At 48.8% G+C, this 284,990-nt stretch overlaps 4 protein-coding genes and 2 non-coding genes across 8 annotated transcripts; 5 read left to right on the top strand and 1 right to left on the bottom strand.

Annotated features, from left to right (window-relative positions):
* Positions 1 to 53,358: 53,358 nt before the first annotated feature.
* On the bottom strand, positions 53,359 to 53,459 carry LOC130475906 (U6atac minor spliceosomal RNA). Its single transcript, XR_008933276.1, has one exon. It is a non-coding gene; the product is annotated as a U6atac minor spliceosomal RNA (small nuclear RNA).
* Positions 53,460 to 67,483: 14,024 nt separating this feature from the next.
* On the top strand, positions 67,484 to 115,293 carry AHCYL2 (adenosylhomocysteinase like 2). The gene is made up of 17 exons (XM_056845883.1): positions 67,484 to 67,630; positions 74,072 to 74,180; positions 88,809 to 88,952; positions 90,832 to 90,932; positions 91,885 to 91,987; positions 94,041 to 94,135; positions 94,624 to 94,730; positions 96,409 to 96,525; positions 99,832 to 99,895; positions 101,115 to 101,203; positions 101,689 to 101,759; positions 101,991 to 102,085; positions 109,548 to 109,646; positions 110,307 to 110,375; positions 111,931 to 112,009; positions 113,257 to 113,377; positions 115,116 to 115,293. Exons 1-17 carry the CDS (start codon positions 67,577 to 67,579, stop codon positions 115,120 to 115,122), a joined length of 1,524 nt encoding a protein of 507 aa, XP_056701861.1. The 5' UTR covers positions 67,484 to 67,576; the 3' UTR covers positions 115,123 to 115,293.
* A 1,119-nt stretch (positions 115,294 to 116,412) lies between these two features.
* Positions 116,413 to 116,484, top strand: TRNAA-UGC (transfer RNA alanine (anticodon UGC)). The gene has a single exon. It is a non-coding gene; the product is annotated as a tRNA-Ala (tRNA).
* A 29,056-nt stretch (positions 116,485 to 145,540) lies between these two features.
* STRIP2 (striatin interacting protein 2) lies at positions 145,541 to 169,456 on the top strand. Its single transcript, XM_056845884.1, has 18 exons — positions 145,541 to 145,634; positions 146,795 to 146,915; positions 148,057 to 148,125; positions 149,147 to 149,253; positions 149,985 to 150,112; positions 150,964 to 151,149; positions 152,803 to 153,026; positions 153,717 to 153,782; positions 155,423 to 155,486; positions 157,766 to 157,837; positions 159,639 to 159,713; positions 161,043 to 161,140; positions 163,292 to 163,418; positions 163,950 to 164,050; positions 164,599 to 164,665; positions 167,032 to 167,136; positions 168,258 to 168,462; positions 169,206 to 169,456. Exons 1-18 carry the CDS (start codon positions 145,553 to 145,555, stop codon positions 169,454 to 169,456), a joined length of 2,148 nt encoding a protein of 715 aa, XP_056701862.1. The 5' UTR covers positions 145,541 to 145,552.
* A 4,637-nt stretch (positions 169,457 to 174,093) lies between these two features.
* SMKR1 (small lysine rich protein 1) lies at positions 174,094 to 181,883 on the top strand. Its single transcript, XM_056846631.1, has 3 exons — positions 174,094 to 174,227; positions 174,722 to 174,788; positions 181,658 to 181,883. The coding sequence occupies exons 1-3, from the start codon at positions 174,094 to 174,096 to the stop codon at positions 181,865 to 181,867; spliced, it is 411 nt and encodes a 136-aa protein (XP_056702609.1). The 3' UTR covers positions 181,868 to 181,883.
* Positions 181,884 to 190,503: 8,620 nt separating this feature from the next.
* NRF1 (nuclear respiratory factor 1) lies at positions 190,504 to 269,589 on the top strand. 3 transcript variants are annotated; one of them, XM_056845879.1, is made up of 11 exons: positions 190,504 to 190,536; positions 209,569 to 209,800; positions 213,617 to 213,731; positions 225,649 to 225,775; positions 229,911 to 230,051; positions 238,387 to 238,545; positions 239,813 to 240,043; positions 243,486 to 243,587; positions 249,302 to 249,459; positions 252,233 to 252,357; positions 269,324 to 269,589. In XM_056845879.1, the coding sequence occupies exons 2-11, from the start codon at positions 209,578 to 209,580 to the stop codon at positions 269,485 to 269,487; spliced, it is 1,545 nt and encodes a 514-aa protein (XP_056701857.1). In that variant the 5' UTR covers positions 190,504 to 190,536; positions 209,569 to 209,577; the 3' UTR covers positions 269,488 to 269,589. The 3 variants fall into 3 exon arrangements, with proteins under 3 accessions (XP_056701857.1, XP_056701859.1, XP_056701858.1); XM_056845881.1 differs by having other exon boundaries at positions 239,813 to 240,007; positions 269,324 to 269,588; XM_056845880.1 differs by having other exon boundaries at positions 190,514 to 190,542; positions 209,572 to 209,800.
* The last annotated feature ends 15,401 nt before the right edge of the window (positions 269,590 to 284,990 follow it).

Below are 284,990 nucleotides of genomic sequence, written 5' to 3'. Positions count from 1 at the left end.
TGTTCAATCATTCTATTTATTAAAATATTTATAAGCCTGCTTTTCCTGCAAATACAAGGAACCAAGGTGGGTAATGGCAGATTAAGCCATCCACAACACATACTCTACATATACAATGCACATACTATAGGAATTTTAACTGTATCCCATAAGAGCATTGGGAAATTCACAAGCCCCCTGAAAAAGCTCAGTCTTGCAGCCCTGTTGGGAGGCAAAGAGGTCTTCACCGTTTTTGGCAAGGCCATTCCTAAGGAAGTTCCTAAGCAATGATGGGGAGAGCAGCTTGGTGCCTTTGCTAGGCTGCATCTGTTTACGTGAACTTCTGGGACACTAAATTGAAACCACTCATGGTGGGAAATGGAAAAAATGTTATCTACTCTTGAGTGCAGCTGAGTCACTTGAGATCGGTTTCCTCAAGGAACGAGCAAGCTATAAGTATTTATTGGGTTTGATTTTGTTCAGAAAACCTTCCATGAAGATGGTTTCGGGTGGGTAGCCATGTTGATCCGCAGTAGAAGGGCAAGACTGGAGTCTACTAGCGCTTTTAAGACCAACAAGATTTCCAGGGTATAAGCATTGCCTGTCTCTGTGTAGCAACCCTGGACCCTGGTGGTCTCCCATCCAAATACTAACCATTGCTGACTTTGCTTAACTTCTGAGTTTGGGCTAGCCTGAGACATCCAGTTGCAGGCGCCTTGGTTAGTAGTCATTGATAATTTTGTCTTCCGTGAATATATGAATGTGTAATCTTGTAATCCTGGTGTAGTAATGTAGCCATCTATAGACTTGCAGGAAAGACAATGGGCTTTCCCATGTCCCCTGCAAGCTTTTTCTGACAGTTGAACATAAGAAAAGCCACGCTGGATCAGACCAAGGCCCATCAAGCCCAGCTGTCTGTTCACACAGTGGCCAGCCAAGTGCCTCTAGGAAGCCTACAAACAAGACGACTGCAGCAGCATTGTCCTGCCTCTGTTCCACAGCACCTAATATAACAGACATGCTCCTCTGATACTATAGAGTCTGTAGACAGTAGGTATGCATCATGGCTAGTATTCATTTTGACTAGTAGCCATGGATAGCCCTCTCCTCCACGAACATGTCCACTTCCCCCTTAAAGCCTTCCAAGTTGGTAGCCATCACCACATCCTGGGGCAGGGAGTTCCACCATTTAACTATGCGTTATGTGAAAAAATACTTCCTTTTATCTGTTTTGAATCTCTCACCCTCCATCTTCAGCAGATGACCCCATGTTCTAGTATTATGAGGGAGAGAAAAGCTTCTCCCTGTCCACTCTCTATACCATGCATAATGTTATAGACCTCTATGATATCAAAGGAAAGCTTTGGCACAAGAAAATAAACCTGGGTCAAAACAAATGTAGGGAAGAATTAAGCAGAGTCCATAGAGTATGTACAGAAATAAATACAAGCCTTGTGGCATCATAAATACTAATTTTGTCATGGGATAAGTTTTTGTGGCCTTAGAGTCCACTTTGCTTGTGTTTGTAACTGGAGAACTGAATTCCTTCTGGACGGTTGAGATCATGAAGGACAGCCCTTCTTAGTTTATCAGAGCATATGAGGAAGCGCTCTCATTGGGCACATGCCCTTTAAAGAGTGAGGGAAGACACAAATAGACAACGCAAGCTTTACAAAATGACCTTAGCCGTACAACAGCGCAAGTCATGAAATACAAAGAATGCGCCAGTTACACCGAAGATCACGGAAGAAAGCGCCCCCACGGAGGAAGGTGGAAAGAATGACAGGAGGAAGAAGAAAATACTCTTTGGATGTGAAGGAGGGGGCAGGAGAAGAAAGACATAAGCTGAGAGGTTACTCTTGCTCAGAAGCTCGGCTTTTGACCCAGAGGCCTTTAAAAGAAACTTGAAGGGTGTTGGGAGTTGAGCCAGAAGATGCGAGAGAGGGCTAGTTGCAGGAGAGGCTGCAGTTATGTGCTGGAAATGGTGGGTAGAATAGGTGAATGTGGGGGGAAGACGCAAGCAAGTACATTGAGAATAGGGGGTGGGGTTGGGCTTCGCTTACTGGACAAGTGTCCCCGGGGGGGGGGGCAGTGGGCCAGTCACAAACAAGCCTGCTTGCAAGCCGGTGGTAGAGACCTGTCCGTCCTGACTGTCACACCTGCCTGGGGAAGAAGCGTTCAGAAGTTGAAATGTTTGGCATCAGAGTGTTTTTCAAAGGGCAAATCTGAAACCGGTCAGTGATTGAGAACAGTCCGTGATTGAGGCGGCAGGTTCTCAGGGAGGGGTTGTTTTGCAGTGTTCATAAAGTAGCTTTTTGTTATGTTGTGGATTGATTAAGACCCCCCCCCCATTCAGCTAACCAGTGAAATGCAGCTCAAATACCATCTTGGGCAATGACTGGTAGGTACGAGAAAGTTATCTTTTAAACTCAGTCTCAAGGCTATTTTTTCCAGAACTGCCATGGCCAGAGCATCAGGGCTACTTAGATATGCCAAAATTCAGCTGAGAAAAATGCATTCTTCCATCCCTGCTTAGGCCAGAAGATTGCTTCCTCTTTTGACCTGGCCAATGTATCCAGGCCGTGGTAACCTTGATGTGAGACTGCTGTAAAACGTTCAACATGGGCTTGTCCTTGAAGACAGAAACTACTGTTGGGAGCAAGGTGGCATGTGCCTATCACATGTCTATTCTACAGTCGCTCTATAGGTTACTGAAGCCTTCTCCGTTGTGGTCCCCATCGGGTGGAATGGTTTGCCTGGCTGTTCATTTTTATTTAAAACATTTATGTTATTCTAAAACATTTATCAGAAAGGTTCCAGTGCTTCTTTCACAGAATATGTAAAACAGCTGTTTAGGATGGTATTTTCCATAAAGCCAAGTGTTGGAATTTTAATTGCCTGTGAAAATTTAGGCACCTTCGTAGTGTACATTATGGATACAGGCTTTATGTAATTTTTCTCTTAATTGTGAAGTCCAGTTCAGTACTTAGTGAAATCCTGGCTGTTGTATGCATTGTACTGGTTTTACTGAATTGTGTAACTTAGTTTTGTTTCACTATTGTGGTTCTTTTTTTTGCATGTAATTTTGTTTTAAGAATCATTGCTGTTAGCTGTCAGGGTTTTATATAAGGGATAAATTTTATCTACCTGAATTGTTTTACTGTTTTAACAATAATTTGCTTGCTCTTGTTGTTTTTCCAGTTCTTCAGTCCCTGCTCCATGGCATTCTTTTGTTTTATTAAGCATCTTTGCTGTTAGCCTGAATTGTTTTATTATATTTTGTACTCCACTTGCTGGCTATCGTATTTTGGTCACGTCATGAGACGACAAGAGACACTGGAAAAGACAGTCATGCTAGGAAAAGTTGAGGGCAGCAGGAAAAGAGAAAGACCCAACAAGAGATGGATTGACTCAATAAAGGAAGCCACAGCCTTCAATTTGCAAGATCTGAGCAAGGCTGTCAAAGTTAGGACATTTTGGAGGACTTTCAATCATAGGGTCGCCATGAGTCGGAAGCGACTTGACGGCACTTAACACACACACACAACACGCTCCACTTGCTGATTAAGTGAGTAGTCTTTCATGCCTGTAATCCACCTGCCCCACTGCATTATTCTGTTTTAGCAAGGATCTTCGCTGTTTCTAATGTTTTTTGTTGTGCGTTGTAATTTGCTTGCTGATTGACTAAACGATTTTATATTCGTAATCCACCTTGACTCCCAGTGGGGAAGATGGACTCCAAATGACTCTAATACGTATAGATACCTCAAAAATAAGTATGAGCCCTGCAGGAGAGCTGCTTTAAAGGCTGGAACTGTCTTCTTTGGACTCAGCCAAGCCTCCCCTTTATAATGACGCCGCCCAGGCAACCTTTTCTGTGTGTGTAAAATATGGGTGCAATCCTGATTTCTTCGGGCAGCTCTTGTAATTTATTATTGAGAAGAAGCAGTGCCAATACCATAAAAGCCAGCCAAATAAAGACTTCCTTTGGTTCTTGTAGGTTATCCGGGCTGTGTAACCGTGGTCTTGGAATTTTCTTTCCTGACGTTTTGCCAGCAACTGTGGCAGGCATCTTCAGAGGATTAACACTGAAGGACAGTGTCTCGCTTCAGTGTTAATCCTCTGAAGATGCCTGCCACAGTTGCTGGCGAAACGTCAGGAAAGAAAATTCCAAGACCATGGTTACACAGCCCGGATAACCTACAAGAACCAATGAACTCTGACCGTGAAAGCCTTCGACAAAGACTTCCTTTGCTTTACTGCTTGACCAAAATGGGATTAGCAAGCAGAGTCTCTCAAACCTCTGTTTTTTATCCTTCTTTTCCATACAAACATTTAAAGTGAGAAATAATAAAACACTAAAACTGCAGAAATGGGAGCAGTAATCAAAGGAACCAACGGCAACAACAAAAACCCCAGTGTTGTTCTGTAGAAGGCCTGAGGAATGATAGCGGCAGGGGGCCCTCTGGGCAGAAATTGCCTGAACAGGGTGCCGCAATGCAAAATCCCTTGTTACTAGTTGCCTTCTTTACTGAGCCACGAAGACAAATCCAGGTGGGCGAGCAGAACTCGTGTTGGTTCAACCTGCTTTGTTAACGCCGGCGGCACCAGTTACAACTAGGTAGATCCAGATTGGTGAGGTGACCGTTTCCCCATAGTTAGGCAAGACTGCAAAAGTTAGACGAGTCACTGGAAAAGACGAATCATGCCAGGAAAAGTTGAGGGAAGCAGGAAAAGAGGAAGACCCAACTAGAGATGGATTGACTCAATCAAGGAAGCCACGGCCCTCGATTTGGAAAACCTGAGCAAGGCTGTTAAGGATAAGAAGTTTTGGAGGACATTGATTCATAGGGTTGCCATGAGTCGGAAGTGACTTGACAGCACTTAACACACACACAGGCAGCCGCACATCATAAAGTTCTAGACTAGAAGGGGACTTACGGATTGCGCTCAATAGCAGTAGAAAAGAGCAAGAGTCCAGTACCACCTTAAAGACTAACAACATTTCTGGCAGCTTACTTCTTCAGGGAGGGGCCGTGGCTCAGTGATAGAGCATCTGCTTGGCATGCAGAAGGTCTCAGGTACAATCCCTGGCATCTCCAGTTAAGGGGACTAGGCAAGTAGGTGACGTGAAAGACCTTAGCCTGAGACCCTGGAGAGCTGCTGCTGGTCTGAGCAGACAATACTGACTTCGATGGACCAAGGGTCTGATTCGGTATAAGACAGCTTCATGTGTGTTTCATGAGAATAGGAAATCCAAAACTAGAATATTCCTGACACTTGGTTGCTTGAAGTCTTCCACTGAGGAACAACTTCTAAATGTCTAACTGTATTGGGGGGGGGGGTGCTTATGGTGAAGCATTGTTCTGCCTCCCCTTTGAACTGCCAAGGGAGGAAAGCCAAGGTGGCCGGGACCATAGCATCGGGTCTCTATGCATGCTGTGTTGAGGCGGCTCCCATATCTGGACCTGTTTTGTCCCGTCATGCTACCAAGGGACTTCTGGAAGGAAAAGCTGACTAGGCAGAATCCAGAAGCATTGCCTTACAGAGCCTGGCCGTAGAAGCTGTGATGGGGTCACTTGTGGAAGTGTGGAAAGGGTTACGAAAAAGACATCCTGGATGCTGGGGAGGGAGAGGTGCTGTGGTCCAGCGGTAGAGCATCTCCTTCCTGTGCAAAAGATCCCATGTATAATCCTTGGCTTCTCCAGTTAAAAGGAGGAGTGGGTATCTGGCCACGTGATAAACCTGTATTTGAGATCCTGGACAGTGCTGGCCTTGCTATGCTAAAGGCCTGACTGTGTTAGACAGCTGATTAGGTTTATGTGCGCGCTCAAAGGCTGCCTTGACCATCCCCTGGAAAAGTCTGTTGGAGAAAGCTCTTAAAACATGTAAGGCAGGTGTGGATAACACCCATGAAGCTGCCTTATACTGCGTCAGACCCTTGGTCCATCTGGCAGCGGCTCTCCAGGGTGTCAGGTGGAGGTCTTTCACATCATCAACTGCCAGGTCCTTTTCACTGGAGATGTCGAGGATTGAACCTGGGACTTTTTGTATGCCAAGCAGATGCTCTACTACTAAGCCACAGCCCCTGCCCTGTTTAAATAATCCCAGTGGCGACACTCCTATATTAATGGTAGAAGCATATTTGGTCAGCCAACCAAATTCGTTCTTCCTACTCTCCAACTCCCATCCAGTTTCTTCCTGTGCTGCATAGAATATATGTGTTTTTTTCTTTGCGTCATCATCAGATGTCCCTGACTTCCTTTTCCAGTCACTCTTCCTTTTTTTCTCCTTCACATAATATTCTTTTCTGTTGCCATTTTCCTCTGCATTCCACATTACTCTCTTTGAACTTTAAGTTGCTAGGAGTAGTTGCATTCTTATTTCTGTTATTCTTTCTCTCCGTTTCCCCATCCATGTTTCTGGCTTCCTTGTTTCTCTCTTCATCCCATAGGATGCTTTCTGCTATTTCTTTAGTTTAAAAAAAGGATTCCTCCCCAACTTCAGGGCTTCTCTGCACCCCCATCTGTTACCCACGTCCCCCCCGTCACCTTTTTTGGTCTGTTTCTCTCTTCCCCCCCCCCACCTTATCTCTGTTCCTCTTAGCTGGACTCCATGGTAACAGCGTACACTTTCACATGCCGGGCCATCTGCACACAAATGGTGTTTCGAGTGCAGGTTGCCCATGCAATATGGCTAGCTGAAGTCTGGAAAAACCAGTGCCAGCTTCACTGTGTGCTTCTGAGTAGTGGGCAAAGAACAGAAATAGTGACAAGGGCATTCTCCCTGCCATACTTTTGATGGGCTGTAGATATTTCATGCCCCTGACCTGGATGGCCCAGGCTAGGCTCATCTTGTCAGACCTCGGAAGCTAAGCAGGGTCTACCCTGGTTAGTATTTGGATGGGAGACCACCAAGGAAGTCCAGGGTCGCGATGCAGAGGCAGGCCATGGCAAACCACCTCTGTTTGTCTCTGCCCTGATCGGATGGTCCAGGCTAGCCTGATCTAGTCAGATCTTGGAAGCAAAGCAAAATCGTCCCTGGTTAGTATCTGGTTGGGAGACCACCAAGGAAGTCCAGGGTCGCTACCCAGAGGCAAACAATGGCAAACCACCTCTGTTCATCTCTGCCCTGACTTGGACGGCTCAGGCGAGGCTGGTCTTGTCAGATCTCAGAAGCTAAGCATGGTCTACCCTGGTTAGTACTTGGATGGGAGACTACTGAGGAAGTCCAGGGTTGCTATGCAGAGGCAGGCAATGGCAAACCACTTCTGTTAGCCTCTTGCCTTAAAACTCCATGAGGGGTTGCCATAAGTAGGCTGTGACTAATGTCGCATCCAAATACTAACCAGGGTCAACCTTGCTTAGCTTTTATATAAAAACGGGCTGGGGAAAGGCCAGAGTTGGGGGTATATAGAATTCCCCCTGGGGTCTGAAAACCTGTTTTAATTCTGCTTTTGAACCATTGTTGGCTCGAATGAAGAAACGTATCTGACTCATGCTACTGTTATTAGCACCTGCAGAACAATTGCTTCAGCCAGTGCTGTTAGGGACAGTTTTTGCTGTCTACTCCAGTTCTTTAGTTCAGGGGAGGCATTCTCCTATCCCTTTAATGTCATACTTGGGGATCTGTTATTTGTAGTCAAGTTCCTAAGTGTAGGAACTGCATTCTGCCTCTTTCTAATGTGGATATATAAAGACATAAGAACATAAGGAAAGCCATTCTGAATCAGGCCAAGGCCCATCAAGTCTAGCAGTCTGTCCACATGGTGGCCAACCAGGTGCCTCTAGGGAGCCCACAAACAAGACTTTATTGTCAGTTTTTGTAGGTTATCCGGGCTAGGTGACCGTGGTCTTGGTATTTTCTTTCGTGACGTTTCGCCAGCAGCTGTGGCAGGCATCTTCAGAGGAGTAACACTGAAGGACAGTGTTACTCCTCTGAAGATGCCTGCCACAGCTGCTGGCGAAACATCACGAAAGAAAATACCAAGACCACGGTCACACAGCCCGGATAACCTACAAAAACTGATGAACTCTGACCGTGAAAGCCTTCGACAATAAGTCTTTATTGATCTGGAACTTTGGAGCAGAGGCAGGAGTGGAGTGAGCCTGTGGCATGGTTCTCTTTCTCTCATGGGTCTGCAAGCCAATGGATATTCTGTCCTTCTACCAGCATGGTGTAGTGGTTAAGAGCAGTGGACTCTAATCTGGAGAACCGGGTTTGATTCCCTACTCCTCCACATGAGCGATGGGTGCTAATCTGGTGAACTGGATTGTTTTCCCCACTGCTACAAACAAAGCCAGCTGAGTGACCTTGGGCTAGTCACTGTTCTCCAAACTGTCTCAGCCCCACCTACCTCACAGGGTGTCTGTTGGGGGAGGGGAAGGGAAGGTGATTGTAAACCGGCTTGATTCTTCCTTAGGTGGTAGAGAAAGTTGGCATATTAAAACCAGCTCTTCTTCTTCAGAAGATGTCTAGTAATGCTAGACATGGGGTGGTTGTGGTTAGTAAGCATTTCTGCTTGGTGCTGAGCAAAACTGGAAGTGGATTAACAAGTTCTGAAATTATGTTCTTGACCTTCCAGCACAGAGTTCAAATCCTAAAGTTCCAACAGCTGTTTGTTTTTGGCTCATGGCTTGCATACTCAACACCAGACAGTTGACTAAGAATATGTCAGATGACCAGTTAAACATGTATTGTGAATACTGCATCTTCTTGAACTAACGAGGCATAGGACGGAGCAGCGTGCGTAGGGGCCGGGAGAGGGTTCGATCAGTTCTCCCTTGCAGTAGCTGCCTGAAACATATAGCTAATCTGCTGAAAAGTCATTTACTTAACCAAGCCGGCAAGCTATTTTCCTGGCCTGGTTTTTTCCCCAGTGTGGCTGTTTGCACTGTTGTGGGTGCCTTGCTGAAAAGGTGTGGGGCGAGAAGTTTGCAGGATTCTGATATTGGTCTGTTCCTGATGGCCCTGGAGCCCCTGCTGTGATTTTCAAGTGTAGCAGTAGTAAGCCGCTTGGTATGTTGATGAGATTTAAACGATCCGGGAATCAAGGAAAGGAGCCAATAAAGCAGCTCAGCTGTGAGGCCTCGGGAGCTTCTGGCTGCCGTTTCCTCCTCTGGAGATTTCCACATTAGTCCATCCTCGTGCACTTGGTTTCCTCTCCTCCTAGGAGTCAGTTTCCTGCTCTTTGGCAGCTGATTCAGCTCCGCCTGAGTGTGTGTGAGCTGATGGTCATGCCCTTTTTTTTAGCGTATACAAGGTGGAGGTGGCGTTAAACGTGACTGCAGAAAGGACTGAGGCTGTCGGCAAGGAAATAATACTCTGATAAAGCGTTAAGCGCTAAATGCAAAGTGCCATTAAAGATTGGGGATGGAGGCTGAAAGGCAGTGGCTGGCCTTGTTTTAAAAAAATTATTTACTTCATTTATAATTTGTTTTTCTCCCTGAGACTTGAGGCAGATTGTGCAATTAAAAAGAGTGCAGTAAATATTACAGTGCATTCAAGAGGGCATTTTGCACAGGAAATAGGGCTGCACTGTAACAGTATGGTTTACAAAGAAGCTTAGGGTAAAGGGATTGTAGACTTTATCTTGTTTGTACTATCTGTTGCCATAAGTAGGTTCCTATTATGTAATTTTTGCTTTTGTTTAACTTATGCCGTGCTTCTCCTCTGGTTAGTTTCCAGATTTCTCCAAGACAGATCCTGTCTTATTAGATGTCCCGCTCTGTTGATTGTATTGATTTATTCTGTGTAATCCACCTTGAGTCCCAGTGAGAAAGGCAGACTACAAATAATATTGATAAATACAGCTGCCAGTCCTGTCAGCCGGATTACACAATTAGACAACGATTCACTGAAAGCAGTATAATAAATACAACAGAATTGGGTTATATTCTCTCCAGGATCAGAGGAGCACGCCTATTATATTGGGTGCTGTGGAAAACAGGCAGGATAATGCTGCTGCAGTTGCCTTGTTTGAGTAATTAAAATATTTTGTTAAAAAACCTGATAATTTTGGACCGGTTCAGACTTGTAGAAAAGAAGCTCTCTAGCTTCACGAAAAGCAAAGCTAGGAGAGACAATGCGTGGCCACTATGTGAGCAGACTGCTGGACATGATGGGCCTCGGCTTGACCCAGCAGGGCTTTTCTTATGTTCTTATGATGCACAACTATTCTCTCCAGTCTCAGAGGAGCACGTCTATTATGTTAGGTGCTGTGGAACGCAGGCAGGATAATGCTGCTGCCGTCGTCTTGTTTGTGGGCTTCCTGGAGGCACCTGGTCATCCACTGTGTGAACAGACTGCTGGACTTGATGGGCCTTGGTCTGATCCAGCATGGCTTTTCTTATGTTCTTAAAATTAGAGCAGCAATATAATATATGCAACAGACACAGCAATGAACTGTGATTTGAGTTGCAGGTCTCATAGCTCATGGTCTTAACCACTGTGCTGCATGGGCCACCTGATGGCAGTCCTCTTTTGTGTACCAAAGATGCTTATTTGAATGACTACTGGACCCATGTGAATTAGGTGCATTGATGAAAGCTGATGTTTCTTAACGGGTGGCTAGTGGTATAAGAACTCTTGTTTTTGGTACAATTCGAGTTTATTTGTGGGGGAAAGTGCTGCTCTGTTGGCCATCTTCATCTACAAATATTCCATATGTTTCAGAGGGTAGCCGTTTTGGTCTGCAGTAAAACGGTTAGTCCAGTAGCACCTTACAGATCAACAAGAGTTCCAGGGTATAAGCTTTCGAGAGTCTGGTTTCGCATCTGACGAAGGGAGCTTTGACTCTTGAAAGCTTATACCTTGAAAATCTTGCTGGTCTCTAAGGTGTTACTGGGCTCGAATCTTATCTTCTATATGTGTAAGTCATACCAGTCAATGGCAGATATAACGCCAGTAAATTAAACCCAACCCGGTTCACCAGATTAGCATCAGCCGCTCATGTAGAGGAGTGGGGTATCAAACCCGGTTCTCCATATCAGAGTCCACCACTCCAAACCACAGCTCTTAACCACTACACCACGCTGGCAGGCATTTCTGTGTTCATTTGCAGTACCCTCTGTGAACAGGACCAACCGGGCTAGAATAAGCTGCTGCTTGGCCTAGTAGGAACAGGTAGTCTGGGAGACTATGTGGGGAAGTAGGAAATTCCCAACTGACCAGCGCTGGTATCTGTCTTGGTCAAAACATTATTTCAGCCAGTCTTATTTTAAATCGATCTGATGGTAAACTATGCAAAGCTCTCAAGCTGTGCCCTGTGGGGTTAAAGCATTCAAATGCATGCAGTAGAACAGGTTGATGCTGGGTGGTAATCCGTCTGGTATGCAGACCTCTTGGGAACTGGACTCCAGGGCTTTTCCTTATCAGGTGCTAATCTCTGATTTCATTGCTGACTGCAACGTAAAATTAGAGGTTTACAATGCCATTTCCCCCCTCATGTTCGGATGTAGCTGTTCTTCCCTCGAGGCTGATATTTCCTTATCCCTCCTCCTGCAAGCTATACTTTCTGTGGCCCTGGGCAATGCCTGGAACAGGAGCCGCACACAGAAAATTTCTGCTCTCTGGTTTCCTGTTAGAGCAGATTGAGACCCTTGCTTAATAGCCGCTCTGCCTGTGTCGGAGGACTCATCGGTTGCCAGTTGGTATTTAGACCCTCCTGTGATATGTTTTGACAGCATCTGCTGACTGTAGGCAGCCAGTGAGAAGAAAGGGAAGGGGATGGAACACATGCTGGGGGGTTGGGGGGAGAGCATGAAGGGCTAATGGTTATAGCTGGGCGCAGGCTGTATCTGGTTCCCTGTGCTAAATAGCCTCGGGAGGTGGAGCGCTTAGAGAGAATTGGTACTGGGTGGCCACATGATATGTGCTGCTTTTAATGAGCCTGTTAAGGCTCATTAAGTTTTAGAAGGGGAACGGGGTTGAGTCAAGGGGGATGAGATTCCCCCCCCTCCGCGAGACTGAATGTTCTCAGGTTAAGTGGGTGGTAACAACATGGGGGTTTTGTTGCTTGTGTTCCTCCTGGGAGTGCTGCTGATAATGCAAACTGCGGCTTTCTCTGCAGTGTCCCTTTCAGTGAGCACATAAGTCAAAGCCGGCAAACAATGATTTGGATTTTCCGGGCTAGAGGAAGGAGATGTGGTCCAAATGCCCTGGAATCCCACTGACACACTCATCAATTAACCATTTACTATGACGACCTGGATTATGTAAAGGAGAAGCACTGGTAGCTCTTTCCATGCAAAGCACATTTGGATTACTCTGAATTTACATGTGGTGGGGGGGATCCAGAACGGAAGGGTGGCCAGCGCTTTGCCCCCAAAGGGAGGGGGCTTGTCCTTCAAATCCCCCAGACTTGGCAGCCTTTTAGGGAAATGTCTTACAGTGCTGGTGATGAGGAAGTTAGCCACTTTAGTCATGCAATCCCCCCTCCCCCGCTCCTTACTTTAGCCTGCAAATTCAAATGGTTGATAGGCAGAGCGAGGGCTTCTTCCTGTGGTCACTCATTTTCTGCCAGGATTCATGGCTCTATGAGCTCGACATGTGTCTGCAGTCCCCCTTCTGGCTATTTCTCCACAGCTGGGTACCCAAAGGTTGGGTGGAAAAGAACTCAATTATCAGTAGAAAAGAGCAAGAGTTCAGTAGCACCTTAAAGACTAACAAAATTTATGGCAGGGTATGAGCTTTCATGAGCTGTGGCTCATGAAAGCTCATACCCTGCCAGAAATTTTGTTAGTCTTTAAGGTGCTACTGGACTCTTGCTCTTTTCTGCTGCTAGTGACAGACAAACATGGCTACCCATTGTGATCAATTATCAGTGGTCTAATAAAAGCATCTTATGCACGCACACACATTATAGTCTGTTTGGTTGATACTGTTATGCACACCTTGTACGTAAGGTCAGCCCAGTCCAGGAAGAAATGTTCAGGCTGCATCCCACATTTGTGTGCCTTTACAATTTAAAACATATTTTAATAACAAGCTGACATCATAGGCGCAGAGTTCATTTGGAATGCATTCTTAAATACATACCTGGGCTGTTATACAATATCGTTTTAACTGTTGATTAATGTGTATGTGTGCATAAGATGTTTTATTAGACCTCTGATGAAGGTCTGTGGGCCAAAACGCGTTTCATATGTGGTTTCAGACTGTCAACCTTGTATTTATTGCCATATAGGCTTGTCTGCATGTGAAAAAAAAGTAAAGGTCCCCTGTGCAAGTACCGGGTCATTCCTGACCCATGGGGTGACGTCACATCCCGACGTTCACTAGGCAGACTTTGTTGACGGGGTGGTTTGCCATTACCTTCCCCAGTTATCTTCCCTTTACCCCCAGCAAGCCAGGTACTCATTTCACCTACCTCGGAAGGGAACCAGCTACCTGAAACCAACGTCCGTTGGGATCTAACTCAGGTTGTGAGTGGAGCTTGGACTGCAGCACTGCAGCTTACCACTCTGCGCCACGGGGCTCCTAATATCTGCATGAGCGCTTTATAATAAATATATTTCATAGTATAATTGAGTTCTTTTCCCCCCAACCTTTGGGTACCCTGCTTTGTCTTTCGGTTGGGTTCCCCCCCCCCCCATTTCTGTTTTGTCCGGTTATTTCTCCACCACTCCATTTTGCAGTGAAGGGTACAGTAGTATTTCTCTGCAAACCTGGGGTTGCTTCTGGATATGTAGAAATTGCTCTCTTCTTTGTGGGTGGTCCATTGTGTTCCTGTAGCTGCAGGCAGGAGCCATCAGTTCCTCTGCGAAGTTTAGGTGTGTGTGAACAGCTCAGAAATCTTTCCCTCCAGGATTCTGTAAGCTCTTGGGAGCCTTTTATTGCTCCCTCCTAACCTTCCAAGTGTTCTGGAGTGTGTTCCATTCTTATTAGACTGCTTTTGTGTGTGTCTGTGTCTGTTTTCCTTTGGTTAATTTTCAAAGTCATATTTTTCTGCAAACCTGGGGCGTACCGGAGTGTATATGGTAGAACCTGTATCATGCTTGTGGGTGGCCTGGTTTTGGCCTGTATTATACCAAATCTGTGATCCTGATTATTTCAGTAGCAAACGCCTGCCTACCAAAACTAATAGCCGCGTTAATCTGTTGCTGCCAAAACAAAGAGGATCTTTTGGCACCTTCTAGGGTGGGGGGTTAGCTGCTGCTGTGGGACGTCCGTGGGGCATTATATTCTGAACGTGGTCCAGACATTGCAGCTGGCGCAGAACACAATGGCTTACCTGTAGGCTGGCACGGGGGTAGAGTATCGTGTTTCTGTTTGCCAGGCACCTTCAAGGTTCAGTTCACACAGCTGATGTAGATCTTGAAAAGCATTTCACTGCTTAGACCTGCTTATCTCGGGGGTGCCTGCCGCCCTTATGAGGTTTCTTGTTAAGATAGTTAGGTGAGAACTGCTGTGGGAAGGAGCAGGGCCTTTTTGGTGGTGTGCCCCATGTGTTTGTAACCGCTGGGGTCGGCTAGTGTTGTGCACCGTCCTGGAAGCTTTGGAATAGCTCTGGTGTTGTCCTCGGCCTTACAAGCCTGTAAGAAAGCCAGCCTACTGTTCACATCTTTGGCTGGGAGGAGAGGCGTATGAACCTGCTGTTCTGTTTCTGATGTTCTTGTGGCTTCTGGTGCTCTTTCTTTAGTGAGGTGGGAGGTCTCAAAAGGTCGGGGCTTTTAACTATACTATGAAGAACTGTTCCTTTTTGTTACAGCAGCTCCGAGCGCGAAATGGATTACAAATAATTAATCCCAGAGGTTCCCCCCCCCGTTTCCTCCCCCTTCCTCCAGAGATTAGGGGCGGGGGGGGGGGGAGTCTGTGGAAACTATGCCTGGGGCTTGAGGTCTTTCTGATTGTGATCTTTTTTTTAGACAGAAGACTTTCTTGTCCAAATTACAGAGTCGTTTTGGGGGCAGGAACTTGTTTCTAACCTTTTGTGCAGTCACACATGAAGCTGCCTTATACTGAACCAGACCATCAGTCCATCATGGTCAATATTGTCTGCTCAGACTGGCGGCAGCTCTCCAGGGTCTCAGGCAGAGGCCTTCCACATCACCTACTGCCTGGTCCTTTTCAACAGGTGATGCTGGGGATTGAACCTGGGAACCTGGGAGGTAGTTGTGAATTTCCTGCATTGTGCAGGGGGTTGGACTAGATGACCTTGGTGGTCACTTCCAACTCTATGATTCTGTAATCTTCTGCATGCGAAGCAGAGACTTCCTCTGAGCCACAGTCCCTTCCTTCGAAGCTGCCTTATACTGAATCGGACCATTGGTCCATCGTGCTCAATATTGTCTACTCAGACTGGCAGCTGCCTCCAAGGCAGAGGTCCCAAGCATGTCTGCGCTCACCTCTAAACACATTTTGAAGCTGTAAAAACAAACCTGGCCTGCAGACTGCCCAAGACGCTTTCATTGGGCGGGCATTGCGGAGCACAGACGTTAACTGTAGCAGAATTGCATTTGCACGGGGAGATTACCGTGGGAATCTTGGAAGCCATCACAAGCCATTCTGGATGGAGCCATAGCTGGCTGTTCCCAGTTGAAGATGGGGAGTAAATCGCTGCCTAGGCAAAGGCAGAAGGCCAGGCATCTCATATTTATACGAGGCCTGGCCCATGGCAAGAGCTGATGTTTCACCTCTCTCTTCTCTGCTGTTGGAGCCAGAAGTTGAAACCTAAAAGCTGCAATTTACACTGTCTTCTTTAATGTAAGCTGGCACAGACTTTTAAATCGTACAGAACTCTTCCACTACGGTCTCCTTGCGCTTGAGGAAGAGATTGAAAAACATGACTGCTGCTTTCAACAGAAAGTGAACATGTAAGATCTGTGCACTTCATCCTTCTGAAGCCTGTCAGGTTTGCTGACTCTGAAGTAGTTGGTTTCTCCTGAAAAAGTTTGCCCTCCAATCTGTACCCGAGTCAGGGGTTGGATTTACAACAGGTAGAGCTGGGGGAGTTTCAACCTCCTCCGATAACACTGTTTTCCTTTTGTTCCTATTAAAGGTAACTGTAAAGCCAAACCCCATTGCCTTTTGTGCCTTCATAGGTATGCACAGGACCAATAAACAGCCTTGGGTGTTGGGTTACGCTTGCTTGTAAGGAGCCTATCTTTATGCACAGCCATAATTGCTGTCAGAGACATACATTTTTTATTAAACTAGAATGAGTAAAAGGAATAATTTATTTGGCACTGCGCTGCGTTCAGTCCCTAGAACACCAGGGGGGTGGGGGACTGAGCTGCTGTTCCCTGTGCCTGGCCTGCTCCTCACATCCCTTCTCAGTTTACTCTGAACTTGCTTTGGTCACATCCCAGTGATCCTGAGCGAGGGTGCTGGCCAGGGGTGTGGTGTGTGTGGTCTTGCTGTGTTCAGAACTGGTCAGTCAAAAAAAATAATCAATTTTATTCATGTTATTTATTCTAAGAATGATGTGCGTGTCCCGAACTGTTGTTCTGTAAAGCAGTTGGAAAATTAGCACAACATCTGGAATAGGGCAGAGCACGCTGGGTAAACGGATTAAACTGAGGCTATCATATTTTGGTCACATTATGAGAAGACAAGAGTCACTGGAAAAGACAGTCATGCTAGGAAAAGTTGAAGGCAGCAGGAAAAGAGGAAGACCCAACAAGAGATGGATGGACTCCGTAAAGGAAGCCACAGCCTTCAATTTGCAAGATCTGAGCAAGGCTGTCAAAGAGAGGACATTTTGGAGGACTTTGATTCATAGGGTTTCCATGAATCGGAGGTGACTTGACGGCACTTAACACACTCACGTATTTACAAAGGAAAGTGGTATGGAGAAAAGAGGGTTATTTTTACAAAATTAGAAGTTGGGAAGGAAGTACACACACAGGGTAGCAAACATGCAGTTTATAGATCTGAAATCAGTGAAGTTTGCCTCCCAGGTGTAAGATGCGAAGAGGAGTAATTCTGCACGTAAAATATGGGCTTCTGCCAGCTTGTGTGTGTGTGTGTGTGTGTGTGTTTGGGGGTGGAGAGATTCCATTGGGATGGATTTCACTGGCACGGAGTATGTTGTGAGCGTCATAAGGATGTATTTGTGGAAAGAGCCTGAGAGGGAGGGAACAGGTTCAGCGAGACTCCTGAGGTTTGCGGCAGATGGTATTTGTCCTTTTTGCAAGCATATCTCTAACAATGAAGACGAACTCATTGCTGGCGGAACACTCAGGATGGTGGTGAAGGAGGATTTTTCTCCGCCTCAGCCGAATCTCATCCAACTCAATGGCTTGGAGTGGTTCATGATTTTGAAACATCTCAGCCCAGTCCTGGTAATGGTTTTGAATTTGGCCCCTTAGCTGTGGTGTTTTGGAGAAGGAGGAGGAGAAGAAGAATTGGTTTTTATATGCCAACTTTCTCTAACACTTAAGGGAGAATCAAACTGGCTTACAATCACCTTCCCCCTCCCCACAACAGACACCCTGTGAGGTAGGTGGGGCCTAGAGAACTGTGTCTAGCCCATGCTGGAGGAGTGGGGAAACAAACCCAGTTCACCAGATTAGCCTCCGTCGCTCATGTGGAGGAGTGGGGAATCAGACCCGGTTCTCCAGATCAGAGTCCTCCGCTCCAAACCACCTTTCTTAACCACTACACCATGCTGGAGAATCATCTCTGTTTGTCTCTTGGCTGGAAAGCCCCACGGATGAGGTTGCCATGTTGTTGGATGCAACTTAATGGCACGTTCTTACATTTTGTAGTCGCCCCAAAGAGTTCTAGGCACAACAAATGAATAAACTAAATTGTGGCACGAGCCGCAATATCTTACGATGTTGCGTCTTTCTCTTCCCCAGTACTGCTCCTTGCTGGTTGTGTGTCTGTGTTAAATCTCCACACACACACCAACACACTGTCCATCTTTAGTCCATGATAACACTTGATGAGGAAAAGTCTTGCTTACAAAAGTTCATGATGCAGTATAATTGTTCAACTGTGAAGCGCTATAGGCCTCTGTCACAGGCAAATGCACCAGCCTCATTAGGTTACTCTTTTGGAATTTGTGCTAACTTGCAGATTTGTGCATGCCTAGTAAAACAGCTCTGTTTGCGTCATTGTTAAACTGTGGTAACTAAAATTAATGCTTTGTGGTAGAAAGAAGCTTTTTTTGGGGGGGGGGGAGGTTCGTTTTTTCATCGCAGGAGGTCTGCTCCAGTTAGGCCAAGCGTCCTCGCTGACTGCTCAGGGAAGAATTCTCTCCCTTTGGTACGTAGTTGCTGTGAGGGGCAGGCTTCCACCTGCTTTGCCTACAGATAGGGGTGCTTTTCTCTCTTACTAAACAGCTGTCTGGCAACACAGACTGAGGATCAGATGGGAATAAAAGGAACTCCCACCTTCATGTGTGGTCTCCCCACATATCCAAGGATGCATTTTGAAAAGTCACAGTCACTTAACAGCGGCGCCTGCATCTTTTCCCTTGCCTGTGGTTGTCAGCACTTCCAGCGTGATGTCCCACCCCACAAATGCAGGGCTTAATTTATAAGCATTATCTCCATATGAATCATCCTCCACATGAAGCCAGCTGAGTGACCTTGGGCTAGTCACAGCTCTCTTAGGGCTCTCTCAGCCCCACCTACCTTGCTGGGTGTCTGCTGTGGGGAGGGGAAGGGAAGGGGATTGTAAGCCGCTTTGATTCTTCCTTAAGTGGTAGAGAAAGTCAGCATATAAAAACCAACTCCGCCTTCTCCTTCCCCCCCCCCCCTCCTCAGTCCCAACGTGTGTTGATAAGGGCTGCTTGGGGGATGATCCAGCAACCCTTGATCTGGCCCATTGAATACCCCGGGATGCACAATTGAGATAAATTAAAATCTTTAAAAAAAAAAACCTGACAATTTTGGAGCGGTTCAGACTTGTAGAAAAGAAGCTATCTAGCTTAAAAAAAAGAAAAGCTAGGAGAGAAGGTTTTTTTGTTTTTTTTTAAAGAACTCTGGCCTTGGAGACAATGTTTGGCCACTATGTGAACAGACTGCTGGACATGATGGGCCTTGGCTTGACCCAGCAGGGCTTTTCTTATGTTCTTATGATGCACAACTATTCTCTCCAGTCTCAGAGGAGCATGTCTATTATTATGTTAGGTGCTTCTGGAACGTAGGCAGGATGCTGCTGCTGCAGCTGTCTTGTTTGTGGCTTCCTAGAGGCCCCTGGTTGGCCACTGTGTGAACATACTGCTGGACTGGATGGGCCTTGGTCTGACCCAGCAGGGCTTTTCTTATGTTCTTATGACATGGTTGTTGTAAGATTCCTAGGCTGCATGTAAGGAGGAAAAAAAATCCTTGTGGTTAATAGAGAACCAGAAAGTCAACCTCACTGTGCCAGAACATTTTATTATACTTCTAAAACATGCCTAAAGGCCACTCCATTGCTTACAGGTACAGCCATTGTAAAACCACAACTAAAAACACTACAATGTAAACTCAGAATCCAACCATCCAATGAAATCCAAGTGCTTCGTAATGTGAGGCCATGACTGAACAAATGTAGCACCCTAGTCTTTCAGCCACCCTAGTCTTAAGTCCTCATTCAGGTCCATGTGTGTTAAGTGCAGAAAACCTATTTCCTCCTCAGTCTCTTATGTATTTATTTGATTTATACCCCACATCCTCTTCCCACAGGGGACGCTTGGATTTTCTTGGTAACCTGGAATTGTAGCTGCAGTTCCTATTGAGTTTGTTACATGCAAAGAGGGCAGAATTCCTTCCCTTATGGTGGTAGAAGAAGAAGAGTTGGTTTTTATATGCCGACTTTCTCTACCACTTAAGGGAGAATCATACAGGCTTACAATCACCTTCCCTTCCCCTCCCCACAACAGACACCCTGTGAGGTAGGTGAGGCTGAGAGAACTGTGACTAGCCCAAGGTCACCCAGCTGGGTTCATGTGGAGGAGTGGGGAATGTTACCCAGTTCTCCAGATCAGAGTCACCGCTCCAAAGCACCGCTCGTAACCACTATACCACGCTGGCTTTCTGGCTGGTAGAATGATCTGCCAAGTTGCAGCGGACTCAACGGCGACCCTGTAGGATTTGCAAGGCAAGAGATGTTTGGAGGTGGTTTGCCATTGCCTGCCTCTGCATAGAGACCCTGGACGTCTTGGTGGTCTCCCATCCAGGGCCCACCCTGCTTAGCTTCCGAGATCTGACGAGATTGGGCTAGCCTGGGCACATCCAGGCCTTATAGGATTGCCTTTTAATTAAGGTCTAGAAGCTCTTGTTGCATCAGCGATTTATTGCTATGGGTGGGCATATTGGCTGGCTGGAATGCAATCACTTCCAGAAGACTAGCTGTGAGACTTCTTTTTGGAAAATCAGCATGCTGATGGCCGCACATGCATTTGGAAACATGCGTGGGATGCTAAGTGTGGCATCATGTTGCTTAGCAACCCAGTTCTTGCTTTAGCATTTTGGGATACATAATCTTCAGAGCAGCCTGTACTGGTCATGTTCCTGCTGCCTAAACATTGCGGCATAGTCAGCATGCCTGCCTGTGTGATGTGGTGAAAACAATATCTTCCATGCTTCACCACACATTTCATTATTCATTCCTTTATGAGCGAGGTATACATGAACACATGAAGCTGCCTTCTACTGAATCAGACCGTTGGTCCATCAAGGTCAGTTTTGTCTACTCAGACCAGCAGTGGCTCTCCAAGGTCTCAGGCAGGCGTCTTTCACATCACCTACTTGCCTAGTCCCTTTAAGTGGCGATGCCGGGGATTGAACCTGAGACCTTCTGCATGCCAAGCAGATGCTCTGCCACTTAGCCACAGTCCCTCCCCTGGGTTTCAGAGAGCCAGCATGGTGTAGTAGATTAGGTGTTGAACTAGGATCTGCAAAACCCAGGTTCAAATCCCCACTCTGCCATGGAAACTTACTGGGTGTCTTTGGGCCAGTCTTATCCTCTACCCTGGCAAGTGTTTGGATGGGAGACCCCCAAGGAATACCAGGGGTGTGACGTGGAGGCAGGCAGTGGCAAACCACCTCTGAATGTCTCTTGCCTTGAAAACCGCACCGGGTCGCCATAAGTCAGCTATCCCTTGACAAGGGGGGTTTCAGAACTTTTAATTCAGAAAGCATGAAAGAAGGTAATCCACAGCAGCCATGAGTCACACACAGCAAGAATGGCTAGTTTTTGTGATTTGAATCCAGTAGCACCTTAGAGAAGAACAAGATTTTGAGGGTGTGAGCTTTCAAGAGTCAAAGCGCCCTTCGTCAGATACCCTAAAATTCTTGTTAGTCTCTAAGACGCTACTGGGCTTGAATCTAGCTGCTTCTGCTGCAAACCAGCACAGCTACTCTCTGAAACTAGTTTTTGCAATGTCATTTTTAGGGAGCAAAATTATAGAATGGAGGAGCAAGCCATGGTGGTGAGTAATAGCTCCCGTCTCTCAAGGTCGTAGGAGAGTGGGGATTGTCTCACACACTTGAAAGCTAAGGAAAACATCGAACAGATGACAGCGTTGCTGAGCGACTAATCTGCCTTCCAAGCTGAAGCATGTTTAGCTCTGTTCCTCCCCCCCCCCCCGTTTATTCAGCAGTTGCAAATATCTGCATATTCGTATTCGAGTTTGACTTTCAGTTCTTCATGAGGGAAATCATGGTCAAGGCCTTAATGATAGAATCGAGTTGGTACCACAAGGGTCATCTAGTCCAACCCCTTGCACAATGCAGGAAATTCACAACTACCTCCCGCCTGGAAGATGGCAAAAGTGCTTTTGCCACTGCCCAAAATGCAGCGGGCCAGCAGTCTGACCAGGCAGAGCAGGCCCACCCTAATCAAGGACAATCTGCTTCTGCAATCAGTGTCCTCAATTAGGCACACTCTGCAGTCCAGCAGCTCTCTTTCCCACTCCTACCCAGAGCCCAGCTAACTGTGGCCTTCCTCTGGTAAGTTGGAGCCTGACTCAAAAAGAAGAAGGAGAAGAAGAGTTGGTTTTTATATGCCAACTTTTTCTACCACAAAAAAGAATCAACCCGGCTTACAATCCCCTTCTCCTCCCCACAACAGACACCCTGTGAGGTAGGTGAGGCTGAGAGAGTGTGACTAGCCTGAGGTCACCCAGCTGGCTTCAAGTGGAGCAGTGGGGAAACCACCCCGGTTCACCAGATTAGAGTCCACCACTCGTGGAAGAAAGGGGGATCAAACCTGGTTCTCCAAATTAGAGTCCACCGTCCCTCACCACTACCCCATGCTGACCCTACCTCCGTCAGGATAGAGCTAAACAGGTAGCCCATTTGGAATAATCTAATAAGTTACCGGCCGTCACATTCTGTTCCCATCATGAACGCATTCAGCATTTATTTCTCCTTGAAGTCTGCTATTAAGAATGTTGAGAATGTGGAGCTGCTGAAAGGAGAAAGAAAAAGCAGGTTGTTTGGCCTTAGGTCACTGATATGTCCTCAAAAGGCTTCAGTCCCTTCACACTGGTTTGCTCTACAGGCTGGAGGGGAGAAACCTGGAGAAATATCAGCCTGGAAGAGCTGCCTCTAAAGGGACAAAAATCATAAAATGGCCAAGCGGGTTTTCATTCATAGAGCAGGTGGGGAGCGGGGGATCGCCTTTTCCCCTAAAACAAAATGGGGTCCTCCAATTAATGGGAATAACTTGAATATTAATGGGACTGTTCCTAGTGAGCCAGGATACTTTCATCCTATACAATCAAGTCAGACTCTGGTAGCCACCCTTCCTAGAAAGAAAAGGGGAGGATAGAACACTAGAACACAAGGCCTGTTGTACTTGGGCCTGGCACCAGTTCTGCACTGCCTCATCTTGCTGCTATTTCCTGGTTATTCCGTTCATCTACGCATTTGCAGGCTCCCAACAACAGCATTATTCCCTGATGCTTTTTTTTTTCCTACCAAGAAATGGATCGAGCAATAAAGTCAAAGTTTCAACATGTTGCAAATGGCACCTAAGAATTTTGCAATTATTGCTTGGCAAGACGAAGCCTTTCATTTTGTAGAGATGACAGATCTAGATGAATGGTCTTGCTTCTCTAGAACATAAACTGCTTTTTGAGCCACCCTTTTGGTCATTCCAATGCAAGGTGCTCTGCGTCCAGGGCTAAACTCTGCTGAAGATTCATATCCCTGCAACTACACAATTGTTGTTTGGGAGGGGGCCACTCAGTGGTAGAGCCTCTGCTTGGCATGCAGAGAGTCCCAGGTTCAATCCCAGGCATTTCCATTTAAAAGGACTAGGCAGTAAGTGATATGAAAGACATCTGCCTGAAACCCTGGAGAGCCAATGCCAGTCTGAGTAGACAATTTATTTATTTATTTATATTTTGATTTATACCCCACCCTCACACCCCAGCCGAGGACGGGCTCAGGGCGGCTGGCATCAATGGCAACATACAACCTGATAAAAAGAGAGAACAACTTCTGCAGGGGTGTTATGTGCTTATCCACAGTTTCCTTTTCTGTTTGCAGGTCTCAAACAGGGATTATTTCTTAAAATAAGAAATAATCCCAGTTTGAAATGATGACTTACATCGTGACAGTCAGAACAGCTGACGTTCCTGCTGCCCCACTAAGTTAACATCCTAGGTCAGTGGTCGGCAAACTCATTAGTCAACAGAGCCAAATATCAACAGTACAACGATTGAGATTTCTTTTGAGAGCCAAAACGTCTTTTAACAACCATTCATGCACGGGAGGTTTTGCCTTGGATTTGCCGCTCTCTAGATGCACATTTTCCCCATCTGCATTCTCAAAACTCTGCAGGGGGGCTTATTGTTGAGTTTTGAGAATCTGGATGGGGAAAATGTGCATCTGAGTGGCAAATCCAAGGCAAAACCTCCCATTCATAAATGGCCAATAACCCCCCATGCAGAGTTTTGAGAATCTGGATGGGGAAAATGTGCATCTGAGTGGCAAACCCAAGGCAAAACCTCCCGTGCATCAACGGCCATGCACAAACGAGAAGGAGAAAAGCTATCGTCACCTGCACACGAACCCACCCCCCACACACACTCGGTGCCACACGAAGCTGCCTAATACTGAATCAGACCCTCGGTCCATCGAAGTCAGTATTGCCTGCTCAGGCTGGCAGCGGCTATCCAGAACGATGTTCTAAAGCCGCTGGGAGTCCCAACTTGGGGGGGGGGAGCCAAGCAGGATGTAAATTTTAAAAAGGGAGGGAGACCTTCATTTGCAAAAAGCCCCCCCTCAATGTGTAAAGCTGTCAATAAAACCCAGGGCGTCCAACCTCTGGGATCTGTCATTTCTCCCACACTTTCGCTCAGGGCAAAGGTCTTCCCCGTGTCTCCCGCGCCCTTAATGTATTCAAACAAAACTTTCCCAAACCCCCGAAACTTGGCAGCCAACTGCGCCCGACGCCAAACTCCCGCCGGGAGACCCCCCCCCCAGGCCAGGGGTTGGGGGTCTGGCTGCCCTCCCTCCTCTCCCCCCCTTGATCCTGAACCCAGACTGGGAGGGGAGGAGAGGGGAGGGTCCGGCGGCAACCTCCTGCAGCCCCCCCCCACTCACCGCGCCTCCTTCCAGCCAGGTCCAGCCATTGTGTGCCGCCCCCACCAGATCGTGCCCCCCTGCGAAGACAGGAGCCCCCCAACCCCCGGAGAAAGTTGGAGGGGGGCGCGGGGCGGTCTCTCCCGCCGGATGATCTGGGGGGGCGCTGCCGGGGCGGGGCAGCATCTGAGACACTGTAGCGCCGGCCAGCTGCCTCCGCCCGGCTCCCGCATCCTCACCGTGCAAGTGTGAATGCGCCGCCATGCCCCGCAGCCACGCCCGGCCAAAAGTTCTCTGACTCCACGAGGGAGACTCCGAAGCGAAGGGCGGGGCAGAGGGCAGCGCCCCCGGCCCGCTCTTCCCCGCGTCCCCGCCCTGCCCCTCCCCTACCTCGGCCGCAGCCAACTCCCCACGGCTCCTTGCCCTCCGGCTCCAGGGGGCGTGCTTCCCCAGCGACCCCGCGCCTTGGCCGTGAGCCAGGGGGAGCAGAGACGAGGCGACAGCCAGCTGCTCGCTCACTCGCCGGCCGCTCACCACCTGCAGGGAGGAGCCGCAGTGCGCCGCCGCCTCCTCCTCCTCGAGAGCCGCATGCAAGGGGCCAAAGAGCCTCATGCGGCTCGCGAGCCGCGGTTTGCCGACCACTGTCTTAGACTGACAAAGTAAAGGAAGAGGAGGAGGAGGAAGAAGAGGAAGAAGAAAAGGAAGAAGAAGAGTTGGTTTTTATATGCTCATTTTCTCTACCACTTAAGGGAGAATAAAACCGGCTTACAATCACCTTCCCTTCCCCTCCCCACAACAGACACCCTGTGAGGTAGGTGAGGCTGAGAGAGCTCCCTTAAGCCAAGTACGTCATCCTTTTTACTCTGAGTGATGCCCTTGGACAACGCAATGTTCAACACCTGGTGGCCATATGTGGTTCATAGGAGTCTTAGGGCTTTAGCCTTTTGGTTGTCATCTCTCCTTAGCACAAATCAATTCACTGGCTGTGTACGGTATATTGTCTTTTATTGAGTGCAAGGTTTATTCCAGCAGTGCGACTAGCTCAGTCTTGTCAGAACTTGGTAGCTAGTCAGGGTCGTCTCTGGCTAGTACTTGGCTGTGAGACCACCAAGGAAATCCAGGGTTGCTGTGCAGAGGCAGGCAGCCACAAACCATCTCTGATCATCTCTTGCCTTGAAACCCTACAGGGTCACCATGAATTGACTGTGACTTGGTAGTACAGAGTTATTATAATTAAGGTTATCCTCCCAGTTCAGTTGCCTCCCAGTTCTTTGTCTGTATAAAGCTCTGGGCTGCCCTAGAAATTTATACCAAGATTTCCATATTGGGTCTAGAACAACAGGATATTAGTTTTGGGTGTAGCACTCTTCAGTGCATCGGTCAGAAAATGTTTGCATACCTTGTGTATTGCTGTAACAGCTGTAAAAACAGCAAGGAAGTAGCTTTGTACATAAGCTACAGCGGGCTGACTCTCCCTGATATTGCATAATGCGGACCCTTTGTGCATGGTTCTGTAAAGCCCCCCAAAACAATAACTCCAGTCTCATACTGTAACTGAAGAGGTTCTTTTTTATTTATTTTTAATTGCAAGGAGATAAATGAAATATAGATTCTTACCGTTTTCAGTTTTCTCCAGTCTGTAGTGTGGAACTGAATTACAATTTTGTTTTACTAGTTAGAAATACTTGGTTCACTTCACAACATCAAAATGACAGCAAGATCTCTTGAGCAGGTCTCTTAGCTCTAATACTGAGACTACTCCAGAATTGCATTGATGAATATTGCCCAAGGCAGAAGAATCCAAGACTGCATTCTGCCCAATTGGCCGTCCGAAGTCTGTGGAGTCTCCTTTGGAGGTACAGACATTCTTATGGCTGCCTAACCTCGTTTGTACATATTGCATTTTGATGCTTTTATTATTATCCCATTCTTCTTAGTTGGGACTCAAAGCAGCTTAGAACACTGTTCTCCTTTCCTTTATATTATCACAACAACAACCCAGTGAGGTAGGCCAGGCCGAGAGTTTGTGATGGGCTCATGGGCAGCCAGCAAACCTCTATGGTAGAAATGGGGATTCGAGCCTGGGTCTTCCAGGGTCCTAGGTCCGCCACGTTACCCACAACACCACTCTGGCTCTTCTCATGTTAAATTTCTCATATACTCTGGTTTCTCTTCGGATCTTATAAATCTTTTGCCTTCCTTGTTAAAGTTCTCATGTTGGCATTGTAGGTTGAACATACAGCGGTCAAACTGGAATGGATCTTTTCTTAAGACAACTCTACAGCGACGTAAGATTGCAGTACATTCTACCCATATTGTCATCCTTTCCTGGGAGATCGGAAGAAGCTAAAGTTTCCCTTCTCTTAGCAGACTCCTCTTGGGAGATAACCATTCAAGTAGCCAAATTTTGCCTCCTGTTTAGCGGGATTCATAAACGGCTGATTGAAAACCTTTCCCCATATCTTTCCTCCTCCTCTTCAAATCACCCCAGAATCATCAACTTTTATTATTTTATTTTATTATTTTAACCTAACTTTGATTTTTATTCAGAGCTGATATTGTATCAAAATAAAACTTGATTGATTGATAACTTTTTATAAAGGTACATCGCATCAGCCACTGCCATTTTTGACTTGTATGTCTTTGGCAGTAACGACGTAGGTCTCATTCTCATTGCTGCTTAATTAATTATATTTCTCCCTTAGTTTTGTGTAGTTAAACGTAGCTGAATTTTCAGTAAATAGAATTTGCTAGTTTGGAAAACTATGGCCAGGGTGGTGGTGGTGGTGGGGAAGAGATAAGCGGTTGCCAAAATGCTGGGTAGGAAAGGATAGACTCGCAACCTAGTTCAGAAACAGCAGTGTGTGTGTGTGTGTGGGGGAAACAGAATTGTCAGATTGTGAACTAATGAGTCAATCTGGGAGGCCAGCGTTTATCACTGAACGTGCTTTTGAAGCTAAGCATTTGCGAGCTTGAAAATCATTCTCCGTCAGCTGTTGCCATTATGTGTCACTAGTTGCCAAGGACATTTCTTCTAATAAATGATGCCTCATCCCAAACAAGGTAGGACCGCATAGCGTCTCCACATATGCCTGGACTCCCACTTGCATTCTGTGCAGCTTTTCAGCATCACTAGCAACTCCCCCTGACTTTTTTTGAGGAAGCCAGCTCATTCCAACTATTACGGCGATGGGTTCCCCTGCTAATAACTACAGTAGCTAAATGGAGATTTGGTGGCCACAGACTAGCGAGGGGCTGTTGGGCTCGGATCTCAGGCTTGGAAAACTCTGAGCTTGTATCCTGGATATTGTGGTCCATGGCGGGTCATGATTTCTGATCCATCGTTATGAGCCAGCGGGGTGTACTGGATAAGAGCGGTGGTTTGGAGCGGCGGACTCTAATCTGGAGAATCAAGTTTGATTCCCCACTCCTCCACACAAGCGGCAGATGCTAATCTGGAGAACCGGGTTAGTTTTCCCACTCCTCCACATGAAGCCAGCTGGGTGACCTTGGGCTAGTCACAGCTCTCTTAGAGCTCTCAGCCTCACCTATCTCACAGGGTGTCTGTTGGGAGGGGAAGGGAAGGTGATTATAAGCTAGTTTGATTCTCCCTTAAGTGGTAGAGAAAGTCAGCATATAAAAACTAACTCTTCTTCTTCTGCTTCTTTTGCACCCTGGCTGTCGTTGTTCCTTGATGCCAATACCCTTACCTGTAAATCTGAGGGAGGAGAAACTGATAAACTGTAAAAAAGAAATGCTCAGACTCCTATTGAGGTTGGCTTAAAAATGTGTCCTGGGTCACTGGACGCATTTCTTCAATCCCCACACCCTACAACACAACATCTTAATTGGACCAACAGTTTGCTTTAAAGAGGAATCAATGGCAGTGTTTGTCGTTGACTGGCTCTTGTGGCCCTTTCCTGCATGCCCAGGGTAATGCTGATCGCCACTTTGGGGTCAGGAAGCAATTTTCCTCTAGGCCAGATTGGCCAGGGATCCTGGAGGGTTCCCCCCAATCTTCTGGGCATGTAGGGTCACTGAGGGTGTGGGAGGGAGCTAGTTGTGAATTTCTTGCATTGTGCAGGGGGTTGGACTAGATGACCCTGGTGGTACCTCCCAACTATGATTCTATGACAGGCAAAAAAACTAATTAGGTTTTCTTGTTTTAAGTGGAGGGCAACCTGTGTGTGTTATGTCCTTATGACAGCCCTATGAATTAATGTCATCCAGAACATCCTGTCCTTAACAGTCTTTCTCAGGACTTGCCAACTGAGGGCCGTGGCTTCCTTGATGGAGTCAATCCATCTCATGTTGGGTCTTTCTCTTTTTCGCTGCCTTCCATTTTTCCTTGCGTTGTTGTCTTTTCTAGTGAGTCTTGTCTTCTCATGGTCTGGTGGTTGTACTGGTGAAGGGTCCCTTCTGGAAGAAAGTTCTGCTTCACCAGGGCCTACCTTACAGGGAGTGTCTGCCAGTGTGGGTCTCAGGGACAGGTCTTCTGATGATGATTCATCCCCCCCATGCTGGTCCAGGGCTGCTCATGATGGGGACCTAGGTCATGAAGGGCATTGCAGGCGATGGCCCAGTACCTTAAACTGGTTCTGGGAATTGATCAGTAACAAATAGAACAACTGCAAGAGAGTTCCTAATAATAATGTGTACATGCAGCTCATCCCAAACAAGGTATCTTTTGATTTTAGAATTATAGGAGTTTCTCCTTGGTCCCATCTTTGTTGCCCTCCTCTGGACACGTTCCAACTTGTCTACATCTTTCTTAAATTGTGGTGCCCAAAACTGAACACAATACTCTAGGTGAGGTCTAACCAGAGCAGAGTAAAGCGATACCAGCACTTCACGTGATGAGGACACTATACTTCTGTTGATGTAGCCCAAGATCGCATTTGCCTTTTTAGCTACCGCATCTGCTGAGTCATGTTCAGTGTTTGGTCCTACTAAGACCCCAAGATCCTTTTCACACACAGTGAGTTTGGTATGTAACTGAGTTTGGTATGTAGTTGGACAAAATGCCGAGAACTGAGTAACCTTTGCAAACGTAGGCAAGTAGAAAAGGCATAGAACAGGAATATGAGGTCATCCAGATAGTGCAGGTAGTGCCTCTTAAAGCCAGGCGCTAGATCCTCAGACCTATTAGTTGCTGTGGAATACAGGCAGGATAGTGCTGCTGCAGACACCTTGTTTGTGGACTTCCTAGAGGCACCTGATTGGCCACTGGGTGAACAGACTGCTGGACTTGATGGGCCAGGGTCTGATCCAGCATGGCCTTTCTTATGTTCTTATGTTCCATGCTCAAAATGCCGTTCACCTATGCAATTCCTTCCCTGAGTGTGGGAGTAAATATTCACCAACCTTATGTGTGATTTAATAAAGCATTTGCCTCTTCAGCTGTCAGAATGTTCCCATGCACTGACACCGAAAATGTTCGCAATTTTCCATTTTCTTTGAGCTCACGCTGTTACTTAAGAGTTCTCCTCAAGTCCTGTAGTATGCTGATTGCCAGATTGACTTGTATTGTATTTTATTTGTATATCTACTAATCTCCTCTATGTACCCTTTTCACTTTCCCCCCTCCTTTTCTTCACCCATGTCACCAAGAAACTGCATTTCTGCCAGGGCCCATTTTCCATGAGAATATTCAGGCAGCTCAGTATTGCAAATGTCTTTATGTAAGACCCTTAATATCACGAATTCACGCTAAAGGAGCTGTCGTGTCGAGTCTGTGTCGGCCTAGAAGGTTAGCTAGGAAAAATAGAAAACGTTAGCTAGGAAAAATAGAAAACGTTGACGAACATTTAAACCGAGTGCTCGCCAGTGGGTGTGTATCCGTACCGTTCTCGTTCAAACAAACTGGCTCTTTGTATTTTTTAAAAAATGTTATTTTAGAAACCTCTCAGTCACACAAGCATCCATTGTGCGCAGTATCAATGTATACCTTTGTCTTCGCAACCACTGACTCAAGATGTGTTGCAGGGGAGAAAAACATCCTATCAGATTAAGTGAAAATACACATTTCTCATGCCCGTGTGCCTCTGCCAGGGGTTGTAGTTGAATAAGTCTGAGGGTGCCAGTAAGCAAACAAAGCTTTTGTTTTTGTGATGATGAACCCTAACCATCCGATGAACCCTAACCCTCCTTCCAGTGTATCACTGGAGGAGGGGCCATGGTTCAGTGGTAGAGCATCTGCTTGGCATGCAGAAGGTCCCAGGTTCAATCCCCGGCATCTCCAGTTAAAAGGACAGGGCAAGTAGGTGATGTGAAAGACCTCTGCCTGAGACCCTGGAGAGCTGCTGCTGGTCTGAGTAGACAATACTGACTTTGATAAACAGAGGGTCTGATTCAGTATAAGGCAGCTTCATGTGGTCATGTGTTTACTGGAGCTAGTTTACCATTCTGGACTGTTTTTGGAGAAATAGAAGCCCAAAAGTGTCTCGGACATGCAGAAGATGTCTCCCTGTCTTGTCTTTTAAAAGTGTGCTCATTCATCGCATCCTAGCTCTTGGTTTCAGAGGTTCCTACCCTCTCATTTGTACTGTCTTTGCTGGTCAGTAGAGGCCCCCTTGACCTGTTGACGGCTTATTAAAAACCAATGGCCATTTCAGTAACATGGTGGATCAGACAGCATGAGCTGAATTATAACTGACTAGGGAAAGACTCTCTGCAGCAGATCATTTGGTTATCTGGCCGGCATCCTGTTTGCTTCTGGGCCTCAATTCAAGGTTCTTGTATAAAGCCCTTGACTACCCAGGACCTTCCTGTCTCAAAGCATGCCTATCTTGCCAAGTGTCATCTTACCGTGGGTTTTTTTTTGTTTTTTTTTGCTGTTCTCTTTTGTCTATTTAACATTATTGTGATTGAGTTATAAATTGAGCTTTCTTGAAAGGACTGAGGAAGATACTTGTGTGTTTTTTTGCCATCAAGTCACAGCTGATTTATGGCAACCCCGTAAGGTTTTCAAGGCATGTTCGCAGATGTTTTGCCATTGCCTGCCTCTGTGTCCTGCCCCTGGAATTCCTTGGAGGTCTCCCAACCAAATACTAACCAGGATCAGGGCTGAGAGTGTGTGTGATTGGTCCAAGGTCACCCAGCAAGTTTCCATGGCATGGGGACTCGAACCTGGGTTTCCCAGATCCTTGTCCGACACCTTAACCACTACACTGCACTGGCTCTCATGAGGAAGAAACATACCTGCACACACAAAATGCTAATAATATATTGATTACTGATTAAAGTAATGTGTGTTTGCATTAATATTACTAGGCAGACTGTGTTTATGGGGTGGTTTGTCGTTGCCTTCCCTAGTGGTCTACACTTTACCCTTAGCAAACTGAGTACTCATTTTACCGACTTCAGAAAGATGGAAGTCTGAGTCAACCTTGAGCCAGCTACCTGAAGCTGACTTCCATCGGGATCAAACTCAGGTCATGTGCAGAGCTTTTGACTGCTGTACTGGAGCTTGCCACTGTGGGCCATGGGGCTCTGACATAGAGCACAAGTTTTGCCTGAGAACTGGGGGTCAGTCCCTGGCATCTCCACTTACGGTAAATGAGTTTGAGTACAGTTGTTGTTGTTGGGGGGGAGGCAGCATGTTGTAACCCGATCTTATCAGATCTCGGAAGCTAAGCAGAGTCAGCATTTGGAAGGGAGACCACCAATGGAGGCTGTGTAGATGAAGGCAATGGCAAACCACCTCTGCTGTTCACTTGCCTTGAAATCCCCTTGCTGGGTTGCCATAAGTTGGCTGTGACTTGATGACACTTTTTGCACGCACATGCATACGCACAAGCAGGTGTTGGCAAAACCCTTACTTCACCTGAAATCCTGGGGGAAAATCTGGGTGTGGTTTTTTCTTTTTCCTTGCGTATATGCAAAAGCTCTCAGCAGTGGCGAAGATGTTTGTCATCCTAGTGAGTGCTTTCTAAGGCGAAGGAATTAGCTGCGCTGCACCTTTGTACGAACTTCACAGCATGACACTCGCAGCTGACTTTTACCTTCATTTTCAGCTGAGGTTTTCCTCAAGAGCGGTTCTCGCTGGCTCCCCTTTCCACCTTGACCTCCACAGTCTTTAAGAGAAAGAAGATGGTAAAAGAGAATGAGAGAGAATACTACTATCAAAAGAACCACATTTTGCCCCTTCTTTTGACTGTTTAGCAAGTTAGAATGGAGAACTCTTTTTAAAAAACTGAAATCAAATTTTGGTACTGATTTCTTCTGAGAAAGCATTTTGAAACCCAGTTGTAGTTTCAGTGTTCAGTCTGTTCACATGCATGTTTACCTATAGTTAAGTTCCACTGGGTTAGAACATAAGAACATAAGAAAGAAAAGTAGGAATTGAGCAGTTCTGCTCTCTCTTCAGATCCTGTTACAATTTCACTTTCCTGTCCGGCGAAGGAGATTAGTGCATGCAAGTAGGCTTCCACACATTTATTGCTATGTGAACATTAAGTGGGCTTTGAAAGGCACACCATAATAACATAAGAAAGGCCCTGCTGGATCAGACCAAGGTCCATCAAGTCCAGCAGTCCGTTCACACAGTGGCCAACCAGGTGCCTCTAGGAAGCCCACAAACAAGGCGACTGCAGCAGCATTATCCTGCCTGTGTTCCACAGTACCTAATATAATAGGCCTGCTCCTCTGATCCTGGAGACAATGGGTATGCATCCTGACTAGTATCCATTTTGACTAGTCGCCATGAATAACCATGAATAGGTTTAAGGCTTACTCCTAGGCAAGTGTACATGTGTAGTAGATATTTGAAAAAGGCATATCTGACAAAGTGAGTTTTGACTCTTGAAAAAATCTTGTTGGTCTCTAAGGTGCTACTGGTCTCAAATCTAGCTGTTTTATCATTTTAAGTAATCTTGTGGTGGTAGGATTGGATGTTACAGCTGGCTAGTAGAAAATGCCAGGTGGCTAACAAGCTGTAATAATTAGGGGCTTACTCCTGAGCCCCATATCCTGCAATACAAGGGCAATTCTGGTACCTTAAGGAGTTGTTGTAAGGATTACAGAGAACACATGTATTTGAACATAACAGAAAATTGCTAGATAAATGCTAAGTTTGAGAATATTTCCATTTCTAAAGAGAAAGCTGCGTTGCTCATAGAGAACAAGGTACAGATTTTGTCCAAGGTGGGCTTTTAACAATTTATGTTCATGTATGATTATTGATCTATGAACTCCATTTGTGGAGCATGAAAGAGAAAGGGGAGCGCAGACTATAAATATACTTGGGCAATCAATGTATGGAGCAGCATTCATACTGTGGATGGCAAGAACTACCGATGAGGCCTGGGTTCAAACAGCGGCCAAGCCACTCAACTGGGAAGCTTCAGGCAAGCAGTTTTCTCTTTTGTCATCTCCCCGTCTGTAAAATGGGAACACCGAACCTTTCACCTGACCTTTCAAATGAGTAAGCAAAGGGTTTAAGCACCTGAATATTAGCTGCACTTCAGGAATTATTAGTGCAAAAAGCAACGACAAGGATATGTTACGACAGAATGGAAGGTTTTGGACTTCACGCCCGCCCTAGCCTGAGAGCTGCAAGTGGATTACAGCCGGCCACAATATAAACACTTCTGTTAAGCTGCGCCTACTGAACCCGGTTGCACCCCAAGAGTTCTTTCCCACAGTGCATCTGTCCATCAGTCCAAACCTTTCTCCTTCCGGTCAGCATAGAGACGTTACCCGTTCACCTCTGCTCCCAAATTCTCGCCCGTTGTGGTTCTCAGCTCCAAGCCCTAGTCCATCTTCCTGAAATTGCTGCTACCCCTTCGTCCCTCCAGGTGACTTGAAATAGTTGGGTTTAGGAACGGAGAACCAGACTCAGGGCCAGTCCACGAACTGTGTGGCAGAACAGCTGGGTTTGCCGCCAGCAGTACACTCCTCTGAGGATATAGTTGCATTCTTGGTGTGGGGGTGACTCACGTTTCTGTGTGCACCCCTAAAACCAATGTGAAGCAGCCCCGGGTGCTGAAAGAGTTGCTAAGAGTTCACACCTGAAGACAAGTGGATTCCCGCTGCTGAACTGTGATACACAGAATCCCACCGGAGAGAGGAACTGTGACTGTCCCAAGCAAGATCTTGGTTAGAAAAGGTGTGTTCTGCCCTCGGCCAGAATTCTCATGCTCTCTCCTCCCCAGCCCTCTGGAAGGAGACACATGGAAAGTAGGCATGTTGAAGTGTGCTCTGAACAGCCAGGCTTGTGTCCCCCCATCCTGTTCCCATGTGGATCACTAGAATGTCACACACTGTTGGTTGTCATAGCAAAAAGACAACATGCACACATCTTGCTTCGCTTGATAACGTATTCCAAGGAACCACAGAAAATGTTGACAGGAGGTATCAGGTACTGAACGAGTAATGTCCTCCATTTAGTATCTTCGTGAGGATTTTCCTTTAGGGGAGGGGCTGTGGCTTAGAGGTAGAACATTGCTTGGCATGCAGAAGGTCCCAAACTCAATCCCTAGCATCTCCTGTTTAAAAGGACCAGGCAGGAGATGTGAAAGACCTCTGCCTGAGACCCTGGAGAGCTGCTGCCAGTCTGAGCAGACAATACTGACCTTATTGTCAAAGGCTTTCACGGTCAGAGTTCATTGGTTCTTGAAGGTTATCTGGGCTGTGTGACCGTGGTCTTGGTATTTTCTTTCCTGACATTTCGCCAGCAGCTGTGGCAGGCATCTTCAGAGGAGTGTTACTCCTCTGAAGATGCCTGCCACAGCTGCTGGCAAAGTGTTACTCCTCTGAAGATGCCTGCCACAGCTGCTGGCAAAATGTCAGGAAAGAAAATACCAAGACCACAGTCACACAGCCCAGATAACCTACAAAAACCAATACTTACCTTGATGGACCAAGGGCCTGATTAATATAAGGCAGCATCTTGTGTGTTCGTGTGTGTTCCTGCCCTCTGAAGTTTACATCCTGTACCAGGATGCAAGTGGTGTACAACATAGAGCCAGAAATCCGTGCTGCTCTCTTTCCCACTGCTTGAGTGACAGGGGCTATCAGAGGGCTTGGGGGAATGAAGTTAATGAGTCAGAGAAACGGCCTTCGAAGAAGGTGAGGTTAATGACAGGCAGCCTCCCTGGCCATCCTCTTTTCCCATGGGAATGTAGTTCAAAAAAAGTTCAGAGTTCCAGATTCCAGAACAGGTTGCTGTTCAGCGTTCTTACCATAAGCCTAATCAATGTATTGCGGTGTGTGCTTTTGTGAGCCAGAGTCCACTGCTCCAGATGTTTCCCAGAGTTTAAAAGCTGCATTAATTTTCCACCTATTTTAAAAATTAGGAATTTTCCACAGTTTTACAGACCATTACGTTATAGAAAAGTGTGGCCAAGCAGAAGATGAATCAGTCTGTCTTGTAAAATCATCAGTATGTAAAATTCACCTTACAGATCTTCCCCCAAAAGGTAAAGGTAGTCCCCTGTGCAGCACTGGGTCATTACTGACCCATGGGGTAACATCACATCAGGATGTTTACTAGGCAGATTGTGTTTACAGGGTGGTTTACCATTGCCTTTCCCGGTGGTGTGCACTTTACCCCCAGCAAGCTGGGTACCCATTTTACTGACCTCAGAAGGATGGAAGGCTGAGTCGACCTTGAGCTGGCTACCTGAAACTTCTGTCGGGATTGAACTCAGGTTGTGAGCAGAGCTAGAGTTTTTTTAGGACCAAGGTGGTTTTCTGCCCTTGCACTCAGGGTGGCTGGTTGGTTGCGCATATGCTGTCTTGTGGTGTCTTGCACCTCTCTCCCCCGTCTCTCTCTTCCCTCTTCTATTATACTAGAACCCGGGGTCATCCTCTGAAGCTGAATGGTGGAAGATTCAGGACAGACCAGAGGAAGTACTTCTTCACACAGCACATAGTTAAATTGCAGAACAAATTCATGGAGGACGGGGATATCAAGGGCTACTAGCCTTCCAAGTGGCAGCCCTCACCACATCCTGGGGCAGGGAGTTCCACAGTTCAATAGTTAGACCACCCCAGTTACATTGTCAAGTTGGCTGAGCGGGGTGAACGTTCCCATCTTAACTCAGGATCAGGATGGTAAACTCTCCCTTAGGCGGGTGGTGGTCTGATTTATTTGCATGATATGAACTTGAGAGCAATCAAACTAGTTTTCAGGCTTTCCAGTCACAAGTAAGCAGGCAGCTCCGTTCATCATGCAAATCTTCTCTGCTTCCCTGTCATTGAGGTTGCGTGTTTCTGAATGACCCCCCTCTTCCCCACCCTGGTTGAGTCAGCCTTTGACAGCGCGGAGGCTGGTTTCACATGCCTGGGCTTGGTGTTCTTTGAGAAAGAAGAGCTTTATGACATCTTACTACTGTGTATAAACAGAAATAAATAAAAAATAGATACATAACAGCATTGGTGGCAATAAAATGTTTCCAGATATCTAAAAGAACGTCCATGCACAGTTATCGTCTCTATGTGATACTTCCAAATGTTGATAAAGTTGTTACATCCTCCGTCTATTGGATTACTGGAGGTGGGCCGTTTAGCTCTCCAGCGTTGTAATAGAATAATAGAGTTGGAAGGGACCACCGGGGTCATCTAGTCCAACCCCCTGTGCAATGCAGGAAATTCACAACTACCTCCCCCCCAGAGACCCCTACTCCACACCCAGAAGATGGCCAGGATGCCCTCCCTCTCATGATCTGGCTAAGGTCATAGAATCAGCATTGCTGGCAGATGGCCATCTAGCCTCTGCTTAAAAACCTACAGGGAAGGAGAGCCCACCACCTCCCGAGGAAGCCTGCTCCACTGAGGAACCGCTCTAATATAAATCCTTTTGCAACAGAAAGGGCACGGAGGGTCCATTTTCATTGACCACCAGTTGGTCTTCAGGAGGCAGGCAAGTAGTTTAAAAGTACATAAGCCTCCCGAAAGATTGATGAATATTCTAATACAAAATCGATGTAAGTAATTGTATGTGTATGTTAAGTGCCGTCAAGTCACTTCCAACTTATGGTGACCCCAAAAAATCCCAGCTTCAAGTATAGGCAAATAGGGATCTGAATTTGATGGACTTGCGGAGATTGGCTATCAATAACATCCTGCCCCCCCTCCCTGCACTAACACACTTCCAAAAGATAGATTTGCCCTTAGTTTAAGCCTCAGCCTGCGTAACTGTGTTCCTTCACCCGTGGAATCTTGGTGCTCATGAAAGCACATTTGCCTGTCTGAATCTGTGACTGAAAGACATGTTCTTGCAAAGTCTTATCTCCCCTTCCCCCATACCAGTTCAATAGTGTGCGATTCTAGCACACGAGTAGTACAGGCTGCCCCTGGGGCAGTTGGCGCTGGCATGCCAGATCCATGTCGCTTTGTGAGGAGTGGATCTATGCAAATAGATTTTTCTTCATGGGAGAGGTGGGGGGGCCCAGTTTGGGAAATCACGGCATTGTGGTGCACATGAAAACGACACTTATTGTAGGAGGAGGACCCAAACCTCAGTGATAGAGTATCTGCTTTGCATGTGCACAATCTGGGGTTCAGTCCCCAGATTCTTGTCTTAAAGACACATGGCTGAGTGAGACCTCATTTACAGGAGATCACACGAACACATGAAGCTGCCTTATACTGACTCAGCCCCTTGGTCCATCAAGGTCAGTACTGTCTACTCAGGCGGGCAGCGGCTCTCCAGGGTCTCAGGCAGAGGTCTTTCCCATCACCTACTTGCCTAGTCCCTTTAACGGGAGATGCCGGGGATTGAACCTGGGACCTTCTGCATGCCAAGCAGATGCTCTACCACTGAGCCCACAGCCCACTAGGCAGGGGTCAGTGCTCTGACTCGCTATGGCAGTTTCATATGCTCACAAGCCTGTGGGGCCGTGGCTCAGTGATAGAGCATCTGCTTGGCATGCCTAGGGTCCCCAGTTCAGTTCATTTCCAGCTGAAAGGACTAGGTGAAAGACCTCTATATGCGACCCTGTTACAAGGGCTGGATATGACATAAATGTCACTTGGTCAGGCCGGGCCATGCCTTGCCAGCTCAGATTGAGGGGTGGTGGTTGCTGCCTCAGCTGGCTCGCAGGCTGGATAAGAGCTATCAAGGGACCGGATCTGGCCTGTGGGTCTTATGTTTGACACCCCCGTTCTAGCTAGAAAATAATAACCAAAATAATCTTACAGAAACCACTGGAAGAGCATGACATTGTGAAGGGATTAATGGAATTCATTGACCAAAAACATTTGAACATTGCATGAATATACAGCCTCATGCTACATAATTAAAAACTAATCCTTACGTCATGATGAATAAGCTTTGGACTATAAAGTATTTTAAACAGAAAACTATCTTTAGATAGCTTTTTCCTCAAAAAGCATTTTATTTTTAAAAAATTGATTTAAATTAAAAAATCTGATTTTAATTTTTAAAATCAGTGGGCTGGTTGGCCACTGTGTGAACAGACTGCTGGACTTGATGGACCTTGGTCTGATCCAGCAGGGCTTTTCTTATGTTCTTAAAATCCAATTTAAATAAAAAAAATTTTTTTTTTGATTTAAAAAAACATTGATTTTTATCTACCCATCTCAGTATTAAATCAGCTTCGTGTGTTCAGTATGCAGAGGATAGGACTTGCAATACTGGGTTTAAATTGTTGGCGGAAAGGTACCAGCTAGGAATTAGGGGGAAATTTTTTACAGTAAGAGTTTTTCGACAGTGGAATCAGCTACCTAGGGAGGTGGTGAGCTCCCCCTCACTGGCAGTCTTTAAGCTGAGGCTGGACAAACACTTGTCAGGGATGCTCTAGGCTGATCCTGCATTGGGCGGGGGGGGGGGTTTGGACTGGATAGCCTCTATGGCCCTTCCAATTCTATGGTTCTATGATTCTAGGATCCCAAGTTCAGTTTCTGGTATCTCCATTTAAAAGATGTAGGGAATTAGTGATGCACAGGATCTCTGCCTGTAACCTTGAAGAGCTTCTGCCAATCAGAGGAGACAGTCCTGGCCTTGATACACACCTTCTTGTGTTCCAGATGTAAGGTTTTCCCCGGATTGCAGCTTCCTCCTTCCTGGTGTAGTGTTTGGTGTCAGGGGAAGGCCCCTCTTTGGCTAAGAGCTTGTTTCTTTCACTTGTCTTGCGATATGTGTAAAGTGCCGTCAAATCGCACCCGACTTATGGCAACCCGGTAGCGTTTTCGAGGCAAGAGACTAACAGAGGTGGTTTGCCATTGCCTACCTCTGCATAGCGACCCTGGACTTCCTTGGCCTTCTCCCACCCAGGTACTGAACAGGGCCGATCCCACTTAGCTTCTGAGATCTGATGAGACCAGGCTAGCCTGGGCCATCCAGGTCAGGGCAAGAGATGTTCAGAGGTGGTTTGACATTGCCTGCCTCTGTGTGGCAGTGCTGGACTTCCTTGGTGGTCTCCTGTTCAAGTACTAACCAGGGCCGACCCCGCTTAGCTTCTGAGATCTGATGAGATCAGGCTAGGCTGGGCCATCAAGGTCTTGTGACAGCTCTGTGAATACTTCGAGGAGTGAAAAGCAACATTGGTTGGGCCCAACAGATACTCCTCCGAAGTCCTTCAAAAAGTGCTTTTCAGGTGCCTCCTATGTTCCTGGCAATGTAAGAACAGGGCAGTTTTAAACTGTCTTAACTGGAATAATGCTAATCTTGCTGACGGTCTTGGGTCTCTCAAGGTGGAACCGATCGGGACTATAACCCCGTCAGCTGCACCCACTAAAAAGCAGTATCTTTTACACATATCACTAAAGTGAGGTACTGTTGGTCTGCTGATAGTAGCAAAGTCCCTACTAATGAAGGGTTTCTGGCTCTGTTCCTTTGCATTTTGGTTATATGCCGACAGCTTGAGTCGAGCAGCTGGCCTTTTTGAGTGACTCAAGTGCTTTCCCACGTGGCTTCAAGAATTGATCATCGTGGAGCGTTCTGCCTTTGTCACTTGCAAGGTGGGGACAGAAATGTTACAGGTCCCCTATAGTTTCTGTTGCAATGTGTTTCTAATTGAACCGCTTTATCATTTTATCTGTTTCTGTTGCAAGCTTATCTCCTGCCATACTTGCATCGTTTGGCAAATGTGAGCACCAGTGTCATAAAGCCAGAACATCTTTATCAAAGATAAGAGCTGGGAAATTGTCTTGATGAACTGTACCCTGTCGAGTCATCCATTTTCATGCCTGGCAACTCCAGCTGTTGACCTGGCCTTCTCCAGTTTCTCATTGGCAAGGTCTTTCAGAACGAGATGTCGCTAAAGATGACCACCAGTTCTGCAAACTGTTTTTTCTTTGTGCAGGACCTATAAGGATACGTATTCTTATTAGGGATGTGTGCCAAACCGTTCACCTTGCTGATAAGGGAAACTGCACATTTGGGGTGCTTATCAGCAAAGGCAGGTAATGTCATTTTACAGGACTGGAATTCTCTAAATCAGTGGTTGGCCTGTCTTGGTGGATCCTTGCTAGTGAGCAGTTGGGTGACCAGCTTGGTATTGTAAAATCTTTATCAGTGGTGTCCTTAAGTGAAGCCAGTTCTCTGTTTCTCAAGTACATCTTCATGTACTTGAAGGGCTGTCATATAGAGGATGGTGCCGAGTTGTTTTCTGTTGCCCCAGAAGGTCGGACCAGAACCAGTGGGTTGAAATTAAATCCAAAGAGTTTAGGTCTAGACATTAGGAAGAATTTTCTAACAGTTAGAGCGTTCCTCGGTGGAACAGGCTTTCTCGGGAGGTGGTGAGCTCTCCTTCCCTGGAGGTTTTGAAGCAGAGGCTAGATGGCCATCTGTCAGCAATGCTGATTCTGTTACCTTAGGCAGATCAAGAGAGGGAGGGCATCTTGGCCATCTTCTGGGCATGGAGTAGGGGTCACTGGTGTGAGGGGGGAGGTAGTTGTGAATTTCCTGCATTGCACAGGGGGTTGGACTAGATGACCCTGATGGTCCCTTCCAACTCTATGATTTTATGATTCAGCTGATCATGTCATATGGGGGGGGAGTAATGAGCTGTGGAAGGCATTGAAAGCTGCCCCACATCGCAGGCTTCAGAGACGTCACCAGGCAACACCTGTATCTTTTAAAGCCTGTTAAAACGAATTCTGGGGTTCTTTGGTTGCTGAGTTCTGTAGCTGCCGGTGCCGGAATTGTTGGCTTTTCTGTGCTTACACAGAATTGTAGGGGCCTGGGACCAGCATACCTTAATTATCACCTTCTTCCATATGAACCTACTCATTCACTCCGGTCATCTTTAGAGGCCCCGCTTTGTTTGCCCCTGCCATCTGAAGCTAGGTGGGCGGCAACCCAAGAAAGGGCCTTCTCGGTCGTGGCACCAAAACTTTGGAGCTCCCTCCCCAGAGAGATTCACCTGTCTCCCTCTATTAGTGTTTTTTACCAGCACATGAAGACTTTTTTGTTTCATGTGGCATTTTGTTTCATGTGGCATATCCCCCGGTTACTGGCCCTCCTCCTAGTGTCGATGTGTATCTAATTGAACCGCTTTATCATTTTATCTGCATTTTTAATTGCTCAAACATTTTAACTTTTTTATGTTGGTGCTTTGTGGACCCCAATTGGGTGGAAAGGAGGCATGAAAGTGTTTTGAGTAAAAATAAAATCAGTGTGGCAGACGCAGGATCGAGCCAAGGCCTCCCGTTAAAACAAGGATTTGGGTGTTGTGCGACGGAAGTTTGGCACCGGCTGCCTTTGCCATCCCAGAAGAGGTTGCAGGCACGATCAGGCGTATGGCACGGAGGCGGCCGGGTGGGCTCGCGGATAAGAAGCGGCATGAGTCACAGCATTAATGAGTCAGGCCCGGAGAGAAGGCTTTGCTTCTGCCAATTAGACACCCGAACAACGTGCGTTTCCGTTCTGCTCATCCTTTGAACCCAGCTTGACAATTGGAGGGGGTTGCCTGTGATATTCCATGGCTTGCTTGCTTCCCTCCCTCCCTCCTTTCCTTCCTTCCTTCCTTCCTTCCTTCCTTCCTTCCTTCCTTCCTTCCTTCCTTCCTTCCTTCCTTCCTTCCTTCCTTCCTTCCTTCCTTCCTTCCTTCCTTCCTTCCTTCCTTCCTTCCTTCCTTCCTTCCTTCCTTCCTTCCTTCCTTCCTTCCTTCCTTCCAGAAAGGATATTGTGGCAGTTGTAGCTGTTTTGTACATCATTAGCAAAAGGCCCCCGTGCAAAATCCCAGTTTGCATTTCTCAGCTTTGCGACTCGTGGATTTCTGTAAGGAAACAGCGGGGAACAGAAAGTGGGAATTCTGTGTGGAATTAGTGTTGCCTGCTGTCTTGCCCGACTAACAGAATTGCAAATTAACTGGAAGGTGAAAAACTTTGAATGCCCTTTAGCTCACTGAATGACTTTGAGCCATTCACATGAACACATGAAACTTTCTTATACTCACAGATCATGATGGGTAGCCGTGTTTGTCTGTAGCAGTAGAAAGAGCAAGAGTCCAGTAGCACCTTAAAGACTAACAAAATTTCTGGCAGGGTATGAGCTTTTGTGCATGGAGTTGTTACTCATGAAAGCTCCTACCCTGGCAGAAATTTTGTTAGTCTTTAAGGTGCTACTGGACTCTTGCTCTTTCCTTACACTGAATCAGACTTTCGGTCCATCAAAGTCAGTATTGCCTACTCAGATTGGCAGCAGCTGTCCAGGGTCTCAGGCTGAGATCTTTCACATCACGTACTACCTGATCTTTAACGAGATGCCAGGGATTGTACCTGGGACCTTCTCCATGCCAAGCAGAGGCTCTACCACTGAGCCACAGCCCGCGACAGACTCCCTGTGAGTCTGAGAGAGTTCAGAGAGAACTGTGACTAGCCTAAGGTCTCCCAGCTGGCTTCATGGGGAGGAGTGGGGAAACCAACCCATTAGAGTCTGCCGCTCATGTGGAGGAGTGGGGAATCAAACCCGGTTCTCCAGATTAGAGTCCACCACTCCAAACCACCACTCTTAACCACTACTGAGGTAAAATAAGTAAAGGTCCTCCACACAAGTGGCAGATGCCAATCTGGAGAACCAGGTTGGTTTCCCCACTCCTCCACAGCTGGGTGACCCTGGGCTAGTCACAGCTCTCTTAGAGCTCTCTCAGCCCCACCTACCTCACAGGGTATCTGTTGTGGGGAGGGAAGGGGATTGTAAGCCAGTTTGATTCTCCCTTAAGTGGTAGAGAAAGTCGGCATATAAAAACCAACTCTTCTTCTTCTTAACTACTATACCACGCTGAGAGCAAAGCACAACGAGAACAACTACCGTGGCAAGGAAAACCATTTGGCGAAGGGATATCTGTGACCAGGAACCCGCCAGAGTCTGGTATCCTAGCCATGGCTGCTTCTCAACCCAGTGTCCTTCCTTCAGCTGGGGCTCATGTCATTGGGCTGACTTCAGACTGTGCCAGTGGAGAATTAAAATCCACAGCTTTGGCATGAACTGAGAAAAGTCAGTAACTGATTAGGAGTTTAGTTGAGTCAGCTGTCTGGGTCTGACGTAGCGGAACCGTCCATCCCACCCGAGGACTTTTCCGGCTTAGAAAGAAGGCAGTCATGAACAAACCTGGTCTTGATGAGATGAGCACGCATGAGATCAGCAGTCACGTTGTAAAAGGGATTTCAAATGCTGGGAGGCCTCAATGCAAAGGCCAGGACAAGGGCGGAGCAGCCGGTGCGGTCCAGAGACAGGCTGGTGCCAGAGAGCTCTTGACTGAGCACTGTTTAGGAATGTTACAGAAGCTGCCTTGAGTTCCATCTTCAAGTGCTTGAAGGGCTGTCATTATGGAGGATAGTGCAGTGTTGTTTTCTGTTGCCCCAGGAGGTCGGACCTGAACCAATGGGTTGAAATTAAATCAAAAGAGTTTCCAGCTAAACTTCAGGAAAAACTTCCTGACAGAGCGGTTCCTTAGTGGAACAGGCTTCCTCTGGAGGTGGTAAGCTCTCCTTCCCTGGAGGTTTTTAAGCAGAGGCTAGATGGCCATCTGGCAGCAATGCTGATTCTGTGAATTTAGGCAGATCATGAGAGGGAGGGCAAGAAGGGTTAAGTTAGTGATTGGCTCTCGTAGTCCTTTCTTACATGCCCAGGGTAGTGCTGATCGCCACTTTGGGGTCAGGAAGCAATTTTCCTCCAGGCCAGATTGGCCAGGGATCCTGGAGGTGTTTCTTTGGCCATCTTCTGGGCATGGAGTGGGGGTTGCTAGGGGTGTGTGTGGGGGAAGATAGTTGTGAATTTCCTGCATTGTGCAGGGGGTTGGACTAGATGACCCTGGTGGTCTTTTCCAACTATGATTCTATGATTCCTTGAAGGTGGGGAAAATCTGCCCGGAATAAATAAATGTGCCAGTTTCTATGGATGAATTACTCTCTCTAGTGGGCTATTGTGGATTCACACACCCCTCTAGTGTCCATGTTCTGCATTTGCAGTACGATGTCTTAATCAGCAGATCTATGCCTGTTTTGTATGTGATTCTTGACCGGCGCAGACTCCTTGTAATCTAATTAGCAGCATCTGTATTAACAAAACCTCTGACTACTTTGGCTCAAGGCGAGAACATGCACGATTAGGTATAGAGCACAACACCGGGACCTCATCCCGGGCTGAAACGTTAGCCCCGAGGAAAGGGTTCTGCATGACTCAATTTGCATCAAGGGTTTTCTCGCACTGCTTGATCTGAATAAAGGTAACATCTCACTCTGCGTCTGCAGCGTACCCAGCTGTGGTGCCTAGCTAATTGGCGCAAGCCCCTGTACATGGTGAGATACAGGAGCAAGCCTGTGACTCACTTGAGATTTCTGGCAGGTGCTCACTGTGTGGTAATGTGTGTATTTGTCTGTCTGCCCTACATAACCTGACCACACGTCTTGGGTCAGGCAGATTGTGTGCATGAGGCATAACTACACAGCTTGGATTATGCAACTTCTACAAGGGAGCAGGATGTGCGAGTGCATGCGTACATGTGAGCGCCAGAAGTGCCCTGGCAACAAACACTGTGGGTGCAGTAACACCTTACCATCACTACTTAAATACATGAAGGAGAAGAGTTGGTTTTTATATGCAACTTTCTCTACCACTTAAGGAAGAATCAAAATGGCTTACAATCACCTTTCCTTCCTCTCCCCACAACAGACACCCTGTGAGGGAGCTGGGGCTGAGAGAGTGTGACTATCCCAAGGTCACCCAGCTGGCTTCGTGTGTAGGAGTGGGGAAACAAACCCAGTTCACCAGATTAGCCTCCACCGCTCATGTGGAGGAGTGGGGAATCAAACCCGGTTCTCCAGATCAGACTCCACCGCTTTTAACCACTACACCACGCTGGCTCTCCTTCAACATTGAGAGTCCTTCAGCATTGGACCCGAGGTCCCTTGGTTACAGTATTCCGTTTCAGATGGTGGCTAACTAGTTTGTCTCCCCTGGGAAGCCAACAAGCTGCTCAGTAGCCCTTTGGGACAGACAAAATGATGGACAAAAGGAAATTCAAGGGATTAAAATGAAGAATTTGCTGACAGAGGATATAGTGATGGTCACAGGCATAGACGGCTTTAAAACAGGATTAGACAGAATCGTGGAGGAGAGGTCTATCAGGGGCCACTAACCATGGTGACGAAAGGGAACTTCCACATTCAGAGGCAGCCAACCTCTGAACACCAGTGCCAGGAGGCAACATCAGAGGAAGGCCTCTATGCCCTGTTATTGGCCCTCCACTGGTTGTCTGCTGCGTGAGACAGGATGCTGGACTAGAGGGACCCCTGGTCCGATCCAGCAGGGCTTTTCTTATGTTCTCAGTTGCTGCCATGAATTAGTATTTGGCGGTGCCCCGCTGCCTCTCGGTGGAAGGGCCATAATGGTAGACCTCTTCCTCCATGAACTGATCTAAGCCAGGATCATAGAATCATAAGTTGGCAGGGACCACCAGGGCCATCTAGTCTAAACCCCTGCACAGTGCAGGAAATTCACAACGACTCCCCCCCACACACCCCCAGTGACCCCTACTCCACACCCAGAAGATGGCCAAAATGCCCTCCCTCTCATCATCTGCTTAAGGTCTTAGAATCAGCATTGTTGACAGATGGCCATCCAGCCTCTGCTTAAAAACCTGCAGGGAAGGAGAGCTCACCACTTCCTGAGGAAGCCTGTTCCACTGAGGAATCACTGTGTTAGAAAATTCTTCCTAATGTCTAGACGGAAACTCTTTTGATTTAATTTCAACCCGTTGGTTCTGGTCTGACCTTCTGGGGCAACAGAAAACAACTCGGCACCCTCCTCTCTATGACAGCCCTTCAAGTACTTGAAGGATCGATGGCCGCTTCTTGCAGCAGTAGCCTCCACTAATTGTGTGGTGTGAGAGGACACGTTTTTGTCTTTCCTGAACTACTGCAGACTCCTTTAGTTGTCTCCCCTTCCCGGACTTCTTATCCATGCGGATTCTTCAAACCCTTTATCATTTTGGCTGCCTGTTTCTGTACCCCATTCAACTCGATGGTCCAATTTGCCAAATTCAGCCATACCGTAGATTTATATAAAGTCACTGCTTATTCTGGAGGAAGGTTTCTCCAAGGTTGCACATTTCTTTTTTCCTCCTCAGCAGGAACTTTGATAAGGCCAGTTAATTTCACTTTGATGTGAAAACCAGGGGGGGGGGCTGGGGTTGTCAGCTGATACCATATAGGCTTAGAATCTGCTGCCTGCTTTCTCAGGAGTCTTGCATTAAAGTATTGGCAGAAGGAAGCAATAAAACTCAGTGGCATAAGGAAATCAAGGCACGATTGTTATTTTTAGTTCGATGGAGTGTGGGCCCTTTATTCCAGAGGCCAAATAAGGAGGAACTTTTTTTCTGTCAGAATCGAGCACAGAAGATACTTTTTTTTACAGAAAGAAACCGGGAGAAAGAAACCGGGAGAACTTTGTAGACAGCGCTTGCTGTCATCTTAAGAAAAAAAAGGTAAACAAACTGCTTTCACCCACAGGTGATTTCATTGCTTTGAAGCAGTGCCCACTTTCTTAAAATCTGTTATCTAGGGTTACCATGATTTTGCCCGGAAGCGGAAGGTGCCGTTGAGTCGCAGTCAACTTAGAACAACCCTGTAGGGTTTTCAAGGCAAGGGACTAGCAGAGGTGGTTTGCCATTGCTTGCCTCCATGTCATGCCCCTGTTATTGAACACACATGAAGCTGCCTTCTACTGAATCAGACCCTCGGTCCATCAAAGCCAGTATTGTCTACTCAGACAGGTAGCAGCTCTCCAGGGTCTCAGGCAGGGGTCTTTCTCATCACCTACCTGCCTAGTCCCTTTAACTGGAGATGCCAGGGATTGAACCTGGGACAATCTGCATGCCAAGCAGATGCTCTACCACTGAGCCATGGCCCCTCCCATTCCTTGTTGGCCTCTGCATATGACTCTGGACTTCCTTGGTGGTCTCCCATCCAAGTACTAACTAGAGCCCACATTGCTTAGCTTCCAAGCTCTGTGAAGCTCAGTCTAGTGTGGGCCGTTCAGGCTGCTAATAATTAAGCACTGTCAAGTCACAATTGATTTACAGTGGCCACAGAGGGTTTTCAAGGCAAGAGGCGTTCAGAGGTAGTTTGCCATTGTCTGCCTCTGCATAGCGACCCTGGGCTTCTTTGGTGGTCTTCCATCCAAGTATTAACCGTGGCCAACCCTGCTTAGTTTATCTGATGAAATCGGGCTAGCCTGGGCTATCTGGGTCCATGCCAGGCCATCCTGTGTGTGTGTGTGTGTGCGCATGCGCTCCATCAAGTTACAGCTGACTTATGGCGACCACATAGGGTTTTCAAGTCAAGAGGCGTTCGGAGGTGGTTTGCCATTTTCTGCTTCCACTCGGGCTGAGAGAGTTCTGAGAGAACTGTGTCCTGCCCAAGGTTACCCAGCAGGCTTCATGTGGAGGAGCGGGGAATCAAACCCGGTTCTCCAGATTAGAGTCCGCTGCTCTGAACCACTATACCACTCTGGCTCCTAAGGCCATCCTAGACTGGCACAAAAGAGGTCTCCAAATGGTGACTCCCTCAAAGGCATTTTGGTCCATGGCTGACATGTTGCCATAATGAATCTTGGGGTCTTTTAGGGAATCCTTCCATGATACCTCTTTTCTGCTCCGTTTTTAATTTTTGTTTTTATGTATGTGTATTTTGTTGCATTGTATGTAAATTTTACCCTGACTTGGGTGGCCCAGGCTAACCTGATCTTGTCAGAAGCTAAGCAGGGTCGGCCCATGTTACTACTTGCATGGAAGACCACCAAGGAAGTCCCAAATTGCTACGTAAAGGCAGGCAATGGCAAACTGCCTCAATGTCTCTTGCCTCGACCTGGATGGCCCAGGCTAACCTGATCTTGTCAGATCTCAGAAGCTAAGCAGAGTCAGCCCTGGTTAGTACTTGGATGGGAGGCCACCAAGGAAGCCCAGGGTTGGTACACAGAGGCAGGCAAATGGCAAACCACCTCTGAATGTCTCCTGCCTTGAGAACTCCTTGAGGGGTTGTCATGAGTTGGCTGCAACTTGATAGCACTTTCTACCACCACCACCACCACATTTGAATTTTAACTTGGTTTCAGTTGTTTGAGTGATGGGTTTTGATTTTAATGTTTTTAAAGATGTGTTCTTTTTATGCATGTATTAAATCTGTTAGCCACCTTGGTGGCCCTGGTGAAAGCAGAATTGTCCAGGATCAGATGAGCATGCATATAGTATTAGGTGCTGTGGAACACAGGCAGGACAATGCTGCTGCAGTCGTCTTGTTTGTGGGCTTCCTAGAGGCCCCTGGTTGGCCACTGTGTGAACAGACTGCTGGACTTGAAGGGCCTTGGTCTGATTCAACAGGGCCTTTCTTATGTTCTTATGTGACCCCACACACACACCATTTAAAAAAAATAAGTAATACGATATTTGTGTGTGAACTACAGCACCTGTGTAGAATTTGCTCACATGCTAACCTGACCATTGTCCAGCAGGGGGAGCAACAGGAAAGTCAATCTCACCCCCCCCCCCCCAAGTAATCTCTGGGAACGATCGTCTTGCAGTTCTTCCAAAAGTCAAGGCTTTCCAAAGTTAATTTCAAAGGCTGCCTTGTTGGTCTCAGGCCAGGAATGCCTGTTTAGGTGGTGGGAAATCTGCTGGACCTTTTCTTCAGCTGCATGAACTTTTAATGCTATCAAGCACCAAAGCTCCGTGAGAGAAGCATCTTTTGCAATACGTGTGTGTGGGAGAGAGAGAGACCTTGACCTTGGGACTTATTGATTCCCAGTATTGGCTCTTCTGGTGACATCATCTGTGGGTTGTGCGTCCAGGCCCGTGGTAAATTAGCCACGAGCCCGACGCCACAAGGCCGGCTGTCATACAGGCTTCAGTCAATCTCGGCAGCTCCTTCCAAGAGTCGCCTGGAAGGTTGAAGCTACTTGCAAGGAACGCTGAGCTTGAAGCCCGTGCCTGGCCCACCTTTCTGAGCCCCATCCCATTTGGGAGCAAAGTGTCTTGTTGACGGCTTGAGGATTCCTTCACCTGGAAGGAGGGGCGCGGCCCCTGTGAAGTTAACTGTAGCCGGGACTCTCCAGCGTCTGTCTCTCAGCGTTACCGGGTCTGCTTTGCAGACCCTCCAATGGCTGCAGCGTGGCCAAACTTTCCTAGAGTTTCTGAGATGGAAAAGTGGGACAGCGGGGCGGGGGCTGCGGCTTTCCACATGCCGGATTGGATGGTGAGTGCATTGCCACTTGGTTCTATTTAGCAAGCAGTTGGTGGGGTTGTGCTTTGGGTTTGGATGCAGGGAGGAAAGTCCAAGACGCTCACGATCTTGGCTTCTGCGCCTGGTCTTGCCTGCATGCTTATCATCACCCCAGCTGGCTGGTAAATGTGCCGGCTTTGGCTCTCCCACTCTCTGTATTTTGGCTCCTTCTTTCCAATAGTCCCCTTCCCCATTGACCTGGACACGAAGCAGAATTGCAGATAGGGGCACAAGATTTGTGAGTGTGTTATATGCTACCAATCGCTTCCAACTTATGGCGACCCTATAAATTAATGACCTCCAAAACATCCTGTCGCTAACAGCCTTGCTCAGGTCCTGCAAACTGAGGGCTGGGGCTTCCTTGAATGAATCAATCCATCTCGTGTTCACTCTTCCTCTTTTCCTGCTGCCTTAAACTTTTCTTGGCATTATTGTCTTTTCCAGTGACTCTTTTCAGAATGTGACCCAAGTAAAATAGCCTCAGCTGAGTAATTTGAGCTTCTAGGTAGAGATCAGGCTTGATTTGATCTAGAATCCACTTATTATTTGTCTTTTTGGCGGTCCATGGTATCTGTAAAACCCTCTTCTAGCGCTGCAGTTATGTTTGTTAAAAAGCAGGGAGGTATCCAATAGAAGCAACGGGGTTGTGAGTACTGTTGAGGGCGGTGGGAGGTGGATAGATTGGATCCACAAGCTGTCCTCTGCTGAAACGTTTCCCTAGGCAAGCCCCTTTCAGATGGACAAGCACTTCTTCGCAAGAGCACTGCTACGCTGTAAAGTAGCTCCCTTAAATTCTTATGGGATTTGCACAGGAGAGCATCCTGATGGGCTGTGTCCTGTAGTAATGCTGTCTGGAGAGGGCTTGGTAGCTGGATTTTTTTTATCACACACTGAAACACCTGCTGTAGCTGCCATTGCTGACCCCTGCTTCCTCATCAATCTTTAAGCCATCGGACACTCGGAATAGTGGTTTGTGACTACCTTACGTGCCCAAAAGGATTGGAGATATGCCCTGCCGGTCAAGCAGAAGAAGAAGAAGAAGAAGAGCTGGTTTTTATATGCCGACTTTCTCTACCACTTAAGGGAGAATCAAACTGGCTTACAATTGCCTTCCTTTCCCCTCCCCACAGCAGACACCCTGTGAGGTAGGTGGGGCTGAGAGAACTGTGACTAGCCCAAGGTCACCCAGCTGGCTTCATGTGGAGGAGCGGGGAAACCAACCTGGTTCACCAGATTAGCCTCCACCGCTCATGTAGAGGAGTGGGGAATCAAACCCGGTTCTCCAGGTCAGAGTCCACTGCTCCAAACTACCACTCTTAACCACTACACCACGCTGGCTCAGCAGATAATGGCGAGAGGCTTGCTGAAAGAATGTTCTCTGACAGCCAGGCTGCATTCACAAAGGTTCACAACAATCCACTTCTGTTCCCGCAGAGATGATGCAGCTTCTCTTTCAGTTTTTCTTTTGTCTTCGTTCTCCCTAGTTCACTTTGAAGCCGGAATGCCTGTCTTTGTGCAACAAAGAAGAATGAATAGGCCAAGTTGCACTTGAGACAGGCGCACCACGGAACGGTTTTCACCCAAGCAGCTCTTCTCCTGGGGCTCTGTTCCTTTTAGCAGCGGCTCTCTGAAACGCTGCAAACCTCAGCCGCATCTTTCTGTTGTAACCAACGGCTGTTGGGGGAAAATATGTGCACCATTGTCAGAGCCGGTTGATTCATGCTTTTAGCAGAAGATCAAGGGTATGTGTGTGTGAGAGACCTCCTCAGCCTTGGTGCTTTCCTAGGACCTCTGAAGTCCCTCTGTCTTTCCCACCTGCCTTCTGCCTTTGTTGTCTCTGGTGCTGCATATTTCAAAGCTCTCCTTTGCCATTCAGAGCAATCTGGCACAAGAGGGCGGGAGAAGAGATGATCAAGTACACTTAGAGCTGAAGAAGCCTTTCCTGGATTCCTTTCCTTCGCTCTTTCTTTTATTGTAGTGCATAGTTAAATTGGGGAGCTCCCTGCCCCAGGATGTGGTGATGGCTGCCAACTTGGAAGGCTTTCAGAGGGGAGTGGACATGTTCACGGAGGAGAGGACTATCCATGGCTACCAGTCAAAATGGATACTAGTCATGATGCATACCTATTCTCTCCAGGATCAGAGGAGTAGGCCTATCATATTAGGTGATTTGGAACAGAGGCAGGATAATGCTGCTGGAGTCGCCTTGCTTGTGGGCTTCCTAGAGGCACCTTGCTAGCCACGGTGTGAATGGACTGCTGGACTTGATGGGCCTTGGCCTGATCCAGCAGAGCTTTTCTTATGTTCTTATGTTCGTACTTATTCTCTGAAGAATCACAGGAGCATGCCTGTTATATCAGGTGCTGTGGAATCACAGGCAGGATGCTACTGCACTTGTCTTGCTTGTGGGCTTCCTAGAGGCACCTGGTTGGCCACGGTGTGAACAGACTGCTGGACTTGATGGGCCCTTAGTCTGATCCGGCATGGCCTTTCTTAGGTTCTTACCCCGTTCATAGCCTGGTCCAGTTGAAGCGCTCACGACAGGTGGAAGCACGCTCCGAAAACCTCCCTTTGGTGCCTGTGCATTCCTGCCCACAAAAAAAAAAAAAAAAAAAAAAAAAAAAAAAAAAACTGAAGTGAAAATGAAGTTTTAGCAGTCGTTGGGACTCTTTTCTGGACAGCTTTTGGCACTTTTGTTAGCTCGTGCTTCTGAGGATGCTTCAGAGTGGGAAAGCTTTCCTTGGGAGCCCAGATGCCTAACAATGTGGCATCAGATTTTCCCCAGAAAGATACCAATTGTGGTTATCTTGTGGCTTGTTGTTTGAAACCAATTTGTTTATCCAGAGAGTAGTTCTTGCCTGGCTTAAAAAAACCCCCACAGAGAAGCATAACTAGAATGTATTAACCTGGCCTTTCTCGGGTTTGCTGCTCCTGTCTGAAGTGAACCCAGTGGAAAATGAGAGAGGGCTTTTTTGTGCCCCCCCGATTACATTTACTTTCTATTTATATTTACTTTATTTATGCCCCACGTTTCCCCCCAATGGGGACCCAAAGCAACTCACAGCATCCTCCACTTCCCCATTTTATCTTCGCAAGAACCCTGTGAGGTGGGTCAGGCTGTGAGTGTTTGTGACTGGCCCAGGGTATTCCCCACGGCAGAGGGGGGATTTGAACCAGGGTCTCCTTTTGACTCTCTAACCACTGCATCGCACTACCTCCCACAAAAAAAGGGCAATGCTTTAACCATATGTGTGTTGTACAGGCACTACGACCTCTTCCATCCTGATCAAGTGGAGTGCTAACTTTCCTTTCATACAACATGTCGTTCACAGGGAAACTGGCCTGAACCTATCTTCCAGGCAGCAAGCAAAAAATCATTTTATTCTCCCCAGCTTTTTGTTAAGTAGCCATGGTTTTGTTTGCCTTGTCTGCCATCTTGAAAGTTTGCTTTGAAATGAAAAGGTGGGGTACAGATATTTTAAACCAGCAGTCCAATAAAAGAATTTGCTAGCTTCCACTACTTTGGCATAATGACTTTGCTTTCCCTCCCCCCCCCCTTCATCCCCAAGCACTGGGATGCTTTATGGCTTTATTGCCCCCTTGGTGAATGAAGCCTGTGAGATAAAACTGCTGTGGCAGGTTCTAGGGAAGAGGTGGCATTACTGGCATCTGGAGCTACTGGCATCCTCTGCCACCCAGTGTACGGCTGCTGTGAAAAAGGCAAATGCCATGCTGGCCGTAATTGGAACAGGAATAGAGAATAAAACTGCCGCTATCATACTGCCCTTATACAGATCTACGGTGAGACCACTCTTGGAATGTTGTATACAGTTCTGGCCACTGTATCTGAAAAAAGGGTATTGGAGAGCTTGAAAAAGGTGTGAGGAAAAAGCAACCAAAGTGATCAGGGGGCTAGAGCAGCTGTCCTATGAGGATTCACTAAAATGCTTAGGGGCTTTCTGGCTTATAAAAAAGGCGAGTAAGGGGAGACATGAAGGTGGTGAAAAGTGCCATCAAGTCATCAAGGGAAGGGCTGTGGCTCAGTGGTAGAGCATCTGCTTGGCATGCAGAAGGTCCCAGATTCAATCCCCGGCATCTCCAGTTACAGGGACTAGGCAAGTAGGTGATGTGAAAGACCCTTTTCTGCCTGAGACCCTGGAGAGCCGCTGCTGGTCTGAGTAGACAACACTGAGTAGACAACACTGACTTTGATGGAGGGTCTGATTCAGTATAAGGCAGCCTCTTGTCATGTGTTCACAGCCGACTTACAGCAACCCCGTAGGGTTTTCAAGGCAAGAGACATTCGGAGGTGGTTTGTGAGAGGTCTGTAAAATTTTGCATGTTGTTCTTGGTGGTGGAAAATGCTGTCAAGGCACAGCCGGTTTATGACAACCCAGTAGGGTTTTCAAGGCACAAGTCTTTCAGATTTGGTTTGCCGTTGCCTACCTTTGCATAGCGACCCTGGACTTGATTGGTGATATCGCATCCAAGTACTAACCAGGGCCAACCCTGGTTAGCCTCCAGGATCTGACAAGATCAAGCTTGCCTGGGCTAATGTTCTCATCCCTCCCAGTTACCGGAATAACATAATACATTGTGGAAAACAGTGCACATGTATGTGGCCTGCACATTTGAGATCTGCTTTCCCTGGTTTGGAATTTGTGGTCTTGTGTGCAGCACCCTACATGTAACTCCTGCCTAGCAGTCTACCCCATGTTACGGTTGCCACTATCAGTGTTGGACTTGTGTGCATTTGTGTGGGCTCTACCGGGTGCTCATCTGTTCCCTCCAAAATGTGATTTAGATACACCCTTACTCACAAGGCCAGTGAACAAGAAGCGACTTGGGGAGGGGCTGTGGCTCAATGGCAGAGCATCTGCTTGGCATGAAGAGGGTCCCAGGTTCAATCCCCGGCATCTCCAGTTAAAGGGACTAGGCAAGTAGGTGATGTGAAAGACCTCTGCCTGAGACCCTGGAGATCCATGGAGAGGGGCCGTGTCTCAATGGTAGAGGATCTGCCTGGCATTAAGAAGGTCCCAGGTTCAATCCCCAGCATCTCCAGTTAAAGGGACTAGGCAAGTAGGTGATGTGAAAGACCCCTGCCTGAGTCCCTGGAGAGCCGCTGCTGGTCTGAGTAGACATTACTGACTTTGATGGACCAAGGGCCTGATTCAGTATAAGGCAGCTTCATGTGTTCATGTGTGTGACTTTGGGCAATGTAGGCAATCTTCCCTGTCCCGTTCACTCACAAGTTTTGACCTTGCCATGCAGCGATTAAGAATTACCAATACCCCTCCCCCCCAGAAGATTAGCTCTTATCATGCTGTGCCTAATGTGACATTCTTGGCTATAGTTTAACCCAGCTTATCTCTTTGGACCAGGCTCTAAAGGTTGTTGTCATTAGTGTTATACATACTGGCACTTCTTAAGAAGGGGCGTTCCCTTTTCACTTAACTTGGTCACCTTCAACCAGCAGTTTCCTGTAGTAGGTCAGCATTGATAAATGTCAGTTTGCAGGGGTAGGTCTTGGTCCCCCCCATATTGCAATTCCTGGGTCCGCAGCCAATCACTCTATGATTAAGCTTTCAACAAGGTGCATTAACTCTAGGATGAGAGCCACTAATCCTGCTTCTAATCCTCGAGCATGCCAACTTCGAAGAAGAAGAAAAAGAATAAAAAGAAGAGGAGGAGAGTTGGTTTTTATATGCCAACTTTACCACTTAAGGAAGAATCAAACCTTACAATCCCCTTCCTCTCCCCACAACAGACACCTTGTGAGGCAGGTGGGGCTGAGAGAGTTCAGAGAGAACTGAGGCTAGCCCTCGGTCACCCAGCTGGCTTCATGTGGAGGAGTGAGGAAACCAATCCGGTTCACCAGATTAGTGTCTGCCAGTCATGTGGAATAGTAGGGAATCAAACCAAGTTCTCCAAATTAGCATCCACCGCTCTTAACCACTGCTCTTAATCACTACACCAATCTGATTCTCTTTGAGGGCCCAAGATCAGCACAGCCGCCATGCTCCATCATGGTTTAAAAGTGTAAACTTTAACTCCAAGCCAAGGTCACCTGTAAGACCCGTTGGTTAAAAGACAGATGCTGTGGTGGAGCATGGAGAGGGAGAAGGTTGGCCTCTAAAATTATATCTCTGGATATGGGGTGCCTTGTGATAGCCACAGCTTTTAAAAAATGCAGACGCACACTCTGTTGCTTGTGCATTGGCAGCCGGGCAGCATTGTAAAACTCTCCCATGACCAGATCGGAGAGCTCTTCTAGCTTCTGCAGCAGCCAATGGTTAATGAACCGTGACCTCGGATTTTGGTCATTGGTACCACCTGGGCACTGAATGCTCATTAGAAATTTGGGCACAGTCTGGATTCCCAGGCTGTGAGGAGGGGATTAGGTTGCATAACACTTTGCCTTTGCTGTGTTAACTCCTAATTTTCAGCCACACATCTCTTATTTTCCAGTAGTTAAAATCCTACATTGGTGCCCTACGATCTTTCTCCAATGGCAACGGTGTGAAGAAACCTCACAGATTGCATTTGGGGCATATTCTTACTCCTCCATGCCAAATTTCAGTGTATCACAGGGTAGGAAAAAGTCTGGCAATAGCAAACCACCTCTTTTTCTCTCTTGCCATGACCTGGATGGGCCAGGCTAGCCCGATCTCATCAGATCTCAAAAGCTAAGCAGGGTTGGACCTGGTTAGTACTTGGATAAGAGACCACCAAGAAAGTCCAGGGTTGCCAGCATGGTGTAGTGGTTAAGAGCAGTGGACTCTAATCTGGAGAACTGGGTTTGATTCCTCACTCTACCACATGAGCAGTGGACTCTAATCTGGTGAACCAGGTTGGTTTTCCCACTCCTCCACATGAAGCCAGCTAGTCACAGTTCTCTCCAACCTCACTTAGCCCCACCTACCTCACAAGGTGTCTGTTGTGGGGAGAGGATGGGAAGGTGACTGTAAGCCCGTTTGAGACTCCTTACAGGTAGAGAAAATCGGGGTATAAAAACCAACTTCTCTTCTTCGAATCATAGAATCAAAGAATCATAGAATCGGAAGGGACCATCAGGGTCATCTAGTCCAACCTCCTGCACAATGCAGGAAATTCACAACTACCTCTCACCCATACCCCCAGTGATCTTTGCATGATCTGGACACTATACGTCTGTGGATACAGCACAAGATTGCATTTGCCTTTTTAGCTACCGCATCACACTGCTGACTCATGTTCAGTGTTTGGTGTACTAAGACCCCAAGATCCTTTTCACACACACTACTGCTCAGACAAGTCTCCCCCATCCTATAATTATGCATCTGATTTTTCCTACTTAAATGCAGAACTTTACATTTATCTCTGTTGAAATGCATTCTATTAGTTTAAGCCCAATTCTCCATCCTGTCAAGATCATCCTGTATCTTGCCTCTGTCTTCTACCATGTTTGCTACCCTTCTCAATGTAGTATCATCTGCAAATTCAGTAAGCATCCCTTTTATTCCTTCATCAAAATCATTTATAAAGATGTTGAACAACACAGGGCCTAGGACAGATCCCTGAGGTACTCCGCTAGTCACTCCTCTCCAAGTGGATGAGGAACCATTAGAGAGCACTCTTTGGGTGCAACCTGTCAACCAATTACAGATCTACCTAACAGTAATAGGATTTTCTTCTTCTTCCTCCTCCTCCTCTTCTTCCTCCTCTTCCTTCTCTTCCTTTTCCTCTTCTTCCTCCTCCTCCTCTTCTTCCTCCTCCGCCTCTTCTTTTTCTTCGTTGTCCTCGTCCTCCTCCTTCGCAGAGGCAGGCAATGGCAAACCACCTCTGTTAGTCTCTTGCCTTATGCATTGCCATAAGCCGCCTGCTACTTGATGGCACTTCACATACACACACTCCTCTCTCCAGAGGACTTATCAGTGCTTCTCTGAAGAAGTTGTTCTAGGGGGGAGAAAATAATGGGATATGTATTTTTAATCCCCATATCTCTATTTATGTTGTCTGGAGAGAAAGGAAAAACTACCCCAGTTGCAAAATCAGTTGGCTTTCCTGGGGCTGTATTGTATGCCAGGTGCTTTATGTTTACACAAAGGAAAGTGGAAGTACAGGTGTATTTCTATCACCTGTACATTAGTAAACAACTTTCCCAGTGTGCTGAAAGGAAAAAGCGATAGAGCTTCTCATTATGCGTTCTGATGGGGGTGGGGGGAAGCATGACCTGGGAGGAATTTCACCCCAGAGGGTTGGCAAACAGCTTTAAATCTGGGTGTCCAGAAGCAAAGGGGGTAAAGACCTGCCCATGCTGGTGTAAGCAGTGGGCACCCGGCGACCTTCTGGCTTGAGCTGGAGATGTTAACGTTGCAAAGGCTGGTTAATGTGCTGTCTTTGCCTTTGAGCCTTGCTGACACAAAGTAAAAGGAGTGTAGAACAGAAAACCAATCTTTGCTACCCTCTTTCTGATTCACTGCATCCCCCGGTAGCCAAGTACTCACTATTCCATATGCAGATTTGTGCAGGTGGGGGGTGAACATAAGAACATAAGAAAGGCCATGCTGCATCAGACCAAGGCCCGTCAAGTCCATCAGTCTGTTCACACAGCGGCCAACCAGGTGCCTCGAGGAAGCCCACAAGCAAGATGACTGCAGCAGCAGCATCCTGCCTGTGTTCCACAGCACCTAATATCACAGGCATGCTCCTCTGATCCTGGAGATAATAGGGATGCATCATGACTAGTATCCATTTTGACTAGTAGCCATGGATAGCCTTCTCCTCCATGAACATGTCCACTCCCCTCTTAAAGCCTTCCAAGTTGGCAGCCACCACCACATCCTGGGGCAGGGAGTTCCACAATTTAATTGTGTTGTGTGAAGAAATACTTCCTTTTCTCTGTTTTGAATCTCTCACCCTCCAGCTTCAGCAGATGACCCCGCGTTCTGCTATTATGAGAGGGAGAAAAGCTTCACTCTCTCCATACCACGCATAATTTTATAGACCTCTGCCATGTCTCCCCTTCACTGCCTTCTTTCCAAGGTAAACAGCCCTAAGCATTTTAACCGCTCCTCTTAGGGCAGTAGCTCTAGCCCCCTGATCATTTTGGTTGCTCTTTCCTGCACCTTCATGGTCAGCATGGCCAAGGGAAGAGAGACGTCACACTGCACTGTGGCAGGTTGAAAGGTGCACATTAACGCACCCCCCCCACACGCAGAACAAGTGTAATTCTAGCTGTGGGGTGGCACGTTGCCCACTCAAAAGGATTAGCGCTGGGTTTGACAACTCTGTAGTCTAAAGCGTGAGAGTCTTTGGTGCAAGTAGACAGCTCTTCACAGAGAGATGTGATCTTTAAGCCTTGAGTTAAGCATTGAAGGAGGTCGGGCTTCAAACAGCCTTGAGGGCAAGTGAGGAGAGGGAGGTTCCTGTCACCAGCATTGTCTCTTCCAGTCCCCTCTGCATCATGGCTCCCCCATGGACACCCCAGAGGCACAGTTTCCGTTTTGCGCGAGAAAGGAGGACAGCCGATAAGCATCTTGCCTTGTAGCTAAGGCATCTCTTGGGAAGAAGCTTTTCTCCCTCTCTCATAATACAAGAACGCAGGGTCATCTGCTGAAGCTGGAGGGTGAGAGATTCCAAACAGAGAAAAGGAAGTATTTCTTCACACAACGCATTGTTAAATTGTGGAACTCCCTGCCCCAGGATGTGGTGATGGCTGCCAACTTGGAAGGTTTTAAGAGGGGAATAGACATGTTCATGGAGGAGAGAGGTATTCATGGCTACTAGTTATAATGGATGCTAGTCATGATGCATATCTATTCTCTCCAAGATCAGAAGAGCATGCCTATTATCTTAGGTGCTGTGGAACACAGGCAGAATAATGCTGCTGCAGTTGCCTTGTTTGTGGGCTTCCTCGAGGCACTGGTTGGCCACTGTGTGAACAGATTGCTGGACTTGATGGGCCTTGGTCTGATCCAGCGTGGCCTTTCTTATGTTCTTATGTCATATGGCTTTCTTTTCTGGCCAGCAGAAAGCTCCATAGCAGTTTCCTCAGCCCGCTTGCTAATGCACGGCCCAGTTGCGAGTACCTGGAGTTCGGAGTTCGGGTCCAGACACTGCAGGACTTGCTCTCTGGGTAACGGCACAGCCACAAGTACTGCCGCCGCGGAGGAGTGAGGCTTCCTTAAGGCAGGATATATGAAAGTAGAACAAGCTGTTCAGTCTGGCAATCTGTCTAGTAGCTAAGGTTTCTTTAAAGAGTTTTGTTTCCTTGATTGGCATGACCCAATTTTCTTTCCTTCTTTTTTCTGTAAATAAGGGTTTTTTTCAAACATGCACATGTGAAGCTGCCTTATACTGAACCAGACCCGCAGTCCATCAAAGTCAGTATTATCTACTCAGACCCGCAGCAGCCCTCCAGGGTCTCAGGCAGAGGTTTTCCACATCACCTACTTGCCTGGTCTCTTTAACTGGAGATGCCGGGGGATTGAACCTGGGACCTTCATGCCAAGCAGATGCTCTACCACTGAGCCACAGTCCCTCCCCAGATAGATAAAACAAAACATACAAACATACCCATCTTCACAGGTGACAATCCTTATGGTTTCGAGCACAGCCCTTTTCCCTGGAGGCAGCTGGTGCTGGAGGCACGTATGTGCAAATGAACCCTTGGTGCAGGGGTCCCCAACATGGTGCCTACCAACACCTTTCTTGGCATCCACCAAGTGTTTTTAGGAAGTGGTGGGGGCCAGGTCAAGCTCCTTCCCAGCGGGGCTTCTGATTGGCCATTAAAGATCTCCTTGGCTTTTCAGCTAAAATAACATTGTTTTGGTTACAGCTGCTGCTACAGGGTTGGTTTTCTCTCTCTCACCCTCCTTTTCCAGTGTATTTTTTAAAAATTACTCCTCTTGTCCCCTGCTCTTGGACTTCCTGTGTGTGTGTGTGTGTGGGCTCTGCCTCCCATGGTGGCCATTTTCTGTTTGCACCCATCACCCTGAGTCCGAGTTCCGAAGGTGCCCACAGGCCAGGGATGCCAGCGCCCATGTCTGGAGATCTGGAATTACAACTCATCTCCAGTCTACAGAGAGAAAATTGATGTTCTGGAGGGTGGACTCTGTGGAACTGTACCCCACTGAAGTCCTTGTCCTCCCCAGGCTCCATCCCCAAATCCCCAGAGGTTTCCCTACCCTACCTGAATCTGGATACTTTACCCCCCCCATCCCCTATCGGTGGCCAGGGGAGACTTGGCAACCCCACCACTGGCTCTAAAAGGTTGGGGACTCCTACCTTAGTGTGGCAACAACCGCCTTTTAAAACTCAAACTGATATAACATGTATTTGGACTTCAGCAGGCTCTTGAATACGGAATCCCTTGCATCTCCTGTGTGAATGAACAGAATTTGTAAGAGGGCTTAGAAGGAAGTGTTTAAATCAGAGACGTAAAGTTTGTTGTGTGATGAGGTTTTTTTGTGATGAGAGCTAGCGTGGTGTAGTGGTTAAGAGTGGTGGTTTGGAGCGGTGGAGTCTGATCTGAAGAGCCGGGTTTGATCCCCCTCTCCTCCACATGAGCAGCGGAGGCTAATCTGGTGAACTGGATTGGTTCCCCCATTCCTCCACATGAAGCCAACTGGGTGACCTTGGGCTAGTCACACTCTCTCAGCCCTACCTACCTCACAGGGTGTCTGTTGTGGGGAAGGGAAGGTGTTCGTAAGCCGGTTTGAGTCTCCCTTAAGTGGTAGAGAAAGTCGGCATATAAAAGCCAACTCTTCTTCGTCTTCTTCTTCGTTTACTTTTGTTGTGTGTGTGTTTTGTAGTGGGCATCTGAAGATTGCTGGGTTTGTGAAACCTTGACTAAAATTCCCCCCCTCCTACACAGGCAGAGGGCAAAGAGGGCCTTACTATCTTCAGGTGGCAGTGAACTGCAGCTGAAACACAAGGTCGGTTTTTGGGGTGGGGGTGAGATTTTAATGCTAATTTAGCCGTGTTTGGGACTGCTTTAGCAGGGGCGTGTGGTCTTTGTCTTCACGGATCCTCCGTCTCTTCACTATTCAATAAACTGTAGTAAAAAAAAGAAAAAAAGAACCACATTGGACACTTCTAATATCAGTCAGGGATTGGCCCTGCAGGTCCACATTCATCACATCTTTTGAATAATTCCAGATGCCCTTTTCTTCTGCTAGGGTCCCTGCATACCAAAGGTTGGGCCTCAAGGGAGGTAACTTCTGCATACCTTAAATCAGTGGTGTCAAACTCACTTGTTACGAGGGCTGGATGGAACATAAATGTTACGTGGTCTGGCCAGGCCATGGCTTGCCAGCCCAGATCGAGAGTGGAGTGGATGTCTGCCTCGGCTGGCTCGCGGGCCAGATAATAGCTGTCAAGGGGCCGCATCTGGCCCTCGGGCCATATATTTGACACCCCTGTCTTAAATATTTCATAGGAGGGTTGTTTTTTTCAGTGCACCCTAAAGTTTCCCATATTGTCAATCAAAAAAACATTGGAAAAATCGGGGGGGAGGTGGGGAGGGACATTCTCTGTTGTTTTCTTCCTCCAGACTTTTCGGCTTTGTTTCCAGGTTGTTGCATCTCTAGAGAGATCTTTCTTCAGGAGTTTAGCAGAGATGCAGCCCCGCCCCCCCTCCGTAATTCATTTGATTCATCTATTTATTTAGAACATTTATTTATTTAGAACATTTCTGGGTTGCTTGGTTGAGGCAGGATACAAAACAAAACAGTTCTCAGGTTCCAAAGAAAAACTATAGAAATGGATTTTAGACATCAATCTCTGGGTAAAAAGAAACATAATTTCAGAATACTGGTTTAAATGCTCACCATGTCGAAAACTCCTTCTTTGTGAAAATATAGCATGTCAGCTGTCTTTCGTGGCCTCCTCTGAAATGCTGCTTTCCATGTGCAGAGGTTGTTGTTTTTTAACTATGGAAAAAGCATTCAATCCAGCAGTAACTTGACCGGCACAACCCGGGAAGTGGTACCACTCAGTTTCCTAATACAAAGCATTGTTTTGAGAGGGAGGCTTCAGAACTGAATAGTTTCCATCAGAGTTTGATTATCCGGCGCATTTTTATAATAAACTCCTTCCTGGTCTTTTAAAGTCCTGTGCACCTTGAGGGTCCTTCAAGTGAATGGTTGCCTGTGAAGCCCTCCCTGGTATTGAAGCGGCTGAATTCCCTCTTGATGTCCAGGAGTGGTCTACCTTTTGTCTCTGGGAGGAACCAGAAGATGATGAGCCAGGAGACTGTGATGACACCCATAAAAACCAGGAAGCAGTAAGTATCCAGGTAGCGGACGAGGTGTGGAAAAGCTAACCCAACTAAATACTGCCCTGTCCAGATGAGAACTGTGGAAACGATTAATCCAGCCGGCCTAGACGATTGTGTGAAGAGTTCTATTATGACGGACAACGTTACCCCAGCTGGCCCTGCTCCAAAGGAAACGATGACCAGAAAGATGAGCGCCACATTGCAGTACGGTAACCAGAAGAAGCGATCTTGCAGGGAGAAACTAGCAGTGAGGAGTGCCAAAACTAGCACCATCTGACCATATCCCCACAACAGCAGCTTTCGCCGGCCAAAACGCTCGATGACAAAGAGGCAAAAGAGGTTGGAACCGAGGTCACAAGCTCCAACTCCAAGAATTACATAGGGCACGAGTCCCTCGTTGAACCCAGCAGTACGGAACACGTCAAAAGAGTAGAAATAGATGGCGGTGACGCCACTCAGTGGCACTGTAACCCCTAGTACAACCGTTAAGAATACCTGACATCGTACTGTTCGGTCTCTGAAGAGCTCCAGGACGGTCATAATTTTTACTTCTTCCATGGCTGCCTGCTCCTTCAACAACTCATCCACTTCTGCTCTGTGGTCCCCTCGGCCCCAGAGCCACTCCATAGCTTTCAAGCTTCCTTCTAAATCTCCTTTCTGGATCAGAAGGTAGGGCGGCGTCTCGGGGAGGAAGGGAACGGCAATCAGCGGCACAAGTCCCACAATGCCGGTGCTGGCCAAGAGGAGTGGCCACAGGGTCTCCGTCCCTAGTAGTTCATGCAGGCCCATCACTTGCCCTAGGAATTTCCCCAGATTTGCAAGAACGCTGGCCGTCGCGTTGACCGGTCCACGGAATTTCTTGGGGGAAATTTCTCCCAGGTACTGGCCTTGGATGCAGCCGCCCAGCCCTCCGCTAAAACCATACAAGAACCGCCCGATGAGAATCATCTCAAAAGCATGCGCCAGTTTGCTGGTGCCTGTGATCAGCGCAGCTACCAAGACGAGCAGGTTGCTTAATATGAGACAGTTCCGTTTCCCGTATATTGAAGACAGATACCTTGAAAGACTGGACCCTGTTACTCCTCTAATGCTGAAGGCTGAAACTATGACAGACCACAGGATTGTGAGGCTCTGGTCATCAACGGGAGCATCGTACCTCTCTAGCCAGGTGTCATTGATGAAGTTCTTGATGAATGGAGAAGTAAAGGGGGTCACAGAAACTTGGAAGCCAAACAAGAAGGTTCCACCCAAGCCCACGGTGATGGCAATTTGAAAGACTCTCCTGTGCATAACCAAGTCGGAGCAAAAGTTGGCCATCTCCAGTCTTGTAGCCTCTACAGCTTTGTCATCTAATGAAGGGTGCTTTGACTCGAAAGCTCATACCCCGAAAATCTTGTTGTTCTCTAAAATGCTACCGGAGTCGAATCTAGCAGCTATCTGTTAGCGTCACTCTGGTTTTAAATTTGACTTTGTACTGTGTCAGGTCTTTGCTACCTTTGGAGTAGGAGTTTGGCAATTGCAGGCCAGAGGCGGCTTCCTGTCAAGGCCAGGTTCTGGCTGCTAGTCAAGGTTTTGTTCTCATGCTGCAAATCCTGTGTACTGTTTATCACAGATGTTATGTCTGCGATTCTCTGGGAACCGTCATCTCGTAGTTACTGCACTGTGGTTTCACTTTGTTTTACTTTTTTGCCTAGAATGCTTTTATACTGTAACCTACCTGCATAGACCCCCTTAGTAACCTCTCCTGCGTGAGAGGCAGTCAGCTTCTTTTTATCTCTTTTTGCTCCTAATAAATAAGCATTGCTTAGGATCACCTGCCTGAGCGGGTCTGTTTATGAGATGCTAGGGATGGACACCTGAGTTTGAGTTTAGCCTCAGTTTCTGCCCGGGGTTTGTGGATAAAAGTCCATCCTGGTGAAGGAAAGTGTGGTCTCCGCACAGGCGTTCATTTGACCAGCTCAGTCCAGTCCTGACTACTCTACCTTTTGGTTTGTCTCACTCGAGTGCTCTAATCTAAGACTGTGGAAGCTCTTGTGCTGTCAAGGAGTAGCTTTCTTTAGCGGTAAACTCTGATCTGGAGAACCGGGTTTGATTCCCCACTCCTCCACATGAGCGGCGGAGGCTAATCTGGTGAACTGGATTTGTTTCCCCACTCCTCCACATGAAGCCATTTGGGTGACCTTGGGCAAGTCTCATTCTCTCAGCCTCACCTACCTTACAGGGTATCTGTTGTGGGGAGGGGAAGGGATTGTAAGCTAGTTTGATTCTTCCTTAAGTGGTAGAGAAAGTCGGCATATTAGAAACCAACTCTTCTTCTTCTACTATTTCTACTGCTTCTTCTGGAGTGACTCTGGAGTGATTCTCTGACTAAATGAGCGGGATACAGAAGGGGTGGCCAGCGACTATCTTCTGAGGAGCCATTAAGTGGAGAAGTTTGAAGCACACAGTTAAACGAAAGTCTAAATAGATTTCCTGAAGGCTCTCCTTCCTTTGCTTGAAGCCCCTGGGGTTTAATGGAATGTGCCAGAGACATGTGCGAAACACAGGTGAAGAGAGTCCACACAGGTGAAACTGTGGTGTAAGCACTTTACAACACCTTGATGTGTAATGATGTAGGATGTAGTGGTTAAGAGTGGTGGTTTGGAGCTGTGGACTCCAGTGCGGGGAACCAGCTTTGATTCCCCACTCATCCACATGAGCGGTGGACTCTAATCTGGAAAACCGGGTTCGATTCCCCACGCCTCCACATGAGCTGCGGACGCTAAACTGGTGAACTGGATTTGTTTCCCCACTCGTACACACAAAGCCAGCTGGGCAACCATGGGCTAGTCACAGCTCTTTTAGAGCATTCTCAGCCCCACCTACCTCACAGGGTGTCTGTTGTCGGGAGGGGAAGGGAAGGGGATTGTAAGCCTGTTTGATTCTTCCTTAAGTGGTAGAGAAAGTTGGCATATAAAAACCAACTCTCCTCCTCCTCCTCCTCCTTCATTTTCTTCTTGCATCCAATGGGAGCAAAACTGGTCTTTGTTTAGTGTGTAGATCAGGCCATCTTTAGTTAAAATATGACCCTCACTCGATGTTTGAAGGCTTGCAGCCAGGCTTCAGCATCCTTTTCCCAACAGAAAACAGACCCCTTGAGAAGCAAAAGCATTGTCTGCCCTCCTCATTCCTACAAGGGCCTGCAGACCACGCACAAATATGTGCTGGGGGCGGGCCCCCCGGATGAGGGCATTCGTCTATGGGCTTGGAGAGGACACAGCAGTGCACACACAAACATGTTTTGGCTGGGCGTTTCAGCGGGCTTCTCCTTCCTCGTTCCTTTCTTTTTTCAGGGAGGTGCCAAAACGAGGACAAAAACAGCCAAGCAGGTGTTAAGACTCCGGTTTTGTTCCTTGAATTACTCTTTTCTTTCTTTTCTTTTCTTGCAAGGGCTCTTGACCCTTCCAAATGCGCGGAACTCTCTTGTGGCCCTGTACTGGCAAACAGTGTTTTAAAAGGGGGCGCGCACATGTACACCACCCTAGCCGGTTAAATGCCTTCATTGTTTCAGTTGTTCATTAGTTAACTTTATTCTAACGAGCTGAGCTTGTGTTTAAACCTAATCATCTGACGTTAAGAGGCGGGAGGTTTTGGGGGGGGGGACCCAACATAAAAGGAGTGTAATTAGCAAGTTAATTATAGCGGACCAGGAAATGTACCAGTTACATAAATAAGCGATTGTTATGCGTCCACGAGGCAGGCCATGCTAAGAAACCACAGCTAATGGCTGTGAGGTCAGGGGAGCATTTGCGCAACAACAAAACATTAAGGGAGCAAAATAAATTGAGGGTTGGGGTGTACGTGGTGGGGTCCGTGGGGGGGGGGGAGAAGTCCCTGCCCTCCAGAGCCTTACCAGTCAAGTAGAAATGTCTCATTAAACACTGGCCTTCTCTCTCTGCTGAACGGAATTCGGGAAGAGAGAGCTGGCGGAAACCCGGCAGAGAGTCCTCTTTACCTCCTGCAACCTCTCTCCCTCTCCGTCCCTCCCGCCTCTGCCCCATCTTCCCTCCCGGAGTCAAAAGAGCTGAAACCAGAGCAGACAGGATCTCTGGTTCGGGGCGGTATAAAGGAATGGCCAGCTGCCTCTCTGGAGGACGGGCGGGGGTTGCGAGAAGGGCTGCAGGTAAGCGGCGGCGCCATGCCACACAGGAAGAAGTACCAGGTGAATGGTGACTCAGGGATGAAATCCCAGGTGAGAGGGATTTGAGCTTGTTCACGGTGGGGGTTGGGGTTGGGGTTGGGGATGGGTCCTTCCTCTCCCATAATACTAGAACACGGGGTCATCTGCTGAAGCCAGAGGGTGAGAGATTCAAAACCGATAAAAGGAAGTATTTCTTCACACAATGCATAGTTAAATTATGGAACTCCCTGCCCCAGGATGTGATAGCTGCCAACTTGGAAGGCTTTAAGAGGGGAGTGGACATGTTTAGAGGGCTGTTCATGGCTACTAGTCATGATGCATATGTATTGTCTCCAGGATCAGAGGAGCATGCCTATTACATTAGGTGCTGTGGAACACAGGCAGGATAATGCTGCTGCAGTCGTCTTGCTTGTGGGCTTCCTAGAGGAACCTGGTTGTCCATTGTGTGAACAGACTGTTGGACTTGACAGGCCTGGGTCTGATCCAGCAGGGCCTTTCTTATGTTCTTAATTGCCTGCATTCAGCTATTGAATGCACAACTTGGATCTCAATTGATGTTCGATCTTATTTATTTACTTCATTCGTACCCCACATTTCTCCCCAATGGGAACCTCAAGCAGCTTAGATGATTCTTTCCATTTTATCTTCACAACATCCCTGTCAGGTAGGTCAAGCTAGGGGAGGGGCTGTGGCTCAGTGGCAGAGCATCCTGGAAAAACCCGGTTGGCCACTGTGTGAACAGACTGCTGGACTTGATGGGCCTTGGTCTGATCCAGCAGGCCTTTTCTTATGTCTTGCTTATGGGCTTTATAGAGGCACCTGTTTGGCCACTGCGTGAACAGACTGCTGGACTTGATGGACTTTGGTCTGATTCAGCAGGGCTGTTCTTATGGTCTTAGTCATGATGCATACGTAGTCTCTCCAGGATCAGAGGAGCAGGCCTATTATATTAGGGGCTTTGGAACACAGGCAGGATAATTCTGCTGCAGTCGCCTTGTTTGTGAGCTTCCTAGAGGTACCTGGATGGCCTCTGTGTGAACCAACAGCTGGACTTGATGGACCTTGGTCTGATCCAGCAGGGCTTTCCTTATGTTCTTATGTCTGGCTGTCTTGCCCCTTTCTTTGGGAGGCAACTGGATCCTCTTTCTCTCCAGCCCGGGGAACGCCCGCCTGGTCTTTCCTTGGCTGGCTACGAGGTCAAGTGCAGAAGCCTCAAACAGGAAGATGGTGAGGTGTGCCAGAGATATGCTTTTGTCTTTCCTCAGCCTTTACCTCCAAAATGTGTCGGGGGGGAAGAGGAGCAGACCCAGCGGTGAAAGCGAAACACCCACACCCCTCCGCTGGCTAGGTGTGTTCCTAGTTTCCGCACTTGGACGGAAAGCAGATAGCGCAGGGAGATCCCAGGGAACCATGGCTGCCCTTGTGCGTGGGATGCGGTGGTGTTAAAAATCATCATCCTCTGCCAAATCAAGCTTCTTCTCGCTTCAAATGTCTGCGATGGTAAGGTGTACAGGCAGCATGCACCCAATTGGAGCAAGCGGAAGCAGGGCAGGCTCATGAGTCGCAGTACCGGTGTGTGGGCCGGTGTCCCGGAGTTCATTGCCTGCGAATCATCTTGCCTGAAAAACAGATGGTTATCTTTGGAGGGGCTCTTATTTCTTGGGGCGCGAGGCTCCTTTTGTAACAGGTATCCCTGCTCGGTCTGGTTTTGTATAACAAGAGGCGATCCAGTGACTGTAACAGAGGCCGCTTGCTTGCATGCCACGGGGGAACGTGGTTGGTTTGGGGGACAGCTTTCTTATAGGCCAGCATGAGAGTCAGGTGTTGGATACTCACCCGGCCGATTTTCCAAAGAAAAATGGTAACGGCAATTTTAAAAACGCCCCCATGTTCACACAACTACAAGAACTTATTTGATTTATTTACTGCATTTGTAGTCCAACTTACCGGGGCTCAAGGTAGATTACACAGAATGTCAATACAGTCAACAGACTGGGGCGCATCGAATGGACAAAGCAATAGGATTCAGATTGTAGAAATCTGGAAACCAGCCAGAGGTGAAGCATAGCATAAGTATTAATGTGGCAGGTTAAACATAACCAAAAATTACATAATAGGAACCAACTTAGAAGCCAGCGTAGGGTAGTGGTTAAGAGTGGTGGTTTGGAGCGGTGGACTCTAATCTGGAGAACTGGGTTCGATTCCCCACTCCTCCACATGAGTGCTGGAGGCTAATCTGGTGACGCTAATCAGGTTGGTTTCCCCGCTCCTACACATGAAGCCAGCTGGGTGACCTTGGGCTAGTTGCAGCTCTCTTAGAGCTTTTTCAACTCCACCTTCCTCACAGGGTGTGTGTTGTGGAGAGGGGAAGGGAAGGTGATTGTAAGCCAGTTTGATTCTCCCAAGTGGTAGAGAAAGTCAGCATATAAAAACCAACTCTTCATCATCATCAGAGAAGAGCTAGACTTGAGTCCAGTAGCACCTTAGAGACCCACAAGATTTTCGGGGTGTAAGCCGTCGAGAGTCAAAGGTCCCTTCTTCAGATAACCCGAAAACCTTGTGGGTGTCTGAGGTGCTACTGGAATTGAATCTAGTTCTTCTGCTTCAGACTGATACGGCTACGCTCCGAAGCGGTCTACTTCGGAGAGGGGACCGGGGACCACAAGATCAAGTGAGATGCTGCCTCCTGAAATACATACCCAAAGCCAATCTCCTTTGAGATTCTCTTAGTCCAAAGACTTAGGGAGATATAGCTTTCTAGCCTTTCCTTGCCTGTATTAATACTGTCAAAAGTCACTGTATTCCAACTTAGCCGGATTCCTACTGCTAGATTTTTACTGCTTTCCTGCAGGCTACCATATAAGGATTTCCTCTTCCAGCTGGTCATTTGCTGATCATAGCTATTCCTTTAGACAGACAGTTTTGAGCTTTAATATACCTCTATAATGGTTAATTTTATAAGCATCTTCATCTCCCAAAGAGCATGATCAAAATGAATCTATTTTCAACATTCTATTACAACTCTTTCATATTTAAACTTTAAAACCCAATATAACATTATATAACACTATTTGATAATGTTTTCAGTCATTGTTAGTGACATATTGGGAAAAAAATCCAAAGGCATAGAATTCCAGAAAGTTAGTTTTCTAAAAGCGTAGGATTCCAGAAATTTAGTTTTCCGAAAGCGTAGGATTCCAGAAGAGTTCTCAAAAAGAGTCTCTTAGCCAGGCAAGTTCATTTTAAATGAAAGACAAGCCTCTAATGGTTTTTCATGAAAAATATGGTTTTACATTGAATAATTCTGCATATGTACAACACTAATATGCTCTAATATGTCATAGCCTGTAACAGTATCATCCTGCTTCTAGGTCTCCTGGGACAGGAAAAGAGTGAGATTTCACTTCTTTCTCTCTTTGGAAAGGGGAGGGAGAAGCACAAAGGACTAGGTGTTCTTTCCCTTTGGGTTGTCCTTTTAAGTACCGAGCCTCCAACCAAGTTCTTGTCGCCAGCAGATGGTGGAAATGCACTAGAGACAGGATGGCTGTTGAAAAAGTACTTGGTATGGTAGCCTGAAGTGGGTTACCAGAATGTCTTTGCGTCTGTTGTGAGCGCGGCTGATCAAGCATTCTGCCTCTCACAAAGGGGAAGGTGAATACAGAGCCGCAGAGATCCGTGCTTTGTCATTCCTCAGAAACAAGCTGTTCTCGAGACCACCCAAGCCAAGCCATCGAGTGCCTCTGTCCAAATTGTCAAGATTGGGGGTGGGGGGATGCAGATTCAGTGTTCGAAAGTACTTATGCAGAGTTCATGCAAGTGTCCAATTCTAGTTCTGCATATAGGCATTAAAGGGGAGGGGCCGTGGCTCAGTGGTAGCTCATCTGCTTGGCATGCAGAGGGTCCCAGGTTCAATCCCAGGCATCTCCAGTTAAAGGGTCTAGGCAAGTAGGTGATGTGGAAGACCTCTGCTTGAGAGCCGCTGCCGGTCTGAGTAGACAATACTGACTTCGATGGACCAAGGGTCTGATTCAGTATAAGGCAGCTTCATGTGTTCATGTGTGTTCATGTGTGGGCCCCTGGAGGTTTCTGCACTCATCCAGCCTCTGACATAATTTACCTGGCCTTTTTGTTGTCCTCTCCTATGCCCAACCTTTACAGCCCGACATGGAAACATTGGTTACAATACAGTCTTTCATCTAATGACAGATGTTGTTGGTACCTGCCCAGAACCCTGCTGTAGTGTGTGTGGGGGGGGAGATATAAATCAATAGTATGATATGATATGATATGATATGATATGATATGATATGATATGATATATACACGGTAATTTTCTTTCTAAACCTAAAGGATCCTGCCATCTCTGGCGGGTAGCTGGAACAGTTCGATGCCCTGCCCCCTTGTGGTCATGGAAAGAAATCTGTTGTTTTACAGAGAAATTGCCGGTTTGATTCCGCTGACTTTAGTGTGTGAAAACAGGTGCAGGGGATGGATTCCAGAGGGAAGCATCTGTTTTCCAAAGAAAGTCGGCAAGCTCTTGAACCTCATATGGTTAGGATTCTTTAGCTGTGTGGCAAATCTGCGTTAGAGTCATGCCAACACAAGAAACAGTTTTCGTAAGGAGTTGGAAATCAGCAGGTTTTGCCATCTATGCGCTCCTTTACCCTTCAAGCAGCTACCCTTTTTCCCTGTTGAAATATTGTCTAGTTGTCTAAACCTACCATAAGTACTAGCACATTTTAAACCATAGAGATAACCTTGATTCTGGTGGATGCTTATTCTTGTGCCCTGGAATGATTTTTCCCCCTGAGCTTCTACTGTGGGTAGTACAGAATCTGGAGTCCAGGGTATTAGCTTTTGTGGGGAGTTTTCTGACAAAGCTTTGACTTAGAACACCTTATACCCTGGAATATTCTGTTGGTCTTCACGGTGCAAACTGGAGTCCAGTTTTGTTCTACTCATCTTCTGTAGCACAGACCTGTTTGTCTCTTAGCTCCTTAGCCTCCGCCATAGAGAGAAAGGGACTCACTTACCAAACGAGGCTTCCATTCATAACCATCATGAATGTGGAGTGTGGGGTCCCTGTCTCCCACTGTCATTTCTTTTGATCCCTCCTGCTGCTGTGGTCAAATGCCAAGCCCCCCACCCTAGTTTGCTGCCAGCCATTTCTGGGGCAGCAGGTGCTTTTTGAAGGACTGCATCCTACACACTTCACACAAGTTCTATTGCTTGGTTTGGTCGCTGTGACCCCTTTCCCCAATCTCTCGGGGTTTCTCTCAGGGCTCCATTTCTGTTTTACCCAGAACTGTGCCCGACTTTTAAAAGAAGGAGGGGGCAAGCTCTCCCAGGTTTCTGGAAGGGATTGAAAAATATTTCAAATTCCTCCACTTCAGAACCCAGTTTTATAATCCTTCCAGTTTTTAATGCTCTTCCCCTGTGTGGGAACGGGGAGAAGGCTTGAACGCTTTTGAGTTCCAGTATCCAATTTTTAGTTGTTAAGCTTGAGTGTGTGTCAAGCGCCATCAGGTTGCAGCTGACTTACGGTGACCCCAGCAAGGGGCTTTCAAGGCAGGTCAGAAGCAGAGTTAGTTTGCCATTGCCTTACCCAGTAGAATCTTCCTTGTTGCTCTTCCTCCCAAGTACTGACCCTGCATAGCTTCTGAGATCTGATGGGCTCGGGCAATCCTTTGTGTTTTGCTAAAGCTTTTTTTTTTTTTTAAGATTTAAAGTTGAGCTTCTAGAACTATGTAGGATGCTATAGAATTTTCCCACCTAAACAGTAGGAAGAACTTTCTGACAGTTAGAGCGGTTCCTGAGTGGAACAGGCTTCCTCGGGAGGAGGTTTTTAAGCGGAGGCTAGATGGCCATCTCTCAACAATGCTGATTCTGTGACCTTAGGCAGATCATGAGAGGGAGGGCACTTTGGCCATCTTCTGGGCATGGAGTAGGGGGTCACTGGGCTGTGTGGGGGAGAGGCAGTTGTGAATTTCCTGCATTGTACAGGGAGTTAGACTAGATGACCCTGGTGGTCTCTTCCAACTCTATGATGCTATGATTCAGTGACTTAGAACTGCTCCAAATAGTAAATGATAATGAGTATTGATTATGTATAAGGTGTGTATATTGTATGTTTTGTTTTTTGGTTGTTTTGGAAATTAAAATTTAAAAAAAAGAGAGATCAGGCAATACCATGCCACCTTCCCTCCCAGTAGTTCTGCTTGGCAGCACCCAAATAGCCCATGACTCTATGATGGAACACTTTGATTTTGGTCCGGTGGGGTAGATGTGAGTGGCAGAGAGTTAAAAGTACTTTGCCTGGGGATGGCGAAGTAACCCAGCCAGCAAATCTTTCGTTAAATAGCGTCTGCATGAAGGAAGTTGTGACCTGTTTTCATTCTCAGCTCAGGCAACGTTCCCTTGACACCAGTGAAAAGTCTAGGATGATTGGATGATTGGCCTCTTATTTCCTCTCTTTGGTTTCTCTGTTGCCAGATCCAGTTTGCTGACCAAAAGCAAGAATTCAACAAGCGCCCCACGAAGATTGGCCGCCGTTCACTGTCCCGATCGATCTCCCAATCGTCAACAGACAGCTACAGCTCCGGTACGTAACTTTGCAGTCGGCTCCACCTTGCAGGGTTGGTGAGGATAAAGAGGCAAAAACAAAAACCGGTTTGGGTCTCCGCCGGAGAGAAGGCAGGATATAAATTAAGTAAATAAATAAATGCATCCTTCTGCTCCGTAATACTATGTATTTATCAGTTCTAAAAATGAAAGAATATAAACTTGTTCAGCGTTAACCGATGTGAGATTGTTGCATTTTGTGTTGGGGAGGCAGAAGGAACAGGGAGTTACTTTGCAAACAGGTTCCGGAGAGGAGAGAACCATGTGCAGTTAAGTCCTGCATCAAAAAGCTCGAGAACCCCTGCCCGAAACCCTTGTAAGCAGTACATTGAGAAAGGGAGAGCTGCCATCTTGGTCATGTTTGAGGCATTCACAAGACTGGCTGATCAAACCCAAATCCTCCCACCAAGTCTAAATCCCGAGACACTGGCCTGTTCTACATGATATTGTGTTTTTTGTTGAAGAAGAAGAAGAGGAGGAAGAGGAAGAAGAAGAAGGAGAAGGAGAGGAAGAGTTGGTTTTTATATTCCGACTTTCTCTACCATTTAAGGAAGAATCAAACCGGCTTACTATCACCTTCCCTTCCCTTGCCCACAGCAGACACCCTGTGAGATAGGTGGGGCTGAGAGAGTGTAACTAGCCCAAGGTCACCCAGCTGGCTTCATGTGGAGGAGTGGGGAATCCAACCCTTTTCTCCAGATTAGAGTCCACTGTTCCAAACCACTGCTCTTAACCAATACACCATGTTGGCTCTCAGGTTCAGTCCCCAGCATCTCCAGTTAAAGGGACTTGGCAAGTAGGCAATGTGAAAGACCCCTGCCTGAGACCCTGGAGAGCCGCTGCTGCTCTGAGTAGACAATACTGACTTTGATGGACCAAGGGTCTGATTCAGTATAACGCAGCTTCATGTGTTCAGGTCACAGATGACCTGTGGCAACCCCGTAGGGTCCATTGCTCATGGCCAAATTAAATTTCTTCCCCTCTTGCTTTCTCCAATATCCACTAGATGGTGCTAACATACCACAGCTAGATAAAAGTTCAGCCGCCCCTCTGAAACCAACATATCCCAGTCTCCAATTTTCTAGTTCATATAATCGTGGAGTTGGAAGGGAAGCATTCACACACACACCAACTCTGTTGCAGAGCTTGGATTCAGAACCTGATGAGATGAAAAGAAGACTAGTGCTGAATGTCAGCCAACATGTGGATGACACCACTCTCCGTAACACTGGATTAAAAAAACAACATTATTTATAGTCTGCCTTTCTCACAGGGACTCCATACGGATTACACACCGTGAGTCAGTACCATCAACAAATTGGGACATTTAATAACCAATGCATTAGGATTTTAGAAGTCTGGAACCACCAGAAAGAACTGAAGCATAGCATAAGTATTAGGTAAAGGTCCCCTTTGCATGCACCAGGTCATTCCTGCCCCATGGGGTGATGTCACATCCCGACGTTTACTAGGCAGACTTTGTTTACGGGTTGGTTAGCCAGTGCCTTCCCCAGTCATCTTCCCTTTACCCCCAGCAAGCTGGGTACTCATTTTACCAACCTCGAAAGGATGGAAGGCTGAGTCGACCTTGAGCCGGCTGCCTGAAACCGACTTCCGTCGGAATCGAACTCAGGTTTTGAGCAGAGCTTGGACTGCAGTACTGCAGCTTACTACTCTGCGCCACGGGGCTCCTAGCATAAATATTAGCATGACACATTAAGCGGTTACAGAAATGAAATAATAACAGCCTATGTGTGTGTGTGCTAAGTGCCGTCAGGTCGCTTCCAACTCATGGACCAGGGCTTCTTAAACTTTTTCCACTCGCGTCCCTTTTTTGCCCGAGAATTTTTTATGCAACCCCAGGTATATAGGTATATAAAACAGGTATACAAATCAAACATTTACTGATAATAAATCATAAAGAAATTTGTTTTAAAACAATTGTTATACATATAATTTTACTGTTGCCAGATTTTTCACAACCTCCACACTCAGTTACGTGACCCCATATGGGGTCGCAACCCACAGTTTAAGAAGCTTTGACATAGACCACAGTTCCAATCATTTGTCCAAGTAAGTTTGTGAACCAGTACAGTGTGACCCTATTACCTGTGCAGAAAAGCCCTTTGGGATAATTCAGTTTTGCATAGTTTGCAGAAAACCCGGAGGGCAGGAGCCTTCCTGACCTCGCTCGGCAGCTTCATGTAGCTGTGAAAAACCTGGGGGAGATACAAATTTCTCCTTAGGAATGTATAAGGGTGTTGCCTAGAATGAGCCTTGACAAATTTTCTTTGGTTCTAGAAGCCAGCCCCAAAACGTTAGGACCTAGACTTGAGGGCCAGAGTGGTGTAGTGGTTAAGAGCGGTGGTTTGGAGCGGTGGGCTCTAATCTGGAGAATCGGGCCCACTCCTTGACATGAACAGTGGAGACTAATCTGGTGAACCAAGTTGGTTTCCCCACTCCTCCAAATGAAGCCAGCTGGGTGACCTTGGGCTAGTCACAGCTCTCTCAGAGCTCTCTCAGCCTCACCTACCTCACAGGGTGTCTTTTGTGGGGAGGGGAAGTGTGAGAGATCCCCCTCTCTGAGTTTGCTTCTCCAAATCAGTTGCTCAGACGTTGATACAGAAACAATAGATTTATTGAAGCCTTCAGGAGATGAGACAGGCACAGGTAGAAAGTTGCAAGTGAGGGGCTATACGGGTTTACAGAATATATTGACTCCAGGGCACTGGGGCACTGGGGTTCACACTTATTGTTATGGGAAGTTACAAGCTTGGCATAATACAAAACATCAGACGGATCCCAGGAAGTCTGGTGCGGCTATCACACTTCCAAGGCCGCACCGGCCTGAGGGAGTACTGGCAGGAAGAACAGCGGGGGGGAAGATACATGGGCCATCAGGCCTGGCGCCTGAGACCAGAAGGTGTGAACTGCTTTTACGAGTTCACTGATAACACCGCAGGTGATGGAAAGCAGAGACACAAAGACAGAGACCCTCACATTCTGCCCCCCTTAAGGCCCCCCTCCGGGAGGACGAGGCTTATCGGGATAAGCGAGGTGGAATTCTCGGACCAAGCGAGGAGCTGCCATGTGGGGTGCGGCCACCCATTCGTCATGAGCGGAGCCAAGGTTTTTCCAGCGAACAAAGTAAAACAGTTTCCCTTTCTTCCATTTGGAATCTAAAACCTTGGATATTTCCAAATGGGTATCCCCTCCTACTACGGTAGGAATCTCATGAGCGGGAGGGGGGTGGAACTGGGGAGCTGCTACATAAGGTTTGAGGAGGCTTATATGGAAGACTGGATGAACCCCCTTGAGTGTCTTAGGGAGACTCAGTTCCACGGTAACCTCGTTGATTACTCTGGTAATGGGGAAAGGTCCTACATAACGGTCGCTCAGTTTTTTGCAGGGGCGAAGAGAGCGGAGATTTTTGGTGGACAAATAGACTTGCTCCCCCACCTTGAGTTCCCATCCCGGAGACCGGTGTTTGTCCGCTTGTTCCTTGTACTTGCTTTTTGCCCTTTCCAGATTTTTGAGCAACCATGGCCAGGTGGATTTAACCACCTGAATCCACTCCTGAAGATCAGGGGTAGACTGGAGCTCTGGCGAGACGGGGGCAGAACCGAAAGGGCCAAAATCCGTCCCGTATATAACTTGGAAGGGACTAAAGCCGGTAGAGGAATGAGGCGCATTGTTGTACGCATATTCGGCAAATGGCAGCAGGTCAACCCAGTCATCCTGGTGGAAATTTACATAGCAGCGCAAATAACATTCTACTACCGCATTTACTCGTTCTGTTTGACCATCCGTTTGGGGGTGATAGGCGGAAGAAAGGCCCTGTTCCTCCACTCCCATTAACTTTAGGAAAGCCCGCCAGAATTTGGCAACAAACTGGACCCCCCGGTCGGAGAGGACCTTCCTCGGGATCGAGTGTAGCCTGAGGACGTGCGTGATGAACAGTTTAGCTAAGCCCTGGGCTGAAGGAAGACCTGCACATGGAACGAAATGAACCTGTTTGGAAAAGAGGTCTGTGATAACCCAGAGAACCGTTTTCCCCCGACTAGGAGGTAGGTCGGTGATAAAATCCATGGCGATGACTTCCCAGGGACGGGAGGGGTTCTCAAGCGGTTTGAGAAGCCCCGGGGGTTTTCCCATCCGTTTCTTGGCTGTGGCGCAGGTGGGGCAGCTGCGCACATACAACTCCACATCAGATCTCATACCGGGCCACCAGAATTGCCTTCGAACCAGGTGAAGCGTTTTTACGAAACCAAAATGACCCGCTAGCCTGGCCCCATGTACAAGTCCCAATACTTCTTTGCGAAGGGAAGATGGGACATATAGTTTCCCCCCTTGCACCCACCAAGTGTTGGTTCGTTCCAAGCCAGGGGGGAGGAGATTGTGCTCCTCCTCCTGCAAGGAGGCGTCCCGGAGTCGCTGCTGGAACACTTCCGGGATACCCTTGAGCGTAGGGGGGGTCTCCGGTTGGCGGGCTTGGGATCGGGTGGTGACGGCCAAGCCAGGGACTTCCCCTCGCTGTTCGGGAGTGAACAGGGAGTCGACGGGGCGATCGAAATCGTTGCGATACTGGGGAAGTCGTGACAAAGCATCAGCTAGGGCATTTTCTTTGCCAGGGACATGTTTGAGGGTGAACCGGAATTTTGCAAAAAATTGGGCCCACCGAATTTGTTTGGCATTGAGTTTTCTAGCTCCCTTGAGAGCCTCAAGATTCTTGTGATCGGTGCACACTTCGAACGGCAGTTCGGCCCCCTCCAAGAAGTGTCTCCATATGGTAAGGGCATGTTTGACCGCTGCTGCCTCCTTCTCCCAAATGGCCCAGTTGATTTCGGACTGGGAAAACTTCTTGGAGAAGTAGGCGCATGGCCTCAACCGTCCCCCCTCATCCCTCTGCAATAGGGCCCCGCCCATTGCTACATCCGAGGCATCCACCTGCACCACAAAGGGCTTGGTGCAATCCGGGTGAGCCAAAACGGGTTCGGATGAAAAAAGTAGCTTTAAACGTTCAAAAGCTTGCTGGCACTGGGGAGACCATTGCAGACGGGCTGAGGGGAGTGCGGCGCTAGCCCCCCTGTCCTTGGTACGCAACAGGGCAGTGAGGGGAAGCGCAACTTGGGCAAAGTTGGGAATGAAATTCCGGTAAAAGTTGGCAAACCCCAAAAACTGTTGAAGTTGGCGGCGGGTAGTGGGGGTTTCCCAGTCCCGCACCGCCTGGACCTTGGCGGGGTCCATTTCCAACCCTTGGTGGGAAATCACATACCCCAGAAATGTAATAGAAGGTTGGTGGAATTCACACTTGGACACCTTAGCATACAGTTTGTGCTCCCGCAGCCGCTGGAGCACTTCTCGCACTAGGCGCACATGTTCTTCCATGGTCTCAGAGTAAATAAGAATGTCATCGAGAAATACCACCACCCCCCGAAACAGCAAATCATGCAAAACTTCATTAATTAATTGCATAAAGACACTCGGAGCCCCCGAAAGTCCGAACGGCATGACCAGGTACTCAAACATCCCAAAACAACTGGAAAAGGCCGTTTTGGGTTCGTCTCCTTCTTTGATGCGAATGCGGTGGTAGGCTTCTACCAAGTCCAGTTTGGTGAAGATTCGGCCCTCCTTTAATTGTGCATCGGTGGAGCTCCTTGCACAACGATAGGGGCGGTCTGCTGCGGAGCCCCCTCTACAGCAGACCGACGGCGTTTTTTGCCGGCTGTTCCCACTCTTCCTCCTCGCTGGAAGAGGGGGACGGGGTGGTGGCTTCCGGGGAGCCGTCCGAATCAAAGACGGTATTTGTAATCCGGGACCCCGATGGGACCGTAGAGTCGGATGCCCCATCCTGGGGGCGCGCGTGGAGAGCGGAGGGTGCGCCGGAGCGCCGGCTCAGTGGTCCACTTCTGCGGCGAGGCTGGCTGTCGGCGGCCGGTTTCGTCGGCTCGGCCTGGGTTTGGCGGGGGGGGGGGGTCGGACGGCCTGAGCGAGAGGGGCATTGCGATGCAAAGTGACCCTTTCCCCCGCAGATCAGGCAGACGCCGGCCTCGAACCGCTTGCGGCGTTCCGCGGCCGAGAGACCCCCGCCACCCCCTTGCCGGAGTTCCCGGCCACGGTCACCTCGGGGTCTGGGGTCTCGCCCAAGCCGTTGCTTGGACAAGTTCAGGAGTTGCTTGCGATTCTCGATGTCAGCAGCATGGCGAACCCAACCTTCCACATCCGGGGGGTTCCCTTGCATGAAGGCCCAATGTTGGAGGTCTGGGTTGAGACCCTCCCTGAAACATTGTACCAAGGTAGCCTCACTCCAGTCCAGAATTCGGCTAGCCAGTGACTGGAACTCACTTGCATACTGCGCCACCGACTTAGTCCCTTGGCGCAGTTGCATCAGGGAGGCTTTAGCCCGCTCACCCAGAGTCGGGTCCTCAAAACGGTTTCGGAGTGCTACCATGAACTCGTCCAGGGTTCGCAGCACCGGCGAGCGGAGTTCATACTGCAACACCATCCAGGCAGCCGCCTCCCCTTGCAGTAAGGAAGCCACGTACTGCACCCGGGACTCCTCAGAAACGAAGGTTCGGCCTTGTTCCCGCATAAAAATGTCTACTTGGACCATAAAAAAGGTCAATTGGTCTCCCGACCCGTCATACGTGACTTTCAGGTCCCGACGGGCCGGGGGGGCAGGGGTTGCGGGCGGACCTACCGGCGCCCCGTCTGGGGGAGCACCGGCTGGAGGTTGCAACTTCAGCGCATCTAGGGCCGTGGCCATCTCACCCATTACGCGTTGCATGGTCTCCATCTGCTCCTGCATAGCCCGGCGGTCTTCCTGCCACTGCTTTCGTTCTTCCTCCATGAGGGCCTCTTTGCGGGCCGGGTCCCCTTCGAGTCCCGTGCTGGGGAAGGCCAACCGGCGATCCTTCGCCGCAGTCCGCGAGAGCGACCAGCCCTTGGGAGAGTCCAGCCAATAAGTAAGCCCCCGGGGACGTTCGTCCCGATCTTGGTCGGGGGCGCGACCCTTCGGTTTCTTTGGCTTGGCTCCCTCCTCCTTCGGGTCCGGCTTCTCCGGCTCGTCCGGAGCCTTGGGGGCATCGGGGATAGGAGTGGTGTCCTCGTCGGCTGACATTCTGTCCAAAGCGGTACAGCTGCAGTCCGAGAGGCAAGGACTTGCAACTTAATGTGAGAGATCCCCCTCTCTGAGTTTGCTTCTCCAAATCAGTTGCTCAGACGTTGATACAGAAACAATAGATTTATTGAAGCCTTCAGGAGATGAGACAGGCACAGGTAGAAAGTTGCAAGTGAGGGGCTATACGGGTTTACAGAATATATTGACTCCAGGGCACTGGGGCACTGGGGTTCACACTTATTGTTATGGGAAGTTACAAGCTTGGCATAATACAAAACATCAGACGGATCCCAGGAAGTCTGGTGCGGCTATCACACTTCCAAGGCCGCACCGGCCTGAGGGAGTACTGGCAGGAAGAACAGCGGGGGGGAAGATACATGGGCCATCAGGCCTGGCGCCTGAGACCAGAAGGTGTGAACTGCTTTTACGAGTTCACTGATAACACCGCAGGTGATGGAAAGCAGAGACACAAAGACAGAGACCCTCACAGGAAGGGAAGTTGCTTGTAAGCCAGTTTGATTCTCCCTTAAGAGGCAGAGAAAGTCGGCATATAAAAACCAATTATTATTCTTCTAGACTTGAGAGCCAGCATGGTGTAGTGGTTATGAGTGGTACAGCATCTGCTTGGCATGCAGAAGGTCCCAGGTTCAATCCGCGGCATCTACAGTTAAAGGGACCAGGCAAGTAGGTGATGTGAAAGACCTCTGCCTCAGACCCTGGAGAGCCGCTGCCAGTCCAAGTAGACAATACTGACTTTGATGGACCAAGGGTCTGATTCAGTATAAGGCAGCTTCTTGTGTTCATATGTTCATGACTCTAATCTGGAGAACTGAGTTTGATTCCCCAATCCTCCACATGAGTTGCGGACTCTTATCTGGTGAACCGAGTTGGTTTCCCCACTCCTCCACATGAAGCCAGCTGGGTGACTTTGGTCTAGTCACAACTCTCTTAGAGCTCTCTCAGCCCCACCTATCTAATAGAGTGTCTGTTGTGGGGAGGAGAAGGGAAGGTGATTCTAAGCTTGTTTGATTCTCCCTTAAGAGGTAGAGAAAGTCAGCATATTAAAAAAAAACTCTTCTTTATATTTCAGTCTTCAGCTTTATGTATATTTTCTAATTAAAAACCATTAGGCACCACAATGAAATTTCTAAGCTCCATGGCAACCTGGTGCCTGGGATTTGTCAAGCCCCGGCCGAGTACAATAATCGACATTCCCAAAGAAGAGAGCTTTTGATTCTCTGAACCAAGAGTCCAGTTGGAAGGAGTAAATGGCACCCTTCTTCTCCTCGTGCTTCCAGATATCATGGGGAGTGGGGTGGAAAAGCATATCTCCTTCAGTAAGAGGCATACTTTGCCTGGGAAACGTGGATCCTCATCCTTCCCCTTTAGAAGAGATACAGAAATATGGTGATAGGCTAGCTTCTGTTGGCATTCTGTGGTGTAGTGGTTAAGAATGGTGGTTTGGAGTGGTGGGTCTGGAGAACCGGGTTTGAGTCCCAACTCTTCCACATGAGCGGTGGACGCTAATCTGGTGAACTGGTTTTGTTTCCCCACTCCTACACATGAAGCCAGCTGGGTGACCTTGGGCTAGTCACATTCTCTCAGCCTCACCCCACAGGGTGTCTGTTGTGGGGAGGGGAAGGTGATTGTAAGTCGGTTTGATTCTCCCTTAAGTGGTAGAGATAGCATATAAAAACCAACTCTTTTTCTTCTTCTAAGGCCAGTACCTTGGATTAGTAGCATGTACTCTTTACAGTGTTGATCACATTTTTGCTGGAATGGCCTATGATGACCGTAGTAAAGACTATCGGAAATATGCATTAGTTAATATACAAAGTTGCACAGCCATCGAATTGGGGTTTCTCGTGCAGTAATTAAACTCCAAACAAGTATATTGGAAAAAAGGTAACACATTTATTGGCGTAGATCAAATTCACTTCCACGTTGCAGTCGAAAGGAGAGAAAGAAGCCTAATCTAAAGAATACCGTTCCCTATCACAAGTGGCCATCTAATCTGGTTGCACATGTCTGTAGGTAAGATGGCAGAGCTCTGCAGGAGAGACCTGTAGGTGCGTTCTGCTCCTTGCAGGTCCACCGAGAGAGAGAGAGAACACAAAGGGCCCAGGAAGAGAAGGAGGAGTCAAAGAGAAGCTCCTGGGCTAGACAAAGAGAGGCATCTCATTCATTAAGACAACATCTATAGCCAGTGTGGTTAAGGTGTTGGACTAGGATCCGGGAAACCCAGGTTCGAATCCCCTCTGCCATGGAAACTTTCTGGGTGACCTTGGGCTAGTCACACGCTCTCAGACTCGACCCCAGCTAGTATTTGGATGGGCGACCTCCAAGGAACACCAGGGTTGTGACGCGGAGGCAGGCAATGGCCAACCACCTCAACGTCTCTTGGCTTGAAAACCCCATGGAGTCGCCATAAGTCAGCTGTGACTTGAAAACGTCAGACCCAAATGTTGCAGTTAGAATGAGCGGTGTCAGTTTAAGCAAATGTACGCATTTTAGTACATTTGGCCTTGCGGCAGAATCAAGGGTCAGGCAAGGTGCACAGATGGCAGGGTTCAGGTAAAAAATGTAGCTGGCGGGAGGCAATGTGGAATTATGACCAACGGGGTACCTGCAGGTGCCAAACACCTTCCTAGTGCCCATCTGATTCCCCGTCCTTCAGAGTTGGGTTCTCCTGCTGCTGCGAGATGGCCACCGTACAGGCAAGTCAATAGAAACAGCCCAGCCAATACGACACTCGGTTCCGTCCGGTCTTTGGAACCCCAGGTCACAATTATGGTCTGTGACTTGTCTCTGTCCCCTGAACATGGCTGATTTGCCTAAGAGGTCCAGGAGGGTCTCTGGCTACAGTACACAGGGCCCTTTTCAGATGAGGAAGAAGAGATAATGGACCAAGAGAGAGTGGACCCAGAAGAGGCCGACCTGTGGAATGCTGAAGAGAATTCTGCTCGTTCTCAGGTGGCTCAGATCTCGTCGAGGTTGGACCCCGGCTTGACGTCGGCGTCCTTTACAACTTGGCGTCGGCATTCGAGTAAGCACATGGAGCAGGTTACATTTTGGAACCGGGGGGGAGGGGGCTTTCGAGGGAGGGGAAAGCTCTGTAAAAAGGCTGTTGGCGATGAGGTGAGAAGCAGTGGCCGTCGGAGTTGAGATTGCCTCCTCTTCATCTGTAGTCTTGCAAAAGCGTAGGTGAATACCTGTGAGCATTGTCCCGATGGAGTCTCTGTTTGGAGAGGGGCTGTGGCTCAGAGGTAGAACCCGTGCTTTGTATCCAGATGGGTCCTAAGCTCAGTCCCCAGCATCTTCCATTAAAAGGCAGAGGTAGTAGGTGAAGGAAGGACCTCGAGACCCATGAGAGTTACCTCCAGTCAGAATAGGCCAAGTGAGCACGAGAGACCAAGTGTCTGAGGCAGCTTCACAAGTGCGCTCCTTGGTAACCACGTCAGGACTTTGCAAGCTTGTTTTCCGGTATCTCTCTAGAGCAGTGGCCCAGTAATTCCATGCATCATTTAAAGAAAAGGAGAGGCAATTGCTTGCAAGGAACAATGGTAGGTTGTACAAATCTGGTAGATTGTACTAACCTATGGTGAGACCACACTTGGAATACTGTGTACAGTTCTGGTACACCAGCTTGGTGTAGTGGTTAAGAGTTGTGGTTTAGGGGAGAAAACATCAGAGATAAAAATACAAAAGGGCACTAGGCAGGGCTGTCCCCTCTCCCCACTTTTATTTATCTTAGTTTTTGAAGTTTTGAATAGAAGGATAAGAGAAAATAGTTCATTACTGGGGGTTAGAGTAGGTGTACATGAGTACAAAGTGAGAACATACACAGACGATATGGTATGTATTCTCATAGAACCAAATGACAATATTTGGATGGCATGCATACCTATGGTATGATAAAGATAAGATAAATAAAGATTTCAACCATCACGTTATAATATCAAGTCTGTTACAAGTTGTTACAAGTCTGGAAAAGGTATAAAAGAGGACTTGAACCTAAAACTCCAGGATGGCTCAACCCAATGGAAGCTTTTTCGAGGTCCATCAAGAGATCCTAACTGTAAACCATACCGGGAGTATATACAAAAAATTAACGATCAATGGATATTAAAAAGTAAAGAACAGTTGGATATGTTAGATTGGTTTAAATATTATCAGTTGAATGATATTTTTAAAAAAAGATCAAAAAATGGGATTTGCAGAGAAGAAGTCAAATTTGGAGACCATCTTAATTTCAGAGAATAAAGATCTTATAGCGAAATTATATCAATTGTTATTGAATTATAATTTGGAACAGGAAAGAATTAAGACAGAACAAAATAAAGAAAAGGTGGGAACAATACACTGAAGAATTATACAGAAGAGATGAAAGGATAAAAGATTCTTTCCAAGAAAAATCTTTTGAAGAAGAACCTACAGTTTTAGAAAGTGAAGCTGCATTGAGAGCAATCGGGAGAAACAAATCACCAGGAGCAGATGGGATATCAATAGAGGTATTCCAAGCCACAGAAACGGAGTCCATCAAAATCTTGACAAGAATATGCCAACAGATATGGAAAACAAAACGGCCCACAGACTGGAAACAATCCAATTACATTCAAATTCCCAAGAAAGGAGACATCAAAGATTGCAGCAACTATCGGACCATCACATTAATTTCTCACGCAAGTAAAGGGATGCTCAAAATCTTCCACCAAAGGCTGTTACCATATATGGAACGAGAAATGTCTGATGTTCAAGCTGGTTTCAGAAAAGGAAGAGGCACTAGAGATCATATTGCAAATATACACTGGTTACTGGAGCATACGAGAGAATTTCAGAAGAAAATCAGCTTGTGTTTCATAGATTACAGCAAAGCTTTTGACTGTGTAGATCATGAAAAGCTATGGCTTGTTTTAAAGGAAATGGGTGTGCCACTACATCTGATCATTTTGATGCGCAACCTGTACTCTGGACAAGAGGCCACAGTTAGAACAGTATATGGAGAAACAGAATGGTTTCCAATTGGCAAAGGTGTCAGACAAGGATGTATTTTATCTCCCTGTCTCTTCAATCTATATGCAGAACATATCATTAGGAAAGCTGGATTAGATTTAGATGAAGGTGGAGTGAAAATTGGAGGGAGGAACATTAATAATTTGAGATATGCCGATGACACTACATTATTGGCAGAAAATAGTGAAGAAAATAGTATTATGGATTCCGTGGACTGCCAAAAAAACAAATCAGTGGGTTATAGATCAAATCAAGCCTGAACTGACCCTAGAAGCTAAAATGACTAAATTGAGGCTATCGTATTTTGGTCACGTCATGAGACGACAAGAGTCATTGGAAAAGACAGTCATGCTAGGAAAAGTTGAGGGCAGCAGGAAAAGAGGAAGACGCAACAAGAGATGGATTGACTCAATAAAGGAAGCCACAGCCTTCAATTTGCAAGTTCTGAGCAAGGCTGTCAAAGATAGGACATTTTGGAGGACTTTCATTCATAGGGTCGCCATGAGTCGGAAGCGACTTGACGTCACTTAACACAACAAGGGGAGACATGATAGAGGTCTATAAAATTATGTATGGTATGGAGAGATTGGATAGGGAGAAGCTTTTCTCTTTCATAATACTAGAACTTGGGGTCATCTGCTGAAGCTGGAGGGTGAGATTCAAAACTGGTAAATTGAAGTATTTCTTCACAATAGGCATAGTTAAATTGTGGAACTCCCTACCCCAGGATGTGGTGATGGCTGCCAACTTGGAAGGCTTTAAGAGGGGAGTGGACATCTTCATGGAGGAGAGGGCTATTCATGGCTACTAGTCAAAATGGCTACTAGTCATGATGCATCCCTATTCTCTCCAGGATCAGAGGAGCATGCCTGTTATATTGGGTGCTGTAAAGGAACACAGGCAGGATAATGCTGCTACAGTTGTCTTGCTTGTGGGCTTCCTAGAGGAACCTGGTTGTCCATTGTGTGAACAGACTGTTGGACTTGACAGGCCTGGGTCTGATCCAGCAGGGCCTTTCTTATGTTCTTAATTGCCTGCATTCAGCTATTGAATGCACAACTTGGATCTCAATTGATGTTCGATCTTATTTATTTACTTCATTCGTACCCCACATTTCTCCCCAATGGGAACCTCAAGCAGCTTAGATGATTCTTTCCATTTTATCTTCACAACATCCCTGTCAGGTAGGTCAAGCTAGGGGAGGGGCTGTGGCTCAGTGGCAGAGCATCTGCTTGGCATGCAGAAGGTCCCAGGTTCAATCCCCGGCATCTCCAGTTAAAGGGACTAGACAGGTAGATGATGTGAAAGACCTCAGCCTGAGACCCTGGAGCACCGCTGCCGGCCTGAGTAGACAATACTGACTTTGATGGACTAAGGGTCTGATTCAGTAGAAAGCTTCATGTGTTCATGTGTGTTCATGTGAGTGTGTGACTGGACCAAGGTCACCCAGCAAGCTTGCCTGGCAGAGTGGGGATACCAACCTGGGTCTCCCGGATCCTAGTTCACGCATGGCTAGGATGTCAGCGGTTTGTCCCTCTCATGTCTCACGCTTTTCTGTCCTGAGATCAAAAAGGTGAACACATGAGAGGGACAAACAAAAAGAGTCAGACAGCAGGGAGAAGAAGGCGCTGTCAACCCCACGGTGCGCGCACACACTCACACCCAGCACACCCCAACCTCGGCAGGCAAGGGCGGGCTTACAGCTTCCTCCTCACACTCCTCCTCACCTGGTACTGGAAGCGGGGCCAGGAGGTGTCAGCTAGGAATAGCCACAAGTTCCCGCCCCCCCTCCCCCCACTGGGAGGTGTGGGAGCGGAAAGTGAAATGGGTGGGTAGGGAGGGGAGTCGACCCGCCCGCTGAAATGCATGGAAGCAATCACAATGGCAGTGATTCTTTTTTTTTAATTCGAGACAACACAGGAATTGGAAAACCGGGGAAGTATTGCACCAGAAGTGGGTTGGTCCTGCAGACGGGAGACCACCATGTGTTTACAAAACGGAGATTCGCTACATTCACAGGAGAATCACAAGACAAAACAGTGTTTTTGCCCTGACACTCTAACCACTGTACCACACTGGCTTTCTTGTGGACTTTGTCCCTCCTCTGCACCTTGGTGAGGGATTGTTCAACACTGAAGAGAAGCTCTGCCTTGTTGTTGTGCGGCACAGGCTGGATGATTTGAGTGTGGCTCTTTGCTGCTTGCCTTGAGGACGGGTGACGTCTGCTTGGCATGTAGAAGGTCCCAGGTTCAATCCTCGGCATCTTCAGTTAAAAAGATCAGGCAGTAGGTGATGCAGTTAAAAGGATCAGGCAGTAGGTGGCCCTCCAGAGGAACTGGTTGGCCACTGTGTGAGACGAGATGCTGGACTAGCTGGACCACTGATCATAAGTATCCTAATTCTGCTTTTTAAAAAATGTTTGGTGCCTGCCCGAGTTAATGTGGCGGCGAGTAAACTTCTGCCTTCCTCCTCTAGCTGCCTCCTACACGGACAGTTCCGATGATGAGACCTCCCCCCGGGACAAACAGCAGAAAAACTCCAAGGGCAGCAGCGACTTCTGCGTGAAGAACATCAAGCAGGCCGAGTTTGGGCGCCGTGAAATTGAAATCGCCGAACAGGGTAAGGCAGGGCGGGCCCTTTTAGCTCACTAGGAACTCTTGGCCCTGGCGGGCACCAGTTTCCCACTTTTTCCCCTCACGTGGGGGTGCCAGCTTTGGGTTGGGAAACTCCTGGAGACTTTAGGATGGAGCCTGGGGAGGGCGGGGCTTGGGGAGGGACCTCAGCAGTGATGTGACGCCATGGAGCCCACCCTCCAAAGCTGCCATTTCCTCCAGGGAGACAGTAAGGCTTTTGATAAGGTTCCACATAATATTCTTGTTGACAAATTGGGAAAATGTGGTTTAGATCCTATTTCTGTTAGGTGGATGTGTAACTGGTTGAGAGATCGCACCCAAAGAGTGCTTGTTTATGGTTCCTCATCCACTTGGAGAGAAGTGACTAGTGGAGCGCCTCAGGGATCTGTCCTGGGCCCTGTGTTGTTCAACATCTTTATAAATGATTTGGATGAAGGAATAGAGGCTTATTAAATTTGCAGATGACACTAAATTGGGAGGGGTAGCAAATAAGGTAGAAGACAGAGCCAGGATACGGGATGATCTTGACAGGCTGGAGAATTGGGCTAAAACCAATAAAATGCACTTCAGCAAAGATAAATGCAAAGTTCTGCATTTAGGTAGGAAAAAACAGATGCATAATTACAGGATGGAGGAGACTTGTCTCAGCAGTAGTGTGAGTGTGAAAAGGATCTTGGGGTCTTAGTAGACCAAACACTGAACATGAGTCAGCAGTGTGATGTGGTAGCTAAAAAGACAAATGCTATCTTGGGTTGTATCAACAGAAATATAGTGTCCAGATCGCGCGAAGTGATGCTGTCACTTTACTCTGCTCTGGTTAGACCTCACCTAGAGAATTGTGTTTTGGGCACCTCAATTTCAGAAAGATGGGATATGTCCAGAGGAGGGCAACAAAGATGGTGAGGGGTCTGGAGACCAAGTCCTATGAGGAAAGGTTGAAGGAGCTGGGTATGTTTAGCCTGAAGAGGAGAAGACTGAGAGGGGATATGATAACCATCTTCAAGTACTTGAAGGGCTGTCATATAGAGGATGGTGCCAAGTTCTCAACGTCAGCAAGGAAATAACTTGCACAGCGGCTATTAAAAAACAGGAAGTAACCCGTTTTTGCCTCCGAGAGCACCTTTGAGGATCTCTTGCAAAAGTGCGGTCGATGCAGCATTTCTGCTGAACTAAGAAAAACGGACTCCGGGGAGGGAGGGCATCTTGGCCATCTTCTGGGCATGGAGTAGGGGTCACTGGGTGTGTGTGGGGGGGAGGTAGTTGTGGACTAGATGACCCTGGTGGTCCCTTCCAACTCTATGATTCTATAAATCTCCTCCCCACACACAATCACACACTTTTATGGTTATATGCCTGAACCAGGGGTCTCTTCCTAACATTGCTCCTCTTCAGCTGTCGCAAGGGAAACTGAAAAGGAAATGCAAGGGTGGATAACATGGAGGGGCCGTGACTCAGTGGTAGAGCATCTGCTTGGCATGCAGAAGGTCCCAGGAGCCCTTCATTCTCCAGGAGCCTATTTTCTTGTGAATTTCTCCTTTGTAGTGTAGTGGTTAAGAGTGTGGTGTTGTGGTTAAGAGCGGTGGTTTGGAACAGTGTACTCTGATCTGGGGGACCGGGTTTGATTCCCCACTCAACCACACGAGTGGGGGATGCTAATCTGGTAAACTGGATTTGTTTCCCCACTCCTCCAGATAAAGCCAGCTGGGTGACCTTGGGCTAGTCACAGCTCTCTCAGCTCCACCTACCTCACAGGATGTCTGTTGTGGGGAGGGGAAGGGAAGGTGATTGTAAGCTGGTTTGATTCTTCCTTAAGTGGTAGAGAAAGTCGGCATATAAAAACCAATTCTACTTCTTATTCCTTCTAGAAATGCCTGCACTTATGGCCTTGAGGAAACGGGCTCAGGGAGAGAAGCCGTTGGCCGGAGCCAAGATCGTGGGCTGTACGCATATCACTGCCCAGACTGCGGTAAGCCTTGGCTTCTTCCTTTCCTTTCCTTTCCTTTCCTTTCCTTTCCTTTCCTTTCCTTTCCTTTCCTTTCCTTTCCTTTCCTTTCCTTTCCTTTCCTTTCCTTTCCTTTCCTTTCCTTTCCTTTCCTTTCCTTTGAACATAAGAAAAGCCCTGCTGGATCAGACCGAGGCCCATCAAGTCCAGCAGTCTGTTCACACAGTGGCCAACCAGGTGCCTCTAGGAAGCCCACAAACAAGACAACTGCAGCAGCACCATCCTGCCCGTGTTCCACAGCACCTAATGTAATAGGCATGCTCCTCTGATCCCGGAGAGAAGAGGGTTGCATCATGACTAGTATCCATTTTGACTAGTAGCCATGAATAGCCCTCTCCTCCATGTCCACTCCCCTCTTAAAGCCTTCCAAATTGGCAGCCATCACCACATCTTGGGGCAGGGAGTTCCACAATTTAACTATGCATTGTGTGAAGAAATACTTTCAAGAGGAGGATAACCCCATCCAAGTCGGGAGAGATCTCAAGTCCCTGTTCTGCCTTTCTGCTAACCCAGAGAACCTCCATCATCATGTGCTTAAGATATGCCTGGGGATGTGGTGAACTCCATGCAACACTGTGGCTCAGTGGGAGAGCATCTGCTTGGCATGCAGAAGGTCCCAGGTTCAATCCCCGGCATCTCCAGTTAAAGGAACCAGGCAAGTAGGTGATGTGAAAGACCTCAGCCTGAGACCCTGGAGAGCCGCTGCCGGTCAGAGGAGACAATACTGACTTTGATGGATCGAGGGCCTGATTCAGTATAAGGCAGCTTCATGTGTGAGCAGACTTGCATACCACTGCTGCTGTTGTGAGCTGGGAGCACTATCTCCATGAACGAACCTCCTTCCCTCTGAATCCAAGGGAGCTCGGACCATTCCAGGCCCACCTGCCTGGCTCACTCCTCTTTCTCTCCAGCGCAGGTTCTCATGGAAACCCTCGGTGCCTTGGGTGCTCAGTGCCGGTGGGCTGCCTGCAACATCTACTCCACCCTCAACGAAGTGGCTGCCGCCCTGGCTGAGAGCGGTAAGGATTCGTGGCTTCCTGGTTTAAATTCACGTAAAGCATCAGCGGTGCAGCAGCCAGGGAGTGATTGGACGGAGATTGGGTCGCTTCTGGGTGAAAGGAAAAGAACTTACAGCTCAGGGAGTTGTTTTCTGTTGCTCCAGAAGGTTGGACCAGAACCAGCAAATTGAAATTAAATTGAAAGAGTTTCCGTCTAGACATTAGGAAGAATTCTAACAGTTAGAGCAGTTTCTCAGTGGAACAGGCTTCCTTGGGAGGTGGTGAGCTCTCCTTCCCTGGAGGTTTTTAAGCAGAGGTTAGATGGTCATCTGTCAGCATTGCTGATTCTATGACCTTAAGCAGTTGATGAGAGGAAGGGTATCTTGGCCATCTTCTGAGCATGGAGTAGGGGTCGCTGGGGGTGTGTGGGGGAGATAGTTGTGAATTTCCTGCATTGTGCAGGGGGTTGGACTAGATGACCCTGGTGGTCCCTTCCAACTCTATGATTCTAGGGGCAGAATCTTCCTGGTAATCCCAACTATACCGGGGTCTCAGAAAGGGGACTTCCTCCTGAGGCTTTGCGGTTGCTCATATCATGAAGCAGCTTGTCGTTGCTCTGGACATTTTTTCCAGTGCCCGCCAAATGTTTTTAGGAAGTGGGTGGGGACAGGTAGGGCTTTTGCCCAGCAAGGCTTCTGGTTGACTATTGGAGGCTTGATTGGCCATGCAGATTTTTTAAAAGGCTGCTTTGGCAGCAGCTGCCACCACAGCACAAGGATCTTCACTGCGATACTGAAGTTAAGCTGTGGCAGCCATTTTGTGGCTGGCTGTGCCTCCCGCGGTGGCCGTTTTGTGGCAGCCATTTTGTTGCCACGCCCACTGTGCCGGGTCAGAATTCCTAATGTGCCCACAGGCTCAAAAAGGTTGGGGATCCCAGTGCTGGACTTTGCCAGCGAGAGCGTGGGAAACCCTGGGTCTTGGGGGGCACCAGCCAACCAGCATGGTGTAGTGGTTAAGAGCAGTGGTTTGGAGTGGTGGGCTTTGATCTGGAGATCTGGGTTCAATTCCCCACTCCTCCACATGAGCGACGGAGGCTAATCTGGTGTTTCGAACGTGAAACTCAAGATGGCGCCAGATTACACTCCTGTTGCCCGAGACAGTGGCAGGCTGCCCCCTCAAGTTGGCATACAGCATAACATAGAAAGGGGGAGGGGGAGGGAGGCCAGCAAAGATGATACCCACGGCTGCCTGCAACTATAGGCCTGGCGGAATAGCTCTGTCTTACAGGCCCTGTGGAACTCTTTAAGGCCCCACAGGGCCCTGATGTCACCTGGCAGAGCATTCCACTTGAGCCTGTTGCTCGAGTGGTGAACAACGGTCCACCTTGTGCCGCAGTGGTCATGCTCAAGTCTTCTTAGCGTGGGTCAGGGTTACCAGTCCTATTAGCCAGCCTGTGATGCATCACAAGAGGACACCCAGCCCAGGTGGATCTTAGTACATTTTGCTAGAGAAACCGAGGAGCGGGGCTATGGGGAAGCCACTCCCTTGCCTCACTGGTAGCCTAATAATGGGGGGGGGGGTGAGATCGAGAGAATATCAAAGATGAGAATTTTCCTCATCCTTTTGCTTTAATGACAGAGGCCCTGAAACTAGGAACCGGCAGCTATTTCAGAAGACCACCGAGTTCAGCAGTTGTGGTTTTCCGTGTCTGCTCTATCTGCTGAGAGCCAGCATGGTGTGGTTAAGAGCGGTGGTTTGGAGCTGTGGAGTCTGATCTGGAGAACCGGGTTTGATTCCCCACTTCTCTACATGAGCGGCGGAGACTAATCTGGAGAACCGGGTTGGTTACCCCACTCCTACACACGAAGCCAGCTGGGTGACCTTCGGCTAGTCACAATCTCTCAGCCCCGCCTACCTCACTGTTGTGGGGAGGGGACGGGAAGGTGATTGTCAGCCGGTTTGAGTCTCTCTTAAGTGGTAGAGAAAGTCGGCATATAAAAACCAACTCTTCTGTCAACCAGAGCACACCCTTCATGCATGAGTCTGACTCACTCTCACTCTCTTTTGCACGTAGGATTTTCTGTTTTTGCCTGGAAGGGAGAATCTGAGGATGACTTCTGGTGGTGTATCGATCGCTGCGTCAACGTGGAGGGGTGGCAGCCAAACATGGTGAGTCCCAGAGCAGAGCGACCATGAAAAGCCAGCAGTCATCTGATTAGAAACGTCAGGCTGCTGCTACCTCACAGTGGAGGGATGTGAGCAGTGGGATCCGGTGTTGGGACCGGTGCTTTTCAACCTGTTCATCAGTGACCTGTAGTTGGGGGCGAACAGCCAGGTGGCCAAGTTTGCAGATGACACCAAATTATTTCGGGTGGTTAAAACAAAATCGGACTGCGAAGAACTATGAAAGGATCTCTACAAACTGGAAGAACGGGCATTAAAATGGCAAATGAGATTCAGTGTGAGCTTCTCCTTGAGATTCTCCGTCCCACCCTCCAAAGCTGCAGCTGCCTCTGTAACTGGAGAAAAAGGTACAGGGAAATCAACCCCATAGCCATTGCATTACAAAAGTTGTGTTCACCAAGATGGCATCTCCTCCTCCAGCTCTCTGGCAAAACAATTTGGTGGTAACTAACGTGTCCTTTGCCCTGTTTCAGATCTTGGACGACGGTGGAGATCTCACACACTGGATTTACAAGAAGTACCCCAACATGTTTAAGAAGATCAAGGGGATTGTAGAGGAGAGCGTGACTGGCGTCCACAGGTAAATAACGTGGCTGTCTTTGTTTCGGGGACCATTATTGGGGCAAGAACTTGATCCAGGGGGGGCTCACATGTTGCGGCTCAGGGCTTTCGTCCAAGCGGCTTTATTTGTTTGTTTGTTTGTTTTTTATTGCATTTCTATCCGGCCCTCATTCTCGGCAAGCCGGGCTCAGAGCTGGTCACAACAAGATAAAACATAGGTTAAAACATATATTATTAAAGCATAGTGTAAAATCATTCTTCATTATACATTAAAACAATAGAACAAGATGGCACTCTCTTTCGTTTGCAGCCACTAGACCCTAAACAGGCCTGGAGAACAGTGGACCCCCAAATCTAGTTGGGGGAGGATGGGGAGGCCAGCAAATGATGAAAATGGAGAAAGACTGGCTGCTTTGGGCCCAGGGTCTCAGAACGTCTCTTTATGAAACGTGACATGTGGCAGAAGCAGCACACAGTCAGCAGCTTCAGGGTCCCAGCTTTGGGGTGTGCAGGTGGGCTGCGTTGGGAAGCTTTGAGTAGGCCGCAGGTTCCGAGCTTGGTCTCTGCGGGCTCCCAGCGGGGAACGGAACAGCTGAGCCTTTGTCCTGGCAAGCCACTGCAGTCTCTGCCTCTCATTCCCACTCAAATTGAAGAGCCAGCGTGGTGTAGTCATGTAAGAGTGGTGGTTTGGAGTGGTGGACTCTGATCTGGAGAACCAGGTTTGATTCCCCACTCCTCCGCATGAGCGGCAGACACTAATCTGGTGAACCGGGTTGGTTTCACCACTCCTCCACATGAAGCCAGCTAGGTGACCTTGGGCTAGTCACAGCTCTTTTAGAGCTCTCCCAGCCCCACCTACCTCACAGGGTGTCTGTTTGGCGGTGTTGGGTTCTTTTTTTGCTGCTAATCCGGATTGCTGGTGGTATTTTTAAGAAACATGGCAGGTTGGGTATGCAGGCATATTGTCCTCTGTTCTGCAGATGACTCATGCCGGTTCCTTTCTCTGCCCTTCTTGGATGCATACACGTCCCCAGCTAGGAAGAACAATGTATAATCTGGGACTCAGGGTGACTGTGTGTTAGTCAATAGTGTGTGCAGCCAGCATAGTATTTTCATGGGGGGTATTCTTTGGGTAGTTACACTGCAGGAGTGCAGAGAGCTGCAACTCTTAATTTCACAAAGCAAAAGCCAGCTTCTCTGGTGACAAACCCAAATGGCTTGAGCACATGAAGCTGCCTTATACTGAATCAGACCCTGGGTCCATCAAAGTCAGTACTGTCTACTTTGACTGGCAGCAGCTCTCCAGGGTCTCAGGCAAAGGTATTTCACATCACCTACCTGCCTAGTCCCTTTAACTGGAGATGCTGGGGGGATTGAACCTGGGACCTTCTGCATGCCAAGCAGATGCTCTACCACTGAGCCACAGCCCCTTTAGCTGTGGTATTTCACGGTCTCTCCAGTCCAGGAAAATCTTTGTTTGTTTGTTTGTTGGTTGGTTGGTTTATATCCCGCCTTTTTTCCCAGCCAAGGCTGGGCTCAGGGGGGGTAACAACATGTACAATAAATACAGTAGAATACAATCCAAACATCCACATCCAAACCTACTGTGCTGGTCAGTTGACCGGCTAGAGAACATCTAGAGAAATCGTAGGAAAGCTTCAGACATCTTCCCTTCTTTTTTGTCTCCTTTGCAACAGATTGTACCAGCTCTCCAAGGCGGGGAAGCTGTGTGTCCCGGCGATGAACGTCAACGACTCCGTCACCAAACAGAAGTTCGATAACCTCTACTGCTGCCGAGAATCCATTCTAGATGGGTGCGTGTCTTGCTGTGGAATGAACACCCTGAAGGGCCAGAGTGGTGTTGTGGTTAAAAGTGGTGGACCGGGTTTGATTCCCCACTCCTCCACATGAGCAGCGGACTCTAATCTGGAGAACCTGGTTTGATTCCCCACTCCTCCACATGAGCGGCAGACTCTAATCTGGAGAACCGGGTTGGTTTCACCACTCCTCCACTTGAGCAGTGGACTCTAATCTGGAGAACCGGGTTTGATTCCCCACTCCTCCACATGAGCGGCGGACTCTAATCTGGTGAACCTGGTTGGTTTCCCCACTCCTCCACATGAAGCCAGCTGGGTGACCTTGGGGTAGTCACAGTTCTCTGTGAACTCTCTCAGTTTCACCTACCTCACAAGGTGTTGATTGTGGGGAGAGGAAGGGAAGGCAATTGTAAGCCAGTTTGATTCTCCTTAAAAGATAGAGAAAGTCGGCATATAAAAACCAGCTCTTCTTCTTCTTTGTAATATAATAACGGCCAGAGAGGCACAAGAGATTATGACTCACCACTCCAGGCTGCTGTTCTGTTGCATGGTATTCTAAGGAGGAGGGGAGCCATCTCTTTTATGCAGGGGGAGGGAGAATCTGAGGTGGCTAACAATTTAAAATGTACGCGATAAAATCCTCATTTTAAAATAAAGTCAACCTCCCCCAATGCACATCATTAAAACAAATTAAAAACAGAGCTAAAATATGTACAAAGACGTAAAAACAGCAATTAAAACATAACGGAACGTTTCCACCATACAAAAATGTTCTTGCATGTAGAGAACAAGGGTGTCTGGGGAGGGGCTTGGCCAGGACTTTTCTTCCAGGCATGCTAGCCGTCTGTATGCAGGGAAGTTTTTGAGGATTCCCCTTGTAGTCTGAAGAGGCTGTGGCCTAGGAGCAGTGGCCCCTCTGGTGGGGACCAGGCTACACTACCTGTGCTGGAAATATTTTATTTATTTGTTTATGACATATATCCTGCCCGTCTATATAAAAGGATTCAAGGAGCATTTTTAAAAGCGTTCAGAGAGTTATAGAAGATTCAAATAATCCAGATATTGCCGTCAAGTTGCACTGACTTATGGTGACTCCTCATGTGGTTTTCAAGGGAAGAGACATTCGTTCAGAGGTCTGCCCTCTGCATGGCAACCCCATTGCCTGCCATCTGCATAGCGACCCTGGACTTCCTTGGTGGTCTCCCATCCAAATACAGACCAGGACTGACTTTTGCTTAGCTTCCAAGGTCTGACAAGTTTGATCTAAACTGGGCTATTCAGGTCTGGGCAATAAAACAATAGGATAAGTTAATTAAGATAATTAAACTAAATGAATGAAATCAGCCACGATAACAGCAGTAGTTAAAATCTGTCTCCTGGCTTATCCAAACCTGAACTTAATACCTTAGAACAGGGGTGTCGAACTAAATTCTTAAGGAGGGCCAGATATGACATAAGTGTCACTTGGCCAGGCCAGGCCTCGTCAGCCCAGACTGAGGGGAGGGGGGTGGCTGGCTTGTGGGCCGGATCTGGCCCTTGGGCCTTATGTTTGACACCCCTGTCCTAGAACATTAAAAGGGAAGGGAAGGGAAGGCAATTGTGAGCTGCTTTGAAACTCCTAATGGTAAAGAAAAGTGGAATATAAAAAACCAACTCTTCTCTTTCTAAAAGCAGCCATAATATATATTTTCTCTCCCTGCAGAAAAAAATCACCTTAACTGATCTGAAACGCGATCAATGAAGTGTGGGGGGCGGGCATCCAGGGTTTGGGGACAGCCACCAGGAAGGTTCTGTCCCATGTAGATTCCAGTGTTATGGAAATACATATGCCACATAAACGCTTGCTGCTTTCAATACCCTCCCCATAGTTTACGCCATCAGTAAAAATGTGAACAAATGACCACCTTCTGGCCCTTATGCAATACCACTGGCATACCAATGTTCAGCTTTTTGTACTGTACATTGTGGGTTGTTTTTTTAAATGAAGGAGTTAGCAGAGGCTTGGCTCCAGTCCCTTCAAATGGGTCACCACAGGATAGAAATTGGAGCAGAACTGCAATCCGGTCTCTGGGCACTGCTGTCTACATTCATTGGAAAGGCGAAGGAAGTTGCCCGTTCCCTGCACCGCTAACCTATTTACTTGCCTACTAAATATAGACCGTAATGTAGGGCACAGAAGCTGAGCTGCCAAGTATGTTTGGGGTGTGTGTGTTTACTTGCAGCGATCGGCGTGCCTTCACCTAGAAACCGCTGTGTCTGCCTTCTCTTCCCCAGGGCACAGGAGCAGAGGGCGGGGCATTCTGCAACTACAGGGTCTCAGGGCTAAAGGGCACATTGCACTGGAAATCCATGCTTGGATCTCCCGAGATCAGTTTCCCTAGAAGGCGAACCAGTGCTCTGGAGGGAGCAACTGTAGGTCAGGAAAGAGTTAGAGCACCTATAAAATTGTGCATGGTATGGTGAGAGTGGACAGGGAGAACCTTTTCTTCTTCATAATACCAGAACGCGGGGTCATCTGCTGAAGCTGGTGGGTGAGAGATTCAAAACAGATGAAAGGAAGTATTAATTCACACAATGCATAGTCTGTGCAGCAGGGAGAAGAACCTTCTTAAAAGAAGTAAATCGTTGCTGGAATGGCTGGATGCCCAGAACTGATACCACTTTTGCAGTTTGCATCCAAGCCCTGCATCAGGGACCTTGCAAGCCAAAGACTGGGTGTTTGGTACTTAGCTCGTGCTCAATTGCACATTACCCATTGCTTCATCACTTGCTGATTCTCTTCCATTTCACTGTCCACTACTTCCAGGCACTGTTCTCTCTCTGCCTCTTCCTCCATCCCAGAGGTGTTTAAAACGTAGTGCCTATTCACGTGTTTGAAAATAACCTGTGCAGCTGGCCCTTTGGCATAAGACTGTGCAAGAATCCGACATGAGGATGATAGCGCATGACCTCTGTGCACGCAGCGTTTTCACAGCATGTTCCATAAGAAACCACAACTTTTCAGTGTCTGCAGGGAGTGGGAAATGCAGGTGGTTGATCGTGACCTCCTATATGCGGGGGCTTCCCTCGGACACCCACAAAGAAGACCCTTCTCATGTCAGGTGGTCCACAGATTGTAAAAAAAAAAGACCCACCTAATGCGTCTCATAAAGCAGACGCCGTTTGTACTTGGCATCATGTCAGTGTTCAGTGGTGGGGTTCACACGAGGGATTGTACTCCAAAATCCACAGCGTTGCACCATTTTCTCCCAGAAGTTGCCAACAGGGAGCTTCTCAAACTGTTTCTCTCTCTTCTCCCCTCAGCCTTAAAAGAACAACCGACATGATGTTCGGAGGCAAGCAAGTGGTGGTCTGCGGTTACGGAGAGGTAAGCAGGATTTTGTCCTCCAGCGCAAACGACGTGTGCTCTGCATCCACGTGACCAGCAACAGAGTCCCTCCTCGTCGGGGTTGGTTCTCTGACCAGACCTTCTAATCGCAGTGGGGAGGGCTGAACTTGCTCCTGGCCATCAGCAGCAGGGAAGGGGGGGGGACTTCAGTCCCTTCCTGGGGGGCTTGCCTTGGTTCTGATCACTACAACCAAAAACAAAACTTGAGCTGCTATCCAAATTTAGTATCACAATTCACAGCCACTATGACCAAAAATATGCACATGTTTACCATAACATATATCACAAACTATAGGCTCCAAAACATAAATATTTCCATGTATTAGCACGGCATACACTGTAATATCTATTGACTCTGTATGAGCTGGATTCTTTAATTTGAATTGTGAAACTGACTACATGTGATATTTTTACAGTGTATGCCATGCTAATGCATGGAAATATTTATGTTTTGGAGCCTATAGTTTGTGATATATGTTATGGTAAACGTGTGTATATTTTTGGTTCTGATCACTGGCAAGAATGGGGTTTTTTTTCTTGCTCGGGGCAACAAAATACTTCTAATCGGCTCTGCTTCTCATGCAGCTCTAATAATGGGTTGGCTTCTCCTAGAGGAGGGGTCCCCAGCCTTTTTGAGCCTTGCTTTCTAAATGCTCAAGGGCTGACTGATGATTTGTTTTAAAACTTTTTCCAGGTATAGACATCAAGCTGACGGGTTGGCAGTTACTCGGATCCTCCTTTTTCCCTTTCTTAAAGATAGGGATCACATTTGCCCACATTTATGGTCCTTCTTTGCTATGGGATCTATTATGGGGTTTGAGGATTTTATTGCTGTTTTTGTTGTTTTATTGGATTGTATGTTATGTTTTAGTGATGTTACCCGCCCTGAGCCAGCTTGCTGGGGAAGGCAGGATACAAATTAGAAATTCGAAAAACAAAAAGATTTGCAGTGATTTGCAATGATTGACAGCTATGCAAGTATATACTCTTGTGCTGAACTAAAAATGCTTGCTTCTGCTTTTGGACCAGAGCCTATTATTCAGCTGAATAATTAATTTTGAACCTTCTCCTGCTTGGTGTGCTTATTGGGCTGGGACACCAAGGGACGAATCTGTTGGTTTTAAAACTGTTTTCGGCCAACGGCACCACTCAAAACCCTCCTGCCCCCTTTTCCTTCCCGTCTTCTCTCCCACCACAGGTGGGGAAGGGCTGTTGTGCTGCTCTGAAGGCCATGGGGTCCATCATGTACGTCACGGAAATCGACCCCATCTGTGCCCTACAAGCCTGGTGAGGACCAAAGCAGTTTTGTCCGCGGAAAAGAAGGGCCACCGGCCACCATTGCGCAGAAGAGAGTTGGCCGTGGCTTTTCCTGTCCCGCGTGGGGTCAGTCAGCTCCCAGCCGTGGCTGTTGCCAGCACTTAGTGGAAAAGGGGGAGGAAGCCTGTTCCACTGAGGAACCGCTCTGTTAGGAAGAATTTTCTAATGTCTAGAGGGAAACTCTTTTGATTTAATTTCAACCCGTTGGTTCTGGTCCGACCTTCTGGGGCAACAGGAAACAACTCGGCACCCTCCTCTACATGACAACCCTTCAAGTCCTTGAAGATGGTTATCATATCCCCTCTTAGTCTTCTCCACTTCAGGCTAAACATACCCAGCTCCTTCTACCTTTCCTCATAGGAAAGTATATTGGGTGCCACATTATGTTGTTTATCTTCGATACGTTTGGCACCCATGTTCCCCGTTTTTATATTTGTGATGTCCGTTCCTCACAGCATGGACGGCTTCCGGCTTGTGAAACTCAACGAAGTGATTCGGCAAGTGGACATCGTCATCACCTGCACAGGTGCGTGCAATGTGGGCACGGGGCCTCGGGGGTGGGGGAAGGGTGGCTCCAGGCACGTCGGCCGATGCTGCAGCAGAGCCGGCTGTGGGGCGTGGCGTACTTTGGGGAGTAAACAGAGCCCAGCCGCCACATGTTTCCGAGGGGCTCATGCCACAGAGCCAGCTGGCGGATTGTGGCCCCTGGCGTCACTGGGATGGAGGGTGATGTTTGTCCTTCCTTTTTCTTTGCTAGGCAACAAAAATGTGGTGACCCGGGAACATCTGGACAGGATGAAGAACAGCTGTATCGTTTGTAACATGGGGCATTCCAACACAGAAATCGACGTGGTAAGGACTGGGTATTTCTTCCTCAGGGGGAGGCTTGGGGAACGGTTCTCTGGCCACCACCACCACCACCCCAAAGTGGAGAGCCAGCATGGTGTAGTGGTTAAGAGCTGTGGTTAGGAGCGGTGGACTCTAATCTGAAGAACCGGGTTGGTTTCCCCACTCCTCTTCATGAAGCCAGCTGGGTGACCTTGGGCTAGTCACAGCTTTCTCAACCCTGCCTACCTCACAGGGTGTCTGTTGTGGGGAGGGGAAGGGAAGGTGATTGAAAGCCGATTTGATTCTCCCTTAAGTGGTAGAGAAAGTCGGCATATAAAAAAACCAACTCCTCTTCTCTCCTTCTTCCATCGGGTTGTAATGCAGTGGAATACTGGAAATTTGGGAAAGTCTTGAGCTTAGAGAGCCTCGGAAACTGCTCTGGTGTCTGACAAAGGAAGCTTTGAGTCTTGAAATCTCCTACCCTGAAACTCTTGTGGGTCTCTAAGGTGCTACTGGAGAATCTAGCTTGGGAACATTGCAGGGAGGGGGTTTTTGCTGCAAGGAAGTTCACTTTGGGGTCATCTTCCAGAAGCCCTGTGCTGTTGTGAGGTCAGAATTCGGTGGTGGTGGTGAGACAGGTATTAGAGAGAGGGAAAGTGTTAGGATTTGAACACAATGCAGGTCAGGACAAGGCTGGTGGGAAAATGTTCAGATCATGTGTACAAAGCAAGCACAATGTAGAATCTCCTGCGGGGCGGGCATCCTTGGCCAAAGTGTGTCGATTTTGGTTCAGCCATTCTCTCCGGCAGAGACCAAGCTGAGGGGCCTTTGCCAAATAGCCCAGTGGCAGGCATCATGCCCTTCCTTGTGAGACCAGAAAATGCCAGCCTGACAGGTCTCAGCTGAGCTGGAAAGAGAATGGGTGGGGCTCGCTCACTTGTCAGGATATCTTCCCGGGTGCCAATCTGGAGCCAGTTGCTAAGCAACCCCTGCAGTAAATAGCTGGCAAACAAAACTTTACTCTGAAGAGCCGCCTGCGGATCAGACCTCCCTGTGCAGAACAGCGTCAGCGGGAGAGCTGGAAAGTCTTATTCCTCCAAAGGGCTGCTCCTGTTGGAAAGTGCCTGACTGTGCCATTGTGATGTTCCACGTTGGTGCCCAGCTCTCTCTAACTTAGGGAATCAGATTGCTGCCAGCATGGGGCACTTGGCCACCTCCTGGGCTGTGTCACGTACATAATGAAGGCTGCACCCCAGGGCCTCCGGCAGAGCTGCCTTCTGGGATGACACAATGCAGCTGCCACTACAGGCAATCGCCAAGCTGCACTGGCAGAAAAATCCTCCACTGGCTTGCAAGATTGAGAGGGAAAGATCTCGTCCCCTTGGTGGGCTCTCAGAGGGGAAGGTCTGCCTCTCAGGCCCTTCGAATCTCAGGTTTGCCCTGTGTAAGCTGCTGTACAGCACTGTTGGGTTTGGACAGTTTGATGTACTGACAGCGGATTGGTCAATCGACCGTATTAATAAGTTCTTGGATGGAAGAGGTCAGCGTAGTCCTGGGGGTGGCTCCGGTGAAGACCTGAAGTCTCCCGCTGGCTACACCATGGTACTCCGTGAACTTAAGTTCATTTGGGTTCATTTAAAAATTCAGAACAATGGCCACCCCCCTCCCCCGGGGCTGAATAGGGTCGAAGGATTCTGATCTCACTAGTTCCCCCCGCCCCCACCCCAAGCGTTTCTCCTCTGCTCTAGTCCAGCTGATCGCAGTGGGCATTGGGCCTTTGCATCCCGACTCCTGTCTTTGCAAAAAAAACAAAAACCTTGCATTCTCGCTCTGGGAGAGGAGGCCATCTTAAGAGTGGGTGTTTCCTCTTCCTCTTGTTCCGGGAGGCAGGACCTAGAATTTTAACTGCCTATCTCTGGAGGGAACGCCCCCGCCCTTTCCAGTCTTGTTCCTGCCTCGCTCCGGGAGAGCAGTGTATTCACAGCTCTCTTCCCTCAGCCATACTAGACCTTATTTTCCTTATTCTTATTCTCTTCTCTACCTGATCCTACTCTATCCTATATATATATATATATAAAAATCTTTTCCACTTTACTCTGTCTTTAACCCCTCTTCTGAGGCAGGGCAGGGTAAGAGTTTTTTCCTTCCCGCCAAAACAAAATGGCGACCGATCGCCCCGACAACTATATTTCTGAGGGGGATTTGGACCCGGGTCTACTCCAGGCTATGCCAGACGCTCGGGATCCGCCTTCAAACAATCACCCCGGTGATTTAAAAGGCAAATCTAAGAAAACTACTAGCAAGCGCAAGAGAGGCTCTTCTCGTCAGGGAAGTGCAAAACGCCTCCTAACCGCCGCTCGCGCCTGCTTATCGGCTGCGGATAAACCCGCTAAAGACAAGCTCTTTTTCTCCGGAACCGGGAATGGCCGGGGAAATACAGCGATTTCGGCCGCTATCCCCTCTACGAGCGCGCAAACCATTGATCAGGCCGTAGGCGTCTCGCCTCCACAACTCCCCGGTCCGAGCACATCCAATGCCGGTAATATACCCCCCCTTCCCCTCCAGTCGGCCGCGGGTGACATTGCCCTTCTGAGAGCGGAGCTCGCATCCTTACTCAAGGACGCTTTCACAGAAGGCCTTAGAGCCGCGCAGCTCTCCTCCCCCAGTCCTTCTCTTACCGGCGTGCAAGCGCCCAGTCGAGACCTTCGCGGTCCCAGGGGCCATGATCAAGCGGGCGGCGGGCAGCAGAGTGGCCCACATTCCTCACGGGGGGGGGGGGAGACTTTCAGCCCACTAAACCAGCCTTAAAGGCTACCTCATCATCTCAACCCCAGTTATCGGGGCAAGGGCCATCACCTTTCTCCTCTGATAACGATACTTCTGATAGAGAGGAGGGCGAGTTCTCCTCTGAAGGAGAAGACCCTTTGCCCCAACCAACTAAGCAGACTAGGCTTTTTGAGGCTGAAGATTTACAGCCATTTTTAACAAAAGTTCTGGCTGCACTAGACCTTTCTGATGATTCTTCCCCATCTCAGGAGAAAAAGAAAGGGGCAAAGGAATTTTTTCATTCCTATACGATCTCTGAGAAAGTAGTGCCTGTTCCTGATTATTCTGCTAAAAGGAGAATGGGATAAGCCCATGGGAGGAAAACAATTCCCTCAGAATACCAAAAAACTATACAACATAGCTAGTAACACTGCTGACTTATTAAAGAACCCCTAGTGGAAAGTCCCATCACTGCACTACATACCTCTGACACAGTCACGGGGGGGGGGGGAGGCTTAGTGTCTATAAAGGACCCTGCAGACAGGAAGACGGAACTAGCCTGCAAGAAAGCCCACAAAGCCTCAGCATTGGCCATTAGCTCCTCCATTACTTCCGCCTTAGTGTCCAGAGCAGCCATTGTCTGGACTAGGAAGTTAGCCAAACTAATTCCAGAGGAGGATAGAAGTGCTATGGAAGGAGTATCTAGAATTCTTAAGGCAGTCTCCTTCCTGGCTGATTCCACACTGGATACCATGTGTTTCTCAGCTCGGGCCCTAGCCACTGCAACAGCTGCTAGGCAGGCCCTGTGGATACGACCTTGGCAAACTGAACACAGGTCTAAAGCGGTGTTAATGGGTTATCCTTACGAAGGCAAGAAATTGTTTGGGGAAAAGTTGGAAGAAATATTGGTGGAATCAAAAGATAAAAAGAAATTCTTACCCAGAAGCCTTCGTAAGGAATCTAAAGGGTTCTCTAACCCTACTTCCTTTCGTCCCTACCACCCATACTCACGTTATAGACCTGAACAGAGGAGAGGTCAATGGAATTACGGAAGGGGATCCTTTCGTAGGGGAGGGCGCTTCCCTAAAAATTCCCCCAGATCCCAGAATTCCCAGAGTGACAGAGGAGACAAGTCCTTTCATCAATCAAGACAGTGACGCCAGGCTACAACCAGTGGGGGGCAGACTCAACCTCTTTCACAACCAATGGTCAACTGTCCACACAGACCATTGGGTGTTACAGACTGTCACTCACGGCTATCGAATCCAGTTCTGCAAAAAACCTCGAGATCGTCTAATAATGTCCCCCGTATCTCGTCGACCAGACAAACGACTCAGAACCTTACAAGCCATCCAACATCTGTTGGAGATCAAGGCCATAGAATATGTAGCCCCCTCGGAACAATCGTTGGGTATATATTCCGTATTCTTTACTGTGCCAAAAAGGGACGGAGGATGGCGGGCCATCCTCGATCTAAAATACCTCAACAAACATGTCACTGTCGCTTCAGGATGGAGACTCTACACTCCATAGCAGAGGCTTTAAGACCAGGAGACTTCTTAACCTCCGTGTATTTGACCGAGGCCTATCTGCACATATCTATTCACTCAGATCACCGACGATTCCTCAGATTTCTACACAACGGTCATCATTTTCAATTCAGGGCCCTCCCCTTCGGTGTAGGTTCAGCCCCACGAGTCTTCACCAAGGTCCTGGTGGCCCTGGTAGCCCTAGCATGTCAGAAGGGTGTAAGGATCCACCCGTACCTCGACGACATTCTAATTTGCTCGTCGTCAAGAGCACAAAGCATCCAACACACAAACATTGTGCTCGAGCTCCTAGACAACCACGGCTTTCTAGTTAACCAGAAGAAAAGCCATCTCACTCCCACTCAACATCTCCGCCATCTAGGGGTGTACATCGACACTGTCGCCAACTCCTTGATCCTTCCGCCCGACAAGATCCCCAAGATTTGCAGTCTTGCGAAGACAACCATGAAAGCTCCCACAGTCCGCCTCATGACCCTGGCCAAGTTGCAGGGACTGATGATTTCCTGTATTCCAGCGGTACAGTGGGCATGACTACACTCCAGACCTCTTCAGTGGTTCCTCAAGGTCTACCAGAAGGACATCCTAATAAAGAGAAACAAGTCTCTCCTCCTTTCTGCCACGACAAAACGCAGTCTCAAGTGGTGGACCATTCCAGGGAATCTCCAGAAAGGGGTCCACTACATATGTCAAGCACCGATGCAGCTATTCACGGATGCTTCTCTTACAGGCTGGGGAGCTACCTTCCAGGGTCAACCAGCACAGGGCACGTGGTCAACCCAAGAGAAGCGAATGAACATCAACGCTCTAGAGATCCGTGCAATTTATCATGCCCTCCTGCACTTCAAACATCACCTGACCGGAAAAGATCTACTGATGAGAATGTCTCAGCCAAAGCTCACCTGAACAAGCAGGGGGGCTCCCGGTCATCTATTCTACACAAGGAAGCCTTAAAAATCCTGTCTTGGGCCGAGATCAACCTCTACTCCATCACAGCAGAGCACATCCAGGGAGCCCTCAATGTCGACGCAGATTGGCTCAGCAGACAACACCTCAATGAGGCCGAGTGGAGCCTGAATCGGGACGTGTTCCATCTCCTGACAACTCACTGTGGCATGCCCTTAGTAGATCTCTTCGCGTCAAACAAAAACCACCAGCTGCCAAGGTATTACACCAGATACGTTCAAGTGGGAGCAGAACAGACAGACGCTCTCACGGCGCCCTGGCCACCGGGTCTTCTGTATGCCTTTCCTCCCTCCCCACTCCTTCCCAGAGTCCTCAGACGCATCAATCTCCTTCAAGCCACAGTCATTCTGGTAGCTCCTTACTGGCCACGGCGCCCGTGGTTTCCCACTCTGATAGAGATGTCCATCGCCAAACCGTGGACTCTTCCTCCACCAAGGTCCGATCCTTCATCCAGACCCAGGCTGGTATAGACTGACCGCCTGTATATTGAGAGGAGTCGCCTACTGAAGTTAGGTTATGACTTAGAGATAGCTGAAACTATCCTTGCTGCCCGGAGACCTTCTACAAAGCGGATATACAACACCATGTGGAAAGCCTTCGTGAGATGGTGCCAAAGAAAACAACTTAATCCAATCAAACCCACCATCTGCAACATCCTGGCCTTTTTACAGGACTGTCGGCGACAGAGTTTATCTCCAGCAACTCTACGTCGTCAACTAGCGGCGATCTCCACTATTGTCCCAAAAGTATCAGGCTATCCACTAACTAAACATCCCCATATTAAAGCCTTTCTAAGGGGACTTACATTAATCTCTCCTCTGGTAAAACACAGGTTCCCTACCTGGAACCTGCATACAGTTCTTACTCAACATCCTTTTGAACCCTTAAGAAACATCTCTTTAAGCCTGTTGAGAATGAAGACCTTATTTTTAACAGCGGTGACATCGGCTAGAAGAGTTTCAGAGCTAGGAGTTCTATCTGTTAGACCAGGTTTTTGTACGTTTCACAAGGACAAGGGAGTCCTTGCTCCCGACCCTTCCTTTATACCGAAGGTCAACTCCAGTTTCCATAGGGACCAAGATATTGTACTACCTTCATTCTGTCCAAAACCCCAAGGGAAAAAACCTGGCATACCTTAGATCTTAGAAGGGCCCTTCATACTTACATTGACCGTACAAAACACCTAAGAGTGTCAGACGCTCTCTTTATCAATCTGACAGCCCCAAACAAAGGCAAGCCTATGTCCCGTGCATCCATCAGTCGCACAATTACTAACTGTATTACTCAGGTCTATAAAGCAGCAAAAATTTCTGTTCCCTCAGGTTTGACAGCACACTCTGTTAGGAGTGCGGCCACATCAGCGGCCTTTAATCGTAGAGCTTCTATCGAGGAGATTTGCAAGGCTGCAACCTGGTCTTCAATTTCCACCTTCTTGAGACATTATAAACTTAATATTTATGCCTCAGCTGAAGCCTCCTTCGGAAGGCGTGTTCTTCAGAGCATTCTCCATGATGTCTGATCCCACCCGGGCAGGGACAGCTCTTTTAAGTCCCACTCTTAAGATGGCCTCCTCTCCCAGAGCGAAAAAGAGCCTTGGCTACTCACCGTGAAGGCTTCTTCTGCTCTGGGATACGGAGGCCATCTTGCCCGCCCAGACGTCTAAGTAATTCAGGAGGATGACATACAATTGTTTTCCCACAATAATTTTCACAACACAAGGTTTTAGATTGGAGTTACAAACAGTTCTTTATTTAATGTTGTTACAGTTAAGATTACAAGTTAAAACTTATCTCAGCACTTGTTGTTAGGTCTCTCCCTTTTTTGCTATGCCTTTACTTTCTTTCTCTGTATAATGGTGACACTCCTTGCTCGGAAAGTCTTTGACTGGAAAGGGTGGGGGCGTTCCCTCCAGAGATAGGCAGTTAAAATTCTAGGCCCTGCCTCCCGGAACAAGAGGAAGAGGAAACACCCACTCTTAAGATGGCCTCCGTATCCCAGAGCAGAAGAAGCCTTCACGGTGAGTAGCCAAGGCTCTTTCCGACTGGGACGTCAGGGCCCTCAGGGATCTCTGCTTCGACTTGAATCTGACAAAGAGAACTTGGGCTCTTGTTGGTCTCAAAGGCGCTCCTGGACTCGAATCTGGCTCTCGTGCTGTGAGTTCCTGGAGTCGCTGCGCTGGTTTAAACCTTTCCGACACTGTCTTCCAGGCGAGCTTGCGCACCCCGGAGCTGACTTGGGAACGGGTGAGGTCTCAGGTCGACCACGTCATCTGGCCAGATGGAAAGAGGATAGTGCTGTTGGCAGAGGTGAGAGCGTGGGCCAGGAGGGAGCCAGTGTGGTGTAGTGGTTAAGAGCGGTGGTTTGGAGCGGCAGATGCTAATCTGGAGAACCGGGTTCGATTCCCCACTCCTCCACATGAGTGGCAGAGGCTAATCTGGTGAATCGGGTTGGTTTCCCCACTCCTCCACATGAAGCCAGCTGGGTGACCTTGGGCTAGTCACAGCTCTCTTAGAGCTCTCTCAGCTCCACCTACCTGACAGGGTGTCTGTTCTGGGGAAGGCGATTGTAAGCTGGTTTGATTTTTCCTTAAGTGGTAGAGAAAGTCGGCATATAAAAACCAACTCCTCCTCCTTCTCCTTCGGACTGGGTGCCAGTTCCCCGGATGGGTCTGTCATTCTAATTCAGGTCATCTCCCTTGTTGGCTAGGGAGGGCCCCAGGGCATTATTTTGGGGGTGGGTGGGCTCCGGATGCTGAGGGGGAGATCCCCCTCCTCCCTAGGGCGTGCCTCCTGACAGGCTCTAAGCTTGGGCTGACTAAATCCACTCCCTTGGAGCTTGCCGCAGGGGCTTCCTCTCCTGGTGCGCGCTGGCATTGGAGGGCCGCCGTGGGCACCCCTCGCAGGTCACAAGGGTCTGGGAGTGGAGGAGAGGAGGCTGAGCGCAAAGACCGTGTCTCTGTCTCGCAGGGCCGCCTCTTGAACCTGAGCTGCTCCACTGTCCCCACCTTTGTGCTGTCGATCACCGCCACCACCCAGGTGAGCAGGATGCGGGGAAAGAGGGTTGACGGAGTGAAGACTGGCTTGCCGGATCAGGATAAAGGCCGGGCAGACAGGAGGTTGGACTAGATGACCCTGGTGGTCCCTTCCAACTCTCTGATTCTGTGGTCTCTGTGAAGCGGGGCTGACTCTAGATGGGGCGAGGCTGGGCAGTTCCTGGGTTCCAAAGCCACAACAGCAGTGCCAGGTCCATTTTGCACGGGCACTTACAAAGGCATCACCTGGAGTACTGTGTTCAGCTCTGGGCACCACAATTTAAGAAAGATGTAGACAAGCTGGAACGTGTCCAGAGGAGGGCAACAAAGATGGTGAGGGGTCTGGAGACCAAATCCTATGAGGAAATGTTGAGGGAGCTGGGAATGTTTAGCCTGCAGAGGAGAAGACTGAGAAGGGATAAGATAACCACCTTCAAGTACTTGAAGGGCTGTCATATAGAGGAGGATACCCGTTTTCTGTTGCCCCAGAAGGTCAGACCAAAACCAACAGGTTGAAATTAAATCAAAAGAGTTTCCATCAGGACATTAGGAAGAACTTCCTAACAGTTACAGTGGTTCCTCAGTGGAACAGACTTCCTCGGGAGGTGGTGGGCTCTCCTTCCCTGGAGGTTTTTAAGAAGAGGCTAGATGGCCATCTGTCAGCAATGCTGATTCTGTGACGTTAGGCCGTTCATGAGAGGGAGGGCATCTTCTGGGCATGGAGTAGGGGTCACTGGGGGTGTGGGCGGGATGTAGTTGTGAGTTTCCTGCATTGTGCAGGGGGTTGGACTAGATGACCCTGGTGGTCCCTTCCAACTCTATGATTCTATGAGAATTTTTGACTCCTGCCCTATTGAGGGCACCAGGGCCCCCCAGATTCTCAAGAGTCTCTCACAGTTTGAGACCATCCTGAGCAGGAGCAAAACCATAACCCACTAAAATTTCCTGCTCTGCGGGGGCAGGGGGGTCCAGTGTTTTAGGACGCACTTCCTTTTCAATGTGGCCGTTATTGGAGCTGCTGAGGGACTTTTCCTCCCAGGTCCAGATGGCTACTAATGCTAGCAGACTGATCGGTTGTAGCTCATGATGGGTAGCCATGCTAGTCTGTCACTAGCAGTAGAGAAGAGCCAGAGTCCAATACCACCTTAAAGACGTAACAAAATTTCTGGCAGGGTAGGAGCTTTCGTGAGTCACTTCTTCAGAAAGCTCCTAACCTGCCAGAAATTTTGCTAGTCTTTAAGGTGCTACTGGACTCTTGCTCTTTTCTACTGCTGGGCTGTAGCGTGCAACTTGGCTTGCTTACTCAAGATATCTGGAACGAGATCCTCCAGCGCACGGGTTCATCGTGTGGGAGAGAGGGAAGATAGTGGGGCCGATGAGCATGAAGTTCTGTTTTGGGGAAGAGCTGCACTTCTAGATGTACTCGTTCTGCCTTCTGGTTCTCCTTCTATTAAAAGAAACTCTTGCTAACCCTGGGTGTTGGAGAAGCTAGAGGAGCGCGGGCATCCATGCATGTGGAGTGTTGGCTTAATGGGGCCTGGTTTTTGTTTGGTTTCCAGGCACTCGCCTTGATAGAACTCTACAATGCCCCTGAAGGACGGTACAAGCAGGATGTTTATCTGCTGCCTAAAAAAATGGGTGAGTTTCAGTCCTCATCTCCCTCACACCCTGTACTCCCTTTCTGACTGCCCTGGCCCCGTCTGTTGCAGGAGGACAGGGAACGATACAGCGTCGATTGCCACGCTGCCTCGGTGGCATGCTGCACCGTGCATTTCTCGGACAGCAAAAGCCAGTAGAGAGTTGGCGTCCTGGCATTACTGAACCAGCTGTGTGGGGTGGCAGCTGGTCCCAGCCCCCTCTTCAGCCCTAGGACAGGCTTGGACCAGCGGCAGCACCTGACACGGAGACGCACACCGTGGGGTAGTTCTGCCGCTTGGGGAGGGGCTGTGGCTCTGTGGTAGAGCATCTGCTTTGCATGCAGAAGGCCCCAGGTTCAATCCCCATCATCTCCAGTTAAAAGGACTAGGCAGGTAGGTGATGTGAAAGACCTCTGCCCGAGACCCTGGAGAGCTACTGCTGGTCTGAGTAGACAGTACTGACTTTGATAACTTTGATTTTATGGAGAGGCTGTGGCTCTGTGGTAGACCATCTGCTTGGCATGCAGAAGGTCCCCGGTTCAATCCCCGGCATCTCCAGTTAAAGGGACTAGGCAGGTAGGTGATGTGGAGAGCCTCTGCCAGTCTGAGTAGACAATACTGACTTTGATGGACCAAGGGTCTGATTCAATATAAGGCAGCTCCATGTGGTCATAATGAGGAGGGGCTGTGACTCAGTCGAAGAGCATCTGCTTGGCTTGCAGAAGGTCCCAAGTTCAATCCTCAGCATCTCCAGTTGAAGGATATGGTAGTAGGTGATGTGGAAGACCTCTGCTTGAGACCTTGGAGAGCCACTGCCAGTTTAAATAGACAATACTAACTTTGACGGACCAAGGGTCCAATTCAGTATAAGGCAGCTTCATGTGTTCATAGTGAGGAGGGGCCGTGGCTCAGTGGTAGAGCATCTGCTTGGCATACAGAAGGTCCCGAGTTCACCCCATCCGCAAGCGAGAGGCACACGGTCTTGGGGCGTGGTGGCTGCAGAACTGGTCATGGCAGTGCCCTTTTGGCAGTTGGAGTGGTGGGTATCCGGAGGAGGGAGGGGCTTAGCAAGCAGTGGCCTCTTCCGTCGTGAGGGTTTGGTTAGATCTCTGCAGCTAACCCTCACGGGGCGGCCCCTATGCCAGCGCTGCTGAAAGTCAGGCTTCCTCACCTTCCAGCACCATAGTGCAGGGGCTTACTGGTCCCCGTCCCCCCCGCTAACCCGACGGCATCCTCGTTTCCCTTCAGACGAGTACGTGGCCAGTCTTCACCTCCCCACATTCGACGCGCACCTGACGGAGCTGACGGACGAGCAAGCAAAATACTTGGGACTCAACAAAAATGGGCCTTTCAAACCAAACTACTACAGGTACTGTCGAAGGCTTTCACGGTCAGAGTTCATTGGTTCTCGTAGGTTATCCGGGCTGTGTAACCGTGGTCTTGGTATTTTCTTTCCTGACGTTTCGCCAGCAGCTGTGGCCGGCATCTTCAGAGGAGTAACACTGAAGGACAGTGTCTCTCAGTGTCAAGTGTGTAGGAAGAGTTATAGTCAGAAAGGGGTGGGTTTGAGATGAATCATTGTCCTGCAAAAAGTAACAAAGGTAATGTGCTAACCATTGTCCTGTAAGTATCAAGATAATGTGCTAATGAGGGTGTGGTATGTTAATATGGAACCATTGTATCCTGAAGTGATCTGTTAATGTGTGAAATCCAAAGCTAATCTGCATGGCTATACTACAGGTACCTCTTTTTTTTTCCAAGGAGAGGCAGAGGGGCCGAGCTTCCTTGGGGGGCTTCTTCTGAGCCCGCCATGTCATGGCTGGGACTCAAAGCAGCTGGGGGGATGGTGTCTGTCCACCTGGTCACATGAGCGGGCTAGGTGTGAACTTCACCCCTGTGCTGGCTGCTTGTGATGTCCCCGCATGGGCCGTCGCCTCCAGCCAGACCCTGCTGGCAGCCGATGATAACTGTGATATCTCTGCCTTGGGCGTGAGCCTGTCATTTATTCCCATGTGCAAAGTGCCATCAAGTCTCTGCCGACTTATGACGACCCAGTTGGGTTTTCAAGGCAAGAGACAAACAGGGGGGTTGCCGTTTCCTGCCTCTGCGGAGCAACCTTGGACTTCCTGGGGGCCGTCCCCTCCAAATACCAGCCAGGGCCAACCCTGCTTAACTCCTGAGATCGAAGAGTGTCCAACTAGGATCTGGGAGACCCACGTTCAAATGTGCACTTGGGCCGTGGAAGCTCGCTAGATGCCCTTGGGCCAGCCACATGCATGCATCCTAGCCTACTTCATAGGGTTGTTGTGAGGATAAAAATGGTGGTGAGGAGAGTGCCTCTGCCAATAGATCCGACCCCTTATTAGAAGTGCTGCAGGCGTGTCGAACGGCTAGGTTCAAGTTGGACAGAACCATAGTACAGTCCAGTACAGATTTATTGTGTATAGCCAAAGGCCGTTCCAGTCAAGTAAACAAAGATCAAATCAGGTTCAGTGAGAAAACAGTTAAAATCAAATACAAACAAATTTAAACCAGATACAGATATTATCCTGTTTAACTACAGCACCGGCTCGAATTTTCCTGGCCGCCAGGGCAAAAAGAGACGTATTGTAGGTAACAGCGGAGTCGGTGTCAGACAGGAGAAAAGGCAGCTTCTCCTGGTCACTAAAACAGCGAATATTGGATAAAAAATAAGGCAACAAATTCAGATCTTGGTTCACGGTACAGGGGACAATACAGCATGTTATGGGGAAGGTCCTAAGGTTCTGAGCATCCGCAAATACATAAGTGAGAGGCCATCAGGATTTGGGCATAGCGTCCGGCTAACATGGCTGTGGCACGGTCTGAAATCCAATTGATGTTAAAGCAACTCTAAGCTTAAACATAGACGGAACCGTAGAGACGATCTTGCTGGTGCCTAAGGTGCTACTGAACTTGAACCCGGCTGATCTACGGCAGAGCAATGCGGCGATCCTCGGAAACTGTCTTGCATGCATGTGTTTCCTTTCCCCTTTAAACCACCCTCTTCTGAAGGGAAAAGTACTTTTGGTCTCTCAATCGTACTTTTGGTCTCTCAATCGTGCATTTGATGCTTTTCCCCTCAACAGGTATTAACTTCCTGTGGCCGTAGCTGGAAGGAAGAGGAGGATCCGGAACCCAGGACCTCCCTCCGCTTCTGTACAGGACTACCAGTACCCCACCAAATGTCTGAAGTTAGAAGCCAGCTTGCTCCTGTAGTACACAGTGTGTTAGGTTATTTATTTATTAAAACTAGAATACTGTAAATGCGCCCTCTGCCAATGGTGTTTTTTAAACTGCCAGGGGGACTGTGAGATGTTGGACTCTGGGTGATTTTGGGGAGGGTGAGGGTGTGTGTGCGTGTGTGGAAAGCTGCGGGGGGGTGTTGGGAAACGAGCCGATTGTCCGGCCAAAAGAATCTGACTGCCGATTCAGTCCTCTTCACGCAATGTCTTTGTCACTGTATTTCTACACCCATGTACATCACGGGCAGGTAAAAGGAAGCAGCCGAGACAGGCCGGGAGGGAGGGCATGTATCGGAGCCCTCCCCCCCCCCATTGCTCTCTGTTGCCTCCCTCTCTCGTGTTTCTGTGGCGGTTGGGAGAACGACAACAGGTCGGCAGGGGGTCTTGGAGCTGCCGCTTTTGCATGGTCTTCTGGTTCTCCTGGCGCTGCTAAGCCAGTTACGACCTCGTTGCAGGAAACCCTGTTGTTAATTTTAGCTGCTTGTACAAGAGGAGGAGGGACAGCTTACGGGGAGCCAGCCCAACAAACCACTTCCCCTGCGGAGCAGGCACAGTTTGTAGAAAGCCACTGCCCAGCTTCTGCAGCCATTTGCGTGCGAGTCATGACTAGCCCCATGACCGTCCCCGTCCTCTTCTGAACCTACCAAAGCTGCTTATATTTCATGGGCTGCTCCTCCCAGGCAAAGCTTGTAGGCCAGGGGTTTCCAACACGGTGTCTGTGGGTGCCACAGTGCCCCCCTCAAATGTTTTTATAAAGTGGGCGGGGCCAGATGGGGCCTTTCCCCAGCAAGGCTTCTGATTGGCTGCCTGCAAGCTCAAAAAGGTTGAACTGCAGAACAGTGCAGCAAATCGAAATCCTTCAGTGGACCTTACTTTGCCTAGAGTTTTCCTCCTATGTTGGGGGGGGGGAGGGGGGGATAGTTCCTCAACAAAACCAGTTTTCAGTAGACACGTGTTTTTGATCTTAGGAAACTTCCAAGTCTCCCTTGGCCAGCCCGGCCACTGTCTAGCAGGTGTCTCAGCCACCTGCAGACAGGCTCCAGTAATCCTTTTTGGCCCAAAGCAACTGAAAAGCAAATCTCATTGTTCACAAAACATGGATCCAGTATGTGCTACAAACAGAGTAGGAATAGCTGTGGGAGGGGCTGTGGCTCAGTGGTAGAGCATCTGCTTTGCATGCAGAAGGCCCCAGGTTCAATCCCCGGCATCTCCAGTTAAAGGGAGTAGGCAGGTAGGTGATGCGGAAGACCCTTTTCTGCCTGAGACCCTACTGACTTTGATGGACCAAGAAGTCTGATTCAGTAGAAGGCAGCTTCATGTGTTTATCCTTTGGTCCTTGAAACTCACGAAAGGTGCTGAGCGCCATCCAGGGGACTCGTCTCCTGCACGAACATCTTGCGCGGGAGCTGTGCCCACCACACTTGTAGCATGGCAGAGATGGCCTACTCCAAAACACAGGGGAAGTGCTGTACGGAGTACTATTACTTTTCACAAGACAGCTTTTCACGCTTTTGCAAAATTTAGCTGTGCCCCCATCGCTGCCCTCTTACCTGCACTGTGGTGTTTTGCCTCTGTGCCTGGGGTACTAGTTCATCATCTGAATCTTTTGTTGGAAGTTGTTGAGGAAAAGTAATTCGAAAGGAAACAGGCAGGATTAATGGGACAGTCTCGTACCAAGTCTTAAAGGAGGCAAACGGTTGGCTGAGTGAATCCTCGGCAAAGCCTTTTCTTTGTTCCTGCCAGGGGCAGAAATCTCGGGAAGGTGAGCCCCCAGAATAGGGCCAGCATTTGCATCGCGACCCCTTTTCTTCGTGCTTCCCCTCTGCGAATCTTTGCAAACTTCCTCTGAACATGCTTCTTTCTTCTTCCTTGGAGTTGGGGGCTCAGATTCTCTGTATGCCTTGGTGAAAACCCCTGAGCGAATGCAGCTGTCCCCGAGCCAGCCTTAACAATTAATTTGCCAGTAAAGGGGCCAAATAGGAGGAACCTTGAACAGGATCCTGAAAGGAAAAATTTTGTGGAAACTCCTACTAAAAACAAATGAGCAAATGAAATTCACAAGGAGTCTGGGGCCTGTAGGTGTCTCAGTGCAAATTCAGCACAGGGAAACAGTTGGAAAACTAAAATCAAAAGCTCCTGTCATACCGGGGTGGAGAGTGGGATTGGGATGATGCAGCCCGACAAAAGATATTTTGAGGCCCAAGATTTTGTGGGGGGAGGGGAAGCCACTGACAGCGAAGCATGAGCGGACCAGTCAGGGGTGTTGCTGCGGACTGCCGTTTTCTGCAAATAAATCCCTGGTGGTCTACAGGCACCCTTCATCCAGTCAGTAGAATAGGCCAGTCTAGCTCTCTTGCTGTCCGAGAAGATCACGGCAGCAAGAGACCTGCCCCATTGTCCATCATACAATTGTGAATCCACAACCATCTTTTCTGGGGTTTAATGCCTCTCTTGGCTCATATAGGAAGAGGACAGATTGGTTGCATTGAATGCAAAATTGGTTTAGTGTGTTTACTGTTTCTTTTACACACATTTCGATAATCACTTTACTGTTGTAAGTATAGTTTGCAGCTTCATAGAATCATAGAGTTGGAAGGGACCACCAGGGTCATCTAGTCCAACCCCCTGCACAGTGCAGGAAATTCTCAACTACCTCCCCCCCGACACCCCCAGTGACCCCTACTCCATGCCCAGTACATGGTCAAGATACCCTCCCTCTCATCATCTGCTTAAGTTCATAGAATCAGCATTGCTGACAGATGGCCATCTAACTTCTTCTTAAAAACCTCCAAGGAAGGAGAGCTCACCACCTCCCAAGGAAGCCTGTTCCACTGAGGAACCGTTCTAACTTTCTTTCACACTGGAGTCTGTATCTGCTTGGAAACGAGGAATAACCGCCAGGGATTTACTCTAAGCAAGACTGAGGATTTGTGTATGGGAGAGGGGGTTAATGTGCAGCTAATTGGCAAGAAAGTTATTGAAGAGATTCAGCTCCCCCACACACAAACACACATCCTTGCCTGGAAGCTAAAAGTGTATCCTAGCAGGCAGGAAAGAAGGACAGATCCACTCTGTCTCGTTATGAAAATGTTGGAAATCTTCCAGCGAGATTTGCAGGCAGCCTGGGTTCATCTGCTCACAAAGAAGTAAGAAATATATCTGAAAACCTAATGCTGAGCGATCCGCAAATGTGTTCAGTCTGGACAAGTTTGCTCTTCCTTCTGAGCCAGCCAGATCGAACAACGTTGAGCTCCCTATCAGTGAGACTCCAGTTATTAGACCGGTCAACACATGTGTGGTCAACCTGCAGGGGCCCACATCTCGGCTACCCTGCGGGTGCTGAGCATACTTAGGGGACTGCTGCAGGTGCATCGAGGCAGCGGCTGGCAAAGAGAGCTTTGCTCAGCGTGCAGGGTCTCTCGCCTCTTTGTTCCACCGTTAATTTGCAGTGTTCTCAAAGAGGTTGTCTTTTAGAGAGGGTTTCCCGGGCTGAATTGTTGAACTCCCGCAGTCCACCGGTTCTGAGCATCTCTCCATGGCCTCATTAAAGGCCCCAAGTCGTAGCGGCGATTACGTTTTATGATCATGTTTCACATGCTGGCTTGTCTCCTCTTGCCTTTTGGGAATTTTTGCCTTCTTTTATTTGCCAGCCTCCCAGCTCGGGAGGACCACGGGTCGGTTCTCACATTAAGCCTTTCAAAGAGACCCGTGGGCCCTTGTCCGGACCGCATCCTTTTTTGAGGTTGCTCTGAGACAGCCGGTATTTTCACTTGAAGCTTCTCCCTTGCGCTGTCTTCACCAGCAACGGGGAAAACCCTGTAATGTTTTCCGCGTGTCGGTAGATTGCGTCCACACGTAGAGCTTTAAGCGCTCAGGTTAAGGCTCGGCTCTGCAGCTTTGCAAACTAAACCTGAGCAGGGTTTAGTCCCAGGTGGGCTGCCAGGAGAGGGAAGTGCTGGTGAATCGAGGGGCCAGAGTTGCCCAAAGCAGCGTGGCAGTGGTTTGGAGCGGTGGACTCTGATCTGGGGAACCTGGTTCGATTCCCCACTCCTCCACATGAGCGGCGGAGGCCAATCATAGAATCATAGAGTTGGAAGGGACCACCAGGGCCATCAAGTCCAACCCCCTGCACAATTCAGGAAATTCACAACTACCTCTCCCTCTCCCCTCCACACGCCTAGACACCCTGTGAGGTAGTTAGGGCTGAGAGAGCTCTAAGAGAGCTGTGACTTGCCCAAGGCCACCCAGATTAGCCTCCACCACTCATGCGGAGGAGTGGGGAATCAAACAGAGTTCTCCAGAGTCCACCGCTCCAAACCACCGCTCTTAACCACGACACCACGCTGGAAGTGGGCAGGGCTAGGACAGGGCTTCTGATGCATTGTGCAGATTAAAAGGTGTCCCTTTAAAAAGAGTTTCTGCCTGCATTGCTAGAGAGTCTTAATAGTAATTATACTCAACCTGGCTCCTGTAGCAGCCATGTTGTGGCCGTGCCCACCACCCTGTAATTCCAAAGGTCTCAAAAAAGGTTGGCGACCCCTGTGTTAGGGGAAAAGTAGGGGAGAGCTCACCCACTAGGTAGAACTGGGTAGAACAGAGCAGAATCTTGCCTCTTCCCCCAGGCAAGAAATATGATCATTCCACCCATGTGCCCCCCCAGGGGGTCTTGCAGCCTGAAGTGGTGTGGGGGGGACGCAGGGGTCGAGTGCATGTGTGGAGGGGGAGGGGGCCCCGTGCCTATTCAGCATTTATCCCTTGCTAGAGCGTGTGAAGGCGCCATCCTCATTTGTAAATTTGTTGCTGCTGATCACCTTATCTTTGAGGGGGTGGACAAAAAAGTCCCGCAGGAACTTTTTTTTTTTTAATCTCCCTTGGATTTTTTTAAAATTTCCCATGTTCTGCTTCCTTTTTAAAATATGAGCTATTTCGCTTGCTCCGCTTTTCCTAATCAATCTGGAATCGCCATATTCTGTGATCATCTCTGATTTTAAAGCAGTGTAACGTTTTATTTTCCGATGTACCTTTTTTAAAGAATATTTTAAAAAGATGAGAAGCGATAGGAAACACCAGCAAACAAAGCCTGCCTAAGGGGGAAATAATGAATTGTGTTTTGAATGTCAGTCCAGGGGGGGGAAATGTCATAATTCTCCAATAAGGAAGTTTAAGAAGAAGAAAAAACTTATGAGATTATAATATTTTCAAAAGGATGTTTTAAATATTAATGTCTGAGTGATTGTATTTAGAGCAGCAATAAGGACTCTGTAATCTCGAAAACTCAAATAAAACCTTGTAAAATCCGAACTGGCCTCTGAGAGCATTTTTTTTCAGCTGCTTCTCCATCCAGGTCACCCAAGCGACGGCTGGGCAGGGCGCAGTGGGGAGGGGGCATTGAAATGCTCCCAACTGTCAGTGATAGACAAGGGGACAATGGCATCCCACCCCCACCCCCATGCTCCTACCAACAGGGTCTAAGCTGAAATTTGGACCCGGCCAACAGAGACATTGGATGGCCCAGATTAGCCCAGGCTAGCCCAATTTCATCAGTTCTCAGAAGCTAAGCAGGGTCGGCCTGGTTAGTATTTGGATGAGAGACCACCAGGGAAGCTTTTCTCCCTCTCTCATAACACCAGAACGTGGGGTCATCTGCTGAAGGTGGAGGGTGAGAGATTCAAAAAAGATAAAAGGAAGTATTTCTTCACACAACGCATAGCTCAATTGTGGAACTCACTGCCCCAGGATGTAGTGAGGGCTGACAGCTTGGAAGGCTTTAAGAGGGGAGTGGGCATGTTCATGAAGGAGAGGGGCTATCCATGGCTACTAGTCAAAATGGATACTAGTCATGATGCATACCTGTTCTCTCCTGGATCATAGGAGCAGGCCTATTATATTAGGTGCTGAGGAACACAGGCAGGATGGTGCTGCTGCAGCCGCCTTGATTGTGGGCTTCCTGGAGGAACCTGGTTGGCCACTGTGTGAACAGACTGCTGGACTTGATGGGCCTCAGTCTGATCCAGCAGGGCTTTCCTTATGTTCTTATGTAGGACAGGGCTATTAATGGCTACTAGTCAAAATAGACACTAGTCATGATGCATACCTATTCTCTCCAGGATCAGAGGAGCAGGCCTGTTATATAAGGTGGTGTGGAACACAGGCAGGACAATGCTGCTGCAGTTGTCTTGTTCGTGGGCTTCCTGGAGGCCCCTGGTTGGCCACTGTGTGAACACACTGCTGGACTGGATGGGCCTGGGTCTGATCCAGCAGGGCCTTTCTTAGGTTCTTAAGTCCAGGGTTCTTTATGCAGAGGCAAGCAATGGCAAACCAGCTCAGTTTCTCTCTTGCCTTGAAAACCCTACCAGGTCACCATCAGTGGGCTGTGGCTTGATAGCTGTTTACACACACACACACATGCTTGTGGCTATCACTCCATTGGCAATGAATTCGCACAGAGCCTATTATCTGCCTAGTAATACTGTTATGCCTTGACCTGGATGACCCAGCCCAGCCCAATCTCATCAGATCCCAGAAGCTAAGCAGGGTTGGCCGCCCTGAGCCCTGCTTGTGGAAAAAGCTGTGAGGTAGAAGTTGAATTAATTAATTAAATAAATAATAAAATATTTGGATGGGAGACCACCAAGGCCGTCCGGGCTCGCTGCACAGAGGCAGGCAACGGCAGACCACCTCTGTTTGTCTCTTGCCTTGAAACCCCTAGAATCGTAGAGTTGGAAGGGAACACCAGGGTCATCTAGTCCAGCCCCCTACACAATGCTGGAAATTCACAACTACCTCATAAGAACATAAGAAAGGCCCTGCTGGATCAGACCAAGGCCCATCAAGTCCAGCAGTCTGTTCACGCAGCGGCCAGCCTCCCCACACCCCCAGTGACCCCTACTCCATGCCAGAAGATGGCCAAGACTCCCTCCCTCTCATCATCTGCCTAAGGTCACAGAATCAGCATTGCTGACAGATGGCCATCTAGCCTCTGCTTAAAAACCTCCATGGAAGGAGAGTCCACCACCTCCCGAGGAAGCCTGCTACACTGAAGAACCGCTCCAACTCCTAGAAAATTCTTCCTAATATCTACGGGGTTGCCATAAGTCAGCTGTTAGTTGATAGCCCTTTCCTCCACTGCCGGCACAGCCACAGGCCCAGGCTGGGGTGGACCTTTGCTTGCACAACAGAATACTTTGAACCGGCCCTGCCGCTTCTTTAACACTGTTGATCTCTCACGTGCATCGAAGCAGGAAGAACCTGTGGTGTGGGCTGATCCAGAACCCTGGCTCTGTGACTTGCTGTCACTTACTCTTAAGAACCTAAGAAAGGCCCTGCTGGATCTGACCAAGATCCATCAAGACCAGCTGTCTGTTCGCACAGTGGCCAACCAGGGGCCTCCAGGAAGCCCACAAGCAAGACGACCGCAGCAGCACCATCCTGCCTGTGTTCCACAGCATGTGATATAATAGGCCTGCTCCTCTGATCCTGGAGAGAATAGGGATGCATCATGACTAGCATCCATTTTGACTAGTAGCCCTCTCCTCCATGAACCTGTCCACTCCCCTCTTAAAGCCTTCCAAGTTGGCAGCCATCACCACGTCCTGGGGCAGGGAGTTCCACAGTTTAACTATGTGTTGTGTGAATCGAGGCCTGTTTCTCACTCCGCACGCAGCTGATGTGCCTACCGCACTTTCACTTGCTGTAAGAAACAGTGGTAAACCTGAAGAGGAGATACAGGAAGCCACGGCCGCTGGCGATCCCCCCCCCCCGCCCAGCACCTATCCTCTGGTGGAGGACACCCCCCGCCCAGGGGGCACTTGCATCAGCCTGCCAAGTCTGAATCTCTGGGTTTTTCCGCTATGCTGTCTGCTGGCCTTGGGGGAAAGATGGAATGTTTTGGCTGTAAGATGTTCATTTATCATTTCAGTTCCAAAACTTTGCTGGGCGAATTTGATGTTGAGCCAAGTCACCTTGTCCTGCTCTCATCCCACAACCTCCCTCCGCCGTTTATTTAATAGACTGAGGAATGAAGTCCTTGAGGAATCTTCCTGACCCCCTCCAGAAATATATGCGAACCTCCTATCTAACACTGTCCTTGGTCTTTGAAAAAGATTTTAAGAACATAAGAAAGGCCCTGCTGGATCAGACCAAGAAGGCCCATCCAGTCCAGCAGCCCGTTCACACAGGGGCCAACCAGGGGCCTCCAGGAAGCCCACGAACAAGGTGACTGCAGCAGCATCCTCCTGCCTGTGCTCCACAGCACCTAATAGAATAGGCCTGCTCCTCTGATACTGGAGAGAATCGGGATGCATGGTGACTGGAATCAATTTTGACTAGCAGCCATGAATACCCCTCTCCTTCATGAACATGCCAGCGTGGTGTAGTGGTTAAGAGCGGTGGTTTGGAGTTGTGGACTCTGATCTGGAGAACCGGGTTGGATTCCCGGCGGGTCATCTAGTCCAACCCCCTGCACAATGCAGGAAATTCACAACTATGCCCCCCCCAACTCCCCCAGTGACCCCTGCTCTATGCCTAGAGAAAGGCAAACCACCTCCAGGATTCCTGGCCAATCTGGCCTGGAGGAAAATTCCTTCCTGACCCCAAAGTGGGTATATAAGAAAGGGCCACGAGGGCCAAACACTGACACAACCCTTCCTTGCCCTTCCTCTCATGATCTGCCTAAGTTCACAGCATCATCATTGCTGTCAGATGGCCATTTAGCCTCTGCTTCAAAGCCACCAAAGGAGAGCCACCACCTCCCGAGGAAGCTTCTTCCACTGAGGAACCGCTCTAACCTTAAAGACCAACAAGATTTTGAAGCTTTGGAGAGTCAAAGCTCCCTTCATAAGAACAAAAGGACAGCCCTGCTGGATCAGACTCAGGCCCATCAAGTCCAGCAGTCTGTTCACACAGTGGCCAACTAGGTGCCTCTAGGAAGCCCCCAAGCAAGACGACGGCATCAGCATTATCCTGCCTGTGTTCCACAGCCCCTAATATATTCGGCATGCTCCTCTGATCATGTCAAGAATCAGGACAAGAATCTCAGGGTAGCAGAAATAAGGGGAATCCTCCACCCTTAACTGCCTTTAAACAGGCAGCACCAGCCAGAGACCGGGAAAGGGCTGATTTATTTCACATGCATTGGTAGTCAGCGATGTTTCCGTAAGTAGCGCAATCTGTTTCTCTCCTGTTCCTCCTTCTCTCTTATGTGGGTTAGTAATGGAAGAGGTTTGAATAATTGAACGGAGGAAAGCTGGCTCTGAATTGCTCGGGGTAGCTGGTGATTAGGGTTGCCACCTCTGGGTTGGGAAATAACTGGAGGTTTTATGGGGCAGAGCCTGAGGACAGGTTTGGGGAGGGACTTCAATGCCATAAAGTCCAATTGCCAAAGCGGCCATTTTCTCCAGGCGAACTGATCTCTATCGGCTGGAGATGTATTGACTTATTTATTTGAAAATTATATGTCCCAACTTTCTGCCCTTACAAGCACCACCAATTTTAAAACATAATGATAAAACTATTAAAATCAACTCCCCCCAAATGTGTTGGAAAGCCCTGTCAAGTCACAGCTGACTTATGGCATAGGGTTTTTAAGGCAAGGGACATTCAGAGTTGGTTTGCCATCACCTCCCTCCACGTGGGCTGAGAGAGTTCAGAGAGAACTGTGACTGGCCCAAGGTCACCCAGCAGGCTGCATGTGGAGGAGTGGGGAAACCAACCTGGTTCTCCAGATTAGAGTCCGCTGCTCACGTGGAGAAGCGAGGAATTGAACCCGGTTCTCTAGATTAGAGTCCACCGCTCTTAATCACTGCACCACATTGGCTCTCCAAATACACATCATTAAAACACAAGCAGTTAAAATATGTACAAAGACATAAAAACAGCAATTAAAACCGTGGCCAAGAAGGAAGGAGATATTATTGAGGGGATGGCAAACAGAACAAAAAACTCTTCACCCGCTGGCGGAAGACGGCAACAGAATCTCCCTGGGGAGAGAGTCCCAGAGCTTCGGTGCCATCACCGAGCAGGCCCTCTCCCAGGTTGCTACCTGCCTAACCTCCGAAGGCAGGGGGGCACCCAAAGCAGGGCCTCCGAAGATGACCCTATTGGCCAGGCAGCTCTTCGGACCACTCCCTAGGGTTGCCAACCTCCAGGCAATCAGTACAGGAATGTAGCTGTTAACAATGCCAAATATATTGTAGCTATATTTTTCACAGTATGTGGCAATGATACCACCCTGTTTGGATATTTCACAATACTGTAAAAATATACATCTCTTGATTGTAGTGTATATATGTGTTGAGGGTGGTATCATTGCCACATACTGTGAAAAATATAGCTACAATATATTTGGCATTGTTAACAGCTATATTCCTGTACTGATTTTCTCATCCTCTTGATACGTGTACAGAGGTGTCTGTTTTTTTCCTTAACCTCCAGGCAATAGCAGAAGATCTCCTGCTACTGCAACTGATCTCCAGCCAATAGAGATCCATTCACCTGGAGAAAATGGCCGCTTTGGACTCTATGGCATTGCAGTTCCTCCCTCCCCCAAACCCTGCCCTCCTCAGACTTCACCCCAAAACCTCCTGCCGGTTGCAAAGAGGGACCTGGCAACCCTACCACTCCCCCATGGAAAGAAAACTGGCACTTCGATGGGGATGTAAATAGCCTTGGCTCAAGGACTAGTCATGAGCACCCACCCACTCACCCACACACCCACCCACCCACCCACAGGCAGAGTTTCTGCTTGCCCCCAGCGGAACAGACTGCTGCTGCATTCTGGCCCTTTGCCCGAGAGACCAGGGTCACCTTTGCCCTGGCCTCCACGCCGTCCTTATCAGGGCCGCTGGCTTGCTCAGGGAGGCCCTTATCACTCCTGCTGCCAGGGACAAACCTGGCGGAGGTTTGGGGGCTTGGTGGAGACAGCAAGAAATAATTGGCGGTCCCAACTGGGCCAGTCTGTGCAGAGGAAAGTTGCAGGTGTAGTGGTTAAGAGCGGTGGTTTGGAGCGTTGGGCTCTGATCTGGAGAACCGGGTTTGATTCCCCCACTCCTCCACATGGGCGGCGGAGGCTAATCTGGTGAACCGGGTTGGAGGGAAGGGGCCGTGGCTCAGTGGCAGAGCATCTGCTTGGCAGCAGAAGGTCCCGGGTTCAATCCTCAGCATCTCCAGTTAAAAGGACTAGGCAAGTAGGAGATGTGGAAGTCCTCAGCCTGAGAGCTGCTGCCGGTCTGAGTAGACAATACTGACCTTGGCGGACCAAATTCTTGATGGTCCGATTCTGCGTAAAGCAGCTTCATGCGTTCCACGTGTATCCTTTCTGCTAGCTGTGCAAGTAGGGTTGCCGGGTCCTTCTTCGCCATTGGCGGGAGGTTTTTGGGGCGGAGCCTGAGGAGGGCAGGGTTTGGGGAGGGGAGGGACTTCAATGTCATAGAATCCAATGGCCAAAGCGGCCATTTTCTCCAGGGGAACTGACCTCTGTTGGCTGGAGATCAGTTGTAATAGCAGGGGATCTCCAGCTTGTACCTGGAGGTTGCAAAAACACAAACAGCACAGTGGCCAAAATAAACTATAAGACAATATTCACATATATCCTCTCTCTTGGTAAGAGATCCAAAGGACCCAAAACGTACTTGATGGAAAAAAAGCAATGAAACCAACCACTGCAAGAAAAGCCAGTTCCAAAAGGAGCCAGTTCTTAAAGGCTTAAATACGAAACATCACCAAAACGTGGTGGATGTGAATATTGTCTTACAGTTTATTTTGGCCACTGTGCTGTTTGTGGTTTTGCGTTTGTCTAACTTAGTACCTGGAGGTTGGCAACCCTATGTGCAAGTCCTGATCCCAAAACAGCACGGCGACCCTTAAGACTGGTATTCTTTGCAGTTAACCAAAGGGACTCCCTCCTGTGCTTCTGCCTCCCTTAATTAAAGCGTAGCTACCCTAGCTGGACGGTTCCTTCCCCTTGGAGGAGCAATCCCCCACCTCCTGGGGTGAGTTCAGGTTCCTGAACTCTGCCCAAGCCAGGCGTGGCACGTCTTGGTTCCTGAAGCTGGCAAGGTTAAGGAATGGGCCGTTCCTCCCTCCCACACACCACCGTCACCAAAAACACCTTCACCGAATGCTTAATCCCACGTTGGATCCGGTTGCACTTTGCGTCAGGGCCTGTTACGCTGACCCCGGTCACCATGCCCCAAGTTTATTTCAGGGTCTGAGCGAGAGCCAGACCAGCCGTGCACACAACCAGTTACATTTACAACCCCCTTTTTTTGCCGCCGAGTCACAGCTGACTTATGGCGACCCTGTGGGGTTTTCAAGGCAAGAGACGTTCAGAGGTGGTTTGCCACTGCCTGCCTCCACGTCACGCCCCTGGTATTCCTTGGAGGACTCCCGTCCAAATACTTGCCAGGGTCGAGGCTGAGAGCGTGTGGCTGGCCCAAGGAAACCCAGGAAGTTTCCATGGCAGAGTGGGGATTCGAACCTGGGTTTCCCAGATCCTAAATAACTAAAAAAGGGGTGAAAATGCATGGTTGCTTTATCCTCCTTTAATCCCTGTTTTAGCCAGGATCGAACACACATTAGGCAAAATGCATGCGTTTGATCCTGGCTGAATTCTGATTGAAACTGGGATTAAAGGAGGATAAAGTGACCATGCGTTTTCGCCCAAGGAAAAGGAGAGGTTCATGGCTCAGTGGTAGAACATCTGCCTGGCATGCAGAGGGTCCCAGGTTCAATCCCCGGCATCTCCAGTTAAAGGGACTAGGCAGGTAGATGATGTGAAAGACCTCTGCCTGAGACCCTGGAGAGCCATGGAGAGGGGCTGTGGCTCAATGGTAGAGCATCTGCTTGGCATGCAGATACCACTCAGGGCTGTTGTTGGGATTATTATGGGACTGTCTCTGAAACCTAGAATGGGACTGTCTCTGAAACCATTTTCCTAGAATGGCCAGGGGCTGCCTCTGTCTGTGAACTCGGTACATGCTCAGAGGCTCCCCTGATTCTAGGGTTGCCAGCTCTGGGTTGAGAAATACCTGCAGATTTTTGGGGCGGAGCCTGGAGAGGACGGGGTTTGGGGAGGGGTCTCGGTTGGGTATAGAGTTGACCCTCCAAAGCAGCCACTGTCTCCAGGGGGACTGATCTTGGTGGACTGGAAATCGACTGTCATACGCATGAACACATAATTCACAGTTGGTAGCCGTGTTAGTCTGTTTGCAGTAGTCTAAAAGGGCAAGAGTCCAAAAATATTTTCTGGTAGGGTATGAGCTGTATCTGAAGAAGTGAGCTGTGGCTCACGAAAGCTCCTACCCTACCAGAAAATATTTTTGTTAGTCTTTAAGGTGCTACTGGACTCTGGCCCTTTTTGACTACATGAACACATAAAGCTGCCTTATCCTGAATCAGACCCTTGGTCCACCATTGTTAGTATTGTCTACTCAGACCGGCAGCGGCTCTCCATGGCTCTTAGGCTGAGGTCTTTCCCATCACCTCCTTGCCTAGTCCGTTTAACTGGAGATGCTGGGGATTGAACCTGGGACCTACATGCCAAGCAGAGGCTCTGCCTCTGAGCCACGGCCCCTCCCCGAAATACTTTATCCTGAGTCAACAGAGAATACACATGAACACACATGAAGCTGCCTTCTACTGAATCAGACCATCAAGGTCCATCAAAGTCAGTATTGTCTACTCAGACCAGCAGCAGCTCTCCGGGGTCTCCGGCAGGGGTCTTTCACATCCCCTATTGTGTGTGTGAAGTGCCATCAAGTCGCAGCCGACTTATGGCGACCCCTTTTTGGGGTTTTCATGGCAAGAGACTAGCAGAGGTGGTTTGCCAGGGAATTCCTCTGTACAGCAACCCTGGACTTCCTTGGTGGTCTCCCATCCAAATACTAACCAGGGCTGACCCTGCTTTGCTTCTGAGATCTGACGAGATCAGGCTGGCCTGGGCCATCCAGGTCAAGGCACATCCCCTATTACCTGGTCCTTTTTAATTGGAGATCCCTGGGATTGAACCGGGGACCTTCTGCATGCCAAGCAGATGCTCTACCACTGAGCCATAGCCCCACTCCATGGCTCTCCAGGGTCTCAGGCAGGGGTCTTTCCCATCACCTGCTTGCCTGGTCCCTTTAACTGGAGATCCCTGGGATTGAACCTGGGACCTTCTGCATGCCAGGCAGAGGCTCTACCACTGAGCCACGGCCCCGCCCCTAGTCGCAGTGTGCGTGGAGAGGTCTCCAGGTGCTCCCTGGAGGTTGGCAACGCTCCCCCACTCTGGCCCCTGCCCGCAGAGCCAGCCCCGCCCCCCGGGCCAGGCCCCGCCCCCGAGCTTCCAGCCGCCCCGGTGACAGCTGGCCCACAGGGGTCTCCCTCTCCCCCCCCGCCTCTCCCGGCAGCCAATGGCGAGCGGGGGGTGTGCGCGCCGGGGGCCGCCCCCAGGCGGCGCCGGGCCAATGGGCGCGCGGGGGGCGTGGCGGCGGGGCCCGGGCAGGGAAGTGCCTCTGCGGCCCCCCACGTGTCCGGCGCTGGTCGCGGCGGGGCCGGAGCGGCATGGAGGAGGCGGGCAGGGGCCGGGCGGCGGGCAAGGGCAGGGAGCTCTTCCGCGGCCAGCGCAAGGAGTCCGAGGTGGGGTCCCGCGGGGCTTGGGCGAGGGGAGCCACGGATGCCCCCACCCGTGCATTGGAAGGGCTGGCAGGGGGGCTGGGCGGGGAGGGGGCGTCCGCTACAAGCTGATCCCGGGCCGGACTTCTGATTCTTTTGGAGATTTACCTCGGGGCGGGGGTCGTGTGTTGCAAGGGGGGGTGCTCCGTCCCCCCCACCCCGCAGAGTGTTTTGAGAAGTGCTTTTCTCCATAGGGGACCTGATCTGTCTTTCCCCTCCCTTTGCATTGGGGGGGGTCTCTCTCCTCTAGGATGCAATGCAGTCTCGCTCGTTAGGCTGGTTTTTGCAAGACCCCCCCTCCCCTTTCCCTGCTGGGTCAGCTGGTCCCCCGTGGCTAATGGACAGGAGCAGCTGGAAAGGGGGGGGAGATGGGCGGTGGGGGCTTCTCAGGGTCTCCCCCCCCCGATCCGGGCGAGTCCTCCTGCGGGGGGAAGCGGTCGCTGCTCGTGCGCGAATCCGTCCATCCGTTCGTGCCTTTGCTTGGGGGTGGGGTGGGGTCGGCCGCTTGCCCAGGTCCCCGTCCAGCCTCGGCCAAACCCCCCCCTCCCCAATGCACGCATGCATGCGCTTATTTATTGATGTCCCCCTTTTCTCCCCAGTTGGCACTCAAAGCAGCTTCTCCCTCCTTCGTTCTCTCACATCAACCCTGTGAGGTAGGCCAGGCTGAGAGTTCAGGACGGGCTCGAAGTCACCTGGCGAGCTTCTGTGGCAGAAGTGGGGATTCGAACCCCGGTGGCCCAGAGTCCTAGCCCGCCACTCTGTCCACTAAGCCGTGCTCGGGAGCCCCCGGGGCTGCCTCGATGGCCCCGTTTGTTTATTAGCTGCCCTTTTAAAATCCTGTCCTTCATCCAAAGAGCTCAGCCTGCCTCCCTTTCCCCCTCACGTCGACCCTGCGAGGCAGGTTACGCTGACAGAGTGAGAGTGACTAGCCCAAGGTCATCCAGCCGGCTTTGTAAGACCAATGGGGGCTGAACCTGACTATTCCAGATCTGAACGGCGCCTGGGCATCGGTAACCCAGGCATTTGCAGGTCCCAGCGGGGGGGGGGGCATCCATCAGCAATTTATTCCTCCCCTCTGCTTGTGGGCCAGTCAGGTGTTGATGATGCTACCTGCGTCCGTTCCTACAGTTCAGGGCTGCCCGGTTGAATCCGTTCAAGATGGAAGAAGAAGAGGAGCTGGTTTTTTGTACCCTGCTTTTCTCAAAGGTAGAGAAAAGTGATAGAGATAGGTAGAGGGCTCAGAGCTGCTTGCAATCACTTTCCCCTCCCCACAAAAGGCATCTTGTGAGGTAGGTGGGGCTGAGGAAGTTCTGAGAGAACTGGGACTGGTCCAGGGTCACCCAGCAGGCTGCATGCGGAGGAGTGGGGAGTCGAACCCGGTTCTCCAGGTTAGAATCAGCTGCTCTTAACCACTACACCACGCTGGCTCTAGTTCCTCTGTCCTGGTATGCTGTTTCCATCAGAGGACTGCCAGATGCTTTTGTGAGGCATCAATGCAGGATGTGGAGAGCCAGCGTGGTGTAGTGGTTAAGAGCGGTGGTTTGGAGCAGTGGACTCTAATCTGGAGAACCAAGTTTGATTCCCCACTCCACCGCATGAGTGGCGGAGGCTAATGTGGTGAACTGGATTTGTTTCCCCACTCCTCCACACAAAGCCAGGTGGGTGACCTTGGGCTAGTCACAGCTCTCTTAGAGCTCTCTCAGTCCCACCTACCTCACAGGGTGTCTGATGTGGGGAGGGGAGAGGAAGGTGAATTTAAGCCGGTTTGAGTCTCCCTTAAGTGGTAGAGAAAGTCGGCATATAAAAACCAACTCTTCTTCCCAGTTGGATGCCCCAGTCCCTGTTATTGAATGGTAGACTACTACTGATTGTGGAGGCTCCCTTTGAGTTTCATTGCAAATAGGCATTAGTAAGTTTCATTCCATTAATGGGTTTCGTTGCTAATAGCCATTGAATGTATCTAATTACCTTTTAAAGCCATCAGAGGTAGCCGCTTTCTTCACATCTAGAGGCAGGGAGTCCCTTAACCTTATGTTACATTGTGTGAAATAGTTTTTCCCAGTTCGCTCCACCACGACTCTGTTCACTACAACTGATTTAGATGATCTGTGGATTCTTTAAAATTTGTTTTGTATGTGTGCATTGCCTTGAAAGCTGTGACGGCATCTGTAAATATGGCTAATAAGTATTTCTCTGCTTTTATCCCGCTTTTCCTCCAATGTGCTCTGGGCAGTGTATGCGATTCTCCCCCTTGTCCTCACAGCAGCCCTATGAGGTAGAATAGGCTACGATTGATTGGATCCCCGAAGTCGCCAGCGAGCTTTAAGGACGACTGGGGATTTGAACACAGGTCCTAGTCTAGCACCCAGCTTGCCCAAAGCTGGGAGTTTCCCAGCGGATGGAAGATCTAAAGCTGCCGCGAAGCGCCCTGAAGCAGCCCTCTTGACTCTGCAAACCACCCCGGTGCTGGGATCGGCTGCGGGGGCCTCTGGTGAAGGAACATCAAAGCCCCCAAAGTGTGTTGGGGGGCCCTTGGGGAAGACCACAGGGGTTGCCTCTTGGCTTGCATGCCCTACGGTGTGGCAAGAGGGGAGTCCTTGGCTTGCAAAAGGCTTCAGCCTCAATCTTCACCCTCTCCGGTTATCAGATCAGGTAGCAGGGGAGGGGTCATTGTGGAACTCCCTGCCCCAGGATGTGGTGTTTGCTGCCAACTTGGAAGGCTTTAAGAGGGGTGTGGACATCTTCATGGAGGATAGATAGGACTACTAGTCAAAATGAGTACTAGTCATGATGCATCCCTATTCTCTCCAGGATCAGAGGAGCAGGCCTGTTATATTAAGTGCAGGTAGGATAAATGCTGCTACAGTTGCCTTGCTTGTGGGCTTCCTAGAGGTCCCTGGTTGGCCGCTGTGTGAACAGACCGCTGGACTTGATGGGCCTTGGTCTGATCCAGCAGGGCCTTTCTTATGTTCTTACTTTGCAACCGGTCTTCCTTAAATTCATTTCAGATTTGAAGGCAGATTTTGGCATATGGGATGCGTGGATCAATGTTCGGTTGGTCGTCCCTCAGATCCTCAAATTTGTTTTAGTGTGATTGTGGGGCAATGGTGCTAGTGGGTGATTGACTTCTGTTTCTGCCCCAGACGGAACAAGTCTTTTCGGGGTCAGTAGATGTGCATTTGCCGCTGATAAGAACACAGGCTTCACGTGCTTTGGCCAGCGCATGAAGAACTTAACACAATGTGCCGACTGCGTCCGGGTTATGTGGGCGAAAGGACTTGTGCAGGAAGGGATTCTGGATGAGAACAGCCTTCTTCCGCCTGTGGGAGATTGTCTTTTGTTGAGCTGCCCCCAGCCGTTACCTCCTTCCTTCCTTCCTTCCTTGTAACTTTTTCTGCCTTTAAAACTTTGCTTTTAAATATATCTGATGGGTTGTTATCAACTCCACATCTTTTCACAGACAGCCAAAAAGATTTGGGGCAGTTACTGTGTGACTCAGATCCCCTTTCTTTCATCCACAGATTTAAGGAACAGGGACTGTCTCTCCCAAAACTCTCCGCCTGCTGCCTTCTCTTCATGCATCGATTGGGCATCAAACCCCATGATTTACCGTTCCCTTCCTTTGTTCCTGAGAGTCCTTTCTTCCTATCATAGAATCATAGTTGGAAGAGACCACTAGGGTCATCTAGTTCAACCCCCTGTACCATCCAGGACATTCACAACTACCTCCCCCACCCCACACCCCCAGTGATCCCCACTCCATGCCCAGAAGATGACCAAGATGCCCTCCCTTTCATGATCTTTCACATCTCCTACTTGCCTAGTCCCTTTAACTGGAGATGCCAGGGACTGAACCTGGGGCCTTCTGCATGCCAAGCAGATGCTCTACTACTGTGCTACGGCCCTTCCCCAATGTATCCAGGGTTGCCTTGGAAGCAAGGTGCTTGCGCGCAAGACCTTTCTGCAGGATTGTGTCCGATGCCATGCAGATGCTTGGCATCATTTGGCTTCTGGGCTGGAAAGCAGATGGGAATTTTCCGCTTCAGGGATTCAGAGCGCAAGATCTCCTCGCCAGACCCTTGATCTGAGCAATCGAGTAGCTCGTCGAGGCGAGATTTTGCCCCCCTTCAGCTTAACCCGGTGGGGTCTGCAAAGCCCCTGAGCAGGGGTTGCCTGCTTGGAGAGAAGCACGGTCTGCCGCCAGGATCGGGTTCCTCCAAGCGGGACCCAATGCAGGCCTTTGGCCGTCCCTTTGCCAGGTGGTTTACATTTGGAAGCCGCTATTGTTGAGGAAACCTGAGAAAACAGCCCAGAAACCTGAAGAAGAAGAGTTGGTTTTTATATGCTGACTTTCTCTATCGAAGGAGGAGAAGTAGGAGTTGGTTTTTATATGCCAACTTTCTCTACCTTTTAAGGGAGACACAAACCAGATTATAATCACCTTCCTTTCCCTTCCCCACAACAGACACTCTGTGAGGTAGGTGGGGCTGAGAGAGCTGTGACTAGCCCAAGGTAACCCAGCTGGCTTCATGTGTCTGAGTGGGGAAACAAATCCAGTTCACCAGATTAGCCTCCGCTCCAGATCAGAGTCCACCGCTCCAAACCACCGCTCTTAACCACGCTGGCTCTCACCACGCTGGTTTGATCCTTCTTAAGGAAGAATCAAACCGGCTTACAGTCGTCTTCCCGTCCTCTCCCCACAACAGACACCCTGTGAGGTAGGTGAGGCTGAGAGAAAGCTAGGAGAGCTGTGACTTGCCCAAGGTCACCCAGCTGGCTTCATGTGGAGGAGTGGGGAAACCAACCCAGTTCTCCAGATTGGAGTCCACCACTCCAAACCACCACTTTTAACCACTACACCACGCTGTCTCTGACCTGGCCAGAATTAAGAGATAATCAGTCAAGTAGGAAGGGTGAGAGCCAGCGTGGTGTAGTGGTTAAGAGCGGTGGACTCTAATCTGGAGAACCGGGTTTGATCCCCCACTCCTCCACATGAGCAGCAGAGGCTAATCCGGAGAACCGGGTTGGTTTCCCCGCTCCTCCACATGAAGCCAGCTGGGTGACCCTGGGCCAGTCACAGCTCTCTTACAGCTCTCTCAGCCCCACCTATCTCACAGGGTGCCTGTTGTGGGGAGGGGAAGGGAAGGTGATTGTAAGTCGCTTTGAGATTCCTTAAGTGGTAGAGAAAGTCGGCATATAAAAACCAACTCTTCAGCGTGATGTAGTGGTTAAGAGCGGTGGTTTGGAGCGGTGAAGTCTGATCTGGAGAACCGGGTTTGATTCCCCTACTCCTCCACATGAGCGGAGGAGGCTAATCTGGTGAACTGAATTAGTTTCCCCACTCCTACACACGAAGCCAGCTGAGTGACCTTGGGCTAGTCACACACTCTCAGCCCCACCTACCTCACAGGGTGTCTGTTGTGGGGAGGGGGAAGGTGATTGTAAGCCGGTTTGATTCTCCCTTAAGTGGTAGAGAAAGTCGGCATATAAAAACCAACTCCTCTTCTTCTTCTGCATTTGAGGAAGGGCAATCTTTTGCTCAATATTTGTGTGTGCCTTTTGGTGGGGTGGCACCTGTGCCCACTGCAAGGTCCCTGGCATGAGGGTGGGGGGATGCAGTCTGCAGAAGTTCTGGCCAGCTGATGTTGCCTTTATTAGTTGATGGACTTGTCCGCCAGTCCGTTTCCCCTGTGGCTTCTTCCGCTGGAGAAAAGCGCTTCCACCGGGAGAATGAATCTGTGGCATCCAACTCTTTGCTTGCTGTACAGGCCGCGCGCTGTGTCACTACTCAGGACAGAGGTGGGGGTTTGTGACCTGCAGAATTTAATGGTGATGGTTTTTTTTTTGCTGATTCACTAAGTTCGCGCAAGACTTTGAGTACCCGGAAGTTGGCAGTGTTGGCTTCTCTCTCCCCCCCACACCCCGTGTTGATGCTTTGCTGCAAATTATGCAATCAGGCCTTCCCCAACATATCTGGCTGAAAATCAAAGAGGGGATTGAGTACTTAGCGAGGTTGGGAAACCGGGACGGGTTTTGGGGTGTTTGCATTTCCCCCTTGTCCTAATGAAAACTCTGTGAAGTCTTGAGAAATTGAGAAGAAAAAAGAGGGGAATGGAACCCAACCTAGAAAACGGAAGTTGGGTACCCAAGGTTGGGTGGGATGAATATGTGTGTGTGTGTGTAATGAAAATATATAATTTATTAGAAGCGCTATATAAGAATTAAAATTATTTAAACACCGTTAAAATAGCACAATGGCATTTCTTAAGGTTGATATCTATCACCACAAGTCAAACGCGTTTCAGCCTATATGGCCTTCCTCGGTGGTCTATTTTAAATCATATATAAAACATGCATACCCATTACAAATATATTTACGTATACAGGCAGTATACTACAGACCAGGCATGTAATGGGCTGTATATATTACCAATTACACCAACATCTGGTGGGATTGTCTTAGGTTTTTATGCTGGGCTGTATGTCTCCTACATAAGTATCAGCCTATTCAAGCCTGGTGTCGTAGCCAGCAGGGTATAGTGGTTAAGAGCGGTGGTTGGGAGCAGTGTATTCTGATCTGGAGAACCGGGTTTGATTCCCCACTCCTCTGCTTGAGCAGCGGAGGCGAATCTGGAGAACTGGATTTGTTTCCCCACTCCTACGCCACAAAGCCAGCTGGGTGACCATGGGCTAGTCACAGCTCTCTCAGCCCCACCTACCGCAGAGGGTGTTTGTTGTGGGGAGGGGAACGGAAGGTGATTGTAGGCCGGTATGAGTCTCCCTTAAGTGGTAGAGAAAGTCGGCATATAAAAACCAACTCTGTTTTATGCTCTAGATACTAATTTTAGTAATATTTTGCTCTAGATACTAATTTTAGTACCTTTCTCTGCTCAGTTGTAGTGCAGGACATCTGTGAACCTAAAATCCGGCAGAGCGGGATTGAAAGGCCCTTTTGTACGTGTGCTTTTTCCTTTCAAGCTTTTAGCCGATGGCCACCATAATTATCGTCCCTGAGAGCTGATGGGCTGGGTTCAAGTCCTACCTGTGCTGCGAGCTGTGCGAGTGACCTTGGGCGGATCATCTGCTCCCTGCTTCGGTTCCCTTGCCTGCGAAATGAGGACAGCTGCCTACCTCGCAGGGGTGTTTGGGAAAAGAAAGTTTGAAAGGCACTTCGCTCTTTAAAAACCCCCGCCACAAAACAAGCGTTCAAGCGCCACTTTCCAGGTTTTGTGACATCGCTAACGCCAGTGTGGGAAACCATCTTTTCAGTAGTGGGCCGGCTTCTCCCCCTCCCCTTTAAATTGTTTATGCCCCAGTTATATTCCATAAAGGAAAAGGACCCTTCAGCCAAAGCAAAGCCGCCGGGCCCGGTTTAAAAGGCTGGGCGGAACTAATGGATGTTGGCATGGAAGGCGAGGCTTCCCCAGGGGAGACCCTGACGCATCCCAAAGAGATCCAGGCCTTGCACGGATCCGTGCGGGATGCCTCTAGCAGAGATGAGGAAATCTGATGCAACTTTGCAAATAAGGGAGGTTCCCAGTGGGGAAAATAGTCATCACTGGTTGGAGCAGCCATCCTTCCCTGCCCTGGCTTCTGCCAAAGTGCGGTCTCGCTCCTCTGGTCTCCACGTGCATCGCTGGCCGTGCTTGGGTTGGGGCCTGCCTCCTGGGGCTGAGCCCAGCGACTCTCCACCGGCTCCTGCCAGCTCGGGTATGTGCACTTCGCCGTCTCCCGTGACGGCCTCGATTAACCGGGCTTTTCTTTCGCAGGGCTCTGTGGACTGCCCCAACCTGGAGTTTGAGTATGGAGATGCCGACAGCTATGCTGCTGAGCTATCAGGTAAGAAGGGGGAGGGGAGGGGCCGTGGCTCAGTGGTCGAGCCTCTGCTTGGCATGCAGAAGGTCCCGGGTTCAGTCCCTGGCATCTCCAGTTAAAGGGACCAGGCAAGTAGGTGATGGGAAAGACCTCTGCCTGAGACCCTGGAGAGCCATGGAAAGGGGCCGTGGCTCAGTGGTAGAGCATCCGCTTGGCATGCAGAAGGTTCCAGGTTCAATCCCCGGCATCTCCAGTTAAAGGGACCAGGCAAGTAGGTGATGTGAAAGACCCCTGCCTGAGACCCTGGAGAGCCGCTGCCGGTCTGAGTGGACAATACTGACTTTGATGGACCAATGGTCTGATTCAGTATAAGGCAGCTTCATGTGTTCGTGTGGGGATGGGAGGGGGGAATAAAGTTACCCTTCTGGGGTCTTCGAGATGCTTAAAATACAACAGACGGGAGGGTTAGGAGGAAGGGGTCCCGGGGTCCCAGGGTGCCGGCAGAGCTCTTCCAGAGAGGAGGAAAGTGACGTTTTGCTTCACATTGTATCTGTGCTCACATGCTTATGCGCGCGCATGTGTGTACACATATATTTGTGTCTATGTAATATTTATTTCTTTGGTCTTGCTGCTGCCTCTGGCCAAGCGGTCTTTTCTGGGTTTTGTGAATCACGGCAAAGCCCTGATTTAGGGTTCCCAACCTCCAGGGGGATTAAACAATAATTACTGGGGTGGGGAGTCAGGTAGTAAATGTGTAGTACTAACAATATATTAACTAGTACCCAACCTCTGATATGAAATTGTGTCAAACACAGTAGTGTATTTGTACATGCATTAGTATATACATAAATATACATTCAACGCTATGGTTGCAAATCAATAGCAAATCAATTACTCATTTGTGATACAGTTTTTTTCATCTTCTGATCCATAACAAAGGGAGATTCTGTTGCTTAGCCTGGAGATCCTTCGGAATTGCAACTGATCTCCAGATGATGGAGATCTGTTTGCCTGGAGAAAAAGGCTATTTTGGAGGGTGGACTGTATAGTATTATTGCACAGCCCCTGGGAGGATGAAAGCCAAACCTCCCTCCCTGGGCCTTTGGCTTGGATCCAGTTGGAAGCGGGGCACGCCCAGGAATTGATGCCGGTGGGGTAGCCCTGTTTCTCTGTTGCAGCAAAATAAACCAGAAGTCTAGGGGCGCCAAGAGAGCCGGTGTGGTGGTTAAAAGCGGCAGACTCTTAACCCGTAGAACTGGGTTCGATTCCCCGCTCCTCCACCTGAAGCCTGCTGGGTGACCTTGGACTAGTCACAGTTCTCGCTGAACTCTCAGTCCATGCAGGGGCAGGTGATGGCAAACCTCCTCCGAACGTCTCTTGCCTTGAAAACTCTATGGGGTCGCCATAAGTCGGCTGTGACTTGACGGCACGGTCTATCAGGGGCGCCTTAAAGGCTAACTGCATTTGTCCCAGCGTGAGCTTTCATGAGTCGGAGCTCACTTCTTCAGATGCTGTGAAGAGGAAATCACGTTCCACGTTTTTCTAGGGGAAAGCGCAGAAGGAGTTGATGCCAGTCAACCGCCGGTGGATCGGAGGAAACTGAACTCCCAAGGAGGTCTACATCAGGATGCAGCCAGTTTTCCATTTAATTGCTTTTCATGCCTTTGCATCCTTTCCCCCCACAAAAATAGGACTCGGTGAATCTATCATGCATGCACAAAAATAATACAGAATGTTATATTCCAGTTGTAGTATTGAAGGAAAAATTCACTCCTCAGGAAGCCTTTCATTTGTTATTTCTTTCTTTCTTCATATTTATAGCCTGTCCTCATTCCTCATTCATGTGACACAACAGGAGAAAACCGCTTCCAATAGACGTGGCTGTGCCAGTCGGCCACACAAATTGGAGCTTATTTGATCACAAATGCAGTTCACCCCTTCTAAGAATATAAGAAAGGCCCTGCTGGATCGGATCCAGGCGCATCAAATCCAGCAGTCTGTTCACACAGTGGCCAACTAAATACCTCCAGGAAGCTCACAAACAAGACGGCTGCAGCAGCATTACCCTGCCTGTGCTCCACAGCACCCGATATGATAGGCATGCTCCTTTGATCCTGGAGAGAATAGGTATGCATCATGACTAGTATCCATTTTGACTAGTAGCCAAGGATAGCTCTCTCCTCCATGAACATGTCCACTCCCCTCTTAAAGCCGTCCAAGTTGGCAGCCATCACCATATCCTGGGGCAGGGAGTTCCACCATTTACCTATGCATTGTGCGAAGAAATACTTCCTTAGATCTGTTTGGAATCTCTCACCCTCCAGCTTCAGCAGATGACCTTGCGTTCTGGCATTATGAGAGAGGGAGAAAAGCTTCTCCCTGTCCTCTTCCACAGGATGAATTGATTCCAGAAACAAATGTCCTTCGTCCCCACTTCTTGTCTCAGTGGGGTGGGGTGCGCCCTGCCTTGACTCTTTGCTTATCTCCTGTCATTCCATGCCCTGGCTTGTAGGATAATTTTTTCTCTTCTACATTTGTGTGTTCTTGGGACACTACCTGACTGCGCAAGCTGTGTATCTGGGAGCACCAGAGAGGCAGCTTGAGACCCCAAAAGAGCATCCCGCTGCAATCTCGGGGCGCACCTCTCAGATTGCAGCCAGATCTCTTTAGGCAGCGCTAGGCTCTGCAGAACTTGGAGGGGTTTTGTTTGCTTGTTTGTTCGGAGGGCGAAATCTGCAGGGCTGCAGCTGTTACCTCTCCCTTTCTTTGCTCTCCGCTTCTAAAATAGACCTTTCTGGCCTGCCAGATTGCTCGGAGAACAAGGCCTCTTCAACAAGGGGGGGCGGGAGGTATACTGAGAGCATTAAGTATTTTTAGAGCCCCTTTCATCCGAAAGGATTTTTGGGCTGGCAGAGGTGCCAGGCGTGTGGAAAGCCGAGAGCTCCTGGCAGCGTTAGCACAGTGAAAACCCTGTGGTAGCTGGAAAAGCGGCAAAGGGGTGTGGCGATGCTGGAGCTTGAGAAGGTGCAGAAAAGAGCAACCAAAATGATCGGGGGACTAGAAAAACTGCTCTGTGAGGAGCAGTTAAAACGCTTAGGGCTGTTAAGCATGGAAAGAAGGCAGTTAAGGGGAGACATGATAGAGGTCTATAAAATTATGCACGGTTTGGAGAGAGTGGACGGGGAGAAGCTTTTCTCCCTCTCTCACAGTAATAGGATGCGGGGTCATCTGCTGAAGCTGGAGGGGGAGAGATTCAAAACTGATAAAAGGAAGTCTTTCTTCACACAACACATAGTTAAATTGTGGAACTCCCTGCCCCAGGATGTGCGGATGGCTGCCAACGTGGAAGGCTTTAAGAGGGGAGTGGACATGTTCATGGAGGAGAGGGGTATCCATGGCTACTGGTGAATGATGCACCCCTATTCTCTTCAGGATCGGAGGAGAAGGCCTATTATATCAGTTGTGGGACCCAGGCAGGATGGTGCTGCTGCACTCGTCTTGTTTGGGGGCTTCCTAGAGGCACCTGGTTGGCCACTGAGTGAACGGACTGCTGGACTCGATGGGTCTGATCCAGCAGGGCCTTTCTTATGTTCTCAGCAGGGTCTAATGCTCTAGAGTCCACCCTCCAAAGCTACGATTTCCTCCAGGGGAACTGAACTCTGTAGTCTGGAGATACGTTTCAATTCCAGGAGATCCCCAGTCCCCACCTGGAGGATGGCAACCCTATAGTTGTGTGGTGGAAGGTGCTTTGTGGGGGACCCCCCTCCCGCAACTGATTTGTCGCTCGGCTGTGCGAGTGTTGAGCTGTATAGTTCCTTCAGTTGGTGTCTCCCGACACAACTCTCTTTGCGTGCGACAGTCGCAAGGAATCCATTTGCTGTCACAGCAAATGCAAGAATCATGGGAGGGCAACTTAGAATCATAGAGTTGGAAGGGACCACCAGGGTCATCTAGTCCAACCCCCTGCACAATGCAGGAAATTCACAACTACCTCCCCAACACACACCCAGTGACCCCTACTCCATGCCCAGAAGATGGTCAAGATGCCCTCCCTCTCTTGTATGCCTAAGGTCATACAATCAGCATTGCTGACAGATGGCCAGATGGTCTCTTCTTTAAAACCTCCAGGGAAGGAGAGCCCACCACCTCCCGAGGAAGCCTGTTCCACTGAGGAACCTCTTGTACAGTTAGAAACTTCTTCCTAATGTCTAGACAGAGTGAGAGGCATAGGGGGATATGGGGATGAGGCAGGAATCCCTGCCCATAGAATCATAGAGTTGGAAGGGACCACCAGGGTCATCTAGTCCGCTCTAACTGTCCCTGTTTAAGGTGCTCTAAACAAGCCACCTGCTCATTTTAACGCCTGGGTTAAACTCCGGCATTTGTTTTAAAGCACTTTAGTTAACTTGTGGGCTAGGGTTACCAACCTCCAGGTGAGGCCTGAAGTTCTCCTAAAATTACAGCTGATCTTTAGGTGTTCAATCCGTTCACCTAGGAAATGGCAGCTGCAGAGGGTGGACTCCGTGGCATTATAACTTGGGAGTGCCCGATCTGGCCCGCCCTGTCGGCAACTCAGTGGCAACAGCAGCAGTGTGTGTGGGGAGGGGGTTCTGCAGATGCCCTTCCCTCTGCATGCTTCCCGGTGGCTTGGGGGGCTTCCCCCCTTGCTGGCTGTCTCAAGCCGCCTTCCTCAGGGGCAGGGTCTCTTTGCTCAGCCTGCCAGCGCTTTCCCCCAGTCTGGGGGCTGCAGTGTCATTGTTTGGGTGGGGGTCCTCGCGCCCGTGGCTTGCCGAGCCAACCCTCCGAAGAAGGAACTGCTATTTTTAGCCCCGCGGTCTCTTGTTGCTAGACAGGGCTGGGGGAGCGCCGTTTGTCTGGGTGTGCTCTTCCAGCGGAGAGCGAGGGAAGCCTGCCTTTCCTGATGGGGTTGCCCATCTGCGTTGTTTTCTGGCGGGGATTTTGCGCTTGAAGCACCATGCATGGCAGGCGGCAGTTCAACAGGGGCCCCCCTGGCCTGGCTTGGCTTGGCTTGGCTTGGCTTCTAATGTTGGGATTCATGATTGCCAAGATCATGCTCTGTTTTATTGTTGGAGAATGTGACAGGCTGTCGTAGAGAGGAGGGTGCCGAGGACCCCCACCCAAACAATGACACAGCACCCCCCAGACTGGGGCAACAGAAGTCGGACCAGAACCAGCGGGTTGAAATTAGATCAAAAGAGTTTCTGTCTAAATCAGTGGTTCCCAAAGTGGGCAGTACCACCTCGGGGGGGGGATTACCTTGGGGGGCACTAAGAGGCAAGAGGGCAGCAAGGGGGTGCTAGAGGTGGGCCCCTTCAACTGTGTTGTTCACTAATTTACAATAGATCAAGCTATGGCACCATGCCGGCAAATTTGGTGGAAACTATCAGAATCCCCCCCCCCCGACTTTGAAGAGCTGGTACCACTGGGTCAAGTTCAACAGTTTTGTTGAGTAAATTTCCTAACACTAAAAAGTGTTAATTTGATTTTGAATAGATGTGCAATTAATTGTTAATGTTTTGAAATTTTATTGTTCTTCTTTAGTGTGTCATGCAAACCCCTATTTTGAATAATGCTTTTTAGAGGACAGGGCAGGGGGGCGCTGGGGTTGAGCTTGTGGAACCAAGGGGGCGGCTGCCTGAAAAGTTTGGGAACCACTGGTCTAAACATTAGGAAGACTTTTCTGACAGTTCGAGCGGTTCCTCAGTGGAACAGGCTTCCTCGGGAGGTGGTGGGCTCTCCTTCCCTGGAGGTTTTGAAGCAGAGGCTAGATGGCCATCTGTCAGCAATGCTGATTCTGTGACCTTAGGCAGATGATGAGAGGGAGGGCATCTTGGCCATCTTCTGGGCATGGAGTAGGGGTCACTGGGGTGTGTGTGGGGGGAGGCAGTTGTGAATTTCCTGCATTGTGCAGGGGGTTGGACTAGATGACCTTGGCGGTCCGTTCCAACTCTATGATTCTATGATTTTAAATTAAGTTTTAATTTATGTTTTTATGCTTCAAATGTTGTGTCCCGCTCTGAGCTCAGCTTGCTGGGAATTAGAGCAGGCTATAAATATGAAGAAATACAAAAGAGAGGCCTTGGCTTCCTTGTTATTAAGGCTGGGGGTTGCCCCCACCTTCAAGGGCCTGCCGTGCCCTCCCTCCCTGCCTGTGACCTGGGGAGTCTCGGGTTCAGATCTTGTTAGAAGCACGCTGGGTGGTCTTAGGGAAGCTAATCTCTTCAGCACAGGAATAATCATGCTGGGTTTACTGGGCTTTTACAGGGTCACAAGTGCTTTGGATTTCCTAAAGTAGTGTGTACTCAGCAAGTTGTCAGGGCCCTCTTTGTGTCCATTTTACTTTTGGGTCTCTCTGTGTGCTCTTCAACAGCCTTTTCAGTGCCTTAAAATACATTTTGCAACGAGCAAATCCCGATTCTGCAGTCTGGTTAAACAAGGCCATCCACATGTTTACCACCTTCTGCTTACTTTGGAGGAGAGGGAGGAGGAGAGGCAGCTATGCAGAGCATGCCAGGCCAATCTCTTGGCAGGGTAGGGGGGGGCAGGCAGCCCACCCCTTGACCCAGGCCCATCAAGTCCAGCAGTCTGTTCTCACAGTGGCCAACCAGGTGCCTCCAGGAAGCCACAAACAAGACGACCGCAGCAGCATTATCCTGCCTGGGTTCCACAGCATTTCATATGCTCCTCTGATCCTGGACAGAATAGGCATGCATCATGACTAGTATTTGTTTTGACTAGTAGCCATGGATAGCCCTCTCCTCCATGAACATGTCCACTCCCCTCTTAAAGCCTTCCAAGTTGACAGCCATCACCATATCCTGGGGCGGGGAGTTCCACAATTTAACTATGCGTTGTGGTCTTTAAGGTGCTACTGGACTCGAATCTTGTCCTTTAGGTTGCTTTTGGATACCATTTTGGGAGAGGATTTTTTGGCCGTAGCCTGCTAGGTGCATCAGTATCCTTCCTTCCATGGGGGGGAGGGGTGAACTGTGCTTAAGTCTCATGACAACCCTTTGAGGTAGGTTTGTTTTGAGTGGTAGTGAATTACCCAAAACTGTAAGCCAAGATTCATGGTTAGGCCAGGATTTGAACCTGTATTTTCACATATCATGAATCTGCCTTATAGTGAATCGGACCATTGGTTCATCGAGATCAGTATTGTCTACTCAGACCGGCAGTGGCTCTCAGATCTTCCACATCACCTACTGCCTGGTCCTTTTTCAACTGGCGATGCAGGGAATTGAACCGGGAACCTTCTGCATACGATGCAGATGTTCTACCACTGGGCCATCGCCCCACCTCTATCTGCTCTACTGTAGGAGATCTTTTCCACTGGCGCTCTTCCCGTAAAAGGGATCAGTGGGTTGGTTTACTGTCTTAAACCAGGACAATACACTGGAGTTTGCTGATCTTTTTTCTTCTTCTTCTTCTAACAGAACTGTACAGCTACACGGAGGAGCCAGAGTTTGCCACCAATAGGAAATGCTTCCAGGAGGATTTTGAAACCCAAGGTAATCTTCTTTTCATGGTAGTGTTAGACAGAAGTTTGGAAACAGGACCGGTTGGGCTGTGCCAGAAATCCTGGGCCCGCACCGGAAAATACTCCACTCAGAACACACTGCTCAGCTTTGGCTTGGAGTAACTGAGTGTGCATCATTCTGGGTCTCAGATCTTTAAAAGGTAGAGAAAACCGGCATATATAAACCAGCTCTTCTTCTTCTACTTCTCATGTCCCTTCTGCAGTGAAGGGCGGCCGGTGGTCGGAGCTGGACTTGACTCAGCAGAAGGCCTACGTGATGCGGCTCCTGGATGGGTTGGAGGTGGTCGACAGAGACAAGAGGCTGAAAGTGGCCCGGGCGATTCTGTACCTGGCCCAAGGTAACTGCCATGCCCAAGAGCGTTTCCTGGTGCTTGCGGTCCACGTTGAGCAGGAGCAGAGGTCGTAAAGGGAACTTTCTTTGTTTTTCTTCGAGTAGACCTTTATTGTTCACTCGGCCTGGGTAGCCCAGGCTAACGCGATCTCTTCAGATCTCAGAAGCTAAGCAGGGTCACTTTGATTAGTGCTTGGATGGGAGACCACTGAGGAAGTCCAGGGTCGCTATGCAGAGGCAGGCAACGACAAACTACCTCTTGCCTGTCTCTTGCCTGGGAAACCCTACAGGGTCGCCATAAATCAGGATGGGTAGCTATCTTTATCCATCTGCAGCAGTAAAAAAGAGCAAGTATCCAGTAGCACCTTAAAGACTAATGAAATTTCTGGCAGCGTAGGAGCTATCTGAAGAAGTGAGCTGTGACTCACCAAAGCTCATACCCTGCCATAAATTTTGTTAGTCTTTAAGGTGCTCCTGGACTCTTGCTCTTTTTTACTGCCATAAATCAGCTGTGACTTGACAGCAGATAAATAAATAATAACTTTAACATAAAACTTACTTTTGGAATGATTGATTTTGGCGGGTTCTGTGCTGCCTTTCAGCTCCATCCAGGGCCTACAGATGCTTCACATTTGTACAGATGAGAGCCAGCGTGGTGTAGCGGTTAACAGCGGTGGATTCTGATCTGGAGAACTGGGTTTGATTCCCCGCTCCTCTACATGAGCGGCGGACGCTAATCTGGTGAACTGGATTTGTTTCCCCACACCAAGCCAACTGGGTGACCTTGGGCTAGTCACAGCTCTCTCAGTCCCGCCTACCTCACAGGGTGTCTGTTGTGAGAGGGGAAGGGAAGGTGATTGTAAGCCAGTTTGATTCTTCCTTAAGTGGTAGAGAAAGTCAACATATAAAATCCAACTCTTCCTCTTCTTCTCCTTCCCTTTCCTCTTCTTCCTCTTCTCCTCCTCCCCCTCCTCCTTGACAATCCCACCAACACATAAGAGTTCTTTGAAAAGCTTCCATTGATTTCTCAGATCTGTTTTGCTTGTGGCGATGACTCTTGCCATTTTGCATTTGACAAGGAAGAATATTCTGATTTTCCGCTCTTGAACCTCAATGGCCGAGAAAGCATGACTTGATGCCTCTTTCTTCCCCACCTTGGTTTCCCAGGTGTCTTTGGGGAGTGTGACACAGAGACAGAAGTCCTCTACTGGGCTCGCTACAACAACTTCCTGTTGCACCAGATGGGAACGTTCACAGCCTTCCTGGAGATGCTCAACATGGAGATGGCGTAAGAAGGTCTTTTGGCAGAACGTCTCGAACCTGGTGCTCATTAAGTGCTCCTGGGTTTTGAGTTTGTTCTCGGAAGTACTTTTCAGGGGAGTTAAAAAGAAGAAAAGAAAGTGCCATTTCTGTTGCTTACACATTGATAGGCACGTTAGTCCATGGGACTCATTGCCACATGACGTGTGAAATGGGCTATAGAGATAGCGTAAAGAGATGGGCAACTTCTTCTGCATTTTGGGGATGCTCTAGCTTGGTTTGGTGGTTAAGAGTGGTGGTTTGGAGCAGTGGACTCTGATCTGGAGAACTGGGTTCGTTTCCCCACTCCTCCACATGAAGCCAGTTGAGTGGGCTAGTCACAGCTCTGTCAGCCCCACCTACCTCACAGGGTGTCTGTTGTGGGGATGGGGAGGGAACTATTCTTCTTCTAGTACCCCAGGCGGTGGTTTGGAATGGGAAACGTATTTCACTACAAACGGAGACACGAACACACTCTTTCCATGTGCAAGCGCACAAACCCTCTACAGACAATGTTATTTGTGATGATTTCAGCATGCATAGAGGGGGAGTAGGCATGAGGCCTGCCAACTTGGAAGGCTTTAAGAGGAGAGTGGACATGTTCATGGAGGAGAGGGCTATCCATGGCTACCAGTCAAAATGAAATGCTAGTCATGATGCATGCCTATTCTCTCCAGGATCAGAGAAGCAGGCCTATTATATGAGGTGCTGTGGAGCACAGGCAGGATGCTGCTGCTGCAGTTGTCTTGTCTGTGGGCTTCCTAGAGGCACCTGGTTGGCCACTGTCTGTGTGAACAGACTTCTGGACCTGATGGGCCTGGGTCTGATCCTGCAGATGTTCTTATAATTATCAGCCTCCTCCCTGATTGTGGAGCTGTATGTTTACCTGGGTTATTTTAGAATTTTAAAAAATGGTTTTAAAAGTTTTAAATCTTTTATCTGTTTTCATGCTTGCTGCTTTGGGGACCCTGAGTAGGTGGAAAGGCGGCCTAAAAATGTATTAAACAAATGAATAATGTGAGAGCTTGCTTGCTTGCGGGCGTTTGCCAAGTGGGGCTTTACCAGCTCAGCTCCTGGAGAGAGAGAGTCTGCCTGGTGGCATTTTGACAAGGTTTCCTGCTTTGTTCCAGCAACAGCCAAGCGTGCAGCAGTGCCCTCAGGAAGCCGGCCATCTCCCTGGCCGACAGCACCGCCCTCAGGTGAGCTGGGTGTGGGTGGAGCGAAGGGCTGCTGAACCTCCGTCTGCAGCCGCCGATCAGCTGGCCAGCGGGCAGATTCACCAGCAGCAGGGGAAGGCCGAGGCTGGTGTAGCAGCAACGTCACCAGCAACTTTGCTATTTGGGCAAAAGGTCTTTGGTCAAAAGGCATTTACCATCGAGTAGGGTTGCCAGGTCCCTCTTTGCCACCGGCGGGAGTTTTTTGGGGCGGAGCCTGCGGAGGGTGGGGTTTGGGGAGGGGAGGGACTTCAATGCCATAGAGTCCAATTGCCAAATCAGCCATTTTCTCCAGGGGAATTGATTTCTATCGGCTGGAGGTCAGCTGTAATAGCAGGAGATCTCCAGCTAGTACCTGGAGGTTGGCAACCTTACATAGAGTTGTTGCCCAAATAATAGAGTGTATCCAGGAGGTGACATAATGATGAGACCTCCTGTGCCTGGCAGCCTAAGCTTCCCCCCACTGTTGGTAAGTTCCCCTTGCCCCATTGTAGGGTTGCCAGCTCTGGGTTGGGAAATACCTGGGGATTTGGGGGGTAGAGCCTGAGGAGGGCAGGGTTTGGGGAGGGATTTCAATGGGGTATAATGCCATTGAGTCCACCTTCCACAGCGGCCATTTTCTCCAGGTGAACTGATCTGTCGCCTGGAGACCAGTTGTAATTCCAGGAGATCTCCAGCCACCTCCTGGAGGTTGGCAGCACTGCCCCAGTGGTTGCCAGGAGGGGCTTCCTTTCTCCCTAGTAGCTGGGGAGAAGATCTGTGGCCTCGTCCAGCTCCGTTTTCCTTTGCCTGAGCGAGCAATATGGTACCGAGGTCTGGAGCTAGAAGGCATGACCAACTCCATTCCCCCACGGGCCCCTCCCTCCCCACCCCACCCACGGGGATGTGGGTATGTGGCAAAACCATGCATAGCCAGTTAACGGTGGGTGACTCAAGTGAGCGAGCTGAGACTTTGGTGTCTCTTGTGTGTGTCGGGACATCAGCCGTGTTTCTTATCTCCCTTCAGGGTATTGCTCAGCGTCATGTACCTGATGGTGGAAACCATGCGGGTGGAGAAGGAGACCGACCCGCCAGAGTGGAAAACCTCTCGAGAGACCTTCCAGGCGGAGCTGAGTGAGTCTGCCCCTTGGTTTGGGGTTCAAACTGAGCTGGGAGGGTGGGAAGGAGGGGCCGAGTTGTGTGCAGTTCTGCACATGAAGCTGCCTTCTGCTGAACCAGACCCTGGGTCCATCAAAGTCAGTATTGTCTACCCAGACTGGCAGCGGCTCTCCAGGGTCTCAGGCAGGGGTCTTTCACATCACTAGGACTAGAAACTTGGTTTGATAAAAGTAAGAAACTGCAGTTTCCAGAAATGCAGGTCCTGGGACCAAATGGCAGAAGCAGAACGGCTTTAGTTCATTTTCGATGGGGGAACAGTCAGATCCCCTTTGAACAGAGTGTCCTTCCTAGAACTTGGAATATGAATAGAATCATAGAGTTGGAAGGGTCCATAGAGGCCATCTAGTCCAGCCCCCTCCTCAATGCAAGATCAGCCTAGAGCATCCCTGACAAGTGCTTGTCCAGCCTCTGCTTAGAGACTTCCAGTGAGGGGGAGCTCACCACCTCCCTAGGGAGCCCATTCCACTGCCAAACAACTCTGACTGTAAAAAAAAAAATTCCTATTAGCCAGTTTTGTTCTGGAGAACTAGCAGATAAATATCCCAAGTGAATAAATAACTTTTTGCATCGTGTGTTTTGCTATTTCAGATTGGCGCCAAAAGGCTGGCCTGAACAGACTTGTTGGTCTGGCCCGCTATGCAGGGTTGGGTTTTTTTAATGCATCTCTTCTGCCCGTCTCTTCTGAGGTTTCCCCGTCCACAACGAAGAGCCGTTTGCCCTCCTGCTCTTCACCATGGTGACCAAGTTCTGTAGTGGGCACGCTCCGCACTTCCCCATGAAGAAAGTCCTCCTCCTGCTCTGGAAGGTGCTTGTGGTGAGTGAGACCCCTCCTCAATATACATGTTTGGGGGGAGGGCCCTTTCCCCTGTGTAATGTGTATGTGTGTGTGTGTGGGGGGGGGGAAAGAACACTTGCAGAAGAATAAGGCGACAGGGTAGATTCTGGTTGAGAATGCTCTTTTTTATAGATACCCCCTGCAAGCAGAAAGCTAGCACAACGGGTTGAAATTAAATCAAAGGAGTTTCCGTCTAGACATTAGGAAGAACTTCCTGACAGTCTGAGCGGTTCCTCAGCGGAACAGGCTTACTTGGGAGGTGGTGAGCTCTCCTTCCCTGGAGGTTTTTAAGCAGAGGCTAGGTGGCCATCTGTCAGCAATGTTGATCTATGACCTTAGGCAGATGATGAGAGGTAGGGCATCTTGGCCATCTTCTGGGCATGGAGTAGGGGTCACTGGGGATGTGGGGTTGGGGAGGTAGTTGTGAATTTCCTGCATTGTGCCGGGGGTTGGACTAGATGATTCTGGTGGTTCCTTCCAACCCTGTGATTCTATGACAGAAGGGGAAGAGCTTCTGCCACTTTTCTTTGCTTGCAGTGGTATTTGCAGTGGTACTGCTCTTCCATTTCCGGTGGTGTTTGCAGTGGTACTGCTCTTCCATTTCCAGCGGTGTTTGCAGTGGTACTGTTTTTTGTTTCGCAGCGATATTGTTTTTCTGTTCGCAGCGATTTTTTTTAAGTAGAAGGAATATTTTAAAATGTGATCCCCCCCCGATGCCTCCATTCTGAGGTGGTGCGGTCCCCTTCAGCCACTTTGTACTCTCGCATGTGTGAACCGGGGGCCTCTCGAGTCCCACCGTGCAGGGGTGTCGTGCTTTTCTGTCTCTGCAGTTCACTCTGGGTGGTTTCGAAGCCCTCCAGGCCATGAAGGTGAGGAAGCGGGAGGAGCTGGGCCTCCCGCCCCTGCCGGAGGACAGCATCCAGGTCATGCGCAGCATGCGGGCCGCTTCTCCCCCGGCGTACACCATTGAGCTGGTGGAGCAGCAGCAGCAGAAACGGGGGCACCGAAGCCGGAGGGTAAGAGCCCTGTGGGGGAATCCTTCTCCTGTTGCTGGGTGCCCTGAAGGCTGGGATGGGGTAGGGTTGCCAGCTGCGGGTTGGGAAATACCTGGAGATTTGGGGGGTTGGAGAGGGGAGGAGAGGAGAGGGGAGGGACTTCCATGCCATAGCGTCCAGTGGCCATTTTCTTCAGCCTAACTGATCTCTATTGGCTGGAGATCAGTTGTAATAGTGGGAGATCTCCAGCCACCATCTGGAGCTTGGCAACCCTAGGATGGGGGGAAGGCCTGCCCCCTGCTTTCCAATCCCCTTGCGTGCTGAGCTGATCTTGAGCAGGTTGCTAGCCTGTCCTGGCTCTCTTTTAAACTGTAGTGGCCTACCTTGCAGGACTGTTGAGACAAATGAGCATTAGAAAGACAGCCAGCGTGGTGGTGTGGTTAAGAGTGGCGGCCTCTAATCTGGTGAACTGGGCTGATTTCCCCACTTCTACACATGAAGCCAGCTGGGTGACCTTGAGCAAGTCACAGCTCTGTTAGAGCTCTCTCAGCCCCACCTACCTCACAGGGTGTCTGTTGTGGGGAGGGGAAGGGAAGGAGATTGAGACTCCTTAAAGGTAGAGAAAAAAGAAGGGTATAAAAATCAACTTCTTATAATTCGGCAGTGGAAATTTGATTGGCTGTGCAGACTTTTAAAAAAAGGCTTTGGCAGCAGCTGCCACCACAGCACAGGGATCTTCACTGTGAGATTGAAGGTAAGCTGTGGCAGCATTTTGTGGCTACACCCACCACGCTGTTCCAGAATAGCAACGGTGCCCTCAGGCTCAAAAAGGTAGCATTTGTTCACATAAATACACATAAACACATAAGCTTCCTTATACTGAATCAGACCCTGGGTCCATCCAAGTCAGTGTCGTCTACTCAGACCGGCAGCGGCCCTCCAGGGTCTCAGGCAGAAAAGGGTCTTTCACATCACCTACTTGCCTAGTCCCTGTAACTGGAGATGCCGTGGATTGAACCTGGGGCCTTCTGCATGCCAGGCAGATGCTCTGCCACTGAGCCCCAGCCCCTCTCTATGGCTCTCCAGGGTCTCAGGCAGGGGTCTTTCACATCACCTACTTGCCTAGTCCCTTTAACTGGAGATGCCGGGGATTGAACCTGGGGCCTTCTGCATGCCAAGCAGATGCTGTACCACTGAGCCACGGCCCTCTCCATGGCCGTCCAGGGTCTCAGGCAGGGGTCTTTCACATCACCCACTTGCCTAGTCCCTGCAACTGGAGATGCCGAGGATTGAACCTGGGGCCTTCTGCATGCCAGGCAGATGCTCTACCACTGAGCCACGGCCCTCTCCATGGCCGTCCAGGGTCTCAGGCAGGGGTCTTTCACATCACCCACTTGCCTAGTCCCTGTAACTGGAGATGCCGGGGATTGAACCTGGGGCCTTCTGCACGCCAAGCAGATGTTCTACCACTGAGCCACGGCCCCTCTCCCAAGTTCACAGCTGGACAGCCTTCCCCACAGAGGAAGACGTGGTTCCGAGTGAGTGCTACAGCACCGTCTCCGGCCAGGTGTGGGTGCAGCCGTAGCGGCTGCCGCGGGTGGGGCTGCGTCGCGCCTTCCTCTCCCACACGGATTTCTCTCCCTCGTCCCCTGTGTTCTCCCCCCCCCCCCGCAGCCTCTGATGAAGCAAGACAGCTTGGACATCTACAACGAGCGAGACCCCTTCAAGAACGACGAGGGGGTGGCCGACGAGGAAGAGGCCGACGAGATCGACAACGGGATCGAAGGGGAGCTGGACCTGTTGGAGCGGGACACCGTCGTCCAGCCTGCCTCGGTGCCACGCCCGCCGGTCGAAAGGGTCTCCTTCCCCAAGGGGCTTCCCTGGGCCCCCAAAGTCAGGTATTCCCCTCCATCGCTCCCCCTCGCGTGCCTTACTCAGTGAATGCCCTTGGGGAGGGGTCGCTCATAATAGCACATCGCTAGGGGCTGGCGCTCTACCTCGTCTAAAGAACGGTGCCGGGTTTCTGCGGCTAGTTGAAACCGCTTCTTGACTCCTTTGGCCTTGGGGGTGGGAACCGGGAGTGTGTTGCGTTTTCCTGTCTCACTCGTCGCACCTGCAGCCGCATTTTCTTTCCTGAAATTTGGTGCTTGGCTCCGTCTCTCGCGGCAGCCATTTTGCATGTGGCTCCACCTCCTGCGTCAGCCATTTTGTGGTTGTTCCCACCACTCCGGGTCAGAGTCCCAGAGGGTGCCACAGGCTCCAAAAGATCGGGGACCTCTGCAAATAGATACGAAGGCATGTTTTGCCTCTCTGTGACGGCAGAAGAGCATTGTGAGATGCGTTGACTGCTATACGTGGCCTAAAAATATTGGAAGAGATTTCGGAATAAATCTTTCTCCTCCGTGCGTTTGCGCTTCTGAGTGCGGATTGGCTGGCCACTCCATTCTGCAAAGCTGGAGGCAGCAAAATGTTTTATCTCGCGCTGCTGAGCTGTTGATGGGGTTTGTTCCTGTACTGTGTGTGTGTGTGTGTGGGGGGGTGCCTTCTTCTCCCTCTCCCCCTGCTGCCACGTTCTTCTTTTCTTTCAGGCAGAAAGATATCGAACACTTCCTGGAGACGAGCAGGAACAAATTCATTGGCTTCACGCTTGGGCAGTGAGTGTTATGTATCCGGGATAGGGCTGCCAACTGGGTTTGGAAATTCCTGGAAATTTGGGGGTGGAACCTGGGGAGGGCAGGACTTGGAGTGGGGAGGGACCTCAGTGGTGTAGAATGCCATAGAATTAGGGTTGCCAGCCTCCAGGTAATGCTGGAGCAAAAATTGCACACGTACTAAAATAGTCAAGCTGCGGTAAAGAATAGTACGAAGACTCTTAGTAATTTACAAACGTCAAAAATTTAGTGCTAAAAGTGAAAGGTGCAAACTTACATCAGATAAGCCTTATGATCTATACATATAATGGCACGACACGAAAATGAAACCTAACAAAGTGACTAACAATCTTAGCTGCAAAATATCACATAGGATTATGTTACAATTTTTTTTTTTAAAGCGTTTCTGGTCTCACTGGACTCTCAAGCTATTTTTATAATGATCATATGAATACGTTGATCCCACAGGCGCGGGAAGAACAGACGCGAGGAGGAGAGGAACGCCGTTTGGATGCTTCGCGTTTTCACTACCACATTGGGCAGCTTCTTCAGCTCTCCGTTTATCTGGAGACAAGGCTCCTTTAAGATGGAAACAATCAAAAGTAATGATGGTGTTTTCTTTCCTTGCGCCCCCAAGGCTGTTCTGCTCTGATTGTTTTCTTGGGGGCGCATGGAAAGAAAACACTATCATTACTTGAGATTGTTTCCATTTTAAAGGAGCCCATGTGCTCATTACTGTAGCTCCCCTTTAACACTATGGATGCCTCATTTTGCTCTAGTAGTCAAACTTGCCAAACTATCTTTGAGGGCAGCCCCATGCAGAGCACCTCACAGTCATCCAGCATATAATTGTAGGCTTTCCGACCAGCCGGGCTAATCTTTACTCTGGGCTGTTCACACTAATGTGAACTCACATCTGCTTTCCATTCAATATTCTGCATGTATGTGCTTTTGTCTAATGCTGTTCATGGCAGGTCCAATATAAAGTTTTATGAATAGAGGAATATTTAGAAGATAAGGCACAAAGCAATTTAATTAATGTAGCATGATACTTGTGAAAAAACGCTCCCCATAGTCCTCAGAAATACTTGTTCCTTCTCAATAATTCATCTAGCTAAGGATAAAGAACTATTCCGTTGTGGCTAGTACATTTTCATATTGCCCTTTCCGCCCCTCGAGAATCTCAAATGGGATGCATGGTTCTCCCTTCCTTCTCACAACAGCCCTGTGGAGTAGGTTAGGCTGAGAGTGGTGACTGGCCCATGGTCATCCAGTGAACTTGATGGCAGAGCAAAGATTTGAAGTTGGGTGTTCCAGTTTCTAGTCCGCTGTTCTAACTACTACACTGCAATGGCTCTCATGTTTTATTTAAAAAGAGGCCAATGCAGTCAGAATTCCTTAAGGAGCAGGTTCTGGGCCCTCTGTGCTACCACAGAGAAGGCCCTGCTATCAGGAGGTCATGCATGCATGATCGGTCTTTTGCCATCTCATCTCAAAGACGGAATGGGCTTCTCTTCCCACCCTCGGCCGCTGTTGAGCAGATATGCTCTTGGGCAAGAAATTTAGCCTTGTTCCTAGCCTTGTTAGAATTCACAGTTCACTCCCTCCACAGTTGACCTCCTTTTTCATTTTTGTTTTTGTAGGGACACGGATACTTTAGTAGGCCTTCCCCGCCCCATCCATGAAAGTGTGAAGACTCTAAAACAGGTAGTTCAAAAGTTGTCTAATAGCGGTGGTGGGAAGGGGGGGGCTGCAAACATAATCAACTTTTCTTTTTTATAATTTTATTCCATTTTAGGTTTACACAGTTTTAAACAATAAATATAAATAACGATACATGGCATATGCGTGTGTTAAGTGCTGTCGAGTCGCTCATGGTGACGCTATGAATAAACGTTCTCCAAAACGTCCTGTCCTTAACAGCCTTGCTCAGGTCTTGCAAACTGAGGGCCGTGGCTTCCTTGATTGAGTCAATCCATCTCATGTTGGGTCTTCCTCTTTTCCTGCTGTCTTCCACTTTTCCTAGCACGATGGGTGAGGGGCCGTGGCTCAGTGGTAGAGCATCTGCTTTGCATGCAGAAGGTCCCAGGTTCAATCCCCAGCATCTCCAGTTAAAGGGACCAGGCAAGTAGGTCATGTGAAAGACCTCAGCCTGAGACCCTGGAGAGCCGCTGCCGATCTGTGTAGACAATACTGACTTTGATGGACCCAGGGTCAGATTCAATATAAGGCAGCTTAATGTGTTCATGTGATTGTCTTTTCCAGTGACTCTTGTCTTCTTATAATGTGACCGAAGTACGTCAGTTTAGTCATTTTAGCTTCTAAGGTCAGTTCAGGCTTGATTTGATCAATAACCCACTGATTTGGGGTTTTTTGGCAGTCCACGGCAAAATACAAGGCATACAGTAAAAAAACAACAACCCAGAATGTCTGATATCAGTAAAAATATCTGTACTTTAAGGCGCTGAGAGAAAGAGGACAAGTGGGAAATTCATGATGTTGGTTCCTCCAATTCAAATGCTTACCCATCCTGAATGTGCTTACAGTTCATACCTTTAAGATACCTTATATGACACTCGTAAGCACAACGATACCCCTTTAGTAATTCCTAATACATTCCTTTCACAAAGGTAAGAACTGTATTACTTTGGAACACATCAAGTAAGTTCTGTGTTACGGGGGGAAATGTTTTAACATATATGAAAATAAACGCCCTCAGCTTTTCGAGTGTGAGATTCACAGCTGTCTCTCAGGAGTCAGATTCTGGTTGCTGAGCCCTTGCGCTGCCGTGGCGGAGGGTCAGAGGAGGAAACTACAGCTGCTAAAGAGAGCCCCTGGGCCAAGCCTTCCTAGCCAGAGTTCGATTCCAGTAGCCCCCTAAAGACCAACAATGTTTCAAGGGCATAAGCTTTTGAGAGGGCTCTGGGATCGCCATTCCTACATGTACCTGACGAAGGTCGTGTATGCATGGGTACTTTCACTCACGTTCACTCTCTGTCTCAGTTGTTCCTTGGAGTTATGCGTGAGTTTTCCGTTCATTAGAGATGACCTCACTGCCAGCCCTCACAAATCCTGGGACTTCCCGTCCTTCTGTTAACCCGACTCTTCCCTTTCCCCTGAGCAAAGCCCGGGTGAAATCCCCACGCATAAGGCAAAGTACGGGATTCAGAAGCTGGGTTTCTCTCAAAGCCAGTTACAAAGCAGCATGTAAAGAGGCGGGGATTGAAATGCTTCCTGGGAGCTCTTTCTGAGCAGAAGAAAGGCTTTTTAAAAACGAGGTTTGGATTTCTCCCCCCCCCCCTTTCAAATCACTCTGGTGTTTTTTTTCTTCTTCTTAAAATTCTTTTTTATTTGGAAATTGGGTTTTGGGGGGGATTTTCTCTCACAGTAAGCCCTACAAAGTAAGTCAGTTATAAAGAAACATTTAAAGGGGCGGGGACTTGATTTGAGCTTGGAGACTGCTGGTGCAGAGATTCCCAGCAGGAAAGTGTGGGTCCAGCGAGCAATGAACCTCAGGTAAAACTCCCATGCATAAACCACCAAAGAGAGTGGTTTAAGCTTACGAGACTCTCGTAAGCTTATACCCGGAAATCCTGTTGGTCTTTAAGGTCCTACTGGACTTGATCTTTGCTCTTCTTCAGGAGACTGACGTGGCTGTCCACCTGAAACTATCTTCTTAGCCGGGGACTGCAGTGGTTACGGGGCGGGATTGGCCCTATCTCAACTCCTTGGCTAGAGAAAGCTTTGCCTAGCCGGTTTAGTTTGCTTTCTGGAAGTTCCTGCCATTCTCTCTTCTGACCAGCTGTTTTGGAGGCGCAAGAAGTAAGCAGGCGGAGCCAGATTCCCTTGGGGGTTTGAACCATAGGGTGCTTGACCACGACTGGGGACAGTAGCTAAGGAAGCTCTCTAGAACAGTGGTGGAGCGTCTGTGTGTTCGAAGTGCTCTGATTTTGGATCTCTGCCCTTCCTTTCCATCTTGCTTCCAGCACAAGTACGTCTCCATCTCAGATGTGCAGATCAAGAATGAAGAGGAAATGGAGAAGTGTCCCTTATCTTTGGTAAGCATCTTCCAGGGTATCCCTGAGGGATTGCCTTTCTACCTTCCTCCCTTTTGAAGAACTGCACTGCTGTAACCTCTCAGGCCGTGCCCCCTATAAACCTTGTTTAAACCTTGGGGGAGGGGCTGTGGTTCAGTGGTAGAGCATCTGCTTGGCATGCAGAAGGTCCCAGGTTCAATCCCCGGCATCTCCAGTTAAAGGGACTAGGCAAGCAGGTGATGTGAAAGACCTCTGCCTGAGACCTGGAGAGCCACTGCCAGTTTGTGTAGACAATACTGACTTTGATGGACCGAGGGTCTGATTCAGTAGAAGGCAGCTTTATGTGTTCATGTGTTCTTGTTCATACCCCTTTGAAAATACATAGCAGTAAAACGCCTCCCTGACCTGGATGGCCCAACATCCTCAGATCTCTGAAGCTAAGCAGGGTCAGTTCTCCTTAGTGGTTGGATGGGAGACCTCCAAGGAATACCAGAGTTGCTATGCAGAGACAGGCAGTGGCAAAACCACCTCTGAATGTCTCTGGCCTTGAAAACCCCACGGGGTCGCCATAAGTCAGTTGTGATTTAACGGCACTGTCCAACACCAAAAGCCCTTAAAGGCCTAGAAGGGTGCCCACATTTCCCTGAATTGGCCAGAAAGCTTGTATGAAGACCAACCAAAATGGCACAAAACAATGTGCGTCGCTTTTGAGTTCTCCAGAAATCTTCATTAGGTTGGACGTTAAACAAAGGGGAGGGCTCTTAAAAGAAGAATGCATGGTGTGTTGTGTTACTTTTGTTGATATTGTCTGTGCGTGTGCTATTTGCCATCAAGTCGTTTCTGACTTACGTGGACCTTCTGAAGTAATGTCCTCCAAACTGTCCTATCCTTAACAGCCTTGCTCAGATCTTGCAAATTGAGGGCCATGGCTTCCTTTATGGAGTCCGTCCATCTCCTGTTGGGTCTTCCTCTTTTCCTGCTGCCTTCAACTTTTCCTAGCATGATTCTCTTTTCCAGTGACTCTTGTCTTCTCGTTGATGTGACTGAAGTATGATAGCCTCAGTTTGGTCACTTTAGCTTCTAGGGGACGGTTCAGGCTCTAGAATCTACTGATTTGTCTTTTTGGTGGTCCGCGGTAGCCATAAAACTTTTCCCCAACACCACATTTCAAAATGAATCATTTTTCTTCCTGTCAGCTTTCTTCATTGTCCAGCTTTCACACCCATACATATTAATGGGGAATACTATGGTATGAATTATCTTGCTCTTGCTCGCCAATGTGGTCAATATTGCCTTCTGAAGCACGACAAATGAACACTTTTTGCTGTGTAGTCTCTCTGAATTATGAATCATATAAAATCTCACAAATCAGCTAACACCTCTGAAGACGGAGCAGCCTACATTCTCCGTTCGCCATCTTGGTCATGTATATCTGGTCAATATTGGTGGAAGGTATTTCATGGCTTTGATGTTGGTATTTTGCCAAACCTACCTACTCCTTCTCCTGAAAAAGAAACGTAATGCCCAAAGGATGAAGGCCGTGGTTCCTTTCTCACCTGAAGCAAGAGAAGGGTGTTGGAAGGGGACCTGGTGAAATTTCCTAGACTGTGGGCGGGCTTTCTTTACGCTCAGGAGGTGGCGGCAAGTGCAAATCCAGCCGAAATGTCAGTTTGCAAACCACACGTGTTGGAGTGACTCAGCTTCTCTGTCTGGAGCCTTGAGATGTTTCTGTCCCCCCCTTGTTGGTTTTGTATGCCCCTCCTCAGGAGCATATTTTTGACTACATTACAGCTTTTCTTTCCTGCCCCTCACTTTGTGCCAGGGGGAAGAGGACGTGCAGGAGACCCCTTGCGAAATACTGTACCGGGTGATGTTGTACAACTTGCCACAGTACATGGTACGTATGTGTGTGTGTGTCTATGTGCACCTGAAGAAACTTCAAAATATGCTCATCCACGGGAGGAAAGCGGCAGCTCCGAATTCTTGCGAATACAGGCATAGTCGAAGGAGATGATCCTGGGGTTCAAACTAAAGTGTGTTCTGGGGGGAACTTGCAGTGGGTTCCTCCCGGGTCTGTTCGGCTAGATGTAGAGTCCAGAGTTGATGACTTCCTTGGGGGAGATGTTGCCACTGCTCCAGATCATTCTCCTTTCTGTCCTTGGCGGCTGAGGAGGGGCAGCTACTTCGTTCTGCAGGAGAGTGCATGCATGCAGAAGGTTCCGGATTCAATCCGTGGCGTCTCTGAGGGAGCAGGATTGGAAAGACCTGGTTAGCCTGGGCTTGTGAGAGCTTGGGAGCTAGGCAGGGTCAACCCTGGTTAGTACTTGGATGGGAGAACACCATCGAAGTCCAGGGCTGCTACATAAGAACATAAGAAAGGCCCTTCTCGATCAGACCCAGGCCCATCAAGTCCAGCAGTCTGTTCACACAGTGGCCAACCAGGTGCCTCCAGGAAGCCCACAAACAAGACGACTACAGCAGCAGCATCCTCCTGCCTGTCTTCCAAAGCACCTAATATAATAGACACACTCCTCTGATACTAGAGAAAATAGGTATGCATCATGAATAGTATCCATTTGGGCTAGTAGCCATGGATAGCCCCATTCCCCATAAGAACATAAGAAAAGCCCTTATGAGAGCTTGGAAGTTAGGCAGGGTCAACCCTGGTTAGTACATGGATGGGAGAACACCATCGAAGTCCAGGGCTGCTACATAAGAACATAAGAAAGGCCCTGCTGGATCAGTCAAAAGTTCATCAAGTCCCGCAGTCTGTTCACACAGTGGCCAACCAGGTGCCTCTAGGAAGCCCACAAACAAGGCAACTGCAGCAGCATTGTCCTGTATGTGCTCCACAGCACCTAATATAATGATGGATCTTGGTCTGATCCAGCATGGCCTTTATTATGTTCTTAACACAGGCAGAATAATGCTGCTGCAGTCGTCTTGCTTGTGGGCTTCCTAGAGGCAACTGGTTGGCCACTGTGTGAACTGACTGCTGGACTCGATGAGCCTGGGTCTGATCCAGCAAGGCTATTCTCGTGTTCTTAGCACTGCTATAATGGTGCCCTGAAGCTGCTCGCAGCAGATTTGTTGCCTTCACATCTCCTTCCTTCAAATTTGTGAAGTCCCCTTCTTAGAATGAAATGGAGGGGGGGAGGGCATCTCTCTAGGCAGCATAGAACAGCCTCCTTTGGAAAGTGACAGTTTCCCTTGCCATTTCCTGCAGATAGCGTTGCTGAAGATCCTGCTAGCCGCCGCCCCGACCTCCAAAGCCAAGACGGACTCTATCAACATCCTGGCAGACGTCTTGCCTGAGGAGATGCCGTAAGTCCTTGATTGATTGGCAGCTGTGGAAGGAGAGCTGTGGTGTCTTGCAGCTTGTAGAGGAACGTGATGGCTGAAATTCATAAGTTCAGACGAGCTTTCCTGTTGGCAAGATGTAATGCCCTAGACTCAGCTGAGACACAAGGGCGATACCATAAAATGACTGCAGAAGAAAGAAAATGGCCATTTTGTCCGGAGCAAATAGACTCCCTAGCCCACATGGTTTTAGCAGGGCTTTAGCAAAGGTTTAGCAGGGTTTAGCAAAGTAACATTGCACGAAATAAATATATCACTCCCTGGATAAAACTGCTAAAGACAGTTTCTGAGAAGCGAATACTGTGTTATCTGCTGTCAAATAGATCAGTCAATTGCGTGAGCGATGCGGCAGCTTTTCTCTTTATAGTGTCAAGGAAAAATTAATATTCATTTCCCCTTTTTAAAGTGTGAAGTGGTTGATGGATAGCCGGTGTCTGTTAAATCTAGGGAAAGGAAAGTAGGGTGATAGCTGAAAGGCTATCCAGTTTCTGAGAGAGGAAGGGATGGATTTGGGTCTAAGAAAGAGTAACTTGCACCTTCCCTGAAAGACACGATTACCCCCCCCCCCTTTCTGGAGAGCTGACCCCTTCTATTTGGCAACAGCAACCTTAGCCCACGGGTGTCTTTCTCGATAGCAGTGCATTATTACTCTCACCTCTGGGTATTCTGTGGCAACAGGAAAGCTTCTGAATGCGGAAAACGTGTCTGGAATTAGAACTGGGATCTGGGAGACCCAGGTTCGAATCCCTGCTCTGCCACGAAAGCTTGTTCTGTGACCTTAGGCCGGTTGGCCTGCTCTCAGTCTCACCTACCTCACAGGGTTGTTGTGAGGACAATTGGAGATGAGAAGAATAACATAAGCAACGTTGGGTCCCCAGAGAAAGGTGGGGGTATAAATGAGATAAATAACTGTAATGCTAGTGGTGAAATGGTGACTTTTCATGCAATTAACTTTACATCCCTCACAATCTCCAAATTCTTCCATAGATGGAAGATGGTGGAGTCTGATCTGGGGAACCGGGTTTGATTCCCCACTCCTCCACATGAGTGGCGGAGGCTAATCTGGTGACCTGGATTTGTTTCCCCACTCCTCCACATGAAGCCCTATGCCCTATGAGGAGAGACTTAAGGAGCTGGGTTTGTCTGGAGAAGAGAAGGTTAAGGGGTGACATGATAGCCATGTTTAAATATTTGAAGGGATGCCATGTTAATGAGGGAACTAGCTTGTTCTCTGTTGCTCCAGAGACTAGGACATGGAGTAATGGATTTAAACTAAGAGAAAAGCGATTCCACCTAAACATTAGGAAGAACTTTCTGATGGTGAGGGCGGTTGAATTGTGGAATGCACTGCCTGGGGGTAAGGGGGTGGGTGGAATCCCTGTCTTTGGAGGTCTTTAAGCAGAGGTTGGATGGTCATCTGTCGGGAGCGCTTTGATTGTGGGATCCTGCATGGCAGGGGGTTGGACTTGATGGCCCTTGAAGTCTCTTCCAACCTTGTGTGATTTTGTGAAGCCAGCTGGGTGACCTTGGGCTAGTCAAAGCTCTCTCAGCCCCACCTACCTCACAGGGGAGGGAAGGGGATTGTAAGCCGGCTTGATTCTTCCTTAAGTGGGTAGAGAAAGTTGGCATATAAAAACCAACTCTTCTTCTTGATGGCAAAAAAAAAGACCTGTTAACAGAGGAAAAGTCTTACAATGGCTAAATGCAGCCTCCATGTTCAGAAGCAGTGTACCTATGGATACTGGCTGTTGAGAAAGCCGTTGCTTTCCCGCCCCATTTATAGACTTTCTGGAAGTGTCTTCTGGCCCACAGCGAGTTCAGTCGACCCTCTGTGAGATCCAGCAGGGCTGCTTTTACTACGGTTGTCAGCCCCCCCCCCCCCCGCCACCAGCGGGTAGCGTTGCCAGATCCAGGTTGGGAAACTTCTGGAGTGTTGGGGATGGAGCCTGGGGAGGACGGGGACCTCAGTGGGGTACAATTCCACAGAAACCACCCTCCGAAGCATCCATTTTCTCCAGGGGAACTGAACTGAGCTTTAATTCCAAGGGATCCCCGGGCCCCACCTGGAGGCTGGCATCCTTAGCTCTCACGTTCCCCCTCTTTCCCCTGGATCAGCATCATGGTCCTCCAGAGCATGAAACTGGGCGTCGATGTGAACAGGCACAAGGAGATCATCGTGAAAAGCATCTCTGGTTTGCTGCTCCTGCTCCTGAAGCATTTCAAGCTGAACCACATTTATCAGGTGAGCTTTCGGGGGCTTGAAGAGATCAAGCTAGTTTTGGGCCGGGACATGTGGCTCAGTGGTAGAGCATCTGCTTGGCATGCAGAAGGTCCCAGGTTCAATCCCCAGCATCTCCAATTAAAGGGACTAGGCAAGCAGGTGATGGGAAAGACCTTTCTCTGCCTGAGACCCTGGAGAGCCGCTGCCAGTCTGAGTAGACAATACTGACTTTGATGGACCGACGGTCTGATTCAGTATAAGGAAGCTTCATGTGTTCGTGTTCCCTGAACTTTGGCTTCTCAGCTCAGAGCTGCATTAGTTCTGGGTTTTTAAACAGATTTATCTGTCGTTCTAGAGCCTTTCACTGTGCTTACTGGACTGAGGCCAGATTTCTTGCCCGGCCTGAAGCAGTGTCTTGAAGGCCTGAAACAGGCTCCCATGGGATGACTGCAGTTCTTGCATGGATAACGGGGACGTCTGAACCCAGCCACAGAACTGGAAATAGCTGTTTGTGGCGAGCGCAAAATCCCTTTCCTCTTCTTTTTTCCCCAGTTTGAATATGTCTCGCAACATTTAGTGTTTGCCAACTGCATCCCGCTGATCTTGAAGTTTTTCAACCAGAATATCATGTCCTACATAACTGCCAAAAACAGGTAATATGTATAGGCAAACGAATTCCACCCCCCGCCCCCGCTCTTTCCTCTTGCAAATACCGAGGCTGTTTTAAACAGGTTGTCTTGATTCTAATTTTAACGGCAGTGAACCGATGCCCAACCACTACGGTCATCTTCGGAGGCCCTGCTTTGGGTGCCCCCACCTTCTGAAAGTAGGCAGGTGGCAACCTGGGACAGGGTCTTCTCGGGCGTGGCACCAAATCTCTGGAACTCCCTCCCCAGGGAGATTTGTCTGTTCCCTTCTGTTGCTGTCTTCCACCAGTGGGTGAAGGCTTGTTTTGTTTCATTTGGCATTCTCTCAGTGATCCCTCCTTCCTAACAAATGTGTTTATGGTTTGTATGTATTTTAACTGTTTTTAATTGTTTTCATGATGTATGTTTTTTTGGGGGGGTTAATGGTTTTAAAATGTGGTTTTTATCATGCATTGTCGGCTGCTTCGGTGGCCCTGGTGAAGGCAGAAACAGGGATCTAGATTCTGTAAATGAAATAAATAAATGCCTGGCTGTCCCTTTCTGTCTCCCTGAAGCATCTCAGTCCTGGATTATCCCTCCTGCACAGTCCACGAGTTACCGGAGCTCAATGCTGAGAGCTTGGTAAGTGGAAGAAAAAGGAATCTTCACTTCCCGGATTCTTAGGGGCAAGCTTCTTCGCCTCAACCCCTTGCCTGTATAATTGGTTCAATAACATCCTCCTTGACAAAATTAGCGTGGAGATAAATTCACTTTGATGCACTTAGCGCCAGTAGAAAGCTGCATCAGCAGGGCTGGTGGGATGAACTTTGGATTCAGAGCCGGGTAGAATTCCACCTTGTATTTTCTCTGCTCCCCCAACCCCAACATGCTGAAGCATCAACTCCCGGGAGGAGAAAAATAGTTTGTAACCTGTGCATTCCCGTAGCTGGTTGTATCTGTGGCATAAATAAACTGGGCCCGTCACACATGCTCAGCCTAACCTACCTCAATGGGTTGTTGGGAGGATGAAATGGGGGACAGGAAAATTATGAAAGCCGCTTTGGGTCCCCATTGGGGATAAAGGCAGAGTATGAATGAAGATCGGCGTGGGGGAGTACAAATCTTGAAGTGGTAGAATGGCAACTGTACCACTTCAGCAGTTGGGAGATGGCATTTTCCCAAGATCCCTTGCAAGTAGAAAACTAGCGGACAGGGAGGGAAACTCTTGCCTGTTTCCTTTGAAGTACAACAATAAGAGCACGTAGAGTGCGCTCACCTCTATACTACAATAAGAGCACGTAGAGTGTGCTCACCTCTATACCTAGGTCTAAACTTGCCGCAACCTCTCCTGATGTATTTTGATTTTCTGACAGTCCCGCGATACAGACAATTATTTGTGTTGGCTAGACTAAATGCCATTCCATCCAGGGAGTTAACGGGTCGTCTAAATAGGGTACCATATAGTGAGAGAGTATGCCAATGTGGTTCTGACCAAATAGACACTCTTCAGCATTCCTTGTTTAGTTGCGACCTGCTCAACGACTTGAGAGACAGATGGATAAAGTCTTTTATCTGGGCATCTGCTTGTGAACTGGAAAATTTGAGGGTTCTTTTAGCAGGGGTGGATTTTTATACTACATTGGCAGTCGCCAAATTTCTTTCCCAGTCAATTAAAATAAAATAAAAAATACTAATTTCCTTATGGGCTATGTAGATAGTTTCCCCCCCCTTTCCTTTTTATTTTGATCTCAGTGTGACCTTGTTCAGGGCCGAATTGGCCATATGAACAATATCATTAAAGTAGTAAGTAAGCCCTGGTTCCTTTCCCTACCTTTCTGCCCTCTTAATGGCCGCCAAGGTGGCTAACATATTAAAACGTATGTTATAAAATCATGGGATAATAAAACTTTAGGATTCCACTGGGCGGCAGGCAAGGGTGGAGCATTTTTTTGTTTTCTTTGTTTTGGAGGACCTGGTGAACAAAGGAGAACAGCCCCCAGAAGGCCAGGAATGGGGCTAGGTTGTACACAAGCATCCCACTGCGAAATGGGCCTTACTCGGGGTTGGGGGGGGCACTCCAGGTGTGGGTTTGGGCAGGTGCTTTCCCCTGAAACAACAGTGCCCTCTAGTGGCAGTTTCTGCAAACTAAGGTTGCGTCGTTATTTCCTTGCTAGTCCTAATGGTGAGTCGTCCGGGGGACACCAGTGCAAGCAAATAAAAACAAATTTAGAGATGCAGGTTATTTGTACGTTGGGTCCAGACCACTTAAGGCTGTCACCAGCACTTTGATTTGAGCGCAGAAGGCAATCGAGCCAGATTGGGGAGGGGTCCTGGATTTTTTTAACCTATTCTATTAGGTGCTGTGGAACACAGGCAGGATAATGCTGCTGCGGTCGTCTTGTTTGTGGCTTCCTGGAGGCACCTGGTTGGCCACTGTGTGAACAGACTGCTGGACTTGATGGGCCTGGGTCTGATCCAGCAGGGCTTTTCTTATGTTCTTAATAAGTGAAGGTGATCCTTGACAATATGAGGGTCACTAATTTTAATGAGATGTTCTGTGTGTGTCATAATAGTGATAGGAAAGGAGAATGTGTGTGTTTGTGTACCCGCACACATTGGGTGAGGATGGCAAACGGTGCCCAAATGTTTTACCCGAATGTACATTCGGGTACACGTTGTTGGCCACTGTGTGAACAGAGTGCTGGACTGGATGGGCCTTGGTCTGATCTGGCAGGGCCTTTCTTATGTTCTTACATCATGTTGAAAGCTTCTTCGCACAGACTTGTAACTATTTATTAATTTACTTCATTTATATCCCACCTTTCTCCCCAATGGGAACCAATAGTTCTCCTCCCTTTTATCCTCACAACGACCCTGTAGGCTAGACTTGAGTGTATGTGACTGGCCCAAGATCGCCCCAACAAGCCTCCCTGGCAGAGCCGGGATTTGAACCTGGGTATCCCTACCAGCAATGGAAGTGTCATTTTTGCCTTCCTCTTTGTTTGCAGGAAACGGGAGAAAACAACCAATTCTGCTGGCGGAACCTCTTCTCCTGCATCAACCTGCTAAGGATCCTCAACAAACTGACCAAGTGGAAACATTCCCGGACGATGGTGAGGAGGTTGGCTCCCTGGCCTCTGGGAGGGTCCGGATCTCTGGCCGAGCCACCCAGGGGGCTGGTGTGGGAAGCCCAGGGAGGAATGAGCTGATGCCCCGCAGGGACTCAGTCCCATCCCATGCGGCTGAGGCCAAGCTGACAACATCCCCTTCCTGCCTGTGTTGCTGCTGGATGCGTTTGAATCGAGCCCCTGCAGAAACGCCACACTGGCTTGGCTTCAACCCAGCTGGTGGCAGCGCAAGCCCAGGAGGGGCCGTGGCTCAGTTTGTACAGCCTCTGCTTGGCATGCAGAAGGTCCCAGGTTCAATCCCCAGTATCTCCAGTTAAAGGGACTAGGCAAGCAGGTGATGTGAAAGACCTCAGCCTGAGACCCTGGAGAGTTGCTGCCAGTCTGAGTGGACAATACTGACTTTGATGGACCAAGGGTCTGATTCAGTAGAAGGCAGCTTCATGTGAGAGTTTCTTTTAGGGGAAGTGCTATGGCTGAGTTGTAGAATGTTTGCCTTGCATGCAGGAAGGTCCCAGGTTCAATCCCAACATCTCCATTTAACAGGACCAGGCAGTAGGTGATGTGAAAGACCTCTACCTAAGACCCTGGAGAGCCACTACTGGTCTGAGTAGACAATACTGACTTCAATGGACTGTGGCTCAGTTTGTAGAGCCTCTGCTTGGCATGCAGAAGGTCCCAGGTTCAATCCCCAGCATCTCCAGTTAAAGGGACTAGGCAAGCAGGTGACGTGAAAGACCTCTACCTGAGACCCTGGAGAGCTGCTGCCAGTGTAAGTAGACAACACTGACTTTGGTGGACCGAAGGTCTGATGCAGTATAAGGCAGCTTCATGCGTTCATGTGTTCATGACCTACTGCCAGATCCTTTACCTGCAGGTGCCGGAGATTGAACCTTGGGACCTTATTCATGCCAGTCAGATGTTCAGTCACTGAGACACGGCCTGTCTCCTGCCTCGGAGCAGGTCTTTTTCTTGCGTCGACAGCCTCAGCTACATTTTCTGTCTGGTCTTGCACTGGTTTTCTAAACTATAAGACTTCAAAGAGCTTTTCAAATAAATGCAAGTTTAATGTCTTTCTCCTGTGTTTTCCCTCTCCTGCGCGTTGGTAGATGCTGGTGGTTTTCAAGTCTGCCCCTATCCTGAAACGAGCTCTGAAAGTGAAGCAAGCCATGATGCAGCTCTACGTCCTGAAGCTGCTGAAGATCCAGACCAAGTACCTGGGGCGCCAGTGGCGCAAGAGCAACATGAAGACCATGTCAGCCATCTACCAGAAAGTGCGCCACCGCATGAACGACGACTGGGCTTACGGCAACGGTGAGTGGGGGAAGAGGAGCGCCTCTTGAGCTGAGGAGTCCCAGGTCAATCAATCAATAGCTTTAATACGGTCCATGACCAACAGATAAAAATATATATACATAGTAACAGAGTCCCAGGTCACATTTCCAGTTTCTATGCCTTGTGAAGAGCCCCACTGGTCAGACCAGTGAGGGTCCATCCAGTCCAGCATCCCATCTCACACAGTGGCCAGCCAGTTCCTCTGGAGGTCCAGCAACAGGGTGTAGAGGCCGAGGCCTTCATAAGAACCTCAGAAGAGCCCCACTGGGTCAGACCAGTGAGGGTCCATCTAGTCCAGCATCCCCTCTCACGCAGTAGCCAACCAGTTCCTCTGGAGGTCCAGCAACAGGGCGTAGAGGCCAAGGCCTTCATAAGAACCTCAAAAGAGCCCTGCTGGATCGGACTAGTGAGGATCCATCTAGTCCAGCATCCTGTCCCACACAGTGGCCAACCAGTTCCTCTGCAAGTCCAACTACAGAGCCGGGTACTCGTTTTACCAACCTCGGAAGGGAAGGCGATTGCAAGCCGGCTTGATTCTTCCTTAAGTGGTAGAGAAAGTCGGCATATAAAAACCAACTCTTCTTCTTCTTCTTTTTCTACCCTCTGAAATACTCTGTGTTCTGTTTTACTAGAAAAGCTGACTCTCTCTGACTCTCTTTCTCTCTCTCATTTTTCTCCTTGGTGTTTTTTTTTTTTTGGGGGGGGGAGCTTTTTGTCAACAGATATCGATGCTCGACCCTGGGACTTCCAAGCGGAAGAATGCACTTTACGAGCCAATATCGAAGCGTTCAACAGCCGCCGCTATGATAAACCCCAAGACTCTGAGTTTGCCCCCGTGGACAACTGTTTGCAGAGTGTGTTGGGGCAGCAGCTGGATCTGCCCGAGGATTTCCATTACTCTTACGAAATCTGGCTCGAGAGAGAAGTTTTCTCGCAGCCCATCCGCTGGGAAGAACTGCTTTGCCACCAGTGACGGGGCTGGGAAGCAGAACCAAATGCCACCTCGATTCAGATAACTGGTGCTCGGTCCCTGGGAGAAAAGGGAGATCCTTCTAAGCTTGGGGGTCTCTTAGGCCTGGCGGGGAACACTGCATTGAGTTGCCTTTGTTAGGCACCCTCAGTAGAACGCCCTCGACTTTCCTAGTATCTTCCTTTCCCCCCTGCCCCCAGTCCTAGTGTAAATAGGCTTGCAAGTGGCAACTGAGGTCCTGAAACGGATCTATTTACAAAGATATGATATAATATATATTGGGTGGGCAAGTTTTCAGCCCGAGGGCCCCTTTTGGAGCGGGAAGAGAAGCCGACTAACTCGGAGACCTCAAATTGGGCAGAGATGCAGATGTGTGGCCTCTTTCCCACACACCTGTTCTTTGTGTCCCTCAAGCTGGTTAGTGGTTTTTCAGGAGTGGTTGGTGATGCTCCTGACAAATTATTACGCGGCTGAAGGGCCGGATGAAAAGCTCCTTATAGGCCCATGGGCTGTACTTTGCTCGCCTTTGTTATATATAAGGTCTGATAGTGGGAGTTCCTTCTTTGCCTGCCTTGATTGTTATCTACACCGTATTTCCTACAATCCGGTCAACTCCTGTGTCTGAATCCCTGAACAGATGTGTGTGTTTGAAATGTTAACAAGTGCAGTTCGTTTCACAGAATCTAAGCACTACAAATTCCATGATTTTGGATGAAAGCAAGCGGCATGTCTTGGTGCTCACAAGTGGCAATTCCAGGAGTATCCAAATGAGCAAACTGCCCTATAGATATAACCTGGGCCCGATTATACCCCCAGAGTGAAAAGTCCTTTGCTTTAATACCTCCATTTGGGCATATTATTGGACATGTTTTGCCTATTTACGTGTAAATGTGGTTTTATACTTCACAAAGCCTGCCCACAATGGGTGGGTGGTATATAGAGGCTTCCAGGCGCTATTTCATGATGTGTAAATGCCTCAAATGCCCCCTGTGACAGAGGTGTTGTGCCAAAGATTGGGGCAGAACCAAGGGCCCGCGGGCACCTAACGGCAACCTGTATCTGGCCCAAAAACTTTAGGGTTGGTGGAAAACGTGATATTTTTTTACAGATAAAGAATGATCCCCCATTTACCCCTAAATCTGAAGAAACCTGCAAATATCTTGTATAAATGGGTAATGCATATATTTAGCTCCCAGCCAGAAATGTGGATTTAAAATTCAGAAATTATTCCATGGATCATTGGTATGATTGGGAACCAGATGTGTGTGCTATCCATTCTAGAAAAGCCTCCACACGTTTTAAGGGTACAGGATTTTGGGCTTTTAATTTATTATATGAGAATCCATCTGTCTAAGCTCCTCTTGTAGAGCAAGAGGCAGTTTTACCTTTCATTGGGATAGTTCTTAATTTGCATACCAGATATTCATTTTTTACTGTAGCAGAATGTATAATATTTGCTAGACAGAACTGCACATAACTAGTTTGTTCGGAAAGCGCACAACTTCCAAAGGAATGTGTACTTATGTCTCTGTGGAGTGAGAATGATTGTATCCTAGTGTGAGTTGTGTTAAAGCATTTTCCCAAGGAAATGGCCATATTAAGTCCACTTTTTATAAGCACAGGTTGCAGTTAAAAAAATAAAAGCATCTCTTTAAGTGCATGTGTTTCAAGACTTAATAGAAGATCACTAAAGATGTTTTCCTTTTAAGGGCTAAAGGAGCTATGTTTTATTTTAAATGTTATTTTAAAACCATACAGAATTGCAACTGGGCAATTGGTCATAGGTTACCATATGCATATAACCAGGGAGTCTGCAGCCAAGAAATCAGAAGGAGATTGAGACTGGGAAGGGCTACCATGAAGGAGCTAGAAAAGATTCTGAAGTGTAAGGATGTGTTACTGGCCACCAAGATCAAGTTAATTCATGCCATTGTATTCCCTATTACTATGTATGGGTTTGCAAGCTGGACAGTGAAGACAGCTGATAGGAAGAAAGTAGATTCCTTTGAAATGTGGTGTCGGAAGGAGAGTGTTACGGAACCCCTGGACTGCCAAAAAAACAAATCCGTGGGTTCTAGATCAAATCAAGCCTGAACTGACTCTAGAAGCTAAAATGACTAAACTGAGTCTGTCGTATTTTGGTCCTATTATGAGAAGACAAGAGTCACCGGAAAAGACAGTCATGCTAGGAAAAGCAGAAGGCAGCAGGAAAAAAGGAAGACCCAACAAGAGATGGATTGACTCTGTAAAGGAAGCCACGGCCCTCAGTTTGCAAGACCTGAGCAAGGCTGTTAAGGCTAGGACGTTTTGGAGGACATTGATTCATAGGGTCGCCATGAGTCGGAAGCGACTTGACGGCACTTACACACACACACACAACCATTATTTGATGGTAGCTTTTTATAACTGAAAGGAAATCCTGTTTGCCCTTATACTTTGTCTAAAGTACAACTTTCGAAGCAGCTTACTCGGTAGTTGCATCAGTTTCCTTGTGAGGAAACTGTGGTGGGTGGACAGTTCCCTAAAAGCAGCAGTGTAAGCACAAAACAAGCAACAGGGTGGATGGGACCTCAAATAAATAATGCAATAAGATTTGGATTGCCGAAATCTGGAACGAAGCAGAAATCTGAACAGAGCATAAACGAAGCATAAGCAATAATGTGACACGTTTGCCATTTGCCCGAAGCTCAGCAAAGGGCTTTCGGCAGGCGGCGGCACGGGGTTTTTGCACAGAGTGCCCTAAACAGAGCAGAGATGTGTTACGTTGCTCTCGTGGCTTCTGAATAGGGTTGCCAGGCCCCCCTTGGCCACTGGCGGGGTATGGAGGGTAGGATTGCCAGAAACTCCTGGGGATTGGGGGATGGAGGGTGGGGTGCAATGGGGTGCAATGCCATAGAGTCCACCCTCCAAAGCATCCCTTTTCTTCGATGGTTGTCATGTTTGATTTATTTTAGTTGCATATACACTACTATTTTATCTGGATACAACTATATTTAACGATTGTAACTGTAGTTCCTATGTCTTTAAAGCAGTGGTTCCCAACCTTTTTTTGACCAGGGACCACTAGGACCTTTTTGATCGGTGCAGGGACCCCAAGGTTCAAAATAAAAATTTTGAGAATTTGAAAATAAACTTTAATCATAACAGTTAGGTAAACAAAAATATTTTCTGGTAGGGTATGAGCTTTCGTGAGCCACAGCTCACCACTTCAGATATCTTCAGGTATCTGAAGAAGTGAGCTGTGGCTCCCAAAATATTGTTGTTAGTCTTGAAGGTGCTACTGGACTCTTGCCCTTTTCTACTACTGCAGACAGACTAACACGGCTACCCACTGTGAATTATCTTGTTAGGTAAACATTAAACTTAGAATAATATTTGAATAGATATATTTATAATAGAGAACTTTTAATTGAAAATGTTAATTTATTATGGGTTTATAACTTTGTTTCGCGGACCCCTGGTTTGGTTGATTTGATTGACAAAGGTTGATTGATTAAGCAGATTTCTGGCAGGGGGTGAGCTTTCGTGAGCCACAGCTTCAGGTACCTGGAGCAATGGCCCTGAATCTCTCAGGCTGGGTTTGGCCAACCCTGTCAGAATGGAAGCCGTCAAGTCATTCGGCATTTGGGAATGCACGGTGATTGTCAGGGTAAACCCCTTCTGTGCCCCAGGAAAGGAAACCACGGCATGTAAATCTAGGGTTGTCAATAGGGTTGCCAACCTCCAGGTACTAGCTGGAGATCTGCTATTACAACTGATCTCCAGCCGATAGAGATCAGTTCCCCTGGAGAAAATGGCCACTTTGGCCATTGGACTCTATGGCATTGAAGTCCCTCCCCTCCCCAAACCCCGCCCTCCTCAGGCTCCGCCCCAAAAACCTCCCGCCGGTGGCGAAGAGGGACCTGGCAACCCTATGTAAGTTGTAAGGTTGCCAACCTCCATAGGGCTGCCAGGTCTCTCTTAGGCACCGGCAGGAGCCTGAGGAGGGTGGGGTTTGGGGGAGGGGCTTCGATGCCATAGAGCCCAATGGCCAAAGCGGCCATTTTCTTCAGGGGAACTGATCTCTTATCGGCTGGAGAGCAGTTGTAATAGGAGATCTCCAGCTAGTACCTGGAGGTTAATCAAAAGAAAAATAAGCATCCCTAAACCTCCAGGTATCTCCTGGAATTACAATTTAACTCCAGACTATAGCGATCAGTTTCCCTGGAGAGAGTGGCAGGTTTGGAGGGCGGACTCTATGGTTTACTACAGTCTAGGAGAACCTGAAGTCCTAGAGTGACGTCACATCTCTGCTGAGCATCCCACTTTACCTCATGAGGCGTTCATGAGGTAAACTGGGGTGCTTTGGGGTTCCGTTCTCTTCAAACGGCTTTTAAACGGGCCGCCCAAACCGCCGGTCGTAAATTTCTCCTCCCCCTTCATTAAAATAACGCAAGGCAGAGAATTCCCGCCTTTTCTCCTCCTGCCCCCCTCCCCCCGCAAGGCGTTAACGGACAACTGCGCGCGCACTTGCACCTCCTCCTTTCCCGCCTTCCCTTCTCCCCCTTGCCCACGCTGCCTCGCTGTGCGCAGGCGCACACTGAGGTTTCTGTCGACACCCTCCGTTGCCAGGCTGCGGGGAAACCGCCTCCCCCTTCACCATGGCAACCAACCCGGCCGGGAAGCTAACACTAGGCGGGCGGGCGGGCGGCCCCGCCCACTGGGGGGAAGCCCCGCCCTGGCGTCGGCGGCTCCGGCTCGTTATCAGCCGCTTCGCGATGCGTGTAGCGTGCACGTGAGGATCGGGAGTCGCGTGCCATGGGAGCAGGGTAATGAATTGGGGTGTTGGGTGAGAATAAGGAGTGTTGTGTGTTGGGACGGTGAACTTGTTTGTTCGTGTCCTGCTTTTCTCCCCTGCTGGGGTTGGGAGCCTCCTTTAGAACATCCCTCCTGCCTTATCTCATAACGCCAACCCTGTGAGGTAGTCCAGGCGAAGAGCTTGCGACTAGGGTTGCCAGCCTCCAGGCGGTGGCTGGAGATCTGCTGCTGTTACAACTGATCTCCAGGGGACAAGAGATCGGTTCCCCTGGAGAAAAATGGCCATTGGACTCTATGGCATTGAAGTCCCTCCCCAAGCCCCGCCCTCCTCAGGCTCCGCCCCCAAAATCTCCAGGTACTTCCCAGCCCAGAGCTGGCAACTCTAATAATACCCATCCCCACCCTCCCCCCAAATCTCCAGGAATTTCCCAACTCGGAGCTGGTAAATGTACCCCTGGACCCACCTTGCAGGGTCGTCGTCGGCATAAAACGGAGCAAGGAGAACCAGATGCACTCCCTTGGGCTCTTCGAGAGGCCGGTGGGCTAGAAATGAGTTGCCAGCTGTTTTCTGGCCAGGCTGTTGTGACCTGAAGGCAGAGGTTCACCAGATAAAACTGGCCGCACCTCCATGTGGGGGAAGCTGTTCCTGTTGGGTCTGTGCAACTGCTGAAGATGCAGGAACTCTGGCAGAGAAACAGTGGGCAACCTCCCACGTGCACACATTTTCAAGTTGAGGGGGTTAGGGGCAGTTATCGCCCTCTCCCCCCCAGTCTTTTCAGAGTTCCTTGGGAATCCCCCCCCCCAAAAAAAGGGAATGGAGGCAGAAAATATCTTGTGATCCTTGGAGAAAAGGTCTGGTTATAAGGAGGAATCTTCCTGTTGGGGGAGCAGAGCTCACGAAAAGAAAAGACAAGTTGGTGTTTATACCCCTCTTTTTCGCTACTGTGAGGATTCTCAGAGCGGCTTACAATCGCCTTCCCTTCCCCACCCCCAACAGGCACCTTGTGAGGTCGGTGGGGCTGAGAGAGTTCAGAGAGAACGGTGACTAGCCCAAGGTCACCCAGTTGGCTTCATGTGGAGGAGTGGGGAAACTAGTATCCATTTTGACTAGTAGCCATGGAGAGCCCTCTCCTTCATGAGCATGTCCATTCCCCTCTTAAAGCCTTCCAAGTTGGCAGCCATCACCACATCCTGGGGCAGGGAGTTCCACAATTTAACTATGCGTTTTGTGAAGAAATACTTCCTTTTATCTGTTTGGAATCGCTCACCCTCCAGCTTCAGCAGATGACCCCGCGTTCTGGTATTATGAGAGAGGGAGAAAAGCTTCTCCCTGTCCACTCCCTCCAAACCATGCATAATTTTATGGACCTCTGTCATGCCTCCCCTTAGCCGCCTTCTTTCCAAGCTAAACAGCCCTCAGCATTTTAACCGCTCCCCATAGGGCAGTTGCTCTAGTCCCCTAATCATTTTGGCTGCTCTATTCTGCACCTTCTCAACCTTCTGCAATATCCTTTTTTAGGTGTCGTGACCAGAACTGTACACAGTATTCCAAGTGTGGTCTCACCATAGACTTGTACAAGGGCAGTATGATATCAACAGTTTTATTCTCTATTCCTCGTCTAATTATGGCCAGCATGGAATTTGCCTTTTTTACAGCAGCCACACACTGGGCTGACATCTTCATTGAGCTATCCACGACCACCCCAAGATCCCTTTCTTGGTCTGTTGCTGCCAGCACAGATCCCATCAGTGTATATGTGAACTTGGGATTTTTTGCCCCAATATGCATCACTTTGCAATTGCTCTATGGTTTTTAATGATTTGTAAATCTTTATATTTTATTGTTTTGAATGTTGTAATGAGATGTATATGTAACTGGGATTTTATTATTGTTACCCGCTTCCTTGGCTGGGGAGGGCGGGCTAGAAATTTATAAATAAATAATAAGAGTAGGTTTTAAATGCTGACTTTCTCTGCTGCTTAAGGAAGAATCAAACCAACTCACAATCTCCTTCCCTTCCTCTTCCCACAACAGACACTCTGTGAGGAAGGTGGGGCTGAGAGAGCTCAAAGAGAACTGACTAGCCCAAGGTCACCCAGCAGGTTTCATGTGAAGAAGTGGGGAAACCAACCCGGTTCGCCAGATTAAAGTCCACCGCTCTTAACCACTACACCACGCTGGCCTGCACAATTTCCATCTGACTCTCAACACAGGGATGTCCTGGATGGAACAGTCAGGAGGGTAGGCAGGGACTATACCAGTCCACTAGGTGGGGTGTCAGTGAAGTGAATAATAAATAAAATAATAAATTATTGGTGTTTGTTATGGGAAAGAAGAAGAGTTGGTTTTTATATGCCGACTTTTCCCACTACTTAAGGAAAAATCAAACCGGCTTACAATCACCTTCCCTTCCCCTCCTTACAACAGACACCCTGTGAGGTAGGTGGAGCCGAGAGAGCTGTGACTAGCCCAAGTTCACCCAGCTGGCTTCATGTGGAGGAATGGGGAAACCAACCTGTTTCACCAGATTAGCCTCCACCACTCAAGTGTAGGAGTGGGGAATCAAACCCGGTTTTCCAGATTAGAGTCCGCTGCTCCTAACCACCACTTAACCACTACACCATGCTGTAGGATATTGGGAGTCACAGGACAATTAACTGTGTGTGTGATCCGCATGCTCTTGTCTTTTTACAGTGCAGACTTTGCAGTTGGGGACCTTTAACATTCAAGTCGGCTCTCTTCCTCTGGGGCTCGACGGGATGATCCGCAGTTTCACTCAGTAAAAGGCCAACACTATGGTAAATGCACAGTTGTTCTTAATGTATGGTCCAGGTGGTCTTGAGGAGGCAAAGGGAGTTGTGGGAAGGCAGGGAGGGAGATTCCTTCCCAGACCTTCTCAGGCAAATCTGCTTGTATGTCTGGGGTGATCCAGGATAGTGTTCATTCCTCCCATCCAGTTAGTAATCATAGAATGTAGAGAAGCTGGAACGTGTCCAGAGGATGGCAACAAAGATGGTGAGAGGTCTGGAGACCAAGTCCTATGAAAAGGTTGAAGGAGCTGGGTATGTTTAGTCTGAAGAGGAGAAGGCTGAGAGGAGATATGAGAACCACGTTCAAGTACTTGAAGGGCTGTCATATAGAGAAGGGTGCCGAGTTGTTTTCTGTTGCCCCAGAAGGTCGGACCAGAACCAACGGGTTGAAATTGAATCAAAAGAGCTTCCGTCTAGACATTAGGAAGAATTTTCTAACAGTTAGAGCGGTTCCTCAGTGGAACGGGCTTCCTCAGGAGGTGGTGAGCTCTCCTTCCCTGGAGGTTTTGAAGCAGAGGCTAGATGGCCATCTGTCAGCAATGCTGATTCTATCGCCTTGGGCAGTTCATGGGAGGGAGGGCACCTTGGCCATCTGGGCATGGACTAGGGGTCACTGGGGGTGTGGGGGGTAGTTGTGAATTTCCTGCATTGTGCAGGGGGTTGGACTAGATGACCCTGGTGGTCCCTTCCAACTCTATGGTTCTATGAATCATAGAGTTGGAAGGGGGCCTACAGGCCATCTAGTCCATCCCCCTGCTCAATGCAAGATCAGCCCAGAGCGTCCCTGACAAGTGTTTGTCCTGCCTCTGCTTAAAGATTGCCAGTGAGGGGGATCTCATCACTTCCCTAGGTAGGGGAGTGGCTGCCTCAGCAGGCTTGCGAGCCGGATAAGAGTTCTCAAGGGGCCGGATCTGGCCCCCAGGCTGTATGTTTGACACCCCTGACTTAAGCCGTTGTGCTGGCTGCATTCTGGCCGTCTCGTCTTTGCTGACGGAGGCCAGCACGAAACCTACATTTCCTGCACTCTTTGCTTTCTGGGTATTCAGAGAGCCTTGTGGGCATGCGGCTCCCACAAGCCTTCCGTTTCCCCAGCGATCTGCCTGCCCATCTGCAATAGGATCAGAGCCCTGAAGGACGGCTCTAGTCCTCTGTTGCAAGAAAACCAGAGGTGACCAAACCTTTCCTGTCTTGGGTTGCCAACCTCCAGCGGGAGCCTGGAGATTTCCCAGAACTACAACTGATCTCCAGACTACAGAGAAAATGTCTACTTTGGAGGATGAATTCTGTGGCGTTATACCCTGTGGAGGTCCGCCCCCAAATCTCCAGGGGTTTCCCAAGGGGGAGCTGGCAACCCTAGACTCCCCCAGCCAGTGAGGTAAAAGGGGTTTTTGAGGGAGGAATACGTGTGTGGAATTTCTGGAAGTCTGAAAAATATGCAACGCTCACTGAGTTTATTTTGCTGTTTTATCCATATAAACTATTGAAATCTTACCTGTTCCTTAAGAAAGAACTGCTCCCTGTGGTACCTTTGCACATGGATCTTAGTTTCGCCACAAGACAGCTAGGGAAACAATTTTTAAAAAAGCAAGTATTATGAAAAAGAAAAGAACAGAAGCAGTCTCGTAGCCACAATAGGAACCATCAGCCTATTTATAACTCTGGAAACAGTAAACTTTTCAACAGTTTTATTGTTATACACATTACAGCATGTTAAATGGGGGCAGGATTAGTCACATTTAAACAATGAACATGAACTTGAAAATATAGGTTGCATTATCTAATGCTGCAAAATGTCTTGCGTAAAAGATTTTCATACAGCTGCACGTTGTGAGTGAGAAAACCAGAGGTCCCCAACATGGCGCCTCTGGGCACCAGAGTGCCCGCTGACACCTTTCCTGGCACCCACCAAATGATTGTAGAAAGTGGGTGGGGCTAAGTGGGGCTTTGCCCAGAATGGCTTCTAACTGACCATTGGGGATTTGATTGTGCAGATTTTTTTTTAATTTTAAAGTTGTTTTGGCAGCAGCTGCCACCACAGCACAAGGATCTTCTCTGTGTGACTGAAGGTAAGCTGCAGCTGCCATTTTGTGGCTGTGCCTACTCTGCTGTGTTAGAATTCCAAGGGTGCCCGCGGGTTCAAAAAGGTCAGGAACCCCTGGAGTAACCCTTGCCCTAATAAGAAAATATTAGAGGGTGGGTTTCCCCCCCCCTGTGCTTCCCAAAGCGACCATTTTCGCCAGGGGATCTCTGTCGCCTTGAGATCAGTTGTAACAGCGGGAGATCTCCAGCCACCACCTGGAGGTTGCAGAAATTACAGAATACGTACTGAACTGGGGATTAGTAACAGAATAAACAGCAGTTGACCAAAACAGGCAAATCACAAATCTAAGCGCAATATGGTTGTAATGAATTGCGTATATTATACAGTGTGACACAAAAAAACATAGTGACTAAATATACTGCACCAAAAGGTCTCAAAGTAAGTTCCTGTCTTGCAGCAGGCAATCGGGTCCCGTGCAGGGAGAAAGACGTTGAGGCGCTGTGATGGCGAACAGCTCAAACCAGGCTGTAAGGAAACAAAGCTCCTATTCAAGAACTAACAAACGGATCCCGTGTAGGGAAAGTGATATTGAGACACTGCATATTTTCTTTAAATGCCCTATTTATAATCAGCTCCGACTCGCCATATTATCCCCACTATTGGAAAACCTGACCACAAGACAGGTTGCCAAATTTTGTGTTGCGGAGATTAAAGTACATAGTAAATTAAATAGGGAGGAACATTAACAATTTGAGATATGCCGATGATACTACATTACTGGCAGAAAATAGTGAAGACTTGAAACGACTACTGCTGAAAGTTAAAAGAGAAAGTGCCAATGCTGGACTGCAGCTGAACATCAAGAAGACAAAAGTAATGACTACAGGAGAATTACACAACTTTAAGGTTGACAATGAGAAAATAGAAATTGTTGAAGACTTTCTATTCCTTGGCTCCATCATCAACCCAAAGTGAGATGGCAGCCCAGAAATCAGAAGGAGATTAAGACTGGGAAGGGCAGCCAGGAAGGAGCTAGAAAAGATTCTTCAGTGTCAGGATGTGTCACTGGCCACCAAGACCAAGTTAATTCATTCCATCGTATTCCCCATTACTATGTATGGGTGTGAAAGCTGGACAATGAAGAAAGCTGATAGGAAGAAAGTAGATTCCTTTGAAATGTGATGTTGGAAGGAGAGTGTTACGGATACCGTGGACTGCCAAAGCGGGTTATAGATCAAATCAAACCTGAACTGACCCTAGAAGCTAAAATGACTAAACTGAGGCTATCGGTTTTTGGTCACATCATGAGACGACAAGAGTTGCTAGAAAAGACAGTCATGCTAGGAAAAGTTGAGGGCAGCAGGAAAAGAGGAAGACCCAACAACAAGTCCCTCAATTTGCAAAACCTGAGCAAGGCTGTCAAAGATAGGACATTTTGGAGGACATTGGGGGTTACCGCACTTGTATTCCCAGCGATGTATTAAGTTTGAAAATGTTATAAAAAATACTGTTCACACTTTCTATGTATTCCCAGCGATGTATTAAGAGTTTGAAAACGTTATAAAAAATACTGTTCGCACTTTGTTTGGCCCCTTTAGATGTGAAGATGTCTTCCAACCATTTATAAGCCGTGGTATCCAAAAACCCTTTTAAAGCGTTGTTTTTTATAACGTTTTCAAACTCTTAATACATCGCTGGGAATACAAAGTGCGGTAACCCCCATTGATTCATAGGGTTGCCATGAGTCGGAAGCGACTTGACGGCACTTAACACACACACAAATTAAAAAGCAAAGATGCAGTTAAAGTTTGAGCTTAAACTACTGGGTTACAAAAGTGGAAAAACCTAATGGCTGTTTTGTTTATTGGAAAGAGATAATTGTTAAAGTACTATGTGGCAATCTGATTTTAATCTTGATTTTTATATCCTATTTTATTTGAAATGTTGTATAATTGTTACATATAGTGTGTATTTATTGGTCTTTGACCGCAAATAAAATCATTCATTCATTAACCAACTAATAACGAACAGCTCAGACCGGGAAACGAGGCTCCAATCCAAGTTGAGAAGAGCAAAAGATTCAGTGCAAGCTGAGAAGAAGAATATGACAAGAATCCAGTATTTTTTTGTTGTTTCGACTATTCTTTCTCAGATGTCCATATGTTGTAAATATGTAAATATCTGGACCGCATTATCACTGGTTCCTAGAAAAGTGGGACTCATGACTCGTTTGTTAGTTCTTGAATAGGAGCTTTGTTTCCTTACAGCCTGGTTTGAGCTGTTCGCCATCACAGCGCCTCAACATCTTTTTCCCTACACGGGACCCAATTGCCTGCTGCAAGACAGGAACTTTGAGACCTTTTGGTGCAGTACATTTAGTCACTGTATTTTTTGGGGTTTTGTCACATTGCATAATATATGCAATTCATTACAACCATATTGCACTTAGATTTGTGATTTGCCTGCTTTGGTCAACTGCTGTTTGTTACTACCACCTGGAGGTTGGCGACCCTGGTCTGAACGAGCATGTTTCTCTTTCTGCTTGGCCTTCACAGGGAGGAAAGGGCAAGGGCAAAGGGAAGGGCAAAGGGAAGGGCAAAGGGAAGAAAAGCAAGAAGGCCGCCGTGGAGGTGGACATCTTGAGCCCGGCCGCCATGCTCAATGCCTACTACATTGCCCACAACGCTGCCGCCTGCCTGGAGTTCCGTGGGTTCCCGTGGTCCGGCTCGCCGAAGAAGAAGGGGAAGGGGAAGAAGCGCAAGTAGGAAGCCCCGGGGAGAGGTTTGGAGCCGCCGGACGGGGAAGGAAGACTTTTGGCAAGAAGTGCAAACAAGCCCAGATCCCTGTCGGGTTTCTCGATTTGGCAGCTGTGCCAGTTCCAGCCGGGAGCACGACGTTCCCTTGTCCCTCCCAACCACGGTCTGGAAGTAAAGCCTCGCTTGCCGACGTCTGCTCTGGCCCCTGCGGTGGTTGCCTCGGGATCTGGGCAGGGGCGTAGGGGTCAGTTTGGCCCGGCATCTCTGCTTCCATGGGACCAGACCCTGGTGCTGCTGCAGCTGCCAACCTTTTCAGGTTGCGCAGTTTCCTCACTGCTTCGAGCAAAGTCTGTGCATGGCGAGCCCGGCTCGCATGTGCTAGGTGACGAGGAGGCAGTGCCCTAGGATGGAGGGATCGAATGCGCTGCTTCCAACAGCAGGTGATGGATGCCAGCACTGAACGTTCCTTTGTGCAAAGCCGACAAGTCAGACGGAAAGCTGCCACAGCGGGGAGGGAGGGAGGCTCTAACTGCCATCCCCACCACCCCTCACTTGTTGTGCTGGTTCTCTGTTTGCAAGGAGAGCGTGCCAAAGCTGCGTGCTCCAGGATAGTCCGCCTGCAGTCCAAACCAGTGCAGGGCCATGCCACAACCTCCGGACTTTGCTGTTCCCCCTACCCCCATTCTCTGGCATGCATGAACCAGGGCTATGTAGCCTGCATGCCGGTCAGGGGGCATTTAGAGCATAGAAACAGCCTAGACATCTTGCTTGGCTTGGTATGATTCAAGGAGCAACCAGCATGCAAAGCAGTGTGCCCATTCCACCATTGCTGACTTCCTGGAAGTGTATCCCAGGATCCTTGTGGGGTTATGGGGTACATGGGGATGCCTTTGTCAGATTCTGGATACGGTGACCAACCCCCTCCCTCTGGTGCCATCTGGAGTTGCTTGCAGTCCCCAGTATTTTGCCCTAAGCCAGTTCCTGGTTTGCTGCACTGGCATCCTTCTGGCCTCCCGCCCGTTTCTGAGGATACCGAGCTTGTGCCAATGAGAGGAGTTGCGTTCTGTGTGGGTAGGGCAGGTGGAGGGCACACGCCCAGGATCCATGTCCAAGCAATCCCACATTAGACATCAGAAAGCAAAAGGGAATGGATGGGCTGCAGTGTTAAGAATTTATCTAGGATGGGGCACGAAGTGGTGCGTGGGAATCTCCGGATGGTGCTCTGGTGCCCTTTCCTTTTGTCCATGGGGGGTTTGGTATCGCCACCTGGGTTCCAAAAAGGTTCAGGCTTGAAAGCACCGATCGCAGTATAGGGGAAAATTGCGACCTGTCTGAGCCGCGGGGAGAAAAACTCTGCCATGCAGGCTCAGACGTGGAGGGCGGGGAGAAGGAGCTGTGCCAATCTGGAAAAATAATACCGCCAAGGGGTGCCTCGGCCAGGCCTGGCAAAACATGGGCATAACCTCCCTGCAGAGACGCACGGCTTTGCAGGCCCCACTGATGGACTCCGCCAGCAGGGCCGCCTGTCTCTCTCGACAGCTGTGTCACGCTGATAAATTTAACTCCAGCAAACAGGCCGAGAGAGAGAGAGAGAGAGAGAGAGAGACAGGAGGATATCCTGCCTGGCTTTACCACACCATCTACTTTGTGCAAGAGACTTACGCTGCTGGCTTGGAAGGGCAGCCTGTAGCTTCTTCATGGAGAGTGTGTTGTCATGGACGTGAGGCCCCGGGTATGCTTGTTGTCAAATGGGGCTCTGGCCTTCTTCCCCACTTTGAGGTCTCTTCTCTGGAAAGTACGGCTGGGTAGGAAGAGAGTCCCCTTTTGCCTTCTCTGCACAACACTCTGCAAGCTCTGGGAAAGTTCAGAATACTTTCTGTTGCCAGGGAGAAGTGAACGAACATAAGGGCCAAATATTTTTTATGTTATTTTTAATGGTGCTATTTGGAAACGAGGCATAGGATTTATGGAAGGTTGCGTAGCCAGACACCCGCAGTATGCACTCCCTGTGCAGCTATCAGACAGGTAAAAAGTAATTTGAGAATGGCATTCAGAGTGTATCGCATACAAGGGAGAGGCACCTAATATGCTCTGAAACGTGCTTATGAGCAAACCTAGTCGGGGGGCGGGGTTGGGGGAATTCGCCATAATCCAGGGCACAGGTACTTGCTCCCGTCCCTCTGAAATGCATGTCTAATGCTGCTGGATTGTGGTCATTATGTTTCACACCTATTTCCAAATACCTGTCTCTTCCCCTCATGGCAGAAAAGGTAATGTGCAAAGGCCCTAAGTTAAAAGAGTGGGTTCTACGAAACTGTTTCTTACATAGTGTAAGTTATCCACAAGAAGTTCTGTTTTTTTATCTTTTTTTTTTAAGTAGGTGTTTATAAGTTACCCACAATTACATATAACAGTGGTTTTCACTCTGCCTCCGGTTCCAAAGTGCGTTCGGTGGCAGGCCACAATCTTCTGCTGTCCATCCTAGCTAGAATCCACCAGCCGCTTGAGTGAGGGCAGCTTCTGAAAGCGGTGAGCTGGCGGGTGGTTCGTCCACAGAGGGAAATGTTGACTTGGAAAGGGAAGGTCAGCAAAATGAGTCAAGAGCAGATACTAAAACAGATGTTGGGGGAGTCACAAGAAGAGAGGCAGATGGAGGGAATGGGTGCGGAAAAGCCCATCGATCGAGGAAGGGCAGAGGTGGAGGGAGGGGAGCCCCCCCTCACAACGCAGGCTCTTAGTGATAACACTTTTGGATTTTCTGGCCAGTCGCACCGGCGGATAAGGAAGATGGCTCAGGTCTTTGGAAGGTTTTTTTTCTTTCCCACTTTGGCTTCGGGGCTTCACAAACCGACCCACAAAGCACTTCATGCTGTCTCCCTGCTCACCTTTTCCTTTCCGTCCCATAAAAGGCACCCCTGAGCTGTGTAGAAGACCCTGTTGGCTCTGCCCCTACATGGACTCTCTTGCCACTGACGCTGTGCGCACAGGTAGCTGCAGTCCACCAGCAGCAAGCCCTCCACCCCCCCCCCCGCAAAACAGCCAGTGGTGCGTTTAAATCAGATCCCCGCTTGGGAGGGTTCGCCCCTGAGCTTTGGAGAAGGCCAGTGCGACTCTTGCGCTAATGCATCGGCTTCCTTATTTACAGATAACTTCCCTGCCCCTCCATCATATAAGTTTCCCTGGGTGTCGCACAGACAGGTAAAAAGCAAAAGGCCAATTTACTCTGCAGGTATCCCACTGCAGAGGGGACTATTTGGTTTGAGGTTCCAAGATTGTGTTTTTCTTTTGGAACCTGTTTCCCAGCTGTGAAGTAAGCAAGCTACGATCAAAAATGTGAGCGGGGGGGGGGGGGAATGGCAGTGCACGTTTTTGTCAGCTTGTTTTGATTTCCAAATCTTCAGTGATTAATCAAATGTCTCTTTGTGGATAATAAAATTTTGGTCAGAGTTGTTTTCTCAACACTGGTGGCATTTTCCTCATTTGTTCCTCGGGTGGAACCTCGGAAATTTTCTTTCCGGGGTGTTGGGGGGGAGGAAGATATAATCCGTGGCATTTTGCAGAGTGTGAAATGAGAACTTTTCAAAAAACTCTTTATCTGCCTCCTCTGCTTTTAGCAGCAGCATTGAAACACACAAAGTTTAGCTGGGAAAACATTGCTTTGTCGCCGAGATAACAGGAAAAGTGTTCTCTGCTTAATATCTGTGTGCCCGCATTGCTGATAAAGGCACCGGAGCAAAGAACCAGTGAAAAAGGAAGCTGTCCTAATTATTAAAAGCCCCCTGGGCTGCTTTTTATTTTTCTCCTGGCCCCGCTGCTCTGGTTTTAACTGCAGCATGATATCCCCGTGCCCGGAAAAGCTTTGTTTTATTTCTCCAGACAACTGTTCATGGTGCAGAGCAAGGCCAGATCTTTCTACCTGACATTTAGATCTGGTTGATCCCACCATAAAGCTAATGCGAACTTGGGATGTATCAACAGAGGCATAACATCCAAATCGCAAGATGTCATAGTTCCGCTGTACACAGCTTTGGTCAGGCTGCACCTGGAGTCCTGTGTGGAGTCCTCACTTCAAAAAAGATGTGGACAGAATGGAGCGGGTGCAGAGGAGAGCGACGAGGATGATCCGGGGCCTGGAGACCAAGAAGCCCTGCGAGGAAAGGCTGAGGGAGTTGGGAATGTTTAGCCTGGAGAAGAGGAGGTTGAGGGGGGACACAATTGCTCAATTGAAGTATTTGAAGGGCTGTCAGAGGAAGGCAGGGGGCTGTTCCTATTGGCAGCAGAGGATAGGACTCGCAATAATGGGTTTAAATTGCAGGCGAAGAGGCATCGTCTGGATATTAGGGAATTTTTTTTTACAATAAGAGTTGTTTGACAGTGGAATCAGCTCCCTAGAGTGGTGGTGAGCTCCCCCTCACTGGCAGTCTTCAAGCAGAGGCCGGATGAACACTTGTCAGGGATGCTCTAGGCCCATGTTGGCGAACCTATGGCACGCGTGCCGACTCCGGCACGCGTAGCCCTCCCTTCCCTGCACTCCCTGCCGCCCAGCTGGGTGGCGGGGACTTTGAACCGCGCTGCGCTGCCGCGCGGAGCGGTTCAAAGCTCCCGCCCCCTTTGCTGCACTCCCCACTGGGCGGCTGGGGCTTTGCACCGCGCTGAACCACGCCGCACTGCGGAGCGGTTCAAAACTCCCGCCCCCTTCCCTGCACCCCCTGCCACCCAGCTGGGTGGCAGGGGCTTTGAACTGCGCTGCACTACCGCGCGGAGCGGTTCAAAACTCCTGCCCCCTTCCCTGCACAAAGTGTTGGCACTTTGCAAAAAATAAGTGGGTTTGGGGTTGCAGTTTGGGCACTCGGTCTGTAAAAGGTTCGCCACCACTGCTCTAGGCTGATCCTGCATTGAGCAGGGGGTCGGACTAGATGGCCTGTATGGCTCCTTCCAACTCTACGATTCTAAGGCGTGAGAGAACATGTGCATACGATGTCAACAAAGTCCTTCTGGGCCCCGACTTCTACAAGCTACTAATTTCAGTAACGTTGCTACAAACTCTCACCTGCGGCCTTCAGAGAGGAATATTTTAGGATCCCACTGCATGCAGACATGAACCCCCACACCATGATTGCTACAGGTTTTTCATTACCCCCCAGCCCATTCCATCCAGTCTCCTGCGCAAGCTACCACAGCGTGACCGTGGCATACGGTTGCCGCCTTCAAGCTGTGGTAACAGACCTTTAATTCTCCCATCAAAGCTACAGGCCAGGTCATCATCAACTCCCCTCCCTGGTTGCTTGCTCTGTCCCCACTTGCCTTGCCTCCCAGCTCAAGTTCCTCTTTGCATGGCAAAGATGGGAAGCGGGAGCGGGGATGTGCCGCGGGGCCTGCAGCTGCCTTGTCCACATGAATGTGGAACGTAAAAGATTTATGCTTTGTGCTACCGCATTGCCAGTTGAGTGCTAAAGCGACCCGACAGGAAATACTTGACCGAATTCCGCTGGGTCCCTTCTTCCCTGAGGACGTGTCCTGGCAGGCAGCAGGCCCTCGATGTCAGAGGCTAGTGTTGCTGTTTTGCCTTACAGCTGACAGAGACTAGCCAAGAAAAAGCAGCAGCCAGTCTGGTGTGGCAGTCAGATCAGGGCCCTGGAGACCTGGGTTCAAATCCCCGCTCTGCTGAGATGTTCCTGGGTGACCTAAGTGTGGCTAGACACAAATACACACACAGCCTAACCTCATAAGGTTAGGAGGGTGGTGTTGCCCATGTACACCTGTTAGAATCATAGTTGGAAGGAGGGTCATCTAGTCCAACCCCTTGCACAATGCAGGAAATTCACAACTACCTCCCCCCCTCCACACCCCCAGTGACCCCCTACTCCATGCCCAGAAGATGGCCAAGATGCCCTCCCTCTCATCATCTGCTGAAGGTCATAGAATCAACTTTGCTGACAGATGACCACCTAGCCTCTGCTTAAAAACCTCCAGGGAAGGAGAGCTCACGACCTCCCGAGGAAGCCTGTTCTGCTGAGGAACCGCTCAGACTGTCAGGAAGTTCTTCCTAACATTTAGACAGAAACTCTCTTGATTTAATTTCAACCCGTTGGTTCTGGTCTGACCCTTCTGGGGCAACAGAAAACAACTCCCCACCATCCGTGGTGTATTGTGTTTGTGTGTAAAGTGCCGTCAAGTGGCAGTTAACTTATGGTGACCCCGTAGGGCAGAGGTGTCAAACATAAGGCCCGAGGGCCGGATCCAGCCCCTTGAGAGCTCTTATCCGGCCCGCGAGCCGGCTGAGGAAGCCACCCACTCCAGTCCCGATCTGGGCTGGCGAGGCATGGCCTGGCCCGACCAAGTGACATTTGTCATATCCGGCCCTTGTAACAAATGAGTTCGACACCCCTGCCATAGGGCTTTCAAGGCAAGAGACGTTCAGAAATGGTTTGCTGTCGCCTGCCTCTGCGTAGCAACCCTGGACTTCCTGGGGGTGTCTCCCATCTAAATACGAGCCAGGCCTGACCTTGCTTAGCTTCCAAGATAGGGCTACCTTGGACCATCCAGATCAGGGCAAAAAGCATTCAGAGGTGGTTTGCCATCTAGTCCAACCCCCTGCTCAATGTCCTAACCCCCGAGGGGCCCTGAAGCAACTTTTTGTTTTATGAGTGAATTTTTCAACAAAATCGATGGGAGTTTTTAAGTGTTTGGTAATAAATTAAGGCTACTTTTAGTGACAGAATCATAAGCCAATGGGTTGAAGTACTCAATATTGACCTTAGAATATGCTCTAATACCCATTTCATGTGGCTTCAAAATGTCCCTGTCATTGGCCAAATTTCAAAAATTTCTTGGGGGCTTCTGGCGCCCAAACCCCCAGCTCTCTGGGCTTACTGAGCTCATCAGAATCCATTCATAGCCTACATTTTGTCAGCTGGATCCTCCATTGGTGCACAGCTTAATAGTTCTGTAGCTCAACCCTTAGGCTAGACCCAATCGGAACCATAAAAGACCTCTGAATTCTCCATTCAGGCTGCACTTGTCTCGCTTATGCGTTTTAACACCCAAAATCAGATTTTCACAAAAATGTAGGTCCGCCACTGCGTGGGACTGGCACACGTGATTCCGCAGAGAGCTGATACCTGCAACACACCTGAAACAGACTTTGCAAAAACCTCATTCTCCTCCCATCAAAACCATTGCAGGAAACTTCACCGCTACAGAGAACGTGTTTATTAAAGTGCCTTTTAAAAATCCTACATAAGGAGATCAGGATGGCGTGAGTGATTCTCCCCAACTCCTTTATTCTCACGACAACACTGTGAGGTAGGCCAGGCGGAGAGGAACAGGTGCCAATGTCATCCAAGGAGACGTGGCTGCAGATTTTTTTTGGGGGGGGGGGGACAAAAATGAAAATTTCCTGTTGCAGGGGTTCAGCGCTATTCCCCTGCCGCTCCTCATGTCACAGCCCCCCTCCTCCATGCAGACCCCTCGCTTTGCCACTCCACCCCCCTCCTCCAAGCGGCGTGATTCCCCCTTCCCAACATGTGAGGTTGCCAGGTCCCTCTTTGCCACCAGTGGTTTTTGGGGCGGAGGGCAGGGTTTGGGGGAGAGGAGGGACTTCAATGCCATAGAGTCCAATGGCCAAAGCGGCCATTTTTCTCCAGGGGAACAGATCTCTTATCACCTGGAGATCAGTTGTTATAGCAGGAGATCTCCAGCTAGTACGTGGAGGTTGGCAACCCTAGTTGCTGCCAAGTGATTTTGGAAAATGGGGGGCTCTAAGAGGGGCTTTTACCCAGCAGGTCGCCTGATTTAGGGTTGCCAGGTCCCTCTTCGCCACCGGCGGGAGGTTTGTGGGGGCGGAGCCTGAGGGGGGGCGGGGTTTGGGGAGGGGAGGGACTTCAATGCCATAGAGTCCAATGGCCCAAGCGGCCCTTTTTTCCAGGCGAATTGATTTCTATTGGCCGGAGATCCGTTTTAATAGCAGGTCTCCAGCTAGTGCCTGGAAGTTGGCAACACTATCAACATGGCGGCCCCCCCCCGCGCCCAATCAAGCGACCCCACCATCACCTCCCCAACATGGCCGCCGAAGGGCCTCGGCCAGCCCGCCACTCGTAGCGCGCGAGGCGACCTTCCCAAGATGGCGTCCCCCGACGCCTCTTCCCTCCCTTCCCGCCTAGACGTCGACGCCAGGCCGCTTCCCTAGGAAGAAACGCGCGCGGGCGGCGGCCCGGGCCCTCCGAGCGCGCCGCCGTTCGAGAAAACCACGAAAGCGGCGCGGACAAAACCGCCCCCACCCCCCCCGTCCCGTGCCCTTCCCATCATGGCGGCGCGGCGGCCCCCCTCACGCCGTGCGTCCTCCCCTCCCCCTCTCGGCCTGCCGCCGCCGCCACCACCGCCGGACTCGAGCGCCGCCCGCCCCAGCTAGGCCCGAAGCCCTCCTTTTTTTCCCGCCATCGCCTCCTCAGCCCAGCGCCCCGCCGCCGCCCGTCGGCTCCAGGCAGGCCGGCCCAGGCCCAGGCCCAGGCGCGCCGCCTCCCTTGAAGCGCGGTGGGGGCCGGCCCCCCGCCTGCCTGCCTGCCTGCCTGCCCTCCTCGCGCGGCGCCCGTCCATCCTCCGTCCTTCCTCCCTCCCTCCCCGCCGGCTCGAGCCGGGGCTTCCACGGCGCAGGCCCGCTGCAGCGCAGCCGCTCTGAGGTGAGTGTCCTACCGCGCAATCTCGCAGCCGCTCCTCGCCCAGGACCCGGCGCAGCCGCAGCAACGCGGGGGCCCCGCAGCCTCCCTCACGAGCCCTCCGCCCGCCCTCCGCCGCCGCCTCGCACACGCAGGCCGCGCTAGGCCCCGGACCCGGCCGGCGGGTGGCGGGTGGGGGAAGAGAAGGCCGCGCTCCCTGCAAGGCAGGCCGGTGGCCGGCCCTCCCACGCCGGGGGAGGCCGAGACCCCCCCTTCGCCCCCCAGTAGTCCTCTGGTTGCGCCCCCCCCTCGTCTCCTTCCCCACGAGGCTCCCTGCCCCTTCCTCAAGTGTCAAAACAGGGTCTCTCTCTCCCACCCCCCCCCCGCTTCCCTAAAGAGACTTTTGGGGTTGAATTGGGGGGGGCACGGTTTATTCAATGGGGGAGGGTATAAATCGGACTTGGGGGCGGCGAGGCCTCTGCGGGGGTGAAATGAGGGCTTTAGAAACACATGGGGGGTGGGGGCGGCCAAATTGGGGCTGGAGCGGGAAAAGGGGACCGTCTTAATCTGAGGGGGGGGGGAGAGGAATCTGCTGATGGGAAATTAGGGCTTTAATAATAGATTGGGGGGGGGTTCCAAGTTCTGGTTGGAGCAAGAAAAAGGTGGGGTTTTTATTTGGGGGGGGTCTCTAAACTCCCCCACCTCTGTGTGTCAGAAAAGGGGTAATTTGGATTTTTCTTTCCTGGGTTCAATAAATGGTTTATTAAATTAGAGGAGTATCTTAATCTGAGCTGGGGAGAGGAATCTGCTGGCGGGAAATTAGGGCTTTAATAATAGATGGGGGGAATTGCCAAGTTGTGGTTGGAGCAAGAAAAAGGTGGGGGTTTTTTGGGTGGGGGGTCTCTAAACTCCCCCACCTCTATGTGTCAGAAAAAGGATAATTTGGATTTTTCTTTCCTGGGGAAGGCTGTCTGGATTCAATAGGGGGTCGTGGTTTATTAAATTAGGGGGTATCTTAATCTGAATTGGGAGGAGGAATTTGCTGATGGGAAATTAGGGCTTTAAAATAGATTGAGGGGAGGAATTGCCAAGTTCTGGTTGGAGCAAGAAAAAGGTGGTGGGTTTTTTTTTGGGGGGGGGTCTCAACTCCCCCACCGCTATGTGTCACAAAAGGGGTAATTTGGATTTTTCTTTCATGGGGAAGACTGGGTTCAATAAATGGTTTATTAAATTAGAGGAGTATCTTAATCTGAGTTGGGGAGAGGAATCTGCTGGCGGGAAACTAGGGCTTTAAAAATAGATGGGGGGGGAATTGCCAAGTTGTGGTTGGAGCAAGAAAAAAGTGTGTATGTGTTTTTTTGGGGGGTCTCTAAACTCCCCCACCTCTATGTGTCAGAAAAGGGGTAATTTGGATTTTTCTTTCATGGGGAAAACTGTCTGGGTTCAATAGGGGAATATAATTTATTAAATTAGGGGAGTATTTTAATCAGAGTTTGGGGGAGGAATCTGCTGGTGGGAAATTAGGGCTTTAAAAATAGATGGGGGGGAATTGCCAAATTCTGGTTGGAGCAAGAAAAAGGTGGTGTTTGGGGGGGGCGTCTCTAAACTCCCCCTCCCACTTCTACATGTCAGAAAAGGTGTAATTTGGATTTTTCTTTCACTGGGGAGACTTCTTGAGTTGAATGGGGGGGAGGATTTATTAAATTAGGGGAGTATCTTAATCTGAGTTGGGAAGAATCTGCTGATTTGAAATTGTGGAAACACCAAATTCTGGTTGGAGCAGGAACAGGTGCTGTTGGGGGGGTCCCTAAACTTTCTCCCCCAACCCCTGTGTCAGAGGGAAAAGGCATCTATCGAGAACAGGGGTGTCATTTGGATTTTTCTTTCACGGGGGAGTTTTTTTGGTTGAATGAAGGGACATGATTTCTTAAATTTAGTGGAGTGTCTTAATCAGAGTTGGGGGGAAGGAACCTGCTGTATGTCGGACTAGGATCTGGGAGACCCAGGTTCAAATCTTCGCTATACCATGGAAGCTTGTTGGTAGGCCTTAGAGCAGTCATACATTCTCAGCCTAACCTACCGCACAGGGTTGTTGTGAGCATAAAAATGGAGGAATGAGGTAAGCAGTCTCCTATTTTGGAGAAAGGCCCATCAAGTCCAGCAGTCTATTCACACAGTGGCCAACCAGGTGCCTCTAGGAAGCCCACAAGCAAGACAACTGCAGCAGCATTATCCTGCCTGTGTTCCACAGCACCTAGTATAGGCATGCCCCTATTGAGACTGTCCGTCACCTTTCCAGTCATTATATTTCTTCATTGTCCCCCAAGAATCCAGCGAAGTTCTTGGTGTGATCATAGACCCTTCTGTTTTTTACCTTTGCAGCGTCCACATCTGTAGGAAACCACCAGGACTGGAAGTCACAGTAGCAGTGAGGTAGTTTCATATGGGTAGCCCTGTCACTCTTCAGTAGAGCAGCAAGATTCAACTACAGTAGAGAACCTTAAAGACCAACAAGATTTCTTGGTTATAAGCTCTCAAGCATCAAAGGGAGCTTTGACTCTCAAAAACGTATACACCCTGGATAACTTGTTGGTCTTTAAGGCGCAATTGGACTCCACTGTAGCAGTGAGAGTAATGAACAGAGGATCTGCATGCTAGGGAAAGTGCAGACTCCACTTCCTTTTCATGACAATGAAGTGGGTGTTGTAGAACTGTGTAATCTTTCCAGGCTAGGGTTTGAACTGTGTGGAGCCCCTGGGGAATCCTCGTCTGCTCATGGAGTAGGAGACCTTGTCTGCTCATGGAGTAGGACACCCTGATCCCTTGTCCGACTCCATTCCCACCCATTTGAATAGAGTTTAGTTCCCTTTAATGTGAAGGGCAAATTTGGAAGGCAGCGGTTGCTGTGCAGGTTGTTTGAGGGGGGGGGGGGAAACAGTTGGCCTCTTGGTACCATTTTTTTGTCTGGGGTTATGGTTAAAGAGGCCCTGACCTGGATGGCCCAGGTTAGCCCAATCTTGTCAGATCTCAGAAGCTTGAGGAGGGCTGGTTCTGGTTAGTACTTGGATGGGAGACTACCAAGGAAGTCCAGGGTAGCTATGTAGAAGCAGGCAGTGGCGAACCACCTCTGATCGTCCCTTGCCTTGAAAACCCTACGGGGCTGCCATAAGTTGGTTGTGGCTTGATGGCACTTTGCACCCCCCACCATGGTTAAAGAGAGCTAGCGTGGTGCTGAGGCCTTGGACTAGTCCCACACGGTCTCTCGGCCTAACTTATCTCACCCAGTTGTTGTGAAGGTTAAACGAGAAAAGGAGAGCCCTGCTTTCTGCTCAGAACTCCTTGGAGGGAAGAAGAAGAGTTGGTTTTTATCTACCACTTAAGGGAGAATCGAAACAGCTTACAATCGCCTTTCCCTCCCCCACAACAGACACCCTGTGAGGTGGGTGGGGCTGAGGGAGCTGTGACTAGCCCAAGGTCACCCAGCTGGCTTCGTGTGTAGGAGTGGGGAAACAAATCCAGTTCACCAGATTAGCCTCCGCCACTCATGTGAAGGAGTGGGGAATCAAACCCGGTTCTCCAGATCAGAGTCCACCTCTCCAAACCACCGCTCTTAACCACTACACCACACTGGGTAATACTAGGTAATAGGGCAGGGTAATACCAGATAGACAAACTATCCTTCTCTCCACGGACTGGAAACAGGACAGGATGTCCTCATGAAAACTCCACTTTGCTTGGCAAGGGGGGGGGGCATGTAAGTGAAACATCTGGATTCAAGTCCAGTAGCACCATAGAGATCAACACATTTCTTGGAATATAAGCTTCCGGGAGTCAGAGCTCCCTTCATCAGATACCAGATGGTCTGAGTGGTAGCTATCTTCACTACAAAAACATAACCTTTATGGCCCTCCCCTGTGGGGTGTGGTGGTTGAGTGTTGGACTAGGATTGAGGCAACCCTGGTTCGAATCCCCACTCTGCCATCAAAGTGTACCCTACCTCACTGTGCTGTTGTGAGGATAAAATAGAGGAGATGAGAATGGTGTAAGCTGCTTTGGGACCCCACTGGGGAGAAGAGGTGGAATATAAAAGGAGTAAACAGAGTAATGATCCCTACGATTATAAATGGAGTACACATTGTCTAAATTTATTTATTTTCAATTTATAATTATAAATATAATTTCCCCATTCCTCCCCCCATTGGCCCAGGGGAAAACCTGATTTTAAAATGCATTAATTTGGTGATTTTTAAGCCCCTCACAATGCAATCCAAAGCAGAGTTGTGTGTGCGTTAAATGCAGTCACATTGCTCCCGACTCAAGGCAGCCCTTTGTCCTCCAAAACATCCTCTCTTTAACAGCCTTGCTCAGGTCTTGCAAACTGAGGGCCCCGTGGCTCCCTGTAGACAGTCCATCCCTCTCTTGCTGGGTCTTCCTCTTTTCCCGCTGCCTTCCACTTTTCCTAGCATGACTGTCTTTTCCAGTGACTCTTGTCTTCTCGTAACATGACCAAAGCACGACAGCCTCAGTTTAGTCAGGGTTACATCCATCTAAATACTAACTCGGCTTATTATTGCACTGACAGAGTTGTCTGGATTAGAGTGCATGCATCCGCAGCGATTCTGAGTGCAGAGGATTTCACAAGGGTGATAATTTTCTACCTGGTTTATCCTGGAAATTGGCAGCATTCCTGTCTTATTTTTTTAAAGGCAAGCTGCTAACTTTCTTGCTTGTGGAGATACATGTATATGTGTTAAAAATCGGTAATAGTTCCAAACGTTTTGCTACACAGTGAGTGGAGTTTCTGGACCTGCTTCCTCTTCTTTAGGACTTCTTTAAATGTCTTACACTTCTTACAAGGAAGTGACTAGACAGTTAACAGTGCAGTCGTAAGAACACTCCTGACTACATCCCGCTGAATAGACCTGAGCAGACCCTGCTTAGGATTGCTCTCTGAGTCTACGAAGAGGCCTTGCAGTGCCTCATATTATTTTACTCAGAAGTAAGTCCCATAAGTGGGTTCTAGATCAGATCGAGCCTGAACTCTCCCTAGCAGCTAAAACGACTAAATCGAGGCTATCATACTTGGGTCAGATTAGGAGAAGACAAGACACACTGGAAAAGACAATAATGCTAGGAAAAGTTGAAGGCAGCAGAAAAAGAGGAGGACTCAACATGAAATGGATTGACTCTTGAGAGTCAGTGTGGTGTAGTGGTTAAGAGCAGTGGTTTGATCCCCCACTCCTCTACATGAGCTGTGGAGGCTAATCTGGTGAACTGGATTTGTTTCCCCACTCCTACATGTGAAGCCAGCTGGGTGGCCTTGGGCTAGTCACAGTTCTCTTAGAGCTCTCTCAGCCCCACCTACTTCAAAGGGTGTCTGTTGTGGGGAGAGGAAGGGAAGGCAATTGTAAGCCGGTTTGAGTCTCCCTTAAGAGGTAGAGAAAGTCGGCATATAAAAAACAATTCTTCTTCAAGGAAGCCACGGCCTGCAGTCTGTAAGACCTGAGCAGGGCTGTTAAGGAGAAGACATTTCAGAGGTCATTAACTCATAAGGTTGCCATAAGTCGGAAGCGACTTGACGGCACTTACACAAGTTCCAAACACAAGTTCCACTTTAGTACTAAAGTGTGTTCAGGATTGTTCCCGTGTTGTGATCCCCCTACCCACAGACCATTCCTGCATGTGTCGCTGTAATATACGTTTCCTTCTGCTGCCAAATTGCTCCCTGCCAAAAATACCTCCCACCCATATGCAAATTGAGATAACTTTGGTGAAGAGAAGCAGGTTTGTGTACACTGTGTTCATTTGCATAACTTTAGGCAAATGTGTTTGACACTGTGGCTCAAAGCCCTGACTTAGTAGAGAGCTAGTGCGATAACAGAATATTAGGCAAGAGAAACCCAGTTGTAAATTCCAACTCTCCTAAACAAAACCTCCTCTGGTTTGCCTTGGGCAAGATTCTGTCTCAGCAGAACTCGCCTCATAGGAATGTTGTGGAGTTCAACACGCTGCTCTCAACTCCTTGTTTATAAGGTGGGGTACAAATGCAGCCAGTACGTAATAATAAAGATCTGATTTTAATATGAGGGTCTGCCCACAGTAATCGTGTCACAAGGGGACTGCTGTGTGTGTACTGGGAAAGAGGTCGAGGAAGAGTTGATTGAGTTCTGGGTGTGTTCAATCAATCAATCAACCTTTATTGGCATATACCCAGAAACATAGCAGTACACAAAATTCTCTGTCCATTCATTTTCAGTTTAAATACAGTTTGAACTTTGGTCCTAGTTTTGACAACTGCCATCAGAAATTCCGCCACCTTTAAAATGACTTCAGGAATAGTTCAATAAAAACCGGCATACAGAGGATTCTTGGCTAGATTTCATTTTATCAGTCAAGGGTAGAATTGTTTTCTTACGGGGGCCGTCATTCAGATGACTATTATTATTTCCTGTAGCGTGTCGTATTGACTCAAGCCACATACACATAACCTTTTCTCGAAGGGAGTATTTTTAAATCTACCATTTAGTACCTCTGAAGGAAGGGCATTAAGCCTGGTGAGCATAAGTGCCCTCCATTGAAGGGGTTCTTCAAGTGTATCAAAGTACTGCTGTAATTTCCCATATTTAACTTGTAAGCCTAACTTAAGAGGGGAGTATGTTGATAGAGTAAATGGACATATTTTTTTGTCATTCTTCGTCTAAAATTCTTTGATAGTATTGAACACTGATTTTTCATCTAGCATTGACAGATCCTCTAAAGCAATACCAAGGTGACCAAGTTTAGCTAAAATAGTGGAGAACAAGTTAACTTTGTAAGTGTCTTTTTGGTGTGTTTCTAATGGACGGGACTCAAGTTTAGATGAGTGCTTTGTGATTAAAGCAGCGCTCTAGGAGTTCTAGAGAACTAGCAAAAGATGGGGAAGTATTTCTTATCGTTGGCCATTAGAAAGGTACCTGCACCTGAAGTTACAGCAGCAAGGTGTGACTGTCACATGACCATCTTTCCTTAGGATATTGGGAGCTTTATCTTAACTGGTGACTAAGGAGAACCTCCACATTCAGAGGCAGTCAACCTCTGAATACCAGTGCCAGGAAGCAAGATCATGATAAGGCTTCGGCCTCTCTGCCATGTTTGTTGGACTTCCGGAGGAACTGGTTGACCAGTGTGTGAGACAGGATGCTGGACTAGATGGACCATCACTGGTCAGATCTAGCCGGGCTCTTGTTATGTTTTATGTTCTTAAATGACTCTACTTTAAGAACGAAAGGAGATGATTTATTTCTTCAGACTGATCTTTTATTCTTCTCTTCTGCCCTTTATTGTTTAGTGTGTCAGCTTAGAGCACTGGTTCCCAACCAGGGGTCCGTGGACCCCCAGGGGTCCGTGAGAACGAAATTAAGGTATGCGAAACAAAGTTATAAAGTTCCCGGAATATAACCAGACCAAATCAAAAGATACCCAAAAGCTGATTCGCAATCCTTTTGGTATTGCTGTTGAAGAGGTTGCAGAAGAAATCCAGGAAGAGCTCATTGAATTCCAAAATGATAGGCACTGTAAGGATGTGTTTGAATCCGTTTCTCTTGAAGAGTTCTGGTGTAAAAAAGCAATTTCATATCCTACAGTTCGGGGATTCGCCTTGCGATATCTTATGCTCTTCTCCACAATTTATTTATGCGAACAAGGTTTTTCTGCTTTGCTTATAATTAAGAACAAGACCAGAAATCGATTGGAAGCAAGTGATGATATTCGTGTAGCTCTGAACAACAGTATTAGCCCCAGAATTGCCCAGCTTGTAAAAAGGATGCAAGCTCAAAAATCACATTGATTTTCAATTAAAAGTTCTCTATTATAAAAAATATATTCATATATTATTCTAATGTTTAACTAACAGTTATGATTAAAGTTTATTTTCAAATTCTCTGAATTTTTATTTTGAACCTTGGGGTCCCTGCACTGAACAAAAAAGTCCTAGTGGTCCCTGGTCAAAAAAAGGTTGGGAACCACTGGCTTAGAGGGACTATACTTTTGCTTTTAATTCAGTATCAGTCTTACTCCAGCCAACATGGGACGTTGCCTTATCCTGACTTTCTTCATGGGCTTTGCTTTTTAGTGGTCAGCCTGATCCTCAGGTTTCTGCTTTGTTGGTGCAGCCACTCTCTGAGTCGGAGTGATGCACCAGCATGGCATGTTTGATTTCCCCCTTCTCTTTGTCCCCCGCAGCAGTTCTAGAGATCTGCAGTTACAAGGTAGACACAGTATTGGATCCACAGGACTCAGTGCTGATAAGAACCTGTTTGCTGCTGAGCCAGGTGCAGGGATTGCTGTGCCCTGAAGAGAGAGTCCTTTGTTACAGACAGGTGGTTATATATTGGAGCCCTAATTTACCCCTGTTGTGTGATCTGGCACAGCTTTGGGTTCACTCTTGGGAAGGGAGCAAGAACATAAGAGGAGCCTGCTTCAAGTCTATCTAGTCATAAGAACATAAGAAAAGCTCTGCTGGATCAGACCAAGGTCCGTCAAATCCTGCAGGTGCCTCTAGGAATCCCACAAACAAGGCGACTGCAGCAGCATTGTCCTGCCTGTGTTAAGAACATAAGAAAGGCCCTGCTGGATCAGACCAAGGCCCATCACGTCCAGCAGTCTGTTCACACTGTGGCCAGCCAGGTGCCTCTAGGAAGCCCACAGACAAGGTGCCTGCAGCTGCATTATCTTGCCTGTGTTAAGACCATAAGATAAGGCCATGCTGGATTAGACCAAGGTCCATCAAGTCCAGCCGTCTGTTCACACAGTGGCCAACCAGGTGCCTCCTTGTTCTCTTTGGAGCAAGACTTCCGCTTCTAAAAGCAAATCTTGTTTGCTTCGTTACTGCATGTTAACCAACTTCTTGCACTTGACAGTATCTGTTCTGACTTCAGTTATTGTGGATTTAAATAACGTCTTAACATCTAAACCCTCTGAGTCTTTTGTGTCCCATTCATCTTCCTAATAATATCCCCCTATTTTAAAAGAGAAATTTCCTCTTCTAAAATCAAATGTGGCCATGTTGTACTTTGGGGGCAACTTTCCCTGTATGTATAATAACTTAGCAGTTCTGTAACCCTGGAAGCTGAACAGAGAGCTGCTTCTTGAGAGGAAGGAAGGAAGGGAGTGCCCACCCACCCGCCTTGGGAGACAGACCATTGGCATCAAAGACAGAGCTACTTCTACACCCTCTACCCCTTACTCCCTGTACGTTAGTTTTTGGATGGTACATTTGATGTTAACTTGGTCTTAAACATTTGTGTGTGTGTGTTTTCTATTGTATGTGTAGGTAATACTGTAAGCCGCTTTGAATCCACAATTGAGTGGAGAAAAGAGGGTTAGAAAGATCCGTAAAAAAACAAACAAATGATAGTCACTACCCCCACTGCGCTCAGCAATCCTTACATCTTTCTGCAGGTCCTGAGAACCACTCAAGGACAAAACCAGCCTTCTCTCCCTTCCAGATGAACCTATGATTACTTGCTCTAAGGAACCATCAGTTATGATACCTAGACATTTGGGGCTCTTTGATATGACTCAAACATCACATGAACACATAAAGCTGCCTTATAGTGAATCAGACACTTGATCCATCAGTCAGTATTGTCTACTCAGACTGGTGGTGGATCTCCAGGGTCTCAGGCAGAAGTCTTTCACATCACCGACTTGCCTGGCCACGTTAACTGGAGATGCCGGGGATTTAACCCAGGACCTTCTTTATGCCAAGCAGGTGCTCTTCCACTGAGCCACAGCCCCTCCCCTATAACCAATCATTGCAAGGATAATCAAAGTCATCACCTACTGTATTAAGAGCCCATTCCTAAAGGGGGGGGGCGAAACTCCTCTGGAGCTGGCATGACCCTGCGCATGCACCACCTTGTCACAGAATAAGGTGGCACCTATGCTGGCACTGGGGCAAACATGCCGGGCCCTGCCACCAGCCCAACCACGCCCAAAAGAGAAAGCCTGTGCGGTGGGGGGGGGGGGCGTTCCCAGGGTGGATCTGCCTTTCACCCTGGGAACGCCCCCTTGAACGGCAGCAGGGCTGCACCACCTCTTTCAATGGGGGATTTCCCTTCTTTTTAACTAAAAAAAATTAGGCCTCTTTTTCCCTTCACAGTGGCTGGGAAGCCTCGGAGGAGGAAGCGCGGCTGCGTCACTCCCAGCCGCCACGGAACTTCCCCTCCCTTCAGGATTGGGCTGCCCCATACCTTGATTTTTGGCTGCATCCCAGACTTCTTTTTCTCCATCTCAAGACATCTGTCATAATTTTGTTGAGGCAGGCAGTAGTACATCCCCACGATTATATGTTTGGGCCTGGTAGTGATTCTGTGGGGGGAGCGTATCCCGCTTGAGTTTTCTGACTTATTGATCGCTGCCCTACAGGACGTACAGAGTCAGACCGCTCTGAGCCTTTTTTTTCTTGGATCTCTGTCCGGAGCTAATCTCAGTCACTGCACCATGAAGAAATGTAATGAGCCTGTGCTCCACCTTATGTTCTGTTTTTGTTTTATTTTAATATTATAAAGTGCCTTCAAGCTTAGTTAGTTGAAATTGAAGATATAGAACTGTAAAATAAATCCATACCTACACATATAGATGGAATCCAGTGACACCTTAACAGATGAATGAAATTTATCAGGGGCCATAGCTCAGTGGTAGAGCATCTGCTTGCCATGCAGAAGGTCCCAGGTTCAATCCCCTGCATCTCCAGTTAAAGGGACTTGGCAAGTAAGGTGATGTGAAAGACCTCTGCATGAGACCCTGGAGAGCCGCTGCCGGTCTGAGTAGGCAATACTGACTTTGATGGACCAAGGGTCTGGTTCAGTACAAGGCAGCTTCATCTGTTGTGTTCATGTGTTATCAGCTTAAGCTTTCATGAGTTAGAACTCAGTTCAATTTTACACGTCTGTTAGTCATCCATTAGGCATTTTTTCTATTGTTTGCTGCTTTTCATATAAATTTATAGGCCTGTGTTTTTATACCTATACATAGTTTCCCTGTCCACTTGGTGTATATATTATATTGCTTTTCTCCACTGGCTGCTGTTTTTACCAAGTTCTAGCCGGGCCCTATTTAAACTGGTGGTGGTGGAAAGTCCAGTCAAGTTGTAGCTGACTTATGGCTAACCCAGTAGGGTTTTCAAGGCAAGAAATGTTCAGAGGTGGTTTGCCATTGTCTGCCTCTGTGGAGCATCCTGGGACCCCATTTAGATTATCTGGAATATTTCCCCCACCATCCCTTTGGCATAAGTTTGTCCCAACACAGATGCTCTTGGGTCCTGTTGTCTTTTCCTGAGGAATTTGTTTAAAAGTTGTTTTGTGATTCTCCCCCCCCCCCCGATATTAAGCATCAGCTGTCTGGTTCCATTTTTATTTAAGTGGAGCCTGTCTCTTTCACAAGGGCAGCCTGTCTCTAGTCTTTGAGGAGGGGTTATCCATTCTATCTTTGGTCTGCCGCAAATACTGTTCTATGAGAATATTTCTTGTCTCTTAATCATTTGTATTAACATTTTAAAGTCCCAGTAGTGTCAGATCATTCCTTTTACATTCAAGTATAGATGACTTTGTGGATTCTGAGTCTTACATTCAACTGGGAACAGCCTAGGCCCTGCATATCTTGGGGGCATCACTTTTCTTAGAATCATAGGATCCTAGAGTTGGAAGGGACTACCAGGGTCATCTAGTCCAGCCCCCTGCACAATACAGGAAATTCACAACTACCTCCCCCCAACACCCCCAGTGACCCCTACTCAGAAGATGGCAAAAAAAATACCCTCCAGGATCCCTGGCCAATCTGACCTGGAGGAAAATTGCTTCCTGACCCCAAAGTGGCAATCGGCACTACCCTAGGCATGCAAGAAAGGGTCACGAGAGCCAAACACTGATGCAAACCTTCCTGCCCTCCCTCTCACGATCTGCCTAAGGTCACGGAATCAGCATTGCTGACAGATGGCCATCTAGCCTCTGCTTAAAAACCTCCAGGGAAGGAGAGCCCACCACCTCCCGAGGAAGCCTGTTCCACTGAGGAACCGCTCAAACTCTTATCAGCAGCCCTACCCGGTAAGCTTGGAGGAGTGGACTTTGCACTCTGCAGCTGGCATTCATTCATGCATCCAGTACAGAACACATGAGTGATACAAATGCAAGGCATGCGCCCCTCTTATGGCACAATTTTAAAAACTATGCCGTTGTCCCAAATCAGAACTGGTCTTCAAGTAAACTGCCCAAGGCGCTAGCTGATAACGTCTTCTCCTGTGCCAAATTTCTATAGTGGTTTTGTTGTGAAGTTGCTTAAAACAAAGAATGGCTTTGTATTCTTCTTCCCAGGACATTATTTTTCCCTTCAAGAGATGCGATTCTTCTACCTTGCAAAATAAGCTTTAGTCGAGGCTGTGCTTTGAAAATGTTGGGTCTGATGCTGTGATATTTGGGGGGTGGGGTGTTCTCTGTCCTACCTGCAGAATAACCATATCAGGCAGGTTAGGTTGAGAGAATGTCACCGATCCAAGGTCATGCAATAAGCTTCAGCATGAGCCAGTGTGGTTTAGTGGTTAAGAGCAGTGGTTTGGAGCAGTGGTTTGATTCCTCGCTTCTCCAAATGAGCGGCAGACTAATCTGGGTGACCTTGGGCTAGTCACAGTTCTATTAAGAGCTCTCTCAGCCCCACCTACCTCACAGGGTGTCTGTTGTGGGGAGGGGAAGGAAAGGTGATTGTAAGCTTGTTTGATTTTTCCTTAAGTGGTAGAGAAAGTCAGCATATAAAAACCAACTCTTCTTCATCATCATCATCTTCATCATCATCTTATAGTTCTTCATCCTCATCATCATCATGGCTGAGTGGACCCAGGTCTCTCTGGCTTTATTCTGACCTCTGCCTAAGACCCTGGAGAGCCGCTGCCAGTCTGGGTAGACGATACTGACCTTGATGAACCAATGGCCTGATTCAGTATATGGCAGCTTCATGTAGTGGTTAAGAGTGTTGGACTAATATCTGAGAGAATCATAGAGTTGGGTGGGACCACCAGGGTAATCTAGTCCAACCCCCTGCACTGACCCAAGTTCAAATCCCCAGTTGTGCCATGGAAGCTCGCTGGATTACCTTGGGCCAGTCACACACTCTCGGCCTAACCCACCTCACGGGATTGTTGTGATGATAAAACACATGAGGGCAGAATGATCTTGTAAGTCACTTCAGGTCTCCATCTGAATAAATAAATAACCTCAATTGTTTACCAAGTGTGCATTGATCTCCATGTGAGAGAGCATTTGTGGTAGAAGCACCGTTTCAGTTTAACCGTTGACAGCGCGGTGGCTTTAATTTGGAGGTGCCTTTTTATCCTTGGCTAAACATAATAAGATGCAGGTAAGGCATTAAACTAATTTAGTATATGATAACTTTGTAAACAAAACTTTGCAAACAAAACAAAACTTTGTAAACAAAACTTGTAAACAACAGTCAGCTTGGGCTTTGGAAACTGTTTTCCAGCAGGCTTTCAACTTCCGTGCACATTTAGGATGGAGATTAATTTAACCATGACTAGAGGTTATGTAGGCATTTGGCTCACACTTAAATGTTTTGCCTGCTATTAATGTGTTGACGTAAGACCAATTGCAGTTTTTGAATGGCTGTGATGATGTTTATTGCATCTTAATCACAGATTGACCTTGTTTATTCTGTAGTTCTTGCTTCTGAGGCATTTGTTGTCAATTTGCTGACTTCGTTGGAAGAGCTGAGTAGCTTTTACTTTAAAAGACACTGAAGTACTGGTAAGAACATAAGAAAAGCCCTGCCGGATCAGACCAAGGCCCATCAAGTCATAAGAACATCAGAAAGGCCCTGCTGGATCAGACCCAGGCCCATCAAGTCCAGCAGTCTGTTCACACACTGGCCAACCAGGTGCCTCTAGGAAGCCACAAACAAGACGACTGCAGCAGCACCATCCTGCCTGTGTTCCACCGAACCCAAAATAATAGCCATGCTCCTCTGATACTAGAGAGAATAGGTTTGCAGCATGACTAGTATCCATTTTAACTAATAGTCATGAATACCCCTTTCCTCCCTGAATATGTCTACTCCCCTCTTAAAGCCTTCCAAGTTGGCAGCCATGACCGCATCCTGGGGCAGGGAGTTCCACAATTTAACCATAGGTTGTGTGAAAAAATACTTCCTTTTATCTGTTTTGAATCTGTCACCCTCCAGCTTCAACAGTCCAGCATTCTGTTCACACCGTGGCCAACCAGGGCCTCTAGGAAGCCCACAAACAAGACCACTGCAGCAACATTATCCTGCCTGTGTTCCACAGCACCTAATATAACAGGCATGCTCCTGTGATACTAGAGAGAACAGGGATGCATCATGACTAGTATCCATTTCCACTAATAGCCATGGATAGCCCTCTCCTCCATGAACATGTCCACTCCCCTCTTAAAGCCTTCCAAGTTGGCGGCTGTCACCACATCCTGGGGCAGGGACTTCCACAATTTAACTATGCATTGTGTGAAGAAATACTTCTGTTTATCTGTTTTGGATCTCTCACCCTCCAGCTTCAGCAGATGACCCCTCGTTCTGGTATTATGAGAGAGGGGAAAAAGCTTCTCCCTGTCCACCCTCTCCATATCATGCATAATGTTATATACCTCTATCATGTCTTCCCTTAACTGCCTTCTTTCCAAGCTAAACAGCCCTAAGCACTTTAACCGCTTTTTTGCATGATTTATTCTGGTTCTGGTAGTTATGAAGGAGGAGCACAGAATGACGCAGGGCTGTACAAATGTCCCTTGTCCCGTCCCGAAGAAGCTGTTCACGCAAGTCTCAAAATGGAACTCTGTGCAGCTGGCCAGATGACATGGGCAAGACGAGGAGTGCATAGCTGATGGCGCTGCCTGTCTCCACATAGGGGAGAGTCTCCAAGTTCCATCTGTAGTTGTTCCGCATGAACCACAGGATTGTTGCTGTCTGCCTCCGGCGAAGTTCCTCTCGAGGAGGCTGGCAAGTGGGACAGGTTCCCCTCCGCAGCGGCTGAGACTATAGTAACCGAATGACCCAGGGGGCTCTTTTTTTTAAAAAACAACACAGAATGGAAGGGCAAATTAGGACATCTTCTCAGACTTCAGAGTGGTGTACATCTAGATTGTGTAATCCAAAACCTGAAGTTAAGTCTAACGCTGAAACCTAAAATCCGGCGGTACAGGACGCAAATCTCATTCAGTATTAATGGCTTTTCCTTCTCAAGATAGCGCAGGTTTCATGTTCAATGTGGCAGTGAAGCTTGTCGGTGTTCCTAGATGCAATGTGCAAGACCTCTCTTAGTTTATTTGTTTGTTAGGTAATATTCTTTACCGCTTTTCTCCTCAGAGGACCCAAAGTGATGACAGAAATGTCAGAAATACAAAATGAGGGCTGTTGTGGTGTAGTGGTTAGAGTGTTGGATTAGGCCCTGCGACAACCGGGTTCGAATCCCTGGCTCAGCCATAGAAGTCTGCCAGGTGACCTTGGGCCAACCCTCACAAGGGTTCAATACCTGCTATCTCCACTCAAAAAGAACAGTTAGGAGGTGATGTAAAAGACCTCTGCCTGAGACCCTGGAGAGCCGCTGTCAGTCTGAGTAGGCAGTAGTGACCTTGATGGACTAAGGGTCTGAGTCAGTATCAGGCAGTTTCACGTGAGCCAGTGTGGTGTAGTGGTTTGGGGTGGTGGAATCTAATCTGGAGAACCAGGTTTGATCCACCACTCTTCCACATGAGCGGCAGGGGCTAATCTGGTGAACCGGGTTAGTTTCCCCACTCCTACACATGAAGCCAGCTGGGTGACCTTGAGCAAGTCACAGCTCTGTTAGAGCTCTCTCAGCCCCACCTACCTCACAGGGTGTCTGTTGTGGGGAGGGGAAGGGAAGGTGATTGTAAGCTGGTTTGAGTCTCCCTTAAGTGGTAGAGAAAGTCGGCATTTAAAAAACAACTCTTTATGTGATTCACATGGTCAGCAGCTCCATAGGTAGGAGGACTGCTCAAAGATGCAGCACTCTCTTGCTGGGGTCAGGACAAAGGGAACACATGAAGCTGCCTTCTACTGAATCAGACCCTGGGTCCATCAAATTCAGTACTGTCTATTCAGACTGGCAGCAGCTCTCCAGGGTCTCAGGCGGAGGTCTTTCACATCACCTACCTGCCTGGTCCCTTTAAATGGAGATACTGGGGATTGAACCTGGGACCTTCTGCATGCCAAGGAGATGCTGTACCACTGAGCCACGGTCCCTCCTGAAAGAGGGGATCCATAAGACGATCCAACAAATAACATGCAGCCAGAAAGAAGGGAAAGTCTTGCCGGAAAAAAAAGTGTTCCCTGCACCCCCCCACCCCACCCCATTGGGGCTTCTTGGTTCCTCTTCTGGAGAATTGACATCTTATATGGAAACGATGGTGGCGGTGTGATTTAAAGCAGCTGAGGAGTGATGTATTTTGGTCCCATCCTGCCCTTTGCAGTGCGTGGCAACCAAATCTTTGTTTTTGTTCTGTCACATTTGCATCCCAGCCTCCCCCCAAGGCGCTCAGAGCCGTGTTTTTGGCCTTGCATCAGCCCTGTGAGTTACGTTAAGCTTGAGAGGCAAGGACTCATCCGCTGAGCTTTAAAGCCAAGTCAGCATTTGAACCTGGGTCGGCCACACCCAAGTCTCAGACTTGTAACCACAGCAGAGTCTCAACAGCATCCTGATGTAGAGTGTCTCAGCCAACCATACAGTACATCAGCATAATGCATCACATTCTGCAGCCAGAGAGAGAGAGAAAAACTTTGGAGCTTTTTGGTGAAGCAGCTCTCTGTGTGTTTGCATGAGGCTGGATTGCTAGCAAATTACCATGACTGGAAAGGAGTGGCGTGGACTCTGCGGCAACCTGTACTTGATGCGTTTTCTCTTAATGTGTCTGTAGTGGAATGCTGGCACAGACTAGCTACTAGTCAGCACTAGCTGCTGATCTGACTCTAGCCCTATTCACATGTTGCAGTGAATGTGCGAACAGCCTTCCCATACATACATGCATCTGTTTGGAGGGCAGAACCAATGCACATTCATTTTCCAAATGAACCCAGATACCAGTACTTGGGTTAAAATGATAGGGCTGTTTATCTTGGAAAGAAGGTGGTTAAGAGGAGACATGATAGAGGTCTATAACATTATGCATGGTATGGAGAGGGTGGACAAGGAGAAGCTTTTCTCCCTCTCTCATAATACCAGGATGCAGGGTCATCTGCTGAAGCTGGAGGGTGAGAGATTCAAAACAGATACAAGGAAGTATTTCTTCACACAACACACAGTGAAATGGTGGAACTCCCTGCCCCAGGATGTGGTGATGGCTGCCAGCTTGGAAGGCTTTAAGAGAGGAGTGGACATGATCATGGAGGAGAGTGCTATCCATGGCTACTAGTCAAAATGGCTACTAGTCATGATGCATATGTATTCTCTCCTGGATCAGAGGAACATGCCTATTATATTAGGTACTGTGGAACACAGGCAGGATAATGCTGCTGCAGTCATCTTTTTTGTGGGCTTCCTAGAGGCCCCTGGTTGGCCGCTGTGTGAACAGACTGCTGGACTTGATGGACCTTGGTCCGATCCAGCAGGGCCTTTCTTATGTTCTTATCAGTGTGCGATTTCAGTAACATGAGAATTGCTCAAAGCATGTACAAGGAAAAACCAAGTGTACAGGGTGTACACAATGTGTGCTTTTACTGTAACTTGTGAACAGGGTTTCGGTAAAGTGTGTCTGTGTAAAACCAGCATCAGCTCAGTGCCCATGAGCTTTCCCTTTTGCACCCAGCAGGATTTCAGATTCCAAAGGTCCAAGTTCCATGTATTCTCTGTTGCATATCAGCCTCTTTGGGGCAAAGGCGTTTTTTCTGGGAGTTTCCTCCAAATTAAACAACCCTGCTGCCTGATCCTCCATGGAACCTTGGGTCGCAGCAAGTCAGGAGTGAATTGCTGAGGTGGTTAAATCTGTTGCTGTTGGTACTGCCAAGGAAGGGGTTGGAGAGCCAATGTGGTGTGGTAGTTAAGAGTGGTGGACTCTAATCTGAAGAACCAGATTTGATTCCCCACTCCCCACATGACCGGCGGATGCTAATCTGGTGAACCTGATTGGTTTCCCCACTCCTACACAGGAAGCTAGCTGGGTGACCTTGAGCTAGTCACGGTTCTCCAAACTCTCTCAGCCCTACCCCCACAAGGTGTCTGTTGTGGGGATAGGAAGGAGATTTGATTCTCCTTAAAAGGCCGAGAAAGTCAGCTTATAAAATCCAATTCTTCTTGGCGTGGACGCGTTGGTTGCTTGGGCAAGTGTGTGGTCCCAAGGCCAGGTTTACTGAGAGGACTAAAAATGCAGAGGCCAAGGAAGGATGAAAATGCCCCCAGGGCCCACATCAGTAGCACCATGTTACCCCTGGAACATCTAATTTGGCCCTGGGTGTTGTTTTTTTGTTGGAGGGACCAAGTGGGCAGCACTGACTCAGCTGGCCTTACAAGCTGGTGATTGGGGGAGAATACGGCCCCTGTTAAAAATGAGTTCCTATCCAGGGCGGGAACCTGCCCTTGCTAACTGGAGTTTATTTTTTATTTATGGTCTATATGGTCCCTTCCAACTCTATGATTCTATTAAAAACATTTATTAGCCGTCTTTGTTCCTTACAGAGCTCAAGGCGGCTTATAATATATATAAAATACATAAAATAAGGTACATAAAATTACATTAAAGCAAAATTTTAAAGTCACAGTTTAGGACGGCTTGATCCAAATACGGCTTAATAAAACTGGCGGATGCTAATCTGGTGAAGTGGGTTGGTTTCCCCACTCCCACGCATGAAGCCAGCTGGGTGACCTTGGGCTAGACATAGTTCTCTTAGAGCTCTCTCAGCCCCACCTACCTCACAGGGTGTCTGTTGTGGGGAGGGGAAGGGAAGGTGATTGTAAGCCAGTTTGATTTTTTCTTAAGTGATGGAGAAAGTCAGCATGTAAAAACCAACTCTTCTTCTTCTTTTGTCTAACAGTAGCTACCAATGGAGGAACACACGGTAACCCAGACGGAGCACATGGCCACCATAGAGGCCCACGCGGTGGCCCAACAGGTCCAGCAGGTCCACGTGGCCACATACACGGAGCACAGCATGCTCAGTGCAGACGAAGACTCGCCGTCTTCCCCTGAAGACACTTCGTATGATGACTCTGACATCCTCAACTCCACGGCTGCCGACGAGGTGACTGCTCACCTGGCCGCTGCAGGTGAGGCTCCTTGTGCATGTCGTTACTTGTTTTCTCATGATTTCTTTGGGGGGTTGAGTAGCTTCCCTTCAGTTTCAGGCTCAGCTGGGTGATGCAAAGATAGAGTTGGCGAAAGATGGCCACTTAAGGCCCCCAACAGCGTGTGTTATGTGCCATCAAGGCACTTCTGACTTAGGACAACCCCATGAATCAACAACCTCCAAAACGTCCTATCCTTAACAGCCTTGCTCAGGTCTTGCAAACTGAGGGCCGTGGCTTCCTTTGTTGAGTCCATCCATCTCATGTTGGGTCTTCCTCTTTTCCCTCTGCCTTCAGCTTTTCCAAGGGTGATTGTTCCCCCCCACCCCAGCGAGTCTTGTCTTCTCAATGAAGACGTCTCAAATGCTTATGAAAGTTATTAAAAAGTTAAAATGGATATTGCCCTTTTATATTAAGTGTTGGGAGTACCAAATCATACAGTTTGATGGGTCCTGTCAAAATCAAACGTGTGGCCATGTTAGTATTTCAGAAAATAAATTCTCAAACATTTCTATCCCCAACAGTTGACCATAGGAAGGAGAACTCATATGAACACATGAAGCTGCCTTCTACTGAATCAGACCCTCTGTCAGGTCTGAGTTCACCTAGTAATTCCCCAAAACCAGACGTCCAGGCAGGTATCCTAAGAAGCAGGTTTATTAAGGAAAGTCTACAGTGAGGAGCAGCAACTGACGTTAGCTATTCATGGACTTCAATGGAGGGAAAGGGACAGGGCAGCACATAATAACAGAAATCAAACAGTACGTTGGTTGCCAGGACTATTCCCTGGTTCCCAGGAAGGTTTACAGTTACAGTTCACAGTTATCACACTTTCAGCAATCTCAGCAGACAAAACAATATCAAAGCTACACAAGCCAGAGCCCTTGGAAAGCCATCTGCGCTCAGGGCATGACTTCCAGGCCAGTGCCTGACACCCTCTGTCCATCAAAGTCAGTATTGTCTACTCAGATCGGTAGCAGCTCTCCAGGGTCTCAGGTAGAGGTCTTTCACATGACCTACTTGCCTAATCCCTTTAACTGGAGATGCCAGGAATTGAACCTGGGACCTTCTGCATGCCAAGCAGATGCTCTACCACTGAGCCACAGCTCATGATGAACAGGCGTGCCTCCCCCCGTAGGCGTCATTTCTGCCCTTCATAACCTTTGCTTATGTATGTGGAAAATCATGGTTTGTCTTCCCTCTTCCATGCAGTTCCACATTGGGACTGTGCATGCAATTCCAATGTGTGCCTGCACGGAAGACCTCAATGAACACCAGTTAGACGTAACTGTTAAACTGCAGCCCAGTTATACTGATGCACAGAGAGGAATATGCACTTCACATAGACAATTGTATTGCCTGTACATATTGAACATATGAAGCTGCCTTATACTGAATCAGACCAATGTCCCATCAAGGTCAGTATTGACTACTCAGGCTGACAGCAGCTCTCCAGGATCTCTGGTAGAGGTCTTTCACACCACCTTCTACCTCATCCTTTAAACTGGAGATGCCAGGGACTGAACTTGGGACCTTCTGCTTGCCAAGCAGATGCTCTACCACTAAGCCACGCCCCCTCCCCATCTTCTGACTCAATAATTTTCAGCTGTCTGCAAAGTGTCTGAATGCCCACCAGCCTCTCAGTTCATCTCCTTCATGTGATGATGGGGTTTCTCACTTAAAAAAGGAGGACCTTTTTCCAAAAATTGGAAGAAATATGTACAATATATTAATTGTATGTCTTTGCTGAACAGTTTGAACTGGTTAATTTTGTTCTGCGTTAGCTGCTTTGTGGATCCTTCTCAAATCAAAAGACAAGATTAAAATTAATTAAAAATTCAGGCTGCAAGTAACTAGTTAGCCTCAACGGTGCACTGTGCTTTGATTTCCAAACATCTTTCTAGGGGAACAAGACAGGAATGGGGACGAATATATGAGCAGCAGAGAACTGGGAGTATCAGGTGGGAAGGGGAGGTCAGGTTGAATGTGGCTAACCCCTGTGCCTCGACTCGTCATTTGGGTCCTCCGTCATGTTCATTTCATTTCTGTTTTTAATCCCTTGCTAGCACTAAATTCCATTTCAACACTTTTGGTTGATTTACATATACCCAGGAAGCGCACACGCGCACACAGAATTGCATGCTCGGGTTTTAAATTTTATTTATTTTTAATTCTTTTTTTCTTGCACCTCTACATCCCTGCAGTGATTCATTCTGATGTTGTGTGATGATTTCAGATGGATTATGAAGGCCCTCGTTTCCAGGATCTCAAAATAGCCACAATTTTGTTTTGTTTTTTAGGGTTTTGTTACCCTACAGAATAAGCAGTCTAGCTGTACTGATGCAGCGGTGTAAATTCCCCTTACCCATATTTAAAATTAAGAAGGTTGTGAGAGTGAATGACACAAGGCAGACAACACAAAGTCCAACATGTACCAGCCTCCCCACCACACACACACATAGAATCATAGAGTTGGAAGGGACCACCAGGGCCATCACGTCCAGCTCCCTGCACAATGCAGGAAATTCACAACTACCTCCCCCCTCCACACCCCTAGTGACCAGAAGATGGCCAAGAAGCCCTCCCTCTCATCATCTGCCTAAGGTCACAGAATCAGCATTGCTGACAGATGGCTCTCTAACTACATCTTGGAGGAGATGCAAAGTAATTTCTGGTGTAGATTTGTGTTTATTCATGGTTTTCCTATACCCTAGGCTCCTTTCTAAAAAGTATATCGTCCTCCTGATGTTTAAAGGTCATGAGAATAATTTTGGAAGAAAGAAAACATTCCCTCCCCCCAAATTCTCTGTATTCTTCAATCTTTTCCACATCGTCTGGAAGCTGGAATTTTGAGATGCGCTGTTGTAACCAGAAGAGGGCAGTATGGCAATAACAATAGACGTGATCTTTTCCAGTTTTTTAAGTTTGATATTGCCTTCATGAAATTAGGAATGTTATTAAAGGAAACATTTCCTCCACCTTTCTCGCCATTCATGGTAACTCAAAGCGGTTTATATCATCAGTTACAAATATGAATAACCAACTTCACAGGGTTGTTGTGAGGAATGAGTACATTGTGAAGATTGTGAAGTGCTTTGCCTACAAGAATGTCTATAAAAATTATTTTCAGGAGGGCAGCTGTGTTGGTCTGCAGAAGAACAGCTAGGTTTGAGTCCAGAAGTCCCTTAGAGACCAATGAGATTTTGGGGGTCTGAGCTTTCAAGAGTCACAACTCTCATATCTGATAAAGGGAGCTTTGACTCTCGGAAGAAGAAGGAGAAGAGCTGGGTTTTTAATGCCGACTTTCTCTACCACTTAAAGAAGAATCAAACTGGCTTACAATAACCTTCCCTTCCTCTCCCCACAACAGACACCAGGTGAGGTAGGTGGGGCTGAGAGAGCTGTGACTTGCCCAAGATCACCCATCTGGCTTCATGTGGAGGAGTGGGGAATAACAGCTTCTCCAGATTATAGTCCACCGCTCTTAACCACTGCACCACACTGGGTCTCCTTATACCCCCAAAAGCTTATTGTGTGTGTGTTAAGTGCCGTCAAGTCGCTTCCGACTCATGGCGACCCTATGAATGAAAGTCCTCCAAAATGTCCTGTCTTTGAAAAGCTTATTACCTCCAAAATATTGGTCTCTAAGGTGCTACTGGACTCGAATCCATACAAATTGTGAATGTGTCTGTTCTTAATTTGTCAAATACTCTGAGATTGTCCCGGTTGCCGGCTGTGGGGCTGTGCTTGTCTCTCACCGTGGTCTGTTGGCTATTCAAAATTAATCTTTGTTCACAGGCCCGGTGGGAATGGCAGCTGCTGCTGCCGTGGCGACAGGTAAAAAACGGAAGCGCCCCCACGTTTTTGAGTCCAACCCCTCGATCCGCAAGAGGCAGCAGACGCGTTTGTTACGGTAAGGGTGTGCTTTTGCCATAGGTCCCGATATGGGGGGGGGGGCAACTTCTTAATCGACATGGGGAAGCTCTTTGGCCTGAGGCCCACATCTTGGCTTCTGCCTTCCATCCCTTCCTCTGGAGAAAGTTTTGCAGCTTCTCTGTTTTTAAAGACTCCCTTCAGATTATCTGCCTACATTTATTGGAAAAGACCTCTGGGTGAGCAGCTGCCCTATGAGGAGCGGTTAAAACGCATAGGGCTTTTTAGCTTGGAAAGAAGGCGGTTAAGGGGAGATATGATACAGGTCTATAAAATTATGCATGGCATGGAGAAAGTGGACAGGGAGGAGTTTTTCTCCCTCTTTCATAATACCACAATGCAGGGTCATCTGCTGAAACTGGAAGGTGAGAGGTTCAAAACAGGTAAAAGCAAGTCTTCACACAATGCATAGTTAAATTGTGGAAGTCCCTGCCCCAGGATGTGGTGATGGCTGCCAACTTGGAAGGCTTTAAGAGGGGAGTGGACATGTTCATGGAGGAGAGTATTCATGGCTACTAGTCAAAATGGATACTAGTCATGATGCATCCCTATTCTCTCCAGGATCAGAGGAGCTTGCCTATTATATCAGGTGCTGTGGAACGCAGGCAGGACAATGCTGCTGCAGTCATCTTTCTTGTGGGCTTTCTAGAGGCACCTGGTTGGCCACTGTGTGAACAGACTGCTGGACGTGATGGACTTTAGAATCACAGAATCATAGAGTTGGAAGGGACCACCAGGGTCATCTAGTTCAACCCCCTGCACAATGCAGGAAATTAACAACTACCTCCCCCCACATCCCTATTGACCCCAACCCTCCCTCCGCCATGCAGGATCCCACAATCAAAGCACTCCTGACAGATGGCCATCTAGCCTCTGCTTAAAGACCTCCAAAGACGGGGACTCCACCACCCTCCGAGGCAGCACATTCCACCATCGAACAGCCCTCACCGTCAGAAAGTTCTTCCTAATGTTTAGGTGGAATCGCTTTTCTCTTAGTTTAAATCCATTACTCCGTGTCCTAGTCTCTGGAGCAACAGAGAACAAACTAGTTCCCTCAACCTTGGTCTGCTCCAGCAGGGCCTTTCTTATGTTCTAATGAGACTTCCCAGAGAAGTTATCCTTGGCTGGACTCCGCACTGAAGACACCGGCTAGCATCATTCATATCTGAGCTTGTTCGGTTTTCCATGTCTTGACCAGTGTCTGCTGACACAATTTGGCCCCGCTTTAAAAATATGGTAAGCAGTTTTCTGTCTGATAAATGCCACCACGTTCAAAAGAGGAACATTGGTTTTGATTGGACGACAAGGTGGTATTATTTTGCTCCAGCTGGGTTGCTTTCCCTGCATCTTGATGATGCATGCATTTTATCACCTGCTCATGCAGGTACTCGGGGAAAGGATTTTCCACTGGGATGCTCCAGAGTTCTCTAGATAAACCAGCATTTTCCAAATTGGGCCCTGGGAGAAAGTGTATTGTTCTCCATTTCTTTCTTTCACATGAATACATGAAGCTGCCTTATACTGAACCAGACCCTTGGTCCATCAAAGTCGGTATTGTCTACTCAGACTGCAGACCGGCAGCAGCTCTCCAGGGTCTGAGGCTGGGGTCTTTCACATCACCTACTTGCCTGGTCCCTTTAACTGGAGATGCAGGGGATTGAACCTGGGACCTTCTGCATGCCAAGCAGATGCTCTTCCATTGAGCCAACTCCCCCAAGTCTGCTGAAACCCATCCGAGGCATTCAGTTCCCCTGTACTGCGATGGGGAGAATGGTCAGAAAAATGCCTGATGCTGAACTCGAAGAATTGTTCGTGCTTCAAGCTGTCAGCTGTGGCAAATGTCAATGTTTGTGCTGCTCTTTGCTGTAAATGCACCCTTCATCTTGAACTGAAGTCATAGTGTATGACTCATGGGCTCCACAGGGCCCACCCACACCTTTCCTAGTGGCCAAGTGTTTTTAGAAAATGGGCTTGGCCAGGTGGGGCTTTCCCCCAGCAAGCCTTCTGATTGGCCATTGGAGGTTTGACACTATACAGAGGTATAGTGTCCAGATCACGTGAAGTGATGGTATTGCTTTACTCTGCTCTGGTTGGACCTCACCTAGAGTACTGTGTTCAGTTTTGGGCAATGTAGACAAGCTGGAAAGTGTCCAGAGGAGGGTGACAAAGATGGTGAGGGGTCTGGAGACCAAGTCCTATGAGGCAAGGTTGAAGGAGCTGGGTACGTTTAGCCTGGAGAGAAGAGTGAGGGGTTATATGATAACCATCTTCAAGTACTTGAAGGGCTGTCATAGAGAGGATGGTGCCAAGTCGTTTTCTGTGGCCCCAGAAGCTCGGACCAGAACCAACGGGTTGAAATTAAATCAACAGAGTTTCCCTCTAGACATTAGAAAACAGAGTTTTCCCTCTAACTTTATAACAGAGTGGTTCCTCAGTGGAACAGGCTTCCTCGGGAGGTGGTGAGCTCTCCTTCCCTGGAGGTTTTTAAGCAGAGGCTAGATGGCCATCTGTCAGCAATGCTGATTCTGTGGCCTTAGGCAGATGATGAGAGGGAGGGCATCTTGGCCATCTTCTGGGCATGGAGTAGGGGTCACTGGGGGTGTGGGGTGGGCGGGTAGTTGTGAATTTCCTGCATTGTGCAGGGGGTTAGATTTGATTACCCTGGTGGTCCCTTCCAACTCTATAATTGTATGATTGGCTGTACAGGTTTTTAAAAAGGTTGTTTTGGCCACAGCCGCCACCACAGCACATGGATCTGCTGCCACGATTTTTTGGCTGGCTCCGCCTCCCGCGCCAGCCATTTTGAAACAGCTGTTTTGGGGCTGTGCACACCACAGTGTGTCATAATTCCAAAAAGCTTAGGGACCCCCTGGTGTATGACATGATCTCCTGAGCCCCTGGAGGTGGCCCATCTGAATAAACAAACGTTATCTCTCAAATTTTGCTTCCAAATCTTCCAAAGAAGAATAAAGTTAAGTGCTAGCAGAGAGCTGCCGCATTTCCCACGGAGGGACTTGTCCCTCAAGGGGAGCTCTGATGCAAGACGCAGCCGAATATACGCATTTCCCTGGGCCTGCTGTTGCAATGTGTTGCCGAGTCTTGCTCAGTGCAGCGAAGCGTCCTTGGAATAATTCTGGCAGTGCCTTTGTGCAATTTTGCGGTCCCCGGGCTCGTAAAATGTGTGCTGCACACAGTATTAGAAGAAGAGTTGGTTTTTATATGCCGACTTTCTCCACCACTTAAAGGGAGAATCAAACTGGCTTACAATCGCCTTCCCTTCCCCTCCCCACAACAGACACCCTGTGAGGTAGGTGGGGCTGAGACAGCTGTGGCTAGCACAAGATAACCTGTGTGTAGGAGTGGGGAAACCAGCCTAGTCCATCAGATTAGAGTCTGCTGCTCATGTGGAGGAGTGGGGAATTAAACCCGGTTCTCCAGATCATAGTCCACCGCTCTAAACCAACTCTCTTAACCACTACATCATGCTGGTTCTCTCTATTATAATGGACTGACATATTCTTGAACACAATTTGAGTGCCTCCCATTTTCAAGATTCTTGCGCCTCTCTCTCTCTGTATATTTGGTGCATTTATATCTTGCCTTTCAACAAAAAGCCCTGGGAGCAGCTCACAAAACCAGGTTAAATGATTCTCATTTCTAAGTTAAACACCTGAGAAGAGGATGAGTTTTGCCTGGTGCCTAAATGTTTTTATTTATTTATTCATTTGTTTTATTTAATCAGCCCCAATAGCCCCGCTCCAACAGAGCTTGAAAGCTAAGCAAGGGTGCTTGTGGTTAGTACTTGGATAGGAGACCACTAAGGAAGGCTGGGGCTGCTATGCAGAGGAAGGCAATGGCAAACCACCTCTGCTCATCTCTTGCCTGGAACGTCTGGTGGATGGGGTCTCCACGAGTCAGTTTCGACTCCATGGCACCTTCTTCTTATTAATCCAAATTGAAAACCTACATAATATTTTTTTAAAACCCAATAACCCCCTTCTCCCTAAATACAAAAAAGCCTGCAGCCTAAGGGTAAAGGTAGTCCCCTGTGCAAGTACCAGGTCATTCCTGACTCATGGAGAGACGTCACATCCCGACGTTTACTAGGCAGACTGTGTTTACGGGGTGGTTTGCCATTGCCTTCCCCAGTCATCTACACTTTACCCCCAGCAAGCTGGGTAGCCTTCAGCCTACACCCCTTTAAAAGCCCTAGGAAGTAAAATGGCATTGCAGCAGCTCCTAAAAGCTAGCGACAGCTCACTCCTCACCTCTTCAGGGAACAGGTTCCCTAAGTCAAGAGCAGCAGTAGAAAAAGCACGGTCAGCGCCAGGTGGGATAACCTTAAGCAGGGATCTGAAGAAGTGAGCTGTGGTTCATGGAAGCTCCTACCCTGCCAGAAATTTTGTTAGTCTTTAAGGTTCTACTGGACCCTGGCTCTTTTCTACTGAAGAAGTGAGCTGTGGCTCACAAAAGCTCCTACCCTGCCAAAAGTTTTGTTTGTCTTTAAGGTGCTGCTGGACTCTGGCTCTTTTCTTAAGCAAGGAAACAGCCAGCAGATGGCACCCTGAGGATTACAGTCGGCTCATGTAGGCATATGGAAAGAGATGGTCCCACCCATGATTAGACCCTAGCCCGTGGAAGGGCATTAAAGTTTATAACCAGGGCCTTGAACTGAACTTAAGAACATAAGGAAAACCCTGCTGGATCAGCCCCAGGCCCATCAAGTCCAGCAGTCTGTCCACAAAGTGGCCAACCAGGTGCCTCCAGGAAGCCCACAAGCAAGATGACTGCAGCAGCATTTATCCTGCCTGTGTTCCAAAGCAGAGTAGGAGTTGGTTTTTATATGCTGACTTTTCCTACCACTTAAGGGAGAATCAAACTGACTTACAATCACCTTCCCTTCCCCTCCCTACAACAGACACCCTGTGAGGTAGGTAGTATTTAGTATGAGTAGAAGAAGAGTTGGTTTTTATATGCTGACTTTCTCTTCCACTTAAGGAATCATCAAACTGACTTACAATCACCTTCCCTTCCCCTCCCCACAACAGACACCCTGTGAGGTAGGTGGGGCTGAGAGAATGTGACTTGCCCAAGGTCACCCTGCTGGCTTCATGTGTAGGAGTGGGGAAACCAACCCTGTTCACCAGATTAGCCTCCGCCACATATGTAGAGGAGTGGGGAATCAAACCCGGTTCTTCAGATAAGAGTCCACTTCTCTTAACCCCTACACCACTCTGGCACTTCTGAATGCCAGTTGCAATGAAAGAAGGGGAAGCCTTTGGCCTCCGTGCCCTTTCCTGGCCACTTTCCATGCTGGCAAACAGGAAGCTGCACCAGATGGGCCCTCTTTTATTTTATTTATCTGATCCAGCAGGGCCCTCTTTTATTTTATTTATTATGTTAGATTTTTATCCCGCCCTTTCCCGACCAAGGTCAGCCTTAGGGTGGCTCACATCCAGTAATACATTATTACGATTTATTAAATAACATGCCCCCCCCCCAAAAAAATAACCATAGTTAAAACCTAATTATAATCTAAAATAGATAATTGAAAACCAGAAAAAAATCCAAGCGAGACCCAGGTGGTGCCTTCGGTGGAATGCGCTACCTCGGGGGATGGGGGTGGAGTCCCCGTCTTTGGAGGTCTTTAAGCAGAGGTTGGATGGCCATCTGTTGGAAGCACTTTGATTGTGGGATCCTGCATGGCAGGGGTTTGGACTGGATGGCCCTTGTGGTCTCTTCCAACCTTGTGTGATTTTGGGATTTGTGATTTACTAGTGGGCAGGCAGGGCAGGCATAAATAAAGTACAATGAAGATGGAACAAAAATGGAGCAGAGAGGCCAGCCTATGATGGAACCAGCGCTGCCCTCAGCCATAGCCCTGGAGGAACATCTCCATCTTACAGGCCCTGTGGAATGGAGCTGAGTCCTGCAGGGCCCAGGCCTCACTTTTTATGTTCTTCAAGAACTGCTAGGTACTGTGGCCTGTGATTCATTCACAAGCTGCTGCGTTTCTCCCGCAAGGCCACCAGAGACAGCTTTCTTGCATCTGTTGACACGAACTCTTCTCCCAGGATGACAGAGAGGCACATTCGAGCACTCCTGGATCTTGCCAACAGTTGCTGCCTCCCTTGGAAGCCGCTCCGGTTTTGAACATTCATATCTTTGCTCTGTTCATGGCGACCACAACCTACCAGCGGCTGATTGCATTAACAGTACAATGTATTCAGAGGTACTCAGATCTACTCCAATCTACTAGGTTTAGGCTGGAGTAACTCTGTGCAGGATGGCGGGCACCGTTAACAGTCCAACCTAAGCAGAGCGATAAGTTTCTAGGTCCATTCAAGTGCTTGGAAGGGTGTAACTCTGATGGCACTCAATGGAAACTGCACATAAAGAAGGAAGGAAGAGCAACCTTCCCCCCCCCCCAAACAGTGGCCATCTCTCATCACATGCATGCAAACTGCATGCAAACTGCGAAGACAACCTGCATGCAAACTTGCCCATACAAATAAGCACGGGCCCCCACACCATAGAATCATAGAGTTGGAAGGGGCCATACAGGCCATACAATCCAACCCCCTGCTCAATGCAGGATCAGCCTAGAGCATCCCTGACAAGTGCTTGTCCAGCCTCTGCTTGAAGACTGCCAGTGAGGGTAGCTCACCACCTCCCTAGGCAGCCCATTCCCCTGTCCAACAACTCTTACTGTAAAAAACATTTCCTAATATCCAGCCGGTACCTCTCCGCCCACAATTTAAACATGGGTCCTATCCTCTGCTGCCAACAGGAACAGCTCCCTGCCCTCCTCTGAGTGACAGCCCTTCAAATGGTTAAGAGAGCAATCATGTCCCCCCTCAACCTTCTCTTCTCCAGACTAAACATTCCCAGCCCCCTCAGTCTTTCCTCGTAGGGCTTTGTCTCCAGGCCCTGGATCATCCATGCTTCCGTGGTGGCACTTGGTTTCCTCCTTCTGCTTCTACGAATGGGGAAGGAATTCTGGAGTGGGGGAGAGGGTGGATGAAGCCAATTATATAACAAAGAGAAAGATTTAATGCCCCAGCCACAAGAGAGAAGGCCGTGACTTCGCACAAGTGGAAAATGTTATTAAGCGCCAAATACAGCACGCGCTGCAGATTTCTGAAAGTCTCTGCTCCGGTTTGTTTCCAAAACAACTTGCCAGCTCTGGCAGGAAGACTTGTTTGAAAATAGAGGCAAAGTGTGGGACTGGGTCTTCGGTTCCCAGCGTGGCTACCAGGTTCTCCACCAGGGCGGCCTGGCACTGTACAGATTCAAACTGGATTACTTCACTGCACTCTGCGTCAGACATCTGATGAAGGGAGCTCTGACTCTCAAAAGCTTATACCCCGAAAATCTTGTAGATCTCTAAGGTGCTGTGTGTGTATATGTGTGTGTATGTGTGTGTGTGTGTTAAGTGCCACCAAGTCGCTTCCGACTCATGGCTACCCTATGAATCAGTGTCCTCCAAAACATCCTATCCTTAACAGCCTTGCTCAGGTCTTGCAAATTGAGGGCAGTGGCTTCCTTTCTAGAGTCAATCCATCTCTTGTTGGGTCTTCCTCTTTTCCTGCTTGCCCTCAGCTTTTCTTAGCATGACTGTGTTTTCCAGCGGCTCTGGTCTTCTCATAATGTGACCAAAGTACGACAGCCTCGGTTTAATCATTTTAGCTTCTAGGGTCAGTTCAGGCTTGATCTGATCTGTAACCCACTGATTTGTTTTTATGGCAGTCCAGGGTATCCGTAACACTCTCCTCCAACACCACATTTCAAAAGAATCTACTTTCTTCCTATCAGCTTTCTTCATTTTCCAGCTTTCACACCCATACATAGTAATAGGGAATACAATGGCATGAATTAGCTTGATCTCGGTTGCCAGTGTCTAGGCCACAGGCTTAGACATCTTTAAAAAGGGGATTAGACAAGATTCATGGTGGAGAGGTCTATCAGTGGCTACTAGTCATGGTGACTAAAGGGAACCTCCACATTCAGAGGCAGTCAACCTCTGAATGCCTGGAGGCAACTTCAGGGGAGGCCTCAGCCTCTATGCCTCTGGACCTCCAGAGGAACTGGTCGGCCACTGTGTGAGACAGGATGCTGGACTAGATGGACCACTTGTCTCCTCCAGCATTGCTCTTCTGATGCTCTTGTGAGAGGGGGAGAAAATGTCCTTTCTTTATAGCATAGAGAGTTTAAAGCGCAGAATCATTCATCCTTACAACAATCACCCTGTTAGGTAGGTCAGTATAATGAATCTTTCATTACGATGGGGGAGAGCAGCTGAGAAATGTGACTTGCCTAAGATGGCCTGCTGATTTTGAGAGGGAAGAAGAATTTGAATGCGGGATAACCTGGTTGGTGGGGGAGGGGCCATGGCTCAGTGGCAGAACCTCTGCTTGGCATGCAGAAGGTCCCAGGTTCAATCCCTGGCATCTCCAGTTAAAAGGCCCAGACAGTAAGTGGCGTGAAAGACCTCAGCCTGAGTTCCCTGAAAGCCACTGCTTGTCAAAGTAGACAATACTGATTTTGGCCTTTTATGCTTGGCCGTTTCCCTCGCGGTCACCCCTCCAATGACTTGGTTTTGGTTATGCATGCCATTTCTGGCTCTCAGACGTCGCCTTGCTCTCCACCTGCCTTTCCCCACATTTTCGGAGACCTGTTTTATCTCGAATTTGAAAACACGGGAAAACGGGGTGGGGGGAGTTCGGCAACCTCTGACGGCTGGAAACTGCATACTTAATTCAAACAAAGACCCGAAGTCATTGTAGGGGTGACCGCAATGGAAACAGCCATGCATAAAAGGCCTTTGATGTACCAAGGGTCTGATTCGGTATAAAGCAACTTCATGTGTTCATGTACCTGGTTCATAGCTGAATGTTTCTGTCGCAGTAGCTCTTTTTATCCAAGATATTTATTAGGGAAACCCCTGAATTAATGGGTAATCACTCGCTGGTACAGAAAGGGGTGGTTTTTTTTTTAATGTGATAGCAATCCTGATTGTGTAAAGAAACCCTCATGGTGTGGGTAGACAGAGGTTGCAGGCAGCCGTGTAGATGCAAATCAAAATTGAAAAACGAGCAAAAGCCACACAATACCTTTTAGTGGGACTGATTAAAATGACGCAGAACTGTCAGGAAGCTTGCAGGTTCTCTGGAACTCTTTTGTCAGGCTGGATATTACAAAAATAAAAGAAGGGGGAGGGAGAAGCAGATGTCTAAGGTCGGGGTCTTAAGACCTTGTCTTGTCAGCATCCCGTGCAAAATGCTGACCAGAATGGGCAGATTTAAAATGGTGCTGGTGTCAGGTTGCACCCCTAGCATTCTGGGAGCAAGAAGCAAAAAATTGATTCCTCTCTCTGGAGGCGCACGGTAGCATCTTTCCTCTTAACGGATGAGGTCTAGAAGCAGCCACCTTCAGGCTGGGTCTTGGGTTTGAAGAATATTGGGGCCCCCACAAGAATTGTTCTCCTGCTTTTGGGGTGGGGCTTGGTAGGGCTAACAGAATTCCAGGCTATGCCGCTCTTGCCTTTATCTTCCAGTCTGTTTCTGAGGATAGATGGAAAGGCACCAGGTAGGGTTGCCAGCTCCCAGTTGAGACATTGCTGGAGATTTGTGTGTGTGGGGGGAGCCTGGAGAAGGTGGAGTTTGGGGAGGAGAGGGACCTCAGCAGTGCATAACGCCATAGCGTTTGCCCTCCGAAGCAGCCTTTTTTTCCAAGGGAACTGATCTCTGTTGTTTGGAGCTAAGTTGTAATTCCAGGAGATATCCAGGCTTAAGTACCCTCAGGTCAAGAACAAACATATATAAGGGCCAAAATTAATACTAAGTGCAAATGATCTTCTGCAATTATTTATAATGAATTTATTACAAAGAATCAGTAACTTATATACAGCCCTGCTATAGCCTGTATATTTCTATTATAAATATGGACATATAACACAAATAGTCACAAAATAACAACCAGACAATTAGACCAAAACTAAGACCAAACATGTTTTGGCCATGTGGCCTTCTTCAGTGGTCTAAATCCATTAAAATCCAGAATACAATTATACCATTATATAGATATACAAATATATGTCAGTATAACAGTCTTTATGACTGAGTAAAAGTGATGTTTATAAAATATAAAGTTTACTTATAAACACCATCCAGGTTTTCCTTTTCAATTGTAGGCTTCAATAAATCTGAAAATTTAATTCCTTTTATAAAACCCTCCTTAATGGGGAGATGTTGGATTTCTTGCCTACTGTGGTGCAATGATCAGGGTATCTCAGTCATAAAGATGTCATCAAGACAGAATAAGTGAAGCGGTATATCCAGGCCCCACCTGGAGGTTGGCAACCCTAGCATTGGGGGGTATTCTGCCAGTTTCCCCCTCCCTTTTTGCCCCTTGTTGTTCATGAGAGTCATCTGACTTCAAGGAACAAAATTGTGGGGCATGTGGTGGTGGTGGTGGTGGGGGAAGAGAAGTCCCACTCCACGAAATCTACAGGTGAATCTTATAGGACACAAGGCCTTGTGTTTCTGCCTGCAAGTCATTCGTCCGGCTTCGATTCACTTCTGTGGATGGAAAGTCCTATTACCTTCCAGCAAATTCCACTGTCTCAGAGTGGGAAGACTGTTAGACAGTGTCAGAGAGCTTGGTGTACGTGGGGTCATCTGCTGGAGCTGGAGGACGAGAGATTCAAAACAGATCAAAGGAAGTATTTCTTCACACAATGCATAGTTAAATTGTGGAACTCCATGCCCCAGGATGTGGTGATGGATGTCAACTTGAAAGGCTTGAAGAGGGGAGTGGACATAGAATCATAGAGTTGGAGAGACCACCAGGGTCATCTAGTCCAACCCCCTGCACAATGCAGGAAATTCACAACGACCTCTCCCCCACCCCGTGACCCCTACTCCATGCCCAGAAGATGGCCAAGATGCCCTCCCTCTCATGATCTGCCTAAGTTCACAGAATCAGCATTGCTGTCAGATGGCCATCTAGCCTGTGCTTAAAAACCTCCAGGGAAGGAGAGCCCACCACCTCCCCTGTTCCACTGAGGAACTGCTCTAACTGTTAGAAAGTTCTTCCTAATGTTTAGATGGAAACTTTTTTCATTTAATTTCAACCCGTTGGTTCTGGTCCGACCTTCTGGGGCAACAGAAAACCACTCGGCACCATCCTCTCCATGACAGACCTTCAAGTATTTGAAGATGGTTATCATATCACCTCTCAGTCTTCTCATGTTCATGGAGGAGAGGAGTGTTCTTGGCTACTAATCAAAATGAATACTAGTCATAATGCACACCCATTCTCTATAGTATCAGAGGAGCATACCTATTATATCAGGTGCTGTGGAACACAAGCAGGATAATGCTTCTGCAGTCATCTTGTTTGTGGGCTTCTCAGAGGCACTGGTTGGCCCCTATGTGAACAGACTGCTGGACTTGACGGGCTTGGGTCTGATCCAGCAGGGCCTTTCTGATGTTCTTAACACAGGCAGGACAATGCTGCTGCAGTCGTCTTGTTTGTGGGCTTCCTAGAGGCCCCTGGTTGGCCACTGTGTGAACAGACTTGATGGGCCTTGGTCTGATCCAGCAGGGCCTTTCTTACGTTCTTATGCAGTCATGATCAGGGATGAGCTGCCTCTGATGCCATCCTGCTGAATCATTCAACAGGCGGCCATTGGTTTTTCAGTGAGGGCAGGCGGCCGCATGGTCCTTCTACAAAGCAAGCAATCATTCCCGGCTAGCTGTCCTTGGGCAGCTGCTGGCCGTGCTTGTGTGTCCTTGCAAAGTGTTCTATCCCTGGTCATATCAACCGCTGTAATAGGCATGGTCAGGAGAAGACAGTGACGCTTCCTAACCTTTCTCTTTGCCCTCCCTCTGCAGAAAGCTCCGGGCCACGCTGGACGAGTACACCACCCGCGTGGGGCAGCAAGCCATCGTCCTCTGCATCTCGCCCTCCAAGCCCAACCCTGTGTTTAAAGTGTTTGGCGCGGCACCCCTGGAGAACGTGGTAAGTGTCTTGCAACCCATTTTTTTTCAGTATATCTTGATGAGTGAGTACCGTGAAAGGAATACTTCTATAGGAGCCTAAGATTATAAATGCAACTCTGGATGAAATATATGTAAACGAATTTTAGACTTTACAATTTACAAATGTCAGCTTACTCAGCCGAAAGATTGCAGTTTTCTTATACATTCGTGCACTTTCAAAAAAGGCATAGAATTGTATTATTTGGACCACTGAAGAAGGCTTCACAGCCAAAACGCGTATGGTCTGAGCTGTGATATTGTTTGGGTATAATGTCACACTGCTGTAATGTTGTGTTTTTATGTTTATTTGGCATGTTCAGCACAGATACATGGAAGCTAGAACAGGGCAACGTACAAGTTGTTTATATTAATTTTGTGTTTGTATTAAATTTATTATATATTATTCACAAAATCACTTGTATCAGTATTAGCCCATGATTTCATGTTGATTCCTTACCTTTTGGGTACCTTATTCAAGTGACTTGAAACCCCATCACCCCCGCTGTCTGGAGAATGTATTCTCCTGCTGTGAATGCTGAGCTGTCTGCGGCCCACATCCCTCCAATCCCCCAGGCGCATCTCCCAACTCAGAAACAAGGGGACCCAACGCCACACTGCAAAATGCCTGGAGTAGGCAGAAAGCAGTGAAGACCATTGGAGGGGCGACAGGAAGGAGATGAGAGCGCTCATGGGGTGGGCATCTCATGGGTCATAGAGTCATACAGTGATAGAGTTGGAAGGGACCACCAGGGTCATCTAGTCCAACCCCCTGCACAATGCAGGAAATTCACCTCCCTAACCCTACCTGCCCCCCACATACACCCAGTGACCCCTACTCCATGCCCAGAAGATGGGAAAAAACCCTTCAGGATCCCTGGCCAATCTGGCCTGGAGGAGTATTGCTTCCTGACCCCAAAGTGGCAATTGGCACTACCCTGGGCGTGCAAGAAAGGGCCATGAGAGCCAAGTACTGGCTCGTCGCTTCCTGCCCTCTCTCATGATCTGCCTAAGTTCACAGAATCGGCATTGCTGTCAGATGGCCATTTAGTCTCTGCTTAAAAACCTCCAGGGAAGGAGAGCCCACCACCTCCCGAGGAAGCCTGTTCCTCTGAGGAACCACTCCAACTGTTAGAAAGTTCTTCCTAATGTCTAGACGGAAACTCTTTTGATTTAATTTCAACCCATTGGTTCTGGTCCGACCTTCTGGGGCAACAGAAAACAACTCGGCATCAACCTCTATATGACAGCCCTTCAAGTCCTTGATGGTTATCATATCCCCTCTCAGTCGTCTCCTCTCCATTCAAGTGGGGGAGTCTTAGCACCATCATTGAGCGCCTTTGTCATCAAGATAGTTTCAGATAAATACAGTAATATTTATCACCAACGTCGTGTAGTAGTTAAAAGCAGTAGTTTGGAGCAGTGGAGTCTGATCTGGAGAACTGTGTTTGATTCCCAACTCCTCCACATGAGTGGTGGAGGCTAATCTGATGAACTGGATTTGTTTCTCCACTCCTACACTGGAAGCCAACTGGATGACCTTGGGCTAATCACACCCTCTCAGCCCCACCTACCTCACAGGGTGTCTGTTGTGGGTTGGGGAAGGGAAGGTGATTGTAAGTCAGTTTGCTGATTCCTTAAGTGGAAGAGAAAGTCAGCATATAAAAACCAACTCTTCTTCTACTCATACTAAATACTAATAAATCCAAATAAGCCCAAATCCAAAGAGAGTTGGTTGAAGCCCCACTGAAATCAATAGGAAAAGTCCATTGTAATTTAAAGTTTATGGATGCAATGTGAATTAAGCACAGTTCTCTGGATTAGGACCACGATCTTCATCCTAATAGCAATTCATTGTTATTTATGATAGCCTAAAACCAGCACTTGGACTAAACTCTGTGCTCCAGGCATTTAATAAAAGGTGACAGTGACTTCTCTCCCTCGCCCCAGTTTTTTGACTTTTTGGCACTTAATTTCAGAGGGGAGCCATGTTGATCAGCAGCAGAACAGCTAGATCTGAGTCCAGTTGCAGCAGTATCTGACAGAACGAGCTTTGAGTCTCGAAAGCTTATACCCCCCAAAATCTTGTTGGTCTCCAAGGAGTTACTGAGCTCAAATCTACGGTACCTGTTCATCATCAAGGACTTGGCAGATACCAAACTGATCATCTCACCTAACCTTTGGAGTCTCAGACATTCCCAACAGTTGCTAATCTGACCTTTTCATAGAATCATAGAGTTGGAAGGGACCACCAGGGTCATTAGTCCAACACCCTGCACAATGCAGGAAATTCACAACTACCTGCCCCACCACACACCCGCAGTGACCCCTAATCCATGCCCAGAAGATGGCCAAGATGCCCTCCCTCTCATCATCTGCCTGAGTTCACAGAATCAGCAATGGTGACAGATGGCCATCCAGCCTCTTCTTAAAAACCTCCAGGGTTCTTCCTAATGTCGAGAGGGAAACACTTTTGATTTAATTTCAACCCGTTGGTTCTGGTCCGACCTTCTGGGGCAACAGAAAACAACTCAGCACCTTCCTCTATATGACAGCCCTTCAAGTACTTGAAGATGGTTATCAAATCACCTCTCAGTCTTCTCCTCTTCAGGCTAAACATATCCAGCTCCTTTTTCTTGAGTCTCTCCAAGGAACAGCTAGATCCGAGTCTGGCAGCACCTTAGAGATCAACAAGATTTTGGGGAATTTTGATTCTCGAAAGATTTTGGGGAGTTTTGACCCAAAAATCTTGTCGGCCTCTAAGGTGCTACTGCATTTGAATCTAGCCATTCTGTTGCAGACCAACATGGCTCCCCTCTGAAACTTCCTCCAAGGAAGGAGAAAATGCTGTTGCTTTCCCAGGCGGAGCTGGATGCCTTGCAGGATTGCACCATATCGGTACCGGGCATAACTTTCACAAATGATTTTGTTTTAAAGAAACAAACAAAAAATTAGTCTGGATCAACCTTCTCCCCCAATTTTTTTAAGCAGCTGGAGAGCTTCAGCTTTTTATTGTTTAAAGAAGAAAAGCATTTTTTCTAGAATCTGCTGCCTGAAGCGAAAGGTTCCTTCTGCTTCCTGATGAGGCCAACGCTTTGATTCGTTTGCATTCTCTGGGAGAGCCCTGTGCCCTAGGCACTAATGCTGCCCGGGTTACAGTCGGACTGTCACCAGCACATCACAATCGAATGCTTGTTGGCTCTTCCTTACCAACAGGTGTATGCACAAACAGGCAGGATGTGAGCACATGCTCCGTGATGTGTGAATGGGGCTTGTAACTGCGGCCTTCCCATAGTGCCGTTCCACAGTTGGACCAGAACCAACTGGTTGAAATTAAATCAAAAGAGTTTCCATCTAGATATTAGGAAGACATTAGTAGCCATGACTACTCCTCACCTCAATGAATATGAGAAGACTGAGAGGTGATATGATAACCATCTTCTTGAAGGGCTGTCGTATAGAGGAGGGTGCCGAGTGGTTTTCTGTTGCCCCAGAAGGTCAGACCAGAACCAACGGGTTGAAATTAAATGAAAAAAAGTATCCATCTAAACATCAGGAAGAACTTTCTAACAGTTAGAGCTGTTCCTCAGTAGAACAGGCTTCCTCAGGAGGTGGTGGGCTCTCCTTCCCTGGAGGTTTTTAAGCAGAGGTTAGATGGCCATCTGTCAGCAATGCTGATTCTATGACCGGAGGTAGATGATGAGAGGGAGGGCACCTTGGCCATCTTCTGGGCATGGAGTAGGGGTCACTGGGGGTGTGAGGGGGGAGGTGGTTGTGAATTTCCTGCCTTGTGCAGGGGGTTGGACTAGATGACCCTGGTGGTCCCTTCCTACTCTATGATTCTGTTCTATGATTCTACCTCCAAAGTTCTCTTGAAGTCACTGTCGGGCTCCTCCCGTTTGTGTTGCCTTCCGTTTCATCATCTCGTTTTAATGCGCTCCTGGTTTTGAGGGCTTCGGGGCCAGTGGGTATATTTACCTGGCAGCTGCGGCGTTGTTTGCTCGTTCCACTGTGCAGCGGCCTGAGGGAGGGGGGGTGCCCCCCTCTTGTTACTTAGCATCCTCTTCTCTCCTGTTGCTCTTCGCCTTGTTTACCCGAGCCCTTCCGATTCCCCACAGGTGCGCAAGTACAAGAGCATGATCCTGGAAGACCTGGAGTCAGCACTGTTGGAACACGCACCTGCGCCACAAGAGGTTAACTCCGAACTGCCCCCTCTCACCATCGATGGCATCCCGGTCTCCGTGGACAAGATGACCCAGGTAAGCCACCAGAAAGAAGTGGCAAAATGGAAGGTGGAAAAAAAGCAGCGAAGGGGAGCTCTGAAAATACCTTGTGCTTGTTGATTTCTTTCCAGTGGAGATTCGTTTGCTCTCTGTTACATACACGCAACTCCTTGGAGATGTATTTAGTTCTTTCTCTCCAGCGGGAGCCAGAGTGACTTTGACAAATGTTTCTGAATAAGGTGTTCACGTTGAGCTGCCTGTGGAAGAATAGTGAGTGCAGATCACAATCTTGGAATCACAGAGTTGGAAGGGACCACCAGGGTCATCTAGTCCAACTCCCTGCACAATGCAGGAAATTCACAACTACCTCCCCCGCACATCCCCAGTGATCCATACTCCCCCCCACACCCCCAGTGACCCATACATATGCTCAGAAGATGGCCAAGGTGCCCTCTCTCTCATGAACTGCCTAAGGTCATAGAATCAGCATTGCTGACAGATGGCCATCCAGCCTCTGCTTAAAAACCTCCAGGGAAGGAGAGCTCACCATCTCCCGAGGAAGCCTGTTCCACTGAGGAATCATAAAATCATAGAGTTGGAAGGGGCCACCAGGGTCATTTAATGCAACCCCCTGCACAATGCCGGAAATTCACAACCACCTCCCCCCACCCCCCAGTGACCCCTACTCCATGGCCTGAAGATGGCCAAGGTGCCCTCCCTCTCATGATCTTTAAGGAGTCTCAAAGCGGCTTACAATTACCTTCTCTTCCCCTCCTTGCAACAGATACTTTGTGAGGTAGGTGAGGCTGAGAGAGTTTGGAGAGAACTGTAACTAGCTCAAGGTCACACAGCAGGCTGCAGGTGGAAGAATGGGGAATTGAACCCGGTTCTCCAGATTAGAGTCCACCGCTTTAACCACCACTCTTAACTGCTATACCATGGTGGGGAGGTGGGGAGGCCAGCACAGATGGACAACCGTAGCTGCCCTCAGTTATAAGCCTGGTGGAATAGCTTCATTTTGCAGGCCCTGCGGAATTCCTTAAGGTCCCGCAGGGCCCTGATCTCATTAGGGAAGGCATTTCACCAGGCACTCTGAGTTCCTTGGAGGAAAGACGGCATAAAAGTGCCTGCCCCCTGTCTCCTAATACTAGAACGCGGGGTCATCTACTGAAGCTGGAGGGTGAGAGGCTCAAAATAGAGAAAAGGAAGTATTTCTTCACACAGCGCAAAGTTAAATTGTGGGACTCCCTGCCCCAGGATATGGTGATGGCTGCCAACTTGGAAGGCTTTAAGAGGGGAGAGGACATGTTCATGGAGGAGAGGGCTATTCATGGCTACTAGTCAAAATGGATACTAGTCATGATGCACACCTATGCCAGGATCAGAGGAGCATGCCTAATATATGAGGTGCTTTGAAACACAGGCAGGATAATGCTGCTGCAGTCGCCTTGTTCATCTTGCTGGCCACTGTGTTGAACAGACTGCTGAACTTGATGGACCTCGGTCTGATCCAGCATGGCTTTTCTTATGTTCTTACGTGTTGAGAAAATAAGTATTGGCCAATGTGTACACGTAGTGAGGAGAATTGATGAGATACCTGTGAAACAGACGCCTCCATAAAGTTGGGTTTCCTGCCCATGGCTGTGCTGCCGTATGGGGTGTGAGCCCCGGGCGCTGTGGAGGTCCAGGCAGCCCTCTCGGGTTGCCAACTCTGGGTTGGGAAATTCTTGGAGATTTGGGGGTGAAGCCTGGGAAGGCCAGGGTTTGGGAGGGGACATTCCATAATGCCATAGAGTCCATCCTCTGAAGGACCCATTTTCTCCAGGGGAACTGATCTCTGTAGGCTCAAGATCAGTTGCAATTCTGGGGGATCTCCGTGCCACGCCCAGAGGTTGACAGCCCTACCCGAGGAACTGCAGGTGTTGTGGGGCCAGATTCATAGCCAGGTTCTCCCTGCAGCTGATGTTTGTTGGCTCTGTGCCTCTTGGAGCCGGAGGAGTCAAGCCGTGTTTCTGTAGGGATGGTAATTGGAGAGGCCCTCACGCTTGGGCAGGCAGAGGTGCTTTGCTCCTCTTGATTGTCTCCCTGGTGGTGCCTGCCAAGGCCCAGACTAGCACCTGCAGCGGCTTCAACTTCTCCGCTCCCGAGGACCGCTAATTAATCCATCTGGAAGCAAGGCACGGAGTGTGTAGCCGCCTGCCTCTTTCACCAAGTCAGAATCCACCTGACTTGGGTTGCCCCTCATCTCCGTTGCGACAGTCACGGCTTCCCATTAGCCAGCGTGGCGTAGTGGATAAGAGCTGGTGGTTTGGAGTGGTGGACTCTGATCTGGAGAACCGGGTTCGATTCCCCACTCCTCCACATGAAGCCAGCTGGGTGACCTTGGACTAGTCTCAGTTTTCCTAGAGCTCTCTCAGCCCCACCTCCCTCACAGGGAGTCTGTTGTAGGGAGGGGAAGGGAAGGTGATTGTCAAGTTTGAGTCTCCCTTAAGTGGTAGAGAAAGTCAGCATATAAAAACCAAGTCCTCGTCGTCATCTTCTCCTCCTCCTCTTTCTCCTCGGAGCAAGTGCAAGCAGACGAAAAATTATATTTCATTATTATTATTATCTGGTTATATATAGTCCACCTTTCTCACTAAGGCTCAGGGTGGATTACACAGTGTCAGTCAAGTGCAGTCAACTGGATGGGACATCCACATGAACACATGAAGCTGCCTTACACTGAATCAGACCATTGGTCTATCACAATCTGCATTGTCTGCTCAGACTGGCAGTGGCTCTCCAGGGTCTCAGGCAGCAGTCTTCCATATGACCTCCCACCTGGTCTTTTCAACTGGAGATGCCGGGGATTGAACCTGGGACCTTCTGCATTCCGAGCAGATGCTCACCCACTGAACCACAGCCCCTCCCCAATGAACAGTACATTGGGGTTTGGACTGCAGAAACCTGAAAATAAAAAGAAATCTCAAGCAGTGCTAAAACAAAGCTGGAGCTTTTAAACATGATATATTCAGTGGTGTAGAAACTACCTAGTTTGGAGCGGATTTATCATGATAGGGAGCAACATGGTTGTATAGGCCTCAGTCCCTATTCCTTTACCAGTGCAACCTTCTGACCATTTCATTACAGCACAGTCCATGGGCATAAAAACCACATAAAATGACATTCAGCATCAGCCTAGAGCATCCCTGACAAATGTTCGTCTAGCTGTTGCTTGAAGACTGCCAGTGAGAGGGAGCTCACCACCTCCCTAGGTATCTGATTCCACCGTTGAACAAGTCTTACTGTAAAAGGCCTTTTCCTAATATCCAGCTGGTACCTTGGGGACGATGGATGGCCCAGGCTAGCCTGATCTCGTCAGATCTCAGAAGCTAAGCAGGGTCAGCCCTGGTTAGTATATGGATGGGAGACCACCAAGGAATACCAGGGTTGCTGTGCAGAGGAAGGCACTGGCAAAACCACCTCTGTTAGTCTCTTGCCATGAAAACCCCAAAAAGGGATCGCCATAAGTCAGCTGCGACTTGACAGCACTTTACACACACACACTTTACACACACACCTTGGGGACGAATGAGATTTTCAGGGTGTAAGCTTTCAAGAGTCAAGGCTTCCTCTGTCAGATACCAGAGAGCTTTGTCTCTTGAAGGCAGATACCCCCCCCCCCAAAAAAAAAAATCCTGTTGGTTTCGAAGGTGCTACTGGGCCCAAATTTAGCTCTTCTACCTCAGACCAACTCCGCTGCCCTCTGAAACTAACTTTGTAGTTGTGTTCTTTATACTGCACTCCTTTCTGAAGTCTCCCACTTATCCATGGCCCTCTTCTGCTGGCTGGCTCTTTTAGAAGAAGACCATGCTGGTCTGATCCAGCAGGGCCTTTCTTATGTTCTTATGACCATAGTTATTTCACAAAATAAAAAATCACACAAGGTTGGAAGAGACCACAAGGGCCATCCAGTCCAACCCCCTGCCATGCAGGATCCCACAATCAAAGCACTCCCAACAGATGGCCATCCAACCTCTTAAAGACGGGGACTCCACCCCCACCCCCCTAGGTAGCGCATTCCACCGTCGAACAGCCCTCTTTGTCAGAAAGTTCTTCCTAATGTTTACGTGGAATCACTTATCTCTTAGTTTAAACCCATTACTCCTTGTCCTAGTCTCGAGCAACAGAGAACAAGCTAGTTCCCTCATTAACATGGCATCCCTCCAAATATTTAAACATGGCTATCATGTCACCCCTTAACCTTCTCTTCTCCAGACTAAGCAAACCCAGCTCCTTAAGTCTCTCCTCATAGGGCATGGATTCCAGACCTTTGACCATTTTGGTCGCCTTCCTCTGGACACACTCCAACTTGTCAACATCCTTCTTAAATTTCCATGCCATGAAAAGCACCACCTGCCAATTCCTGCATCCCCAACTGCTGTTAATGGCACAGGAGCACCCTGGGTTGGCCGGCTGGCAATTCTACCGGTGCCTCCGATTATTCATACTACAGGTGACAATGCCACCCCCCTCCCTTTGCGGCACTCGTTCTTTATCAGAGGCCCGCAGAACAGGAACGGGTTTCCTGCTCCCTACCACAGCAGATAAACGAGAGGCAGCTTTTGGCCTGAAAGACTGCAGCAGCTCTGCAAACAAAACGATGGCCCCGGCTAGCAACAAAACACCACAACAATCACATCACACCATGTTTAAAAGTACCATCAAAGCAAACGGGGGGGGGGGGGAGAGAGAAGAGCACCCAGTCATGTCAAAGGATGCTTTGTTTAGACAGCTTTGTGCCCCAAAGCAGGTATCCACCTTACTTGGGTGTGTCAACACCCTCAGGCGTAGCCTTCTCGGGTTTGTTTTTACTGTGGGCCAAAAAAGAATTGGAATTCAAAAACTGCCAAAATGTATTCAAATACACTTGCTTTGGCTAAACGAGTTCCATTTACATGCTTTATTGTGAACAAGAAGTTCAAGCTTGGCAAACTTCGCCAAATGTTGCGTGGTGTAGTGGTTAAGAGCGGTGGTTTGGAGCAGTGGACTTGGATCTGGAGAACTGGGTTGTTTTCCCCACTCCTCCACATGAAGCCAGCTGGGTGACCTTGGGCTAGTCACAGCTCTCTCAGCCCCACCTACCTCACAGGGTGTCTGTTGGGAGGAGAAGGTGATTGTAAGCCGGTTTGATTCTCCCTTAAGTGGTAGAGAAATTCAGTATATAAAAACCAACTCTTATTATTATTATTTAATTGGGGTGGGATGGGTGGGGTCAGGAAGGGATCCTGCGAGTGGAACATTATATTTTAATTGGTAGGTGTTTAGAGGAGTGAGTGATTCTCATATCAAAAGCAATGTCTAAAGTGACTCTCAGAGTGAGTTCTGTGTTCCATTGAAGTGACAGGCATCCCATAATAGTCATGACCAGCTTGTGCTGAGAAGCTGATAAAGAGTGAGGAGAGAGATCCCGAGGGTTATTCTGCCAGGCTAAGCAGATGAGGAGGTCATTAAACCAAGAGGAAAAGCTAAGCTAAATCCTCGACCCAAGTAATGGTACCCTTCCAGCTGTAGGAATGGTAGAAAGGATGGCCCCTTAAAACTAAAAGAATATATCATACGTTCAGACGTTTGGCTTGGCTCATAACGACGTAGGAGATGTTAGTCTCCAAGTTCACAATATTTCAGGATCACAGTCCTTGAGAAGAATTGTCAAACACTCTGAGAAATTGTGACTCCTCTCTGAGACCAGACTGTGTGTTATGAAGTCCCAAGACTTCTCCGAAGCTCATCTGTACTTGTAATTCCAAACTTCTGCAGCTCTGAGCTTTTATAAAAGAAAGGGATATTCAAATATACACCAGCCCAGTTTTATACTGATTTCTTTTACTGTGTACCTAAAGATTGTCATGGTTATTTATCACTTTATTTAGTTTATTTAGATTGTCATGGTTATTTATCACTTTATTATTTAGTTTTCTCTTTTGTTATCAACTGCATAGTTAAATGGTGGAACTCCCTGCCCTAGGATGTGGTGATGGCTGCCAACTTGGAAGTCTTTAAGAGGGGAGTGGACATGTTCATGGAGGAAAGGGGGATTCATGGCTACTAGTCAAAATGGATACTAGTCATGATGCATACGTATTCTCTCCAGGATCAGAGGAATACGCCTATTATCTAAGATGCTGTGGAACACAGGCAGAATAATGCTGCTGCAGTCGCCTTGTTTGTGGTCTTCCTAGAGGCACCTGGTTGGCCACTGTGTGAGCAGACTGCTGGACTTGGTCTGATCCAGCTTGGCCTTTCTTATGTTCTTATGTAAAGCATGGGATATAAGTATAATGTTTGTGGCAGCAGATGGTAACTGCTGATCATGCCATGGCGCGATGCATGAAACTCTCTTATACTGAATCAGACCGTCAGTTCATCAAGGTCAATATTGTCTACTCAGACTGACAGCAGCTCTCCAGGGTCTCAGGCAGAGGTCTTTCACATCACCTATTGCCTGGTCCTCTTTAACCGGAGATGTCAGGGATTGAACATGGGACCTTCTGCATGCCAAGCAGATGCTCTGCCACTGAGCCACGGCTCCGTACCTGACTCAAGTTCGAACCACAAGAGCAGTCTTTGTTCTCGTGTTAAGACCTGGACTCTGCTTGGTAGATCTGATAACTCTGGAAGAGGTCTCCTTTACAACTTTGTGTGATCTTGAATGCGCCATTCTGCTTCTGCAGGTTTTGATTTTTCTGATCTTTAACAATTCGTTACCAAATTTTTACATAATTATTCTGAAATAAATTAAGATTATTTGAAGTTAACCATATTCCTAGATACCTAACTTTAGAATCAATAATCAACCCTGTTTTACTAATTAGGTCTGCTTGTTGTGATAGAGTCATATTCTTTACCAAAATTTTCGTTTTGCTCCTGTTTATTTTAAATCCTGCAAGCTTTCCATAGACCTCTACAACGTTGTTCCATTTTTCCATTTGACAATTAGGATTGGTCAAAATACACACTAAATCATCTGCATATGCTTTAACCTTGTAATGATTTCTCCCAATTCTTATACCTATAATATTATCATCTTGTTTATATTAGTTTTATAAGTTTTATTGAATAAGTTAAGACAATAAAGGTGAAAGAGGGCAAACTTGTCTGGTGCCATTTTGGATTTCTAATTGTGGTGATAGTACTCCATTAACCATAAGTCTGGCTGTTTGTTGAGTGTATATACTCTCAATTGCTGTTTTAAAACCAATACCCAAACCCATATGTTCCAATATTTTTTTCATAAATTTCCAATTAACATTATCTGCATCTAAAATATACTCTGAATATTCTAATACCGTATATACTCGGGTATAAGCCGACCCGAGTATAAGCCGACCCCCTAAATTTGAGGCCAGAAAAGGGAATTTCTTATTGACCTGCGTATAAGCCGAGGGTCAATAAGAAATTCCCTTTACCGGAAATGCTGCGCTCTAAAATGGCGGCTGCCATTTTAGAGCGCAGGGCCCCTGCCCCTGGTCACCCTCCCGCCGGCCTCCCGGGCCCTCCCGACCCAGCCCAACCCACCCCGACCCCAGTGCCATCCAAGGGGGGGAGGGGGAAGAGCCCCTGAACCCCCTACTTACCGGGAGACGTGGCTAATCGGCGGCGGCGGCGCGGCCTTCCTGGGCCAGCAGGAGGCCCCTCCAGGCTCCTGCCGGCCGGAGGAAGGCGCCTGGGCGTGTGGGTGGCGGCGGCGCGGCCGGCAGGGGCCTCCTGCCAGCCGAGGAAGGCCCCTGCCGGCAGGAGGAAGGCGCCCGAGTGCCTGAGAGCCGGCGGAGTGGCCGGCAGGGACGTCCTGCCGGCAGGAGGAAGGCGCCCGGGTGCCTGAGAGCCGGCAGAGCGGCCGGCAGGGGCCTCCTGCCGGCCCAGGAAGGTCCCTGCCGGCTAAAAGAACGCGCCCGGGTGCGTGGGCGGCGGCGGTGCCGGCCCCTCCAGGCTCCTGCCGGCCGGAGGAAGGCTCCCGGGCGCGGCGGTGGTGATGGCGGTAAGTTCCCCCCTCCCTCCTCCCCTACCCTACCGTATTGACCCGCGTATAAGCCGAGTTCGGCTTTTTCAGCCCTTTTTGGGCTGAAAAACTCGGCTTATACGCGAGTATATACGGTAAGTCTATCACCGTTCTAACATTTTGACTGATCATTCTACCAGGTAGAAAACCAGCTTGATCTTCATGTATATAATCATTTAATACCTTTTTTAGTCTTGTAGCCAAAATGTCAACAAATAGTTTATAGTCATTATTTAATAACGAAATAGGCCTATAATTCTTAACTTCCAACAAATCTGTATCCAATTTTGGTATTAATGCTATATTTGCTTGTTTCCTTTTTTTTCCTGTCAGGCACAGCTGCGAGCATTCATTCCTGAAATGCTGAAATACTCAACGGGTCGTGGGAAGCCCGGCTGGGGGAAGGAGAGCTGCAAGCCGGTTTGGTGGCCTGAAGACATCCCGTGGGCCAACGTCCGCAGTGACGTCCGGACAGAGGAGCAGAAACAACGGGTGGGTGTTCATAGAATCATAGAGTTGGAAGGGACCACCAGGTTCATCTAGTCCCACCCCCTGCACAAGGCAGGAAATTCACAATTACCTCCCCTCTGCACCCCCAGTGACCCCTACTCCATGCCCAGAAGATGGCCAAGATGCCCTCCCTCTCATGATCTGCCTAAGGTCATAGAAACAGCATTGCTGACAGATGGCCATCTAGCCTCTGCAAGGGGAGCACACCACCTCCCGAGGAAGCCTGTTCCACTGAGGAACCACTCTGACTGTTAGGAAATTCTTCCTAATGTCTAGACTGAAACTCTTTTGATTTAATTTCAACCCATTGTTTCTGGTCCGACCTTCTTGGACAACAGAAAACAACTCAGCACCATCCTCTATATGACAGCCCTTCAAGTACTTGAAGATGAGCAATCCCTTGCTTTTGACCCTTTTGCAAAAGCAGGTTTCCTTTGTATGGCAGGTTTATAGGTTTGCCTTCAGCTCTGTGTAATGGGTTACCCAGGTAAGAACGTGAGAACGGCCCTTCCAGGGCCAGGCTGAAGGTTGGTCTTGCTCATTCCTTGGTATGGATCCAGACAGGGCAGTTTTCTCTGCATGTCTGAGGCCAGGCTGAGTGTGGCCTGTACTGAGATTAGTATAACAAGCAGAAGACTAAAGGACCAGCTCTTCTTTGGTTAAGGGGTTTAGGGCAAAGGCCCAGGAGAGGCTACAGACCTTCTTGAGCCAGGTTTTTGGGTTCTCGGTGCTGATCAATGCTGGGCAAGAAAAGCATTACAGGCAAGCTATTCATTCATTCATTTATTTAAAATATTTTTATGCTGCCTTTTCACTCAAATAGGGCCTCTGAGGCAACCCCCATGCTTTACATAAGAACATAAGAAAGGCCAAGCTGGATCAGACCAAAGTCCACCAACATTTTCAGGGTGTGAGCTTTTGAGAGTCAAAGCTCTCCCCCCCCCCCCACAACAGGCACCCTGTGAGGTAGGTGGGGCTGAGAGAGTTCTGAGAGAACTGTGACTGACCCAAGGTCACCCGGCAGGTTCTCCAGCTTAGAGTCTGCTTCTCTTAACCACTGCACCATGCTGGCTCTCATACCCCGAAAACCCTGTTGGTCTCTAAGGTGCTACTGGACTCTTTCACTGCTGGCTGACACAGACACCCTTGAAACCTTTAGTGGAGCTTCCTAAAGCTTTGCTCAGTGGGGTGATGTGGGTTTCTACCGCAAGTAAAATCCCTGACTGTGCCTTCCACCCTCTCCTTGCAGGTATCTTGGACACAAGCCTTGCGGACGATCGTGAAGAATTGCTACAAGCAGCATGGCCGAGAGGACCTGCTGTACGCTTTCGAGGATCAACAAACACAGCCCACCACCACGACACACAGCATAGCGCACCTGGTACCGTCCCAAACCGTCGTCCAGACCTTCAGCAATCCCGACGGCACGGTCTCTCTCATCCAGGTGAGCGGGCGTGTGGCTCACTTTCTTCAAGAAGAGGTACAGGGGAGATGGGGTAGCTGGATCCTAGGGGAGCGGTGGGGCGAATCTGCAAAATGTATTGTGCCTCTGCTCAGTGAAGACAGCCCTTGTCTTTATGGTGGCTCACGTAGCCCCAAGAAGGGTCTCAGACAGGGAGAACAGGGTCCCAAGTTCATTATCAAGCTCTAGCTCTCATTAAGCGACAACTAGATTTGAGTCCAGTAACACCTTAGAACAGGGGGGGTCAAATATACTGTCTGAGGGCCGCAACCGGCCCCTTGAGAGCTCTTATCCGGCCTGCAAGCCAGCCGAGGCAACCACCCTCCCCCTGCTCCCGATCTGGGCTGGCGAGGCATGGCCCGGCCCGACCAAGTGATATTTATGTCATATCCAGCCCTCGTAACAAATGAGTTCAACACCCCTGCCTTAGAGTGAGAGCTAGTGTGGTATAGTGACATTGAATTAGGATCTGGGAATCCCAGATTCGAATCCCCACTCTGCCTTGGAAACTTGCTGGCCGGACACACATTCTCAACCCTGGCAAGTATTTGGATGGGAGACCTCCAAGGAATACCAGGGGGTGATGCAATGAAAAAACAGCTCTGAACCTCTTGCTTTGAAAACCCTATGGGGTCACCATAAGTCAGCTGTGACTTGACAGCAAAAATGTTAAAAACCCACCTTAGGGACCAAAAGGTTTGTTGGGGTAGGAGCTTTTGAAACCTTGTACCCACTGAAAGCTCATATTCCTAGAAAATCTTGTTGGTCTCTCAAGTGCTCCTGGACTCGATTCTAGCTATTCTGCTGCCGACCAACACAGCTACCCTCTGAAATTAGGTTCCAACGAATCAGAAAACTGGGGCAAGGGAGAGATGGCGGCACTACCTTTTATTAAATGTCCGGAACACAAGTACTGGTTTTAGTTTATCATAAACGACAATACATTGTTGTTACGATGAAATCATGGCCCCAATCCAGATAACTACATTTAATTCACATAACAGTCGAGAAGCCTTCAGTTACGATAGAGTTTTCCTATTGATTTCAGTGAGGCTTAACCCAACTCTCTTTGGATTTGAGCTTATTCATATTACTGTATTTATTTAACAGGAACATGACCCCCCACACACACACACCAATGTCATACACAAAAAGTTTTAAAATTACTGGGCATACTTGTAACTTTTTTGTTTATATGCATGCTTGTAAGATGACACCTACTTTCTCTTGACAGCATGATTGGGAGGGGGGAACCCTGTTATTTTTGTGGGCAAATACAGTATATGTTTTGTTTTTGGTTTACTGTGAAGAAGTTTTCTTTTCCTTAAATAAAATATAGCACACTGCTAGTATCAGCAGTGGGACAGCATAGGTGGATATTTATGGTTTTTGACTTGACTGTATCAAGAATGGGTAAATTTGTTGGTCCAAGGGCCAAGTTTGAGTCTCTAGATTTGAGTCCAGCGGCACCTTGAGAGACCAACAAAGAGTTTCAGGGTATAAGCTTTCGAGAGTCAGCTTTGACTCTCAAAAGGCTGATCTTGACAGGCTGGAGAATTGGGCTAAAACTAATAAAATGAATTTCAACAGAGATAAATGTAAAGTTCTGCATTTAGGTAGGGAAAATCAAATGCATAATTATAGGATGGGGGAGACTTATCTTAGCAGTAGTGTGTGCGAAAAGGATCTTGGAGTCTTAGTAGACCAAACACTGAACATGAGTCAGCAGTGTGATGGGGTAGCTAAAAAGGCAAATGCGATCTAGGGCTGCATCAACAGAAGTGTCCTATCCAGATCATGCAAAGTGATGGTATTGCTTTACTCTGCTTTAGTTAGACCTCACCTAGATTACTGTGTTCAATTTTGGGCACCGCAGTTTAAGAAAGATGTAGACAAGCTGGAACGGGTCCAGAGGAGGGCAACAAAGATGGTGAGGGGTCTGCAGACCAAGTCCTATGCGGGAAGGTTGAAGGAGCTGGGTATGTTTAGTCTGGAGAGGCGGTTAAGGGGAGACATGATAGAAGTCTATAAAATTATGCATGGTATGGAGAGAGTGGGAGAAACCATACCATGCTTTTCTCCCTCTCTCATAATACCAGAACGTAGGGTCATCTGCTTAAGCTGGAGGGTGAGAGACTCAAAACAGACAAAAGGAAGTATTTCTTCATCCAATGCATAGTTAAACTGTGGAACTCCCTGCCCCAGGATGTGGTGATGGCTGCCAACTTGGAAGGCTTTAAGAGGGGAGTGGATATGTTCATGGAGGAGAGGGGTATTCATGGCAACTGGTCAAAATGGATACTAGTCATGATGCATACCTGTTCACTCAAGGATCAGAGGAGCATGTCTATTCCAGATGACGCAAAGTGATAGTATCACTTTACTCTGCTCTGGTTAGACCTCACCTTGAGTATTGTGTTCAGTTTTGGGCACTGCAATTTAAGAAGACAATTTATGTAGACAAGCTGGAACGTGTCCAGAGGAGGGCAACTAAAATGGTGAGGGGACTGGAGACCAAGTCCTATGAGGAAAAATTGAGGGAACTAGGTATGTTTAGCCTGCAGAGGAGAAGACTGAGAGGTGATATGATAACTATCTTCAAGTACTTGAAGGGCTGTCATATAGATGAGGGTGCTGAGTTGTTTTATGTTGCCCCAGAAGGTTGACCCAACCAGCTGGTTGAAATTAAATCAAAAGAGTTTCCGCCTAAACATTAGGAAGAATTTTCTAACAGTTAGAGCAGTTCCTCAGTGGAACAGGCTTCCTCGGGAGGTGGTAAGCTCTCCTTCCCTGGAGGTTTTTAAGCAGCGGCTAGATGGCCATCTGTCAGCGGTGCGGATTCTGTGACCACAGGCAGATCATGAGAGGGAGGGCACCTTGGCCATCTTCTGGGCATGGAGTATGGGTCACTGGGGGTCTGGGGGGGAGAGGTAGTTGTGAATTTCCGGCATTGTGCAGGGGGTTTGGACTTGATGACCTTGGTGGCCCCTTCCAACTGTATGATTCTATGAAAGCTTCTACTGTGAAAATCTTGTTGGTCTCCAATGTGCCACTGGAGTCAAATCTAGCTCTTCTGCAGAACAGCACAGCTACCCTTTGAAACTGTCTTGCTTTGGGTCTCTGTACCCTTTCGAGGGCTCCCCTGGCTTCCAGGGTAGAATCTGGAAGAGCCGCAGTTCAGCTTGGAGCCCTCCAAACTGAGCAGTCCCACGTGTGACCCTCTTTCCCACTCCGCTGCTCTTCGTGGCACTCAGCCACTCAGCCTCAAAACTAGCCAGTACCGTCAACAAATCGTTAACCACCTTTGCGGACAGGCTGTAACTTGCCAACCGCTGGGCTCTGTGGCAGCCATAGTCTGAGCCCAAAGATGCAGAAGCAGAGGGACCCAGCGGTACAGAGGGGTTCTAGAGATGACCGTCGGTGGCATCTTTTTGACCGTTTTGCGGTGCTGTTATTGCAGGTTGGAACAGGAGCTACGGTCGCCACCTTGGCAGATGCCTCTGAATTGCCTACCACAGTTACGGTCGCACAAGTCAATTACTCTGCAGTCACAGATGGAGAGGTAAGGGTCAGTGATGTTGATATAAAACCATGAGAAGGAGGACATCTTGGCCTTTGTCTGGGCATGGAGTAGGGGGTCACTGGGCTTGTGGGGAGGAGGTGGTTGTAAATTTGGGGAGGAGGGAATTGTGAATTTCCTGCATTGTGCAGGGGGTTGAGGAAGAAAAAGAAGAGTTGGTTTTTATATGCCGACTTTATCTACCGCTTAAGGGAGACTCAAACCTGCTTACAATCACCTTCCCCTCCCCACAACAGACACCCTGTGAGGTAGGTGGGGCTGAGAGAGCTCTTAATAGAACTGTAACTTGCCCATGGTCACCCAGCTGGCCTCATGCGTAGGAGTGGGGAAACCAACCCGGTTCACCAGATTAGCCTCCACTGCTCATGTGGAGGAGTGGGGAATCAAACCCGGTGCTCCAGATCAGACTCCACCGCTCCAAACCACCGCTCTTAACCACTACACCATGCTGGCTCTCTGATTGGACTAGATGACTCTGGTGGTCCCTTCCATCTCTATGATTCTATGATCTTCTGGGGGGTTGTAGTTGTGAATTTCCTGCATTGTGCAGGGGGTTGGACTAGATGACCCTGATGGTCCCTTCCAACTCTATGATTCTAGGAGAGGGCAAGAGCCCGGCGGGTTTTCTTCTTCAGCCCCTTGAATAGAGGCAGAGGATCCCACAGCTGAAGCATCCCTGCCAGATCACTTCCCAACTGCTCCTTGGACATTTTCAAGGAACCAGTTTCCAAACCTTCCTTGGCAGCTTATCGGGGTCCCCAGCCTTTCTGAGCCTGAGGGGCACATTTGGAATTCTGACACAGCACAGTGGGCGCAGCAGCAAAATGGCTGCCGCAGGAGGCGGAGCCAGCCCTAAAACGACTGCCACAGCTTAACCTCAGTCACACAATGCAGATCCTTGTGCTATGGTGGCAGCTGCTGCCAAAGCAGCCTTTAAAAAAAAATCTGCACAGTTAAATCTCCAGTAGTCAGTTAGGAAAAATCAAATGCATAATTATAGGATGGGGGAGACTTGTCTCAGCAGTAGTGTGTGTGCGAAAAGGATCTTGGGGTCTTAGTAGACCAAACACTGAACATGAGTCAGCAGTGTGATGGGGTAGCTAAAAAGGCAAATGCGATCTTGGGCTGCATCATCAGATATATAGTGTCCAGATCACGCGAAGTGATGGTATTGCTTTACTCTGCTCTGGTTAGACCTCACCTAGAGTACTGTGTTCAGTTTTGGGCACCGCAATTTAAGAAGGATGTAAACAAGCTGGAATGTTTCCAGAGGAGGGCAACAAAGATGGTGAGGGGTCTGGAGACCAAGTCCTATGCGGAAAGGTTGAAGGAGCTGGGTATGTTGAGCCTGGAGAGGAGAAGAAGGAGAGGGGATATGATAACCATCTTCAAGTAAGTACTTGAAGGGCTGTCATAGAGAGGAGGGTGCCCAGTTGTTTTCTTTTGCCCCAGAAGGTCGGACCAGAACCAATGGGTTGAAATGAAATCAAAAGAGTGTCCAGATCACGTGAAGTGCTGGTATCACTATACTCTGCTCCTCACCTACTTTCTAAAAACACTTGGCGGGCACCAGAAAAAGCGTTGATGGGCACCATGGCGCTCACAGGCACCACGTTGGGAACCCCTGGCTTATAACATTGCCAAAACACCCCTCAGCAAGGAAGTTTTGCCTTCGTGTTTGGGAAGTTGACTGTGGCACAGTGGTAGAGCATCTCCTTTGGCATGAAGAAGTTCCCAGGTTCAATCCCTGTCATCTCCATTTTCAAAAGGACCAGACGGTGATGTGAAAGACCTCTGCCTGAGACCCTGGGGAACCGATCTTCACACAACGCATAGTTAAATTGTGGAACTCCCTGCCCTAGGATATGGTGATGGCTGCCAACTTGGAGGGCTTTAAGAGGGGAGTGGACATGTTCATGGAGGAGAGGGCTATTCATGGCTACTAGTTAAAATGGCTACTAGTCATGATGCATTCCTGTTCTCTCCAGGATGAGAGGAGCAGGCCTAATATATTGGGTGCTGTGGAATACAGGCAAGAGAATGCTGCCACAGTCGTCTTGTTTGTGGCCTTCCTGGAGGCACCTGGTCGGCCACTGTATGAACTGACTGCTGGACTTGGTGGACCTTGGTCTGACGCAGCATGGCCATTCTTATGTTCTTACGATGCCAGTCTGAATAGACAATAAGGAGTAAGGATCTGATTCAGTATAAGGCAGCTTCATGTGCACCTAAATCTACCTTTTTGAAATTTAGCAACTGTTTTTGTTGTCTTAGGTACTCTGTATGAATATGTTCAGTGCTTTGACAGCTTTTTCAGTAGAAGAGACGCTTAAAAATATGTTTACATTACATCCGGGGGGAGGGATTTGCATGCCACCTCTCCAGAATCCAGTTGAGGCAGATCACAGTAAAACGGTACCAACAAGCCAATAAAAGCCAGGTCAGTAAAGACATTCCAAGATGAAAAAGCAGTATAAAGTAAACCAAGCAGTTTAAAATGAAATTGATAAAACAGTCTTCAGGATCAAACCATCTACATGCACACAGATCTGTTTGTATTAAACAAAAACATAAACTGCTGCTAGCAAATGTTCAGCAGACTGTCCTCAGGTGCGAATTTTGCACAATCATTGACAAATAAAAAATTTAGCTGTGTGTCTCCAGACAAGCGTACATCTTTTATAAAAAGCTGGGCTTTTGAAAGTACATTTCAAAGGCAGAAGTCATTTTCAAAACCATTAGCCAAAGTAAAATTTGGCCCTTATAATTTCAGGTGTGTATTGTTTTTTTATAAACTTGACTGAATTCAGTGACGCCTATCAATATTGGTCATGTTCATATCATCAGCATTCACAGTAAGTTAGGAATGCAGGAAGATGAGTCTCTGTCCTGAAAATCTAAATTCCACGGACTTAGTTGGGGGTTGAATCAAAGGGTGTAAATCATAGACTCCATAGAAGCTGCAGGTTTTGAGATAGTCCATGAAGGGGAGGGACTGTGGCTCAGTTTGTAGAGCATCTGCTTGGCATGTAGAAGGTCCCAGGTTCAATCCCCGGCATCTCCAGTTAAAGGGACCAGGCAAGTAGGTGATGTGAAAGACCTCTGCCTGAGACCCTGGAGAGCTGCTGCCGGTCTGAGTAGACAATACTGTCTTTGATGGATCAAGGGTCTGATTCAGTATAAGGCAACTTCATGTGTTCAAGGGAGGGAGGGAGGGAGCTGGCACCACACAGGTGTTCTAGGAGGCAGAGGGAGCAGCAGGGAAACTGGAAAATCCAGGCCAGGGAATCCACTGATAACATTCCTTAAAGCGAGAGGTGGGGGGGGGTGGGGAGACATTGAACATTCCTGTAATTCAAGTTGCCGGCTGTCTTGTTGCTCAGCTCCAAGTTGCCTGTAGAGAAAGGCTGTTCTTTCTTCCAGGCCCGGGGGCCCCCAGGCCTTTGTGGCAGAGTGGAGCGATCGGTCCCACTCTTCGCTCTGAAGGGATAGGATTCGCCAGGCAATAGGTGGCAGCACAAAACTGCCTTGTTCCCCAAGCAGCCGGCATTTCCATTTGAAAGACTCGACTACAGACAGGTTGTTTTGTTTGAGCTTCTGGCCTCCAGCATTCACCAGCAGACAGGCCCCCATTGTCTGAGGTGCATTCCACCTTGCCTTGCGCATTTTGCCCACAAATTGAGCATGCGAATGTGCAAAGGTGCCTTCTGCAGAGTCAGACCTTTCCTCCGTTCTGGGTAGAATTTTCCCGCCTGCTTTCTTTAAGTAAGAACATAACACCACCCATGCTGGATCAGACCGAAGGCCCATCAGGTCCAGCATTCTGTTCACACAGAGGCCAACCAGCTGCCTCTACAGGAAGCCCACAAGCAGGATGGCCGCGACAGCATAATACCAGAAAGCAGGGTCAACTGCTGAAGCTGGAGGATGAGAGATTCAAAACAGATAAAAGGAAGTATTTCTTCACACAACGCATAGTTAAATTGTGGAACTCCCTGCCCCAGGATGTGGTGATGGATGCCAGCTTGGAAGGCTTTAAGAGGGAAATGGACATGTTCATGGAGGAGAGGGCTATCCATGGCTACTAGTCAAAATGGATACTAGTCATGTTGCATCCCTATTCTCTCCTTGAACAGAGTAGCATGCCTGTTATATTAGGTGCTTTGGAACACAGGCAGGACAATGCTGCTGCTGTCGCCTTGTTTGTGGGCTTCCTAGAGGCGCCTGGTTGGCCCCTGTGTGAACAGACTGCTGGACTTGATGGACTTTGGTCTGATCCAGTGTGGCCTTTCTTATCTTCTTAAGGCTTTAAGAGGGGAGTGGACATGTTCATGGTGGAGAGGGCTATCCATGGATGCTAGTCAAAATGGAGACTAGTCATGATGCATCCCTATTCTCTATAGTATCAGAGGAGCAGGCCTATTGTATTAGGTGCCGCGGAACACAGGCAGGATGGTGCTGCTGCAGTCGCCTTGTTTGGGGGCTTCCTGGAAGCACCTGGTTGGCCCCTGTGTGAACTGACTGCTGGACTTGATGGACCTTGGTCTGATCCAGCAGGGCCTTTGATATGTTCTTATGTATGTTCTTATATTTATCCTCCCACCCGTGCTCTGCAGCAGCTGATCTAAAGAGTCATGCTGCCTGTGGCACTTGTAATAGCGGGAAATCTCCAGCTAGTACCTGGAGGTTGGCAACCCTACCCACAGCTGAGAGGGACTGTGCTATCGAAGCCTTCATGAGGCCTCTGGTATTGGCACATGTCACATGTCCAGGGAATGTCAGATGAGAGGCAAAACGACTCCAACACGTGCAGTGGAAGGGCAGCCGCAATTCATTCCGTGAACCTGCAGAGTTGGTTGGCAGCCGCTTCATTGGCACAAGGCAAGCTTGCCAGGGAGGGTAGACATGCTGGAGACTTCCCTCTTGTTTCCCAAAGACCAAGCCTGCTGCCAGGTAATGCTGCTAGCCTCCAGGGGGGTGGACAGCATGCTCTAGCTCGTCCAGTTCGTGGGCCTTCTTGTAACTAGATGCTATGTTTGCATTTCTTTGTAGACGTGGGAGGGATATTCCGCCAGGCCTATAGTTGAGGGCAGCTGCGGATATTACAATCGCTGGCCGCTCTACCCCACCCCCCTTATGTGTGCTACTGGATCAATCTGGGGTGTGGGGACACATGAAGCTGGCTTCTGCTGAATCAGACCCTCGGTCCATCAAAGTCAGTATTGTCGACTCAGACCGGCAGCGGCTCTCCAGGGTTTCAAGCAGAGGTCTTTCACGTCACCTACTTGCCTGGTCCCTTTAACTGGAGATGCCGGGGATTGAACCTGGGACCCTCTGCATGCCAAGCAGATGCTCTGCCACTGAGCCACGTCTGAGTTGTTTTAAGGCCACTTGGTTTATGGTTTTAATATGCTGTTTTAATGGTTTTATTGTTTTATTTTATGGTTTTATCTATTGTTTTTAATGGTTGTATGTATCTTGAAGGTTGTTATCCGCCCTGAGCCCAGCCATGGCTGGGAATGAGGGTGGGCTGGAAATCCGAAAAATAAATAAGTAAGTGGAGAGGGTTTCTGAGGCGGCCATGTAAAATGCAGAAGAAAAACGGTTTCTTCCCCTTCCCAGTGTCTTAGCAGCACACATGCCTCTACCGAGAAAGCTCCCGATCCCAAAACGTCTTCTGTTCTTTGTCCCGTCAGGTGGAACAAAACTGGGCGACGCTACAGGGGGGCGAGATGACCATCCAGACGACACAGGCCTCCGAAGCCACGCAGGCGGTGGCCTCCCTGGCGGAAGCGGCTGTGGCGGCCTCGCAAGAGATGCAACAAGGCGCGACGGTCACCATGGCTCTCAACAGGTCGGTGGGCAGCGGGTGGGCCTGGGAGGGGGCATCTGTCGAGGGTCTCAAGTCTCCGCCTCTCTGGCGTCTTGCTTGGGCGATTGCTTTCGCCCTCGATATTGTCGCCTCCGCTTGCAAAAGAAGCTGCTCAAAAGTAGCTGGAATCCTCCAGAGTGATCGTGTGGGGTCTGAGGTCCGGCATCTACGCAAGAGTGTCTTTTACCCCCTATTTGTTTACAAATTTGGAAAGTAAAAAAATATATATTTCACACTTTGTCAAATAGTTGGAGGCAAAATACAGGTAACAACATTCAGTTAATAGCAGACAAAACTTTCTCTAAGTTCTTTCCCCCCTCTGGTTTCATAAGAAGAAGAGTTGGTTTTTATATGCCAACTTTCTCTACCACTTAAGGAAGAATCAGACTGGGGGGAACTCAACCAAATATGTATGGAGAGTGTCAAAGGTTGAGCTACAAGCTATACATTATAACAAAATAATTACATTTATTGCAAGGTATAGAGGGGCCGTGGCTCAGTGGTAGAGCATCTGCTTGGCATGCAGAAGGTCCCAGGTTCAATCCCCGGCATCTCCAGTTAAAGGGACTAGGCAAGTATGTGATGTGAAAGACCCCTGCCTGAGACCCTGGAGAGCCGCTGCCGGTCTGAGTAGACAATACTGACTTTGATGGACCAAGGGTCTAATTCAGTATAAGGCAACTTCATGTGTTCATGTGTGTTCTCCAGGGTCTCAGGGTGAGGTCTTTCATGTCACCCTACTGCCTGGTCCTTAACTGGATATGCCAGGGATTGAACCTGAAATCTTCTGCATGCCAAGCAGACACTCGTAACCTGAGCCACAGCCCCTCCTCAATGAAGCTGGGGAATTCACTGCCAGCTGTCCAGGATTTCAGCTAGAGGTCTTTCACATCACCTGCTTACCTGGTCTTTTCAACTGGAGATGCCAGGGATCGAACCTGGGACCTTCTGCATGCCAAGCTGTCAGACAAGCAGATGCTCTACCCTGAGCCACGGCCCCCTCCCCCTGCAGTTTGAGTCACCAGTGCTTTGATCCCGTTGATCAACTTAGGCTGCAGCAGCTCTGGAGTGACTGGACAGTAGCAGGAAGCGCTGCTTTGCTGTGGGGAAAAGCGCAAACCCCTTTCCTGCCTTGTTCTGGCGGCAGCAGATTAATGGCATCCCCCGAGGCTTTGTTAACAAGCCACCGAGCACCTGGGCTGCCTCGAGCGAGATCTGCACAGGAGAGAGGCTTCGGCGGCCTGCGGGAAGCTCAGGTACGGCCAGCAGAGACCCTCAGGCAGGCCAGGTATGCAAGACTTGGCAGGTTGTTGTTCCAGCCAGAGGTGAAGGCACGCCCGCCCTTTTACAAACGACACAGGTGCACCTGGGCGTGCCCCTCCCCCCCAGCCAGATAGCGGAGTAAGACAAATATGAATGCTCGCCCGTCTGGTCGCGTGTCTTTTAATTGCTTCCCTGCGTTCAGCTATTAGTCTTTTAGTTATGTGGTTCATGCTACAACAAACATGGCAGGCTGCAGTGTTGTTCGCGGGGGGGCAAGTGAGACTGTGGGGTGCGTAAGAACATAAGAAAGGCCATGCTGGATCAGATGAAGGCCCATCTGTTCACACAGTGGCCAAACAGGCGCCTCTAGAAAGCCCACAAACAAGACGACTGCAGCAGCAGCATCGTGCCTGGTTTCCACAGCTCCTGATATAGTAGGCCTGCTCCTCTGATCCTGGCGAGAATAGGTATGCATCATGACTAGTATCCATTTTTACTAGCAGCCATGGATAGCCCTCTCCTCCATGAACATGTCCACTCCCCTCTTAAAGCCCTCCAAGTTGGCAGCCATTACCACATCCTGGGGATGGGAGTTCCACAGTTTAACTATCCTCACCACCACCCTGCTAAGTAGGCTAGGCTGAGAGTGTGACTGGCCCAGGATCATCCAGAGGCCTTCCCTGGCGAAGTGGGGGTTCAAGGCCTGGCCTCCCAGATCCTAGTCCAGCACTCTAACTACAATGCCGCACTGGCTGTTGACATGAACAAACAGTTTGGGTAGGGGTTGCATACACTGGCACTGCATGGTGTAGTGGTTAAGAGCGGTGGTTTGGAGCGGTGGACTCTGATCTGGAGAACCCGGTTCAATTCCCCACTCCTCCACATGAGCAGCGGACGCTAATCTGGTGAACCGGGTTGGTTTCCCCACTCCTCCACATGAAGCCAGCTAGGTGACCTTGGGCTAGTCACAGCTCTTAGAGCTCTGTCAGCCCCACCTACCTCACAGGGTGTCTGTTGTGGGGAGGGGAAGGGAAGGCGATTGTAAGCCGGTTTGATTCTTCCTTGCAAACCAACTCTTCTTCCTCCTCCTCCCCTGTTGAGGAGGGGCCATGGCTCAGCGGCAGAGCCTCTGCTTGGCATGTAGAAGGTCCCAGGTTCAATCCCCGGCATCTCCAGTTTAAAAGGATCCAGTAGATGTTGATGTGGAAGACCTCTGCCTGAGACCCTGGAAAGCCGCTGCCAGTCTGATTGGACAGTACCGACTGTCCTGGACTCAAGAGGTCTGATTCAGTATAAGGCAGCTTCAAGTGTTCATGGCCAAGAGGAGAACCAAGGGTTGAAGCGTATAAAGTGTTCTGTAACTGGCTTGTATAAATGGGCATAGAGCAGGGGGCACTTGGGGGGGGGGCTCCTACAGTAAAGTGCATGTTCTGTTGCGGATGTGCTCTCTGCCTGCTTGGTAATCCTGTATTTTACTGCCTGTGTCTTGCAGCGAAGCAGCCGCCCACGCTGTCGCCACCCTCGCCGAAGCCACCCTCCAAGGTGGGGGGCAAATTGTCCTCTCTGGGGAAACCGCAGCGGCCGTCGGAGCACTCACCGGAGTTCAAGATGCAAACGGTAAGCCGGTGCTGGCTTTGGGCGGCATTCCTTCCTGGTTCCCGCAAAATGATTGCTTCCTGAGTAAGGGGCTTACAAGTTCCAGCAGACCCTTCCAGTTCACACGCACACACACACAAACACGCACACACACAGAGCTGCCTTATACTGAGTCAGACCCTGGGTCCATCAAAGTCAGTATTGTCTGCTCAGACCGGCAGCGGCTTTGCAGGGACTCAGGCAGAGGTCTTTCACATCACCTGCTTGCCTAGTCCCTTTAACTGGAGATGCTGGTTAGTGAACCTGGGGCCTTCTACATGCCAAGCAGAGGCTCTACTGCTGAGCCACGGCCCTTTTCCAGGGCGCTCTAGGGCCTCAGGCAGAGGTCTTTCACATCACCTACTTGCCTAGTCTCTTTAATTGGAGACGCCAGGGATTGAACCTGGGACCTTCTGCATGCAAAGCAGAGGCTCTACTGCTGAGCCACGACTCCTCCCCTTAGGGACTCTTTAAGTGGTTTGGTTGTTTGGTGTACAGCTTCCAACTGCCTGAAGCCTAATGGTTACAAAGGCAATGGGGAATGGAGAAGTTGCTGGCCTGGGGAACTTTGGCCTGGGCCATGCTTCTGCCCCCTCCGTTCTGTTAATAGAGCATGCGGAGAGTGCCTTAGCATCCCTTTTGAGGTCAGGCTCGGTAGCTGCCAGCCCCATTCTGACTCATTCTGGCTTATTCGTTCAGAACTGACAGAGTTCATATAATCAGTGAATCATAGAGTTAGAACGGGCCAGAAAGGCCATCTAGTCCAACCCCCTGCTCAATGTAGGATCTGCCTAGAGCATGGGTTCTCAACAAGGGGGGAATTCCCCCCCCGGGGGGGAATTTTAGGGTTCTAGGGGGGAATTGGGACTCCTATTCAGCAAAATGTGATGTCATGTAGATTATGTACAATTTGTAAAATTGAAGTTTGGTGTTTTGAGTTAGACCATCTTGGTTGGGAAGGGGGGAGTTATATTCTGAACAATAGTGAAAGGAGGGAGTGGCGCAAAAAAGGTTGCGAACCCCTGGCCTAGAGCATCCCTGACAAGTGTTTGTCCAACTGCTCACCACCTCCCTAGCTCACCACCTCCCCAGGTAGCGGATTCCACTGCTGAACTACTCTTACTGTGAAAAAGTTTTTCCTAATATCCAGGTGATACCGTTCTGCCCATAATTTTATGCCCATGATTGTGAATTCTATCCTCTGCTGCCAACAGGAATGTCTCTCTGCCCTCCTCTAAGTGACAGCCCCTCAGATACTTCAAGAAAGCAATCCTGTCCCCCCTCAACTTCCTCTTTTCCAGGCTGAACATTCTCAACTCCCTCGGCCTTTCCTCTTAGGGCTTGGTCTCCAGGCCCCTGATCATCCTCGTCGCTCTCATGAACACACATGAACACATGAAGCTGCCTTATACTGAATCAGACCCTTGGTCCATCAAAGTCAGTATTGTCTGCTCAGACATCTGCACCCGCTCCATTCTGTCCACACCCTTTTTGAAGGGAGGCCCCTGGAACTGCACACATGACTCCAGTTGTGGCCTGACCAATGCTGTGTACAGTGAAACTATGACATCTTGTGATTTGGATGTAATGCCTCTGTTGATGCAACCCAAGATCGCATTCACTTTTTTTGTCGCTCCGTCACACTGGCTCGTCATATTTAACTTACGGTCCAACCGTACCCCAAGTTCCCGTCTAGTTCCTCTGCAGTTCCTGTTTGGTCCAGAATGGCAGTGCATGAAGAGGAGAAAGAAGAAGAAGAAGAAGAGTTGGTTTTTATATGCCAATTTTCTCTGCCACTTAAGGAAGACTCAAACAGGCTTACAATCCCCTTCCCTTTCCCTCCCCACAACAGACACCCTGTGAGGTCGGTGGGGCTGAGAGAGCTCTGAGAACTGTGACGAGCCCAAGGTCACTCAGCTGGCTTGAACGCATGAAGCTGCCTTATACTGAATCAGACCTTCGGTCCATCAAAGTCAGTATTGCCTATTCAGTCCGGCAGCGGCTCTCCAGGGTCTCAGGCAGCGGTCTTTCACATCACCTACTTGCCTGGTCCAATTTTAACTGGAGATGTCAGGGATTGAACCTGGGACCTTCTGCATGCCAAGCAGATGCTCTATCACTGAGCCACTGCCTCTCCTTCATGTGGAGGAGTGGGGAAACCAGATTAGAGTCCGCCGCTCCAAACCACCGCTCTTTTTTTTTTTTAATTTTTATTGTGATTTTTTTATTAAACAGAAAATAAAACATTTTAAACAATAACAGAAAGTTACAGAAAAGAGAGATTATACAATTGAGATTAGAAAAAAAATAAAAAGTCCCCTACCTTCCTTTGTGCTATGTGTCTACCTACCCCCCATTGTGACTTCCGGAGAAGCACCTCTTAGCTTTATAACATCCACTATATGATTGAGTTTTCTTTAATACAATAGCTTGATTTCATTTACAGCTCTTCCACAATCTTCATAAAGTCAATCTTTGCCGTGTCAGCCCAGTGCACAAAGGCCCTATGCCAGTCTCTTTTGAAGTCTTCTACATCATATCCATGTAGACTATTAGTTAATTTGGCCATTTGCACAAAATATAACATTTTGTCTCTCCAATCTTTTGAAAGGAGCCTAGTGTCTCCTTTCCAGGTTTTCGCTATTAATATTCTTGCAGCTGCAAAACTGTAATGACAAATCGCTTGTCTGATTTCAGCATATCTTTTGGTAATAAGCCTATTAGGCAGTATTCCAGTTTTCGTTTTATGTTGCCATAAATCAACTTATTGGTTTCTCTTATAACCTTTTTCCATTTTTTTTAACTAAATCACAAGTCCACCAAACATGAAGAAATGTACCTTTATATTCTTTACACCTCCGACATTTATCCAAAATAGATTTATCCATCTTGGCCAATCTCTCTGGGGTCATATGCCATCTATAAAACATCTTGTACATATTCTCTCTTATACTTCTTGCAATTGTAAATTTAAATTCTTTTTTCCACTTTCCCAATCCTCCAGCTGAATAGCATATCCAAACCACCGTTCTTAACCTCTACACCACACTGGCTCTTTTGCTATGAATTCTCCGTCGGAGCCTCACCTGCCGCTCCTTCCACCCTCCCATCTTTTCCTCTCACCGTCAGGTACTCTAATCTCTGGCAGTATTAGAATCATAGAATCATAGAGTTGGAAGGGATCACCAGGGTCATCTAGTCCCACCCCCTGCACAAGGCAGTAAATTCACAACTACCTCCCCCCAGCACACTCCCAGCGACCCCTACTCCATGCCCAGAAGATGGCCAAGATGCCCTCCCTCTCATGATCTGCCTGAGGTCATAGAATCAGCATTGCTGACAGATGGCCATCCAGCCTCTTCTTAAAAATCTCCAGGTATGAACATGAGTCAACAGTGTGATATGACAGCTAAGAAGGCCAATGCAATTCTGGGCTGCACCAATAGAAGTATTGTGTCTAGATCAAGGGAAGTAATACTACCACTGTATTCCGCATTGGTCAGACCTCACTTGGAATACTGTGTCCAGTTTTGGGCTCCACAATTTAAGAAGGATGTTGACAAGTTGGAGCGTGTCCAGAGGAGGGCGACCAGAATGGTCTGGAATCCATGCCCTATGAGGAGAGACTTAGGGAGTTGGGTTTGTTTAGTTTGGAGAAGAGAAGGTTGAGGGGAGACATGATAGCCATGTTTAAATATTTGAGGGGATGTCATGTTGATGAGGGAACTAGCTTGTTCTCTGTTGCTCCAGAGACTGGGACACGGAGTAATAAATTTAAACTAAGAGAAAAACGATTCCCCCTAACCATTAGGAAGAACTTTCTGACTGGGGGCTGTTAGATGGTGGAATGCGCTGCCTCGGAGGGTGGTGGAGTCCCCATCTTTGGAGGTCTTTAAGCAGAGGCAAGAATGCCATCTGTTGGGAGTGCTTTGATTGTGGGGTCCTGCATGGTGGGGGGAGGGTTGGGGTCACTGGGAATGTGGGGGGAGGTAGTTGTTAATTTTCTGCATTGTGCAGGGGGTTGGACTAGATGACCCTGGTGGTTCCTTCCAACTCTATGATTCTATGACTTGATGGCCTGTGTGGCCCCTTCCAGCTTGATGATCCTACGATTCTATATGAGTTTTATGGTTTTATTGTTCAAGACCTCTGTCTAAGAACATGGGGAAGGAAGGAAGAAAGGAAGAGGGACTAGAAGCATGCTTTTTCTAAGGGGGAAAGAAAAGAAAGTGGTAACTGTCAGGAAGCTGAGTCCTGCATATTCTGTGCCCTTCACTCTCATGAAGTTGCTGCATGGACACAACCCTGTTGTTCCTGAAATAGAGAGAGAAGTAGCTTTGTTGAATGATCTGTCCAAATCCGTGCCCGAGAGGTCACATGATCATCTCTTCCTCTCCTTAGATGCCACTGCCGGCGGCTTTCAGCACTGCCTGGGGAAATTAACTGTGTGTTGCGGGGGGCGGGGGGGGGGGAGAGGACAGTACATACGGGCCCCGCTGCTCTGGCGCTGGGGAGCTCTATCTACAACCGGCCTGGTTTGCTGGCCTCTTGTTACGTTGCTGGGCCCAGCACTGCCAAAGAGTCTTTGCCGCCCTCAGCAAGGTGGAGGCTGCTGCTGCGAACCCCTTTATACCAGCCAGCATTATTATACATGGTATCTATAATATGCATAGTATAGAGAAATTGTGCATTATGGAATTATGGAGAGAAATTATGCATGGTATGGAGAGAGTGGGCAGGGAGAAGCTTTTCTCCCTCTCCCATAATACCAGAGAGGTCATCTGCTGAAGCTGGAGGGTGAGAGATTCAAAGATAAAAGGAAGTATTTCTTCACACAACGCATAGTTGAATTGCGGAACTCCCTGCCCCAGGGAGTGATGGCTGCCAACCCAATTGGAAGGCCTTACTAGAAGAGTTGGCATGTTCATGGAGGAAAGGAGTATTAATGGCTACTAGTCATGATGCATACCTATTCCCTCCAGGATCAGAGGAGTATGCCTATTATATCAGGTGCTGTGAAACACAGGCGGGACAATGCTTCTGTGGTCGTCTTGTTTGGGGGCTTCCTAGATGCACCTGGTCGGCCACTGTGTGAACAGACTGCTGGACTTGATGGGCCTGGGTCTAATCCAGCAGGGCTTTTCTTATGTTCTCATTGTGGAACTCTCTGCCCCAGGATGTGGTGATGGCTGCCAACCTGGAAGGCTTTACTAGAAGAGTGGGCATGTTCATGGAGGAGAGGGCTATCCATGGCTACTAGTCAAAATGGCTACTAGTCATGATGCATCCCTGTTCTCTCCAGGATCACAGCAGCATACCCATTATATTAGGTGCTTTGGAACAAAGGCAGGACAATGCTGCTGCAGTCATCTTGTTTGTGGGCTTCCTAACCGCCATACCACGCTGGCTCTCACTGCTGGCATTCCTTATAGGGCCAGTTGTAACATCTATTGCAGCGGTCTCCAACCTTTCCGGGCACCTTTGCAATTCGGAAACAGCGCGGTGGGCAGAGGCACAAAATGGCCACCACAGGAGGCAGAGCCAGCCACAAAATGGCCACCGCCGTTTTCCCTTCAGTCACACAGTGTTGTGTTGTGGTGGCTGCCACCGCCAAAGCCACACTTTTAAAAATCTGCAGGGCCAATCAAGGGTCCAGTGGCCAATCAGAGCCCTTGCCAGGCAAAAGCCCCACCCAGCCCCACCCACTTTCTAAAAGCACTTGCTGAGCACCGGGAAAGATGACAGCGGGCACCCACAGGCACCCTGTTGGGGTCCCCTGGAGACTGAAGCCCTCTGGAGCGGGGTCCACATGCTCGGCGTCTGCCTGCTGCCTCCACCGCCCTCCAGGTTTTTTTTGCCAGCCTGCCCCTTCCTCCCGCCCTCCCTTCCCTGCTGGGCTCCCTGCCGGTGTCCTCTTCCGTCAGCAGGCAGCCACGGCTCCTTTTCCAGCTGTCGCGGGCGAGGGCCTGACGGTATGTTTTCCAAGCGCAGGGCCGTTTTGCCACCCACGTGGCCTGAATTAGGGGAAGTGGACAGGAGGGCCTGGGCCTGTTTAAAAATTAAAGCTGATTACAAGGCATTAGCGTTACATTTAAAGGAACAGACAGCCGTCCTTTGTGCTCGTCACGGCCGCAATATGCTCCCGTCTGTTCTGCGCCAAAGAGTATCGGGCAGTGTAATGAGAGGAGGAAGTGGGCAGCCATTTGGGGCTTTGGCAAAAAAAGCCTCAGGGAGGGGTCGTGGCTCAGTGGTGGAGCATCTGCCTGGCATTCAGAAGGTCCCAGGTTCAATCCCCGGCATCTCCACTTAAAAGGATCTGGCAGTAGGGGATGTGAAAGACCTCTGCCTGAGACCCTGGAGAGCCATTGCCAGTCAGAGTAGACAATACTGAACATGATGGACCAAGGGTCTGATTCAGTATGAGTTAGCATCATGTGTTCATAATGAGGAGTGGCCATGGCTCAGTGGCAGAGCCTCTGCTTGGCAAGCAGGAGGTCCCAGGTTCAACCCCTGGCATCTCCAGTTAAAAGGACCAGACAGTAGGTGATGTGAAAGACCTCCACCTGAGATCCTGGAGAACCGCTTCCGGTCTGAGTAGACAATACTTCCTTTGATAGACCAAGGGTCTGATTCTGTATGAGGCAGCTTCATGTGTTCATAATGAGGACTTCACAAGGATTTAAGAAGGATGTAGACAAGCTGGAACATGTCCAGAGGAGGGCAACCAAGATGGTGAGGGGTCTGGAAACTAAGTACTATGAGGAAAGTTTGAATGAGCTGGGTATGTTTAGCCTGAAGAGGAGAAGACTGAGAGGGGCTGTCATATAGAGGATGGTGCAGAGTTGTTTTCTGCTTCCCCAGAAAGTCGGACCAGAACCAACGGAATGAAATTAAATCAAAAGAGTTTCCGTCTAGACATTAGAAAGAACTTTCTAACTTTCTTAGGTGTTGTGGAACACAGGCAGGATGCTGCTGCTGCAGTCGTCTTGTTTGTGGGCTTCCTAGAGCTCCTGGTTGGCCATGGTGTGAACAGACTGCTGGACTGGATGGGCCTTGCTCTGATCCAGCATGGCCTTTCTGATGTTCTTAACCCTGCCTGTGAATATGGCTGGCTTTGTGTGTGGGGGGGTATCTTGCTCCTCGCCCACCACGGGCATCAATGACGGTCTGCGTTTGTGGACTCGTCTCAGGAACAGCCGGCTGTGCAGGACTGCTCTGGCGCTTCATCTATAATGCATCAGCCTCTCGTTCTCCAGTTGCTGCAGAGAGGGCAGAGGACAATTGCCGCCCTTCGCGCAGGGAGAGGAGCGGTGTCAGGAAGGGATGGTGTACAGCAACTGCCCCAGGGGCTGGCTGCATGCGGCATGGGAGGGCGGAGGCTGCAAGGTGCAGCAGACGAGGGTCAATTAAAAGGTGCCCCCACAATTTAAAAGGCAGATTAAAAAAAAACACTGATGTTTAATATAAGCATTTACAAAATCCATAGGTAGTAGGGGGCATCTTTTAAGAAGAAGAGTTGGTGTTTATATGCTGACTTTCTCTACCACTTAAGGAAGAATCAAACTGGCTTACAATCACCTTCCCTTCCCCTCCCCACAACAGATAACATGTGAGGTGGGTGGGGCTGAGAGAGCTTGAAAAGAACTGTGACTAGCCCAAGGTCACCCAGCTGGCTTCATGTGTAGGAGTGGGGAATCAAACCCAGTTTAAGAGGTCTTCTTCACCCTCTCACGTGGGGGAATGCCGCTCATGAGTCGGTGGCTGCTGTGACACATTATGCATTGTTGAAGGTTAGAGAAACACCTAAAAGACTGCAATTTAAAATTTCCAACTAAGGCTGCCAGTAAACAAAAACAAAATTAGTCAGATATGGTCCTGAATAGAACCGACCTCAGCTGCCTCCTGAAGATCAAAAGTGAGGGGGCCAGGCGCACCTTCCTGGGGAGGTCGTTCCATAATTGTGGGGCTGCCACCGGAAAGGCCCTCTCTTGTGTGTCCACCAGACGAGCGTCTTTGATTGCTAGGACAGTCAGGAGGGCCTCTCCCTGCAATCCTAATTCCCAGGCAGGAATTAGGATCACAGGGAGAGGCCTTCCTGACTGTCCCACCTAGACTGCTGGCAGAAGGCTTGGCCTGCTGCCCTCACTAAGCCTCTGAGCAAACCAGCCCCTGGCTTTTCATCTACCCTCTTCAAAATTATGTTTCATTGCAGTTTACCTCATCAGTACATGAGGTGCCCGTTCTGTGTTGCGCTGAAGCCTGCTGCCCCGGGTGCCCCACTCCCTGTTTAATCCGGCCAAAAATGGCATTGGTGTTTTCTGCCCAAGCACTATTCAGAGGGGATTTGCTTAAAATGCTAAACGCAGATTAAGGAGAGTGACCGGCACGCACCAAATTGCCCTGTGTCGCATCACCGTGTAATCTCATTCCTCCTAAATGAATTCCTCTTGCCTACGGCTACCCTCCCCAGATCTCTGAGTGCAAATGCTGCATTGTAAATTGTGGTCTTTTAGACATTCTTCTAACAAACACACATGAACAATTATGAAGCTGCCTGGTCTATGAAAGTCAGTACTGTCTACTCAGACCTGCAGCAGCTCTCCAGGGTCTCAAGCAGAGGCCTTTCACATCACCTACTTACCTAGTCCCTTTAACTAGAGATGCCGGGGATTGAACCTGGGACCTTCTGCAAAGGTCAAGGCACACATGAAGCTGCCTTCTACTGAATCAGACCCTTGGTCCATCAAAGTCAGTATTGTCTACTCAGACCGGCAGCGGCTCTCCAGGGTCTCAGGCTGAGGTCTTTCACATCACGTACTTGCCTGGTTCCTTTAACTGGTGATGCCAGGGATTGAACCTGGGAACTTCTGCATGCCAAGCAGATGCTCTGCCACTGAGCCACAGCCCCTCCCCTAATCTTCAACAATGCACTCAGAGACCGCAGTGTGCCGCTGCCGGTCTGAGTAGACAATACTGACTTTGATGGACCAAGGGTCTGATTCAGAATAAGGCAGCTTCATGTGTTCAGTTCAGCTACATGGGGTGGGGTGGGGGGGGCTGATAATGGGCCAGCTTTTGCTTCAGCCTTGGGTTCGATGTCCAGGCAGCTAAATGCCCAGGAGTTCTTTCCCCTCGTACCTTCTGCCAGGAAATGAGCAGTCGTGCCCATTGCCTGCAAAACGCTCCCCCCCTCCCGGCGCTCCGGGGACTGTCCTTCCTTGCTCCATCTCCCAGTGACCTTCCCTGTCCTGGGGACAGCTTGGCTTTGCTGGAAAGCGGATCATGTGACTCCAGTAATCTGTCGCCAGTCAACAGCTGCAGGGGGAGATTGCAATTGGAATTGGCCTATATTTTTTCTCTTCCTCCCCCACCCACCCCGTCTTTGCACTGTAGATTCTGGAGGGGTGGGGGGTGGGGAAGAAGCCAGTGTGTGAGGTGACCCTAGCTGTGGTTTGAGGCTCTTATGCTCAATATATCTCAGGTTGTGCATGCCAGCATGGTGTAGTGGTTAAGAGCGGTGGTTTGGAGTGGTGGACTCTAATCTGGAGAACTGGGTTTGATTCCCCACTCCTCCACATGAGTGGCGGACACTAATCTGGTGAACTGGGTGGGTTTCCCCACTCCTCCCCATGAAGCCGGCTGGGTGACCTTGGGCTAGTCACAGTTCTCTTAGAGCTCTCTCACCTCTACCTACCTCCCAGGGAGTCTGTTGTGGGGAGGGGGAGGGAAGGTGATTGTAAGCCAGTTTGATTCTTCCATAAGTGGTAGAGAAAGTCAGCAAATAAAAACCAACTCTTCTTCTTCTTCTCCTCAAGGTGCCCGGCTTGTCTTCTGAGACGCAGGCAGGGGCGGTCTTAGTGGGACTCTGGCAAAAGTCAAGAATCATTGGGTGGGGTGGGCAGGGAGGCAAGCGGGACAGTGCCCTTCACAGCATGAACATAACATAAGAACATAAAAAAGGCCCTGTGGACCAGACCAAGGCCCATCCAGTCCAGCAGTCTGTTCACACAGTGGCCAACCAGATGCCTCTAGGAAGCCCACAAGCAAGATGACTGCAGCAGCATTATCCTGCCTGTGTTCCAAAGCACCTGATATAAGAGGCCTGCTTCTGGAGAGAATAGGGATGCATTATGACTAGTGTCCATTTTTACTAGTAGCCATGGATAGCCCTCTCCTCCATGAACACGTCCACTCCCCTCTTAAAGCCTTCCAAGTTGGCAGCCATCACCACATCCTGGGGCAGGGAGTTCCACAATTTAACTCTGCGTTGTGTGAAAAAAGACCTCCTTTTATCTATTTTTAATCTCTCACCCTCCAGCTTCAGCCGATGACCCTGCATTTTAGTATTATGAGAGAGAAAAGCTTCTCCCTGTCCACTCTCTCCATACCATGCATAATTGTATAGACCTCTATCTTGTCTCCCTGTAACCGCCTTCTTTCCAAGCTAAACAGTCCTAAGCGTTTTAACCGCTGCCAGTCAGAGTTGACAAAACTGACCTTGATGGACCATCACATGATCTCATGAAGCTGCCTTATACTGAATCAGACCCTTGGTGCATCAAAGTCAGTATTGTCTGCTCAGACCAGCAGCGGCTCTCCAGGGTCTCAGGCAGAGGTCTACCACATCACCTACTACCTGGTCCCTTTAACTGGAGATGCCAGGGATTGAACCTGGGACCTTCTGCATGCCAAGCAGAAACTCTACTACAACCCCTCCACTAAACTTCACGTGTATGAACACACATGAACACATGAAGCTGCCTTATACTGAATCAGGACGTTGGTCCATCAAACTCAGTACTGTCTACTCTGGCTGGCAGCAGAGCCAGCGTGGTGTAGTGGTTAAGAGCAGTGGTTTGGAGCAGTGGACTCTGATCTGGAGAACCAGGTTCGATTCCCCACTCCTCCACATAAGCGGCGGACACCAATCTGGTAAACTGGGTTGGTTTCCCCACTCCTAAGCATGAAGTCAGCTGGGTGACCTGGGCTAGTCACACTTCTATTAAGAGCTCTCTCAGCCCCACCAACCTCACAGGGTATCTGTTGTGGGAGGAGAAGGGAAGGTGATTGTAAGCTGGTTTGAGTCTTCTTTAAGTGGTAGAGAAAGTCGGCATATAAAAACCAACTCTTCTTCTCTCCAGGGTCTCAGGCAGAGGTCTTTCACATCACCTACTTGCCTAGTCCCTTTATCTTTTCCTTAGATTTAACAGCCACTGGCTATCCATCAACCACTTCACACTATAAAAAGGGAAATGAAATTTAATTTTTCCTTGACACTAGAAAGAGAAAAGTTGCCACATCTCTCACCCAATTGACAGATCTATTTGACAGCAGTTAACGCAGAATCCGCTGCTCAGAAAGTGTCTTTAGCTGTTTTATCCAAGGAGTGATGTATTTATTTCGTGCAATATTATGTTGCGGACATGCAAAAACATTGTGGGGTAGGGAGTCTATTTGATCCGGACAAAATGGGCAATTTCGTTCTTCTGCAATAATTTTATTATATCGCCCTTGTGTCATCTCGCCAACAGAAAAGTTCGTCTGAACTTATGAATTTCTAACCAGCAAACATAGTCTGGCAAGGAGAAAGTTCTGCTGAAGGGTATCTGGAAGAAGCGAGGGGGACATTTACGCCTAGTCCCTTTAACTGGAGATGCTAGGGATTGAACCTGGGACCTTCTGCATGCCAAGCAGAGGCTCCCCTCCCCAAGGGTCTGGTTCAGTAGAATGCAGCTTCATCTAACGCTTTGTGGTTTTACATCCCTGTTTAAACAGCAAGGGGCAGGGGAGTTTGGTCTCCTCCACAGTTTCCTCCTGGAATGCAGCGGCTCCCATTCATTATGCAGGAGCCCTCATGGTGTAGTGGTTAAGAGCGGTGGTTTGGAGCTGTGGACTCTCATCTGGAGAACCGGTTTGATTCCCCACTCCTCCACGTGAGTGGCAGAGGCTAATCTAATGAACTGGATTGGTTTCCCCACTCCTGCACATGAAGCCAGCTGGGTGACCTTGGGCTAGTCACAGTTCTCTTAGAGCTCGCTCAGTCCCACCTACCTCACAGGGTGTCTGTTGTGGGGAGGGGAAGGGGAGGAGGTTGTAAGCCAGATTGATTCTTCCTTAGGTGGTAGAGAAAGTCAGCATGTAAAAACCAACTCTGGCTGGCAGCAGAGTTCTTCTCTGCTTCTTCAAATGGATTGTAGCCCCTGAACCTCAGGGTAATTGCAGGTATACTGCCAGGGAGAAGCAACTCTCTACTTCTCCACCCTCCCCAACTTGTGAGCAAGGGGATTTTCTCTTTAATACCATTGAAAGGGTCCAAAATCCCAAGCTTTGGCTTAACATGTGCAGCTAGATTAAGGCTAATCAGAGGGGCAGCTGCAGCACAGAGACAATCCCCCGCCCCGATGACCACCTCCTGGGGGCTTTAAACACATTCCCTCCCAAGGGCGGCAGGCCAACAGGCCCTGCCATCCCTCGCCCGCTCTGGCTGGCCAGCGCCACTGCTGCACAGAGCGTGACATCGGGGGCTGAGGTCATTCGGCTTAGTCCGTATGCAGAAAGCGACATTCCTGCACACACCCGTGTCTCCATCTTGCACAGACAGTGCCATGCTTTAAGGTTCCATGTCGGGTGAGGTGAAGATAGGCTGGCCGAGCACGTGGTTCAGTGGTGGAGCATCTGCTTGGAGTGCAGAAGGACCCATGTTCAGTCTCCGGCATGTCCAACTAAAAGGATCGGGTGGTAGGTGAGACGAAAGGCCTCCACTTTGGACACTGAGAGCCGCTGCCAGTCCAAGTGGGCAATACTGACCTAGATCATTAGACGAGGAATAGAGAATAAAACTGCTGATATCATACTGCCCTTGTACAAATCTATGGTGAGACCACACTTGGACTACTGTGTACAGTTCTGGTCACCACACCTAAAAAAGGACATTGCAGAGCTTGAGATGGTGCAGAAAAGAGCAACCAAAGTGATCAGGGGGCTAGAGCAACTGCCCTAGGAGGAGCGGTTAAAACGCTTAGGGCTGTTTAGCTTGGAAAGAAAGCGGTTAAGGGGAGACGTGATACAGGTCTATAAAACAATGCATGGTGTGGAGAAAGTGGACAGGGAGAAGCTTTTCTCCCTCTCTCATAATACCAGAACGCAGGGTCATCAGCTGCAGCTGGAGGGTGAGAGATTCAAAACAGATAAAAGGAAGTATTTCTTCACACAACGCATAGTTAAGCTGTGGAACTCCCTGCCCCAGGATGGGGTGACGGCTGCCAACTTGGAAGGCTTTAAGAGGGGAGTGGACATGTTCATGGAGCAGAGGGCTACCTATGCCTACTAGTCTCATCATCTGCCTAAGGCCACAGAATCAGCATTGCTGACAGATGGCCATCTAGCCTCTTTTTAAAAACTTCCAGGGAAAGAGAGCTTACCACCTCCTGAGGAAGCCTGTTCCACTGAGGAACCGCTCTATTAGAAAGTTCTTCCTAATGTCTAGATGGAAACTCTTTGGATTAAATTTCAACCCGTTGGTTCTGGTCTGACCTTCTGGGGCAACAGGAAATAACTCCACACCAACCTCCATATGACAGCCCTTCAAGTACTTGAAGATGGTTCTCATATCCCCTCTCAGTCTTCTCCTCTCCAGGCTAAACACACCCAGCAACCTCTCCTCATAGGACTTGGTCTCCAGACCCCTAACCATCTTTGTTGCCCTTCTCTGTTTCCGTGACTCGGCAGCAGAGCCAGGGCTTTGCGATTACCTACGGAAGAGCAAGCAGGGCAAGGCCTTCTGCGGCTGCTGCCAAATTTGGAGTTGCCTCGGACACCCGGGTCAGAGCGCTTAAGACATAAGCTTTCCTGTCTGTTCAGCAGAGAGATCCGGGGACACCAGCTCGCATCCTGGCTCCTGGTGTTGCTGCCGAGCCGCGACCTTCAGGGGACACGAAGCTTGAATGGGAGTGGCAGAAGGAAGAGTGAGAAAGGGGAGGGGCCGTGGCTCAGTGGTAGAGCCTCTGCTTGGCACGCAGAAGGTCCCAGGTTCAATCCCCGGCATCTCCAGTTAAAGGGACTAGGCAAGTAGATTATGGGAAAGACCTGAGATCCTGGAGAGCCGCTGGCGGTCTGAGTAGACAGTACTGACTTTGATGGACCAAGGGTCTGATTCAGTATGAGGCAGCTTCATGTGTGCCTTGACCTTTGCAGAAGGTTGCAGGTTCAATCCCCAGCATCTCCAGTTAAAGCAGGGGTGGGAAACCTCCGGCCCGCGGGCCATTTAAGGCCAACTACGTCATTTGGTGCGGCCGGCGGACTCTCCTGCAGAAGCTGCCATAGCCGCCGCAGGCCTGGTGCAAGTGGGGGGGGGGCGAAAGCCGGCAAGGCTTGGGCAAAGCGAGGCCGGCCAGCATCGCGGTGAATAGGCGGATACCCTTTCGGCTACGCTGAGGGCCGCTAAGCTGGGCGAGGTGCTCAGGATGGGCTGCTCCCGTTCGCGGGGTTCATCCCACTCCAAGTGCATCAAGAGCTCGAAGCACAACAAGAAGAACCGGAGCCGCTCACGGTCCCGGGAGAAAGAGTGGGCGCGCAAGCGCTCTAAGTCCCGAGAGGGGAAGCGCAGCCAGTGGTGGGAAAATATGAGCTCTGGGGGCCGGGAGGAAGGAAATGCCTCGTTCATGCAAGAAAGAAGGGACTTTCCTCCCATCAGACTGTGTTTAGAATCATAGTTGGAAGGGGCCATAGAGGCCATCTAGTCCAACCCCCTGCTCGATGCAAGATCAGCCTAGAGCATCCCTGACAAGTGTTCATCTGGCCCCTGCTCAAAGACTGCTAGTGAGGGGGAGCTCACCACCTCCCTGGGCAGTCGATTTCTAGTCCAGCATCCTGCCTCACACAGTGGCCAACCAGTTCCTCTGGAGGGCCAAATAAAAAGGGCATAGAGGCCGAGGCCTTCCCATGATGTCGCCTCCTGGCGCATTGGGTTTCAGAGGTTGACCGCCTCTTAATGTGAAGGTTCCCTTTAGTCACCGTGCCACAATTGAATGACAAGCACTGACCAGTTTCAGAAATTAGAGACATTTGGAATTTGCAATCTTGAATCTTTATTGTGCGTTGCATGTAAGTTAATTTAGGAATATTATTCTATTGTAGTGGTCTACTACGTTGCTGGTTCTTCTTTTTTTGCTTGTTCTCTGTACAGCACGTTCATTTTCTTAAATTTTTTTTTTTGCTAGCAGCTTGAAGACTGCCAGTGAGGGGGGAGCGCACCACTTCCCTAGGCAGCCGATCCCACTGCCTAACTACTCTGACTGTAAATTCCCACCCCCCTAATATCCAGCCAGTACCTTTCAACCCGTAATATGAACCCATTATTGCGACCCCCATCCTCTGCCATACCTCCCTGTCCTGGAGTATATCCCCGGCCAGAGGCCTCAAAGCGAGCAGCTCCTTGAAATGGTTTGTGAGAGTGAAAAAGAATCACTTGCTCTGTCAGCTGCATCATCATAGCTACCTTCACCCTGGAGCAGGGGTCCCCAACATGGGGTGCCTGGGCACCCGTCCAGTGTTTTTAGAAAGTAGGCAGGGGCCAGATAAAGCTTTTGCCCAGGAGAGCTTCTCATTGGCTGAGCAGATTTTTTAAAATGTTACTTTGGGAGCAGCAGCCACCATAGCATAAGGATCTTCACTGAAGAAGAAGAGTTGGTTTTTCTATGCCGACTTTCTCTACCACTTAAAGAAGAATCAAACTGGCTTACAATCGCCTTCCCTTCCCCTCCCCACAACAGACACCCTGTGAGGTAGGTGAGGCTGAGAGAGTGTGACTATCCCAAGGTCACCCAGCTGGCTTCATGTGTAGGAGTGGGGAAACCCACCCGGTTCACCAGATTAGCGTCTGCCGCTCATGTAAAGGAGTGGGGAATCGAACCTGGTTCTCCAGATCAGAGTCCTCCGCTCATGTGGAGGAGTGGGGAATCGAACCCAGTTCTCCAGATCAGAGTTCACCTCTCCAAACCACCACTCTTAACCACTACACTATGCTGGTCACTGAGTTACAGAAGGTGGGCTGTGTGTATATGCAAGAAAATGTTTTAAAGCAGTATGTCCATTTTAAAAGGTGTCCTGTTAAGCAGAGCTTCTGCCTGAAATGTTGAAGAGGTACTATTAGAGTTATGCATCAGCTCACTTTGTGACATTCTGTGGTTGGCTCTGTCTCCAATGGTGGCCATTTTGTGGGTGGGCCCATCTTTTGTGGCTCCACCCACCCCTCTGTGTCAGAATCCCAAAGGCGCCCACAGGCTCAAAATGGTTGGAGACCCCTGCCCATGAGATCGAGGTGCAGAAAAGGGTGTGCGCAGCGTGAGAGTGACAGTGCTTGATTTTTCCGTTCGGCACAAGAGGGGCATTGGGCAAGAATGGTTTTGCCTCCAAACAAACAGGGGGGATCTCATGGGCAGCCGTTTCTCTTGTGGAAAAGAATTCCCCCCAAGCCTAATTGGAGAGTTAAGTTGTGGAACTCCCTGCCCCAGGATGCGGTGATGGCTGCCAACTTGGAAGGCTTTAAGAGGGGAGTGGACATGGAGGAGAGGGCCATCCATGGCTACTAGTCAAAATGGATACAAGTCATGCTGCATACCTGTTCTCTCCAGGATCAGAGGAGCAGGCCTACTATATTGGGTGCTATGGAACCCAGGCAGGATAATGCTGCTGCAGCCACCTTGTTTGGGGACTTCCTAGAGACCCCTGGTTGGCCACTGTGTGAACAGACTGCTGAACTTGATGGGTCTTGTTCTGATCCAGCATGGCCTTTCTTATGTTCTTATGTGATTATGACAGTTCTGCTCTTTCATCACACGGTCAGCCCCTTCTGACTTTCCGGTGCTGAGATCCGGGGGCGGGGGGGGGGGGAACAGTTCAAATGCTTCCCGTGCCAAACTAACTTGCTTACTTCTCTCGGCCTCTGCAGGACTCGTCCAGATCCCCGTGAGCATGTACCAGACGGTGGTCACCAGCCTTGCTCAGGGGAACGGTCCCGTTCAGGTCGCCATGGCCCCCGTGGCCGCAAGGATAACGGACAGCACCGTCACCATGGACGGCCAGGCGGTGGAAGTCGTGACACTGGAACAGTGACGGCGGAGCGGCAGGATCTCTGGGCCACGGCTTCCTCCTCCTCTTCTCTCGTGCAAATAATTTTTCTACGCCTCTCCGGAGATGCGGCCAGGTGGCGTTTCAGTCTCGCAGCTTTGGAAGCCAAGGGTTTTGATCACAAAAAAGGAGAGGCAAAAAATAAGAGCCAAAGGGTTACGTCGGAGCGTGGCTTTCTGCACTATCCTGATCTCGAGGGAGTGAGGAGGCCAGGCTGGGTGGAGCCTCCCTCCCCTGCAACATGGACCACCCTTTCTTAGAATGAGGGGCCCTCCCGTCTCTGGGGGGCTAGGGCAGACTTCTGTCGCCTCCTCCCACAGAGGCGCATGAAGCCAAGCTCCTCTGCTGTCCTCATGCTGAGAATTAGGGGTGATTTTAACATGGACATAAATTTATGGAGAGAGAGAGAGAGGGAGGAGTGAATTTGGAAGACTTTTTTTCCCCCTTTGAGAAGGCATGGAAGAGTAAGACTCCTAGAGGCATCGAGCAAGGGCGCCTCTCTGTCGACTCCGGATCCCTGTAAGAAAGAGAGTGGCCTTTCCTTCCCCAGGTTGGGGGACCCGGTGCTGTGGGGCCCCTGCGTGGTTCCCTCCCTTTTTTAAGCCCAAGCTTGAAAAACCCGCCCGCCCACCCCTTTCACCCCCCCTGTCCTTTTGTTGCTTGCGTTTCAAGAACCTTCCTCCTTAGAAGTTTAGAAGGGCCCCCGGGGAACTCGAGAGAGGGACTCGGGCCAGGGATTGTTGCAAAGGGGCACAGACGACATGGGCGAGGTCGTTCCCTCTGCCGTCTCTCGGGCAGAGAAGTTGACCTGGGCCAGTTGCTGCAGTTGCAGCGGAGGATGTCAGGATCTGTGTTGACCCCGACCTTCTGCCTTGGCCTTCTGCCCCCTCTTTGTGGTCCTGAGCCTCCCTTCCCGTCCCCTCCTGCTCCACATCGGTCACTGTCCCGTCCCACCCTGTCGAAACAGCCTCGGGCACCCCCGCGCGTAGCTGCCGTGTCTTAGCGGAGATCTGACCCGTGCTGCCTTCCTCTGCCACAGCAAAGTTCTCCAGCTGGCCTGACTCCTGTCGTTTCCACTCACCATTGCTGCCAGCTGCACGTGGGCACACGTACCAACCCACCCGGGTGTCCTAGAGAGATGTGGCAGACCTCAGGGGCCCCAAAAGTCACTGTGCCCAGGAGGCAAAATGGGCAAACGCTCTTCGGGGAGAGCGCCCCAGAGGGCAGGCTGACCCATCTTGTCTCTTACTTGCCCCTTTGCGTTCTCAGCAGCCGACTTTTACGCAACTCCCCAGGGAAGCCGCATCTATTTTGTTGCCCCGCGCAGGATCTAAACACTGCCGCGTCCCTCCTCGGATGGGCGCTCTCGCGTCCCTCTTGCTCTCCCTGCCCACCGGTGCCTAGAACCGTTTATCGTCTTTTCCTCTTATTTTATTTTACACAGCCATTTTCCAGATCTCTCAACCTCCGTCTCAGCTTTCGAAGCAAGATAACTTTTTGTTTTCGTTCCAGATTCTTGTATTTACTCGGGGTGGGGTGGGCGGAGTTTATGGAAAAAAGGACCTCTTTTTTGTATATATATTTTTCCTGGACTAAAATTGAGGTAAAGGGAAGCTTTCCCATCGAAACCAACCCAGGGCTCCGATTTATTTTTCTTTTTTAATATTATTATTATTTTTTATCGTTGTCGTGAAGATGTCAGGTGTGACTTTAAAGCCGGTGTTCCTTTTTGGACAATGGAATAATGTTCTGATCAGACTGAGAAATTATTCCCGAGACCCAAAGAGAAAACCACCCTCCTTTCCACCCCGTCCCCCAGCCCCATAGCAGAGCATGGAAATACCAGCCTCCCACCCACCCACCCACCCCCGATTCTGTCTGTTGCCTCATTCAATAAATTGTTACAAATGTGTCCATAACTTGCAGCTGTGGAGTGCTTTCATTCCCTTTTGGGGGGAGAAAGGCGGGCTGGTGTAGTGGTTTCGAGTGGTGATCTGGGGAAACGGGTTCGATTCCCCACTCCTTCACATGAGTGGCGGAGGCTAATCTGTTGAACCGGGTTGGTTTCCCCACTCCTACACATGAAGCCGAAGAGCCCCGTGGTGCAGAGTGGCAAGCTGCAGTACTGCAGTCCAAGCTCTGCTCATGACCTGAGTTCGATCCCGACGGAAGTCGGTTTCAGGTAGCCGGCTCAAGGCTGACTCAGCCTGCCATCCTTCCGAGGTCGGTAAATTGAGCACCCAGCTTGCTGGGGGTAAAGGGAAGATGACTGGGGAAGGCGATGGCAAACCACCCCGTAAACAAAGTCTGCCTTGGAAACGTCGGGATGTGACGTCACCCCATGGGTCAGGAATGACCCGGTGCTTGCACTGGGAAAGAAGCGGGACAGATGCGTCACCACGCATGGAGCCAGGACCGATGTGGCACAGCGCTCTGGACAACTCAGAAGAATGCCCAGGCTCCTCCGGAGGCCAGCGGCTTTATCCTTGCATCGAACGGACGAAGTGGATTGGAGAGATGGGTAGATACAGAAATAGCAGGGTAAACTTGGGGCGCAATGAGAGGGGAGAAGGACTATGGGGTCACTTGAGGTGGTGCCCATTAGGAGTGCCAAGGAAGTAGCAGGTAAGCCCTGGATTTCCTTTGGCCATGTTTCCGGGGAGTGCCCAGCTGGGCCAGTTGGGAGGGAGGTGAAAGGTTTTCGTCAGGCAAGTAAGCCTAGCCTTGTGTAGGGTCACTCACCACCTCCAGCACCCATCTCCTCCCCCACTCAAGGGGCAAAAACGCAGGGTCGCTTTAGCCTCCTTTATTCCAGGATTCAGCCAGGATTCAGCCAGGATGAAACACACGTTCAACGAAAACGCATGCGTTCGATCCTGCCTGAATCCTGGCTGAAACGGAATAAAGGAGGCTAAAGCGACCGTGCATTTTCTTCCAAGGTTTTATTTTCTAATCCCAACTCAGACTCAGCATGATGTGGTGGTTAAGAGCGGCGGACTCTGATCTGGAGAGCCGTGTTCGATTCCCCCACTCCTCCACATGAAGCCTGCTGGGTGACCTTGGGCCAGTCACAGTTCTCTCCGAACTCTCAGCCCCACCTACCCCACCAGGTGCCTGTTGTGGGGAGAGGAAGGGAAGGAGATTGTAAACTGGTTTGAGACTCCTTCAAAGGTAGAGATAATCGGGGTATAAAAATCAACTCCTCCTCCTTCACTCTGGGCCTGAAGTAAAACACGTTCAGTGGGGACACTGCGGCAAAAGTCCCCCCCCCCCACCCTGTCATCTGCTTTGGTGGTGGTGGTGCTTGGATGGCCCAGGGGTCGAGCTAAGGAAAACAGAACAACTCAGGGCCGCGTCACAAACAAATCTGACCTGCAGCCGGCGAGGGTTGTAGGGGGGAGGCTATTTCTGAGCTGGATTTTCTAATGCTAACGGCCCCGTCTTGTTCCTAACCAAGATATACGGATTTGCACTGGTGTAGTGGTTAGAGCTCCGGACTAGGATCGGGAAGACATTGAGCCGGTCTCTCTCATCTTCACCTACCTCTGTGTGCTCCTTAGAAGGAAGGGCAGGATAAAAATGCTCTTGATTGATTGATGGGTGGGTATCCTAGCTCCTTGGCCCTGCTACGTTCCCATCTACAAGGAGGATAATGCTGCTGCAGCTGTCTTGTTTGGGGGCTTCCTGGAGGCACCTGGTTGGCTACTGTGTGAACCGACTGCTGGGCGTGATGGGCCTCCGTCTGATCCAGCAGGGCTGTTTTTATGGTCTTAGTCATGATGCATCCCTATTCTCTCCAGGATCAGAGGAGCAGGCCTGTTATATTAGGTGCTGTGGGACACAGACAGGAGGATGCTGCTGCAGTCGCCTTGTTTGTGAGCTTCCTGGAGGCACCTAGTTGGCTACTGTGTGAACAGACGGCTGGATTTGATGGGCCTTGGTCTGATCCAGCAGGGCTTTCCTTATGTTCTTAGGCAGGATAATGCAGCTGCAGTCGTCTTGCTTGTGGGCTTCCTAGAGGCACCTGGTTGGCCACTGTGTGTACAGGCTGCTGGACTGGATGGACCCTGGTCTGGTATAGCAGGGCTTTTCATATGTTCTTATGACTATTAGTCATGATGCATACCTATTCAGTACCAGAGGAGCAAGCCTATTGTCCTGCCTGTGCTCCACAGCACCTAATACAATGCTTAGGGTTGCCAACCTCCAGGTACTAGCTGGAGATCTGCTATTACAACTGATTTCCAGCTGATAGAGATCAGTTCCCATGGAGAAAATGGCTGCTTTGGCCATTGGACTATATGGAAATTATAGTCCCCTCCCCCAAACCCTGTCCTCAGGCTCCGCCCCAAAAGCCTCCCACTGGTGGTGAAGAGGGACCTGGCAACCCTAATAATGCTGCTGCAGTCATCTTGCTTGTGGGCTTCCTGGAGGCACCTGTTTGGCCACTGTGTGAACAGACTGCTGGACTCGATGGGCCTGGGTCTGATCCAGCAGGGCTTTCCTTATGTTCTCTCCAACAACCCTGTGAGGTAGGTTAGGTTGAGAGTGTGTGACTGGCCCAAGGTCACCCAGCGAGCTCCCGCGGCAGACTGGGGATCTAAGCCCGGCTCTCCAAGGCCATCATAGAATCTAGAAGTTGGAAGGGACCACCAGAGTCATCTAGTCCAACCCCCTGCGCAATGCAGGAAATTCACAACTACCTCCCCCCCACACACCCCCAGTGACCAGAAGATGCCCAAGATGCCCTCCCTCTCATCATCTGCCTAAGGTCACAGAATCAGCATTGCTGACAGATGGCCATCTAACCCTCGTCTCATGCTGTAAAACCACTACACCACACTGTCTCTCGGAGGCCTAGTCTGAAGAGGTCTGGATGAGCCACGTGGAATGGTTGGGGCTGCAACTGAGCCGACCCCTTCACCCCTGCAGAGGTTTTGCCTGATGCTCTTTTCCTCCCCTGCTCCGGCCTTCCTTTTGTTCCTCCACGCCTGTTGCTAGTCCTGGCACGGTGTGAGAGGTGCCCGGGGTGAGGGGAAGGAGGATTATATAGGCCTTGGCAGATGCAAGCAGGGATCCAGCAGGGGCCCGTGACCTTCTAATTAAGAAATGATTAGTGGAGATTAAGGGGCTGTGGCAATCCTATTGAGTGGAAGGGGCTGGCTGCTGGCCGCTCAGGAGCGGGCACTGCTCAGGAACTGGGTGCCCGCCCTCCGTTGCGGGCTTCGTCCTCACAAGGGCTTATTCTGCTCTGACGTTCATGCCCGAAGTAATCCCAAAGGGCTTCTCAGAAGTGATGGCTGGCAGGGTTTAGGGCCCACTTGCGGTTGCAAGACGCTCTGCTTCGAACCAAACTGGCAGGTTTGGGGGATTGCGCCTCGCTGTCCTTCCCCCCACCCACCCCTTCCAGCCGCTTATGTAGACAAGCTGGACCGGCTCCAGAGGAGGGCAACAAAGATGGTGAGGGGTCTGGAGACCAAGTCCTATGAGGAAAGGTTGAAGGAGCTGAGTACGTTTAGATTGAAGAGGAGAAGACTGAGAGGGGATATGATCACCATATTCAAGTACCTGAAAGGCTGTCATGCAGAGGATGGTGCTGAGTTGTTTTCTCTTGCTCCAGAAGGTCGGACCAGAACCAACAGGTTGAAATTAAATCCAAAGAGTTTCCGTCTAGACATTAGGAAGAATTTTCTAACAGTTAGAGTGGTTCCTCAGTGGAACAGGCTTCGTCGGGAGGTGGTAAGCTCTCCTTCCCTGGAGGTTTTCAAGCAGAGGCTAGATGGCCATCTGTCAGCAATGCTGATTCTATGACCTTAGGCAGATGATGAGAGGGAGGGTACCTTAGCCTTCTTCTGGGCATGGAGTAGGGGGTCACTGGGGGTGCGCGGGGGAGGTAATTGTGAATGTCCTGCGTTGTGCAGGGGGTTGGACTAGATGACCTGGGTAGTCCCTTCCATCTCTATGATTCTATGATTCTCAGCCAGAGTGGTTAAGAGGGGTGGTTTGGAGGGGCAGACTCTAATCTGGAGAACCGGGTATGATTCCCCACTCCTCCATATGAGCGTTATAGCCCACTGAGGTTCCTCCCTTCCCCAAACCCCACCATCCCCAGGTTCCCCCCCCCCAAACTGAGGTTGGCAACCCTAGCTCCAGGCAATGTTTTGCCATGAAGATTTTTGAGGAAGAGATTCCCCAGCTCCTCTTGGCAGCTTCTTCCCACCGCTGAGTTGGTAGTAAAAAAAAGTCAACTTCCTCTGCATCTCTGTCTTTTATTTATTTGTAGTTTGCCTTTTTCACTCTCAAGGCAGATTACAACATTTAGCAGAGCAACATGACCAGTATAAGGCATATAATAAACATTGCAATAAGATTGGATTGCAGCTTCAGAAAATGCAATAGAAATAGCATTAAGACGTGATGTGAAAAAAATTAAAAACAGGATAACGTAATTTCGAAATGAAGCGGTAAAAAGAGGAATGTGGACTATAAGCACTGCCATGAACTACAGCCCTGGTCCCTTCAGTAAAAGCCGCCTCCTGATCAATTCCATTTTACTACACCCCTAAGAGTCTCCTGTTCTTAGGGTTGCCAACTACAGATTAGGAAATTCCTGGAGATTTGGGGCTAGAACCTGGGGAGGGCCAGATCAACGGCAAACCCAGCTCATTCATGGCATCGACCAGGAGTTGCGTCAGGGTGCATTGTAGAGGAAACTGGAATGTCATATGAAAATAAGCATTATCCTGCCTGTGTTCCACAGCACCTCATATAATAGGCCTGCTCCTCTGATCCTGGAGAGAATAGGCATGCATCATGACTAGCATCCATTTTTTACTAGAAGCCACGGATAGCCCTCTCCTCCATGAACATGTCCACTCTCCTCTTAAAGCCTTCCAAGTTGGCAGCCATCGCCACATCCTGGGGCAGGGAGTTCCACCATTTAACTATGCGTTGTGTGAAGAAATGCTACCTTTTCTCTGTCTTGAATCTCTCCCCCTCCAGCTTCAGCAGATGACCCCACGTTCTGGTGTTATGAGAGAGGGAGAAAAGCTTCTGCCTGTCCACTCTCTCCATCCCATGCCTAATTTTATAGACCTCCATCATGTCTCCCCTTAACCGCCTTCTTTCCAAGCTAAACAGCCATAAGCGTTATAACCGCTTAGGGTCATTGCTCTAGCCCCCTGGTCATTTTGGCTGCTGTTTGCATTTGGTTGCTCTCTGCATGCCACTGAGGCAGTGCCTGCTCTTCTCGCCCCCCCTCCCCCAGCTATGGCCCTGTCTTACTCCGACACCTCAACCACTACACCCCATATTTTTCTATTGGGTATTGATTTTTCAATAGAATTTTTATTGACATGTTTGAATTATTCTGGAAACTGTGTCTGGTGTTTTATAGAGAGAGGATTAGAAAGATCGCACGCCAACAGTTCATGCTGGGGAACATTTGGCTCCTGGCAGAAGTCTGTTTTCTGGCTTTGAATTTGGGTGCAGAACTGGCTGTGTTTCGACCGGTTGATACGACTGACACTTAATTGTGATCTGAATTGGTTTGACTGCTTTTTTATGTAAACTGCTTTAAATTCAGGATAAGTTGTGTAAACACCCCCCCCCCAAAAAAAAATGTCTGATGGGAGTTGATTTTTTCCATGCGGACCCAGCAAATTTCTGGTTGCTTAGCAAGTCTATTTGACCCCTCCACCCCGTACCATCCACCTCCCGCTATGTCTGACGCCCGTCCAGCTCAATGCCTCCCCCCACACACACACAGCTCTGAACCAGAAATTATTTTTAAGTGCTGTCAGCCATCGCCCCTAATCCTGCTCTCATCCAATATCCAAACAGCTTATTCCAAAAACACCACCGTCAGCCGGCGGTGCCCTAGATTTCGCTTTGGGCTGCAGGCTTGGATGGTGGTAAACAGGAATCCTAGTTAGCGCCTTACCTGCTAGCAAAAAGTGCATGCCGGGGAGGAGAGGCAGGGGAAGGTGCCGAGTGCGAGATGGGGGCGGCGAGAGGTGAGTGTACGTGCAGCAAGGCAGGAGGGTATGGTTGCCAACCTCCAGCTTTGTAATGTCATCAAAAAAGAAGAAAACCTTGTGCCAAAAAGTAGGAAGATAGCAAAAACATAGCACTGGGGCTAAATAAGGTTTGCATGAAAATACAGGTCCTATATTTATATTACAACCTAATCTAAAGTACAAATGCTTGGTCCCACATATGCTATATATTACACATTAAAGAGTCCACGAGCTATTAAATCTTGGTTAAGACTTTCAATTATTGCAAATAAGCACCATAAGGTTGCTATTGAATCACATCAAAAATATATAGGATTCTTATTTACAATCCAAATTACTGTTATTTGCAGTACAAGAGTTCAAACATTATGTTTAAGCGCTGTGCTGTGGAATGTCCAATTAGATTAGATTGTAATATAAATATGGGACCTGTATTTTCATGGAAACCTTATTTAGCCATAGTGCTACGGTTTTGCTAACCTCCAGATTTGGCCTGGAGTTCTCCCAGTATTATTACGACATTGCCACGCTACAGAGGTCAGTTCCCTTGCAGAAACTGCTCTATGGCATCCTATTAGGGTTGCCAGGTCCCTCTTTGCCACTGGCGGGAGAGTTTTGGGGCAGAGCATGAGGAGGGCTTAAAATCAGTCCGTTTGACCAATTGACTACCTAATGGTTTTTTAACCACTCTGTGCTTAGAACGGAAGTGTTTTTGAGACACCTCACCCCCCATCTCTATAGCTGCCAACACTGGGTTGGGAAATTCCTGGAGATTTGGGGGTGGAGCCTGGGTAGGCGTGCCAACCTCCAGGTAGTAGCCGGAGATCTCCTGCTATTACAACTGATCTCCAGCCAAAAGAGATCAGTTCACCTGCAGAAAATGTCTGCTTTGGCAATTGGGCTCTATCATAGCATTGAAGTCCCTCCCCTCCCCAAACCCCGCCCTCCTCAGGCTCCACCCCAAAAACCTCCAGGTATTTCCTAACCTGGAGCTGGTAACCCTATGCCTCTGGGAAGCCCACAAACAAGACAACTGCAGCAGCATCCTCCTGCCTGTGTTCCACAGCACCTAAGATAATAAGCCCGCTCCTCTGAGACTGGAGAGAATGGGTATGCATCATGACTAGTATCCATTTCCACTAGTAGCCATGGATAGCCCGTCCATTAGCCTCCTCCATTAACATGTCCACTCCCCTCTTCAAGCCTTCCAAGTTGGTTGCCTCTCCCTCCTCTGGGTCTTGAGCTCAGGAGGGGGGTGAATCGGCAGGGTCGTTGGGAATATACAGGAACTCCAGAGGCGAACGTGGGTTGAAGCGAGGGTTGCCAGCTCTGGGTTGGGAAAGAGCTGGACGTTTTGGGGGCAGAGCCTGGGGAGGGTGGGTTTGGGGGAAGGGAGGGGCCTCAGAAGGGTACGATGCCACCGAGTCCGCCCTCCAAAGCAGCCATTTTCTCCATGGGAACTGATCTATTGCAGCCTGGGGAATCAGTTGTAATTCCGGGAGATCTTCAACCACCACCTGGAGGTTGGCAACCCTAATCCCAAGGTTAGGCTTTTGAACCTTGAGTCAAATTCTGATTTAGCCAAGAATTTTCTAACAGGGCGGTTCCTCAGTGGAACAGGCTTCCTCGAGAGGTGTTGAGCTCTCCTTCCCTGGAGGTTTTTAAGCAGAGGTTAGACGGCCACCTGTCAGCAATGCTGATTCTATGACCTTAGGCAGATCATGAGAGGGAGGGCATCTTGACCATCTTCTGGTCACTGGGGGTGTGGGGAGGTAGTGAATTTCCTGCATTGTGCAGGGGGTTGGACTAGATGACCCTAGGTGACCCTTCCAACTCTATGATTCTATGAATTTACAGTAGAGCCTTGAAGGCAGTATGGAGAGGGAGGGAGATGAACCATCCAGCAGTTGGTAGGAGTTATGGCAGCAGAAGGCAACCCAGTATTTAGAAAGCCTTTTAATGTACAAAATATAAAAACGTTAACTGAAGTTTTTATTTGTTTCTACAGAATTTTTTTCCCAAGAAAACATGCGACAGAAAGACATGGCATGTGTGATGTTATTTGTATGGGGAGGGGCTGTGGCTGAGTGGCAGAGCATCTGCTTGGCATGCAGAAGGCCCCAGGTTCAATCCCCAGCATCTCCAGTTAAAGGGACTAGGCGAGTAGGTGATGTGAAAGACCTCTGCCTGAGACCCTGGAGAACTGCTGCCAGTCTGAGTAGACAATACTGACCTCAATGGACCAAGGGTCTGATCCAGTATAAGGCAGCTTCATGTGTTCGTGTGTTCATGAACCATAAAATCATAGAATAGCAGTGGGCATGTGTAAGCAAGTGCAAAGCACAAAAAAGACTAGCTTTTGTTATTTAAAAAATATTAAGTTTCTAGTCCTGAGTGGGGGGGGGACCCAGTCTTGACCCAGAGCAGCCTTGGAGACCCCTCGCCAGAACCCAGGGAAATAGCAGCAAGGCCCCACTGCTTGGAGAACGGGGAGTCCTGTGACTTTGAGCGGGCAGAGAATGTGCAATCTCACTTCTGGCTGCGCCTGCCCTCGGCCACTGACGGAAGGAGCGGCTCTCCGGCCCTGCTGACCTCCCTGAAGCAAGATGTTGGTCAGCCGACGGCCCAATCGGAGGCGTGACCCTCAGGCGGTAGTTGGCAAGTCTAGAACCACCGGATCCTGATACCTCACCAGTGTGAGTTCTACCATTGCCAAAGACAGCGAGAGAGACCTGGCGAGCGCCGAGAGGAATGAGCCGAAGGCACGCTGTGATGGGGGTCCTTTCCCGGCGACGAGAGGCGTGCGCTTTGTTCGGAGGCTTCCGCGCGGTGTCGGTCTACTCCTCGCTCTCTTGCTTGGGGGCTGGAGATCGGTTTGCACCTTTTCTTTTTTTAAACGCCAGACCTGCAGCAGAGAGAGAACGCAAGGGGTTGCTTTAGCAGGCCCTGTAGAGACGCGTGGATTTGTGGTCTCCCCCACTGTTCCCCACCACAGATAGCCACCCCTCTCTTGCCTCTGGCTTGGAAAAGGAGGCAGGGGGATAAGAAGAGGAAGAAGAAGAGGAGGAGGAAGAAGAGGAGGAGGAGGAAGAAGAGTTGGTTTTTTTATGCCAACTTTTATCTACCACTTAAGGGAGAATCAAACCGGCTTACAATCACCTTCCCTTCCCCTCCCCACAACAGATACCCTGCTAGGTAGGTGGGGCCAAGAGAGTTGTGACTAGCCCAAGGCCACCCATCTGGAAACAAATCCAGTTCACCAGATTAGCCGCTCATGTGGAGGAGTGGGGAGTCCCGGTTCTCCAGATCAGAGTCCACCGCTCCACCGCTCTTAACTACCATACCATGCTGGCCCCGTGTTTGACTTTATATGTGACTTGGTCTATGTGTGAAGTGCCGCAGAGGAATATTAAAAACACAAAAAACCACAAGGGCCAACTCCGGTAATAAACCATCAGGGCTCAAACTCCGAGCCCTCGACCAGCCTGACCAAATTAAATTAATCCTAGACATGGCGGAAGAGTTTGCTTACTAGGCCTCACTTCCAAATGCTGCTGAAATAAAGCATGATCCTAAACTGAGTTGCCCTGACCTGGATGGCCCCGGCTAGCCCAATCTCATCAGATCTAGGAAGCGAAGCAGAGTCAGCCCAGGTTAGTACCTGGATGGGAGACCACCAAAGAAGTCCCATCACACCCCTCTCTTGCCTCTGGCTTGGAAAAGGAGGCAGGGGGGTCTGGCCCTGGGGCCTCCAAGGGTTGCCAGTATCCAGGTGGGGCCTGGAGATCTCCCAGAATTACAACTGGTCTCCAGACTACAGAGATCAGTTCCCCTGGAGGAAGCGGCACCTTTGGACGAAGGACTCTGTGACGTTATACCTTGCTGAGCTCCTTCCCCAATTGTTGCCTTCCACCCCCAAATCTCCAGGAATTTCCCATCCCAGAGTTGGCAACACTAGGCCTTTATTGGCTAATCCCCACCCTCTTAGCCTAATGCTCCTCAGCAATAGAGCCAGCGTGGTGTAGTGGTTAAGAGCGGTGGATTCTGGAGATCAGTGTAAAAAGAAAACCGGCATTTTGTTTAATAGGAATCCCACAAGGAAATTTGAATAATAATGACAGAATTATCTGTCAATATAGTTTTGCTGCTGCAAGAATTGTAATTGCAAAAATTTGGAAACAAGCGAATAAACCTTCAATAAATGATTGGAGAGAGAAATTATGGACTTATATGAGGATGGCCAAATTAACAGAATTCCTTCATGGAAAGGATATGGAAGAATTTAAAAATATGTGGGAAAAGGCCGCCACATATTGGGATAAACTGGCAAAAACGGATTTTATTAAGTTACTTAGTGAGCTATAGAAATTAGTCTTATTTAATATCTATACATTATATTAACAATAAGTTTAAAACTGATATGACACTTCTGCGGAAGTCAGGTGAAGGGTCACATGGGGTGGTGGGATAGGGGATATCTTATAAGATTTGACAATTATATTTTAAAATTGTATTAACGAATATATATTGATACTCCTGGGTTTTTTTTTATTGTTATCTTAGTTTTTTTTGTCTTATTGTTATTTTCTTTTTTGTATGTTATAAAACTTAATAAAAAAAATTAAAAAAAAAGAGCGGTGGATTCTGGAGCGGATTCTTGCAGTGGTTTGGAGCGGTGGATTCTGATCTGGAGAACCAGGTTTGATTCCCCATTCCTCCACGTGAGCGGCAGAGGCTAATCTGGTGCATCGGGTTGGCTTCCCCACTCCTCCACATGAAGCCAGCTGGGTGACCTTGGGCTAGTCACACTCTCTCCACCCCACCCCACCTCACAGCGTGTCTGTTGTGGGAAGGGAAGGTGGTTGTAAGCCAGTTTGAGTCTCCCTTAAGTGGCAGAAAAAGTCGGCATATAAAAACCAACTCTTCTCCTCCTCCTCCTTCCTCCTTGTTCCTATGTACCACTCTAAGTTCAGTCAGAGAGGCCCCTATGAGTTTTCTGGACGGGGCTTTCTTGGTGGTGGCACTGCGACTCTGGAATTGCTCCCCCCAAAGAGATCCCCAAAACATCTTGGCTTTGCTTTTGACGCGTGGACAAGAACATTTCTATTTCCTTCATTAAAGGTTGCTGTCTCTAGTTGGATGGCATTTTGCTGCTTTTTTCCTGGCCGGTGTTGTGCCTGAGTAATCATACCTGCATCACAGGTATGATATGCACGCAAGATACATGCATAAGCCACTGACTCGCAAAAGCCATCAGCTGGCAGAAGCCGCTTCCCAGTGCCCCCCCTTTCCTATTAGCACCAAGCACGTAGGCACACACACATTCATAAGGCTGGAAACTTTCCCCTCGCATAAGGGACGGCTCCAACAGCCTCCCTCCCACCTATTCCTCCTTTTTTATACTTTCGCTTCACCCTGCAAGGGAACCCTCTGAACTGCTCAATAAGATAGGCTCCATTCATTAATGTAGCAAGGATCACGCACGCACTGAAGAAACTAATGACGTTGCATTGACAAGCTAACATCGGATGTGAAGAAAATGTATCATTGTTGCATTGGAATGTCAAATGTCTATAAAACCTCTTGCATCTGCCCTGCTTCGGTGTAACAGGATCGCGGAGCTGTTTGTCTGGATCCTGGCTCACCCGGTTATGACTCCTTGGCCAATAAAGCAAGCCGTAAGCTCGAACCAACCTCCTTGCCCTCATTGCTCTCACTGGACTCTACGACAATGGGGGGGAGCACTTCACCGGCCGTCTCCAGGGCCTTGGTGCATTTTTTTAATCCCTTGGTGCATTTTTTTAATCGGTGATTATTTTTAGGCCGCAAGCGGATCCACAAGCCACCTTGGAAGTCCTTGCTGGCAGGACAGAAAGTCTGAAAGGAAAAAGGGGGGTAATGCATAGAAGTAGTAGATAAAACAGCGTCTGCTGATGCGGTGAAGGTTTCATGTAAGGAATTATCCCCCCTGTAGCTGAGGCCCTTTTGGGAAGCGTGCCTTGGGCTACCTGCAGAGGCAGTCCCGGATCAGGCCCTAGTGCCACCTCCAGGCCCCATCAATAGGGTAGCCAGGTCCCTCTTCGCCACCAGTGGGAGGTTTTTGGGGCGGAGCCTGAGGAGGGCGGGGTTTGGGAAGGGGAGGGAATTCAATGCCATAGAGTCCAATGGCCAAAGTGGCCATTTTCTCCAGATGAACTGATTTCTATTGGCTGGGGATCAGTTGTAATAGAGAGAGATCTCCAGCTAGTCCCTGGAGGTTATGCAACAAAAATAAACCAGCACTAGGCTAAACCTCTCAACATGGATTGTATATCTTCAGTTACAGTGTGCAAACACTTACAACGTACAATCTATAAACATACTATACGCATAAGAAAACCTACTCTTACAACAATACAAAACAGATATAAGTTCAATACAAATACAAGTTCAATACAATACAAATAAGTTCATACAGATTTTCTGTTTCCATAAACTTGAACAACTAGCATTTTATCATGGTTGCAAAAGTAACTCATCGATTCTTTTGCTGACAAAATAGCAGTCCAACTCCTAAGCAGGGGGAGGGAGTTGGACTGCTATTTTGTCAGCAAAAGAAAATGCTAGTTGTTCAAGTTTATGGAAACTTGTATGGACTTATTTGTTTTGTTTTGTATTGTTGTAAGAGTAGGTTTTCTTATGTGTATAGTATGTTTATAGATTGTATGTCGTAAGTGTTTGCACACTGTAACTGAAGATATACAATCCATGTTGAGAGGTTTAGTCCAGTGCTGGTTTATTTTTCTTGCATAGCCCACATACAGCACTGGTGAATTATTCTTTTGAACTACCTGGAGGTTGGCAACCCTAGTATCTACCCCTGTCTTCAGATTTCCCTCCCCCAGCAGCATCTGGCTGCATTATTCCCGACCCCAAAACGCCCCTCCATTTTAAGGCTCTTAACTCTCAAGCAGGGACCTGACTCATGGAGAACCAGTAGGGTTTTCAAGGCCAGAGGCGAACAGAGGGGTTTTGCAGTTGCCTGCCTCTGCATAACCACCCTGGACTTCCTCGGGGGTCTCATCCAAACACTAACCAGGCTGATCCTGCTTAGCTTCCCAGATCTGATGTGCATAAGCTAGTTTCGACCGTTCAGGTCAGGGCAACCTGTCAGCCCTAATAATGCCACGGCGCCCACCCTCCAAAGCAGGGGAACTGATCTCTATCGGCTGGAGATCAGCTGTAACAGCAGGAGAGGGAGGGGCCGTGGCTCAGTGGTAGAGCCTCTGCTTGGCATGCAGGAGGTCCCAGGTTCGATCCCCGGCATCTCCTGTTAAAGGGACCAGGCAAGTAGGTGATGGGCAAGACCCCTGCCTGAGACCCTGGAGAGCCATGGGGAGGGGGCTGTGAGCTCAGTGGTGGAGCCTCTGCTGGGCATGCAGGAGGTCCCAGGTTCAATCCCCAGAGGCATCTCCAGTTAAAGGGACCAGG

The sequence above is a fragment of the Euleptes europaea genome, chromosome 3, assembly GCF_029931775.1.
Source record: "Euleptes europaea isolate rEulEur1 chromosome 3, rEulEur1.hap1, whole genome shotgun sequence".
Lineage (NCBI taxonomy): Eukaryota > Metazoa > Chordata > Lepidosauria > Squamata > Sphaerodactylidae > Euleptes > Euleptes europaea.
The sequence above is the reverse complement of the archived record's forward strand: the minus strand, read 5'-3'. Positions and strand labels throughout refer to the sequence as shown.

What these genes read in the sequence shown, in the direction of transcription:
- AHCYL2 (XM_056845883.1), top strand. Translation starts at nt 67,577, where the DNA reads ATGCCACACAGGAAGAAGTACCAGGTGAATGGTGACTCAGGGATGAAA. An exon ending in ACTCAGGGATGAAATCCCAG is followed by an intron (nt 67,631 to 74,071) that starts GTGAGAGGGATT and finishes CTCTGTTGCCAG; the next exon opens with ATCCAGTTTGCTGACCAAAA. An exon ending in CGAGAATCCATTCTAGATGG is followed by an intron (nt 96,526 to 99,831) that starts GTGCGTGTCTTG and finishes TTCTCCCCTCAG; the next exon opens with CCTTAAAAGAACAACCGACA.
- SMKR1 (XM_056846631.1), top strand. Translation starts at nt 174,094, where the DNA reads ATGGCAACCAACCCGGCCGGGAAGCTAACACTAGGCGGGCGGGCGGGC. An exon ending in GCGATGCGTGTAGCGTGCAC is followed by an intron (nt 174,228 to 174,721) that starts GTGAGGATCGGG and finishes CCCACCTTGCAG; the next exon opens with GGTCGTCGTCGGCATAAAAC. An exon ending in TTGGGCTCTTCGAGAGGCCG is followed by an intron (nt 174,789 to 181,657) that starts GTGGGCTAGAAA and finishes TGGCCTTCACAG; the next exon opens with GGAGGAAAGGGCAAGGGCAA.
- NRF1 (XM_056845879.1), top strand. Translation starts at nt 209,578, where the DNA reads ATGGAGGAACACACGGTAACCCAGACGGAGCACATGGCCACCATAGAG. An exon ending in CCGTGGACAAGATGACCCAG is followed by an intron (nt 230,052 to 238,386) that starts GTAAGCCACCAG and finishes TTTTCCTGTCAG; the next exon opens with GCACAGCTGCGAGCATTCAT. An exon ending in CGGAGTTCAAGATGCAAACG is followed by an intron (nt 252,358 to 269,323) that starts GTAAGCCGGTGC and finishes CGGCCTCTGCAG; the next exon opens with GACTCGTCCAGATCCCCGTG.
- STRIP2 (XM_056845884.1), top strand. Translation starts at nt 145,553, where the DNA reads ATGCGGCTCCTGGATGGGTTGGAGGTGGTCGACAGAGACAAGAGGCTG. An exon ending in CCCTGGGCCCCCAAAGTCAG is followed by an intron (nt 153,027 to 153,716) that starts GTATTCCCCTCC and finishes CTTTTCTTTCAG; the next exon opens with GCAGAAAGATATCGAACACT. An exon ending in GTCTTGCCTGAGGAGATGCC is followed by an intron (nt 161,141 to 163,291) that starts GTAAGTCCTTGA and finishes CCCCTGGATCAG; the next exon opens with CATCATGGTCCTCCAGAGCA.